The sequence below is a fragment of the Salminus brasiliensis genome, chromosome 1, assembly GCF_030463535.1.
Source record: "Salminus brasiliensis chromosome 1, fSalBra1.hap2, whole genome shotgun sequence".
Lineage (NCBI taxonomy): Eukaryota > Metazoa > Chordata > Actinopteri > Characiformes > Bryconidae > Salminus > Salminus brasiliensis.
Window position 1 is genome coordinate 89061054 of NC_132878.1, and position 256801 is coordinate 89317854.

The following is a 256801-nucleotide window of genomic DNA, read 5'->3' on the forward strand; positions in this document are numbered from 1 at the left end:
TCACACTTTCTGCACTGTGTGATAGAACATCTAAACAAGGAGGCATTCACAATTCAGGAACATGGTAATTATGGAAATTAATGAATTTTGTAGACTATGAATTACAACCAATGAGGCTAGTACTCAACTCATCAAGTGCATTAGGAATACTTAATGAAGCATGGCTTCATCCCAAAAGCTGAAGCCTGAAGCCCAAACAAAATGCACATCACAACTAAACATCTAAACATCAAATAATCTAACTTGAAAGACAAAGTACAATAAGCCTTCCTCCCTGTCAATCAACCAGGAGAAAAATAATATATAAAACAAAATAGAGCACTCAACCCTAACAGAGCTGCCTTCCAAAGCCTTGCATGCACCCCGGGTAGGCCGCACGTTTCAGCCTTTACATCATAGCAGGCTGTTCCAAAGTGAGGGACACTTCGTAGACAGCCTAGAAATGTGGCCTACTTTTGGAGCTATCACCCTCGGTTAGCTGCAGTCTTCTGCACACATACAACGCGGGAAAAGGAAAAAACAGCCTTACAAAAATGGCGAGAAAAAAAGCCTTTTGAGCAGAACTGGTTTAAAAGTCATGTTTTTTTTTATTTGAATTATGTTTAATAAAGAGGTTTCTCACCTTTCTTGTGACGGAACCAAGCAGCCTGGTTAGATTGTTCCATTTGTGTGACCAATAGACAACTAAGAAGGCGTTTTCATGAGACAGTCCTACCGAGGACCTGCCCAACCTCGACTGCAGCCTATAGGCTTCAAAACGCAGGTCAGGTCATAGAAGCGTTTGGTCTGGTTGGTGGGAACCACTGGAACAGCCCTCCCCCCTACAGTCATCTCTGCCCCTTAAACAGGTGGAGCGTCCCCTACTGCTCCCAATGACCATTCTCCTGACACTGGCGCAATGAAAAAAATGCATTAATTATTTTTCTATTTTTATTATATTGAGCTATTTTTATATTTCAATGCAATGTAATAATGACAACAAACAATCACCAAATTAGGCTAATCGTCAAACACACACACTCGTTTAGGGTTGCCACCAGTTCTGTATAATAAAAATAAAATCTGCTGTCTCTTACTGAATCAGTACGAGATACGATTTCTGAGCATAGAGCTGTTGGGTGTCTCTTACTCTGCACACCTGCACATCTAGTTGACAGAGCTTTGGTGCTTCTGACAACCACAGCCTCTCGCATGTAAGCAAGAAATGGCAAAGCCAATCCCGTAATAGTGAAAGAGAGCTGTTACTGTTTCTGTACCAAATAAATGGAGAGGTCCAGCGGAATAAGGTTCTGTCACTACGACCAGAGGATCGCTAGTTTGAATCCCAGTCATGCTGCTAGCTATCAGCAGCCGGGCCCTGAGAGATCACAATTGGCCGTGCTCATTCCAGAGTGGGTAGATAGTACGTTCTTCCCACATCACTCGAGTGCAATGCTAGCCGGCACTGGCACCAGTGGAAAATGCATCCGAGCCAGGTAACCACCGCTTTCCTCTGAGTGCGTTGGCTGCCCAGTGATGTTGCATTGGTGGCAGTTTGGGAAAAAGAGGTGCTGGATGGCTGCACACGTGTCGGAGGAGGTGTGTGTCAGTCTTAACCTTCCCAGTGTCGGAAACATTGCATGTGATAGGGAAGAACAAGTATGGGTTGGGTAATTGGCCATGCAAATTGGGGAGAAATTTGTTTAAAAACATCAGAAATAAAACTTTAAATAAAATAAAGGATATTAGTTGACTGTCAGACAGCGTCATGTCCCTACCCACGACCATCCCTACCCAATCCTACGGTCTTGCAGCACATATATATATGAGCATACCACATATAATGAATACTGATACCCCTGAAGGAGCCTAGCACCATCATGAACGATCTTAAGCACCTAGAGATAAACCAGTTATGCTCTTTAGGACTTTTTACACTGCTGTTTGATCACTTTCCACAACTCAGGCAATTCATGCTGCATTGACAATTTCAGTGCCAGCATGTTCATGAGAGGCCTTCTGATGAGAAAGCGGAAACTCCTTGATAGCAGCTTTAGCCCCAGACTAGTTCCCCGAGTTCTCCTCTAACAGTCTGAAACAGCTCTACAAAAAAGTGTGTTCAATCTGCCTGAAGTTGATGAGCATGGTTTAATTAGGCCGAGGCGGAACAGCTGCAGAAGGACGAGCTCAGGAAACATAACCCTGCGCCGGGTCTCGGCTCCGCTGTTTAAAAATATCTGACGCCCACGCCGCCTGACAGTCGAGTCAATAACTGCCATTCATCATTCCTATCTGCCTGCCTCTTTTTAATTACTGCAATGAATTACCGCACCGCTTGATGTATTTACTTTGTGCTTTTCCTAGGATCTTTGGTTCTCCTCGTTTCAAAAACCGGTTGCGGCTGTGCGCTCAACAAAGCGCCTGAGGCGTGTTCTCGGCCTGCTCTGATAGCAAAGGCAGATGTACTATATATAAATGTACAATATTGGTTTGAAACAACGTTTGTCTGTCTCGCTGAAGTCTTCTGAATGGTGTGTGTGTGTGTGTGTGTGTGTGTGTGATTGACAAGCTAAGATTACTCCTATCTGCTCCCATTCTGCAGAGCTCGGCTGCGCTATCAGAGAAGACGGAAGCGATGATTGCAGGCGAATGTCGGAGACGGCTGTGCTTGTGATCACATGCGATTGCACACTTGATTCCAGACACACTGAGGGCTCATTCTCCAGACCTGGTTCCTTGGGTTCTGTTATGTGTATCTATCTGGAAATAGCCAATCGGCTGTTAAAGCGGTGCATACAATTTGGTGAAGGCAGCACTTCGTGAGCCAACGCCGCTTTGCCATCAGTGGCCGGAGTTTGAGAGAGCACAACCGGCCATGCTCTCTCCGGGTGGGTAGAAGGTGCTCTCTCTCCTCTTATTACTCTTAAGCGATGTTGGCTGGCACAGGCGTCTGTTGGCTGGTGCAGTGGAGCTAGGGAAACGGTGCTTTCCTACAAGTGTCTGGGCTGCCCAGTGATGTTCGAAAAGAGGGGGTGGCTGGCTTTGCATGTATTGGAGGAGACGTTTTACGTCTTTACCCTCGTAGTGTTGGGAGCTGGCAGTGGCCTGAGAAAAACATGTGTTTTAGGGCCACTGTGGCTGACAGGGCCCCTAAAACACATGTTAATTGAGTATTTTGACATATTTGTTAGAGCTGTGGGGTCCAGTGTAATATCTTTTCATGGGGCATAAAATTCCCACACTGCTAGTGCTAGCAGGAGTTATTAACGGGCAGATTAATTGTCAGTATCAAATTATAAGAAAAGGAAAAATGTGACGAAAAAAAAGTGCAACTTCATCTAAAATTAAAAAATTAACTATAGTTAAGTCAGCTGTAAACATGCCTTCTGGCCTATTACAGTGCGGCCAAACTATTAGTGCTATTTAGTAGCCTCAATGGTAAAAGATCAATGGCTAGGCTTGTACTAAAGATTGACTCAACACTGCATAGATTCCCAGTGGGTGTGTTTGTACAATGCATGCTGGGTATTGCAGTGAGAGAATAATGAGGAATTAAATCAATATAATATAATATAGAATTCTGTCAAACCGATTAGGTTGAGGGAACGATGCTGCACTACAGAATATTACATAACATGACAAATAGCAACCCTGCGATGGACAGGTGCCCTTTCCAGGGTGTATCCTGCCTTGTGCCCAGTGCTTCCAGTGCCCACCCACCACAACCCTGACCAGAACAAGTGGATAAGAAGATGAATCAATAAGAGACAATTAACACATTAAATGTGAGTTGTTGACTGGAAACAGCCATTTATAAACAGACCAACACACCAATGACCAACGCTGCTGGGAGGTTTCTTTTTTGTATATTTATTTATTATCTTTACTCTATCAGTAGCTTTCACACAGTGGCTGATCTGTGTACATGCATAAATACATGTGTCTGTTGGTCTTTGTATGTATTTAGCTAAATATGCAAACTTTAGCATGTTACTTTCTCTCTTTCTTCCTCATACTCTCTCTCTCTCTCTCTCTCTCTCTTTCTCCATTTAACTCTACTTTCCTCATCCTTTCACACTGGTTTTCTCCTCTGGCATGTTGAGGATATTGAAGTGCAACTGGAGATCATTTAGTATAGATAAACAAATCAAAAGAGTCTTGGTCCCCAGTGCGGTGTGGGTGGTGGTGTGGGCTCTACTGACCTGGGCTCAAAGCTAAAATAGTAGAATGATAAACTGGTGACAGGGTCATGGGCATGGAGGTCCATGGAGGCCCCACCTCACAACTTACAGGACTTAAAGGATCTGCTGGTAACATCTTGCTGCGAGATACCGCAGGACACCTTCAGCAGTCTCGTGGAGTCCATGCCTTGAATGGTCACATCTCTTGTGGACCTACTCAGTGCTAGGCAGGTGGTGCTAATGTCAAAATGTGTAATTTGGACCTTTCACTGGGAGATCACGAGTTAGATTTCCACCGATGTCACAGCCATCCAAGGCCAGGAGTCAGAGGGCATAATTGACCTCACTGCCTCAGAGTAAATAGGATGGCCGTCCCTTTCCCCCCATCACTCAGTGCAAGGCTATCCAGCACAGGTGTCTGTTAGCTGACATGACAGAATGGACAAGAAGTACTGTTCTCCACCAAGCTCCTCCAGAGCTGCCCAGTGACATTAGTAGCAGTTGAAAAAGACGGGGTGGCGCTTCATATGTCTCAGAGGAAGCACATGCTAGCATTCACCCTCCCAGTGCTAGCAGCAACGTGCACAGATTCATATATTGGTGGTGTGGCTTTCTTCAGACGGATTTTCATCAGTGAAGTCATGCTGTAATTCTATTTTTATCATCTGGATCAAGCTGAGCAGTCAAAGCAAGCTCTATATAACTTCAAACTACACCTTTACCTGCAAAGAATGGCTCACAGGCATAATTCCCAACTGTCAAGCGTCTCTGAAAGGTCTTGAGGAACGCTTGAACAGATGATGCTGTTTGCATGGTGTAAATTCAATGTGGCTGGCACATAGCCTCCCTGACACACAGCAGTTCACCTTGGTACAAGCATGGCTGCATAAAATCTCTAATTTACATGAATTACTGGGCATGTAAGACACAGTTCCCCCTTAGGCAATGCCATTAGCATTGTATACATAATTAAAAAATGTTACTGGACCTTATACAAACGCTGGCGTGAGCCCCTATAGCATGATCTGGCATTTTGGGCCACGAGGAAGTTGGAGCATGCTTCGACCCCAACCTTTTACCTCATGTCTCTGCCACGATTTTAAGATAATCTGTGTATAAATGTACTGGAAGTCCTATTTCCATGTTTTTCACCTGTTTTCCAACGGATAGCATGTAGTATTGAAGCTGAAGCCACTGAAGCTGCAGCTGGGGGCAGCTAATGTTGACCCTAGAGGTCATCCGTGGTATTGCAGGGAAGTTTGACCCTGGTTTTGACTCCTGAGAAACACCTACTATAAATTCATAAATTTAAGACATTTAGTATGCATTAAATGGCGAAAATAGCAAAATATAATATTTATTGTGTTGTATGTTTTGAGAAATTATAACATTGGAAATGTATTGAAACATATATTATATTATATCTTATGTATATTATAAATTAGCTATCCCGAAAGACCTAAATGACAAATTGGGCTTCTTAAACTATGTAAGGGTGGCACTGCCCATCCAGGTTATTTCCTTAAACCGTGTGTAGGTTTGTGCTTTATTATCCTACATGCTACGTGCTACAATTATCTACAGATATGATGTAGCCTTACAGTAAATATACCTTGTTCTTAAAGGGGGGCATTTCTTTCTCATTCTCATTTCCCCCCCTACATGTATTTCCCCACATTGGGAATAGCATAGAAAGGAAGGTGAATTTCCCCTCTAAGGCTTGGGAAATACACCCCAGTCTCAAAGGACCCCTGAGTGGTAGACAGATCTTCCTCTACGAGGAAATTAAATGCAGCTTCTGGAGCTCCAGCCCATCAGCGGCCCCAGCGCCCGAGAGAGTGAATCCCACTGGAGCTCGGCCTAAATCTGCTCTGGAGAGTGGTGAGCACAGAAACATCTGGAGGAGAAAAGACTCTATATGGGAACACGGCAGTTAGTACTCAAGCTGAAAAATTTGGAGGGTCCTTAAAATGCAAAACACTAACCCTGGCCTACAAAGCCAGAAATGGACCAACCCTTTGTACCCAGAGTCCCTCGAGCTTCAAGTACGGCTCAGCCTGACCTGCCATCCCTCAAGATGTATGGAAGACAGGCATCTAGGCTCTTCTCTGTTCAGGCACCGAGGTGGTGGAATGAGGTTCCCCTGGGTGGCCAAACAGCTGAGTCACTCAGACAGACACTTAACTCAGAGCTGATTCTGCAGTTCTTACAGGCCTGTGAGTGCACTTATGTGTCTTACTTCGATTTCTCTGATGTTCATGGTATAGTGTTTATATCTGGCTCATGAGTATTGTGCATCTTTTATGTCTGGGTATCCATACTGACTTTTTTATTTGCCTGTATCTAAGCTTGAGGTTGATCTTTAAGCTCCAGCCTATTCACTCTAGCTAATGCTATTTTCTGAATGAACAGTGAGGTCCCCCCGGATAGGTGAGTGTCAGCTTCTCCTGAAACCGTCTATAGATCATAAAAAAAATAACAATACAGTGATGTTGTTACAGAGCCAAATACAAAGCTATGCTATGCTATATGCTAGATGGCGCTTGCTGCAGTAACCCACTGCCGTCAAAGAAAGGCTTGGTGAAACAAGCCCCCAGATTGTTATGAAAGTGTGTATACTATACATTATGGTAAAAGTGTGTGTGTTTGGGGGCAGTTGCTGACAGGACGTGAATGTGATTAGTTGGGAAATAAATTGATTACATTTACTAATAGTTCAAAGATACCTCTAAGCTTTAGACATTACTAAGAACAAGTCAATAAGGTGACCAAGTATTCTAGAAAGAGGTGGGTCTTCAGTCTGCGTTTGAAGACAGCGAGCGACTCGGCTGTTCGGACACCCAGGGGAAGCTCGTTCCATCACTTTGGTGCCAGGACAGAAAAAAGGCTGGACGCTTGTCTTCTGTGGATTTTGAGGGATGGCGAGTCGAGCCGAGCCGTACTTGAAGCTGGAAGGGCTCTTGGTGCGGATGGGCTTGTGTGCAGCAGTGGAGTGACATGGCTGTACTTAGGAACAAAATGGATGATTAAATAAAATTAATAAATTAATATTATAAAATAAATATTATTGAAAAACTATTTTCTTTCTGTATTTAGGAGAAAATTGAGGTTTTAAAAATAAAAGGTTCGATAATTACTGAATATTATGATTTTTAATTCAAAATTAAAGTCAATTAAATGTCATCTGAGCTGTTTTCCATTTGAATTTAGACTGTTATTAGTTATTAAAAGGAATCATCTTGATTCCGCAGACCAAATTACACGCCATAGCACAGTACAACATGACCATATTCACCATTTGTGTTGGACATAGATGGAATTTGGCCTCTGCCGTAAAACCATCCGTGCAGTGAACCCACACACATACATACATAATGCTGCATTCCTTTAAAAATGTAAGATCACACAAAAGTTTAACTTAAACTTAAATGTGTAAATCACCCATCATTTAGTAGAGCCTTATATGGTGACAGAAATGGAGTGTGTGGCAAACAAGTAAGACAACCAGCTTTTAGGGGAACTGGTGCTGATGAGATGGAATAAAAAAATCAAATCTGTCCTAGTTAACTGTCTGTCTGTCTGTGATGGGTTTGGGCCTATGGAATGACCCAGAGATTGGGACCGCAAGAGGAAGCCTTAGGTATATAGGATAGGAAAATACAGGCCGAAGGAAATCAGGCCCAGAGGGAGCAGTATATTTTAAATAAACAGCAAGTGATGCTTTAAAATGTGGCCCTCGATCACTTTCTCTGCACACTTAGCCTTTTCAAATCTGATTTTAATGTAAGTGCTGTTAAAAAGGTGGTGAGATTAGCCTCAGCTACACTAGCTAGTGCACATGTGAGAGAGAGAGAACAGAGAACGCGTTTTGGTCTTCGTCGGCCACCGTCCCGAGGAAGCCCCTTCTCCTCCCAGCCGCTCTCATTGAATCGGTCTACAGCTCAGTTCAGCGGCACGCAGAGGAAATGTGGCGAAGGAGAGCAGCCGGCCAGGAAGGCAGTGAAAGCCCTCAGTCTGACAGGAGAAAGGTTGTGAACTCAGTGTTTGGCGCTGCTCGGTGTAATTCTGCGGGAGTTACGGAGCTACAGTGCGAGCTTCCTGTCGAATCTCCTGGTCCACCTTAAAGTCTGTGCAGCAGTGCAGGGAGGGGGAGGGGCGGGGCTGTAGGACAGCCACTGTCACCGCAGCACGATTTAAGGTGGAACGGACAATTTAACAAGCAACCAAAATCAGTCTCATATTTTATTATCAGGTGCTAACAGCAGACATTTGCCCTCACAGGACCCTCAGGCTAGAGAGAGACTGATGTATATGTAATATTTCTGTCTTTGTTGAATGCTTTTTTAATGTTAATATCTATAATTCAATATATGCTATAATTGACTCAGTATCTACTCTAAATGATTCAGTATCTGTTAGAACTGATCTGGATCTGCTTCAGATGACTCCGTAACTCGTATAAGTGGTTCAGCAGTTACTATAAATGATTCTGTTTCTATTATAAATGATTCAGTCCCTTCTATAAACGCTGAATCGTCTACTATAAATGATTCAGTATCTACTATAAATGATTCAGTATCTACTATACATGATTGAGTATCTATTATAAATGATTCAGTATCTGTTATAACTTATCTGGATCTGCTTCAGATGATTCAGTAACTCGTATAAGTGCAGTTATTATAAATGATTCTGTTTCTAATATAAATGATTAATTCCCTTCTATAAGCGATGAATCGTCTACTACAAATGATTCAGTATCTACTATACATGATTCAGTATCTACTATAAATGATTCAGTATCTATTATAAATTATTCTGGATCTGCTTCAGATGACTCAGTATCTACTCTAAATGAATCAGTATCTGTTATAATGTATCTGGATCTGCTTTAGATGACTCAGTATCTACTCTAAATGATTCAGTATCTTTTATAATGTATCTGGATCTGCTTCAGATGATTCAGTAACTAGTATAAGTGGTTCAGCAGTTACTATAAATGATTATGTTTCTATTATAAATGATTCAGTCCCTTTTATAAACAATTCATCGTCTACTGTAAATGACTCAGTATCTGCTATACATGATTAAGTATCTATGGTAAATTTACATTTAAGGCATTTAGCAGATGCTCTTATCCAGAGCAACTTACAAATGGTTCAGTATCTATTATAACTTATTCTGAATCTGCTACAGATGACTCAGTATTTACTGTAAGTGGTTCAGAAGTTAATTATGATTAACTTAAATTAAGTTAAATGATTCTGTTTTTATTATAAATGATTCAGTCCCTTCTATAAACGATTCATTGTCTACTATAAATGACTCAGTATCTGCTATACATGATAAAGGTAAAGGTAAAGGTGCACGTATTTGATTCAGTATCTACTGTAAATGATTCTGTTTCTATTATGAATATACTATAAATACTTTAGTAGCTACTTTAAATGACTCAGTATGTACTACAAATGGTTCTGAATTTACTGTAAATAAATAATATAATTATACTTTTTAATGTTAAGACCTATAATTCAGTAACTGCTGTAAATGACTCCGCATCTACTATAAATGATTCAGTAACTTTTTAAGTGGTTGCTTGTATCTTTTAGTAAGTAGCCTGCAGTGAGTGACTGCCAAAAGAAGGTGTCTTTTCTTTTTTTTATAGTGAAATTAAACGAATCCCAGCATTGGATTTGGGAAAGATCACCGGTTTCTGAATGAATTACCCCCCCCCCCTTAAAAAAGAGAAGATCGGCATGAGCATGTAACTGTCTGAACTGAAGATCTAGGAAAATATGAGGTTTCTTTTTACTCTGATAGACAGCAGCAAGATTTCTGAGATGTAGGAGAGAGCAGTAGAGGAATTACACTGATCTGATGTGAATATTCGTGAGCTGAGACTGATGTAAGACCTAAAAGAGTTAAGCCACCTTTGAGAATTTGAGACTATTTTTCTACAAAGTGAGAAAACCCAAGGGTTGCTTCTCAGGAACTGAATTTCAGAAACAGGTTAAATCTCACTTGGATTTTAAACAGGACTTTACTGGCTAGGCCTGTAAATACTCCAGCAACACGACTGTGCCTGATACTCATGTACCAGCACCATGCAGACTATCATGTCAGTTGTAACCTGCGTACCTGTACCTGGGTAACATCTGGATAGCAGTGTATCTGTGGTCAGAAACTGAGAAATGATAAACGGGAAAGAGGGTGGATGAAAAATTGTCCATGACAAAAGATGGGCTCCAGTATAATTGAGCCTATAAGGTTGGTGAGCATCACAGTGTGTGCAGTGAGTGGTAGTGCAAAGTAGATGTTTAAAGGGGAATTTCACATATGTTTCAAAATTTCCGCATTTTCACTCATTGAGATTGTAGATAAACCTACAGGCATAGATTTCTTTTCACAGTGGTGGTGATTGGATTCAGGGGTCACAGCATCTACAACACAAGTATAGCCATTTTAGTGTGTCCTCTGAGTTTTGTATGTAATACTGACGGTTTCCCTTTTTCTTCCAGTTTGGTACAGCCAGTTAACCCACCCGTTCGTAGCTCCCCTTAGTACTAGCAATGCTCCCCACACTAGCAGGGTGAACTTAACGCGTCTCCTCCAGTACATACAATGCATCTTTTCGAGCTGCTGCCGATGTGACATTACTGGGCAACCGACACGCTCAGAGGGAAGCGCTGGTTCCCCAGCTAACAGATGCCTGTGCTGCCCAACGTTGCTTTAAAAGTGATGAGGGGAGAGAGCGCCATCTACCCACCTGGAGAGAGCATGGTCACTTGTGCTCTCTCTGACTCCGGCTGCTGATGGCGAAGCAGCATTGGCTCAGGATGGCTTCAGATTCTTAAGTTAAAATATTTAATGAATGATTTTCTTAATTGCAACAAGAATAATTATAACTGCATAAGTAAAAATCCATACAAAATGTATTTGCCAGCTCATAAAATTAACATTTTGTCTTATTAAGTGAAAGTTCCTTTTAATCTTCCTGTCTTCCTGTAGTGCGTGTCACTATATCTAGTACTTGTGCATCCATAACAGCAGCAAAAAGAGAACTTCACTTCATTTTCTCCTCACTACCGGCTGGTATGTTCTTTGTAGTGCCGATCGAAGGAGGATGTTGGAGAAGCTGAACTCTGAGCTAAATCTAACCCGATCTCTGTTGAATTTGTTATTTCTTACCTGCAGGCAGCAGAGGAGCCTACTACTGTGAAACAACAGCAGGCGAAGGGGAGCTGCTGGGACACGGTGGTGTTATTAGGGAAAATTCTGCTTCTTGTTATCTTTGTACCACCTTTCCTCAACTACGCCTCACTTCAAAAAGAAAGAGAAGAGCTTATACCGAAAGGTAAAGGTTCGCATTCACCTTTGCTGTGTGCAGTAACTTCACCTTGAATTGCCTGACAAAATGACTGTACTGCAGTGAAATGAGACTCTGTAGGTAAAGTTTTTAGAACTACTATATAGAAATGTTTTTTTAATTCATGACTTGCGTATGTTTTCTTTCTAGATGCACAATTGATAGATATTGGTCTAGGCCAGAGGATCAGCCTCGTCTGCAAAGGACAAGGACAACCAGTTGGTAAACACATATCTTTGTTTTGTTGGAAATGTCTTCATTCATGCACTTGAATATTTCAGAGAGTGACGAAGGTAGTTGAGAGTCAAGTCAGAGGTAGAGAGAGACAAGTCATCACATCAGTATACATCTTCCCAGCCAGTGGTTCAAAAACATATTCAGAAGTAGAAGCAAAAACAGGCTCCAAAAACAGTTTGTAATGTGTTATAAAGGTAGCAAATATAAACTAAAGCTGAAAACGCATGGCAATGCATGGGGTCCAAGCACGAATGAGGCCTAATGGTATAATGGGCCTTTATTAGAAACAGAAAAAAATCATAGGGATAACGATTGGGAAGATGAGTTTATCAGGTCTCCATATGCTAAGATTATTGATCCTGGACATTCAAATGAAATTGTATACAGATTACATTCTTGACATGTGTATTGTGACATACAGCTATAGAGTTTGAACAAATAAGCAAAAATGCTGGACAATCAGTGATGTTTCTGACAGGTTAATAATGGAAGTTGCATTTTTCTGCAGTAGCGTCAAGCTGTGAACCTTTACATTTAACAACTATCTTTATTGGCATTATCTAATTATTGCCATTATCCTCAATCAGGTGCTTTCTGTAGCTGCTGGTTGGTCATATATGTGCAGCTTTGACTGATCAGCAGATACAGCAGACCCATTATACCCATACTGTTTCAGTTCATGTATGCTTTGGGGATATCTTGGCTAAATGCTCAGAGCATGTTTAAGTATGTCAGAAGGTTTGAAGTCAGCATTACATAATTCCATATTCTATGTGTTTTGGGAATACATTGAAAATAATGCCATACGCCACACATTTTGGAAATAAATCAGGAATAGTGTCATGCACCACACATAAAAGAATGACAAAAACTTGAGAATAAAGTCAAACACTTGACACTTTGAGAACATCATATTATTAAAGCCACACACACGCCACATTTTGGGAATACCTCAGTAATAAAGTCACACATTGCACATTTTGGAAATACCTCGGTAATAAAGCCACACACTGCACATTTTGGGCATACCTCAGTAATAAAGCCACACTGCACATTTAAGAATCTTGACTAAATGCTGTGTTTTAGACCATTACAGTATTTACTGCAGACTCTTAATTACTTTGTTAAAAAATCACTTCGGGGAACAATCAGATTAACAATTATTTATTATCTCCCAGATGCAATCGATCAGTCAAGACATATTTGACTTCTTTAGTTTAGAATGGGAAACACTAAGCTAACATTGCTAACAAACACTTGACTTGTTCATCACCATTCATCAATTTTTTCCCCTATTAATTTATTTGCTTCAAAAATTGGATTAGATAGATAGATAGATAGACCTCATTTAAACATTTAAGCTAAAATTAGAACTGTGTTATCATCTGCATAACATCTGGATCACCCCACTACCAATAATCATATTCAGTTAGTGCAACACCTGGTCTCTTGTGGTTCAAAACAGTACTAAAACACAGCAGAGTTCAATAAATAGCTTATTTTATTGTTGATGATAACTACAGAAAGCAATTCTACTGCCAAGCACAGTAGCTTAACAGTTGGTTGAGGTTAGCAAGCAGCAAAGATCTCAAGAAATATAGCATGAACAGCGCAGTGTATATAATTACTTAATAACTTGCACTGATGCTGAATTATACAACCTTAAACATGGTTCATACCAACAGGAGCGCTTCCAGGGATTTTGTGCCCCATGAAAAGATATTATATTGGGCCATAAACAACAATTCTTCAACAACTTCTAACAATTCTGCCAAAATACACTCAATCAATACAGATTTATGTATTGTCAGTCACAGGCCTTTAGAATCACCCCCCCCCCCCCCCCCCCCCCCAACTTGGCCTCCCTGCATACAGTCAACCATCTGTTTGTTTTACAGTGCAGAATTTCTTCTGCCTCTCTGTTGTGAGTTTTCATGCAGGAATGATTGTCTGGCTTTGATTCTGAGAACTAAACCGCCTTTCTTCTCCACTTCTTCGCAGTAATCCTAGATGCTCCGACGGGGATGTCTTCAGACATTTGGTATCACGTGCAGGAAAGTGTTTCACAGGCTACAAAGGCAAGTTCAATCCATTTGTTGACATTGCACTGGCCACTTACCGATGCAAACAATTTACCTTTGTGCGGGAGGACTGTTGCAACACACAATGCGTCTCCTCACATTTTTTTTTCTTTTGTGGACGTGGTGTTTTTATGCGCTGCTGATGTGGGGAATGTTTTCAGATGTGTAGCTGAAGCTGTGTCCTCTAGAAGCGCTTATGTAACGAGATACAGCGTATGGCCCAGGGCAGGCTGTTCTGAAAATGAAGCTTTTTTTGTAGTTGTAAATTGTTTGTGGCATTGCGAGGTCTAGAAAAGCTGGACCTTTTGTGTGTGTATGTGTGTATGTGTGTGTGTATGTGTGTAATGGGACCACCTGGTGCTAGAGTAGGAGGAAGATGTAAAGATGAAGGCCACCTACAAGAAGGAGCAAACAAAGCAGCTTTACAATAATGATCCACGTTGTGAATCAGTGACTAACATTTTAGTCACCGATTTAGTCATTTTATCCAGGCAATAATGGAATCACGGAGTTATGTTTTTCCCAATAGTGGTTTATGCTGCTCTGTGATTCATGACCTGGCTACACTAAAACTCTTTAAGCTTTTCAAAGTTTAATATATTAGAAAAAAAGCTTTGTTTCGGTTGTTAGATTTTTCTTGGGAATAATGCCATAAATCACACATTTTTTTAAATAATACCATACCCCACTCATTTTGGGAATACTTTGGGAAAAATGCTGTACTCCACACAATTTGAGAATACTTGGAAGTATTGTGATACACCACACATTTTAGGAATGCTTTGGGAATAATGCCATACACCACCCATTTTTAAAATAATACCATATACCACACATGTTGGGAATACCTTGGGAATAATGTCAAAACAGCACATTTTGTGAATACCTTGGGAATAATGCCATAAATCACACATTTTTAACATAATACCATAGACCACACATTTTGGGAATACCTTGGGGAAAATGCTGTACTCCACTACTGGAAGTAGTATCATGCACAACACATTTTGGGATTACCTTATAAATAACATCATACCAAGTGCATATTGGGAATATCTTGGGAATAGTGCTATACCCCACATTCTAAGAGTTTATTGGGAATAACATCATACACCATACACCACACATTCTGAGAGTTTATTGGGAATAACATCATACACCATACATTTTGGGTCCATCTCAGGAGTCATGTCATTTATCAAACCTTTTGAGAATACCTTGGGAATTATGCCATGCGCCACACTTTTAGGAAGTGGCAGTGTACTGTTAACATTTTAAAATGTGTGACTGTGAAGAACTTTTGATGGTAAAGATGTGAAGCACTTTTTAAAGAGAACAGGTTAGGAATGTGTCATGAATCTGACCTCCACATAACCATCTGTTCATTAGCACAGTTAATAATGCATGTTAATAGAACAAAATCTGCAATTAGTTAATTACAGGAGATTGCAGTTTATGCTTTCGCTTTAGTGCAGGACTGTGTGCGTCACATGTAGCTCTTTTCAGGCATAAACAGCAGCGCTCGCGTCAGACGAGTGCGCAAATCCATTAGAAATCAGAAATGTGGTAGTGGTGCTGTGAGCATGGTGACTAATGCTCAGATATTGGAGTTAAAGGACTTATAAAGTCAAGCTAAAAGCAAGGGAAGGACACAAAACAGAATTTATTTTTATTATTATTATTAATTATGATCTTAATGTTGGTTTTTGTAGGAATACTTGCACTTCCAATGTTCATTATCCAAAAGGCTGCGATAAGTAAACACAGTCCACTCCTTGCTTAGAGCCACTTTTACTTATTGGTTCATATTATGAAGCACTAACAAGGCATTCTCAGGCTTTTGATTGGGTAAGGTGGGAATTGTCACTGTGAGACTGTGACATCTCCAACAGTCAGAGGTCCGATTTTCAATCTAATCAAATCGAATCAAAATGTGAGATATATGATTTTCATTGGACAGCATGGATTTTTGAGAGTGTGGAGGTAGTGTGGAGGTATCAGCAGTGGCCAGTCGCAGCTCAGTGCCGTACGACTGCCATGCCACCTCGCATCAGGACTGCACGCAGAGCTCCACAGATTGCGGCTGACAGCCTGCCAGCCTGCCCTCTTGCTGTTCACCCGAGCAGTGACGCTCGCCTTAATAAGGGCCAGGGCTCACAGCACGCATGTCCAGAACACCACGAGTGCATCCCATGATGCTTTCCCTTATAGGGCAGCCCCCCCTCCCCCAATCATTTCATCAGTTTGGTCAGTTGCACGAGAGCCTCCATGAATCACTCCATAGTCTGTTTTTTTTATCTTGCATGGTTTTATACATTATATTACAGTTATTTTCATCCACGCCAGCTGATTGGTTGAGAAGCGTGCTGTGCAGTAGCTGTGCAGTAGCTGTGCAGTAGCTGTGCAGTGAGTGGAGTTTGTGTCTATGATGCAGCAACAAGTCACTTATTAAGGAACTATAATTTGGTGGGAGGAAATGCTAATAGTTTGTTCACGGCTCACTTTATTAATTTCTTACTTTATTTATTTTCTGAACTGTGATATAAAAGCATTACAACACGAGGTTGTGTGTTATCGTGAAATAACAGCACAGCTGTGATAAAATACAATATTTACCTTCGGCTCGTGTCACACTCCCTCTCGTATTTTATTGCTTAAGCAGCTACTATTAATTAGCGACTATTCTGACACTTATACAGTAGACCTGAAGCAACTGATAATATTGTGAATTGGCATCTGAAGGTGGCATCTGTTGCATTTTGCAATCCCGTTGGACAATTTGGAAGTCAGAAAAGCCTTAAGTAAGATGCACAAAAGAAATGGTATTTGTATCATATTCTGTTTGTTTTCGATGTAGTGAGTGTCCATTTCGGGGGTCTGTCGAGTATGAATTCTCTTGGAAGGTCTTGCCACTGCAGCACTTTGACTTGGTCACTTCAAAACCTTGTTTATTTTTTGAGCCATTTAGAACCGACCTTACTGGGATCATTGTCTTGCTGCACACCCCCATTTCCCTTGAGCTTTAGATCAGGGACTGAAGGCCTATACTAAGGCATTTCCATAGTATCACACTACCACCACCATGTTTGACATTTGATATGGTGTCTTTGTAAAATGTGAAATAAGCCTGATCATCTACATTGCTTTAGATACATGATATGGACAAAAGTATTGGGACACCTACTCGTGCATTGTTCCTTCCAAAATCAAGGGTATTTATAAAAAAAAAAAGAAAGAAAGAAAGAAAAACAAAGTAGTTGGAGTAACTGTCTCTACTGTTTAGGAGCTTGCTGTGAGGATTTGATTGCATTCAGCTCTTTTTTATTTACTAATTGTATTTACTCCATAGCTCAATACCCTCTAGCCCAGGCCTGGGATTAGGCATGGTGCCAATAGGTTCATGCTTTTTGCAGTCATTAAAAGGGGTGTCCAAAAATATGTGGACATTTACTGTATTATCTGGGGTCTTTAAAGGCTCTCTAGTTCACTTCACATCGTGGTCTTGGAGCAGTTTTGGTAGGCCTATCCCCATGAGTATTCCCCATAAGGAGATAATAGGTCTTACTATGTTCGCTGGAGTTCCACAGACAGAAATGTTTTTTCCAGACTGATTTATTTTGAAGAACTATTTTTTCTCAGCTTTTCCAGAACTTTTGACTCTGTGAGTTGGTGACCTGCTAGCATCCTTCACACTGCTGGAGGAGTTCTATTTAAGGGATGTTTCGATGGCTGTAACATAGCTGCCAGTAATGATGTCTGGATTGTAAAAAAGTAACTGCCCCCTTAAAAACTCAGAGACTCAGAGTCATTTGGTGTTGGATATTGTCTTTTTGTCATTCAGTGAATAAAATGATCATTTAAAAGCTTTATTTGATCGGTTTTAAGGTCTGAAATGATTGTGTGATCAAATACAGCACTGCTTTTTTTACCCATAGGGAATGTGCCTGGCTGGCATTTCACTAAGCTGTGGCTTAAAGCTGTTGCTTGTTTGAAATAGTCACTAAAAATGATCAATAATGAGTTGGGAAACTAATAAAGACTAATAAAGGGATAATATTTCTTGTAGTTATGATCAGGAGATGGAGATGTTTGTGTTGATTAATTATTGCCTGAGATTGCTCCCAGTCTGTTTTCTGAGCTAAATATAACACACCATTTGTTTAGCTTGAGTCAGTCTAACCAGCCATCCAAGAAAGCATTCATCAGAGGCACTGAATCATGCACCAGGACCCCATCATCATCATCATCATCATCAGCATCAGATCTGCTCTCTTTACAGCGTCTTGTTTAAGCAACACAAGCCTTGTGTGGATCATTTTACTTACATCTTAGGAGCAAGATATGGACATAAAATGTGATACTTGATAAAGCTATTGGAGATTACAATGATGAAGCACTAAATTTAAATATTTAATTATTACAATAGAGCATTTTAGTTTATATTCTCTAATCTAAACTCTTAACATCTTCTTTAGCTGCAAATAAAATGAATAAAAATGAATAGAAATAAATAAAAAATGCTGCTAATAAAACAAAACTTAAAGAAGTGCCATGACCATTTTTTAAAATGCTAAAAGCTACCTATAGCCATTTTTTACATGCTGTACTGTTAAAAATGTTAAAAATGAATACAAATTAAAAAGGGTAAACATAAAGAAGAAGAAAGTAATGCTGCCTTCTGTTTGATGTGGGGTGTGGAAATATCCCAGTTCCAACTAGAAATTTCATCTGAAACGCCCCCACAGGTTGGATTTCTTACTCGGAAAGTGGAGAGAGCCTCACCAACCCCTAAATTCAGCACCACAGCAGTAAAAGCTGTACTATTACACAGTGTATTAGCACTGCTATCTCTGGGCCTTGTTAAATCAGTTGTACACACAGTACTATCCAACTTCTCTCAGTGACATGATTCCATGGTGTTTAGATGGACAAAATATTGTATAATGCGAGATCAACTGGTACCGCTGACAGAAAACGTGGGACATATGTTGGTTAGATTCGCTATAAAACACAGATAAAGCAGATAAAGCTTACTGTTTTTTTGGAATTAGAGTACAGTTATAGGAAGTTTTAACTTGGGTGTTATATCATTTCCAGGTCCGACATCCGACATCTGAGGCAAATGCAGCAAGACTAAAGAAAGTTAAATAAATGATCCAGAGTTTATATGTAATAACTTGCACTGCGCTAGCAGAGTAGTCGGTTAGCTATGGCTAGAACGATAAATACCACTGTTCTATAAGTTAAATGCACACAAATGACAGTAATGTGCACAAACAACCAGCAGCTGTTCTGTTAATGATAAAGAATTATGGACCATCCAGTACTGATTCTGTCTTCTCTGTCATGATTATTGAAGATCACCTTAACTCGGGAACCTTGGGATCATAATGATCTCAGAACTATTGAAGTATACACCTATAACCTTAATGTACAATTCTTGACTTCTATTATATATAGAATAATGTTTTTATGATTTTTTTCTGTTCACACAGACAGACAGACAGACACTTTACTGTTCCTAAAAGAAATTTGGCAACCAGTAGCAGTAGCAACAATACAAAACAGTAATACAATACAAAAATAAGGGTAGTACAGTATAAAAAAGAAGTAGTCCAGGCTCAGCAAAAGAAATGAGCTATGGATGAAACCATCAACTATAGATACATATACCTTCCTTATTACAATGAGGCATGAATTAATTATTAACTTTAACTTATAACATATTACATTTACATTTAATGCTCTTCTCCAGAGTGCCTTACAAAAGTGCCTTACTGTTTACTCAAGAAAAACCTCAGCTAGTTTGAATAGGCTAGAATTCAAAGATCCTCTAAGTTTAGACTCTACTAAACACAAGTCAAAAAGGTGACCACTCTGCTATTCGCTCAAGTATTCTAGAAAGAGGTGGGTCTTCAGTCTGCGTTTGAAGACAGCGAGCGACTCTACCGTTCGGACACCCAGGGGAAGCTCGTTCCACCACTTTGGTGCAGGACAGAAAAAAGCCTGGATGCTTGTCTTTCGTGGATTTTGAGGGATGGCGGGTCGAGCTGAGCTGTACTCGTATATTATATTGACTATAAATAAATAATACTGTAACCTATAGATACATATATCACACAGTACTTGAATCAAATCCAGATCATAATAAAACATCTGTGCCAGCTGTTGTCTGTAATAACAGAGCTGAGGGTTAATACAGTTGGGGCTGTTTTCTGGAGCCGCAGAAGGATGGAGCTCTGCAGTTCCGGGTTCGTTCTATTGGAATGTGATAACGATCTCTAAAGCCCAGGAGTGAAGAGGCCAACTTAAAGAAAGCACTTTCTCTGCCGCTGCTGACAAACCAATAGCAGTTTGCTGAGGAACTTGTTTGGGTTGGGATTGCAGCACAGATTAAATACCTGGCCTTAAGAAGTTTGCCTGGTTGATTATTGGAAGACTGAACTTTGCGAGAGTATAGACATTTGAAGTTCATCCTCTGGTGTGTGGCTAGTCTTGTGGGTTTCATGAGTAGATGTGTGCTTTGTGCTCCCACAGGTGTGCGCATATGACCGTGTGGGGCTGGGCTTCAGCAGGAGAGTGTTGGAGAATGAGACGACCGGCATGGAGAAAGTGTGGAGACCATCAACCACTGGAAGGTACCTGCATTTCTAGTGCTCTTGCCGTAATTCTGTTTGACCTGTCCTCTCATCATTTAAAAAGTACTGAAATTAGGCAGGTTTTGCTTTGCTACTTCAGGTCCAGGATGGCTTGCCATTGTTGAAGGACCTGTGGATTCTGGATTGTTAAAAAAGTGATTGCAAATTCTCCAAATGAATGTCTGTGATTTGAAGCTTAACTGTAAGGAGGTCATGCAGAATGGGCTACGACCCAAAATAAACAAGTTAGTCCACAAAGACATGCAAGGAAGGTTCAGCATTAAGGAATGGCCAGGTCAGACCGTTTGTGAAAGTACCTAAAGGGTGAAGTTATGGCATAACTAATTTAGTTATATCTTAGGAGAAGGACCATGCCCTGGACTCCTCATCCTCAACCCTATATAAACCTTCCCCTTCTTACTTTTTCACCTCAGTGACAAACAACTTTGCAGCCACTTCCACACCATCTCCTGCCTTCTTTTCCATGGCTCACCTCAGCTACAGGGGGTGGGGTTTGACTTCATCCTCCTACCATCATGCCGTCCCAACGTCCAGCCACAAAGTCCTCTGAGTTTGCCCCCCTGTTTCAGCCTTTCAGGGCCTGGTCCATACTAACAAAAGTCACGTTCATCCAGGGAAGAGATCACTGAGTAGAAGCAGGTTTGTAAGAAGTTCTGGACCAAATTTTGTAGGATTGATCATCAGGTTATTGCTGCTCAAGGGGTCATGTTTTTAAGTGTACTGTTTAATTGGGTGATCTTTTTTTTACTGGACTGGAAGGAATAGGACAGCCAAGAGGTTATCAGACCCAAGTGCTGGGTTTACTGCTGATAAACCTCAATAAGCTCAATAACTGGAAGAGTAAATGTAAGCAGAGCTTACAGCTAGAGTGAAGGAAGTTGAAGCAAAGAAAACAGCAAAAGTTATAGACTAAAGCTTTAAAGTTATAGAAATGTAATAGACTAAAGCTTTAAAGTTATAGAAACGTTATAGACTAAAGCTTTAAAGTTATAGAAACGTAATAGACTAAAGCTTTAAAGTTATAGAAAAGTTATAGACTAAAGCTTTAAAGTTATAGAAACGTTATAGACTAAAGCTTTAAAGTTATAGAAAAGTTATAGACTAAAGCTTTAAAGTTATAGAAACGTTATAGACTAAAGCTTTAAAGTTATAGAAACGTTATAGACTAAAGCTTTAAAGTTATAGAAACGTTATAGACTAAAGCTTTAAAGTTATAGAAAGGTTTTAGACTAAAGCTTTAAAGTTATAGAAAGGTTTTAGACTAAAGCTAGGATTAATAACTACTCAAAGATGAAATGTTAACAAGGAGAAAACTCTTGGTAGAATGATGAAGTCAGTTGTTCTCTATGGGGAGCACAGTTTAAATTTGGAGCTGGAAAGCTTTTGGGCTTCAGATGCTTCATTCCAGCTTGCTTGATCCATTCTGAAAAAGCAGCTCTTTACAATGTGTCTGTTGCGGAAACTCAAAACTTAATAAGAGTAAAAGAAGCATGCAGGCCTGCTCACTACAATACAGTATTAAGCCTGTACGAAATCTAATCCTCAGACCTCTGTAGTGTGAAAATGCTCCTCCTTCTAAATCAGTGCTGCATTCTTTATTGTCAGAGACCTCATAAGAAAGTCTGTTTAAGATTACTTAAAGCTCCAGGGAACTTTCATACACAGTATACATGAAGACGTTTAGTCCTGTGAATAACCTTCCAGAAACTAAACAAATGACCAATCAATTCACCATGTTTATCCCCTCTCTTCTGTTTTGTAGACATCTGTTATTTTCGTTTTCAGAGTGCTAGGAAGCTGCTAAGAGGAGCGAATAGCTGCTGAAAGTTAGGACAGGGTTTGTAGAGTGAATTTGCATCACCTGGCCATTATCAACAACGACTGTGAACACATCATAGCCCTAACAAGCTCATACTTGTCTGAGATCTTGGTAGGATCTTGGTCAAACTTCCTGTGGTTCCCTTCCTCTCTTTTTACTTTTAACATCATACAAATATGAAAAATATTTTGGAGATCAGTTCATTTTCCACTCGCTTACCTATTTACAGTAACAGAAATTTTGGACTTCGGTGCCCAAACCTTTGCATGTCGTGACATGTAAGAGACTCAGTGACAGATTTCCTCATTTTACTCCCCCTGGTGTTGCTAATCTTACAGTGGATTCAGATTGGGACCGATCCAGGCATGTGTTAGGGGATCGGTTATCGGATATTTGAATCCCATTCCAGTTCCGAGTCTGTGTTTTAACCACAGTGTTCAGAGCGCCATCTGGTGTCCAACAGACGTTATTGCCAAGAGGGCAGCACTGAGGAACTTTCTTAGAAGGTAAATAAATGAGTTGAGATTCTGCAGTGTGGAGTTCTACAGTTTTACAGTGGAACATGAAAACAGACCATAATATCTGAACCTAAAACGCACTGTTTTACCAGCGGGAGAACCGGCGTCTTTCTCTGTTTATAAACCAGCACTAAAGAGCCCATTCAGAACTAAGAGGAGGCTAACGCTAATGCTAATCACACAGATACGCTATAGAAACCCCAATCACACACAACACATTCACCCACTATAAACCAGTTATTACACACCAGTAGACCCACAGCCACAGATACAAGTCCAGAGTGTGTCCCACTACACACACACACAGGAAGGGATTAGCCTGCAGTGTTGTAAAGGAGCTGAGAGCTGATTGGTCAGGGAGGAGAGTCAGACTGGATTATAATAAACAGTTATTTTAAGAAAAGTCCAGACTAAACTGAATCGATCAGTCCAGAACGTCTCATTATAGAAACTGATACTGAAAATAAAAGGATTTTACTGATTGGATTAGTCAGCAGCTCATCTGCTCATCTAAACTGTGGGGCTGTGGTACTCAGAATTAAAAGACTCTGGGAAGATAACCTGATCAGGACATTTCTAATCATATTAATTAGTTGCATTATTTTATTATTTTAATTAGTTGCATCTGCCTCATGTCCCCAGTGCAAAACTAACGTCAGACTCTGTGTCTTGGCTGATGGATTACGTTTAGGGTAAAGGAACAATTGCAGGTATAGCGTATACTGATCTCCCCCAGCTCAGAGCAGAACATCACTGTTCAGCAATGTCCTCTTTTTATTAGCACAGTCTGACTTGCACAAATAACCTGGTCTGATCTCCCAGGCTGTGGAGCAGACATGAAGCTTCCGAGGAAGTTGTTATTTCTCTGATGCAGACAACCTTTTACCGCCCACACAAGGGCATCCGCTCGCTCCCTGTTCTGCGTGATGACCGGCCCTGGTTTACAATCAGCGCTGACCGTCCTGTTTGACCGTGTTGGAGGAGATAGATGTGCATGTGCATAAACATGTGTGTCCTTGTCCTTCTGCAGCACACCTTCCAGCTTCATTGGCCAGTGCGATCGTTCAGCGTGTGTGCTCGCTCTTATCTCGTAACCGTTGACACAGTAACACCCTGGTCGCGAGCGCTGAGGCACCGGCCCTTCCGTCCAGCCATCTGGGCATGGCGAGAGGCACGCACACAGATTTAGATTCGAGCAATCAATTTTCCTCCCAGAATTCAATAAGCGGCGAACAGCAGACGCTCTGATAAATGCCCTTTCAGCCCTCTGCGGCGAGACCTCTTCAGTTGGCCACCAGTTTGTTGGGAAAGGAAACAGCTAAGCAGATGAAGAGCTGTGAAACACAGCACATCAGCTGTGGATGAGGCAGTTTGTGTCTGATTGGTGCTGTGCTGCGTTTCACATCAATGTGAGCAATATTAGACTTGCAGAAACTCTGAGGTGGCAAAAGTATTCATATTCAGGTAGGAGTGTAGATACTAGGGTTCAAAAGGGTTTATTTCTATAGTTCCAACTTAAGCTTTTTACTCAGGTAAAAGTGTAAAAGTACTGGTTTCAAAACTACTTAAAGTATAAAAGTAGTAGAAGTAATATAAGGTAAACAAATAGTAGTAGTGAACTCCATAGTTCTGATTGGTTTGGCTGAGTAGTACTGAACTCCATAGTTCTGAATGGTTTGGCTGAGTAGTACTGAACTCCATAGTTCTGAATGGTTTGGCTGAGTAGTACTGAACTCCATAGTTCTGAATGGTTTGGCTGAGTAGTACTGAACACCATAGTTCTGAATGGTTTGCCTGAGTAGTACTGAACTCCATAGTTCTGAATGGTTTGGCTGAGTAGTACTGAACTCCATAGTTCTGAATGGTTTGGCTGAGTAGTACTGAACACCATAGTTCTGAATGGTTTGCCTGAGTAGTACTGAACTCCATAGTTCTGAATGGTTTGGCTGAGTAGTACTGAACACCATAGTTCTGAATGGTTTGCCTGAGTAGTACTGAACACCATAGTTCTGAATGGTTTGCCTGAGTAGTACTGAACACCATAGTTATGATTGGTTTGGCTGAGTAGTACTGAACTCCATAGTTCTGATTGGTTTGGCTGAGTAGTACTGAACTCCATAGTTCTGAATGGTTTGGCTGAGTAGTACTGAACTCCATAGTTCTGATTGGTTTGACTGAATAGTACTGACTGTTTGGCTGAATAGTACTGACTGTTTGGCTGAGTACTACTGAACTGAATAGTTCTGATCAGTTTGGCTGAATGGTGCTGAACTGGTTTGGTGATGTGTCATTGAAAACGCAGCAGATGGCACAAGACAGAATTGCCTGGTCTTACTTTTTCCGTATGCTAATTTTGTCTCGTTCATTTAGTGCACATCCATTTTGCACACAGTGTCATTCTGAATGGCTCTAATATTTATAGTGTAGTTAAATGTCCTCACTGTGTGTTTTTGGCCTTTTGGTTAACGACCATGTCTGAAATAACTCTTCCTTTGACTTGGTGTCTCCTGCTACGTATTGCTAATTAGATTTATGTGTGCGTTGTTGGTCTAGGGTCGGTCCGTCTCCCCTGTAATAGACAAGGACAGAGCTGACCAGTCTGCTAAGTCCTGCACCGCTGTCTGAAGGAGAGGAGGCGGGGTCGGAGGTCAACGGATACATGTGTCATAACACGCCCCCGTGATGAATGAGGCGTCAGCTACACTATGTCTAGCCTTCATTCATTTCTGCTATGTTCACCGGTGAGAAATTGACCTGAATGCCTCTTTTCTCCCATCTCACTCCTCTGTCTTTTTCTCTCTCTCTCTCTCTTCAGGATGGTGGACGACCTCCACAGATTGGTCAAGGTTGCGCAATTGGCCACGCCCTTCATTCTTGTTGGTTCAGAGCTGGGTGCACTCAACGGCAGGTTCTACAGCCATATCCACGACGCGTAAGTCTTCTCACCTCAGAGCAATCAGTCTGACGGCCTGGACAAACCTTGAAACAGCAGCTTGGCGCAGTGCCAGGGTGGTTCTTGACCGAGCCCACACTTGACACATAACTGAATCACTAAATGGGATGAAACCATGCAGGACACTAGCTTTAATGCACAGTTGTGAAGCGCATTTGGGTCCTATGACATTGGTCAGATTGAATTAGGATGGACGTCTCCAGCACTCAGGAGGCACTCCGGAAAACAAGCTTGGTCTCTAAGCTCGCAGAGAGAGACCCTTGGGTGGTCCCCTTCTCATAGTCATTTAACATTCAGGGCTTTAAAGGATGAGTTCAGTCAGTTACACTACTGTTGTTAACAGTAAATGAAAGCACATAGCCACCAGTAAGAATTATGCAAAATTCATCATGATAATTCATGACTTCTGGCTCCCTTTCATTTTTTTAACCATGTTAGCATTAGGGCTGTCGTAATTACTGGACTAAATGCATTTTTCTGAATTTAATCAGTTCAAATCAGTTCCTCATTGAATTTTCAGTGAGTAGTTGGCAGTTTGTATGATGATAATGCATATTTCACATTCTCCTACAGGTCTTTCCTATAGCATGAAACCTACACTCCAAATGTTTGTGGACACTCCTTTTGGATACTACTGAATACATTCAACTACTTTAGGATGCACCCATTGCTGACACAGATGCTGGGCGGCTTTATATCCCTCTAGCCCATGCCTGGCGATAGGCATGATGCCAGCAAAGTTCATATTTATCTGCTCCCGAGAGTCCTATTCTATTGCCAGTACTACTCTATAGGGACTAGACAAGCTGCGTGTGTATTTGCACATCTGTGTCAGCAGTGGGTGCAACTTAGAAGGGACCACAAACATTTAGACATAGTGTATAACTAGTGTTCAACCAGGACTTCTTTTTGTAGGCAAAATGCAGGGCAGCCAATCATAACATGGGTAATTTACATATTTCAGTCTTAAAGACAGTAATAAAAAGTTGGTTTTGTGGGGTTTTTTTTTGTATGTGTGTCATTTTTGGCTGGATTTGTTGTTGATATGTACATAAATGTCATACTGTCATGTCATAGGCCAGTGTGTGAATTAGGCATGCAGTGTGTGATGCTAATCGGTTGGGTATAAGCTTACATTATCTGCAGTGTAATGCTAAAGACACCAAATGTGACCAGGCATCCACTGTACCAGTGCAAGTCTCTGCTTCTTGCTGGAGCAGTTCTCTCTTCTACTGTGGGCTGATTATGGCCCCCTGCTCATCTACCCTCCCTCCCTTTGACTGATTTAATGTTTCATCAGCGCTGATGCGCAGCTGTTAACCCCGTAAATTAAGCCACCCTGTCACCGGGGCACCTGCAAAATGAAAATATTGCCCCCGCAAAGGCATCGACCCCATTCGTTTTAAAAGGTGGACTGGCTTGCTGACAGTATCTGTCTTAGCCGCATTAATCAGAAAGGTTATAGTGAGAGGTTGCGGTCAATCCTGCTTAGGGTTCAGAATTGGCAGGAGCTTCATGGTATGAATCATGATAAAATATCTCAGAGTAACGTGGTTAAATCAGGGTTCTATGGTAAACATTTTGTTAATGGTTTTAAATAGACATGAGCACATCGGAACCGGTGGTGGTTCTAGGACTGTATGGGTGAAAAAGGTCATTTTAGGGTGGACCAAAGTCTATGAACCGAACAAATGTGTGTAATTATCAGAAAATGGGTGTGTATATATATATATATATATATATATATATATATATATAAACAACACCAGATGAATAACTCAATTGAAGCCTATTGATACAGCCTAGACACTGGAGTCATTACTTAGACTATGGTTAGCCAGCTAGATCACCAGCATCTTATTCATCTTATTCCATTCCACCTTAAAAGGTGCAGCATTTATGTTCCAGCTGCTGTACAGAAAGAACATTGAGAACTAATGGCTGAAACATTTAACGTTAGAACTTGCCACGTTGTGTGACTCTTACATGGTTAAAGCACATAACCTTGTAATACAAATGTAATACAAGCGTCAGATGTATTCATTAGATAATAATTAACGCTAACTTGCCTAATTTTAGGATGTAAATACTGTCAGTGCAACTCAGTGAAGAGCCATTTGAAGGACTCTATGTGGTCCAGTGGACCAAGGTGCTGCCCCTATGATCTGTGGATCACTGGTTTGAATGCTAGGTCATGCTGCATGCCATCAGCAGCCGGAGTCAGAAAGAGCACAATTGGCATCAGTGACTGGCTTCAAGTGTGTCGGAGGAGACGTGTGTTAGTCTTTTTACCTTCCTAGTGTTGGGGGCATTGCTAGTGATGGGGGGGGTGGGGTTCACAGGGCAGAATGAGAAAATTAGTCCACTTGGCTCATCACGTCACAAGAAGCCTAACTAACAAACCTGTAAATGTAGCTAATGGGCTACCAAAACAGTCGCTTCACAGTCTACAGGAAAATCTACAGTGAACTCAGTGAACTCAGTTGGAATAACTGCAGAGCAGGAATGATAGATTTGACTCACTGGAAAGCTGCATGGGTACCCAACTGCTTTCCAGTATTTCCTGTAATTTACTGTAAAACAGCCCTGAGACCTTAATCTTACAGCATACCAACAAAGTCTAGAAAACATTGAATGCAATCGATGTAAATAAAAACTCTCAATTCAGTAGATTTTCCTGTAGACTGTGAAGCGACTGTTTTGGTAGCCCATTAGCTAATTTTCTCATTCTGCCCTGTCAAAATTCACTATATGTCTCCCTCTGGAGCAGATAAACATGAACCTATTGGCACCATGCCTAATGCCAAGCATTGCATAGAGGGGTATAAAACCCCCCAGCATTGAGCTGTGGAGCAGTGGAACTGTGTTCTCTGGAATAATGGTGCCCCATCCTATAATTTTGGGATAAGTGGGGAGTTGGGGATGAGGATGATGCTCCAAAATCAAATAGATAGCCTTATGTGGACAGAAGAGACTCTAGAGAGTTACTCTACCAAAAGCTGGATACAGTCTTTTTATAATACCCTTGATTTCAGAAGAAACAATGAATGAACAGGTGTCCCAATATTTTTGTCCATACAGTGGTATGAGTATCAGATATCGACCTTGTAAAATTTTAACAGCCTTGTCCTGCTACATGTTCTTTCTATGTTGAACCATGTCTGCTTCTTCCATAGTTATCCCCCCTTTTTTTTGTCCAGGCAAGTGTCGGACTTGGTGTTGATCAGTCCGATTCCAGAGGACGTCTTTGAAGAGGACAAGTGGCAGCAGTACTGGTGAGTCATCAAGAGTGAGTGAGAGGGAGCTAGAGGGAGGGGGAAGTGAGAGAGAGCTCAGCCTGCACACCAACACAGTTCTACTATCCATCCGTTTTAATACACAGCCCTATTAATCAGTGGCCAGTGAGCGTTAGCATCTGCTTCTTATCTCTCATCGTTGGCCAAATCAAGAGAGATCCCTCTCCTGTGTTAGCCTCATCTCACTCAGCACTATCTAAATAAGCAGGATCATTCATTCTGCCCTGTATTCAGTAGCCGGGCTGTACTTTGTGGAGAAAGCACTAAATACAGCACATTTTTTGCAGTACAGTTGGTCAATAGAGGTTAGGGTATAAACCTCATTTTACTATACTGTACAAATATATTTACAATATTAGTCATGTAAAAAGAAATAGGGCATCCTATGTGGGCTAGGTGGGTTCTAGGTGGGCTCCAGGTATGGTATTAACATTTATATTAGCACATTAGTTATTAGCATAGCCTGAATCTTTAGGCTTCTTGAACTTTTGGTAGGCAGAAACGTCTATGAATTATCAAAATTTAAGTCCCACAGGGTTCAGTTTTAAGGTCTATGAAACTGATGTTAATTCATTGAGAACTGCAGTTATGAGGGTGTAGAACTGAAGTGTGGGCCAATGCACATGGTTTAAGGAGTTCATGGTTCTTGTGGTGTGTCCTTCATGTTGATGAACATCCTCTTCTTCTTCAGGTTTTGGTCTTTGGTTTTGGTTTTGGTTCTTCTCATAATATGTCCACGTTATTTGGGCTTTGAGTGGCTTGAATTGGTCAGGAATCCGTTTGTTTTGCAGTCCAAGTTGCTCTCAAAAATTCTCTCCAGCACCAAAGTCATCAGTAGTTTTCCAGCCTTGCTTTCTAACTGTCCAGCTTTCACATCCTAAACGGACTACAGCCAGAAGTTCTCTGCCTTGTGTGTGAAGAGCAATTATTGCATTTGAAGTTCATATTTTTGAAGTTCATGTTTTTGTTTAGTACTCCATATTATATGGAGTCCCACAGGGTTACATATTAGGGTCTATAAAACGGATGTTATTTTGAAGAGAACTGAAGGGATGATGGTCAAGAACTGAAGTGTGGGCCTAAGTACAAGGTTTTAGGAGGTAATGGTTTGTTCATGTTGTTCTGAACATCCTCTTTCTCTTTTATCTTCAGAGTTTACAGTAGTTATTGTCTTTCTAGTGTTTGTTTCTTCTCACAGTATTATCCATATTATCTGGGCTTTGTTCTCTGTCTCTGATTTAGTCAAGAATCCATTTGTTTTCTCCAGCACCAGTCATCAGTTTTTTTCCCTGTCTTGCTTTCTCACTGTCCAGTTTTCACGTCCTAAAAGGACTACAGCCTGCAGTTCTGATCTTTGTGTGTAAACGCAGGTCAATGCATTAGAAGCTCACCGTGCTTTTGTCGCCTCTGGTGATAACTGTGGCTTTAACGGCTCGATCAAGACATGTACTGTTTTCATGTGAGCGGCAGAAGCGACTGCACTGCCTTCCCAGCGTGTCATGGAAAATAATGAAGATATATCTGAGATTTGCTCCGTCACACTGAGCGCGTATCCTTGTGTGGGATTCATAACTTACCGCCGCTGTTATTTATTCCACGGTTATGTAAGAAAATTGGGTTCCGTCAGATAAGAAATGAATACTTCAGAACGGTCTAATTCGTATGTGACCCAATGTGGAGCAGCACCATTTATCTGGGATGTGTGTCCAATTACCTTTTGATTAATAGCCGCTCAACCAGGCCGGCGCGAAACGGCCAACATGCAATCCAATTACTTGGGCATAGCGGAATAAATGTTGGGGATATTAACTTACGACTTAAGTTAATATAATGTACACGGAGCTGGCTAACAGATTTTGTTGCTTTTAGAGGCCGTAAGTAAAACTGGCTCCTCAGATTAAAGGAATAGTTTATATCATTTACACAATTTAGCCCAAACATGGTTGATCAGTTAAAATTGGTTTGGTGTCTAAGAGGCTAAGGTTGCTCCACCAATTAGCACTGCACAGTCTGTATTCCTAAATCTTCACAGGCTTCCATCCAACCTATTTATAATTTATCCTTCTAGCTGACCACTGCTACTGTTTTTTTTACTGTTAGCGTTTTTCAGTTGATGCTGTAGAAGAACCTCTTTTAGTTACCTAATGAACCATGTTTGTAAAAGAGTGTGATGTGTGATGTCTGAAGAACCTTTTAAATGACTGAAGAACCTTGATGGGGAAGGTTCTTTACCAATGTAAAGGTTCTTGATCCTTACACATCACTATTACAAACATGATTCTACTCTGGCATCGCTTTAGGCCCAGTACCTTTGGACATGATGTGGTTTTGAGGCACGTTTGTGTTTTGTTTGTCAAATTGTCCCTGTATTCTCCAGAATTTGGTACTGCCAATAAAGCCACCCATTTGTAGCTCCCCCTAGCACTAGCACTAGTGTGATTTTAACAGTTTGCATAGTGCTATATGATGGGGTATGAGATTTTGACCATTTTAGCTAATAAATAAACAAAAAACAAAAGTTGAGCACCAAACATGTCTTGGTTGGTTGACTACACTTGGGATAAGAGGCAAACTGCATAGAATAAATTGGATTTTTGGCCACACTATTGTACGGCAGTTGAGTGTCGGTATTTGATTACTGATAGCACTGTTTAATGCCCATTACTGTACGTCTGGTGCAAGGAGGTGACTGTTAACAAGTCTGCTAACAATACTGGGAAGATCTACACTCTGGACCAATTTATTGAATGTTTACTTTTTCTTGTGCTTTGGAATACACAATAATAAAGATAATAAAAAATACACAATAATAAACAAAAAAAAAGATGTGCAAATGCACACATACCACTTGTCTGGTTGCCAGGCGTGAGCTAGAGGGGTATAAGTCCCTCAGCATTGAGCTGTGGAGCAATAGAACTGTGTTCTCTGGAATGATGGTGCTCCATACTTTGTCTTTGGGTTGACACCCGCTATTGATTCAACACAATCACGTTCTCCCAGCAGTGCTTCAAAATTTAGTAGAATGTCTTCCCTGGACAGTAGAGAAAGGATTTTCTCTCTCTCTCTTTTTTTTTTAAACCCTTGATTTTGTTAGTAGCAATGAATGAGCAGGTGTCCCAATACTTTTGTCCATATAGTGCACCTTTAAGGGTATACACATTTGTTTCCCCCTGGTCTGTTTAGTGCACTCTAAGCCCAGTTTCTGAGTCTTACAATGGAAGCATGTGGAATTAACTGGCCCACTTTCTCTGGGTTTGGGTGTAATTGTGGACTCTCCCTGCTCGGCAGCCCTGTTAAGCATGAGATAAATGTCTGGTGTGCCATAGTGGACTGTACTAATATCTAGGGTGGGCAACAAAGGCGCTACAAGGCTTGTGCGGACGCTGCAGGATTTCCACTTCAAAGTGCTCTCATTAAGTGTGACTAGTGCTGAAAGGAGCTCAGTTACGTCCCATGGGACACCATGTTCACCGTCTCTGGAGATGCCCTACATGGACATGAAAGGGGAGGAGAAGAGAGGTATGCTTTTCCTATAGAATTTCTTAGCATCTTTTGTACTGGACTATATTGTCCATCAAAAATGTGCATACAGTGGCATGCAAACGTTTGGAAACCTTTGGTCAACATTTCTGTTACTGTGAATAGCTTAGCGAGAAAGAGAGGACTGATGAAGGCCATATTTGTGCAGTTGTCTCAAGAATTTTTTCTAGCAATGCTTTTCTTGGTCTTCCAGACCTGAGCTTGACCTCCGCTGATGCTGTAACTGCCCTTTCTTAATTACATTACAGACTGAGGACACTGATACCTGAAAACACTGTGCTATCGTCTTATAACCTTCTAATGCTTTCAAGTATTTGAATTTCCAGATTGTCGATCACCATCTCACCTCATCCCAGCTCCCCAATTCATCCCAAAATCAGTTTTCCCCCTTTGTATTTTCAGGAATACAGTTCTAATATGGTGCCAGTATGTACCTGCTCCAGTGAGTCTAGCTGAATGCATTCATACACACACACACACACACACACACACACACACACACACACACAGACATAAATATATTTCCTTGAATAACCCATAACCCACACTGAAACACATTTGCCCCAGTGGCTGAGCGCAAATGTTGACCTCATAACAAAGAAACACAATGTGTGGGAGATGGCATTATTATTTCTTGGGCTGTACCATCACACATATTGGCACATGCTGTATATTTACACATGGAGCCACCCTATACCATTTTATTTTCCTCCAGATCTGCCCTGTCATTTCAAACCAACAACACCAACATGCTGGTTTAGTAGCAGCATGTTGGAAAGGGTTACGGTCAGTCTTTTGACAGTGAGTGTAATTGTGGCTTCCCTTCGCTGGAGAACCTAATCAGGAGGAAAATGTGTGGCGGTGCGCTGTGATGGAGGGGGAAATGGTCAACATTGGTTGGGGATTATGGGAACTCTTGTTTCCTAACAACGAGTGGGGAAACTACTCTAGCGCTACTCGTTGTCAGGAGGGGTTTCAGTCCATTTCAGTAACGTGTGTGTACTAGAGCTGCACAATATATCGTTTCAGCATAGTCATCGCAGTGTGCACATGCGCGATAGTGACATCGCAGGACGTGCAATATCAATATAAGGCCAATTAAATCATATTCATTGTGCTACAACTTGATACAAAAGGAAATTTCACACTGTTCTAATTTTTCATTTCATATCAACCAGAGGCGGATTATACCTGCCCCATATCATTTATTTTACTCCAAGCATTGATTCACAGAATGCATTATTAATATCACAACATATCATGTTGGATTATAGACTTTTGGTGATAATTTGTGAATATTGCTGTATTTTTAACATCACAACAATGTCAGTGTTTTTTCAATATTGTGCAGCCCTAGTGTGTACTGTTACTCACTCACAAAATAATTACTCTGTAAGATTGATACTTCTTCCTATGACTGTGTTACCTAGAGCTGTGTCTGATTTGTTAGAAGGCAAGATGTCATTGCTGATCTAATCTTAGGAATACAGTTATAGAAAGATGGGGAACTACACTACGCTTGCTTTCTGTGCTTGGACAATGTGGAAGGCTCACATTCCCATGTGCATGTTTTCCAATGCAAGTTCCGCTATTGTACAAACTGGCATATGTATGAATATTTATATTTTTAAAAAAATCGACTGTTATGTTAATTAACTAATAATACTGGTCGACTGAGGTCTTGTGAAGTTGCTTTCTATGTCTGCAAAATATTTTCCACTAAAAAATGGTCTACGATCTCAAAACGTGCTGAGCTCAGTGGCAGTCGTTCACTTTCAGGTTCAGGTTTCAACAGAACTGAGTTTGGTTCTTTTAAAATGAACTTTAAGTAAAACACTGGGGCGATACTCAGAATGCTATGTTGCCTACTTCTTTTTAACACTATTAAACGGTAAATTCTAGAAGTCTGCCAGATGCTGTAAATGTAAACGAACGGCCAATCATGTGTGTTTCGGTCACTCTCGTCTGTTGGTCTGTTCCTCTGGCCTTGTAGTTTGGCTAATAAGAGCTAGAGGAAGGCCTTCAAAGCCATATTGATTGTGCACCTTCCTTCTGTTTGCCCAACATGCTCTGGGAGTGTACTTCAAACCCTTGTTATTGACTCGGCCGTTGAATCAGCCAAGCTCAATGTCTACTCCAGGTCTGTTTTGGCGGAACTTCACTTTATAACTGGCCGTACCTCGCTGGCCTTCGAGGATGCAAACCAAATAAGACAATACAACAAAAGAAAAACACAAACTGCAGCTTGTGAAGTTGACTGGAACTATCTGTATTTTGATTCAAATGGCTCCCTGACAAAAAGCCTGGGTTTAATGTGTGAATGATGATGTCTCAGAATACTGAAAAGTAATGGATCCAGCAGTTTAATGAAGAATCAACAAACAAACAAGACGCATAAATTAAGTCTCCTTCAAGATGGTGCATCAGACACATGGGAGAACTCCTTATAATGTTTAATCTGATGAATAACAAGTGTGTTTACAAGGGTCTTAGGACTAATTTGAGTATTTATAAAGTTCTTAGCTGTTGAGTCATTAGTAAAGTGGTGTCATAAGCAAGTGGTTTTGCTCAGTCTTACTGCCTGTGTCTATGGACTGTTAAATGTATGAGCTGCCTACTTGTTACGGTATAGTAACCATGCCGGTACCTCTACCCAGGTGGTCCATCCTAATATCATAGGTACTACAGCAGCACCTGGCCTGTTTCAGTGTAGTAATCATGGAGTTCCTCTACCCTGATGGTCTATGTTGATGTCATGGGTACTAAAGCTGGACCCGGCCTGTTTTGGTGTAGTAATCATGGCGGTTCCTCTACCATGATGGTCTATGTTGATGTCATGGGTACTAAAGCTGAACCCAGCCTGTTTCAGTGTAAGAATCATGGCGGTTCCTCTACCATGATGGTCTATGTTGATGTCATGGGTACTAAAGCTGAACCCAGCCTGTTTCAGTGTAGTAATCATGGCGGTTCCTCTACCATGGTGGTCTATGTTGATGTTATGGGTACTAAAGCTGAACCCAGCCTGTTTTGGTGTAGTAATCATGGCGGTTCCTCTACCATGATGGTCTATGTTGATGTCATGGGTACTAAAGCTGAACCCAGCCTGTTTCAGTGTAGTAATCATGGCGGTTCCTCTACCATGATGGTCTATGTTGATGTTATGGGTACTAAAGCTGAACCCAGCCTGTTTTGGTGTAGTAATCATGGCAGTTCCTCTACCCTGATGGTCTGTCCTGGCGTCTTAGGTACTAAAGCAGGACCCAGCTAGTTTCGGTATAGTAACCATGACTGTTCCCCTATCCTGATGGTCTGTCCTGAAATCATAGGTACTGGGGCAGGGTTTAGCTTGTTCTGGTGAATGACCGTGGCGGTTCCTATCATAGGGGACAGGATCTGGCTTGTTACAGTGTATTGACCATTTCTATCTCTCTACCTATATGGTCTACTGTGATGCCATCTGGCTCATTTCAGTGTAGTGACCTTTGTGGCCTCCCTACCCAGTTGTTTTTCCCTGACATTGTAGCTGCCAGGGCAGGGTGTGACCTTGGTGGTTTTCCTACCTAGATCATCTGTCCTAACATCATATCTGCTAGAGCTGGATCTAGCTTGTTCTGGTGTAGTGACTGTGGTGGTCCCGCTACACAGATGGTCTATCCTGACGTCATAGGTACTGAAGCAGGATCCGTCTTGTAGTTACCATGGCAATCCCCCAGCCAGATGTTCTGTCCTAATGTCATTTTGTACTGGAGTAGGATCTGGCTTGTTGGTGTCCCTGATGATCTCTCTACCTAGATGGTCTATCCCGATGTCATAGGTTCTGGAGCAGGATCTGGCTCATTTCAGTGTAGGTACCTTGGTGGCCTCCATACCAAGATGTTTTTCCCTGACATCATACGCAGGATGTAGCTTGACCTTGGTGGTTCTCCTACCCAAATGGCCCATCCTCATGTCATAGATGCTGGATCAGATGGCTTGTTTTTGTGTAGTGCCCATGGTGGTCCCTCTACCCAGATGGTCTACAGTGACCTCATAGTTATATATAGTCATAGTTCATGAAGTATTACTCCAAGACTAATTGTGGCAAAGTAGTTGCTGTGAGGTAGTTAGTCCATATTGTGGAGCCCTGGTGCAGGGTTTGTGAGGCTGTTCCTGGGTTTGTTTTTGACATATTCAGCAAAAAGATTGGTGATGGGGCTCAGCTTCATGTTATTTCTTCTTTCTTCTCTGTCTCTGTTCTTTATTAAGTAATAATTATGTAAAGCTGCTTTGTGACGACAACAGTTGTAAAAAGCGCTATACAAATAAATTTGACTTGACTTGACTTGACTTGAGCTTCTGACAGACACTCTCCCTCAGCTACTCCTACACATGGCAGTGTCACATGTACTGGTGCACTAGAGAAGTGATTGAACATGCCCATGGCTTGAGGACCCTTGGGGATCAGAGCTGAAAGGACCGATAGACAGGAATGTGACACAGCACTACTGCCAGACTAGCAATGTGAGAGTATCAGGACAATTGTGACACCTCTCCCAGCCTTGCTACCTTCTGTATTAGAGCATTCTTTGTAAGAGTGGATGATATGGAAACATGTAAAAATGCTGAATAGCTCATGGTCTTAAGGGATTGCCACTTCAATGAAACATTTCCTCAATTAAATATGAAAGCCAAATATATACTTGAGTGAAAATCTGAGAGTATTGGCATTTAAAGTTTCTCAAGTACACAAACAAGAACAGTGTGCTTGACGTGAAGGTATTCATATACTAATAGAGCGCCCTTGTGGACAAACCTGCTTAACATGAGTGAGTTAGTAACTCCGTCTCAAGCCAGGTCCATGAGGTGCTAGTATATCTAATATAGAGAGTAAATGTTAGAGTAGATCCACCCTCAGTATCAGCAGGTCTGCTGCCCTCTTGGGACCAAAAATGCATGTTTTAGCAAGGGTTTAGATAATGAGCGTGTGGAGGCTGGCCTAGTGAGTTGCGGGCAGGGTGGAAAGGTGCCGGCCAAATGGTTTTGTGATTCGGACGTCGTCATTGGGCCAGTGGGAGCATTAACATTCAGAAGGGTGTCGCTACGTAATGGTGGGAACAATCCTGACGGTTTTATTATCAATTAAAGGGGAGTTATGAATGGTCAACCTCTAGGGCGCAACAGCAAACAGCAAAAGTGTAATTTTCTGACCATAAAATGTATTTTATTGAACAAATCACTTGTTTTATCCAAATGTTAAAAGGCGTATGTGTGTGGGGGGGGGGATTAAAAAAATATATATATATATACTTGCACTTTAGTAGATGAAACTAAGTAACTAACTTATGTAATGGGAATTAAGTCTGTCACATCTGCCTCATCTTAATGCTTTACAAACTACAATAAACAAGTCAGCAGTACGAGATGATTTAGCATAGTCATGGTGTAATTTTGCAATGAAATGATTGAATAAAAGTGCAAGTATTTAATTAAAGGACAAAGTAAAGTGGAATTCTTCCTAAATAGTACTTAGGTACAGTAACAACATATAATTCCTGAAGTATTTTCTGCCCCAGTGTTTTAAAAGTGAGGACAGCTGTGGCCTGAAGGTTAGAGAAGTAGGCTCAGGAGCAGAAGACTGGCTGAACGTAGGGATGGAAGGAGTGAGAAACTGTGCTTCATCCTCCCTCAACATTCACAACTGAGGTTCCCTGCAAGGCACCTAACCCTGAACTGCTCCCCAGACGCTGAGGTAGCTGCCCACTACTCTAGGTGTGTGTTCTCACTGCCCCTAGTCACTACTGTGAGCATCATGATAGCAGTATCAGCAGTACACTAACACAGCAGTGTGACATATTTAACCTCAGCATTAACCCCTCAATGACAGTGTGATTCTAAAGTTCTGAATACATCATGATGCCAACTTAAACCTATTGTTCTCCCCTACTCTGTATATGTATTACGTGCAGAGTTCTGTCTGTCTGTCTGTCTGATGACATATGTATGACAGAGGTAAAGAGTAAGTGCTTTCCTAAATGAATTTTGGGAACTACTGCTGAATATTCTGACAGCAGTTTTCTCAACATCTGCCAGATACTGTCTGCTCTGGTGCTTTTTGTCCTTTGCTCTTTAAAAGTTAGCAGGCAACCTGACGTGGGTAGCATCAGTGGCACCTAAATCCAAGCCTTCATTAACAGAACATTAGGTGAATACCATGCACAAAGTATCCGCCCCCCTTGGGATTTCAAAGGGGAATCCAGGATGCCAATTAATAGTAATTAGCACCGCTAGCGCTGTAGCTACTGCTGCCAGTCTCCGCTAATGAAGCAAGGCTGTACAGGCCCTGGTGTATTTACCTCTGTCTAATCTATAGTATTGACTCTGAGTCACTCGGGGGAAGGCTGTGGCATACCTGATAGTGCTCTAATACCTCCGAGTGGGTTGTTACTGCCCTCTAGTGGTTGTGATCAACACGGCTTGAGCATGCTGTCATTCTTTCAAATGTTTGTTTTTTATGTGAAGAAATGCATTCCCTGATACAGATTTATAGACACATGAGAGGTATTTCACAAAGTAAGATTTCCCAGTAAAGCCAAAAAGTGGTGTAGGAATATCCCTGACATTGGGCTTAAAAACTGGGACTAACTGGGACTGAGGTTTTTGGTGCAAGGAGGCATGTATTTAGTGAGTTTCATTATGGGGACATTTTTTGACCCTCATTTTATAAATAAACCCTTGTTAATTTAAAGTCTTAGCATCCTGTTCATTATTCATTCTTCTTATTAATTAAAAAATAGTTTTTTGATTACAGGCCGCATGCTCATTCAGAATGTACAGTATCTACTATCAGACAGTTTGTCAAATAGCTCTTTTAAATGACCAGGGGTGAGTTAACAAAGAGTGTGATGGCACAAATAACTATAAAGTGATAGTATTACAATAATTTAAAAATGTATTTCTACCCCCCTGATTAGAGGTACTCAACAAAAACAAACTTGTCAATATACAAGCGACTTTAGTGGAAGTATATAGAAAAACTTTTCACAAATATTGAAAACATTTTGGAAAGGGGTTGTTTTGACTCATTTAAACTCCCACACCACACTGGGAGGCCCCACAGTATCACAATATCACAGTATTACAGTATCACAACAATACAGCATTACAGTATCACAGAATCACAGTATTACAGTATCACAGTATTACAGTATCACAACAATACAGCATTACAGTATCACAATATCATAGTATTACAGTATTACAGTATCACAGCATTACAGTATCACAGTATTACAGTATCACAGCAATACAGCATTACAATATCACAGTATTACATTATCGCAGTATCACAATATCACAGTATTACAGCATCACAGTATCAATATATCCTAGTGTCACAATATCCCAGTATCACAATGTCACAGTATTACACAATCACAGTATCACAATATCCCAGTATTACAGTATCACAGCATTACAGTATCACAGTATTACAATGCACAGCAGCAGCCTGTCTCTCAGGGGTATGTTGACCTGTTCGCTCTTGATTCACAAAAGCACTTCCACATTTCGAGTTCTACTTTCCAGTGGACATCAGACTTACAAACGTTACATGAAACATCCAGATGAAATAAAATTTGAGATGAGATTCAAACATGAGGGCATGCAGTCAATGTGCTTCTCTGCTTACTTCTGTTTACTTTATCAGCTGCACATCTGATCTGATGAAGTGCTTCAGAACCATCCACAGTCTGTCGTGGGTGAGTGAAGGTGTTCTGTGAGCGTTGGTGGATACTTCTTTAACTCATTTAGTGATGAAGAAGAGTTGATAAGAGATGTTAATACATTCTGCCTGGTTAAACCTGCTGTTGCTCCATTACCTTATAGTGAAACTCTGTGTAGCTCTGTATTCAGGTCTGGACATGTGTATGCACCCAAAGAGCTGTTATCATATAGATCATTTTCTGTGGCAGTGCTGTGTGTGGCAGCTGTCCTCAGTTTGTGTTATGGGATGTAAGTTATGATTTTTGAACATACTGCCCCTGAGGGAGGACTGGGTGGGTCGGAGTGACACTGACTGCTCAACCTCTTGTAGTTTAAAGATTTACCATTTTTGGCTCTTGATTACTTGGTTACTACACAGTCAAACTGGCTGTTTGGGGGCCAAAGTTATTGTGGACATGGCATTGCTCCTTTTTAGATGCAACAAGCCCAGCATTGCTCCATGTGTTAAATCGCAAACTCATTGGAGTAAGCCATTAATTCTAAGTATTAAGTATTAGTATTAGATTTGTGCCGTTATTAGTATTAACTTCTGTGCCGGGTCTGTGGGCAAAACTACAAGAAAGCAAAAGCAAGGGATATCTGCAAATTACTTGATGTAAACTGTTTAGGTGAGTAAATGAAAGGTACTGTTTAATTAATATAATTAAAATTATTCAGCCATCATTGCAAATTAGGTTTTAGCTAAATTGACAAACTTTCAGCTGTTTGTAAAAACCAATAAAAAAATGAACATATTGAAATGCATATATTAAAATATATTAATATTACTACTATATTTATAATTACTACATAATAATATATTAAAAGTAATATTAAAATATCTCAACACAACTAATTCAACACAAAACATGTCAAGCGTCTTTAGTACTCAGTAGAGCACCCTTTTGCTGTTATGACCTGCTGCAAAACATGATTCATAACCGGACACCAACTTCTTGCAGTGTACCTGATAAATCTTAGCCCATTTCTCATGGGTAATGGCCTCCAGTTCTCTAAAATTCTTGGATTTGCTGCTGCAACCACCTTCTTGTATGAGGTTCAAGTGACGAGCACTGCAGAATCTTCCAGGACTTCTTCTGAAACTTGGCCCAATGACGCCTAAGCTTCAGCTTGGCATGCTGTTTTCTCCTAAGATTTCATGATGCTTGATTGAATCCAGCATGGCCGTCACAGCCCCTGGATGTGTTTTATCTCGAGCACTGACACAGGTAATGAAGCCCTTGATTTGCCACCTGATTTGCAAGTGTGAACTGTTATGAGGGATTCTGTTCAGGGGTTGAATTTTGAGAAAGCACTGGTTATATTAGTTGTTTTGAGATATGTAAACTGCTCTTGTTTAATTGGTTTATTGTAAACAGCTGAAAGTGAACAGCTTGAGCTAATAAGCCTAATTAGCAGTGGCGGTTGTGTAATTTATCTAGTTCTAAGTCCTTTTCTGTTCCCTCTTTGAGTGAGGTGGTGGGGTTATGGTAACCTTCTGGCGGGCCAAAGCAAATATGATCACAGGCCACACTTTGGGCAACCGTGCTCTAGACAAACACTGACTCTGTCCAACGCTCTTGTGTGTGTTGTAGTCAACACTGAATGGATTTCCCACAGCAGAGCAGCTTGTTGTTTGTCTGCTTTGCTTTAATTTCAATTTGTTGCTGCTTTCGTTTGGTTTTGACATTGGAGCAGAATTCCTTTCTTGGAAGACGAGGACTCTTCTTTCAGAGGTTGAAATCGGACACTCGTCCAGATTGATTTTCACTTTTGCTTTCCTTTTTTGCACCCTTGTAAAATAATACACAGAGTGTCCTTTCACGACATTCTCTCCCATAGCTTGGACGGTGCTGGACTACTACTACTTTGAGAACACCAGATCCACTTATGTCCATTTATCTGTGACCTCTTTCTGGACACAGAAGCCAGAGATGGTAGGGGGCCAAGCACCTACAATAAGGCCATGCAAATTTTTAAAGGGTCCTTATCAGGACCTGCGGTTGATGGGACCATGCGTGTGTGTGTGTGTGTGTGTGCAATAGAGAGAGCGAGAGAGAGAGAGAGTGTGTGACATTCCGACAGTGGGTCATGCGTTTTTCTCCTTACAAAAGAAACAGACTCCATTCAGCCTGCACTAATCCAGATGGAAAAGTCAAAGAGCAGAAAGTCCACAGGCCCAACCTCATTTCATCACTTTCATCGCCACCAAAGGAGAGAGGGAGACAGGAGGGGTAGAGAAAAAAAAAGAGGGGGGCACCTCAGAAAATGACCAACATCGGCGCTTCCTGAGCTCAGCCGCCACGCCGTTATCTGTTTAATTCATCCCGCCAATCTAGGCTGTCTTTTCCTCCGCTAAATTGCCCTTTGACACGCATGCCTTCCTGCGCATAATCCACAACCTCCAGGGCAGAATTAAAAAACGAAGTGAATGGGAGCGAACCTCGAAATAAAATGTCAATGCCGGCGGACTGATTTGACTCCAAATCGAAGCGCTGTGCCGTGCTCTGACACAGGATGTAGTATTTTTTTGGGAGGAGGCGAGGAGGGGGGTGAAGGAAACGTGTCCAGATGAAGGAAAAAAAAAAAGATGTCAGGAGCTCTGAATTCTCTGAGGAGAGAGGGAGGTGGAGGTGGTGGTGATGGAGGAGGGGAGGGGAGATCTAAATTGAAAGCGGAAATGACTTTGGAAACGGATGGAGAGGCCGCGAGAAAAGACGAGTGTCAGGCCAGCCGTCTTTCATTTGTTGATATGAACGTTTTTGTATGTGAAAGGCACCGAGCTTCACGACCCGTTTGGATAGGAGACGAATTTCCCAACAGTGCTGGCTTATTCTGTCACAAGCTCAGAGAAACTTTTGCACGTTTGCCTGCTGAGGAGTTTGAACTTCTAGTATTGAAGCTTTTGAACATGACCTTTAAAGTCTGAAAGCCAAGCAGTAAAACGTTATTCCCTCCGTCCAGTGTTTCCTAATGGTCGTCCAGGAGGGAACCTAAAACGCTGTGACAACAGGTTCTCTGAGTGATGCCATGTTTGAGGAGAACCAGTGCTATAGCAGCTGTACTCTGACATTTGGAGCTTCTAACTGCTTGTAATTGACTTTCAGGAAATATATGATCGCTGTCAGGCATTTACATTTACATTAAGGCATTTAGCCGAGGCTCTTTTCCAGAGCGACTTACAGAAGTGCATCACTGTTTAATAAGGAAACACCCTTAGCTAGTTTGCATCGGCTAGGATCCAAAAGATACGACTAAGCTTAAATGCTACTAAATACAGAAGTCAGTATGGAGACCACCCAGGGGAGGTTCGTTCCACTGCTTCAGTGCCAGGACAGAAAAAAGATGCTCGTCTTCCACAAATCTTAAAGGATGGCAGGTCAAGATTGGCTCTTGACCAGCCAAAGATCCTGTCCATTTTTTGCATTTTGACATAATGTGAATCTGGCCGTTGTTCTTTAGAGGGCATCAATATTTTTATGATGAATGGACCAATAGAAATGCTCCACAATGACCTGAACATTGACTTCCATTAAATATTACATTTTTTATTCCATTTCCTGTTGCCATTTTTAGAGATACAGATTTTTTTTTGTGTGACAGTGTCCACATATAATTGCGTGTCTTTCTGTTTTACACAGCCTTTGAGTTATGATCTGAACCTGTCCTGTAATGAATGGGTGTTGTGCTCATGTTGGAACTGAAGAAAACCTGCAGTACAGCTGTGAAACCACTGCTGGGAAAACAGCATGGTCAGCTCAAGCTGTTCAGGCTAGTTAAGCTGGTTGAGCAGTTTAGGTGTAGACCAGCGTAGGGTGTGTTTTGTTTAAGTTTGATGGTTTAGCTGGCCTACAAGCATGATCAACCTGACCAAGCTGGAGAACCAGTATGATCCAGCAAGACCAGCGTGACCATAATTAATTGCAACATACACTAAACTGGTGAAGTTTACCAGTATAGGGCATGTATTTGCCTCCATGACCAGCTTTTCGACGGCGCTCTCAGATGATTTGTTGTAGTATGTGAGCTACAGTGCTGTTTTTTTTTAGCCTTCCTATCCTGTATTATAACCAGCTGTCATAGCCTGCTAGATATATGCACCAACCAGCCATAAAATTAATACCACCGGCTTCGTGCTGCAGAGAAACAGATCTGACCATTCGAAGGCGTCCTGTGGTATCTGGCACCAAAACAGCAGATCCCTTAAATCCTGTAAGACATGGGGAGGGGCCTTCATGGATCACATCAATGAGCCTTCTGTTGAAAGTTCACAGGTTGTCCTTTTTTGGTGCACTTTTGGTAGGAACTGACCACTGCATGTCAGGAACACCCCCACAAGACCGGCTTGATGTTTTGGAGAAGTTCTGGCCATCACAATTTGGTTGACTGTTCTTCAATTGCTGTCTAATGTAGCCATCCCATGGCAGATGCTACTGTAGATAAAGGACAGTGAAGGTGATCAGTGTTTTTCATCTGACAATGGATAGAAAAATGCAGTAAATGCAGAAATGATGGGGCAAAGTGACTCACTGGCACTCGGCTAAACTGATGAATCATGTTTGTTGGAGCAAGGAAAGCACTCCACTGTGCAGGACTAGGACTGAGAGGCAGTGGAGTGGTCACTTTACTGTAGGACTCATAGATATATAGTGTCCCTGATCTATTGCACACTATCTTGATGGCATCTTTAGACTGCGGTCCATTAGTATTGGCTCATGGAGACGTTTCAGGCTGCTAAGCACTTCTTTTAGTCAGTGTGGATAAGACCATCTGCCAAATAGTGTAAATGTGAACGCCAACTCGAAATCAGCTCAGTCAGGTTTATGATAAACTGTGATTGTCAGTTTCAGTTTCTTGTAAATGTGGGTCAGACCTGTGTGTGTGTGTGTGTGTGTGTGTGTAATTATTGATTGGGCTCTGTAGGCTGAGACTAGCCAATTCATGGCACCAGTGAACTGAAACCGATGGGGCCTCTTGAGTTACAACCCCCCCCCCAAACACTGCTCCACCCCTCCCCCCAGTCCTAATGCCCCTCTATTTCAGCCTCATTCCGATCTTAACCACAAAACCCTCTCTCAGACAGACAGCAATTAAAGTGAAAAACGCATATATATATATATATATATATATATATATATATATATTTCCTGTTAAAATGTAAAACTAAGGGTATGTAGTAATAAAATACAAAACATTATAAATTATGTACAAATATTTTTCCTCTTAATCAGATTTCCCATAAATTTGGTAAATGTTTGTTTTAGCTTTCAATTTGAAAGTACATTGTGGTGTTGCTGTGTTTATATTGGTGACTTTTATTTTGACAGGATTTGTTTCTTTGTATTAGTGACTTATATTGACATGGTCTGTCAAAATATCAGTCGTATGAGTCATATGAGTATTTTGACATGGTTTGACTGGAGCCACAATATTGTCAACCCTCCTCCACTTGGGGCCTAGCCAGCAAGCTGATTGGCTCTTTTGTGGAAGGGTGGGACTTCCATAGTCAGACGCCATGTTGAGTATTATGAGAACAAGTAGAAATACTCATGGACAAAAGTATTGGGACACTGGCTTATTCATTCTTCTGAAATTAAGGATATTAAAGAGAATTCATCCTGCTTAGTTGGAGTAACTGTCTCTACTGTTCAGGGAAGAAAGGATTTCTACTAGATTTTAACAACATTTCAACTTTCAGCTGGATCCTGCGGTGAGGATTTGATTGCATTCAGTAAATTGTAAGATTAGGATGTTGGATGATCACCATCCCAACTCATTCCAAAAGTATTGGATGGAGCACCATCCATCATTCCAGAGAACACAGTTCCACTGCTCCACAGCTCAGTGCTGGGGGGCTTCATACCCCTTAAGCCTACGCCTGGCATTTAGGCACGGTGCCAATAAGTTCATGATTGTCTGCTTCAGAGGGTCCTATTCTATTGGCAGTACTTCTCTACAGGGGCTAGACAAGTGATGTGTGTGTGTGTGCACTGGCAGATCTGTGTCAGCAAAGGGTGCAACTTAAAGTAGCTGAATACATTCATTTGAAGGGGTGTCCACAAACATTTGGACATATAGTGTATTTTGAAGGCGGTTTTGATGGAATCGTTATCGGTACCTTGTGATGGATCTGATCTTGTAGCTCTCGGCACCTTTAGCTTTCAGCTTTGCAGTGCTGCACAAATGAGCAGCCAGATGAACCTTTGCAAACCCCGCCTGGACGAACGCCTCTATTTCGACACCACTCCGACTCATTTCAGACTAGGATTAAGCGCTGTTTTCTCAGGCTTTTGTTCACGGCTCATAAATGAGCTGTCATTGTGCAACATTAGGCCTTACAGGGAGAAGTCATTTACCGCTTCATGCTCACATTTTAATCGTTGCGTTAATGCAGTCCATCATCAGCACAGCCTCATTCATACGGATGCGCAGCATCCAGCGCGTGCTGCTGTGTTGTGCTGAATGCAATCTAATCTCAGCATGCAATCTCTCCCAAATATACGACTGAGTGCTGTTTATTTTTACATGAGCAAACACTCTCGTCCTGCCTCTCAGCGCCGTTTGTGTTCCAGCGCGGCTTTATTTATTTGCTGAAGCTCGATTTAACCAAACCGATTAGGAACTCTTATGGCCCGTGTTCAGAAAACATCTCACTTCATCTGGCTGCTGGAACGCACATGTCTGAACTCCTCAATGTGTTTGTGTGTTTTTCAGGTACACACACCTGGTGCCCTCTTTACAGGTGATGCAGCTTTCCGCAGCGGCCGGAGTGAGCCGACTTCTCCTCATCCTTGGTCTTCTGCAGCCTGCTCTGAAGGGAGATGACGTCTCAGGAGATGTCATTCAACGACAGGTAAAGCCAGACTCTCTTGTTGGAATTGAAACTGATATAAAGGTTCCGCCCACAAATAAGCTCTTTAGTAGCTACTGGTGCCAACAGGGTTTTATTAACCCAACAGGGCTGAGCCTGATCTGTTTGTTATATTGGTATTTATTTCTTGATGTAGTGTTTGGAAGCCTTTTACATGTCATATGTCTTGTAAAACTGAGAGATCCTGGTGAACACAGCCACCACCCACCCGACTCGGCACCTAACTGTTAAGTACCGTCAAGCAACACACTGCAGCACTTTTACCTTAAACGAGCAGCTTCATGTTGATGCTCCATTGACTAACACGAGAATAGCATCACCACCATTCCAGCTCTGGGCTCAGTGATACGGTAACTGCACCACAGAACTTTTGGTGAAGTGGGCCGGATAATGCTCAAACTACTCAAACACACAGCTTACATCACCTCGCATAATGCGAGTGTGTGCTGTTTCCTTCAATATCTGGTATCTAGAACACTGTTAACCATCAGTACTGATAAACCAAATTAAAATACACTGCGTACACAAATACACATGCAGGATCTGTTTACACTGTAGTGGACCAGTGTTTCACAACCCAGTCCCCCAGGCCCACCAGACGGGTCCTATTTCTTCTCTAACATAGCTCCCAGTACGCCTGTACCAGGTATGGAGTGTTGTTAATGGCTTTGTTCAGGTGCGTTGGGAGCTGGGATCTAGTAAATATAGACTGTCTGGAGAACTGGACTGGAAAACATCGCTATAGAAAACAAATACAGCACTATATATATATATATATATACGTTTTTTTGATAGCCCTGTTTTCTTTATATACATTGTATACAGATGTTTATCGACACTCATTCTCATAAATGCATTCAGCTACTTTACACAGATATGCAAATGCACACACACCCTTGTCTCCAGTAGAATAGGACAGCCTAGAACAAATGAAAACGGACCTAGTGGAATCATGTCTTATGGCAGGCGTGGGTTAGAGAGGTATAAAGCCCCCCAGCATTGAGCTGTGGAGCAGTGGAACTGTGCTCTCTGCAATGAGGATGGTGCTCCATCCTGTACTTTTGGGATGAGGTGGTGATCATCCAACATCCTGACTGATGCTTTTGCTGAATGCAATCAAATCCTCACAGCAGTGCTCCAGGTTCTAGTAGAAACTATAGAACAGTCGGGGTTCTACAAGCCGGTGGAACAATAGATGGGTTTTACATTCTAGTAACGGCTCTATCAGAAAATGCGATGGACTGTTTAAACCGCCAGGGAACAAACTCTGTAACACTGCTCTCGTCTACCGGTAACAGTATGAGCTCAAGCATGAACACACACACACACCCACACACACACACACACACACACACACACACATACACACACACACACACACATCCACACACCCAAAAGAGAGTGAGAGAGCTAGATGGAGCAAGAGGGAGAGAGAGAGAGAGAAGTCAATATCCACAGTAATTATTACTCGTGTTTACATTGTTCCCCACAGATGTATTTCTGCTTTGTCGACATGATCCAATTGTAATCTGATCACTTTGGGGGCGTTTACATCCGGATTTTTATGCAGACATGTAAGAACCAAACCTGATCCGATAACCAGAACCACTGTTGATGGCAGGTGTGAACAGGCTCAGTGTGAAACCAGCCAAACTGAATGAAGAAGATTCTTTATCCGCTTTAACTCTGGTTCAGGCCTTCGCAAATGAACCTGGTGTGAATATGAGCTCAGACTGCCTCTCCTTCCTGGTCAGGGTTGCAGTTGGCCGCTCAGTCCAAGGTCTGAATCAGAATCATTGGGCACAAAGCAGGTATGCCCCTTTCACATGCCGCCAGTCCATTGCAGGGTATTGCTCTTACCCTGCGCCTATTTGTTTTTTTACTACAAGCTCCAACACTCTTATTTGCTCACTGGCGAGGCCTGACTGAAGATGTGCTTCCAGGTTTGTGCTTCAAGTAACTGCGGTAAGAGACTAGACTCTAAGCTAGTAATCATGTAAAACAGACACGAGGACTGGAGAGTGTGTTGCATCTGCCCTTGCTGTTCACCCAAGTGTCCACATGGTGGTGCTGTTGTGTAAATTATCGTGAAGAGTAAGCGGGGGCGGCTGGAGCCGCTCTTAAACGATGTCTGGGGCACTGCAAGAGAAACAGTTTAAAGAAGAGCAGCCGTCAAACTAAGCTTAACAACTTCCTTCTGATGCGGCCGCGGCTGGATCCTATTTGGGTCTTTTTTCCCCCCTCCTTTCCTCCAGACGTCTTCAGACAGGGTCTTGCAGGTCGAGATGCGAAACGCACTCGCCCGTGGTCAAGGTAGGCGGCTGTTCTCCGCTCTAGTTCCACCCAATTTCATGCAAGTTAACGTGTGGCCAGGAATATGCAAATCGCTTATTAGAATTTTTTTGTGCTCTCTCCTCTAGCTCTGAAAAGGCTGCTGGTTCCTATTTGCAACATGAATCGGAAGTTGACCCGCGTAATGGAGAGGAATGATTTTAGGAGGAATGTTTTGCCTTTTTTAGGAGGTTAGAAATAATTAATGCAGGAGGACCCGCACTACCAGTGTCTGTACACATTCACTCTATCTGTCTAAACACACTCACACCAATTTGAAGGCCTCTGTCTCTTTTGTTTAGGAACGATAACAAGCTCCTGGAAGAAGTCATGCTAATTAATGCTCTGACTCTGTAAACAGAAACAAACAAACAGAAAGTGCAGAAAAGTTTTGCCACACCGGTGAAATCAGACAGAAAGGAGGACTGAAGCACGGCCCGAAGTTAAACATCGTCTGTGATGCTTTTGGATATGGATATTGGGGGGGGGGGGGCCTCTGGAGAGTGTGGGGGGCTCTGGGGAGTGTGGGAGGCTCTCGGAGGTTGGAGGTCCTCCAGTGAATCAGTTTAATGTACAAAGGTCCACACTGGATATAGAACTAGTTGTGGGGAATAAGGGGTTCTGGGAAGTGTAAGGGTTTTGGGGAGTGTGGGGGTCTCTGGGAGTGTAGGAGGCTCTGAGGAGTGTGGGTGTTCTGGGGGTTGGAGGCCCTGCAGTGAATCTGAGATTTAACAAGGTCTGCAATGCCTTTGGATATAGAACTGTTAGGAGGAATAAGGGGTTCTGGGAAAGTGCTGGGGTCTCTGGAGAGTGTGGGGGGGCTGGTGTGTGGGCGGGCCACCAGTAAGTCAGGTTCAGGTACGATGTTTAATATCTTTGGATATAGAACTGGTTGGAGGGTGGGGGGCTCTGAGGAGTGTGGGGGGCTCTGGGGGGTTGGATTCCAGTGAATCAGCTTCACGTACATAATCAGTGCAGCCTGGATGCATGTCGTCTCTCCATGTTAGCCGTCAGGAATTGCGTCAGATCATTTCAGAGAATAAATAAAAGCACAGGAGCTGCCGCTGCCACGACGTTGCTTACTGCGCGTCCACGCTCGCCTTCTCTGCATGAGAAAGGAAAAGGCAATCGAAGAGCAGTTAATGGTTACATGGGCCTTTTGTGTACTGACGAGTGGCTGCTCGTGGCCCTTGAAATGCCTGTCGACTTTTTAATTTGACTGCTCTGTCTCCCTGGATTGGTGGAATTGTTCTTCACAAGTGGGACTGCGCCCTGCCTCGATTGGCTCCGGTGCTGACTCCTCTCTTTCAAAAGACTCTGTGTAAAAGGTTGAGGGGAGCAGCAGAACAGAATCAGTCTGAGATCATCTGTCAGGATGCTGAGTCACTGAACATCAGTGTCAAGGCTGCTGCTGTTCATTGGTTACTTCAAAATAAATATTAAATATTATAATTAAAACGTGTCGTCTTGATGAATTAGTGGTGGGTAGTCGGCAGGTTGCAGAATTATGGTTGTCATGCAAAAACCTTGCATGCAAACAAAATGTCAACTTTACAGGAGAAGGAAAAATCTTAACTTTGAATGGGCGTCGATGTAAAAAGAGTCATTATGGAGCATTTCTATTGGTCCATTCATTCTGACCGTGTAAAGAACAACTTCCAGATTCACATCGTGTCAAAAAGTCAAGAACAGAAAAACAGAGCTACAAGGTTTTTGCTCAACAGGGATGATGTATTCAATTCTCCTCCTCGTCTGTCTTACAGACGGGTTCTCTGTTTACAGACATTACTGGGTGCACACGGAGCCAGGGGGCTAAAGCTCTTTGGAAACCTAGCCAGTCAGTGGACTGTAACGATGCTCAGCCACTGTAATCAACCTGGATTCTGCAGTGTTCAGGAAGTCTTGTTGGCTGGATAATAAAATAGAAACTCTTAGTCTGATCTGTTAGTTTGTTTTTCATCTCCTGTGATTTTCGGTAAAGGGATTTGATCCTCTCTGAATATTAAACATTATCCGTTTATCTTCTCTGTGGTTGGGGCCGTTTACTGCACAGAAACTCCTTGTCGTTGTTGCTCTCTAGTGTGAAGAGTGCTGCTTTCTGGTCCTGGCTGCCCCCTGGCTGCGCTCGCATCTCTGTAATGACGTTGTCTATAATAAGAAACACTGAAAGCCTCTCTTTCTTTTAAAAAGCTTTTACTAAGCCTTTAAAAAAACCTTACACTTCCAAAATGCACTTATGTATAGTTTATTTTATTGTTTAAATGAAAATAAAATGTTTATCATTAAATAACTGATCAATTACTCCATCACTAATAACTGATTGATGACCCTGCTGAACATGTCAGTGAGAATGATGGTCACAGCAGAAAGTTTAGATGCTAAAATACCTGCATTTTATTGTACTGCATTTGCAACCCTTTACAAACGTATTGTTGGCGTCACGTGACATCATTGAATTGACATAATTGTTTGACATAATGCAAATCTGGCAGTTTTTACATTGTATCAAAATTTAGTGATATATGGACCAATAGAAATGCTCCCAAATGACCTGGAATTAAAAGTTAAAAACATTAAAAGTTACAGTTTTCTCCTGTAAAGTTGCCATTTTGGAGATACAAGGTTTTTACATGTGAAATTCAGTGCTAAGCCAGGTCGATTTAGTCCTAATTTCTACATTTTTCTAAAAAGTCAGTCAGGGTCACTACTGGCAGATAAGAATATAGAAAATATTGAACATCAGTTTTTGGGGCAACTGGAGCCTAAAGGTGAAGGAAATTGGTTTAGGACTGAAAGGACAACTGAGTCGATCCCACTGAGGTGCCCAACAACTTCCATTTGCTCCTCAGGTGTTGATGGTGGGCTGCCCACCTGTTTGGGTGTGTGCCCTCACAGTGCTGTTCTTTAGTGTGCGAGCGGGTGGGTTAAATGCAGAGGTTGAATTCCACTATACTGCTGAGCGATGGCGGTGAAGTGTGTTTGTTATAGGTGCATGCTTACATTTGATCACTGTGGGGGACGTGAATCATTTAATTGGTTCCTCTTTGCTCTTAAAGCAAGCTGGTCTGATCTGCTGCTGTGGTGTAGTAATGATCCTTTTCCATCTGTGCAGAAGTACCTGTTAAGTAACCCAGCTCACCAGAGCAGTGCAGTGGATGAGCACTTCTTCCTCAACGAGAGCGCGTCTCAAGTTAGGTAAAATACACATGGAACAGCTGATTCAGTGTTTCACCGTTCATTCAGTTCTTTCATTGCTTCCGTTTCATCCGGGATGCTTTCTCCTTTATTCAGAGAGATTTCCAGATTCAAGCCGCTGTCGAGCAGCACATCAGTGAGTGTTCTCCTTGGGGACTCTTTTGATGAACAGCTCCCAGCTCATCTCAACCAAGTGAGTGTCCTCTGCAGTTTACCCTCTCCCTCTTAAACACTGACTGTAGTTTTAACAAGGGTTAAATGTGGAAGGTGGATGACGTCTGTGTTCGCCGTCTTCTGTGTGTGTGTGTGTGTGTGTGTCAGGTTTTTGCTGAACTGCAAAGGAAAGCTCTGGAGCGGGTTTACCCTCAGGCCCGCCGCATTCACGTTGGGGGGGTGGACCGCCGCATGATCTATAAAAAGCCGTCATCGGTAAGCAAACATTTACTGGAGCTGGTGTCAAAGAGGCAGACCAAACAGCAGAGGCAATGAGGCGCTGCTCAAACACGCCTGCCTTCCCAACAACAACCGGACGCTTCCCATCGAGGACAGAGCCACGCATTCACAGCTGTGCTGTATCGTCCCATTGCTTTTTTTTATAACTGGAAAATCAGGTGTTTTACATTTTACTGGTTTGTTATGAATGTAAATGAATGTGTTTGTGAATAAAGATGTCACGTTTTGTGAACACTGTTGCCATTTTATTATTTTGAACAGTATTTAGTAGAAGAACAGAAGACAAAACATTGGATTTATCCTGAGGATTGAAGTTTAATTGACACCACATCAAAATAAAAATTTCCAACAGCTCTGGAATTTTATTCCATCCATATACATGCATAGCAACAACATTTTTAAGAAATATTTTTTTATTCCATAATAAGGACATTGGAATGATCATTTTTACAGTATCCCTCCCGAAATGCCGCCCGCCCCGTTTATTAACATCAATAAACTGACTTTCATACAATTGTTTTTAGTTGTTTTTTTTTTCTTTTTTCTGATGGGTTAGAAATATCCGCCAAGTTCCTGTTTCCTTAATACTGCTTTCAGTAATGTTCCCTTTTTTTCTCTTTTACAAAGTATTGCGTCGAGAGCAAATTTTAAAAAGGGAGGACCAAAATGTATCGCAAACTGAAATACGAGTACTATACAAGAACGCTGCCATCCTCATTAAAACATCCACTTCTGAATTGAAGAAAAGAGACGGAGACCGACCGCTACATACATATGCAAAGCCGTATGTGTATGCCTGAACGTGAGCTGCAGAGTTGGGCCTGGTTATCCCTCCGTACAGTGTTTTAAGGCTGAGAAGTCGTGAGTGTCGCTCTGCAAGTGACATTTAGGCAAACACACAGAGAACAAAAACTTACAGCAAATAAGAATACACAAGTGCTTCAGTAGCTATTTTTGTGTCTAAAATGCATTTGTTTTGTATTGTGTCTATTGTCTCGTTGAACCTACAATACAATGTAAACAATGTTTGCTACACAAGAATGACTATACAATAACATTACAAACAACTCTGATATAAATTTCCTTTGTGTTTAAATTAAGATCACTACTCCTATTAATACTGATTGTAAAATAAATAAATGTGAAAGTGGCACCAATATTACATTTGGAGTTTTTTTTTTTTCCTCATCGATGATTTTGCATTAAGTCTTGATGGAAAAATGACGAAAGATGAAGCTTCTCTTGATTGTCCACAAGCAGCATATAAAACTGCATGATGCACTATTCCAGACACGACAGTGTAGCCAAAAAGAGAGAGGGGAGGGGGAAGGAGGGGTGGAGAGGAAAGCGAGAGAGGGAGAGTGAAGGAGAGGGAGAGGGAGAGAGAGAGAGAGAGAGAGTGGGGGAGAGGGCATGTTTTCATTTCACGTGCTCGGCAGCATGTGACGAGCAATAAAACTTCTTGTGAGTGATAAAGTTTGACAAGTTATTGAACTGGATGTCACAGAGGCGGCAGTACTTGCCGCTTCCAGCTGGCTGAGCCGACCCATTCATGCCTTTGGCAGCAACAGGTGGCGTCTCCTCGGCCGGCGATTTAGATGTGGGCGATGCATTGTCATTGGCATCTGGGGGGTTCTCCGAGCCCCATGTGGGTGACGTTTGACCGCCGGGCGGTGAGGCATTGTTGGGCTGGTTCTCTTGCTGAGTGGGTCCTGCCTGGCTCTCATCCAGTTTGTGGCCACCATTGACGATTACCATCCCCCTGTTTTTGGGGAGCAGGGGCAGTGCTTCTTTGCCGGGGTTAGGGCAGCCGTTGGCCGCTGGCTGCTCTTTGCTTTCTTCGCTTGCTCCATTAGTACCCTGTTCTTGCTCGCCGGCTTCACCCTGCTTAACCATGCCCCCTGCAATGAAATCACTTGGCTTTATCCCGAAATACGGCGATATCGGCTCTGCGCCCTTCACCTTTTTTATTGCGCCAGGATAAAGGCAGTGAGGCAAGAACATGCTCTTGTTCTCGTCTTTGGAGGGCATGAGCTGAGGGTCACTGAAAGCCTTCAGCTCTGGCACAGGGCCGAGGTGGGGAGGGAACATACTGCCGTTCTGCACCATCAGCTTGGTGCCGCCGTTTTTCTCGCATTTCACAGGACTCTTGTCGTACATGTCATCGGGATTATTGCCTTCGCTCTTTATGCCTGGGAACACAGGCTGCTCCAGGCCGGCAATCTCACTGTGCTGAGCAGCTGTAACTGGGCAAAAGTTCTGTTTATGGGCTAAGTAGTTCTCCACCTTGTTGAAACTTATCTTGCACACGGTGCATTCGTGATAGTCTAGGAGTCTTTTGGGCGAGTTGCACGTCTTTTCGGAGACTGGCGAGCACTTTTTGCTGAGATCGATTGGTGCATCTAGCTCCTGTTGGTCAGTAATGGCATTGCTTTTGGGAGCTAGGATGGATTTTGAGACGGTGAGAGAAGCCTCAAGGTGTTTCGGAACCATCCCTGGAAAGACATCGCAGCGCGGATGGAAGCGGTCAGCCAGACTTTCCACGGTTTCTTGGGTTGTACATGGGTTTCCCAAAGTGGGAACACCCAGAAATCCAGGTTGTGGCCCCATTGGCTGTCTGTGCTCCTGGTCTGGCAGACACATTTCGTACATCTTTCTACGCTTGCGTGTCCTCATGGTCCTCTGCATGGCGGGCACCTTGTTGGCAGACATGCGCTTCATAGGGGGGTCGTGGCGTGTGGCACAGTAATACTGCTTGTGAACCATGAACGTTTCGTGACGACTGAAGGTGATGTTGCAGGCCTCACAGGTGGTTTTGTTTGGATCGTTGTCAGTTTCCACCAGGGGAGTGTTGGGACTTTTGACCTCTGCCTGCTTACCATTGAGCCTGTCTTCAACACCTGTTGGAGTGGTCACCTTTTTCACCTGTCCAGTGAGATCTTTGTCAGGCACTTTGCCACCAGTGTTCATAATGTCCATAACCGATGAATTCAAGCATGCTGATGGCATAAGATGATTATCAGTCTCTGATGAGTGGCATCCAGTGAGCATCCCTACTGAACTGTGACCACTGTTTGGGCTCACAGTGTCCGTCACCTTGTCTGAAACACTTGAGAAGTCTGGAGACTTTGTCATGTGCTGCCAGCGACTATTGCAGTAGTGCTTCTTATGGACTAAGTAGTTGTCTAGGTTATTGAAAGTTATGTTGCACTCAAAACAGGTTGCACCTTTTGGCATCAGAGGACTGTATATAACTGGTGGGTAACTGTTCCCTCCATGGCGTAGTCTGCGATGTACAAGTTCTGACATTTTGGCTAAAATTTCAGATGCTTGTGGTACTACGGAAATGTCTTGGGAGAACGCAAACTGCGATAGGAACGGGCCCATGGGAAAGGTGGGACCCATGCTGTGCTGAACTGGTGAGGAAGCCAGTCTGGGACTGGAAGGCTCTGACTTGATCCTGGTGTAGGAGAAGCTAGCCTTGCCGCCTGGGTGGCCTTCTCCTTTCTGCAATCCAAGCGTGAGCTTTTTCTCTGGTCTTTCCAGCTCTCCATCGGGGGTACCGTCCTTGTTGGGCATGCTTTTGGGACTCTGCAGGACAACATCCTTCCTGGCAGCCAGCTCCGCTCGAGCCTGCTGCAGGCTCTCCTCCGCCCCCCGTGGGGAATGCTCGCTGTCGCTCTCCCTGTGAAGCTTGCCGGAGTGGCCATGTAAGTCCTGATGCTGCAAGAGTTCCCTGTGGTTCTGGAAGCTGATATGGCAGTGATTGCATCTGAAGGCCGCCTGTGACAGGTGAGTGAGGATGTGGTGCTGGAATGTAATGAGAGAATCCGCTGTGTAGTTACAGATTGTGCATTTCAAGCTGGTGCCAGGGGGAAGAGTCTCCTCCATTTTGACACCTGTGAGGAAGATAAAAGGCATGTTTCAGGTCCTTTCACTTGCATTTCCCTTAATGTCAAGTTCAACAATGATCATACAGTCTTGCAACATGCCAAGGCTTTCCATCTTGATATAGGACTAAATACACAAAGAAGGCTTAACTGCCTTGAATAACTGAATTGTTTTGGGCCAGTGTTGGACTCTTGCTCCATAAGTGAGAATTACAAAACATTCTGTGAACTCCCAACATACGTCATGGAATGACACAAAGGCAAATGGAAGTCTATTGGAGAGCGAAGGCTTCACTAAAGTTTTTGACTCACCACTGTGTGTGTTGAGGTGCATCTCCAGGGCACGAGGGCTACTGAAGCTCTTGTTGCACTGTGGGAAAGGGCAGATGCTGGGAGTCTGGTGGGGGTTTGCCTCATTCTCTTCAGGTACACTTTCTGGCTCCCTCTGTCGCCCGCTGCAGTAGTACATCAGATGAGCCTGCAAATTCCTCTCGCTTCTGAACCAAATCCCACAGGCCTTACATGGGAAGATGTCCTCTGAAAGACAAACAGAAGCAGGCATGAAGAGGATCCAGTAAATTCTCATTATTTTTAAGTGACACAGAGGTCATGAAGAAGGTTTGATCAGCTAACCTTTGTTAAAAATGTGAATGAGCCACTCAGTCTTATGTAGTTTTTGCACTCTTCTACCTGACCTAGCTTTCATCGTAGCCCTTCTAGCATTTTTGGATTAGATTTTCAACATGGATTTCATCATGTACTTGTGCTGAAGTTGCACAGCAGCTTGAGATGATTCCAGTATGTTGGTGCCATTACCTCAAGGGCATACAAAAACAGAGCACCATCTGCTAGTAGTAGCCTTCCTGTCACGCTGAACCTCAGACAGCCCTTATTAAGTCAACAAACGAAGTATTTGTGCATGGCTTGAATTTTGCAATTAACATGATGGTCAGAATGTTTGCAGTAAACTGCGCTGAAGGTCGGCTATTCTTATCCACGCTACAGAGGTTAATCCATGAACGCCTGACACATGCAGCACGGTGTATTTTGTAGATGACTGTATGTAATGAGGGCTGAGCTGGCTAAAAACAATTGGACAGCATGGACAGTGGAACAGGTGAGTGTCCATATGCAGCACCTTTGCAGCCAAGTTTACTGCAGGAACCAGAGCTATGACTTGATTAGCGTAGTGTGTGATCGAGCGTGTGTTCATTTTCATTCAGCCGGGATGTACAGTGCAGCACATGCACAGTGTATAAACAGTGTATGTTGACCGTTATTTAGCATGATTAAAGTGTGTGCTAGCTGTTACTCACTGTTGACTATAGCAGTAGGGAGAATGGAGGCCATGGCAGCTTGCTGGGGTAGGAGCTGGATGGTGTCCAACAGGCGTGCTGGGTACATGCCCTCACTCAGGGACATATGATTGACTGAATGCAGCCGAGAGTCAAAGTCCACCACAAACGCCACCAGCTCTTCTCCTTCCATTATGTTCTTTGTGGTTGTGCACCATAGCTGACCACCTGAGAGAAACAAACACAATATTGGTTATTGTATATATATATATATAGTTTGATGACTGATGTACATGAAAGAATGAATGGGGCCATGTAATGTGAGATTTTGAGTGCAAACCTCCTTCCATCAGCAAGGGCATTGAAGATGAAACGTGGCTGAGTCTTTCAGCATGACAATGATCCCAAGCACACTGCCAGGGCAACAAAGGAGTGGCTTCGTAAGAAGCATTTCAAGCTCCTGGAGTGGCCTAGCCAGTCTCCAGATCTCAACCTCATAGAAAACCTTTGGAGGGAGTTGAAAGTCCGTGTTGCTCGCCGACAGCCCCAAAACATCACTGCTCTAGAGGAGATCTGCATGGAGGAATGGGCCAACATACCAGCAACGGTGTGTGCCAACCTTGTGAAGACTTACAGAAAACGTTTGACCTCTGTCATTGCCAACAAAGGATATATAACAAAGTATTGAGATGAACTTTTGTTATTGACCAAATACTTATTTTCCACCATTATTTGCAAATAAATTCTTTAAAAATCAGACAATGTGATTTTCTGAATTTCTTTTTTCTCATTTTGTCTCTCATAGTTGAGGTCTACCTATGATGTCAATTACAGGCCTCTCATCTTTTTAAGTGGGAGAACTTGCACAATTGGTGACTGACTAAATATTTTTTAATATTTAATATTTTTATCCCCTACTGTATACTAAATGCTAAATCAACATTGTAAAACTACAAAGAAATAGCAATGGGTTCCATAAGCTGAACATTGTGTTCCATGGCTACTGTTATTCTTATGTATGACTACATTCAGTACGAGTAGCACATTGAGAAGAAGGTCTGCACCACTTTCTAGCTGTTGGTTGTTCAGATAAAACATTCAACTGGAGTATTCTGAACATATTTATTAACTTAGAAGAATAGAGAGAGAGACAGCAGAGAGAAGGGGAGGGGGGTAAGAGGGAAGGTTTAAGCTCAGATAATATTTATCTCTGCACATGACAGGGCTTTCAGCCGCTCTTCATTTTCCATTCAAGAGATTAAAGTTTTTAATATGACTATTTACAAAAATCTGGCTGCCGAGATAACAACAAACTATGATATGCCGGTGCTAAATGGCAGAATTAGGACATTGTTTCAGAAGGAAAAGCCGGACAATTAATTAAAGCGCTCTGTTAGCTTTCAAAGATGTGCAAACACTCCGACAGAGCGTCAGAATGAGGAAGGACCTGTGATTCCAGTCCAGCTGTTGGCTCAGGAAGCGGCAGGGGACGCATTAGTGAGAGGTAAGAGCACAAACGCTACAAGAACGTTGGTGCTGAATGTAGCGCTAAATGAGCCCGCGACAAATGTTTAGAATAAAAGGAAACCTGAATTGAGGTCATTACATAAACACATTCTCACTCCTCCATGGTCGTAATCTGTTAGTCGAGTCCTTGTGCACTCAAAGGTCTTTGAGCGATGCCATAGAAGAACCACTTTTTGTAATAGAGATGTGTAAAGAGTGAAGAGCCCATTTTCTGCCCAATTCAGAAGACCTTATCACTAGCACTGCTCCGAAATCTAGGCGTGTGAAGACTAACACACGTCTCCTCCAACACATGTGAAGCAAGTCACTGCATCTTTTTAAACTTCCGCTGATGCAGGATCACTAGGTAGCCAGTGCACTCTGAGGAAAGCGTGGCTCCCCGGCTCTGATACAACAGCTATCACAGCTATCAGACGCCTGTGCTGACCAACATCACACTAGGAGTGATGTTGGGAGGAAGTGCCATCAACCCACCCCTTAAAAACTAGGCCATCTGTGCTCTCCCAGGCTGTCTGCTGATGGAAAGCAGCATGACCCGGGATTCGAACCAGCGACCCTTGGATAATAGTGGAAGAACCTTCTCTTTATGTAGAGGTTCTTCACACTGACACAGCTAAAAAAATGGTTCTTCTGCGGCATTTGTTTTCTTTTTCTTTTTAATAGTGTAGTATTTTTATTTTTGTTTTTCTTTTTTCATGGTTGACAGAGTCAGTCAAACTCAACCCACCCACCCTGGCCTTCAAAACAGATCATTATTTACTATATTTCTAATTGACTGCCACGTGTGCCAGCTCAGGAACTTGACCACATGTAGAATCGCAGCCATTTTAGGATGAAATTTACCATCCTGTTATGTTTTATTGTGTTTTATTATGGCTCCCTGATTTTAAAATAATTGATAATATTAATTTAATGAGAAGGGAAAAATATTTGGATTAAATGGTTTAATGTAAAGTGTTTTTTCCTAGTTATTTTTGCTCTTAATGAAAATATAAAAAACTGCATATGTATAAAAGGCACACGATCAGTTATCCAGGACAATTACACATTTAAAATAGAAGCCAACAGCAAGTGTTGAAGCAACTGCCTACTGGCTTCTATTGTGGGTGTGGTAATAATCCATATGCTACAGATGCTGCAAATACTGTAAGTCTATAAAAAGCTGAAGTACTACATTAAGCACTGTGTACACACCACTATTGAGTCTCATCATTCATACGGTGTAAGGCAAATGTCACAGCAGTGAAGTGTTATTAAAATAGGTCACTGGTGTGGGTGCTGCATACTAGTGTGTAAGTGTGTGTGTGTGTGTATAAGAGAGTTAAGAGAATGGAACAGTGCTGTCTTTAAAAGCAGCCCTATCAGCGGGTGGATCTACACACTCCCTCAGCCTCGTCCTCTTCATCAGCTGGATCCTGTCACCCACGCCACACACTGCCTGGAGAGGCTCTCTCAATCCTTATCTCCTAATTAAAATAACAAAACTCCCACCGCGATCGCCACCAGTTAGCATCAGTGCACATCCAAACTGTCACCTGCCACAGTCGGAGTGCCTTCACACCACACCGGCCTCTGAAAGTGCTGTGCCTTTCATTAGCGACTCGTCACTGATGAAGCCGCCGCATGGACCAAACGAGCTACAAAGGCAAAAATGTCACTGCAGTGTTTTGTTGTCGAGAAGTCGTGTTGTGGTTGGCTTGTTGTTTTCTCTTTTTTTGTTAATGTCAAAATAAAGGACGGGTGTACTAGTATATCAAAACTGTGCTCAAACTGGTGGTGACAGAAATGTGAATGGTAATATTAGTGATTATTCTCAAGCTGTACACGCCTATTTCTACAGAAAATAAACACAGGTAATAGTATTTAGTGCTGTGATGTTGCTGATATACTGTCAATGCACCAATGTGCTGGAATTAGCTACCCAGTGTTGACCAGAGGAGGACGGATTCTCCTTTTACATTTTAGTTTCTCTCAAGGTTTCCTCTTTTTGCTCATTTGGAGTTTTTTTTAATTGCCATTGGTTTGCTCATTTGGAGTTCTGGATACAAGGGGATCTCTGTAACGATGCTTTGTGTCGACGTCTGTTGTTAAAAAGGCCAAATACATAAACCTGAACTCCCAGTGGACAGCTGTGGACAGGTCAGAAGAGACTAAAGAAGGCCTTTAGTGTCCAACTACTCCCTAAATAGATCTGAAGTAACAGACAAAAGACAAAGTATCAGCAATATCTGGAAGAAGTTCAGACTATTTAGGAGCAAATGAAAAGCAAGATGACCAGAATTTACAGACCTTAGGGTTCGAGCAGGGATATATGACTGAAGATTGTTTGAGTACAACAGGGTAAGACTATGATTTGTATGTTTTATTTTGGATATGAAAAGAAATTGATAACTAGTGGAGCCTAAGCTCCAAAAATGTCTTTATTTAATTATTTAATTTATATTTAATAGGGTTGTTTATGGATAAGAACCTGGTGATACAATACAGAGATTGCGATTCAATATACTGTAAAATAGTGCAATACTGCAAGCAAGAAGATACACCTTTTTATTGTAGGAGAACTGTCATAGTATAGAAAGCACACCATCAAGTACATAAAATCTGAGTAAAAGTTGACTTTTTATCCAATCAGAACGGTGGGATCTGAAGACAACACTGCTATCTAGCGGTTGGGGTTTTAACAAAACACTAAATGAACCACTGTCTGCCAGCAATCTTTACATGTACACAATTTCTTAATAATCAATACTGTATTTTTGAGAATCGATACAGTATTGCAATACTTCAACATACTGATATTTTCTTAGAACCCTAATGTTTAATAGAGCATAAATGCTCTCCATAAGGCTGCAGGAGAGGTCTTAGTACAGGTACTGCTTGTACCTGTGAACACACAGCCATTAACATATTAGCCCACAGTACCAGGCTCATGAAAATGGCTTCACCTGGCTGCAATGCGAGGTAGCAAATTCATTATTTGGTCACACAGGTGTGTTTAAATGCAGTCTAATGTGCAGGTGGGTCAGCAGTGCGCCTGCAGGAAGGAAGTACGGAGGAGAGGGGATAGCAAGCTGAAAAAAAAAACACCAAAAAAAAACACAGTGCGGTTCTCGCCCGGACCCACAGTGTGTTTTCGCCCGCGAGCCGCCGAGAGCCTTTGTGCGCCGGCCAATGCGAGCTGCAATGAAGGCTATTGTCTACCTCCTCCTGCAGCGCACCTGATAAAAGAATAAAGAACTCTGACATATTCCAAAAACAATGGAGGAATTAAGGGCGAGACAATAAGCCAGCTGCTTCATTTAAACAATCAAAAACGCCGGCATCCTGTACATAGTCCAGATAATTAAAAAAGAAAAAAAAAAAACACGCTTCTCTCTACACTACATTCCCCGAGTATAGCCATGCAGTGGCTCTCTCGGCCCTAAATCAGGGGGCTTTGCTGCTTGTAAGTACAGTTAGCAGCCTAATAACGGTTTTACACACACAGTTAAAGAGGCGGGCATAAAGGAACTGAAGACGCAAATTATGGAATTATGGATTTAAGCGCCCCCTCCCTCCACACCTCTCAGACAATGATGAATCGAATGGGATCGCGAGAGCTGCAGAGATTTCAAAAGGCGGGCGTCACAGGGCACTTTAATTGCTTTGACTTTGCAGGAAAGGATCCTGTGTAAATGTGTACGATGTACGATGGCGAGGAACGAGTGTTCGTACTGGAGCTGCTGTGTGCAAGCCCTGAAATACGGTCACACCATTGGACCACCGCAGTCATATCTTAATGAAAACAGAAACAAATCTCCCTCTCTCTTTCTTTTTCTCTCTCTCTGTGAGACAACAAAGTGGCGAGGGAGCTGACAGAAGGGGGAGGATAATTAAACTGGCCTGAAGACAGGTATTCAAATGTTTGTGTGTATAAACAGTGCAACACTTTAATAGTTTGCTGTAAAACGCGTAGTTAAGCACATCAGCTTTTGTCTTACCCATCTGTCCAGACAAATGACTGCAGCAGGAGCTCCAACAGTGCCCTCGCAGCAGCCCACAGCGCACTAATATCAGCTCTACAAAAACACCCAGTCACCCAGTTCCAGCAATTATAATCCTACCAAAAGGTGCACAAGCTATTATTTATTTTCCTCACTGATTCATTTCCTCTGGATTCCCTGGATTCCTATTCTCCGGGTAAGTCACTGCACAACACGAGTGTGTGCACACACTCACACAAAATATGAATAAATAAACAGTTCAAGCAAAAGGGACTGCATGCAGAATTAAACAAGGGATGTTTTTTTCTTTCATTCAGAGCCTCCCACTAGTTTAGTGCAAGGTAAGGCTGTGTAAGATGTCCCTTTTGGTCTGCTCTTGCGATATTAAGAGCAAAAATATTACAATTTTTAGAAATATGGCACAAGAAAAGCCAAAGGAAATGTCTGAAAGGCCTGAAAAGTTTAATGACTGCATGTGGGATAATGTACATATGATGATATAGTAAGCAGTAAATTATTTGAACCATCTGTGAGCATTTCCAATAAACAAAACCCACAGTAATGATCCAAAATGACATGAAGCAAATCTCCTACATGAATAGAAATGATAAATGAATGTTACAAATTACAGTGTCCTTCTTCATAATGTTGAGAGCAGCAATTGCCCTAAACCTGAACACGCCTTTTCTATTCTGTAGTGTTTTTCATTTCCCTTTTCTAGTAAAGGTTAAAAAAACAGTACTGTGCCACACCGAAATTTTCAGTATCCAGTATCAGAAGTAGCTTAATAAGCAAGCAATACTTCAGGAGTTAGGACTTTTAAGATATCCAAAACGCCACAGGTTTCTCCAAAAGAAAAGCTGCTGTGAGAAAACACTACCTCATCCCAGAGATACAAAGTCTTCTTAAGTGGTGCCTTAGGATGAATTTTAGCAGAAGGACTAAGCTGCAGCTTCATCTTCAGCAGTCTGTTTACTGCTGCTATGTTAAAGATGGCTGGAAATTGCATGGAGAAGTATAGAGAAGACATTTTTAGGGCCTGAGGCTTCAAGTTATTCAGAAGCTTCTTAAAAGACTCTCATTCTAGTCTCCAGCCACAAGTCAGCCACTTCAAAAGCCATGTGCACCTATAACAACTTAACACTACTCAACTAACACTGTCCATAAAGGGCTTTATGATCTTATTCTTAGAAATCAAATTTGCAGCTGCTCCACATTCCTAGTTGGAAGTTCAGACATAGACTATATTGTGTCTGCTCTTTTACTTATAACCAGAAGGGGGCACTCTTCTCATGCTGTAGTACAGACTTCAGGCTTTCTGATCAGTTCGATTCTGGTGTTATTTCAGTAAATGCTTGGTAAGATGCCTGACAGATGAGAGAAAGAAATCCTTTTTTTCTCTTGCACTACAAAATGTTTTAAACACTATTTAGGTGTGGTGGATTTTAGCTTCAGGTTGGGAACTCTTATTTAGATTTATTTTTAGATCAGAAGTTTTTTAATAAGTATGCATTTATTCAATATTAAAGATAAAATCGACCGGACTGAGTGTGACTGAGGCTGAAAATATTTGGTTGATTAATTCTTTGAAATGACGAACAGTACCAGAGTTTAACCTATAGATCAAATATACAGTAACAATTCCTCAGTTGTAAGGCAGTGCGTTAACACACATAAACTACATTATCATTTTCTGTAAAGCAGCGTATAAGTATCCGAGTCTGCAGAGCATGAAATGTCCAACAGAGATGACCCAGGTGAACAAACACAGCAGCTTTCATCACACCCCAAACTGTAGAGGCTCTATCGCTTGTCACAAACACAAGAAAACTACATCTTTCAACAATTTCACTCTTTGAAAATAATTCTCTAATTCTTTACCAGCCTCTCGCTCACTCTTTCTCTCTCTCTCTCTCTCTCTCTCTCTCACACACACACACACACACACACAATTACTGCTTAGAAAATATTCTAGCTTCCAGTTCTGATCAGATAAAGCAAATGATTCATAATATTTAAAATGAGATATTCTTCCTTATAATTAAATGCTGTTTCTTTGATAAGTCCCTCGAGATGCAAGCAGCTCTTTTCATAGCTGACTGAAAATGATATTGGCTCGATTTGCTGCCATTTGTGTAATAAAGAGCGTTGTACTGCGAATGACTGTAAACCATTTTACACATCAATTAGCGCTAAAATTATAATTTTATTTATTCGTTACTCAAATACTGAAAGGGTTTTTTTTAAACACTGAAGATAAATAGCGTGCTCGCTGGAGGAAATAAATAAATAAAAATAAACAAATAAGCAGGCATATCTAGGACAACTTGGAAGCATGGCCAAGCTGGTAAAAAAAACGATGATAAAAGTAGAGGAGAGGCTTACATTAATTTTGGTATGACCGATATGTTTTATTCATTTGCAGTAAAATAGCTGCTTTAAACTGAAAACAATCTAAAAAATAAAGCAGGACTGAAATATTAGAAGCACTCAGCATTTTTTTAACTCCTCATTCAGGAGAGTTTTAAATGGTCAGAATTCACTATTCACCATTCAGCGGTAAATAAAGGCAAAGGAATGTCGTACAGAATGCAGAGATGGTTCAAATGTGATGAATTCCCAGCCTTTTCTATGCATATTTGCTGTTCTAGCCATCACAATAATAACGACGCATGCCAGCACTTGTTCCTCATGACATAACCTCAATTTCAGTGGGACTTGGAGGCCTTGCAGTTAAACACAATTTTCCTATAACAGTTTTTTATTCCCTCTATGAACTGGTTGCGGCTAGTGGACGTGTTTACAGAGGCCCCTGCTGGGAGGGACACACACACTCACACATACTCTCAAACACACCCCTAACGCCCATTCTGACCAGCCGCATTAATGAGACACTCATGTCGCCACGGTAGCAGTAAGAGCTGTAGTGACGGTAAGGGGGTGGCAGGGCTGGCAGGGAGTAGAGAGTTTGGGGGTAGTGTTGGATCCCCAGCTGTGGCCAGTGGCCCACGTCCCCCTACCCAGCATGCCCCGCTGCGGGGAGCAGGTGAGCTAGCTGCGCTCTGGCTGGGCGGCCCTCCTCCAACATGGCTCCTTCCCCCGGCCACATGGGCCCCATGGAACGCTGCCCTGCTGCAAATGTGCGGCCTGGAAGCAGAAAAAAACATGGCTCTGGCTCCTCGTTGGAAAAAAAAAAAGCTTCGTTTTCGGCCCTTCTGGCATGGGTGGCACTCGTGGGAGAGTGCGCCAGATTGATGCACCTGTCAGCCATTTTGGAAGATGACGGATGGCCGCGACACGGGCTAATCGGAGGAGGAGAACTGACAAAGATGTCGCCTCGGCCTGCGCCGCTGCGATCTGGCATTCTGGAACGGGACAGAGGGGGAGTAGGGTGGGGAGTTTTGGGGGGGCGGCAGCTCGTCATACCAAACACCCTCGTGTCCAGGCCAAGAGAGCTGGGCTTTGAAGTTCAATATTTATATTCCATATCAACTTTCACAGCATTAAACTTGATACCAATGTTAAAGTAATATTGAATAATAATTTGTTATTCAATACTTTGATAATTAAGCAACCCGTCTGTCATTCAATCCCAAATATCAATACTGTCATTTAAAACCAAATTATAATGCATAAATTGCCAATTTGTCATTCAATAATAATTTTCAGTGCTTTAAGTATCATTCAATCCCAAATATCAATACGCAAACCTCTCAATTTGTTATTTAATGCAGAACTTGAATACCTAGGTATTCTGTCAGTCAGTTACACCATTTTGATGAATAAGCAGTTGATCTGAACAGTCAGTCCTATCACCAGCAGCATGCACTAGCCAGGAGATTGACTCTATTACTCTATGACAATGTAGCTTCTAGAGTCAGGTGTATTTCGTTTAAAAATATAGAAAAATAGATCTAAAGTAGGTATCACTTTGCCAGAACTGTGCAACTAATGTGTTGCCCTGTATTTGGAAATGGACCAGCAAACCCCACCATTTGCAGTATTTGATAAAACTGGATTGGATAAAACTCAGTTCTCCAGTAGAGAGTTAAAATTGATTTATTTTTTTTTAAAGATACTGAACAAATTCAACTTGAGAATTGATTGTCAATGCACTCCCTCTTAAGGTAATATTTATTAAGTAACTGTGCACAACACCACCTAGTTCTGCGGCTGTTTAATTTGTAGGTTATTTAGTTAATGGTGTTTTTAATGGTGTTTTTTCAACTTCATTGACTTCTATTAGAATGGATGTTGACACCTGCACTAAGACACTCCTTAACCACAGCATGTTTGCCCAAAAAATCCTGAAACATCCTACCTAGAGACTGGCACAGCCTTTCCCGGCCCCACAGCTGCTCACACCTGATCCCCTCACCTGCCCCTTCCTCCCCCCTGAGTCGTCCCATCATGCCCTGCTCCTGAGCCCCTATGTAATTCCATGTATTGCTGGAAGCTGGCGCTAATTACGCCCTCTTCCACCCTGAGCGGGTATCCGGCGGCTAAAGGGCCTAATTGCGTTTGTGGGCCGGAGCGGAGGGAGGGTGTCCGCTGCCCTCGCCCCGCCAGCCGCCGTTCTGTCGTCCTGGCACGGCCCCCTCTGCTGCCCCCAGGTAGCTGCGGCGCAGCCATCTGGAGCCGACATCTGTCTCTCTATTGATCGCGAGGGCTTTAGCACTTGATCAAACGCGCGGCGACAGGAAATTGCTCCTGTAGCCCACAGGAAAAGGCGCGGGGCTTATGCGGGGGTAATAGAGCGGAACAGAGAGGCTTCGGCCTCGCCACTGCCACGGCCGCCAGCCATGGCATCATCCGCCACGGAAAGAGAGAGTGAGAGAGATGGAGAGAGGGAGAGGGAGGGACAGCGGTGGCAGAAGTAGCGCTGCACTATGTGGTGCCAGTGTGTGTTTGTGTGTGTGTTGGTGTGGAAGGGTCTATCTCAGGCCAATCCAAAAACGCTTCTGTCACAAAATCCATCATTCCATTATTCCCAAAAATGAGCAAACATAAAAGAAGACAGAGTGAAGACTGAAACATGTTCAAATGAGTTATTTATAGTTTAGTTTAAATACAGCAACTATGAATGAACCAGCAAAAGCGAAGGCTGTCCTACACTTAAACAAAAAGGGTGATGCCATAGAAGAACCAATTTCAGACCCATAAAGAACCATGTTTGTAACAGAGGTCTCTATTACAATCGTTGTTCATGTAGTGTAGACGTACTGAAGACATCATGTGGTTCTAAACAATAAAATGATCAATATTAAGGGAAGCGTTTTGTCCTGATTTAACAATTTGTCAATTGCTTATCTCCTCAGCCCTGAGCATTTCTGACTGTCTTGCTTCCTTTTTGTTCCCCTACCACTGTCTCTCACTCTCGCTCTTTCTCTCCCCCCTCACCAGCTGTCCTATGAGGGGAACAGGGAAAGGTTTTGAAATGAAAATCCTCCTGTGGAACATGTCTACACAGCAGCATAAATAGTGACAGAGGGGAAAAAACGTTGCCTCTTTGAATTCGGTGACGGGCTTCACTTTGTAGCTGCATGTGGTATGTGGACGTCCTGGAAAAGACGAGTTTCTGAAACTGAGAAAAGAGCTGGATAAACGATTCTGACTACTGAACGAAGCAGACACAGTATAACATTTATTGTGCCCTGTTCATGGCACGGCCATCTCCATTATTTGTAATTATTTCATTTATTTATCTGCTGCTATGAAAGAATGAAAAGACTTGTCATGGAAATTGAAACTGTTGAGCACCAAATATGTACAAGTCTTCTTTTCTTTAATTACATTACATAATTTTTTTTCAGATAAATAACTGATTAAAAAAGAATAATTTAAAATGAGGTTATTGTCTTACAGAAGAGGAGGGAGGTATGAGGTCATATTCAGACCTATAGAGCAGTCACTGTTGAATCCAGAGCAGGATTGCTGTCCTGTATTTTATACTAAATCTACATATGTTAATGCAGAAGGTCACACTCTGTCTCAACTTGAGCAGCAGTGAAATGCAACACATCCAGTTGCTCTAAAATGTTACTTTTAAGGTATAATAATAATTAAACCATAAAAATGTAACACATATCTTGCTAGTGATTCATGACCTCATTACCCCATTTCTTTATTTTTAAAAACAATTAACAAAATATTAAACTATCCAAACTATTTCCTTTTATTGTTTTCAATAAAGTTTGTAATGATTTATGTTTGATGTAAGTGATGTTTTGTTTTATTTTGCAGTATTATTTTAATGAAATTATATAATAATGTACTAAATTCCATATCAATTCAATATTATTTATATTCTGCACAGTCTTGACTCCTCTTTGTTTTGATGGGTGTAAAGAAATGATAAAAGCAAAGCAGCAATTATTTATTTTAAGTGTCAAGACTGAAGCAGATACACATGTAATTACACAAGCTGTACTACTGCAATCCATCTGTAACACTGGATTCATTGCCAGTAGCTACATTATTGTTGCCTGGAGTATTAGTGTTTACCTTCACAGTTATTACTGACACTTAATCTAAAAGTTAAAATCCACCTGCCACAGTCATGATATTCTATGGAAAAGATCTAACAGCAACATCAGCACTCATGGACCAATATCCTCCTCTGGATTCAATGATGAATGCCATGAATGCCTCGTAAACTAAACACATCCCAAATAAGAAATCATTGGTGAATGTCAGAATCTTGATGAAAACTGCATAAGTGTGTTTTAAGGAGAAATGACTTGGTGAATGAGCCCCAAACACACTGTCTCGTCTCTTCTCTCTGCTTTCTTAGGGTCAAAAGCAGTAAAAAGCTGCCCTTCCTCTCAATCTCAATCAATCGGGACGTAGAAGGTGCTTTATCACTTTCGGGGACCCCCCGAAAACTAGTCAGCTGTAGCCCCAGGAAGAACAAGTGCAAAGTGTGCAAGTGTGTGTGTGTGTGTGTGAATGTGTGTGTGTGTGTGTGTGCGGGGAGGAATATGACCAGGGGAGGTGATAAAAAATTATCAGCGAGTGTGTTTTCCTGTTTGGTTTTAATCTACATTTAATTAAATTCTTATCTGCTGTGTGCTTATGGCTGCATTTGAATGGCGCTCCTGCATTCATTATGAATGGTAAAATTGAACCGACTACATTGTGTGTGGCCCAATAAAGCGGTGCCACTCGTACCGCACTGCGTGAGCCGGGGCTTGGAAAGAGGCATGCGGAAAAAATAAGTCAATTAAGATGGGTCTCTAAATTACTGCTGTATCAAAACAAGGGGCGAGGAGGGGGGCGTTATTCCATAATAGAATCCTGACAGCCGGGACGCACCGAGTTGACTGTAGTTAATATACATCATATTTGGGATGGCCAATTGCATTGGGGAGGCTTGTTAGCACGTGCAGCGGACCCGGATTTACTGGAGCAGGTGATGAAGGGGTGTGTGTGTGTGTGGGGGGGGGGGAGGGGGGGTTGTGAAGTCGCAGGGGCAGGGTTCCAGGTTATTAAACAAAGAGAGGTCAAGTTAAATGCGTTCGTCAGAAGTGCTCAGTTAATTAACCATTGCGGAAGGTTAATGCGAGAACGCTGAAGAAACAGCAACAATCTGTGTGACGGGATTAAACAAACAAGGGCAGACATTACATCTGGTACTAGATCCAAGTCTGCAGGAGTTATTTCATGTTAAAACACATTTTTTTTTAGACGTTTTTTTATTCAGCTTACAGTCTGTGCAATGCTCCATTAAGCAGACAGTGCACAAAGCAAAGCAAAGCATGTTAAAATAAAGCGGGACTGGCTGAGACGTGTAAGTCGTCTCTCTCTCTCTCTCTCTCTCTCTCTCTCTGTCTCTGCTTATTCAGTTCTCTGCTGATGCAGCATGGACCATCCCTAAACCAATCCCAAAGAATCAGAACTTGCAGAAGTGCTTTGCATTTATATTTTTAGCTGTGATCAGGATCACATCACAGAAAGTGGCGTAAATCCAGGTTCTTATCAGAAATGTGACAGATCTGGTTTCTGTCAGCACTGTGTAAACATAAAATCCGATCTATGTGGCTCTAGATGAGATATGTGTGAAATAGATTTTGAGAGGGAGCGTGTAATCGTGAGTAACACTACAGGAAGTATGAGTTACCCTTGATGTTTTTATGCTTTTATTAAACAGTTGTGTAATATGTAGGTGTAGTTATTTGAAAGTGTCCCTCCAGTATGAATTTCCCATTAAAAACAGTCTTTTTCTAGTTCAGTTCAATGAGGGGATGTCTGTTTTTAATGCTTCTGTTAGTTTGTATCATCTGGAGATGCTAGGCTAACAGTGCTAACAAACCCTGACCTGAACTGTGACCAATCTCACACTGTAAATACGAGCCCAAAACGGCCCTTAACCTGCTTATGATGGCGTGTTTTCTCATTTAGCTTTAGATGTTTAAATAAAGTCTATAAATGAGCACATGCCACTATATTCATTTTGTTTACTAAATCAACTTGTTTACTTTTTAATAGAATACTTTTAAACTAATTTCGCTTTTTAATAGATTTCTGAAGCTGATGAATAAGAATCTTTGGCTTGTATTTATGCAGATGAGATGGTGACTCATCTAGTGCTTTGTTAGCAATATTGGCCTAGCATCTCCTGTTTACAATTAAAGACAGACACATCAGCAATCAATCATGTTATGATTAGATTTTTTTTTATTAGATTTTCAGTTTATTCATTTTTGAAGAAATGATCTGAAACATGATGTACTGAAATGTGTTATACAGGTATGTAGGTTTTCAATGTTCTACAATAGCAGCTGAGCTAAAGGCTAAAAAGTTATGACCTGTAAACGCTCACTGTAGTATCATGGAGACGTTGTATCATAGAAACATTGTGAGGACTTTGGAAGAGACATTCTTTATACCCTGCAAAGTAACGCTGTCTGTTCTGGAGAACATCCTAAGAACATCATTTAGATAACTGGACATTTAAAAGTGGAAGAACTGAGCTGGGTAATAAGGCCTGTACAGTAAATGTAGCCTATGTCTACATTTCTACAAGTGTGCATGTAAGTATGCACCTCTGTGTGTGTGTGTGTGTGTGTGTGTGTGTGTGTGTGTGTGTGTGTGTGTGTGTGTGTGTGGAATGGGCAGATGAATGACTGCTGTGTCGGAAAGGGAATCACGGCAGATAATCGTGCGGCGGCGCAGAGCTTCAGATCCGCTCTTCTAAAATAATATCGGGGGAGCCGAGCCGGTCCAGAAGCGCCAGGTTATCTCCCGCCGTCCTCTGTTTGCTGTTTAAATCTTAACGGGACACGAGTGGCTGCGACGAGCAAATATGTCTGGAGTGGGAAGGAACTGGAGTGGAAATGTTCTTGCGGTGGGGAGAGAAAGAGATTAGCCGTAGCGCTGAGGCCTAAGGAGATGAAACTATTGGAATGGCTTTTCATTCCTCCCGCACAGAAAGAGCAGCCGAGGGAAAGGGAGACGGCTCACCTTATGCAGCTCAATTGGAAAATGACGGACACCTCGGACTGCTCGGCTTCCATTAGTCCCGCATTAGTGCACACTGAGCAGAAACAGAGCAGGAGCGGCTAGCCTATTACGCTAAACTGTGAGTACATTAGAGCTGCTGCAATATTTATACAGGCGTTTTGAGCTTAAAGTAGGTCAAAGGCATAAATTCTCCAGTTCTCGGATAAACATGTGCCTTTTATTAGGTGGCACTGCAGCTGTGAACTGTACTGTGGTGCATCTTTCAACCTTCTAAACACCAGCCTTATCATTGAGATTATAACTTATCGAAGTTAGAAATTCATATTTGAACTGTTTAGTCCATTACCACAGACATTCTGTCCATTCTGTCCTTCTAAAGTATTCCTTTACAATGTATAAAAGTACTGTAAAGTACTGTAAATTACACGGTAACCACTATGGAATCAATGAAGTTGCTAAAATAGAAGTATGGAAGTGGCCAAGGGTCCTTTTAGGAGTTTAAGGGGTTAAACAGCCGCACGCATGGGCAACCACACACACTCGCACTCAACATGCCAGTCGATGGCCCGTCTCATTTGCCATGCTGTCTGAATGATTCATTCGATGCACTATTTCAATTGTCTTTGTAATTGACCACTGCCATGGCCGTCACGTGTCCGTTATCTGAGTGGCTCGGCTCTGGACTCCTCATGGCTGCGTACAGGGCCACTTCATTACCATCATAAAGCTCGGCCTCGGCGCCGTCACGACACCCACAACCTTTATTTGCACATGCTAAAACAAAGGAAGGGTGGGGGTGGCGGCAGATGAATACAATTACCTGTGTTTTTATTTGCCGGCTAATGTATGCGCTGCTCAAAGCCTACGGAATATTCATTTTTGCCTGCTCTGAACCTCAAGGTGACGGTGTATGATATTAGGGCCACTTAGTGCAAGCCTAATTAGAAGAAATGCAAATCGGACTCAAAAACACACTATTGTGGTTCTCACATACACACTAAATGGATGGGTAATAAACCATTTCATTGACTTCTATGTACTTAAGCAATGCTGGATGTACTGGAAGTTTCAGGGAGGTACAGTCCTTCACATTTGGCTCCTGATTCCTTTTGTTTGGTTGCAAGCTAATAAATAGGGGTAGTCATGGCCTAAAGGTTAGAACCTGAAGGTTGCTGGTTCGTTCCCCTTAAATGGCAGGAAATGGGGATGGGAGAAGTGAAGACTGGGGTGTCTTTGAGCAAAGCACCTAACTTTCCACTGCTCCCTGTGTTGCTCTGCAACTGATGCAAAGTGGTGCACCAGGCTTTTTTTAGGCATGGGTGATGAACAAGCGATGAACATAACACATTTCGTCAGGATACTGAAGTTATGTATTTTAAAGTTATAATTTTTATAAACAGGCTGAAACAAAATGAACCAGCAAACCAACAGTGGTGTATTTAATGAATGACAAACTGAACCCAATAATTGTATTTCAGTTTTTTTTATTAGCTAAAATAAACTAAGAGATCAAACCAATGAGTTTAGTATATTAATAACGTGAGGGTCTCTTCCTAACTATGCTTTCAGTTTGTCAGTGTTCTAGACGTACTGATGACACTCATAATGTGTATGTGTATAACTGTGATGTACAATAATTATACTCACTACAGAAAAGTAATTTGTGCATGCTGCAGACCTCAGTGTGTTAAATTAGAACAGGCCTAGTTTGAACAGGCCCAGTCAGAAGAAACGAGAGATGGTCCATGCTGCCTCAAAATCCGTCCGCAATTTGAATATGGAACATTTCCGGGCAGCTACTGGTCCGAGTAACAAAGTGCTGTCATTCAGTGCCACTCTACTGCCTGGCTAGGCTAAGCAGCTTTAGACTGACACTCTTCAATAGACTGGAGGCTCCTGGCAGAGTTTGTGCTGCAATCCAGCCTCCCTCAGAGAAAGCCTCTCAACTTCGCACACACACAGCTGGGCTGAACCGATGGTGCTGAGGGAGGGACTTCTGACCGACTGATGCATACACACTCACAAGCCCATACACACACCTTTGGCTCAAAGACACCCCGGGCTGGATGTGTAGACTTCATCAGGAGCACTGTGGGTGAACTGATGGCCCCACACCTCATTAAAGACCCTTTGACAGACTACGCCTTTAATGCTCCCTTAATCTGCTCCAAATCTCTCTAAATGTCAAGCCCCGGGCCGGGGACTTCCAGTCCGCTGCACCAACAGCTTAGCGGAGAACAAGCCCTCCGCTCATCAGACCCCCAAACCCATACGGGCATCCAAACTGAGTGTACTGCTGTGGACGTGCAAACTTCTGAGCTTCTGTTTCAGCCCTTAGTTCACAGCATTAAGCAGAACTTTGAAATGAATGCCTGACATGTTTGTTATATTATATGGAAGATTTCAGGCTGAGTGCTGCATGCACACACTACTATACAGGTGTCTGTGTGAAAGGGTATATTTAGGGGTCCAAGGTGTGGTTGTTTGAATGTGTCCCCCCAGTATAAATCTACCATTAAAGCTTTTAGTTTAGTTCAATCAAAAAAGGGTTGCAAACTTGCTTTTCCAATCTTCCAATCACTTGTATGTGCTCCTCAATAGGATACATAATCACAAAAACCTTGTATCTCCATTTTGCCGTTTTTCACTTTTTAACATATGTTATACTGACAAAAGTATTGGCAGACTGTTAGTGAGGTCAGGATGTGGGAAGATCACCACCCTACCTCACCCCCAACTCCCTAACTGATCCCAAAAGTAATAGGCATGATGCCTATAGGTCCATGTTTATCTGCTCCAAGGAGTCCTATTCTGCACATGCACATCTTTGTCAGCAGTAGGTGTGACTTAAAGTAGCTGAATGCACTCATTAGAAGGGGTGTCCACAAACATTTTGACATATACTGTAATCTGGCACTTGCTCCAAACCTGGAATAACTTGGAATTATGCAGAGGCTTGCAGGATATTTTATTCCTCCTGTCACTGCTGGAAATATGACGCTTCTGTTGCTTATCATGATGTCTGCTATCTAGGAATCATGTTAGTGATTTTGAAAACTGGCCACATATGAGTCCTATCAGGGGCAGAGGTCATTCACACTAATGCCATTAAAGATTCTCACTCGAACAACCAAGACACAAAGATCAGATCTGAGCAATCGAACTTGTGAATGCAGCTTCATATTTGCTGTTCTCTGCTTTTCCTTCCCTCAGGTTTTTCCTCTCTCCTAATGAGAAACAACATCCCTCACTCGTCTAGCTGAGAGAGAGAGAGTGAGGAGAGAGGGGGAGAGAGAGACTGGGGCTGTTTATTAATAATGAATTTGGAGGTTCGCGTGGAGGAATGTTATCGCCCGGCGCACAATCCGACCAATAGTTTGCCCTGATGGGCTAGCTGGGTTTCCTCATTAGCCCAACATATTTAATCCCGAAGTTTCTTATCAAATGTCACACCTGCATCTCCAAATGGCATTTCCACATTCAGTGGCATGTATTTGGGAGATGACGCTCCAAGGTGCTTCGCGGAGATTAAGCGCCCAGCAGAGAGAGCAAGCTTATTTTATCATTTCGCGGGTCTGGAAGGAATCCAAGCAGTTTTTGTCTTGTTGTTGTAATTAGAAAGCCTTTTAAGTGATAACGCCTGCATCGGAATATGAATATGGAGCGATCAGCCTTGCTCCATTCTTTCTTTCCCCTTCCTGTTTTTTCCCCCTCCTTCTTCTTACCCCCCTCCCCACCCCCCTCCCTTTTTAATTGTTGAATGTGATGTTTTTTTGTCGTACGGTGAAGCAAGGATTAACTCCAGCTTCAGAAGTTTAATGAAAGACTTGAAAGTAGGCAAGCACTCCACTGGGGAACTAGAGCGTTTTTTCCCCTCTCCTTTTTCCACTCTCGACTATGTGTTTTTTTTCCCCTCGTTCTTCCGTAAAATCAAAGGACAGCCATGACCACAGTGCTCTCTGCAGCCACTTTGTAAATACAATAAGTGTGAGTCTCAGCGCACCTGAAGCAGACGGTTAGGACAGGATGCTTTCTAATATTGCTCTTCACGCAAAACGTCAACTGCAAAAACAACAAAGCATCACCTCTTCACTGTCTGAGCCGGGACACAGGGGCTTCAGCTTTACCTGGGCTAAAACAATGAGGGAGTTTACAATCCAGACACAGGACACACTCTGACTGAGGAGCAACTCACTTCAGAAATGTCTTATTTTTGACTATTAACCAACAACAGAGTTGTGAAAAGTGTCTGAAGAAACAGAAAGAAAGCTAGAAGGAGAAACTGGTGAAGAAAAGGTTGATACACAGAAAGGTAACAGCAAGGCTTATCACACACTAAGGTGTATTACTCAGTAACTACGGGGACGTCTGTACAAACTGATGAAACTATTCTTTGGTAACAGAGGTTTGTAATAACACTGCATGCCGGCAGCCTCTCAGACAACACTGAGAGAAAGATCAAGAAAGAGAAAGGGAGAGAAAGTGAGAACTTGTGAAAGAAATGCAGAGATACACTCTTCAAAATAAAGGTGCTTCAATGGTTCTTTGAGTGATGCTGTAGAAGAACCACCTTTGGCTCCATAAATAACCATGTTTGTAATAGATGTGTGTAAGAGTGAAGAACCTTTAAACTGGCAAAGAATCATCCGTCAAGGTTCTCTAGATGTTCAAACCCCAAAGTGGATCTTCTATGGCACTAAATAAAGTAAAAAAGAAAGAGTTTAGGTATATCAATACTGTATGAGCTGGTATCCTGGGCAGGGATTAAACCTAGTTCTAGACTACACAACATTTTGAATGGAGATCCTAAACATAGTCATAACCACGTTTAATTCCTGTTCAGGAAACCGGTCCTACATCTTAAGGAAGGGGGTGGAATGGGTGGGTCACTAAAGTGGCCAAAACTGCTGGACACTGGACATGAGAACACCTACAGCACAAAGCTGTTAGAGGAATAAGATCTAGCTGGAGGAAGAACGAGACTAGAGAGAGAGAGAGAGAAGGTGTTCTCCCCCTCAGAGTGTGTGCGGGGTCCCTGGAGTGTATCCAGCGAAGCTGCTAAGCATGGTGCTGTAGATAACAGCAAGAGTGTACGAGTGAGAAGTATTGATCCAGAGTGTCACAGCCCCCGTACACCAGCACACCCCTAACACATCAGACCATCAGAGCCAGTATTAACCCCCTAATCAGACCAATCACTGCACTTACCACTTTACACACACACACACACACACACACACACACAGTAAGAGAGAGAGAGAGAGACAGGGGGAGGAATAGAGAAAGAGACAGACAGGGAGAGAAATATGAAGTATATAGAATGCTAGATCAGATCATGCCTTCAGCTTATGATGATTGTGAGAAGACTGTTAGGGGCGTGGGGGGGTTAAGCTGTAGTTCAGGTGGTTTCTGCTTTGGGGTAGAAAGTCAGTACCCCCTTAGATACACAGAGCCAGAAATGAGAGATGACAGGGTTAAAAGGGAGGTGACAAGGTGGTGGAGGGTTGCGCAGACTTGTCGTAGACACGTGAACAAGGTGAACATGGAGTTTATAGAACATTAGATTAGGGAAGAGGGGCTTCAGGCATGTTCCCAAAAATGTTATTTTATAACTCCCCTTATAATATGATTATCTGTGGTTTTATGGTTATTATAATATGACTGACGCTATTTACATTATTGTTTTTCTACTGTTGGGTGTATCGTCATTACACTGTAATCAGTCTGATAAAGCTTGAACTGAAGAGAGAGAGAAGGGGAGAGAGACACTGTGCACTTTCAGCTTTTAAGGTGTTGAAAACACAAGCCAGGGTTGAAGTCCTGGTGAAGGCAGTCTGGCAGTTTACCTGCATAAGACCTAATACAGTAGTGGGATAATTACCGGGAGGCTTGTGTGTTGTGTGGCGTTTAACAGCTGAGCTGGTGGTGTCAGTGAACCCACATCAGGAGTGTATTTCCTATATAACCGTGTAAAGAAGGAGCAATTATCTACACTGCTTGTGCGTTCTGTGAGGTTCTTGCTTTTACAGTGATTTTGTCAGAGCAAGCTGCTGTTAACTGTTGCAGATGTCACATTATATGAACATTATATATGAAGTATTGGGACACCTGCTCATTCATCAGTATGTATCATGTATCAGGTAGAGTTTATTCTGCTTTTGTTGGAGTAACTGTCTCTACTGTTCAGGGAAAGCTCTCTGCTAGATTTTGGAGCATTGATTTGAGGATTTGACTGCATTCAGGGACAAGCGTGTTAGTGAGGTCAGGATGCTGGATCAGAGTTGAGTTGAATCAGGTGTGCTTTGGAACAGAATTGCCCACCCTTGAGAAAGAGAGAGGGGGTGAGGACGAGAGAAAGAGGTGGGTGGGAATAAAGTCGCATCATCACTGGCCTATGAAACTGCCAGTGTGATTCCCCTTCATTAAGGCCGGGGAAATCAGCAGTATGCGCACGCTGTTCTGTTGTGATGTGTAAACTGTAATTATAGCCCACCTCTTCTGCGAAGGAAAACCAAGAACTTCCAGTGAAGAGCACTGAAGAGCAAGTTTCAGTAAAAGAAAAAAAAGTGATTTTGGTGAGAGAAACTGGAAAGGCAGGCTGGAAGGGAGACGGAGCGTCCACTGAAGGATCTTTCTTCTTTTATCAGTGAAAGAAGGAGCAAAGGCTGATGGGTTGTCCACTGAAGGATGGTACTGAACACTGCCATTATATGCAAATGTTGTTTATTAGTGGACGGCAGCAGTTCCAGCCTAAGCGGCCCTCCAGCCCACGGCAACGGCCTACTAATGAGATCTCGGGGGCCGCAGTTAGAGCAGCAGTGGGGAAGTGCTGCAGCAATACTGAGCATTCCATATGCTGCCCAGGAGGCTCTCGCTCACGCTCACACACACACACACACACACACACACACACACACACACACACACACACACACACACACACACACAAAGGTAAAGTGTACTTGCTGTGCCAGTGGGGTTCAGGTTTTATTTATGGTCCTTCTGCCGTTGATAGTTCTGACCATTTCTGATGTTGAAAGGAAACTTCAGACTTGTGTATATCGGTCACACACACACACACACACACACACACACACACACTAAATACTAGGGATTTAAAAAATGACACATTGTATCAAATTGTACTGCAGTGTCTTATCCTGTAGTATTGCAGTCAGCATGTTACCTTGTGACTAGCATTTTAGCTTGTCGCTAAAACATATCGGCTAACGTGTTGTCTGCCTCATTCAAGACTGTCTTCTGCTGCATCTCAGTACAATTATATAAAATATATACAATTAAAATATTGATGTGAGCAACTTATTTTTCAGACTTACACTCTATGACCACATTTTTGTGGACACCCCTCTATTGAATGCATCCGGCTACTTTAAGTGACTCCCATAGCTGACGCACAGTGGAACTGTGTTCCCAAGAATGGTGGGGCTTTATATCACTCTAGCTCATGCCTGGCATTAGGCAACATGGTGCCAACAGGTTCATGTTTATCTGCTCCAGAGGTTCCTATTCTATTAGCATTACTTATCTACAAGGACTAGACAATCTGTGTGTGCATTTGCACGTGTCAGCAATGGGTTCAACTTAAAGTAGCTGAATGCATTGATTGAAAAGAGTGTCCAGTGTAAGTAGTATCCAGTTTCATGGACTTAGTTCCATGTATTTGAAATATGTATAATTTCATCAAATCATTAAACATTTACTTACAATCAGTAAAAAAGGTGCCTCAGTGTGTTGTGATGGTTCTGCTCCTGCACGGCTCTGCTGTTGTTTTAGCATTTTAATCAAGAAAAGCAGAACAGCACATACAAAACTTCCGTTCCTATTCTGATAGATGCTGGGTGTACTAATACGTTTCAATGCAGTTCAGTAAGGAACCCAGTCTGTCTGGGATTTTTGGACTGGATAGTTCTGGTAGCTAATTTCTACTTTGCTTTTAGACTCATGTATTCATTTTTGGATGACTTTTACTGTATCATGTCTACTGATGGCTCTGCAAAGCGTTCAATCCAAGCCCTATTCAAACCTTTATTATACAACCCCCCCCCGCCCCCCACATGCCATCTCTTCTTTACAAGTGGCTTCTGTTTAGCACTCGCTATTCTCTCTTTCATGCTCTCATCTCAAAATCACAGAGTTCTCCTTTGTCCTGCTTAGCGTTTAAAAGCCTGGAATATATATAAATATATATAGAAACAGGCTAAAAGGTGACGGCGAGGCTCATTAGCTAAGGTTTTTTTCCGCACGCTTTGTCTCGTGGCATGAGTCTTTGCTTTCCGCGTTGTGTGAGAAGAATTGGCGGGAGATTAGGATCGCTCGGGAGGCTCGTGTGGAGTAGATAAGAGTCAGATGTAGAGATATAGCGGAGACTGCGAGGGAGAAAAGAAAAAAGAAGTGTGTAAATCGGGGCTTACACATCGTGAAGCTCTCTTATTAGCAATTAGCCTTGGGGTTTCCCTCCCATCTTGACACAAGAAAGTAGTATCTGGTAAAAAAAAAAGAAGAAAGGGGGCTATTGTGGCAGAGTTCTTTCAGAGCTAGAGCTAAGGGAACCGCTAACACAGAGCTAGTATGTCTCATACTTGTTTAAAACTGAAGACAAGATAAATCATTGATCTAAAACGGACGGCACATGAAAGGCTTGATTAGGCTGAAGGTCAGCGCTGATTCAAAAGACTACGCTACGCAACAACCTTAGCTATTGACCACCAATGACCTGCACACGGACTGAATGGCTTTGACTGATGCAAACAGCTTATAACCGTATGAAAGTGCACCAACAGCTCCTTTCAGAAGTCCCTGCAAACTTAATCAAGAGAAAATTGGAGGCTGTTGCTGCTAGACTTACCTTTAAGAGAAATGTCTAAGCTTTAAATATAAGAAAAGGGCTTTGTGAGCTGGACTGCTGTCGTGAAAGTGACTGAAGTCAAACCCAGCATCGAGCTGAATGTATGGAGCTTTTTTGATGAGTCCTGCTGTGATTAGGATAGCTCAGCTCTTGTAAAATGGAGAGCACAATGTGTATAGAGCATCCACAAGGGAACAAGTCTGGCATGGAAGAAGAGGGAGAGAGGGGGGAAAAGTGAGAGAGAGCGCGCGAGAGAGAGAGAGAGAGAGAGAGAGAGAGAGAGAGAAGAAATAGAAAGCTGGCAGGCGGGTTGAGGCCATGCCAGTTCTGCCTGCGCCATGCGGAGAGGCAGGGGTGGAGGGTGCCAGCAAGCGCGGCGCGAGGAGGAAAAGATCAAACAACAAGGGCTGCAGATCTGCACCAATCTGCTCTGTATTAGCAGCCCAGCCAAGGAGCAGCTGAACCAGCCACGGGCCGCAGCGAGGGAGCAGGCCGCGGACACAGCCCGAGCAGGAGACGCCGCTAGGACATCGTTAACACACACACACACACACACACACACACACACACATACAGTCGTCTCCTCCAAACGCACATGCACAGGCGCCCACACACAGAGCCTGTGCTTTTCTATACTCAAGAAATGAATGTGACGAATTAAGGCTGGGAGAAAATACAGTATCTACAATACATTTAATGGATGCAATCATGACACAGAGATCTCAATCAAGCCTTTATTTAATGCACTACTTGTTCTTGCCTAATGTAAATACACTTTCTGTGAAAAAGTTCTGGCAGATCTGGGCAGCAACTGCATTTTTCAGAGAAATACTTTTAAAAGGTAATAATAAATACCATGTCTTCGGACATCGCATACAGTGAAGTTTTTGACTTTTCACATATTTTGAACCTGCCAGTTGTTCTTTTTTGTGTCATCATTTAATGATGAATGGACCAATTTAAAAAATCCTCAGATCTCTCTAAATTTCTGTATTATTTGTAGTTTTATTTTTATGATTTGTAGTATTATTATTATATTAATCCCTGTATTATTTGTAGTCATCATCTAAAACCTGCTTTGTCAATTCAAGGCCTCAAAACCTAAAACGGCTGTTCTGTTAGCTAGCTCAAAATACATCAACTGCTTTGTCAAAAATGCATTAATGTTAGTCTGCATTTTTTCCAATGTTAAATAATATTTATAAAGACAAAAGCAATCACCAACAAAACAAAATCTTATTACCAAGATAAATAGGTTCACACCAGTCCTGTAGAGCTCAGACTTTAGTGCAGAGTGGGAAAAAGACATTACTAGTTGATTAGCTATTTAAATGACTTAGACGACTACCAGTTTACCAAAGTCAACGACCAAAACTCATGAAAAAACCAAAACGACCAAAACTGAAAAAAAAAAAAACCATGCATTCCTACCTATGGCTGAATCAGGGGGGTGTCATCTAGTGGCTAATGATGAATGCTTTATTTTAAAGGTGATTTGCATAGCAGAAGTGTTATGTTATGTTTCAGTGTACACTTCCACAACATGGTTAAGCAACTGAATTGGCTTCATCTCTTGTGAAGTATTACCAGGCTAACAATGCATGCTTAGCTTGGTGTTCAACCGAAGACAGTTTTTTGGACCTTCCTACAACTCCTACTACTGCTTTACCCCACTAATGGATCTACCAGCACCGACTAGTGGATCTATTAGCCATATGCAAACTCCAGCATACACACAAGTGCAGGGAGAGAGCAGAACTAACTATAGAGCTGGGTGCAGACATCTCATGAACTCTTTTCCTATTGCTCCAATATCCGCCTGTTTTCCACCAGGACAAAAGGAAATGACTGTAATCTGAACATAAGGTGAGGCCTCATCAAATACAGTCATTTCTGCAGAGACTGCTCCAGCCTTATTTGAGAAGAGTGCTAATGGCTGCCTCCCGGTGCAGCGATGGTAGATTTTGGTGGAAGTGTGAAGCGATGGTGCTATCTCTGGTGGGCAGCGCAGTCTCAGGTTCACTTTATGGGAAGGCGGTCCAGAAAGCCTCGGCGCACACCGGCAGCCCTAAAAGCGCGGCAGACGGAGAACGAGCTCAGCTCCTGCCATCTCCTCCTCGCGGACAGATGGTGGAACGAGACAATATGCTTTCCAAAAAAACCCCGGTGCCGCTTTCGGCCGCCCGGTCCGTCCAGCGCCAGATCCAATGGCGCGCTGCTACGGCACGGCTACAGAACGGGAGAGGAGCGGCGGGCCAAAGCTCGGCCTGGAGATTTATGTCGGGGTGTGGGGCTTTGGCTCTCTGGCCAGCAGGCACATCAGCAGTCATTTTTTGTTTGTTTTTTATTTTTATTTTTTGTTTTGGAGGAGGAGCTGGAAACCAAGCCTGAGATGATACCTCATACCAGCCTGTCTGCCGTGGTTTGAGAAAGTGAGAGAGAGGGGGAGAGATGGTATTCGTGGTGATGAAACTGGGCAGCTAAAGTGAAGGTGTACAACAAGACAAAAATACTGATATAAAGTACAGCCATTAGTCTTAATTATGAAGAGACTCAAAGGCTAACACCTCTTTATAATGATATACTTCATATGTCATACACCTGTGGCAATGGGACTGAATAAAATGTGTGTCCCAAGACTTTTGTCCATATAGTGTATGTTGCTCTGTGTTTAATTATGCAATCACAATAAAATTATTATGTGATGTCAATAAAACTCACAGCTTTCTAAGGGTTAAGTACTCTGACTGTATGCCCATGAAATGAAATGTAGTCTAAAAAAGGAGAAATGGAGGTTTTCTGTGTGGGTTAATGGCAGAGCCGTGTGCTGTAAAATAAAAATCTCCCAAGAATCCCCCGCGTCAAAGAGGACCCGGGCGACTGGAGCAGTCTTGGCCTCTGGGGGTCCTGCCGAAAAGGGGCACCGTCTCCATCTTTTGTGCCCCGGCTCAGTCAATTAAGCCCAGCTCGGTGTTTTTTGAGGAAAGTGTGGTTGGGGGGATATGGGGGAGGTGTCATGTGAGAAAAAGTCATTTTGTGGCATCCTGCTCCTCAGTTCCGGTCATGCTCCGTACCGGCGCAAATTAAAACCTCCCGCTAGCCCATATGTAAATATGCCCGGCACCCAGGCTCCGCTTTAATGAGCCATGATATGAAAGACCAATATAAGACCCACAGAGAAATCACCGGCCGCTTGACAGCTGACAGGTGCTGCAAACTTTTTAAGACGTGGTAGGTGGAGTTGGGGGGTTGGGGGATGTGTAGCATTCTGGAATATTCAGGCAAAGTTGTGGCCATTTAGGAACGTCAAGGCACTTCTGATGGAGAATTGTGGGTAATGGAGGAAGCTAGGGCAAGAGGGTTGTTCTGTTTTCCATGCTTTGAGGTGCCTTTGTCACAATTGTAAAAAATAAAAACCCAAACACATTTTGAGCACATGGCTCAATCCTTTAATAACCTTGCTGCTAAAAACCTGCTAAAAAACATGGATTACCTATCGCTAGATCAGCTTCGCATGTGCAGCAGGCTAAGCTGTATGGAAATCGAAGCTGCTACGTTCAAGATGGCGCCTCGCGAATGGAAGCCACATCTGCTTCGGCGATTAATCCTCTCTGAAAACCCCCGGCATCATTTACAGTATCACAGAGAACCGTAATCAAGATTCAGCTGCAGAGGCGTCGGAGGTGCGGCGAGTCACCGAGGAGCGGGAAAGCATGCAATTTAGCGACAGATGCACTCGTTGGCGCGAGCCGGAGGGTCACCCGCACGTTTCGGCAGGGAAGAATGCACCAATTTCAGCTTGAGAGGAGACCCACTGTCAATTACTGCATATACCGCAAGCTCTGACTCTGACATGCTGCTAACGACATAGTGCTGGGTTAGCGCAGCACCATGCTAACACAAAAACACTGTGTTATGTCTAGAGCTAATTGTGCTAATTAAGATCTGGGTGTTTGTTGTTGAGATTATAGGCTTATTTGGAAAAGCCAAACAGGCAAATACGGTCTAGGACTGCTACTATGATTGCTACTGGAATAATAATAATAAAAAAAATCTAGTCAAGTCTAGTCAAGCTATCCTGCGCTAGCGTCTCCAAAATGGAAATGAGGAGAACAGATAGGAAGATTTGGGGACTTTGCCGCCTGAACCAGGCAAAGCCATGTTAAATCCATTCTCTAAAGTATTGGGGGAACTACAAAGGTATTCCAGAGAAGCGGAATAGCTCCATTGTTGTGTCATCTGACAGCTTTACCCAAAGAAAGAGGAAGCGGGAGAGGGGAAGAGGAGTGGGGGTTGGGAAATGTCATGAATTTAGACTCAGAATTCAGCAATTCATGCTGGAATGTACTTAAACAGATACTAAAAGAGATACAAATATATATATATATATATATACACAATTAAAAAAAAAAAGTAGTAATACACAATACCCATCAAATAATAGGTAAAATAATGCAATTTCCTCGGCTGGAGAACCCCCCCTACATGTGTACTTCTGTTCAAATTTACCAGCAAAAGAGTGACACAGCTACAGACACACCGATAGCTTGTATATCTCTTCACTTCTCCCCGTAACCCAGGCTGTGGTGTGGATTGCGGGAACACTGCTTTACAAGAGCCTGTCTCATCCCAACAACTTTGTCTGACCTTGTGTGGGGTCTGAATAAGACTGTAAAATTGATTCAGCCCCGCGCAATAAAAAGCGCACGCATTATCTGCATTCGAATTCTAATTAATACAAGCAGAAAGGGCCGAGCCGTTATTTACGAGCGCGGCCGGACACTATTCAAACAGCACAGTAATCTGAACCCCGTATTTTTATTGATGTGTTGATGAATGACTTTATTCCGTGGAAAACAGGCCCGGAACGTTTCAGGGTGGCGATCGCACCAGCGCCGATTACTCAGAGGGGGTCTGTTATACACCCCCCTCCTTCTCCTCCTCCCTCTCTTTCTCTCTCTTCCACACTCTTTCATTAGAGCTTTATTTGTGGGCATCACCTCAAGTCTCACTGAACATTAGCTAGGATGGCTCGGGTGATCAAGTTCCAAAGCCCAGCTGGAGGTGAATTGCCCTTGAAACTCATGTGTACACAAACAGGCACTCAGCAGCCCACCCGTACACACAGCTCTTCACTCGTACTATCTCTATATACCTTTCATTCAAACATCTGTACGAACAAATACGTTAGTGTTTACACTTGAGACAGTTTGGCTGACACTCTTATGCAGATTGACTTATATGTGAATCACGTTACATAGGTGGGGGAATTAAGTGTTAGGGGTCTTGCCCTTAGAGTCTTACTGGTATAGAGTGGTGTGCTAACCCAACCCCCGAACCTCATCTCACCATTTGTCCAAAAAAACAAACAGCTGTGTAAAGTGCATTCTAATACTGGCCATCAAAGTAAGCTTAATTACAGAAAACATTAAAAAGACTTTATACTGTAAAGCCACAGTGTAAAGTTTCATACTAATAATGGCAAGCTTGTAAAGTTGCACACCACTGCTGGCAATCCAAGCTGACCACATGCATAAAGATGCATACTAACACACAATCAATTAATCACCAATAATCATACAAATAACACAACCAACAAATGTAAGGGGTGTAAAGCTAAAACAGGCTAAGTAAATAATAACTTTGTGTAAAGTAAACTGTAAATTTACTGAATACAGATAATCTAGGTGAGTCATAATTAACCAAATACCAGTAAAGGCTTTAGGTATAAGCAATGGCCAGTGCAAAGTTCTCAAATACAGACAATCTAGGTGAGTCATAATTATCCAAATGTACACTATGTACACTAAAGGCTGAGTTCCTGTGAAACTACAAAGACGAAGAGACGAAGGCAAAGCTTCAGATCTAGGTTATCTCTCATAATTAGCAGAGTGTGTAGCCAACGCCATGAGATAATTGTGGTCCATCCTTGCTAATTTTGCTGGGCAGGAGGGGGAAAAACACTGTCAAGGCTTTAGGTATAAGCAATGACCAGTGTAAAGTTCTCAAATACAGACAATCTAGGTGAGTCATAATTATTCAAATAGCAGTAAGTGTACTGAATACTAAGTAAGTAAGTGCAACTATTCTAATGACAGTAAACAGTGGAGGATAAAGTGTAAAGGTAAATTGTAAGGTTGCATTAAAATATTAGTAAACGTATCCAAATAATGCTTCTCTACATATACAGTTAAATATGTATGTAAATAGGTCAAGATGTCCATGTTAAATGTAATATTACCAATCTAAGTGACACTTTGTGTAAAGCAGTGTAAATTGTAAAGTTTACGCTTCAAAATAAGTAATATTTATTTAACAGTAAACAGTAAAAGGACTATGTAAAGCCATGTGTAAAGTGTACGAGTGCACACTACGGTGCTGGCTATCCAAGTAAGTCATACTTATCTAAATAGCACAGACTAAGAGCATGTACACTAAAGGCTTTGTATAGCTTCATACACCTCCATTGTCTGAGTGTCTGAGTTCCTGTGAAACTGCAAAGACGAAGAGACGAAGGCAAAGCTTCAGATCTAGGTTATCTCTCATAATTAGCAGAGTGTGTAGCCAACGCCATGAGATAATTGTGGTCCATCCTTGCTAATTTTGCTGGGCAGGGGGAAAAATCCTGTATTTGTCTCATATCTTCTTATTAATTCTCCTCACAAATCCTTGATTATTTTCCAGTCCTTCAGTGTGATAGGACGCTTCTCTGTATGTCTCTCTTTCTCTCTCTCTCTCTCTCTCTCTCGCCCCTCCACCGGCCGGCCTGCCTTGCCTTCTCAGTCGCCTGTTTTGTTTCTCCTTTTAATGAACAGTTGGATTCTTTTATTTCCCTACAAGTGCTGGATTTGCCTTATCAACCCCGCTCCCTTTGAGGGTTGCCAATTGGTTTTATCCACGGATGTATCACTTCTTCTTCGTCTCTCTCTCTCTTTCTCTCTCTCTCTCTTTCCTGTCCCCCCCTCTCCCCGGCACAAAAGAGAAAGAACCACTTCGTCAACAAACCTCTCTGGAGCGGGAGAGATTAAAAACCTCAACATCACCTAGCTTCCAGCGCTTACTCCCAACTGGTTCGTTGTAAAACTCAATTAAACGCGTCCCCGCTGAATTCCACATTACAGTACATTAAACAGAAATTCTTCAAGCGTGATGACAGCGCTTCAGACGTCCGCTTCACAGAGCCGCCTTTTTGCGCTCCTCTCTTCTGGGGCTTTGGCCTCTCCTCTGCCGCTCAAAGACAAAGGAGGCCATCTTTTGGAGAAGAGAAGAGAGGAGAAGAGAGGAGAAGAGAAGAGGGGGGTAAAAACAAACTTTGTGATTTATTTATCTGCGAAAGTGGAGGGAGGGGAGCGAGGCGGGTGCTAGTCATTGCCCTTGATTGCTGTGTGTAAATACAGCTTTTAATGGCTAATGTTAGCTAATTGGAGGAGTGTGGCCCCTCTGGCAATTAAAGGTAAATATAATCAAATGGTCTCCCGTGTTGGGAGATGGTCTCCCGTGTCGGCTTAAGCCTTAATCAGGTGAGACACGGCCATGATGTCTGTCTTAAGGGAGAGCCTGTGGTTATGAGTCGGGCTGAAAGGTTGCGCTACTCAGATGGCGATTAAACTTAGGGGTGTTCTGATCTGATATGAAACACCAGTATCAAGGTATATTTTACTGGATTCATACTGGATATTTGAACATAAATCCCTAAAGCACGAATTACACTTCCCGACTCTAGGGGGAGCCCAGGAGCCTGGTAAAGCAGGCAGGACAACGCTTGCCAAAACTGTGTAACAGTAATATCACTCAGCCACCTCAGTCCACATGCTTCTCTCATTTTTAGTGCCGTTTCTGTGTCTCTCAGCTTGTCCAGAAATGCACGTGTAAAGCATGTATTTTAGGCTCAAAAGCAAGAGTAACACTTCCTGACTGTAGGGGGAGCACAGGAGCAAGAAATACCAATTCTCACATAATGATGCTTTAAATGAAAGAGTAATCTGCACTTCACAAAGGCAATCTGGTAGCAGTAAGAAGCAGTATATAAGCAGTCATAAGTAAATATTCTTTTCTGCTGAACGTATTGTTGATTGTTGGTTTGATGATGGTCACATGACTGGCCATGAGAATTGCAATGACACTGCAGAAAGGCACATATGCTTTCTACCATGACTTAGATGATTTCCCATCCATTTATCCTGATTTAATGGATAATTCCACTTCAAGCATCGCCCCTTTAATGTAGACATAGCATAAAATCCAGATAAGACAGACAAAATATATGAAATCTGGGCCAAACTGATGACACTGAAAAATACCACAATTACCCTGGGTTTTATTAGAATGGATAAAGTGTTATCTCATTCAAGCCCAACTGCCTTCCCAACACACAGATAAGAGTGCTGGATTTTTTAAACCTACTCTAAATCTTTAAGATGAAGTCAGGAATATTATTTTTGGATGGAGAGAGGGGGGCCAGACACAGCAAATTCAGTGAAAGGGTCTTCAACCGCGCCATAGCAGAGGTCTTCCCACTTTAGCTTGTCATTCTTATCAAGAAGGGTGTATGTGTGCATATGTGTGTGTGTGTGTGTGTGGTGTGTGTGTGTGTGGGGGGGGGGGGGGGCTGTCGGTCCCTCCTCTCCTGCCCTGGAATGCGGGAGAAGCTTTGAACCTTCTATGCATAACCAGTAGGCGTTCCATGACACACTCTGTGATAACTGAAACACACACACACACACACACACACACAGGGTGTACTCCCAGGCTGGGCACAGGCCCAACAGCACTCCTTCGAATCTACAGAGTTTCCTCTCCTGCACGTCCTGGGATGGGTCAGCAGGCTCAGATCTACCCACACTGATACAGCCCGGGTGAAGGTCAGACTGAACACACACACACACACACACACACACACACACACACTCAAACACACAGATTATTTTTTTATACCATGTCAGGATGGGGGGTATTACTGTACAAATTAATTTAGGTAGCCGCAAAATGACCTCAACTGTATTATTGCACTACAATAGAAATCAGTCAGTGGTCAGTAGTCAGAATGTGCTCATGGTCAGTAAAGATACTGATATGCTGAACACAGTTAGAAAAACACATGTTTGGGTGCTAATTTCCTCTATGTCATATTGGAGCATTTCTATTGGTCCATTCATTATGACTTTTTGATACATACAAAAAATAACATTCACATTATGTCAGAAGGAAAAATGGAGAGGTTTCTGTGTAACAGTGACATATGGAAACTAGCCTGTCTTCAGTTCATTGGTTTCGTGAGGTCACCAAAACCAACACATATACATCCAGTACATCCACCTATTCAGTTCATAGCAGTTTAGCCCCTCCCATTTAGGTGTGTTTCTGCTTTAACTGTTTTTTAAACAAGGCACAATAGCAACGAAGCCTGCGAATCAGAACAGAGGTAATTTACATATATATACCCTGTGTAAAATGCCTGTTTTACTGCAGGTGTATTAATTGAGAGAATGTGTAAAATCTAATTATGTCCATTTTTACTAGTACAGGATAAAGTACTGGACAAATGTAAAACTGCACTTAGCAGATAAACTAGGTGTTGAGTGGCACTCGGCTTCCTGAAGGAGGGGTCTGGAAATGGGTGAGAAAACACACTCACACATCAATTTACAATGTATTGATTACTCGATCACTTGTTTTGATCATATTTATTTTAACAAATACACTGTCCAGATAAATAACAGTACAGTGCATATTTAGTTCTATATATTTCTGTAAATTTAGTTCTGTATATTTATTATATTTTTGTACATTAAGTTCTATATATTTCGTTCTATATATTTATTATATTTCTGTATATTTCGTTCTATATATTTATTATATTTCTGTATATTTAGTGTATTTCTGTATATTTAGTTCTATATTTCTATATATTTAGTTCTTTATATTTATTATATTTCTGTATATTAAGTTCTATACATTTCTGTATATTTAGTGTATTTCTATATATTTAGTTATATATATATTTAGTATATTCCTGTATATTTAGTTCTATATATTTAGTATATTTAGTTAAATATATTTATTATATTTCTGTATATTTAGTTATGTATATTTAGTATATTCCTGTATATTTAGTTCTATATATTTTTTATATTTCTGTATATTTAGTTAAATATATTTATTATATTTCTGTATATTTAGTTTTGTATATTTAGTTATATATTTCTATATATTTATTATATTTCTGTATATTAAGTTCTATATATTTCTGTATATTTCTATATATTTAGTTATATATTCAGTATATTCCTGTATATTTAGTTAAATATATTTAGTATATTCCTGTATATTTAGTTATATATATTTAGTATATTCCTGTATATTTAGTTATATATATTTAGTATATTCCTGTATATTTAGTTCTGTATATTTTGTATATTCCTGTATATTTAGTTCTGTATATTTAGTATATTCCTGTATATTTAGTTCTGTATATTTTGTATATTCCTGTATATTTAGTTCTGTATATTTAGTATATTGGTACTATCCTGTTATAGAGTAATTACCTGAGCTTCACCGCAAGTTTTTCAATGAATGAAAGTCCTGACATCCTGTGCAAACGACAAATAAAGCAAACAGACGGTTTCTGTATTCTGATGTGTGTTGAGTATCACCTGCAGTTAAATCACTGTCACTATGCCTATTCTATTACTCAAGCCTAACCTTAACCTCAGTAACCAAAAGAAAATCTTTTAGAAAGCAGGTAGTCTTACAAGTCCTAGAGTGTCAAAATATTCACATTTCTATCATCCCAGGACCATCTGGATCCACACAGAGAGCTAATTACATGCACGTATACACACTGCTGTTTGCACCAACAGTAACACAGTGTGTTTTGGGAAAGGTGCTACACACACAGCACCTAATTCTAAAGGATGTGAGGTTCAAAAGAAGCCGGCCTGTTGTACACTAAGGTTCCGTTGATGTGGAGGCACTCGCACCCTCCCGACGCTGCAGCCTTGGAGAGCAGAAAATCGCTGCTAATCTGTTTCCCCGGCGAGCAGAATCGGCCTCCTTCATGACCACTTTGTGAAGCCTGTCCTTCTTTGAATAATTCATAGGGAAAGAGCCACGGGCTAACATGCTGGACGCCTTTCGCAGGTGCTGCGGCCGACAAGCTGCGCGAAATCCGCCCGTCCAACCTCGCCATGCCATCAAACCCGACTCTTCAAGCCCCCTAATTCAATTACGTCCTAGAAGGCGCTTGTCGAGAAAAACGCGTGCTTAGCGGTTAGCGTAATTAGCGTTTCTCTCTCAGCTGCTCTTTTGTTTCCTGTTTTAAAGTCCTGATCTGTTCTCCATCTTTATCGAAGAGAGAGGCATTAGGATGCATTTTGAAACACATGAATGAAATAAATGTTTTCCACCCCCCCCCCATCCCTCTCCTCTGCTGTGAATAGGTTAGCGTTGCTGCGTGGCCTATTTGCGCCGAGCCTCGTGCTCAAAAAGCATGGCCTGCTCTCAATACACGCTCTCAAATTGGAATTGCGTCGCTTTTTGATGTGGTCCAGCAAGCATTATTATTGTGACATTGTTGTCATTTTCCCTTCTGCTGACAACTGCCTCTCGTGAGCTGAGCACAGGCTTGCTGAAGAAAGTACACACACACACACACACACACACACACACAAACATGGGCAAAATAATGTAAATTTAGGCAAAAGATTCCCTTCAGCAGAATTATCATGATAAATGTTGACATCATGATCAGCAGTGATTTCAGATATCTTTCCAATGGATGTTCAGAGCATGAGCATGTGTAATTAATGAGTTACTGCTCTGTAAATGCCCTGTTTGTAAAGACAAAAAATTAAGCTACAACCCATAGACTAGAATGACTCTACAAAGACAATTGTAAATATAAAGTTGAAGCAATAATACTAAATAAACATCATGTGACACATTAAAAAGAACAAAATAACAATAATCTGGATAATTTTAGCAATTATTTAAATGATTTCTATATTTGATATCAATTAAGACCCCAAGGCTGTGAACAATAGATCTAGCATCCAAAAGACAGTACTGCACAGTACTGTACATATAAATATGTGCGAGTTCCTTTATGAAATGTCTGTGAATGTGGATCAAATGACATGTACTGTTAAGCTTTTCCGTACATTTTAAAGCACAGATTCTTGAGGAGTACCATATAACTTATACTCACTGCTTTCCAAAGAAGGAGACCAGCATCTCAGGCGCCAAACCACCTAAATGTCCATATGTCTGCTCTTTTTGTGGAAGGGAAAAGCACACCAGAACATCTTTAACTAGAGAAATACTTAATATAAAGCTCTGATGAAGCAGACATGTAGGGTGCTTGTGAAGCGCTTAGGTTAACTTAGGCTACAAGCTCTTTGCCTCACAAGCACCCGACGGGTCCGCTTCACAGGAGCTTCATGACCGAGTTTCCCCTCCACAAAATAGTACGAGCTATATGGACGTTTGGGTGGATGTTATAAATTTAGTGCCTTCAACCACAGACGCAGATCCTCTTCTTCTTTGAACATGGTGCCCCACAACACATCAATCTTTTTTTATTGTGTGGGAAAGCTAGTTAGCTCTGCCTGTTGGAATGTTGGGTTAACATAACTAGCCACGCTATGGTCAGTGTCCACAGTAGTAGTAGTAGCCTTCTTCAGACTGCACTGACTTTGAATATGATACGACCATAAATCAGTTGATAGGAAGTGACCGCAAATTCAAACACAACAGCAGAAGATACAAACTTTTGAAAGTGGGCGTGGCGAAATATGGTGAATACACTCTTAAAAAGAGCTACACCATAGAAGAACCACATTTTAAAAGGTCTAAGGAAACTTTACTTGATGTTAAGGTTCTTCACACTATAATACACTATTATAAACATGGTTCATGGTGGAATCAAGAGTGGTTCTTCTATAGCATTGCTTGAGGAACCGTTTGAAGAACCTTTAATATTAAGCTGTATACACCAACACATTTTACCACCTCACTTTCCAGCTACCTTTCCAGTTACCACTGTTCGTCTCTGGTTTTCCTACAAAGTCAAGACAAACACACACACACACACACTTAATTACCCATTCATGCACAGAAGCTCCAATCTCTAAGACCACTTCTACACATAAAAGTGGTTTCATTTTGCTACTCCTGCAAAAAAAAAAAAAAACCCTAGGCAGAAAGGTGCGCTTGCCTAATTCAGGACATGAAATATTACCTGCGGCGAGCGCTTTGGATGGCAGGATAGATAGCATCCATCCTCTCGGGCGGAGAAACAAACAAACCAAAAGAAGGAGAAAGAAAAAAAGCTTGACCTTTCACCTGACACGGGGAGTACAACTGATAAGTCAGTACCAATTCCTTTTCTTTTCTTTCTTTTTTTGTTGCACGGCTTTCCTTTTTTTCCGCCCCTCTCCTTTTTGGCCCTACTTTCACCTTGCTGAGCCGTTGCCCTTCCATTAAAGGTAGTAATGGCTGCCAACTCCCTCGCAAGCTTTCTTTCTGATTTGTCAGTCATGAAAGGAGAGCGGGGCGGATGATAAATCTTATTTTGCCAGCTAAGGGCTTCTATCTCGCCGGGCGAAGAAAAATCCGGGGCCAAAAACACTTGCTGTGCGCGTTAGGGAGCCCCGGATTTAAGCCTTGTCCGCTCTGATCAAACCAGGATTTATAGAAGCATCATAACTCCCGACAACATCCAGCAGCTTATTAATTTTATATATTTCTGTCTGTTCCCTGATATTCCGGGCCTTGACAGTCACTCAAGATAAGCCAAAAGCCCTCTGACAGGATAGAGTGTATATATATTTTTCACTGCTCTGTCTCTCTCTCTCTCTCTCTTTCTTTCTCTCGCTCTCTCTCAGCTGAATAGGTTTTAGCTGAAACCTTGAGAGTGCCTCATGGTGGTTTGATTTGTTGACCATTTTTTTTTTGTCTTCTCCAGTTGAGTTCCATCTAACGGCCTTTAAATCAAGCTCAGACCTGAGAAGTGGACAAGCTCAGGAAGAGCTGGACTTCACACACACACAAACACACATACATATAGATATACAGACAGCCAGACACACACAAAGGCCCATACACACACAAAGTCTGGGCGATATGTAAAAACAATTATTGCAATAAAATCTAGATGATCAACACTGCCTCAAGACCCTCCTGTTCCTTGCCAGACCCAGTAGGGGGCGATGACCATTTCGGAAGTACAGATATTGTTTATGGCCTGGATTCATCAAAGCACATTAAAACTGTAGACACTTTTGACTATGAGGCTTCTGTTTGACACACACTGATGTTGTATCAGTCACGGATACTGCTGTAGATCACAGCAGCCAAAAGGAAATATCATCTTAACCACAAGCTTCAATCTAAACAGCTATAACTCCATCACACAGAGCGTCTTGCCTGCGATCCATCATCCAGGTCCTGTTTCCTTTAACTCAGTTAAGTTAATTAGAGAAATTCTGCACCTTTATTGTCAGTATACTTGTTCCTTTAAACACCACAACAAAACTATTCTCTATGTATATCCCAGATTTAGAAAACCCAGGTCAGAGAACAGAATCAGCCATGCTATAGCATCCTTGGAGCAGAGTGGGTTAAGGGCCTTGCTCAATGACTCAACAGTGGCAGCTTAGTGGAGCCAGGTATGGAACCCACAACCCTGTGCTCAATAATCCAGTGCTCTAAACAAAGAGCCACCACTGCCCTTTGCCACCACTGCCAATGCTGTAATATGTGTCACATGTGTGTAGAGTCACTGTATAAAAGATGCTGATAAGGTCTCTCTTGTTGTTGGATGCACCATATCATTGGCCGATTGGACAGAGGCATCCTCTCCTTGGGTAGGTTAGGCAGCCCTCTATGTCCCCCCATCACTCAGCTCAGTGCTGGCACATTTGTTCTCCTCCAAGCTTGTTTAGCAGTGACGTTGCATTAGCAGCAGTTCTGAAAGTAGTGTTGTGGTTTCACATGACTTAGAATAACCTTCACCATCCCAGCAGTGGTAGCAACATGTGATTGGGTGATTGAGCATACATTTAATTTCCAATTATTCTTTTTTGAGACCACATACTTTACCAATCAAATAAATGTATCTACAGCATTGAAAAATCATGTTTCTAGTGAAATGCATCAGATTAAATGACAGTAGATAACCTCTGTGCTAGTCCTAGTTTCCACTGACTGCTTACACTCAGTTCTTTCTATGAATTTTAAAAAAGCAAAGCTTGTGTTTGCAACACATTTCTAGTATGTAAATGAATACTGTATATACTGTAGCAGTAGCCCTTCATAGTATCAACTGGACGCCTTTAGTTTGATTTTAGAAATGAAACAAATTCAATGTTTCCAAAACAGTAAAATGACAAAACACGCTTAATTAAAAGAAATGCTAGTAATACACATTTTGGTAAACCTGTCTCCGATTTTGCTCCTCATCAATAGCTGCATAAGTTTAATATAAATTTTCACGGGACTTAGTAAACCCTGATGACCTCCGGCGTGTAATGTTTATGACCGCATTATAGTTGCTTTATGGCACCGCCCATGGAGAGCAGCCAGATGGTGATACCTGTCGTCTGCTGGAGACGTGACTCGTCTCTCTGTCCTGCTCTCATGATCTACTTCTCACAACAGGATCCTAGTGCATACAGGGGATACAGGGGAAGCTTGCAGGGTTTTTAAGAGGGGGGGGGGGGGGGGGGGGGGGGTCAATGGGATTAAAATGACCACATAACATGCAGCAACACTTCGACCTTTCACAGCATTAGCAGAGTTTGGCTAAATGCAGGCTTAGCAGGGCATGGCCGTGCTCACAGGGCTGCAGAGTGGCCGTGTTTATGAGTGACTGGTTGGTTTAAAGGGTGGGATCAAGTCCTCGAGGTGAAAAAGGCTTCTGTCACTTCCTCAGCGAGGCGGACTACAGTTAGCAGAGTAGTGAAATCTCCTGCTCAAGTAAGAGCACTGCTAAATGTACTGATTCAGTTTAAAAGGTCCGCTAAAGACATTTGTTACACCCCAAAACAACCAGGCCTTTTTTACTGAACCCTGAGGAACTACATAAACACCTGAATAAGCACATGATCTTTTGTTTGTGTGCATGTGATCACATGATCTGAGCAATCACATGATTTCTGTTTGTTTGTTCTGTGTGTTTTCAGGTTATAGCAACTGTATATATAGTCTTTATATTATAGTCTTTCCACTGGGCAGCTCTTGGTGCAATAAATCAAATAATAAAAATAAATAAATCAAAAATTACATTCATTTTTATTTCTATGTCTTTCTGACAGTAAATATCCAAGTCAAATAAAGGTAAATATAGGTATAGTTATAGGTATATAGGGAAATATCTTTCTGGTAATTTAGGTTTCAGCCCCAGGAAAATCAATAAAACATATTCTTTTTACAGTAATAAGCCCACTAATAACTCTGCATCATATCATACAAATAGTCTAACACACTCTAGGTTACTGTTTTTAACAAGATATCTGAGCTATTATCTGTTGCATCATTTGGAAAACACTTTGAACTGTCACATATACATACTTAGTCTTTTCTCTGCAAATAAAAATATGAAAATCTACTAAGTAATCAGGTAAACTTGGCCTGAGGTTCTGTACTGCAGGGTACTGCAGTGTGGGTACTTATAATTAATGACTAGAAGCTACTACACTGAAGATGATGCAGGAAAGATGTGAAATCAGGACAGGTGAGTGACGTTAGCACAGGCTGCTCAGCTCCTTACTGAGAGAATGATGAACAGCTGTCTCATGAGTGGCTGAGTTGAAAAATATAAAAGGAAGAATCAAGGGAGAAGGCACAGTACATCCCCCTCTGCACAAACATGAACAGGGATGGATAGTTCTGTCTATCTGGGCAGACACACTACTCTACTCTCCTGAACCCACAGCACACCTGAACTCTAAGGCAGCGGTCAATTCCTGCCAACAAGGGTCCACACACTTCACAGAGGGCCCTAGTGTCTGTCTCTCAGTCACTCTCTCTCTCTCTCTCTCTCTCTCTCTCTCTCTCTCTCTCTCTCTCTTCCTCTTTCCCAAAAGCATTGTAAAGCTGCAATCTCCATTAACTACACTCCTAAGACACTGCTTCCTTAGGTGTGTTTTGCCTGCAGTTCAACACCTAAAAGTCTAATTCTTGTTATTATTGTTGGTGGTTTTATTTTATTCAATATTTTCAATATTTGTACAAAATAAATTGTAAAATTATATTAATACAGACTGTATTTGATTTATGTGATCACAGGTGTTTAGATCATCCCTCAACCAATCAGATTTCAGAATCATTATAGTAATATGTTTTTCTAACACTTTTTATGCTCTTCATGACATACTGCATATCTGACTGAGCTGAACCGATGTTTAAAGTTCTTGGGCAGAACTGACCCGTTCTTTCCTCACAGCCTTCGATAGTTTGTCTCTTACTCGCTAAGACTGATGGTTTTTGGAAAACTCACCCCAGATCAGTGAAGACATGCCTTGAGCGCGTCCTTCACAAATTCAATCTTCTTAATGTTATAAGCTAATATAAAAATATTTAATATATTAAAATATTACAATATTTATAATCTGGGGTTGTTTTTGGCCTGATTTATTGTTGAAACCAGTTCCACTTAAATGCGTCAGGAGCTCTAAGCAATGCTCTTATCCCATCAGCAGCCAGCATGCAGACAGTCAATCCAATCAAGACTCCTTTCAACAAATCTCTTAAACGTAATTTTACTTCAGGTTGATCTACAGTTAATGTGTCTGGATCATGACAAACATCCTCTAAGGAGCATGACTGCTTTCGCAGCAAGGTAACGGGACAGCATCCAAGCACAGGTCCAAAAACAGACAAGTGATTATAGATTACAGAATAATAAAAATATAAATGTACGGAATATGGCCTCTCTGAACAGGAATAACACCAGACCGCCACACTTAATCAATTATTTATACTCTAAATACACTCAGATATCATTAAAACACCATGTAATCACATTAGCCTGCTGGCGATTAATTATTTATTAGAAATGATCCATTGTGGGAAGACTGGAGACCCCGAGTGAAAATCGACACATGGAAAAGACTCTAAATCCACTTATCCTGAAATCCAAAATACGCAGGGAGATATCATAATGTACTTTATAAATGTGCCAGAAACGACCAGAGAAGGAGAACTAGCGCAGACGTGGGCGGATTTCTCCCGATTTAGTATCTCTCTTTCCAGTCTTTAAATACACAGTATTGTGTGTGTGGAAGTGGAAGTGTGAGGCATTAGGATGGTAAGTAAGACATTGTGGTGGAGTGTACACAAAACAGAATTAAAATGTAAAGATTAGAGTGTTGGGAAATGGGGCTGCAGAGATTTTATATAATGGCCTGAGCAAGTATTAATGCAGTATTAAATCTCATGCTGAGTGAAAGCTAAAATCGCTCAGGGAGGGGCTAATGTATGGTTCTCAGAGTTTGCTGATCTATTAGAGGTTAAGAGTGGTTGTGGTGTGTGTAGGTCTGTGTGAGAACTTGTTTTCATACATCCTGGCTATGTATACAGTCATGTGGTTCATCTGTCCAAAGCTTTTGGTCTAGGTATTCTCTGATCTGTACCCTGATGTTTTTTTTTGTCAGCAAGGGCGTTCTTCTTGCTCACCTCCCATGAAAATCAAATGTGCTCTCTTTCTGATGGCAAGTGTCGTACTTCCACATCAGCTGTGGAAGAGCTTCCTGCAGATGTGATGTGATGACATGTGAGCATTGTTGTCTGAGGTTTAAATAAGATAGTCTCCTCCAGAATCCTCTCTAACCATGTTCTAATCATCTGCCCCTGATTCTACACTGTGTGCAGAATTATTAGGCAAATGAGTATTTTGATCACATCATCCTTTTAATACATGTTGTCCTACTCCAAGCTCTATAGGCTTGAAAGCCAACTACCAATCAAGTAAATCAGGTGATGTGCATCTCTGTAATGAGAAGGGGTGTGGTCTAATGACATCAACACCCTATATAAGGTGTGCTTAATTATTAGGCAACTTCCTTTCCTTTGGCAAAATGGGTCAGAAGAGAGATTTGACGGACTCTGAAAAGTCAAAAATTGTGAGATGTCTTGCAGAGGGATGCAGCAGTCTTGAAATTGCCAAACTTTTGAAGCGTGATCACCGAACAATCAAGCGTTTCATGGCAAATAGCCAACAGGGTCGCAAGAAACGTGTTAAAAAAAAAGGAGCAAAATAACTGCCCATGAATTGAGGAAAATCAAGCGTGAAGCTGCCAAGATGCCATTTGCCACCAGTTTTGCCATATTTCAGAGCTGCAACGTTACTGGAGTATCAAAAAGCACAAGGTGTGCAATACTCAGGGACATGGCCAAGGTAAGGAAGGCTGAAAAACGACCACCTTTGAACAAGAAACAGAAGATAAAACGTCAAGACTGGGCCAAGAAATATCTTAGACTGATTTTTCTAAGGTTTTATGGACTGATGAAATGCGAATGACTCTTGATGGGCCAGATGGATGGGTCCGAGGCTGGATCAGTAAAGGGCAGAGAGCTCCACTCTGACTTAGATGCTAGCAAGGTGGAGGTGGGGTACTGGTATGGGCTGGTATCATCAAAGATGAACTTGTGGGACCTTTTTGGGTTGAAAACCTACTGCCAGTTTCTGGAAGACACCTTCAAGCAGTGGTACATAAAGAAGTCGGTATCGTTCAAGAAGAACATGATTTTCATGCAGGACAATGCTCCATCACATGCATCCAAATACTCCACAGCGTGGCTGGCCAGTAAGGGCCAGTAAAATGATGACATGGCCCCCTTGTTCAATTGATCTGAACCCCATAGAGAACCTGTGGTCCCTCATGAAATGTGAGATCTACAGGGAGGGAAAACAGTACACCTCTCTGAACAGTGTCTGGGAGGCTGTGGTGTCTGCTGCACGCAATGTTGATCGTAAACAGATCAAGCAACTGACAGAATCTATGGATGGAAGGCTTTTGAGCGTCATCGTAAAGAAAGGTGGCTATATTGGTCACTGATTTGTTTTTGGTTTTGAATGTCAGAAATGTTTTTCTAAATGTTGTGTTATATTGGTTTACCTGGTGAAAATAAACAAGTGAGATGGGTATATATGTTTTTTATTAAGTTGCCTAATAATTCTGCACAGTATTAGTTACCTGCACAAACAGATATCCTCCTAAGATAGCCAAATAGCAAAATATTAAGCTTTGATATTTGAGTCTTTTGGGTTGATTGAGAACATAGTTGTTGTTCAATAATAAAAATAATCCTCTCAAATACAACTTGCCTAATAATTCTGCACACACTGTAATATCAGACATTTTAAACAGTAATAAATGTGGTGTTTTTCCTCATTTTACAAATGATTTCTAAAAGACGTTTCTTTAGTTGTATGTGCTTAGTGAGACCAACTGTCAATATTGTTCAAATGAAGGTCGAATGTCCAGATGTTCAAATATGATAAAATATTTAGATTTAAATATACAGACTGCATAGATCTGTACAATCCTGTGTCCTGACAGTGTAGAAAAACAAGCATGTGAGTGTTTATCTGTGTTATGTGTGTGTCCATGTTGTGATGAAAAGCGGAGAGCAAGGCAGAGCTTAAAAGCCTCGCTCTCGCATTGACATGGAGCTCAATCTGCCCTCTGTGAATCGATACGCCGGCATTTCTCACCATCGATTATATAATTATGCCGGGTTAAATCATCACGCCCGCACACACCATTAAATGAGGGGTGCTCCACACACACACACACACACACACATGGAGCTGTGGCACTCCAGGTTGCAGGTACTTCACAGAGCTGATTAGGATGCCGCTGGGGTGCAGTACATCACTCTTATTAGCCCCTCTGCTACACAATGGGATCATAATTAATGGTAGCAGCAGGACCCAGCGCTGGCCTGACACGAGCACAGGCAAAGCCTGCTTAAGCTTTACACACCACTCAAATACACACACACACACATACCTCTCTGCCTCTCTCTCTGTCTTTCTTACAAGCCTTGTTCGTAAAACTGCAAATACCTGACACTGGTTACGATTCTTTAAGACCAAATTCAGAAAATCACTAAATGACAAAATGACCACAGTTCAGTTCAGTTTAAGTCTACTGGACTGACTTTCCTAAAACACACAAATTACATTTACACTTAAGGCATTTAGCAGACATTTTTATCCAGAGTGACTTACAAGAGTGCTTCACTGTTTACTCAGAAAATACCCTTAGCTAGTTGGTATCGGCTAGGATCCCACAATACTCAACATACACTATCTGTTGCCCAAGTACTCTCGGAAGAGGAGGGTCTTCTGTCTGGGGTGAAGACAGCGAGCGTTGGACTCTGCCGTTCGGACACCCAGGGGAAGCTTGTTCCACCACTTCGTTGCAGGACAGAAAAGAGTCTGGACGCTTGTCTTTCGTGACTCTTAAGGGATGGCGGGTCGAGCCGAGCTGTTCTTGAAGCTCAGAGGGCTTTTGGTGCAGATCAGCTTTTGACCATTGCCATCAAGTATGGAGGGGCTGGTCTATTCTTGGCTTTTTAGGCCAGCGTCAGGGTTTTGAATCTGATGCAGGCAGCAGCTACAGGAAGCCAGGGAAGAGGACTCTATTAGGTTAGGTGGAGGGACTTTTACCGGGATTTTTTTGCAGACAAAAATGTAGCATATTGTCGCTGTCATGCAACCTTGTATCTCCATTTTTTACATTTTGGACTTGTTGACCTACTAAGAATCTGAAAGATATTCTTTACACTGTATCACAATTTCAAGATGAATGGACCAATAGAAATGCTCAAAAATGGGAAAGTTTAGAAGGCCTTTTCCTTCTCCTGTGAAGTTCCTATTTTGGTGTGACAGTGACCAACTTATGTGTTATCATAACCCTTTATGTGGTCAAGTGAACTTCGACAATGCTCTAATATCAAAACACACATTATTGCAAAGTGTAAGCACTGAAAACAAGTGTTTTCATTTTCCGACTCTTTAGTACAGATCACTCCTAACAGACTAAAACAACTAATTATGAATAGGATAGGTGGGTAGGAATGGTTTACATATGGCCAGAGACAACACTGACAATAACAGACAGAACAACAGCATGAGAGAGGCTGTGTATTGGCAAGAACCTGACCTGTAACACAAGACGGGGGGCGTACGAGTCAATATACTTAATATTATAATATGATATATAGTGATACTGTAAGCAAGGTGATATTCTGCTGTTTTTAAAATACATTTCAAGAAAACTTTCATAGTAGAAAACACACCATCACGTCAACACTTTCTGAGTAATGGAAATGTTTACTATTTATCCAATCAGAACAGTGGGATCTGAAGACAACACTGCTATCTAGTGGTCGGAGTTTAATTTCAACACTAAATGAACCACTGTCTGCTACTAATCTTTACATGCAAACTATTCATTAAATTCAATACTGTTTTGGAGAATCTATCCAGTACTGTCAACATAACATAACATCACAACACTTTGATATAGTGATATTTTCTTACCCCCTATTAAAGACTAAATGAATCAGAATAATGAATGTAGCACTACAGCAGTGTTTTGTATTTACCAATACCCCCACTGCAGCCATTCCTCCCACATTTCTGTTTGTGTGGTGCTTGTCTCTCTCATGTGCACAAAAGGATGAATATTTGCTTAGGCAAGGCATCTGTCGCCGATGGGAGGAGACTGAGTAATGTGGTGAGTGGGAGGGTGTAAATGACTGGGGTGGGTGTGTGTGCGTGCGCGTGAGTGTGTGAATGAGTGGGACGGACTATGTCAGCCAACATGACTGTATTTGTCAGCTGACACACACTCGAAAGGCCAGTACCTAGAGAGAAGCGAGCAAGCATGTTTGTGAGTGTGTAAGTGAGTAACACAGTGAAAGTACTGAGTGTCTGTGCTTCTCTGTGTGTGTGTGTGTGTGTAGGTGGTAGCTGGTCTGGTTGATGCACGTTCTCAATCATGTGTGTGTCCTTACACACATCTTCTGCTCTGATGTGCCTCGACACGAGTGCACACAGTATGCAAACGTCATCACACTGCGTCCGAACTGTGAGACAACATTGTGAGTGTGTGTGTGTGTATTTATTATTGGAATTACGATGCCACCAAAGCCTTCAAGTTTAATGTTAACACTGGTTTGTTAATCAGAAGGGGTCTGTGGGTTTGATATCCAGGTTTACTCAGCTGCTAGTATTGAACCCCTAACCCTCTGTACTCTAGTGGTCTGGTAGAATGACTGCCCCTTCTTATAAAGGCAATTTTTATTAATGTAAAATGTGCTACTCCCATACAGTGGTTCTTAAAGCAGTTCTCAGGGCTCCCCATAGGGCTGGGCGATATGGTAAAAATGTTATATCACAATATTTAAAGACATTTTCACAATACACAGTATTAATCACAATACTTTGCCATGCAGACAACATTCACCAGTAGCTGCAGATTAAAACACTGCTATCCAAACACTCTCCCACAGTAAGTACAGTGATTTACATATATATAATTATAAATATATATTTATATATATATATATAATTATATATATATTGTTTTTTCTATGTAATCCCATTAAACAGGACTAATTACACTCTCTGTAATGAAGCGGGCAGCTGGTCAGTGTTCTTCAAGTACTGATGATATCAACACTATATCGCACTATAACAAACTTCATCACCGTTCATATTGCCTACCTCTAGCTGCCCTGGTGGTTTACATTTTATCCTTCATCCCCACGTGTTGCCAGTTGAGTTGGAGAGGGCTTAAGGACCGATTTGAAAACCAGTGCACTAATAGTTTTAGTAAAATCTTTTGATGGAGGAACAGCATTTCTTTGAATAGAAATTTAAACCTGCAGATATTTTATTACAGTAGCCCAGAGTCGCCTAAACCTTCTGCTCTTCTGGAGTTCGAACAATACATCCTCATCAAACAGCAGTTTAAAATAATGGCCGTTTGCTAGTAAGGACCACATCCTGAGAGGCTGGACGGGGAGGCGAACTCAGATTACTTTTGGGCTGGAGTTCGGGGCGGCTTTGTGGTCGGTGCTTGAAGCCAAACCCCTGTAGCTAAGGTGAACTAATGGATAAGAAGGGAGGAGACAGAACTCCACATGTTGGACAGAAATGTGTGGTTCTGGAACTAGCTTGGGCTCAATGAAAACTGCATTCACCCTTAAAAGAACAGCTTACCTAAAATAATGACAATTCTTCTGTTATTGCACCAAGACATGTTTGGTGTCTAAACACATGACATGACATGTTTGGCTTCTTTGGTTTTGCACTGGAGCTTTGAGACTAGTGTAGCTATAACATATATAACATGTATAACATGGTGCAGCTATAACATGGGCAGTGGTGGCTCAGCGGTTAGAGCGCCGGGCTATCGGGGTTCGATTCCCGGTCTGGGTGACTATGCTGCACTACACCAATAAGAGTCCTTGGGCAAGACTCCTAATACTACGAGGTTCGATTCCCAGTCTGGGTGACTATGCTGCACTACACCAATAAGAGTCCTTGGGCAAGACTCCTAATACTACACTGCCCCACCTCTGTAATATGAGTAACCTTGGAAGTCGCTCTGGATAAGAGCGTCAACTTGGCAAGCTGCCACTGTTGGGCCCTTGAGCAAGGGTGTGTGTGTGTGTGTGTGTGTGTGTGTGTGTGTGTGTGTGTTTGTTCACTACCACAGATGGGTTAAATGCGGAGGACACATTTCACACTGTACAGTGACAAATACGTGCACCTTTACCTTACATGTAATGGGAGCTCATACAAACTGTAGCTAAATCATCTCACTCTTATCTGAAACCTGATAGAGTTTTAAATCAGGGCTTTGAGACTAGTGTAGACACTGTATATAGTGTCTATAAAATGTGGCTATAAAAATGACATGTTTGGTCATTTGCACAACCGTTAATAAACACTGCACCAAAAAATCACAACAAGCTGAAAGTCTAAAGTTTGTTCCAATTCCAGTCACCTTTTGACTTCAGTTTGCTCATGCCATCGCTCCGACTGTGTACATTCAGCCACAGCTTGTACAGTTTACGACTAACCCTTCCCAAATGAGCTCCAGAGACTGGATGAGTGTTGTGCTAAGAGCTTGTGAACTGTGGGAGGTGTTTCTGTAAAGAGTGTTTGGGGAGATTGCAATTAGAGTCAGTGCAAGTAGAAAGTGCTTTAGGGTTTCGCACATGCGGCCTCGCAAGACACACGGGTATCAGCCACTCAGGATTGTGTGTGTACGCTTAGTAGCATTGAGCAAGCCATAAACAGCGGTGCAGCTCTCACTTTTACCTACTCAGGACCTTCATGACAAAGCTCTAGTGTTAGCAGCCTTCCTTTGTTTTTGTAGGCACTAATAAAACCAGCCAAACTGACAAATAGTGTCTCTTGGCTTTCTCTTTGACAAACATGTAAACTCTCTCTAAGTCTTTGATTTTCTCCTTCTGTCTCTCTCTATCTGCCCCTACAACCCCCCCCCACACCGACCCTGACCGTGTGCACTTATCGCCTGGCTCAGCACAATCAATTATTGTTGCGGCGGAATCATTAATAATTTCCTAATGAAAACGATTCTGTTGATCTCCGTTGTATTTTAATTAAACATAATTACGGCAGCGCTCAGCGCTGCGGTAGGGGACCCCTTTAGGGTACGACTAAGTTTTAATACACTGATAATGAATTTTTTACATTGTGTTGGGTTGTTTAGTTATTATGCGCAGGCACTATTTCTCTATGTCGGCAGATAACAGATAATGAGCCCAGAACCTCCTCGTGCTCCGCCGCCATGATGCTCAAAGGGAAGGTTCACATAAAAACAATTAATGCTGCCTTAACTGTTTTAAAACGTAGCCTCTGCCAAGCCAAACAGCGGCAGCCTGGATGAGACTCAGACGGATTTCAAACATAAATAAATAAGAACTTTTTTACACATTTTGTACTTCACAAAAATGCCATCTTACTGCAAATGTAGCCAATGAGCGCATACAGGTTTGAGGCTTATTTATGTTGGCACTAGCCTACAAACATAAAGTAATAACAAGTAATAGAAGTTTTCTAGATTTCTAGAGTTTTTATTATTATTATTTGTTGAATTTTTCTGAATTGAATTTTTTCCCCCAAGTTGGGACTGCCAAATGCCCCACCCGTTCGTAGCTCCCCCTTGCATTAGCAATGCTTCAGACACTAGGAGGGTAAATTTAACATAGGTCTACTCTGATACATGCAAAGCCAGCCACCGCCTCTTTTCAAACTGCTGCCATTGCGTCACTGCTAGGCAGCTCCTCCACACCGGCTGACATTGCTTAAGAGTGATGAGGGGAGTTAGCGCCATCTGCCCACCTGGCCAATTATGCTCTCTCAGACTCTGTCCGCTAATGTCAAAGCAGCATGGTCTCGGGATTTGAACTTGCGATCTCTGGGCCATAGTGGTAACACATTAGACTGCTGAGCCACTCTGAGCCGCTAATTCTATGTGTTTTGAAGCTATAGCCCCCTCTTATCCATAAGCACTGAATGCCCGTTACTTGTCTAATATAATGCATATTAGTTGTTTACAACATATTATTTGCATTAGTTACATTTATTTACATTTAGCTGAAGCTCTTATCCAGAGCGACTTCCAAGGTTACTCATATTACAGAGGTGGGGCAATGCAGTGTTAGGAGTCTTGCCCAAGGACTCTTATTGGTGTAGTGCAGCGCAGTACCCCAGTCTCCCACATGATGTGGTAGCTCACTGGCAGGTAGTGGTGTTACGCCACACCAACCACCAACCAGATATAATGCATATACAGTGTTGGCAGCCCCCTAAGCATTGCTTGAATCATTGAGAGATCCATTTACGGTAATGCCACCACCACCCTAGGAACCAAAACTGGTAGTTAGTGTTCTCCTCCAGGCGTGTTGAGCTGTCCAGTGATGTTGCATGAACAGCAGCTACTAAATAAGCTGTTGCTTGGCTTCATATGTCTTCACCCACCTAAAGGTTGTAGCATCATGTGATAGGGGAGCCCAAGAAAGTTGGGTGGGAATTGGAAATAACTGAATTGGGGAGAAAACTGAAATGCTTTGGGAAAAGTGAAAAGCTCCACTGAGGAACTGAGATAAGGGTACAGTTTAAGGTACAGGTAAAGGTAAAGTGAAAAAAGCGTGGTACTTCAACATACAGGGAAGTCAGACAAGAAAAATAAAAAGGTTGAAAAAGAAAGAAAGAATTAAGTAAAAGAGAGAGAGAGAGAGAGAGAGAGAGAGAGAGAGAAAATGGGTAGAGAGAGGTCACTCTAACAAATCTACACTCTGGGCTATGCCATGGAGAAAACGTGAGAATCAGATGGAGAGGAGTGCGAGAGCACTGAGCACAAAGGCGCAGTGAATTAGTCCAATCCTGCAGTGTACGGGCTTATGTAAAACACCCTCGTTACATTGGTCAATTTGCACTCGCACAAAGGCAAACTTTCCCCCCAGACTCCTCTGACTCGCTGTATCTGACTGGCCTCGGCCTAAGAGGCTTACGTTCAAAATTTTAGGTGACCTCTGCATAATAATAATAATACCCTTGTAGGACATTTGCCGTCTATGTCCGAGCTCACGAGAGCCGTGATATCAGGTGATGACAGTTAAAAGGACTAATTGTGGAGATTTGCTCAATAAATGGAGCTGCTCCTTTTTTGGAGACTTCATTTTTTTGCGTTTAACGTTTGACAGCACTTAATGTGGTCATACCGCTCTGACATTGATGTAGAATACTACATGCATGTAGTCTGACATTTTATTTCCCAACGAACTGCATTATCAAAACGAATTGACCAGGTTCTGATCAAACCTAAAGCACATTTTAGTCCTTTTTCTTGATGTCAGAGAAAACTAAACTAGTTCTACATGCTTTTTATTACCAGACCCTACATCTGCCTCTGCCAGCCATGGAGTAGGTAATTCTATACTTATTTTTTTATGAAAAAAAAAAACTATTTTCAATTTGTAACAGATCAGTAACAAATTGTTTTACACATTAATACATTTGTTTGTTTGTTTTTTTTAAATGATGGATGCCCCAACAAGGCCGAGACTCACTCATAGAATGCAAGTGTGTTCAGACATGCTGTTTAGGGGCAGTGGTGGCTCAGGTGGTGGTTTAATACAAGGGACCAATGATGGCTAAGCTGCCACCGTAGGGCCCTTGAGCAAGGCAGCCCACTGCCCTGTGCACATGTGTTCACTGCCTGTGTGTGTGTATATGTGTGTTTGCTGCACCAATGGGTTAAAGGCAGAGGTCAGTTTTTCATCTGTGTCCAACACAAAATGGTGAACGCTGGTTGGCTTTGTCTGTCTTTATCTGGTACAGAGATGAAAGATCCTGACTGGATTTCTGCTCACCTAGACAGCCGTCATGATCTTGCAAGTTCAAGACGGGACTCTGTCCAAATCTTTCTTGTGTTTAAGTACGATTTTAGCTCACGGAAGGCATAGCCAAGTTCATTTTCTTCTACCAAATCTCACTTTTATATCGAGTTATTTCAGTGTTTAATACCAGTTAGTCTACAGCCTACACCCATCATCTCTTATGTTGTTCACTTTCAAGCTAGTGTCCATCCCTCACCTTCAGTGAGCCAAACCAACTTGTCTGTTAGTTATCTCTTACTACCTATTACTTCATTACCCAGCGTCTTTAAGGAAAGTGGGGAGGTTTGTATTTTCTACGTTATGATTACAATATGGGCCGTCCTAAAGAAGTGGGACTCACCTTTTGCTTTTATGATAGAAACGCTTGTTTTAGCAGTGACCACTAAGCCTTAAACTCCTCAAAATCCATAACAGAGTGCTAGAGATCTGCTGGGGTCTAAAGGGTTAAAAAAATAATCAAGCCAGTAGTGTTAGCATTGCCAGCAGTGCATTAGTTTTAATACAGTGCAACTAGTGGTGATCAGCTAGCATTGCACAAATATCCAAGTCAATCTTGTCTCTGTTGGTTGCTAGCTCTGTTAGCATGTTTTGGGTGCAGTATTATTTTGAGTGAAGGGCTTGTGTGTAATGAGAGAGCTGTGTGGGGGGAGGGTGGGGGTTAAGGGAGAAGCTGAAAGAAGCTGCTGGAGTGTGCAGGAGGGTATTGTGGCACTTGCAGGTGGATTGGGGGATAATGAGTTATGGCGATGAAGTGGAGAGGTTTAGTGCTGGCTGAATGAAGCCTCACTGTGAGGCTAATGTAAAACAAACAGCACATGGGGCTACAGCACACACACACAAACACACACACACACAAGAATGCAAAAACACCCACATGCCCACTTATGCACCCACAAATACTTTATATCTGTACCTGTCCTCCGATAACTGATTATCACATTTCTACACAATGAAAATAATGCTGTTTCAATGTTACAGTTATTACATTCTCCAAACACATCTTTTTCCTGTTAAATCTTCACTCTTTTTGCTCTTAGGTTGTTCACAGAAATTTTGCTACGTTTTTCCTCTATTTTGTTCTCCACTTCAACAGACTGAATAACTAAAAATTAAAAAATAAGTCTTGATTTGTTTATGCTAACTGTATTGTTTATGTTTACTGTATTTGAAATTATGTTTTAAATGGTCTACTTAAGAAAACAATAAAAAAAGTCTTTTAAGAAAGTCACTATTTGCAAACTGCCTTTAAGAACACCGCGCCTCATTTATCTTTCCTAAGAAGTTTCTTTATTTTGTTTTTGAGAAGAGTCCTGACAAAAGTCCTGCATCAGATTCATGGTTTGTTTTTTAATGATGGATAAATGATGGACCCCATTATTCATGTGAACTGAACAAATAAGAAAACACCAGTGAATGTCAGAATCTTTGTAAAAACTGTCCAAGTAAATCATAAGAACATTTAGTGAATCTGACCCTCCTTATCAACTCCTTCATATTTACTTACACATACTACACTTTAACCTTTGAGACTTTGTATGGGGGTGTGTGGGCCTGGATTGTGAGCTCAAACGCAGTCCGATTATCCTGCAGTGCGGTCCAGACGTTAGCAGCTGTAAGGTGTATGAGCAATTATGATAAGAACAAAACCAAAAAAACAATAAATCCACTATGGGACCTATTTTTCCCACCAGCACCGCGACACTAACTCTCAGCTATGTATGTATTTCTATATTTCTGCACTCCTGAGCACATATACAGACACAGACACGCATAAACACCACACTTAATATCTCTAGAGAGATAATAACAAGCCAAGGAATAACACGCTTGAATGTCCTAAAACATACAGTACCAGACAAAACCTAAACGTTCAGCCACTACAGCAGAAGCTTGTGTGTATAAGAGTCTGTAAAGAAGACGATCTATCATCTGCCAACGACATAGTCTTTTGACATAAGTTCCAATTGAGAGTAACAAACTACCTGCAAATGTAATGTGACCCAATAAGGGAGCGCACCCTGCTAGCTCGGGCTGCCTGGTTGCTGTAGTTATTAGCCAATGTTCTATATATAGGCAGAAGCCTGTCCTCCTTGCTTGGGGCAACCCAAAGGGGAATAACACTCACCCAGCAGGACTCTGTTTAATGAATTATGCCACACAGGATGCTGGGATACATTCATTACCGCTATATCTGCGCATTTTTCATATAATCCCCTACTTCACCGCACATGGCCTTGGATATGTATTACTAAACACTAGTTTGACACATGGTTATGCACACAGAGTGCACAAAAGCTGGAACTACAAGCTATATCCGGAACACCTGCTGTACCCAAACTGCCTGCAGGCAACATGCTCGCTAATTGTTTCCTTTTTAAAGTTAGCTCTGCAGAAAAAACATATTTTAAACAATTTTTCATTGATAAAACTGATAATAAAAAAAAGTTACATTACTTAAGTAAAAGAAAACAGACAAAATGATTAAGGAGCAGAAAACACACTGTTAGCATGGTAAAAGCTGCCGAATGTCCACCATGGTGAGTCAAAATATCATATCAATGCTACCTTTAGTCAACAGTCAAATCATTTGTCCAAACTTCACAGCTAAATAATGCAGTTTTGCACAATTTCCACAATTTAAAGCTACTGTTTTGCTGAAACTCGATGTTAATATTATTCATATTGATACTGATAACAGCACTTGTTTTTAGCAGATTAATCAATCAATCTAATAACAGAAGCTTATTCATCAAACTAGAGCTGCAACAACTCATCTGCATCAATAACATCAGCGTGGAAACACTACACTTTAGAATTACAATACAAAAGGATTGTAAGATATGTGTGATCAGCAGTGTGGCACTACGTTAACATCTGGAGAAACCTACAGAGACACGAGGAAACCTCAGCAGGGTGAAGAACTGCTAAAACCACAGTTATACTGTATACAGAGTTAAACCAGTCTGCATATTAGCTCTGTTTTAGTTTAGCAAATACAATAAACTAATGCTATTAACAAGTTATCAGGACTTTCTGACCTCCTGACCACATGAACACTATGTTTTAGGTCACAAACAATGATGCTTTTGAAAGATGCCTTTCAGGGTGGAAGTCTATTTCAGATCCCTCTTAAAGGCAAGCATTTGATTGCAGTTAGCATGATGGTAATTGTTAAGTATTAGCTTCCATTATCTGTTACTCTACATTAGCCTTGAGTGTAAAATTAAAGAGCAGAGTGGGATAAGAGGTAAAAATGTGTACATTTAGCATTTCCCCACACTATAACTTGAAACGGTCTGGCTGCTTGAGTTGATGGAGTGAGTGCTAAGTGGCTGTACATTCAACCACAGCCTACTGTCCTTGCAGTAATTGTGTTGCTCCGCATTCAGCAGACAGGGTTAACATAGCACAGACAGTGACCCTAGCCCGAACACATCCTTCCAGCTGAATGAATGTGAAGGCCGAGGAGAAATTATGGCGACTTAACAAAACAGCCCCCGAAATCCCGTTATTAGTCCTTTTTTTGTTTCATATATTCAGTCTCCTGGCAAAAAGATTAGGCGATTTTAAAGCGCCGCGTAATCTTCTTTAACAGCTTATCAAAACTTTAATGATTTGGTTGATAAAGAGCACAAAGTTAAGTAGCCGGTTAAGAGGATAACTCCCCCAGTGCAGTCTAGTGATTAGCAGATGAGAATTGGCAAAGGCTGAAAATCTGAGGTTGCAAATCCCACTTCTGCTTCTTGTTCACTTTGAGGGGAAGAGAAAACTCCATTTCGGGGTAATCGTTTCAGAAACTGATAAATGAGAGTTATCCTCGTGTCCTTTGGAATCCTCCTCCCCCTTCCCCTTCCCTTTCACTCAATCCACTCCATTTATTTATTTACTTACTTATGTATTCGCATGTCTCATAAAGGAGAACACCCATCAGCACCAAATTACCAGCTGGATTCTTAAAAAGCATGGCCTTGAAATGGTGATGTCAATGTGCCACGATCTGTAAGCATGAAGCACACATGAGCCGCCTACATGCAACATGAGCTAAATGTGTGTTGGCAGGGGGGTCATGGATATCATCCCTGATGCTTTGTTAAGTTTTGACAGCATGGTTGGGTCATACTGCCTCGCTGCTATAAAGACATTTGCACCGGATATCATGTAAAGCAAGCAGACTGGCTGTAAAATTAGAGGCACCCATAAGCATACTGTGTTCGGACGTTTTATCTTATTTACTGAAATCAGTTTGTGTTCTTCTGACCTCACAGTGTCGTGATTTTAATATGGATGAAAAGAATTGTTTCGCTAAAATGGTGCTGACTGGACAGCTTTTTGTTAACCCCGTAATACAGCAAGGTTTATCACACACTAAGGTGTATTAATCAGTAACTACAGGGACTTCTGTACAAACTGGTGGGGCTATTCTTTGGTAATAGACATTTGTAATAACACTATCGGCCCACTGATGGGCCCTGGGCCCTAGGCTGTTCAATAAAGCTGTTCCAAACCTGGAACCTTGTCCCCACTTGAGAATTCAGTTCTGCTGTGTCTGTAACTCCACCTCAGTAGTGTTGAGCAAGTAGTCCCATTATACAGTCTACATATTTTCAGTAGATGGCGCTAGATAGGGGTTAGACGGTATGATTGACCTTCCACCTGCGAACCAGTTCACTGCACGTCCAGAGAGCTCCTGTTAGTAGTGTGAGACACAACTGGAGAGCTTCCTGACGCTACACTGATGATACCCTTTGTCTGCAGTAACTGGTTACTTCCCCGTGACACACCAGTGAAATGAAAAATAGTGGAGAGAGTGTTTAATTTGATGCTTTCTCTACTGTTTTAATCCGATCTTTAATTTGTGTTAAAAGGGAAACCTGGCCCTGCAGTTGAACACAGAGCTCTGAACACTTTTAAAACTAAAAATATTATTGAACTGTATTAATGAGTTCATACTGAAGATTAGAGCTGAATACAGATCAAATAAAGGCCATTATTGTATTGCTATTATTATTATTATTTTTTTTTTTTTTTTTAAAGAACAGTACACTGAAACCCCTGTCTTATGCTGTGTACCTTTAGTAAGATAAGATAATCCTTTATTAGTCCCACAGTGGGGGAATTCTCAGTGTCACAGCAGAAAGGGATTGCAAGACACTCAGATGCAAAAACGTAGATAAATTACCACTATTTACACAAAATAAATAATAGAAGTAAAAAAGCAATAATATTATTTACAGGTAATTGTAAATGTATTATGATATACCTTGCTAAGCTTAGCCCAAGCTGATTGGTGTCTGAAATTAGAATAAAAATATATAAAATAACATGGTCTTATTTGTTTGGGGATGTTTGTTGCTTTTTTCCGATGTACCAAAACACAAGGTCCAAACCATGGTGGTAACCAAACTGACTTTTGTGTACTGTAATGAACTGATGCCAGAGAAGGCCCCTCGAAAGTAACTGTAATATAATACCATTCAGAGTTACCAAATATTAGGAGATGCACGGATGTCCTAATGCTAATGATGTGTGTATTTACTGACATGTGTGTATCATCCACATTTTTCTTCAAGCTGTTCACTTACAGAAATGCCACCACAAACTGCAAAATGTCCACAACAACAGCCAGTGAGATCTCTGAGACTTGAGGGACTCTAAAGGCAGCGTTGTCTTATGTCTTATTCGCCCAATGAGTGATGCAATTTGAAAGTGGATGATGGAAAAGAAAGAGAAAGGGAATGATTTGGCCTCAGAGAGGGTGTGCAGGGTGTCGTGGGGCGTTGCAGGGCATGCGTGTGTGTGGGGTGGGGTTGTGGTGCAGAAGAGATAAACCCAGGCGCTTACCTTTGCTGTACACCACACAGTTGTTTTTGTTGTCTTCTGCTCCCTGCCAAGTCACATCCAACAGCCACCTGGGGCCCGAGCTCAACACCACCGGGACTGGGGCCTTGGTCTTCTGCAGGAGGAGAGATAACACACACGCACACAAACAGAGAGCATTAACTTATTTTGAGGTGATTAGGGAGCACATTAATAACTTGGCGTAAAGCTATGAACATGAACTCTTTTTGTAACACATGAAGAGTCGGAGAAGGAGGATCTCTCACATGACTGTCACGAACGAGCCGCCAGAGCCTGGGCTGCATTACACAATTTTCACACCCCAAAAACTGAACCAAGAGGGATGTCGGACTAACTGAAAACATGGCGACATCGACTGCAATTACATTTACGGTAAAGTAAGAATGTCTTTTCAGAGATACAGACACCAAATGTGCTGTCAAACCGTCACTGTCATGCAAAAACCTTGTATCTCCATGTTTGCTGGTTTTTACTTTTTTACATGATGTGTCAAGTCAAGTCAAGTCAAGTGGGTTTTATTATCATTTCAACTACATACAGAGTACACAGTGAAACGAAACAACGTTCCTCCAGGACCATGGTGCAACATAGACACAGTGCACACAGAACACAAGTGCAACACAGTACAGACAGAGAATAATAAATAATTGGGGGTAGTGTGCAATGTGCATCTGGCAGGTGTGCATCTGGCAGTTGGTCTTTGTGTCAAAATTGTAAAACTTCAGGATAAACGGACCAAAAGAAAATTCTATAAAATATACATTGATTTCCGCTCAAAGTTAATAAGGTTTTTCCTTCTCCTTTAAAGCTGCCATTTTGCAGATATGGTTTTTGCGTGACAGAAATGATGTTTATTTATTACAATGTTACACAGAAGCATCAACAACTACATCTAATGTCAGATGTTGAAGTGTTGAAATTGGTATTTTCTATTTTCTTTGAATTACTGTTTTAAGCTCCAGGTTTTTTTGTACTTCCCCCTTTCTCATCAAATAAAAAGCTAACTATTGATCAATCGTTTCAAACTATCAATCAATCAAACTATCAATAGTTTGATTTTTGACTGGAGTCTGGGCGTAATCCAGTATGGATCCTGTCCCTAATCATCACCATTATCAAATGTATTTATATAGTTATTTTCATAACTGACGTTGTTGCAAAGCAGCTTTACAGTAATCGAGTAAAAAGACAAAAGAGCAACAAAACATAAAAGATAAAAGCCACGGTCAGCAAGACAAAGTGGAACCTTGAGAGGAACCAAGACTCTGAAGACCCACCCATCCTCCTCCAATAAAATTAGCATGACATAGAAGCAATTTGTAGCGGCTCAATCGACAACAAGAAAACGCTGTTGTAGTGTCTTTACATAGACATGGTAACAGGAGAACACACTTATTTTTCACCACGTTCATCTCTGTGCCTTGTGACATGCGCTTCATAAGTAAAAGTGTAGTACAGCTTGGATAGTAGACATTTACATTTACATTCATGGCATTTAGCTGACGCTCTTATCCAGAGCGACTTACAAGGTTACTCGTATTACAGATATGGGTCAGTGTAGTGTTAGGAGTCTTGCCCAAGGACTCTTATTGGTGTAGCGCAGCATAGTCACCCAGACTGGGAATCGAACCCCAGTCTCCCACATGGTGTGGTAGCTCACTGACAGCTAGTGGAGTTATCAGTTGTGCCACACCAACCACTGGTTGCTTTGCTATAAAATCTGCTTTGCTATAAAATCTGGTCAAAAAGAGATGCCCAGTTTTCGTCGTTGGTTGTGCACCGTATTCAGTACTTAACAGTGATAATATGAGGAGGACAGCAGGAGGAACAATAGAGTGGAACTCATAAAGGAAGCAGCATTTGATGGATGTGGCTTTTATATGGTATCTGGACAAGGTTCAGAGAAGTGTTCCTCAATGTGCTAAAGGTCCACAGCAGAGAATTACGGGAATTTTCTTCCTCAGTGATCCTGTATCAGATCTCCTCGATTAGCTGTCTGATCTCGGGTACCTGGGAAAATTAGAAAAAGAATGCAGATGGCTTTCAGCGAGGGGGAGAAGGGCGGCAGAGGAGCCGTGGGTTTCGCGGGTGAACTTTGGGCGCATTGTCCCGCGTTTATCGCCCCCCATCTCGCTATTTCCTGCGAAAACCGTCCGGGAAGGAATTTAAAGAATCTGTATCCATTTCAAAGGCCGATGGAGGTTACGTTTGGTAATGCACCGGCAAATTATTCTGAATGGGTAACGTCATTTTTCTTCTCGGGTGCAGGGTCAAACCTGGTGCTTTAAGTTATTTCTATAAATCAAAAGCCGGGAGATAGGGGGGGCAGGCCTCTCCGCATGCCCCAATATGGAGAGAGGGGCCACTGTGGCTGCCGAGCTGTTGTGTCTATTCTCCACGTGAGTTTTATTCAATTTGTATTTTTTTAAATGCCATTTTCCCTCCTTACAAAGGGCAATGAGAGCCTGAAGTATATCTCCACTCTGTTTTGGTGTGGGGGTGGTGGTGGGGGAGTAAGTCAGACTGCTGTTACAGTAGCCTATTACTGGCAGGGAAAATGTCAGTCTTTCTAGGCCATTACTTGTCACCCCCCCAGGCTCTCCTTCATTAGAGTGCCACAGAAATAGTTTAGCTAAGAGAAAATGGGTTGGAGAGCCATCTCCACATGCTCTCTCTTTTCATAGGAGACTTTCTCTCGAAAGACGCCATTACTCTAGCTCGCTTCAAGTCTCCTGAGCATTCCATATGCTGCTGTGATTTGTTTGTGGGCACTGTACACCCCCTCCGTGCCGCCCTGTGCGATGCCATGAAGCGTATCGATGTTGTGAGGTCCAAGCAGACGTCTGGAAGTTGGTTTGTGATAGCAGGAGAAACACGTATGAAAACGCTTGGTCCAGCACCAGGGTTGGGGATCGTAGATTTAATGGACAGTACTCCTCAATCCCTCAGTCTCATAAGTACAGTTTTATGGTGGATTTGAAATAAAGAATTATGATATGCTCTAACAAAAAGGATGGCAATGATTAAATGTAGAATCATGACACATCTAAGGAACAGTTGAACTTTAAGCATACACATTTTTGGAAGCAAACATTTGGAAAAAAATTGAATATAAAAAGATGTCTTCTACAATCTTAAGCATATCTCAAAATACACAATGGACTACCTCAAGATGTGCAAATTTTCTTTTATTTTGCTATGGCTCTTATGGTCCCCCCAACCTAAACATCTGGAAAACTGAGGATAGACCTCAGGAGGGCAGTGCAGCAAGAAAGTCCAAGATTCTCACAGAACAAGAAGTCTTTTGCAATGAATAAAATCAAGTAGCTGCTTCAAAAAAAGTGCTTACAAGCTGTTATACTCGACAAAAAACATTACCTAGTACTGATCATGCAGGGTTCCAAAACCTCTGCTTTATGCCATACAACACTAAAGGCAGCATGAAGATGACTCTTTTACATAGAACTACAACATGGACATGTCCCACCTACTCCTGATGGACTGGAATTAGTTCAATTTAACACAGGTTAAAAACATTTTACTGGTTCTTCTCCAAGATGCAGAACATGCTACAGTAGCTTTTAACCCTTATGTAGTCCTTCAATTCTCCTAAAAATCCATAAATTCAAAGGGTTAACACTGTCTATGTCCAAAAGATCATACACTTGACTGACCAGTTGCCAAACTCAGCCATCATTTTTACTCCACTGTCCCCATCACCTACCCCCACCTGTCCCAATGCTGGTAGGAAGACAGAAGACGCTGGTCATTTAAGTCGGCTTCTGTTACCCATCTCAAATTAGTCATACAATAAAGTCTTATATCCAGACGAACCTTCAAATCTCACAGTCCTGTCAAAGGGGCACAGAAGACGGTCTGATTGTTGCCACGACGACTATCTAAAATGAAAATCGGATTAACCCTTTCTTTGATCCTCTCAGTCCGGAGTCATTCTCTTGTCCCCAAGCTGGAACCCCCACTCTCCCTCTCTCCCTCTCTCTCTCTCTCATATTCAATTCAATGACTGTCAACTGTCATTTCAGTGCAGATGTGGCTGCTGAGTTGATCAGTTCTGGACGGCCAAATAACTGCTGCAATTCAAAGAGTAAATGGAACAGTTCATCTGCTACACTAATATCAATGGAAAGTTCTAACATGTTAAATACTGAATTTAAATATCAAATATTCATATATTCTATTATGCCACAGGGCATAATAGGGCATAATTATATCATATGGGCTTTTATAATGACAGAATAGACATGAGCACAGTCCGGTCCCACAGAAAGAAAGCAGTAAAATGTGACCTTACCATGCTTATTTAATGGCTGCACATTTTGCCATGTAGTTAGATGTATTACATCAGTGCTGTCAGGCAAAAAGCCTTTTTTGGCACAATGTGAACCGGGCAGTTGTTCTTCACATGTTCTTTACTGTGTCAAAATTACATGAAGGATGGACCAATAGGAATGATTTAAAATGACTTTTAACTCTGAAGGTTTTTGAGGTTTCTGCTTGACAACAACGATATATAGATAGATATGTTAGGACATTTACAACTATTATTATGTACTGATTATGAATTTACCAAATCAAACTAAGTGCAGCATGTGTGTACATGTCCTAGATGTTCCTAATTTATTGAGACTGAAGACCTAAATTAGGCACATAATGAAATACTTATAATTAAACTAATATCTGTTTTTTAATTAAAATAATAATATTAAATGCTTAACTTACACTATATAAAGTACATAATATGCCAATGAATGGGCTACGACATTGTCAAGCGCTGATGAAGAAATCAGTATAAAAAGTTTTGTAATGGTCATATATGTATGTAGTACAATAACTAGTTAATCAGTTTCATGCAAAAGGTTGAAAATGTCTTTTCAAATAACATGCTTTTCACATTGATTTTCTACATGAAAATAAATAAACAATCCTCTACAAGAAACAAATTCCATTTTTCTCCCATGTGTTTTAGCACTGTTTCTACATATTTACTGAAATTCACATATTGAACATATAACATGTAAAATGAGACATAACTTTTACATTTTTCTCACAATTTGTTAAATTCTCTGAATATCCAGTAATCCTGCATTACAACGTTCTCTGTAGATACTTCAAATTATATTTTATATTAAATTAAAGTGAAATATATAATTAAAGATAAAAAAAATAATATTAACAGCTTTAAAGTGAACAAAAAATAAAAATAAAAGAATTATGCTTATGTTATTTTCACCTAACAGATATACTTAGCCAGTCAGTGGACTATGGGAGTATGGAAATAGCTAAAAGTGATGATGAAATGATTACAAAAACTTTCACCTTTCAAAAGTTTGTAAAAGGTGTAAAACTGAGAGTGAGTAGCAGCAGTAGGTTTAATAGCTGGTTGGCCTGTGGACAGTCTGTGTGCTGGTGGCTGACCTGCAGGCCCTCTCTCTCTCTCTATGTCTCTCTCTCTCTGTCCCTCTCTCTCCTGCTCCCTCCTTCTCTGTGTTCTCCCAAGCCTCTCGTTTCGTTTTTCACCGCGACTTGCTCCCCTGCTTGCCGTGTAAGAGATACAGTGAGGGAAACAGTGTAGTCAGCGGCCCGGTGATTACAAACTGATGCTCCGAATTCGCTATAAAATGAAAATCAATATTTCCACGAGTCGCTGCAACATAAAAGATAACCTTCATTGATTTTTCCTGACTTAGGCTAGCGCGATAAAATCTAATATAAATTTTCAGTCGCTTGGATTTGGATCAGAACGGGGGTGGGGGAAGCCGGGGAGCTGCCGATAAGTTCCTCTCTCACATCCGTTAGAGCTGATTCTTTTTTTCCTCCCTCCTGTCCTTCCTTCCTTCCATCCATCCTTCCTTTCCCCCCTTTTTTTCTGCTCCTCTCTCTCTCTCTTTTCTGAGCTATTTATAATTGGCCCGGTGTGAGCAGAAAAAGCTTCTATCAGGAATCTGCTCTAATTTTTTTTAGTACTGGGGAAAGCTAAAGCCAGTTCCAGATAATTTGGAAATTTCAGGGGGAATTGTGATGGGAGCTGATGGCGGTGGCATTGGGGGGAGGGAAAAAAAGAAGCTAACCTGTAATAGCTTGTGTGCCCGACTCTGATTAAATGTTGCCATAGATGAAAGGGCCTGGCTTCGGCGCAATAAATTAACCAATCGCGCAAATCCCAAATCACTGCTAATCCGGCCTTGATACCATGATCCTCTGATCAGCTGAAGGAGGTGAGGGGAAAAAGAGTGGCTGGTGACACTTTCAGCCTCCATCACTTCCAGCTTGCTCTGTAAACAGCCGGCTAATGATAGCACAGGCTGACCGCTGCCCGTTGCCTGTGACACCCAGGAGCCTTTTTAGCTCGGCTTTTTGCTCTCTGGCCCAGCAGAAATCAATCCCCCCAAGAGGGTGGGAAAGTTTATTTCTGCCACAACACCCCCGTCCCCGTCCCCCCACCTCCCATCCACCCCTTCTCCAACTCTTTTCCAGCTGCTTTATCTCTCACTGTTAAGCAGTCTGTTAACCTTTTGAGTTGGATTCCTTTAGACTGGAGAAACTCACTTAGAATCAATAGAGAATAAAGCATAAACTGTGCTGTATGTTTCTTTGTGTGACTGAGTGGCTGAGGTGTTCCCCCAACATTAAAAAAGCCTAAAAATGCATCACATTCAGCAACATCAGGGCTGCTTTTGGGAAGACCGGGGTGTCCATAGTAACCAGCCCAAAGAAACATTTCAGAAATTTGGGTTAGACCATTCTGGTGGGTTTGGGAGGGGTGGGAAGTGTGGTAATGGTCCTTGCTTGTTGAAGCAGGCAGTCTGCATTTTATGAATAAAGGAATACTGTTCTTTGTGAGTTTAGTTTATTTTACAGATGACAAAAAAAACCCTCAAACATGCTGCATGTTAAAATGATTATTAATGCTAAAACTTACCCTTACCCTTAATTTAACGCTCATTATTCATCCAAAGGAATTTTTTGGCTGATGTTTTCTGGCTAAATATGTCAGATTATTTATGTGACATTTAATGAATGTAATGTAATGAACAGAACAGTGTCTGACTATAATTGTATTAAAATAAAGAAGTGGCAAAGGGTGTGTTTAAAATGGTTAAAGACAGAAAATGAATTAAACGAATAAATGAATACATTTAGTAAATAAAAGACTTTATCTATATACACTTCTATGGTTCTTCTATGGCATCTCACTCAAAGAATATTACAAAAGTGCTTCCTGTAGAGAAACATGACAAATGAATATGATCTTAGCCATTGTAAGAACTATTTTATGCTTAAAATATACCAGAGAGTTTATTAATTGTGGCATCTGCAAAACCGCACTGCAGAGCAGAGGCTACCCACACACTCTGTTTATAAATTAGCCTCTAAAATAAGGTGCCAAGATGCAAAGTTTTATTGTTTTAGATTTAATGATTAAAAAGTATAATTAAAACATTTGCAGATTCTTAATTGGATATCAGTCATCTAAGTACAGAGTAATCAGAAATTTCTATTGCACTAGCGTGCTTTACTAAAGCCTCCTACGCAATAAAGCTTAAGGATCCATCCAGGAAACACTTCTGAGAACTGACCAATAAAGACGCACACAGTGTTTCACTACATGCACACGCAAAACTGCATGACCTGTGCTGAAGCTCATTCTGTTCCAGACAGGAACATCCACTTCAGCTCCATAGCGAGTAAATGGTCAATGTCAAGCTGACATGTTTGGAGGGGAGGTGGACATGGCCGTGGTGGGGATGTGTGTGTGTGTGTGTGCGCGAATGTGTAGGACAGGACTGGACCTGTCCTAAGACTCTGTTTACAACCTAAAGCGCCTTCACACACCTCGATAACGCCCTCCGCAATTAGTTGTTCGCTATGATGAAACAAATTGCATGTGGTCAACTGGAAATTTCATTAAGGAAGATTTACCTCCAGCTGTCGTTATCGCCGCATATTAATATTTCCCCTGGCCTGCAGGATGGATGACTTACAGGAAACGTTGCCTTCCCACCCCCCCTCTTTCCTAGAAGAAGAAATGTCCCAGTCCTGTTATATACATGCAGAAGCAATCATGGGTTGAATGTAAAAAAAATTCTCTAAAGTAGCACTGATTTACCCTCCTCCTTATTTACTGTTTCATATGCTAAATAAAAAGGCCCATATTTCAAAATCACTATCTGCCCCAGAAATACTGCCACATCTTGAGTCTGTCATCCCTCTCAGCTTCTCTTTCTCATTTAAAATGGCAGTGGCTTCATCGTCTAAAATGAAAAGATACCTCCTTAGTGCCTTATTTTTATATATATATATATATATTTTCCTCCATGTTAGCATCTGCTATTGGGACGCTAAATAACAGAAATATGTAACAAAAAAAAAAAAAAAAGAAAGAAGAAGGAGAGGAAGGAGAAGAAATTGCACGCTAATTCCCTTTGGAGATAGATCTTGGCGGCTGCCCTGTCATAAATCAGAGAATTTTCGATATGAAATGAGGCAAGCTGCTCTAATCATTTCTGCATTTCAAATTGGATCACTGGCTCAATCGCTTGGCTTTTAAACTGCTTGCCTAAGAGCAAATGTGAGGTGGGAGATAATGGGGGGAGAAATCTCTGCCGCGCCGCGCTGTACTTAGTTTACTGCTTGAGTGAAAAAGAATGCTTTCTCTGCCTCTCCCCCTCCCACACCCCCGCCACGCTCCCCTCCTCTCCCTGGCTTTCTCTTTTCAACTTTGTTAAATTGACTTTTTCTTTTGAAATCGATAAAATTGAGAATCGCCGCACCACCGCCAATCTTTTAAGGAACACCCATTAAGGTTCACACAAGCCATTATTTTCTGGCACTGGCAGTTGCTATAGGGACGCTGTGCTGTATATTGATTCAAAATCACCTTTTGCAAAACACCATTTGATTGTATACTGATTCACACTGCACAAACGCTTTATACCGTGCTAAATAAGGTATTGTCCAATGCAATGTTGACATCAGATGTTGACTGTGTATAAAAAAGTACGCACATATACTTCAGTGTGTCACTAATGTACAGGAAGTAAAAGATTAATGTAAAGATACTGAAGTATGTCAATAATAAGTAGAAAAAGCATGAACAAGCGTATAGAGAGTAACTAATGTCACTAATGTAAGGGTACTACCATAGGTTGCTAATGTGTGTGTGTATATATATATGTATCTATATAAATTAAAGCATTAATATAAATACACTTTAGCATGTTGTTAATGTATAGAAAATAAGCATTAATGTATAGATACTTTAGCATGTTGCTAATGTATATAAATTAAGCATTAATGTAAAGACACTTATGTTGCATGTTGCTAATGTATAGAAATTAAAGCAATAATGTAAAGACACTTCAGCATGTTGCTAATGTATAGAAATTAAAGCAATAATGTAAAGACACTTCAGCATGTTGCTAATGTATAGAAATTAAAGCAATAATGTAAAGACACTTCAGCATGTTGCTAATGTATAGAAATTAAAGCAATAATGTAAAGACACTTCAGCATGTTGCTAATGTACAGAAATTAAGGCAATAATGTAAAAATACTTCAGCATGTTGCTAATGTACAGAAATTAAGGCAATAATGTAAAAATACTTCAGCATGTTGCTAATGTACAGAAATTAAAGCATTAATGTAAAGACACTTATGTTGCATGTTGCTAATGTATATAAATTAAGCATTAATGTAAAGACACTTATGTTGCATGTTGCTAATGTATAGAAATTAAAGCAATAATGTAAAGACACTTCAGCATGTTGCTAATGTACAGAAATTAAAGCATGGGCACTTTTCCCTGAAACAAAAGATGTAACCAATGAAGCAGCTCAGAGTGAAAATAGAACAGAGAGGTAAAACAGAAGGCAGGAACTATGTATATACGAGTGTGTTTGTGCGGTGAGGAGGTCGCTAGCCAATTCCAAGCATCTTACATTCTCCCAAAGCTTCGGGCATGGAAGTATGTTCCAACTCTAAAGCCATGCAGTTTAGTGCATCCTTAGCCTGCCTTCAGGACAACAGCTCCCTCTCTCTCTTTCTTTTTTCTCTCTCTCAGTCGATTGCTCACACACACAGACACACACACACACACACACATACACACACACAAACACACACACACACATACACAATACTACGCTAACAGTACAACCGCTAGGCTTTAAATATTTATTGAGAACTTCACATTTCCCAAAGTTGCACTTAGGTAGCTAGCTGGGAAAAGGTTCTGGTGTAGCCCTACTTACAGTACATTTCCCTGCACAAACAGAATCGATTGTCAAGAACAAGGAAACCACCTCCAGGAATTTAGACCTGCGAGCACAACCATGGTGAGCAAATGGCGGCACGATTCAACCAAAGTTGAATGTGCTTTGTAGGTGCACAACTTCACTTATTCAAAAAGGCATGAGTGCACAGAATTCATAATGCTTTGCTTTGCATTCTAATAATGACTGGAAGGGACAGAACATGCTCTTCCCTTGTGTTCCGATTCAGCTGGCGAAGTGACATGCCTGTTCTACAGTCCTCGCCATTAAAATTTGAATTTCCCCCTTTGAATCCAATCGCCGGTTCGTTTGATCTTCGCACGCGCCTCGCGGTCACCTCCCGCAGCAAGAGGCACCAATGGGGGACCCATAATAGGGCGCTCCCTCAAAGTCCTGTTAACCTGGACGAGTATATCCGTGCCTGGAGGGAGCGGAAAGGCAGGTGGCATCTGACCAGCCAGCAGATTTTAGAATTAAACCCTGTGCCAACACGAACCCACCACAAGAGGCAAATCTACACATACTACACATTCTGCAGAAGCACATTACTTGCAGCATTCCAAATCTGCACAACTTATTTGGATGCCTAATAAATAAATGTATAACTGTATATCATCAGTGTCAGACATAAACCATTGAAATGCTCCAAAATGACTTCCAATAAAGGTTAAGATCGGTTTATTTTAATGAAAAGTTGCTATTTTTTTTTTTTTGCCAGTTTAATTTTGACCCTGGCCTAAAGAAAACTAAGAATCACTGGTACACTCTTAAAATGCAATGCCATAAAAGCACCATAAAATAACTTGTAGAAGAGATGTGTCAGTGTGAAGAACCTTTTAAAGGTTTAAAGAACCAACCTGATGAAAAGCCTCTTCATACTCATACATCTCTTTTACAAACGTGGATCTTCTATAGAACTGCTTCAGAAACCCTTTGAAGCACCTACAGTTTTAAGAGTACAGTTGGTGATCTGGGTCCGCTGGCTCTCTGTAGTTTGATAGGTTGTTGGTTAACGTCTCCAAAAACAAGAGAGACAAGAGACAACCATGTTTACCATATGTGTTGGACACATGAAATTTCCTCTTTATCTGCCTTATCAATCCGTGCCGTGAACACACACACACACTAGTGAGCAAACACACACAGTGATAGTGAGCACATATTCCTGGAGCATTGGGCAGCCCGGAGAGCAGAGAAGGTTCAGGGCATTGCTTAAAGACCCAACAGTGGTAGCTTGATGAGCCTGGGTATCGAACCCTGGGTATTAAGCCCAGGCTCAGCAAGGTCCAGCCTTGCTCAAACACCCAACGGTGGCAGCCACCACTAAACAACTTAAACTGCCTGTGTCAACAATCCAAAAGCAGCCGATATAAAGCTCTAAACTGAAACGAGGTGAAGAAACACTGTGGTCCTTAGCTTCCAGAACAGAAGTATGCTACTCAATTTAGGCTTTTTCACCTGAGCCTCGTGTAGAGGTCATGTGACTATGTGGTTGGGTTTAGAACCACATTTAGTTGAATGCATGTTATAGGTCAATAAAGCATCTACAAACACCCCCTTCTTTTTGTTTTAAGGATCTCATCATCATGTTCTTGTATTTTAGACATTATACTCTAACCTAAACCATCACACCACATAAATTACACCACATCCAGTGAGCACAATTTCACATTTCCAAGTAATTTTCACGTTCAGTTATTCCTGGCATGTTTGATGTGTAAAGGCCTGACGACTTTGACTTTTCTTGAAGATCTTTTCTGAACGAGCATTGCGCAGACATTAGAACTCCTCAGAAGGGGTTATTAAAACGCTGCAAAATTGTGCTCAGGTGAAGTCCAGAGAAAGGGCGAGGAAATTACTTAACAATGCTCAAGATGAGGCTGGACGTGAACCCTTCCACCTTTATGGAAGAAGCGGCCATTTGCATAATCTCGCAAGAGGGCTGCGCTGGAGGTGCGCCGTTCGAGCAGGTCTTGATTTTTAAGGCTGCACTTTTGAGCGATGGGGTCTTCGCAAATCCACTCTAAAGAGCAGCAATATTTACTCGGAGGTAAGGCTGAAAGATAAAGAGGGCGAACTCGCCCCCTTTTGAATGCATTAGACGTGAACTCCCTTATCGGTGAGTCTCAGCACGCCGGCCGCTGAAGGAAGGACTTCCAGGGCTGGATATGCTCTTTGTTACTCAATTAGTTTACCGGCGACCCCCGTGGTCTAATATTCCTGTTTTGACAGCCTCGCAGACGTGCCCTTAATGTGCTAGACCACCGGGACAGGCGGCCAGACGCTGTGCAGACGTCCGCTTTCTCCGGCCCCTATCGAACGTTTTTATCTCACGAGAGAAACCGTCTGTGATAGCGCACCAGATGACCGCCGCGAGGAGCAAAAAACAAAAAAACAAAAAAAAACGTTACCAATGATTTTCGCACTGAATACTTTCATTTGGTGCTGTTTCTCCATCTGGAGTGGCGGGATGAGAGGCGCATTGGCATCCACGGAAAGGAGAGAGCGGATGGATGACCGGGAGTTTTGGGGGAGGCTGCGATGCGATGAGTTTTTGGGCTTCAGGGACGCTTGTCAGGGGCCAGAGCATAAGGGGTGTGGGGTGGAGGGGCCACCCTCTCGCTTGGAATGATACTGAGGTGAAAGTTTTGATGTCTCGGCCAACATGACACAGTGGGACACCGAGAGATTGAAGTGTCAGATCTGAGGCAGGGAAATGAGTCATGTTTTGAGGAATGCACTGCATTCAAAACAAGCTTAAATTCTAATATGGCTGAGGAGCACCGAGTTAACAGCACTGATGTCAAGCGCGTGTGCCCAAAATCGACAAAAACAAAGTCGCAAAGCCAAAAGACTGTGAAACGTTGAAGTTTTCATGTTAACTGTATCAAGCGTTCAAAACAGACTGCCAAGATTACAGCGCTGCAGACAGTCATCTTTACTTCAAAATGTGTGTCCGTGTGTGGAGTGGGTCAGCCAGCGATCTCGCATACTTCACACACTTCGCTACCAATTAACTCATTCGCACGGCGTAATTTGGAATTCCAATGGGGGAGGGGGTCACCATTCGCAAACAAGAACAATTGCGGATTATCTCGACCGCTTTTCAAGGAAGTTGCTTCAGTGTCCTGTACGGGAGCCTTGACAGTGACAGATGGCAAAGCAGCTGGTGCCGCTCATACCCCTCTCAATCACACTCCACTATGTTTGCCGTGGAGTTTATTGGTGTTTGGCCACACCTTTGCCAAGATCCTCTTATGCAAACTGAGAGAGATGATGATGCAGTGCATAGTTCCGCTGATGCTGTTGTGATTAAACCGTATTAGGCTAATATCAGGAAGATCACCAAACGTTCCATTTTCAGAAGCCCACCTAGGAAGCTGTTGCATGTATTCGTATCCCGGTCACTTCTACATTACTAAGGTTAAATTGAGGAGTTAATTAAAGACACTTCTGTCTTTTTTTCCCAAGCATAATGCCAGGAGACATGCTCTTTGGAGAATCCTGGAGAACCATGTGCTTGTGAATGTATCTCGGACCCCTCAGAGATTTCTCTCAATCTCGCGGGCCCTGTCCAGCACTGCAGGAGATCATTCTGTTCCAGAGACATCTTACCAGCTATTCCCTGATGGGAAACACCTCTAAACATTACTGTCCTGGTCTTAGCCCAGAACACTCTGGAGAACCATCTCAATGCCATTTCCCTGGGACCTGCCTGAACTCTCCATGTAAACAGGCCCTGTTCTGTTACTTTTACCAGTGTGTTCAATATCTGACTGGTTGTTTTCTTACTTGTGTTCAGCTTGACCTCACAAGCTCCTCGGCTGCTTTTCTGATGAATTGGATAATGTTCCTTTATGAATTTGGGTACCAGCTAACAGCCTTCTCCTGGGTACCAGCTTTCTCCTACTTGCATTCCTTTTCCCCTGACAGCTTTCGAGGAAGAGGAAAGGCCGACTACCAAACTACTGAGGGAACTTGCCAAATACTGGGTCCCTAAACAGAAAGAAAAACATAAACCAGGGACAGAGAGAAAGATCTTATCACATGCTACCTTGATTTTTGCCGCAAATGCTATTCCTAAACTTCGTTTGCCGCCACGATGGTGCCATTTCCCACGATTGTGCCAAGCTACGTAGCCGTCACTTGAGTCACAATGCGGTTCTGCTTATCGTCGCTGCCGCCGTATCTGTTTGCCTGTCTGACTTGCACAGAGATGAAGAGAGAGGGGGGCTGAATGTCAGGTTCACTTGTAGATGAAGTCGACCATGTATTATCTAAGCGCTACTCATCTGTAGCCCTGGGAAACGCTGTGTGCGCAAGCAGTGTGATGAACACACCCCTGTCGTCTGAATGGGAGTTGTGAAGGGTGGGCCTTCAGACGTGACTCTGGAGGAAAAAAAAGGAAAAGAACAATCTACCGCAAACACCCCTCCTTTGTGGGGTGGCGACCCTTACACTTCCATACCCCTCCGGCAGTGGATTGTCAAGCTTTCATTGGGGAATTAGAGGAGATGGGAGATGGGAAAGCTCATCCTGAAGGTCTTCTAAAGAGGTCTTGGTGCATGTGGTTTTCGGTGAGGCGAGGGTGGGCGGCTTTGGGTCTAAAATTGACACCGAGCTTGCGGTTCGGTGATGAGCTTCATTTAATTGCCCATGCTAGAGTTTAGGCTGACAATGAAGTGAATAGCAGAGGTTCCGACAAAAAGCCAGATCATTACCATTTGAGCCATTAGAGACGGCCCCAGCCTGGCGACTGGGTAAAAGCCCAACAAAGTAATTGGTGCATGCAATCACAAATTGGTTCCCCGCCTAAAATTTGGGCCTATTATTTCATTAGATAAAGCCACATTCGGGGTGCCAAAATCATTTGTGTGCCCAACACGGAATTAAAATCCTGTTACTGCCTGATACCAGACCACATTACCAGCTACTGACGGGGGAAGATGTCCAGCTTGATAAATAAAGTCAAGCTGATGGAATTATGTAAAAAATGTCACGAAATAAGGCAGATTTAGTGATGCTTGCGAAATCGAAAGATGCTGCTTCTTGTCTCTGCTCTGATATTCCCTCGGTTGGGAGTATAAAAATAATGCTTGCATATATAATTAGATGTAACTGTCAATAATTGGTTATGCATGTGTGCACATGAGAATGATGTTTCGAAAGAGTATGTGTGCGTATGTGTGTGTGCATGCATTTCAGAGTGTGTGTGTGTGTGTGTGCTCCATCCATACTCCACTCTCAAGTCCCACTGATTCTCCTTTCCAGCCATGTTGAATCCTCTTTCCTTATCAGGCCAGTCCAGGCCCTGCATCAGGCTCTCCTTGCTATGACAGAGGCTACAACAATAGGCGTGCGATACCGCTGCTTAGAGCTGCGTTTCGGAGGGGAAACCTGCCACGGGCACAGATTAACAACACACACACTCACAAACACACACTCTATATCACACACACACACACACACACACACATACACATCCCCACACACACATCCCCACACTCCTACAAAAACAGATTGCAGCCTCCAAAACAAAACATTTTTCAGAAGGCCCTCGCTCCTTGATTAATGAAGTAATGACAAGAAGAAAAATATAATTTTGGGTGCAGGAGGGAAAAAAACAGAAGAAGAAGAAATATAAAGCAGGCCACGCTGCCACTTGTTCAAGTTTTGGGCCACGAACAATGAGCCTGTTGGAGGGAGATGGGAGGAGAGAGGGAGGTGATAAACAGAGGACTGACAGCTTGAAGAATTCCTCCCTGTTCCTTCGCTACACTGGGCCCTCCGCACCTAACCTCCCGCTAAATTACAGAATAAAAACCTTCACTTTGCTCTCTCTCTCTCTCTCTCTCGCTCTCTCTTTCCTTCTGTGTGTCACACTCCCTTTCTCTGTAAATGAAGACAGCATCTTGTCATTTTTCCAGTCTTGAGCACCCCAAGCAGGTAATATGCTCCACAGCTACAGACTGACAGAGGTGGGTTTTACTGCCGTCTACAGTCTAGGAAGTGTCCTATTGCAGACGAGGAAAACAGCTGGGAGCATATACCGGTCAGACATACACAGTTAAAGGGATAGTTCAGTGAAAACAGACTTTGACACTTTCCCAAGTGTCCAAACATTTGAGATATTTGTGGTGGACCAAAACAGCATTGTGAGAAACTGCATAAGCAAGTCTGATTCAAGGCATGATTCTAATTACTGGATTATACAATTTCATGATTAATTAGCTGGATTCACCCTATATCTCTGGTACTAAATGAAATAACTAAGCGTTTCATCACTAATTAACTAGTTTTGGAGCAGGGGTAAATTTGAATAAATCTTTTTTATTTGTTTTGTTCACAACTGTTTATTAGTTGTTTTCAAATTGGTATTACGTTTTCCGAATAGTTTTTATACTTTCACTCCAACTGGATATTCCTGGATAAGTCCTGTAATTGATGTCCAATCAGCCCAGCACTGCGTCAAAATTCTAAAAAAGCCCTCACCATACGAATACGGGGATCAATTACAACACAGCTTCCAAATTACATTTACATTTACAGCGTTTAACAGACTCTCCTATCCAGAGCGACTTAAAAAAGAGCTTCACTGTTTACTCAAGAATAACCTCAGCTAGTTTGAATAGACTAAAAATTCAAAGATACTTTTAAGCTTAGACACTACTAAACAAAAGTCAATAAGGAGTCCATAATACTGTAAATGAATGATAAACATGTGGTTCCTGACACTTATTTTCTTCCTGATCAGCGATTCCCAGTTTGTCGTGGGTGCGATGTTGGCCAAAGATCAAAAAATAAACCATACCATACTTACTTAAATACTCACTGAAACGAACTAAAGTTAAAATATATATCATTAAAAAGAAAACAAGACTATCTATGGCTATGTAAGAAAAATAATTGTGTGTGTTGATTGGATAAAGGGGTGGGGATTGTGTGGCTTTCTAGTGAGCCAAATCAAACATTTTGTAAGTTTAGTTTTTAATAGGCCAACTTTGGCCCACACTTTGGGCAGCTCTGATCTGGATACTTTTATTTATAAAACAGCTAAAACATCAGCTAAAAACAAATCCAATTTCTGTCCATTTTATAGCTACAATTATAAACAGGATTAGTAATACATCCATTAAATACTGGATATATAGCTTATAGGGTGCTAAACTGAACAACTGAACATACACTATACAGACCAGTACGATACAGTTCTGATAATGGGACAGAATGAAACACCTGAATTCAATGATTAAGAGGTGTCCCAATACTTTTGTCCATGTAGTGACTGATGGACTTATTCAGGAAAGGGAAAATTTGTGCAAATTACATTTTTTTTTGCCAGATGAATGATATACATTTTTCTGAAAGCTGGATTAAAAACATAGCTTCCATGCTTTCACTCCAACTGGATACTTACTCCTGTAATTAACGCCCGTTCATTAGCCCAGCAATGAACAGAAAGCCATGCTAACAGCCATCTTGGAAGCGCCCGCCCCCCCCCTCACCCCACATACGCATGAATCTGGGGTCCATTATTAGACAGCTTCCAAATCAATTACGAACACTTAAAATGGACACTGGGCAACGGGCAAGAGCAGGAGAGCCGGAGCCATAGGCCGCCATAAGGGCTGAGTCCAGGCCCGGTAATTACCGTGATGGAGACACCTGCTACTCAATAACTTCGACCCAGCAGGCCGGCCACCGCATGGCAGACATTTATGTCCGAGTGTCATCATTAATTTGTGTTAATTTGGGAGGTGTGTGTGTGTGTGTGTGAGGGGGAGTGAGCTTGTCGCTCACCTGTACAAGACCTGCTGGGTAATTGGGCTCTAATGGCCTGATTGATCTGCAGGAAGTGAGAGAGAGAGAGGATGAGAAGAGAAGAGAGATGCAGCCGGTCCAGCCCACACACTCTCACACACCTACGCAGGGAGCGGAAGATGAAGTCTAGTGCTGAAGTGAAAATAAGGCCTGCCCAGGGGACTCTGAGGGGTGCTGAACAGGCAAAATATCACATTTTTGTAAGTCCTATATTCCAAATTCTCTGCCCTACAACTGTGTTTTTCCAATCAAAAGCTTTGCCGGCTGCACTAATGTAGATGGAACTGCAGAAAGCTTCAAAGTCACAGTTATTGCCAGTAATAACAAAACAGTGATGTAATTCTCCATGAACAACTTCTCACTCGTAGCTCACTGAAAAGTAAAGTAAAGGTCTGTCAAAAGTGGAGATTTTAAACCTTCAATCAATAAAATGTTCAGAGTTATAAGCAGAAGAAATGTGAATGGTTTCATACCTGAACTCTTGTTTTGTTTGGCAATAAAGGAAGTCATTTCTACCTATTGATACAGAATGTATATTTAACACTCAAAGTCGTGTTATTATATAACTATGTAGAGCAAACTCTAGAATTCTAAGTAGGGCTTAACAACAAATATCTATCAGTGATTTTTAAGTTCATTAGTAATCCAATATCCTTTGTTTAACTTACACTCAGTTGCCACAATAAAAATACAAAGGTCAAGAAATAGTATGATCATTTTAGAAGTTCTAAATTTAACATAATAAAAATACATTTAAAGATAAAAAAAATATATAGTTTTTGCGTGTGCAAGAATCCATGTAAAGTTACATTATATTACATAGCTTTTACAATAAATTAAATATTTTTTATGGATGAGTAAGTTTGCAATTAAAAAAATATAATTTTATATTTGCAAATTATTTACAACTACAGAAAATGTAATGTGTATAAAAAGCATAAAGATAAAGATGAAACATTGTATAGGGACAGGTATGATTAGTAAAAAGTAGCCCCATGATTAGTTAGGAAAGGAGCACTACGTTGGGCAAAAGTTAGGGCACCTCAAGAGATCTGAGCTTTCAGATAACTTTTACCAAGTACTCAGACCTTAATTAGCTTCTTAGGACTATGTCTTGATCTCTGTCGCTGTTAGCAGAGGCCAGGTGATGCACCTTTAGGAAAATCTAAAACATATTAGCACTCTGGAGTGGTGGTGCACTGTTCTACTGTGCAGCGACATCTACATTAAAATGGAACACAGTCATCATAAGAAACCCTTTCCTTGCATCCTGACCAGTATTCACAAGAACATCCCAACAGGCCTGGTGTATTTTGGAAACGAGTCCTGTGGCTTGACGTAGTTCAAATAAAACTTTATGTCAGATATGGGCAAATTATATATATTTAATTATTATTATTATAATTATATATATAAATTATATGTATATTAGGATTTCTGTCGTGGAGGTGTGGAGAAATCATGCTTTAGGTTTGTGTAGCAGCCAGTGGCTCGGGAAGCATTTCACTGGTAGAGAGGTGAATGGACTCAAGTGAATAGCAGCAAATCTGAAGGCAAACATCACAAAGTCTGCAGAAAAGCTGAAGATACTGATCATAAACACACCTCAAAATCCACAGAATCAATGGACTACCTCTAAAAGGTTTAATCTTAAAGTTTTGCCATGGCCCTTATAGCCCCACCCCCCTTTTTGCAAGAAAGTATGAGCCAAAATCCCCATATCCACACATTTTTATTGAATGTTATAACACTGATTCTTTATTGCCACAGACGTCCTTATTAAATGATACTGTTTGAGCTCTACTTCTAAGTATTAAACATGGCATGACAAGGAGTATAGAGGGTTGGGCTAGAAGCAGAAACACTGTTTTTCCCCCAGGCCTGCCACTGTATGAAGCACGGCGCTGCAGTCAAAATGATTCACTGTTCTAACAGCTTTGGAGCAACCACTTCACTGTATTAAATCAATAGCTAGGACTTTTGTGAGAGATGACTCACTGAGTCGTAAATCATTTGGATGAATCGTTTGAATGGAATGGTGGATGGCATCCAGACTAAGGCGTCTGTATTTTGTCGCGTGTAAACACACACACTCGAACACACACTCAGAAACACACACTCATGCGGTTCTCAGCAGAGCGTGGCACCATCTCAGGCTATTGCAAACTCCCAGTGGCCCCCCCTGGTCTTCAATGACTTCCCCGGTCAGTCCATCAGCTGTGAAATCTGCCCTTCGCACTGATAAAGGCTCATCATGTGACCCTATCTCTGGCCTGCAGATGCCCAGATCAACCTCCTTTTCTCTCTCTTCTTTCTCGCTCTCATTCTCTCTCGCTCTCTCTCACTCTGATTCCATCATGCCTGGGGGGGCTCTATCAATCCACTTTACTTGCTGCAGCTCCCCCTAACCCAGAGCCCACTTTCTCATCCATCACTCTGCCCACACTGTGAGTCCTACTGGTGGGCTACTTTAGCCCAAAACCCGCTAACCCTCAATAACACGGGGTGCAGTCCATTCAAACTGAACCTGTGACCTCTCATCTTCACATAGACGATACAGAGTAATCCCATTCAGATTATTAAAAGAACCTATTAGGCCAAAAAAGACAGTAAGGCCATGGTTTGTGAACCGCCGCTCTCATAATAATGAAACCATAGATCAGTAATACCCCAGGGCAAGCTGATATAAGCCTGCTACCTCAGCGGGTCAACTTTCCAAACTGGACGAGGTCAGATGGTCCACTGAACAGTTTGGAAATCTGACAGAGAAAAAGATCCAACAGCGTTGAAGAGTCACCATCACTGAAAAAAAAAAAGATGATTTCTGATGATGAGGTGGAAGAACATCTAGCTGTCTTTCGACGGGGGGTCAAATTGATACTCATCAGAATCTTTTTCTCTCTATATCTCTCTTCATCATTCAGCCATGAGCCACTAATACAACACTTATTCAGGGTACCAATGTCTGGAGCTTGACTTTGATCCAAGCACACATTCCTTCATTCTCACTCTACAGGTTTCTTACTTCACGGTCCAAAAACACATATATTTTTAATATGTTGGACTTACTATCTTTTCTTAACTATTATTCATTGAAATGTATAAATAAGCCAGCTGGAGCTCATCACGTTGTACAGATTAACACCTATAGTAGCTGTTTTATTACCCCCTTAAACAGTGTATGACCAGCTGGCAGGCCAGAAGTGTTATTACAAACTTTGTACAGAAGTCCCTGCAGTTACCAAATAATACACCTTAGTGTGTAAGAAGCCCTGGAGTGTTATGGGGTTGAATAGGCATCTGATGGGTCCAAATGACTCCATGTCAGCATCTCGTCAATGACATTCCGTATTAACTTGATGAGTTATGAGTTATAAATGTTAACACATGATCACAAACGCTGATGAGTCAGACATTAGGGTATAAAACCTGAGCTTTATACTTCTGTCACCATAACTTAACTTAGTCTAGCCTCAATTTAATGCCAAAATATGTCTATTCAGATGTCATTATTATGAGGTAATGTAATAATATAATATTGGAGTTGGGCTAAAATAGCACTCTTCCAACTGTACAGACAGATAGTGAGTCGGTTATTTGTCTGAAATACACCTCGTACAGACTGAGGCTGGCTGTTACTCACCCTGATTCATTATTCAGGACTACAGATTACCTGCCTCTTCATTGTTAAAGCAATCCAGCCTCATTCACAAGTCAGCTTACTCAGCGTGTTACTAAGAGGTTGTTTTTATTTGTTTGCTTACTTGTATTTTCTTTTCTTTTTGGAGGAATGAGTGGCTGATGTCTGTATACTATCTGTATAATCTGTAAAACATTAATGCAGGTGATGGGCACAAAAGTGTTCTTTGTAGAAGTGCCTTATGAAATCCATATGAAAAAATGTCCCAAAATGATCTGAATTATAGTATTTTTAAAGTCCTTTCCAGAGTCCTATTGAAAAAAGGGTTAGGGGAAATGATTTAATGAAGTAATCCCCGAGAACAGCGCCTTCGAGTCCAAACTCCGCACGGACTGTTCCTTATGTTTTTAACAGGATAAATATGAGATTCGTTACAATTTTTAATAAGTATTTCTTAATTAATCCATGTTCAAAATGGAATGTTAAACCCTAAAGGACTCCTCTTTCTTCCAGAGCAGCCAGGTCAACATGTTCTTTCTCTCTCTCTCAAGACAACTTATAAGTGACTGCCCTTTAAACATGTGGAGCTGGTTGATTGATGTGGAGCTGGCCTGAGAATACCATCAACTATAACAGATCGTAACTCCATTCAATCGTGGCCTGGACTCCACTCAAAATCCACCAATTAAAGCATTTAGTCATAAAATATGCAGATTAAATGGTTAAAATGGATGCACTTCAAAGGCTTCTGTTGGAGGCCAATTTGACTCTGGAACAGTCAAAGCGATGAGTTTGGTTTGTGTTTGAATGTCATGGGAGGTTTTTTCCCTTTCTTTCTCACTTCATTAAAATGGGCACAGACAGCTCAGATGTACTCGTATGGGGAACCTTCTGGAAAGCAGAAATGGAAATTAAGAGACTTCGAGGAAAGCTGACCTGGTCTTGACGATTAACATGACTGCCATTTGAAAGCCACAAGTACCACAATGAAATCTCACAATTGCATATTTGTAGGTATTTACACAAATACTAAAAGCTAAATTAATACTAAACTAATACTAAAGCTTATTAATTCGGGCTGGGGTGGATGTTGGTGAACGAGTATACAATATGAGAGTTTCTGACGGTGGATATCTGCAGAACTTAGAGAACACTAACTGAATGTTTCATTAAAAAGAGAGTTTAAATGAAGCCCCATGTGGCACAGCTGGCTAAGGTGAAAATATATATTTTTTTAATTTGAAAAAGGTAAAATACTGTCACGTTTAACTGAATGCAGCGATGTGCAGTATAGATGTAGCAATGAAAAAAGTTAAAAATGTCCATAATGTCCATAATGTTTCCTGTGCATTGTGCCTGTTCTAACTAATCATACAAACACTATATGTCCAAATGTTTGTGCACATCATCCTAATGGATGCATTCAGATACTTTAAGCTGCACAAAGGTAGAAATGCACACATGCAGCTTGTCTAGTCCCTGTGGAGAAGTATTGCCAATAGAATTGGACTCTATGGAGCAAGTAAACATGACCTTTTTGGCACCATGCCTAATGCCAGGTGTGGGCTAGAGGGGTATAAAGCCCCCCAGCATTGAGCTGTGGAGCAGTGGAACTGTGGTCTATGGAATGATGGTGCTCCATCCAGTACTTTTGGGAGAAGTTGGGGAGTTGGGGATGAGGTGTGGTGGTGATCATCCAACATCCTGACCTCAATGATGCTCTTGTTGCTAAATGCAATCAAATTCTCACAGTAATTTTACAAAGTCTTGTTGAAAGCCCTTCCTGGACAGCAGAGACAGGAGATCACTCCAACAAAAGCAGGATAAACTCTTTTCCGAATACCCATTTTAGAAGAAACAGTAAATAGTAAGATGTCCCAGATGTCCAAATGGTAAGATGTCCCAGATGTCTATATAGTGTACCATAAAGATGTCTAAAGAAGTGTTGTGATGGTCTAATTCTTTAGTTTGGCAGGACCTCTTTCTTGCAACCTCATTCATGCAACAGTACTATTAAATCGCTCATACATACAGCAATTCATATGAACTCTTCTGTAAAGTCAGAATGGAAGGAGAAGAACCTGAACATACCAGGCCAGTCGTGTCGGTGCTCATCTCGATCTTGCCGTCGAACGGCCCCCACGTGGTCCCTACAGGAAGCTGCTGGCGGCTGTGAATCCGTCGCTCGCCATCTTTGTTCAGCAGATCTAGTTCTCCTGTGAGACAGAGCAGGGGCTTGGGTTACTTTCAGACTAATACAACGATTCTGCATTAAGAAAACACTTGATAATTCCAAATATATGACAGTTAAGACAATTACAAGCTGTGCCTGGCCATGTGAGGGACAATGTGTTTGCATTGGGGAAGACTCCACACCACGGGCACCTGTTCTCACAGTCATTCTTCATCAGATGGACTGTGTCAAACTGGCGGGCCACTAACCTTTCCTGAAAGAGTGCCTTCCCATCGCCGATAAAATGTCTCGCTGAGACATTACAGGCTTTCTGGCCAGCCGTATGGGATCTATTTCTGTTTTTCCAGGAAGGGGCCGAGGCCTCTTGTTAGCGCTGCTCTGAGCTCGGCCTTAATTAGCTGTGTCGCAGTGTAGCACTGCTAGCGCTCTGCTAGCTCCCCAAACACCGCTATCTTATCAGTCAGATTTAGTGTACTTTTTTAGGACAGTGATTAATCAAACGGTTATGATAACAGACTGCCTGCTCCTGGGTCCTCTTTCTTGTGTCTATGTGTGTTTGTGTGTGAGTGTATGTGTGTGTGTGTTGGGGGAAAGGAAGGGGAGGGGGGTACACACACACACACACACACACACACACACATCTCAAGTGCATGCTTCCGGGCCAGAAGTCGTGGGGATTGGAAGTGGCAGAGGCAGAGCGGACCTATGACGATAGAGGATTTAGGCCCTTAGAACTCAAGTGCTATCTGCTCCATCTCCCTGTGAGCGTCCTGTCTGGCTGTGCTGGAGTGCAGCTAGCAGCATGTTGCTTGTAATCACGCGCCACCTCTTTACGAGCAGCTGCTCTCAGGTCTTGGACTCAAGCACTGAATATGGTAGGTACTGTTAAACCATGCAACAACAAAGACAGACTGCTGTCGAACAACTGTAGCCAACTCTGGACCTTAAAACCTAGTGCTTAATTCCAGATCACCTGCATGTGTCCAACTGCACATATCATTTTCTGCATTTTCTCTCACCTACACTCTTAAAATGAAAAATGCTCTTCTTTGGGCGATGTCATGGTTCAATAAAGAACCATGTCTGTAAAGAGATGATCAAGTATGAAGAACCTATGTGAAGGTCTAGAGAAACATCGCTTAATGTAAAAGTTCTTCACACTCGAACATCTCTATTACAAACATGGCTCTTCTATGGCGTCCCTCGTAGAACCATTGAGTGTTCCCCCTGAGGCAACATGATTCCAAATTGTGTTTGGATGAACTTTGTTTAATCATTTGTCTCATTTGGTTTGGTCTACAGGGCTGCCAAAATTATTTTATTATTATTATTATTTTTAATATTGCATTTTTGGAAAGGTTTTGCATGAAGAGTTATAAAATATATGAGTAATCTATCAGAAACTCAGTTTGAAACCTACCTATCTTCTTTATTTGTGGGTTTGTTTGTTTTTTTGTTTTGTATTTTTGTCTTTTTGGCCCCTGGCCCACAGCACTCATTGAATTTTGGCTTCCCGAGACAAAATGTTTGGGCACCTCTGGTCTCCAGCAACAGTAAAAATGTATCACTGCGAAATAAGGCACTACAAGGCAATGAAAGCCAGGCAGAAATGCTTGCTGTTAATATTTTCCTAACTCTGTGCACTGTTTGCCAGCTTGGTGTGCAGTGTTCTTGTGGTGTAGGAGGACGTATTGGCTCCAAATACTTCCCAATTTGTAAATTCGGGTAACAGGCCCAAGTTCGCCACTTGTAATCATGTCTTTGTCAGTTGTTTGTGTGCAACATCCGTGTGGGTAGCTCACACTGAATGCACTGCAAATGGAGGTTGATAATTAGCTGATGATAGAACTCTGGTGTTTTTAAGCAGGGAAAACACAAGACTGCAGGGAGGACCCCAGGACTTGAGAAACACTGTCTTAGAAAGTGCACCACGCTCTAAGATCAGAATAAGAATAAACACCACACCATCTGGCTCTGCGCTCAGCTCAGTCGCCCTCTGCTAGGTTGAAAGATCGACGCGAGGGCTGAACTTTCTAACGACCTATTCAAGCGCATTTTCCTTCGCTAAATATCAGGCATGTATCAGCGACATTCTGCCTTGCTGGTCTGTCGGTATGGAAATTCTCCAGCGTTCTCCTGCCCACGCGAAAACATCATCAGGTGACTTGTTTGCTAAATATCACGGCCACCTCTATAATGGCATGAATGCAACAGGTCAGATAAGAACTGCGGCTGTCTTTTTTTCATCACTGTATATCAACTAAACCTGCTCTCCGTGTGGTACCTGTGCAAATAAGACGATGAGCACATGTAACCCAGCAAAACAGGTCATGTTTTATATCCACACCAACAGAAAGCAAAAGTCTGGCTGGATTTTGCTTCTTGGATCTTTTGCAGGCACTAACAATAAATGCATTTGTAAAAAAACAAAAGGTTTAGGGTAATGATCTGCAAATGAAAAGGTGCTACAAAGGACTTATTTAACAATCCTTCAGTGGTTCCCTAAAGAACCATACTTTAAAGAGATGTAAGTGTGAAGAACCTTTTACAATGATTTTTATTTACACTTTTACAAGGTTCTTCACACTCACATCATGCATTTACATAATACATGGACAGCAATACCTGATCCTCAAGCACTTGTCAAAGCAGAGTACAGATACTGGGACCAACTCTAAGGAACGTCTCTATAAGTCCCTATAAGTCCTGAAATTTATATCGTTATATTTTTCGCTCACTTTATTTTGGTAAAGGCAGTGTTCTCTGCCACAAATAACATAGAAAATAATAAGCATAAATGAATGAGATTTACTGGTTAAATAACTTTACATATCAGAGCCATGAAAAAATAAAAAGCAGTTTAATATTTAAGTAAATGTCTGTGTATAAAAACATGAACTATGCTTCAATAAGTGAATTTGTTTAACACCATTCACTGTCCAACTTTGGCAAAAAAAAATTCCCATGCAAAATGTTTGTTCTGTCTGATCTGTATATGCTGTTGTAACTAAGTCACAGCCTTTTCAGGTCAGTCACCTCATGAAATACTGGCTTTACAGATTTTGCAGAGGGCATTTTTGCTACTGATGATCTCAAGCATAAAATAATGACACAGTGTTAACATATTGCTTACATCAAAAAGAGTTTTATATACTATATATGCATGTTTATTTTATAGTATAGTGTGTATATATATATATATATATATATATATATATATATATATATATATATGGTTAATTTATATGTATATATATACATTAAGGCTACACCTCAAGGTATCTTTGGTCTCCATTGCTGCTACTGACACTGTACAGAAGTGCTAATATTTGCCCTGATATGGATAATGTATAATATCAACAATACACACACTAAAACAACAGCATTTTGACATGATGGTTTGATGGATTGACTGATTGGTTGATGTGAACAGTCCTGAAATGACTGGTAAAGAATAACTGGTTTCTGCTATAAAACTGTTTCTAGTATAAAACAGGCTCTCGCAGTATTGGTTGTTTTTTTTTGTTTTTTTTGAGAAATTAATCTACATACAGAATATGATCAGACTCTGCCTTGGAATCACTGTTTCTTTGGAAATCTATGACATAAAACATGCTGAGGAATGTCAATGAATAATATTCATATACGTTTATACTCATATCATTTACATTCTTAACATACTGTATATTCTAAATGTGAGATATGTATAATCCTTATCTCTGAGTATAACTGCTCTGCTATTTCCTGACTGCGAGGCCTAGGCTACACATTAAGAAGCAGTGTGGTGGTCTGGGAGATTTAGGAGGGAAGGGCCTCCACGGTGAGCAGGTCTCTCTGAAGCCTGCCATGGCCCTGCTGGCCTGTCAGAAGGTGGGGAAGCTCATTAAAGGGACATAATTAAGCGGCAGAGCACAGCTGGCCCACATCACAGGCAGGCTGGGACTGCACTAGCCCTCAGCTGCTTGATGTGTCCTGTTCCCACTCCGATAAGGCCTTGTGGCCTTTTGCCACACACACTCCCACACACATACAAACATGCAAACACACATACACTACCATTCAAAAGTTTGGAATCACTTATTAGTCTTATAAGTTATTGTTGTTATTTTAGCCAGCAATTATTTCAGAATCTTTTATTTTCTGGAAACACTTAAAAAGCTTCCTACTAAATAACTTAAAGGATTATTATATTACAATCCTGTCACTCGTCACATGTACAGTCACGTAAACAAATTAGGACATCTTATAAAAAAGCTTTGTTTTTTTAACATATTTAAACATCTGGGCATTTGATCAATACTGAGAGGTGCGGATGATTAGAACATGGTTAGAGAGGATTTTGGAGGAGCCTGTCTTATTTAAACCTCAGATATTTTGTTTGGTTTGCTCTTGATTGTTGAAGTGAGCGGAGAAGATATCCATGACCAGATTTAAAGAGCTCTATAAAGCCTTCAGAGAGAAGGCTGTAGATGCAGAGGAGTCTACAAGACAAGCAGACCACAAAATGCATAAAGAAGTAATGTCAACTTGGGACCTACAGGTAGCTCTTGTCACAGTTGATGTCAAAGTACAGCAGCACCTACTATCAGAAAGAGACCGAAGACAATTTCCATAGGAGGTGCGCAAGGGGGACAACCTTGCTTAAAAAAAAAAACATCTGGGCCAGATTCAGGATTCATCTGCCCAAAGCACAGTTCCAGTAATCCTGTTTTTTGTCTAGCTGTCACTTTTGTCTTGCCCATTTTTGTTTAAATCTCTCCAGCTCCATGTCTCAACATTGGTAATAATAAAAACTGGTAAAATTGGTAAAATACAAATCATGTTTAAATATGTTAAAAAAGATTTTTATTGGATGTCCTAGTTTTTTTCACATGACTGTATCTGCAACAAATCTCTCTAAATTGTAAAAACAGAGACTCTAAACTTTTGAATGGTCCTGTTTAGCCTCCGCTTGACACTCACGCGTCCTTGCCGGGCGACTGTGATGGACTTGGACTGTGTCTGTGAGTGGGTGTGTGGAGCTGTGCATGTGGCAGGAGGGTATTTGAAGTTGCGAGCTGGATAGTGATCCACTGCCAGTCGTCTGTGTGCCGTTCCAAGGCTCGCGTCCCAGCTGCTTCCTCCCAGCTGTTGCGGATTCTGCACGAGCCCGAGGGACGGGGCATCATGGACAGCCCTCGGGGCACATAATCAACCCCCAAACCCCCCCCAACACACAACCCCTCCTTCCCCCATCCTGTTCGCCACCAGCGTTTAGACGTTGTCGCTCTGTGGATAATGAGATCAAGATATACAGCGGGAGAATATCCGCGCGGATCCATCGCGGAAGGTCGGGGAGATGCTGGCGGTTGCCACTGGTTTGCACAGACATCCATCTCTATTCCAGATATGCTCCGAGTCAAACACGCCGGGATAAACAGTGGTGTCATCCAACGGCGTCTTATCTTCCAGCATGTGCAGTTGGAGCTGTGTGTGTCTGCATGTTTGGAGTTGTAAGCTCATGAGCCCGTGAAGAAGGATGTGGCATAGGCCACTGGATTGCTAAGGTCAGAAATAGTCGCGACGAGATTGCTCACTCTGACCGGTAGAGCGTTTAAACCTACAATTTAAAAACGTTTTTTTGCCGGCCTTCATTTTTTTGCCTGTTGGAGTTGCCATACACTCTCAAAAATGAAGGTGTTGCACAGTGTTCTTTGAGCAATGCCACAGAAGAACATGTTTTGTTTTAACAGAGAGCTATTTTTGAAGAACCTTCAAATTCACTTCTTTAAACCTGTAAAAAGGTTCTTTACAATCTCTATTTACAAAAAACAGCTATAGCATCGCTCAACGAACCCTTAATAGTACCTTCATATTTAAGAGTGTAGGCATGATATACTAAACATGTTCTGGAGAAAGCGATTGTTCTGATGGTCATAAATCATTTAGGTGTTGACAGCTTGTCTTGTACATGTAATATTTCAAGTTAAATGGACCAGTAGAAACAGTCTAAATAAAACACTGTCCCATCAATACCTGCTTTTTCTGGAGTTGGTAACTAGGTAGGTTTTGTTACAGTAGCAACATTATTAGTATTGCCTATTAACAAAACCTTGTATTTTTTTAAGAAAAGAAAAGTAATTGATCATTTTAATTGGTTTGTTCGTCATGTAATTTTAGGGGTTATATATTTTCAAATTATGTCTGCATGGGTTGGGAGGCCCTGAGTGAGGATCCAAACCACTCCATCCACTCTTCTCGCCCGCTCTCATCATCCAGTACCGAAATGCCATGATCTTGGCAAGGAGCAGCTGACAATTTGACCAAAGAGCAAAGCTCTTCTCTACCCCTCCTTTTCCCTGTCCCTCCCCTCCACCCTTGATAAGATCATCATCTGTCGCTCCTCTCCGGGGCCTGTTCCTTCTCTCCACAGATACTTGGCAGAGGCATGAATGTCCCTTTTGTTTGGGGAGATCCTCCTCCCGATAGCACCCCAAAAAGATGCTCCACGCCGGCATCTGTTTGTTCCCCCAGTAATGGCGGTATGGTTGGAGAGCAGCACGGCAGGCTCTTCTGCTGGGTTTACAGAAGAGACTGTGGTAAGGTGCCACCACAGAGAGATGCTATAATGCCACAGGACAGGAGTAGAGAGGAGATAGCGATGAAAGGGATGTGTTTTAGGAGGGGAGAAAAAGTGAGGTGTGTGGCATGGAGGAGGCTGTATAAAATGTAGGAAACTAATCACATCAGAAGGTTGGTGATGGGGTCTCTTTTCCGAATTTTCAAGCAGTATCGAATCTGAATAAACAATTCTAATCTTTAGAGAAATATTTTAAATAAAATCAAGCTTATCACTTAGCCCAGCTGTAGTCGATCAACTAAGACATGTCTGGTATCTGTTAAGTAAGTTTGTTTTTTTTAGTTTAGAGCAGTAGATGCTAGACTAAAACACTGAGTTTAGACTGTCACTAATCTCAACTCCATAAATACACACCCAAAATGCTCAAAACACATCCAGATGCTATTTCTGCAGACCGATCATTGTGTGCCCTAATTGAGTCTATAAAAACAAATATATACTTCTTATCTACACTCTTTTACTAAATTAGATGAGATTGGTCCAGTCTTGATGAGTCCAGTCTTTCCTAGCCTCTGTCTCTTACTGTAAACTAAAGAAGCACACGTCAAAAATCAAACATACTTTGGATGCTTGATTGAATGTTGGGTAAATGATACATCTTTTTTATTCCTTTAAAGCCCAAAGTATGAATGCTACAAGAAAATGGCCAGTATTTTCGCTCTAAGGACAAATATCAGACAATATCATCCAGCACTCTCTAAAAGGAAGAGACACCCCATATCAACATTCAAAAGAATCTTAAGTGAAAGTAGAAACTCAGCTGGCGAGCTCACCGCTATTGACAGTCAAGCTTCTAGAGGTGCCAAATGGGACCCAAATTAATATACGAGCTGAAACATATGGGGTGAAATGGAATGTGCCGTATTGCTCCACAAAAGGGGTCTCGAGCTGGAGAAAGAGATATGCGATATGAAATTTTACAGCTGAAGGAGAAATGTCAGAGCGCTTTGATAAGAGAGCGATGAACTTTCCCCCCCTTCCCCCAAACCCCCATTATCGGGGCCGAGAGAAGCAAATGCATCATTTATATCCCACAGTCTCACCATTATCTCCTGTTCAGACACTTGTGTTAAAACACAGGAGGACCTTTTTACCTCTCTCTCTCTGTGTCTCTCTCTCTCCCTCTCTCACAGATACACACATTCTCTACTGATTTCTCTCTCTCATGCTTGCTTTCTGTCTCTCGTTCTGTCTCTCTTTATACACTAGCAGTCCCACTGCTGTCCCCTCCCCCTCTCCTCTGCTTGCTATCTCTGATAAAGCCTTCTGCCTAAGTAAAATTTCTTTCTTAGTAGACAAACAAACAAGTTTGCGTCTAATTATAAATAACCCAGGCGAGTGACAATTCAGAACTAATTCAGTCCAATCTACCTTTTGATTTCACTCATTGTGATTCTGTTTGATTTCACATTTCCTTTGCTTTTAGTTTCAACAGAACAAACAAATATAACAGGCAATTTTTTACATATCATCCCCATCACACAAAAAACTTTGAATCCTCATTTTTGCTGTTTTTTTTTTCCTTTTTGTGAATCTTTCAGTTGTTCTTTACATTGTGTGAAAATTTCATGATGAGTGAACAAATAGAAACGCTCCAAAATAAAAAGCTTTGTACATTGACTTCCGCTGAAAGGTTTTTCCTCTCTTGTAAAGCTGCCATTTTAAAGGTACAAGGTTTTCTGTGACAGCAATGATATAAACTAATATAAACTTGCGAGCATCAAGGCTGAGCTTTAAGCATTAGCTAGAAAACAGCAGCTGCATTAGCCTAGTTCTAGTTGCCTTAATGCTCAGTAGTGCTAAAGTTAACTGCAGAAAGACCAGTCATAATGCACATTAACAATGTAGACTAAAAGTATGCTCAATACCTGTAGTAACCTTCTTCAAAAGTTCTTTAGAAAATGTTGTTCCTTTAGATCATTACACCAGACTGTGTTAAAACTGTTGGTTGTCAAGAGTCAAAATGGTAGAAACATTTGTGTGGATGGTTCATATAGAACCTTCTAAACCCTTCCAGCTTCAAGAACGGCTCGGCTTGACCCGCCATCCCTCAAAATCCACGGAAGACAAGCGTCCAGGCTTTTTTCTGTCCTGCACCAAAGTGGTGGAACGGGTGCCCCTGGGTGTCCGAACGGCCAGGTCGCTCGCTGTCTTCAAACGCAGACTGAAGACCCACCTCTTCTGAGAGTACTTGGGTGAATAGTAGAGTGATCACCTTATTGACTTGTGTTTAGTAGAGTCTAAACTTAGAGTATCTTTGAATTTTAGTCTATTCAAACTAGCTGAGGTTATTCTTGGGTAAATAACAAAGCACTTTTGTAAGTCGCTCTGGATAAGAGCGTCTGCCAAATGCCTTAAATGTAAATGTAAATGTGAATGTAAACCTTGGTCTGTGTTCGCTCTGCTTCGCTCTTCTTCTTTGGTTGCCTTTCCAACACTGTATAAAGCTCAACACGTTATTTATGCGTTGGTTTCATGGAGTAGTAGGTATCTAAAACTGACTGTACGACGATATCTGCAACAGGCAGCGAATAAACGGCGTCAGACAATATGAAATCTGTCCGTTTTTCTCCAACTCATTTCGATCAAAGCCTCAGCAAAGGCTTCTCGACAACAATCTCCAAAGCATTCATCTCGCGAGGCTCGTCACAATGCCGACTGATTGTGCGCAAAGAAAAAAGATGAAAGCGTGAGGAAGACGAGCTATCGGAAGCATCATCTAGAGGACAGGCAGTCTTTCCCTACTGACAAATCTGACTACCTGAGAGGTGTTACAAATTCAAAGTGTTCACGAGGGATATAACTCCCCTCACCTGTCAGCGCAAACTGACTAATAGCGGGTAGATTTATTGGAAAGGAGCGCCCGTGTCTTTTGATTTGCAGCGATACGAAGTTGACCCCGGATACAGACGTATAAGTGGAAGCTCCAAATGAGCTCATATGAAAGCTCAAAGAAGTGTTGGAGAAGCTCATTGAGCAGGAGTACTTCCCGAATCCCTATATGCGAAAATCCCTATAAGATACAGAGCACTGCTATGGGGAACAGAATTCAACATGGTAGTGAATGATTTTGGACACTTTATTAAGCGAGTGAGTTCAGCGTATAAACAATCTGAGCATCTGTCTTCCTCAGAAAAGCTGTGCACGAATCTTTAGACCAAATGTTTAGACATGGGTATTCCATGTCCGATTGTTACAGTGAAGTGAAAATTGATTATACTGAAAAAGATTATAGTCCATGTAATTTTAGAACATTTCATTTGGTCCACTCATCATGCTGTCAGGTTAACATTAAAGTCAAAAACAGCAAAAAGAAGACACAAGATTTTACAGACATATAAGTTAGTACAACACTAAGCACATACGGAATTACTGCAGAAATGCTGGCCTTCTATCAAACATGGTTAGACTAATCCTAATCCTCACAATACAGCTGACTGGCTCAAATGCATTAAAAAGCACAGCTATTCAGCCAGTTAACTGTTAATGATGTACACAGCAATTTGACATAATTTGTAACTTTTAATGCATTGTTTTTTCACAGGTGGACAGCTGAGTGACTTTTTAAAAAGACTTATAGGCATGCTTGATATGGGACTTTTAGGCGAACGCCGAAATCTGATAGTTTGCATGTATCAATCTGTTGATACTGATACAAAAACAATTATGAAATGTAGAAATTTAGGCTTAATCCACACAGATCATTTTAAGTGTAGCAGATTCTGTTAAATAAATAAAATGTTTAGAATTTTAGAAAATATTAAAATGAAAATATTTTTATTTTAAAATTGGAATGTAGTTTTATGAATGTAAGAAAAACCTGCATTCAAGCAGGTGTGTTCAGATATTCGACAGGCACTGTACATCTGCACTGTTGGTATTTTTTTGGTCTATTTACTGGTGTTGTTTTTCTGTGGTGAACCCCAGTGAGTCATTAGCCTCTCTCCATCCTCCCCTTCCAGCCAATTACAGCTTCTCCAACTTCCCTCCAGTCCAATCCTACCGCTCTTGCCTTGCCTGACCCAGTTGTCTTTTGTGACGAGGTCTTAGCCCCAGCAGTTTGACAGTCAACAGATAAGATGGATTAAGGATTTTTTTTACCCTCCTCTCTCTCTCCCCTCACTCTCTCTTCCTCTCTCCTCCTCTCATCCAGTTGGGATAAGAACAGCGTAAAAGGCGGGTTAAATCGCCTGCTTTTTCGGAAGGAGTTTTTAAATGACTGGAGATGAGGCCGATAGAGGGGCTAAACCTATGGTGGGGTCTTGAAAGGTCAAGGTCACACTCCTAATCGTTAGCTGGCTTGTGAGGCGAGGCAGGGCTCAGGAGGAAGAGTGGAAACAATCTCACACTGAAGAGAAACATCTACTCGACCCCAGCAGAGCAAAGTGTAGGGTGTCTAATGTAAAGACTAGTAAGTTTCATAATTGTATGAAGTCAGTGGCACACGGCACTCTGGACTGAACTTTACACTGAAATAAATTGGAAGCAGCCATTTGAAAGTGGAGATCATATTATCTATATTAGAGCTACAATTAATCAATATTGGATCATATTTCTGTTACTGAAGTGACTGACAAACAAACCATCATGCTCTCAACAGATTTCGCACACTTTATCCTGCCACAGCATCATCATCATCATCATCATCATTCAGAGTTCCAAGGTTTCATCTGTGTTAACTCAGCATATTGTCTTTTCACAGCACAAAAAAACAATAATATAATATTTAGAAACATAAGAAACAACGTGTCTAAATCTACGCTTGTATTTCCCAGGTAAACACTGTGTGTTAGCCCTGATGCAGATGTCTGATGGCAGGAGAACTGGGCTAGAAAGCACCAGTATCAGCACAGTGGACAAATTTATGGTATTATAAAAGTTATTCATGATTCTTTCAGCTAGATTTTAGATGAGCTATTAATGATTAGTTTTTAGGTTTTTAGATGAACATTTGTATGTTATTTTGTATGTTTTCAACTCTGTGACTTTATTACATCTTAAGAATTATTGCCCAGTACTTAGTAATTAGACAGTAATTACTGTCTGTGGTATAGTTAAGTTACATGAGTGTGGAATATGATTTTAATATTTAAATATAGCCATTCAACTTTTTGTTTGTTTGTTTGTTTTTGTTCACAACTCAGCTTTACTTACTAATCTTGGCTAATTTGTCATTTTGTCATGGCAGCTCTTATTTTATTGCCAGCTGAACCCTTTCACATGTAGGTTATGCTACCTATAACGGTCCTTTTCTGTAACTATGTTGTGTGAAGACTGAATGATTGAATGAATCAGTAGAAATAAAGCTGATTACTGTGTGATTTTCAAAGCTGAATCTTTGGACCCCACACGTGGAACTGCACTGGTGAAAGGGTTAATTAATGTGAGCTAATGTTCAAGGTAAGCTGGTGCTTAGGTAGCTAAGATAATAAACCCAGTGGTAAGTTGGTGCTTTTGAGTATTGAGCATGAGGTAAATATTTCTCTTCCACGCTTTGGTTCTAAAACGTTCAGTATTGTATCCTGGGCTTCCTAAAATAAAAAAAAAAAAAAAAAAAAAAACAGAACTTACAAGGCTCAATGCTCACAGCTAGCATAAAGTTGTGGTGTATCTTGGTTGCATTGTGCAGTATTTCTGCATTTGAAGCCTAACTCAAAAGCAGGATGACCGCCGTTAAGACTGATTGGGCAAGACTCCTAACTCTACATTCCCCTACCTGTGTAATATGTCTGAGGTGTAAGACCCTGAGGTGTAAGAGGCATATTGGCAGGAGAAAAAAGCAAGTTTGAGAGGAGACAAAAACGTTTAAGGGCATGTTCGGAAGCGTGCGTGCCGTGTGTATGTGTGTTGTACATGTGTGTGTGTGTGTGTGTGTGTGTTTCTCTCCCCTACCTGTGTAATATGAGTGAGGTGTAAGACACTCAGGATAAGAGAGACAGCTACTTTCAGTTTCAGGCATCTATAAGATGTTTCTTATGAAAATTACAGAGCACTTATGTTCTTAAGTAAATGCCACATGGACTTTTTTCCACAAGTGACATCACTGACTAATCGATTGCTCCAGTCCTGTCATTTGCACATTATTGATCACAGCACTATACAGCAAACCACTCATGACAAATATATAACTGCACAGTACTGTTCATTATGAGAAGCAGAAAAGCAATGAATAAATAAATAAATGCTCCCCTCCATCATACATGGAGCACTCTGCACAGTACGGAAGTGCAGAACGTCACAGTGAGGTAAAGCCCAGTGTCCGTAAGGGTCAGGTTAAGAGTGTGTATATTTCCTTCCTCCTTCATCTCCTGCCAGCTGCTAACTCCTGCTTTTTTTGTTGTTGTTGAGCCCTAACTGTCTGTAACCTCTCTGCTGCTGCAGGATTCTATCACAGATCTCCTGCCAAAAATGTGGGGAAAAAGAAGTTTGAGAGGAGACAAAAAACGTTTAAGGGCATGTTCGGAAGCGTGAGTGCCGTGTGTGTTGTACATGTGTGTATGTGTGTGTGTGTGTGTGTGTGTGTGTGCGTGTGTGTGTTTCTCTCTCTGCTCCCCTCATGTCACTGACAGGGGAAAGTAATCCTATACACAGGCTGCTATTGTGAAATGAGAAACTAGCCTCCTCGGCTGCCAGGGAGCAGATGCACCTCTCTCTCTCTATCCTAATCTGGAAACGACTTAAAGCAGCCTTATCTCCAGGCTCTCCTGCTTCATTTCATGCTTGATTTACTTTAATTTGTCTGATAGGGCACAAGGATTTGGAAATGGCCCATCTTTCGCTGGAAAATGTTCTGATTTTTCTCCGGCATTGTTATGTGGAGGTTTTTTGAGACTCTCTCTCTCCTCCTCTCCCTCACTCTCTCTCTCCCTCTCTCTCTCTCCTTTGCTCTTTCTCTCCCCTTTTCTCGCTTCCTTGAGGAGTCCTCTCCCTCCTGTGCCGCATTCTGTTTGAGTGCGTTCACATTCGAGCTAACACAGCAGAAAAAGGAAGGTGGGGGAAGAGAGAGAGAGAGTTTGTACAAGCGGGCGTGATTGTGCGTGAGCGTCTGTGTATGTATATATATATATATATATGTTTGTGTGTGTGTGTGTGTGTGTGTGTGTGTGTGTGTGTGGGTTGAGTGCGCCGGTGTGGGAGCCTGTTTGCCTTTCAGATTGCTGCTGAAGACAGGGGGGAGCAGCCAGGTGCTTCAAACCACGAAGATGTTTTAGGTGTTTAAGGTGCGGCTGGAGAGGACTGGCCCGCCACTCTGCTGTAAGCGCGGAGGCTGATAAAGTCTGCTAGGAGTGGAGAGAGAGAGAGAGAGAGAGAGAGAGAGAGGGAGAGAGAGAGAGAGAGAGAGATGCCCACACACACCTCTTCTGCAGCTGTAACCAGCTCTATTGCTGCTGCTGCTGCTCAGAAGCTACTACTCACAGCTGACCTGACTTTAACGTTACAACATTACCCCCTCAGTAATGATTTCTTTAACCCCTCAAACCCTCTGTATATTTCAGCTCCTCAGCCTCATAGGAATGTAATAACACAGCATAGTGTAATGTGTCATTCAGTACCAACCTCTCAGTCAATACACACCACTGTTCGCTGAACAATATATTCAACAGACTGGAGTATATAAAGTACTCATTTTAATACGAAATATAGCCGTGAATAAATATCACTTCCTCCTCACCCCCTTTTTAAGACTGAGAGCGGGGAAGAACAGCACACAGCACTCAGACATCAGCTTAAATATTACTAATTTACATACTAGTGTAGTTAGTGTAGTTAACATTTAGCCAACATCAGCCAGAATACTTAACATCTAACTAATATCAGCTAGTGTATTTAACATCCAGCCAACATCAGCCAGAATACTTAACATCTAACTAATATCAGCTAGTGTAGTTAACATCCAGCCGACATCAGCCAGAATACTTAACATCTAACTAATATCAGCTAGTGTAGTTAACATCCAGCCGACATCAGCCAGAATACTTAACATCTAACTAATATCAGCTAGTGTAGTTAACATCCAGCCAACATCAGCCAGAATACTTAACATCTAACTAATATCAGCTAGTGTAGTTAACATCCAGCCGACATCAGCCAGAATACTTAACATCTAACTAATATCAGCTAGTGTAGTTAACATCCAGGCAACATCAGCTAGAATACTTAACATCTAACTAATATCAGCTAGTGTAGTTAACATCCAGGCAACATCAGCTAGAATACTTAACATCTAACTAATATCAGCTAGTGTAGTTAACATCCAGCTGACATCAGCCAGAATACTTAACATCTAACTAATATCAGCTAGTGTAGTTAACATCCAGCCAACATCAGCTAGAATACTTAACATCTAACTAATATCAGCTAGTGTAGTTAACATCCAGCCGACATCAGCTTTAGCAGATAACATCCAGCTAACATCTACCTAATATAAGTTAGAGGTGTTAACATCTACTAAATGTCAGCTCGAGTAGTTACAGCTGTGCTCTCTACATCACATCCTTAAAACTGACAGCCGCTTGTGTCATTCCCGGTATGGTCGTTTTCTCTAATAAACGCGGGAACACGCGGGGACACCAATCCAGGCCCTTTATTTTGAAATATTAAAATATTAACATACACCACACATTACTTTCATTTAAATGCGCCAACATCATTCCAGTACTGATTACCAAAGGATACATGTGTTAAACTGTGTTCTTTAAGCTTAAGTGCTCATAATCACCTCCACCAATGTAAACATAAATCCAGATACAGTCGTACAAAAAACTAGGCCACCCCATGATAAATCCAAACTAATAATAACACTAAATAAAATTTTGAAAACATTATAAAATTGTAAAATGTAAGTAATAGAAATGCAGTTTAAGGTTTGAACACCCCACCTTTATTACTAGATTAAATATGTAAAATTAGAATCAGGTGCAGCACATCAGCTTCGGATGAGGTCTTATTTAAACCTCAGACATTTAGTCTGTTTTGCGCTTGATAGTTAAAATGAGTAGCATCACCTTCGCCAGATCCCAAGAGCTGTCTGAGGCCTTTACAAAGAAGGTTGAGTATGAACATGAGTGTGGGAAGGGATTTCTGAACAACTGCCAACATGCCCAGATCAAGCTGTCCTAGCAAGTTCAGCCCAAGAGCAGACCACAAGATGCTTAAAGACGTCCCCAACAATCCTAAAATCCTGGGATCTACAGGTAGCTCTTCAACAGTACAGGTCAAAGTACAGCATCTACACCAGAAAGATAAGGGGCAAACATGCAGCCTCCTTCTAATGGTAGATGCTCTTGGGCTGAACTTGCTAGGATGGCCTGAGCTGGACATGTTGGCAGTGGTTCTTCACAAATGTGTCCAGATGTTTAAATATGTAAAAAAAAAAAAAAAAAAGAAAAGAAAGAAAGAGAGAGAGAAAGACAATTTTTTTCAGTGGGTGTCCTATTCTTTCACATGACTGTACATTCAGAGAGTTTTGAGATTTTCCAGAGCTGTGTATTTACATAAGCCTCAAATGTAGCTCTGTGTATATGCTGATAACAGATCAACAATAAGCCTCACATCTATTTTAGATTGTGTTTATTGCACACGACGGGCAGCGTGAGTCACATAGTCAGCTGACACTCTCAGGTTGGAGCGCTCTCTCCCTCTCTCTCTTTTTCTGTCTCCCACTTTGATGATAAGGGCGGAGGACGCCCCATCAGTCTTCTGCAACTAATTACAACGCAATTCATCTCTCTGCAAGGATGCAGGACTCCTCACAATAGAGGAGTTTCCAGGTTTGTCACGAGACTACAAGAAATCGCTCACTCACTCGCACTCATTCTCTCGCGCCCATTCGCGCTCTCTCTCCCTTTCACACACGGTACAGTACATACTTGCACATGCTCACAAAAATGTACTGCCCCACTCTGTCTTTCTCTCTATCACACAAACACACAAACACACACACACACGCAGATTACCAAACGTAGTGAGAAAAGGCGGGTGGGGGGGGCATTGAAATTCCTCTCACAGGCTGAATTTACTTAACTGCGGGTGTGTGAGCAGCGATAAACAGAGTGATGATCCGGCAACACGTCTTTATCCGCGCTTTGCTTTAATTAACGCCGGCATGTTTGGTGAAAAGATGATTAATATGCCAATGACAACTGCATAATTGAATACCACAATACACACACACACACACACACACACAGAGAGGAAGAAGGTATGATTTTTAAACTTCTACATTATTATCTTCTATTATTATTATTGTAATTATTGATACTAATTAGTTGATAATAACAGTGCTTGATAAACTGCTATATATATTTATGTAGTCATCCAGAAACCACAAGTGACCTAGCTGCAGCTAAATGGGAAGAGTGTGTGTGGGGGGGGTTGGTCTAAGGGAGCCAACAGACCCTCCTTTGAAACAGACACTCACCAGAGACAACCCCCCTCCACTCCCTGTTCACTTCCTTGTCCTAAAATTCCCTCCCTGCCTCACCATTGCTCTCTTTTATGTGTTCGAGCTAGACCCGAGAGGGAGGGTTTACAAGCAAAGCAAAACGACCCCCTGCCTACAGAACATATGCTAAGTGGAATGTATGCTAACAGGTCGTCCTAAGCTAAGCAATGCAGCATTTCAGCGTATGCATTTGGATCTGTCAGAAGTCACAGTCACAGTAATTAGGAAGGTAAAGAGGAAAATCATCAGGCCCCCTGTCAAGTAATGTATGCCTAATAATGTAATGCTTATACTGCCAGAAAATTAGGGTAAACAGAAGTGTAGAGGCTACTAGTAAACAGAAGGTTGCGGGTTCAAATCCCACAACTTTTTCAGCGCCCCTGGTTGTGCCCTTAGACAAGGCGCCATTCCCCTCTACTGGAACAGGTAGCACCACTCTGCTGGTGAAACTGTGCTGCTCCCAGACTGGACATAATATGAAATGATCAATTTCCTTGAATACGGATGAATAAATGCCTACAAAAATACACAAAAAATCCATAGTACAATGCCAAAAACAATATCCAAATTATTATTATTAATATAGCAGTTGTCCTTTTATGTTTCTATCTAGTCTATTTATTATAGACTGCATATATTTTACATTAGCTTGAATTAAAACCACTTTTTACATGAAAAACATATTGTTGTTTTGTTTACCCCACAGAACCACTTTTATTCTGTCATGTTGTCTTACACAAATGTACATCATCCAGCTTTCATTCAATTAACTTGCTCTAAAAACACTGGCTCTACTGTCTCCACACTATTCATGCTAAACACACACTATAAACACGCTCCCATCCCACAAAGCCAGGCTCCAATCTTCAAACGGCAAGAACAAGAGGAAAAGAAGAAGCTGCACGCCTTTGTGCGCTCTCTATAGCATTACTCAGTTAGTGCCACATGATGCTAATCACCCCGGAACACAATACAGTAGCCTCACGCAGAAATCCCCGAGGACACAAACTCTACCACCAACTGGGTTGAAAATCACTGCCATATTTAGTTGCGGAGCTTCAAATTCCTATTGAACTAATCACATGCTGTTTGTTGACGGAATTGAAAAACAAGATGGATGTGGGCTTGTTAAGTCTACTGTGCTGCAAAAAAAGGAAATAATAATAGGAAAAAAATATAGTTTGAGCAGTGCAGTCTCTTTATATAGCTTTAAACAGCTTAGCGGGTGCTGCGGAGTTCGACGCTCCAGCCTGTATCTTAAAGCATCACTTTGTGATGAAGCAGAATAGCGGTATCTTTGTTTCGATTATAATTGTGGGTGTATTTAGTGCCTTCAGATTGCATTAGCTCTATTTCAGATTGCTTCCATAACTAACAAGCATGAAGTTTTCTCTTAAAGCCTCTTAGCGTATCGGATCAGTGGCTAAATTTGCATCAGGGCACTTTAAGACTGCGAGCAGAGTGATTTGTCTAATCTCTTGTTGCATATTTCATCGGCACAATCAGACACTGTGCCTTATTGGAGTGTGTGTATATGTGTGTGTGTGTGTGTGTGTGTGTCTTGCTATGAGTGGGAGAGAAAATATTTTCAAGGAGGTTATTATTTACACTGGTGGTTTTTATTTACACAAGCCACTATACATTAACCTCTCCAAAATTCATATTTAAAGATTATCATATTAAAGCTGATGAATGCTATTTTAAATGCCAGTAACAATGAAGAGGTATTGAATATTAAGATGATGAAAAATGAAACTACCTCTATGTATGGATGGGGTCTAGTTCAGACCTTTAAATCTTCAGCTCTTACAGTACTGATACAGCAAATGTTGTAAACTGTAAATGAGCCTTTATTATGAGCCTTTTTAACTGTGTACCGGACCTGCGTCCTGACCAATCACAGATACAGTCTCATATTACAGTGGACAACTGAATAAATCAAGGCTCCAAAATCAGTTTGGCCAAATTAATGAAGAAGGAGCTTTAGAAGATGTCTCATTCAGAGTTGACTTAATTTCGATTTTTGCTGATTTTCACGTTTTGACATCATTTGAATCCAACACTTCTTTGCATTGTATCTACATTCCATGAGAAATTCATGACTTGGAATAAAATCTTTTAACATTTCCTTACATTAAAAGTGAATAACTTTCTTTCACTTTCCTCTACTGTACACTCTTAAAAGCAATTTTATGGGCCCCTCCTCCCAATCTAACATTCTATAAATAGCATCTCTAGCTTGTTCAAGTGTCTATGATAAAATCTTTACACCCTCCACCACCCTGTCTCCTTCCTTTATAGCAACACAACAGTATTTTACATTAAAATTGAATTGCTGCTGACTGCTAACTGCACAATGTAACTTTGGAAAAATGTACAAGACAATTCTTGTGAGAAATTTCTCAGCTTGTCCAGAAAAATGTTTCCTTTAAGGCTTGGGTCAATATTACACTTCCCAACTATGGGAGGAGCCCAGGAGCAAGAAATGACCATTTCCCATAGTACTGTTTTAGATTTGGCTCCACTTTTCAGAGGGGGACGGGTTTCCTACCACAAATCCGAAGCCACCTGAACTCCAGCCTAGACTCCTCTGAGTTCGCTCCCCTCTTTTCTCCCAGATCATATGCTGGTGATTTGGCAGGGTCTGATCTAGCAGGAGTTCTAGAAATGCTATAGAAGAACCATGTTTGTAAAGGAGACCTGTGACTTTTAAAGGTTTAGACAAGGTTCTTTGTCAATGTAATGGTTCTTCACATTGGCACGTTTTACCAAAAGTGGTTCTTCTACTGCATCACTCAAAAAACCTTTCGTAGGATCTTTATTTTTTAGAGTATACAGTTGCCATTCTGAAGATATGAGCCTCTTGCGTTACAGTGATGATAATCACAGTAGGTATTTGTCCATCTTGTGCAGCCCTAATTCAGAGAGCAATTCATAGCATTACAGCATTTACAGTGCAGTACGGTGCCTCCCAGTGAATACTCCATTCGCCACAATCTGATTTCACACAATAAACACAATAACCCCATCTATGCGGGAGTAGCTGAAGAGCGCTGTGTATAAAGATGACTGAAAGGCATGAAGGAGATGCTCTCACTGGGCGAATGAGTGGCAGTGAGCCATGTCACCGCTTCTTGATTACATGGGAAATAAACAACTTCAGAACGAAAGCCTGCCGCTTTTCCAACTTGCCGCTTTGCATACATTAAAATCCCGGCCCTGTCTATAAGTCGCCTTAAAACGCTTAGGTATCAGCGGAAGCGGCTCTGACAACCTTCGCTTAGGAGTTCCGGCTGCGGCTTTATCAGACACCTCAGCCAGACGGAGCCTCGCTAAAGGATACATCTTTTTATCCTGAAGCTTCCACTGCGATCCACTGGCGCGCCACCAGTCGCCCTGGCCTGATCGGCAGTTTACCAATCTTTGCTTTCCAAGACTTTCCTCGCTCCCACTCTCTGTCTCTTCTCCCTCCCCCCACCCTCCTCCATCTCCCTCTCTCTCCCTCTCTCTCTCTCTCTCCATGTGCTAAAGGCTTGAGGGGTTCAATCAATGCCGCTTTGATCTCGGCTGGAACTATAATTATTTAACATTGTTACAAGGATTTCTCTAATCCATCCTACCATTAAATCCCTTTTACACCCTCATCTCCAGGAGTCTCTAATCTGCATCTGGGCCGTGCGTTTCGCCGCTTGCCACCCCTCTGACGACACCCTGACTTAACGGACTTCTGCGAATAATTAGAGAGGGGGGGGTAGCCAAATAGAGAATATGAAAAAAAAAAAAAACTTTTTGGGCTTTTTATATCTTTGGTCATTGAGCGATGTTAGAAGGTATATGGATATGTAGTATATGGACTCTTAAGGTTGGTCTTAAGGTTTTGCCTGCTGTAGCAACAAAACCTTATATAACTTTATAGGAGAAGGAAAAACTGTTCTTCACTTTTTTAAAACATTTCTGATGCTTTTTGGAACCATTTCTTAGGAAGATATATATAAAGAATATAATATATAATATAAAGAATCTTATATTTTAAAATATAGAATATAAAGAATCGTATATAAGATGTTTTCCATCATATAGAAGAACCAGAAGAACCTTTTCACTGGGCTAAGGACTACTTAATTATACCAGGAACTCATGGATGGTTGACTTGTCAATAGCTTAGGTTGAAACAATACAGCTATCACAAAATATACAGTTTAGACTGGTTCTGGTGTTTCTTCCTTGCAATCATATAGATAAAAGTCCATTTATAAACTAAACTGGCAATCGGTGGAACATGATAAAGCAGTAAATTAAAGAGACTCAGTTTAAGGGCAATTTGAGAAAGACACTTAAGGTTTAAACTGGTGATGCTGTTTGCTCAATTCAAAGACTATTTCGTGGCCTTTTATAGTGCAAGACATGCTTACTATGGCAACAAAATCTTGAGTGATAACATTATAAAAGAAGGTAAAGGCTCTTCACTTATTTCTTCACTATTTAAACATCAACCTGATCTATTTTTAGACCATTTCTGCTTGTTCATTCGCCATGACATGTTCATACAATGTTTAAGGAGGTAGCTGACGTGTAATGGTGTAAAAATGAACAATAGGTTACTAACTACAGTCATGAGAGATGTAGTCTTGAATGCTATTCAGACCACTCGAAGATGATAGATACAGCTTGAGATGCAGAAGCTAGCTGTTCTGTTTTAGAAGGAACTCCTTGATGTTGATTTTCACGTTGTGTCAGTTGAGACTCATTACAGTGTTACATATGTGCAGTTAGAGGAAACCGACAGAGAAGCCTCAGGAATCTTAAGTGCTTTATAAACTTGAGAGTGTCTCTGAATATTGTAAGCAATATACAGCTATATATCCTCCTTCCATCTCCTTCCACCGTTTACTCGGAGCACTCGATTAATAATACTCAGTTGGAACCATTTCTATGTTATATAGAATCATTTTAAGAGGTTCTTTGAAGAACTGTATACAAACAACCACTGAGATTAAGGCGCATTTTAACTCCTGGATGGTTGACCTGTCATAGGCTTGGGTCAAGAATTCCAGGTATCCCAAAATATTGAGTATGTTGGTTCTGGGGTTACATCATTGGGATCATGTAGGTAAAACTTCATATAAGAACTTACCTAGCCACCAGTGGAACAAGCCAAGCCACATAAAAATGGAAGTGTAAACGCACCCAAGCTGCATTTAAAACAGATCAAACCAGTCGAGGTGGTCTGTTATAGCAGTGCAAACGCATCTGTCCCTCAAAGACATATTTTCCAACTAAAACACCAGTAATAATTGCTGTGAAACATACACATTTGCATATTCTGTCCCACACAGCGATCGGATTTCAGTCTGACTAACCGGTGATGCATTTGATGACCAAGTGTAAATGCATGCGGTTAAAATCTTATCAGACCCTCCTAAGGAGAGTGTGTTTCTTAGTTAGCAAGACCATTTGAATAAATATAAGGCAAATAAGCCTTGTCCATTCAGTGCATACCTTATTTGTACTTCCTTTGGACAACCATGACTTCTGGCTTAAATTATCTGGCTAACTACAACAAATCCTGCTTTGTAACCGCCCCCACCCCCCTCACCCCCTCATCTTGTCTTCTGAAAACCTAAACATGAATTTCAGGCTGGTGACATCGACCTCCTAAGTGCCATCTGTTTGCTTCTGGAGTGGGATGGAAGCAACCGGCACATGGATCATCCTGACGCATGTGGAAAAAGAAAGGTCCCACTGGCCCTCGGCAAATATTTGTGCCTGGCCGTTTCACTGCGATATAAATAGCAGCGCGGTGAATGCAAACATTTGTCGAGGCACCTGCCGTGCCATCACGCCCATCTGCTCATTGAATTCACTTAGTCTGACATATGTGTGTTAAAAGCTGAGGTGGCTATTGTTTCATGTATTAAATGAGGGGTCCGTCCAAGAATAATGGGGCTCACAGGTGGGCCGAATGGAGAAGAAGCTTGGGGGGGCAGGGGGCTCTTCGGAGCACTAAGCACTTCCTGATTGGACGGATGATTGGGGAGGCTGGATACGCAATGCCCCTTGTCTGAGACCGGGGCTACTTCCCAGTGGTCTGCTCCTGTACCTGGCCAAGGCCAGTGGCCAGCACCCAGTTGGCACAGAGTAATGGGTCAGGCTGGGCTCGACAGGCTCTATGAGGCGCAGAGATTTGCTAGCTCTGAGGTTTGTCAGGCTCAGAGATCTGGCCGCAGTGTGATAAGCTCTAGGTGTGGATTACTTAATGCTCACTCGGTGGTCCAGATAACTCGACCATTCAGCCTGATTATTTTGGGGAAAGAAAGCTACAAAAGGGCATTTTTCTTGAGCCACCTGTTCCCAGTTAGCACAGAAAGAAAGACTCTGTGGAATGGAAACCTGAGGGTGTTGGTTTGTTCTAATGCACAGCATCTAAGAGGTTGAGGGTTAGTCTGGTTTTGTTTGTTTGATTAGGATGTATCAGAACTAGCAAGTCTACTGCCTAGTCTACAGAAGTTCTCTAAGTCTCAGTTCTCCTTTTATAACAGTATTTTGCTAATTAGGTCAAATTAAACTAACTTGTCTGGCCAATAAGCCACATTTTATAGCCACTTCAGTGACCATAGTCTAACCAGTCTGGGAACACACCTTCAAGTTGCTGATGATAATGAAAGAACCGCACACTACTTTGTGCTGGATGGATGATGCCTTTTTAACACCCTCAGATTTCAGATAATGGCTCAGATAATGTGCTCAAGAAGCTGTGTGACTAATGACTAATTAAAAGGCTAACATGTTGAAAAAGGAAGGCAAGTTTGGGAAAGTAACTGAATAATGACTCAATTAATCCAGACAATTCCACGTCTTTATATGTGTAAGGTAGAAGAGGGTGAACATATTTGGCTTTATTGCAGCCTTTCCCCCACATGAAGTGGCTTGTTTAAGTATTTTTGGGACAAAGTTTATTCAATTATTCTACTATAAATTAAATTAAAATATAGATAAATTCTAACAAAGACATCTCAATGATATTATATACAAAATGTCCTTGTGACAATAAGAAATGGAGAATAGCATAATGACCTAAAATGTGCCAGTTGTAGTTCAGCAAGGCTAGCATCATCCATTGCCAGAAATGTGGTATAATCTGGAGGATATTTTACCCTTGGTAGAACTATCTAGAAGTTTGAGCAACTGGAGAAGGAACAGAATTCACACTGATTTGACTTTAGATGACAGTAAATACATTCTGACTTTACGATTCTACAACTCCCTGATCATCTACACATTGTTGTAGACATGGAGGTTCAGACCTGAACTTGGATTTAAGTGCCGATTAGTTACAGAGCCATTGGTGACTTAAAACTTACCTCTGACTCAAGACACTCAAGTCACTACACAGTAAATTTGCCCATGTTTAATCAACACTATTAGTGTTAAATCAATTCAATTCATTTTTAACACTAAAAGTGTTGATTTACCACTGGCAAATTTACTGTGTGGAACACTTTGTGCACCTTTCCTGTATGATCCTAACGAGAAGCACCCTTCTAAAAGAACAAGATATTATTCTTGACCTAAGAAGCACAATATATCTTCCTTTAACACTGAAAAAGTCGTACGGATATGATTTCTGCAGAGTACTTGACTTCCAAGGCCTTTCATTGGAGTCTGCTCTGCTAGGCCAGCCAGTGTGATTAGCATGATCAGCAGTTCATTACCCCTACCCCCCCTTCCCCCGTCCCTTCCCCACTTCCTTTCTGCCTTGAGGAGTGTGTCAAGATATGTATCAAAGAGGTCCATGATAATTAGCAAATTGCTGTACAAGCTATCACCACTAATATACACGAGACTGCAAACATCCATAACGAGGCAGAATGGAGCAGAAGATTGAGGAGGAGATAAAGCTAACATTACTAGCAAGAACTAAGTGGGTGTTCTGGTAGACTCTGGTAGGGATGTTCTCCAAGCGAGGGCCTTACCATTTGGAACCACCGCTTACACGCCTCAGCAACAAAAGCTATTTGTGAAAAAACAACGCAGGAGAACCCAGAAGAACCGGAGCACTTGAAATGGCAGCGCTCATAATGATAAAGCGATTATAGAAGAAGTTCAATTAGGGCGACGAGTTGGCTTTAGTCGTTTTCAGCGCCAAAGACAAATTGCAGAGTTGGTTTTAATGGATTCCTCACAGCAGGTGGACTTGGTCAAAGTCACTTCATTAAGAAATTCTCCTCTCTTTTAGATGTAATGGCCATTATACATCCCATTCAGATACCCTCACAGAGAGTGATTAAGAATTATCTGTTACTGATCATAATCACACCTGCTCTAACTTAAGCCCGGGAATAACAAAGGGCCTGGGAACGTTCCGGATCTGAACGTTCACAAAAAAAGGAGCGCGATAACAGGATAGACTGTCTCAAACTAAATAAATTTGCTTTTAATCGCTTTGAACAGGAAGTCATGTCATTTCAGATGTTCATATTTGATTGTCTGATTTTCCACTTTATTCAAATTATAACATGCTCATCTGGCTTCTCCAGCACAATAGGAAAAATGAAAAGGAGGGAAATGGCCTTTCAGAAGAGACACGATGTGAAAGTTAATGCGGTTATTACGTGCCGAGATTAATGCCCACGCACTGTACTCCTGCTTGAAAGACAATGTTGTGATTTTCGGAACGGTGTCTTTTCCTGTACTCTGTGAGGACTGCTTCCTATTGAGTGACAATAGGACATCTCTCATTTACATTCTGTTTTCCAGAAACTCACTGCCACGTAACATCTCCTGCTACTCTGTGACACTAATGTGTGTGCCTGCGAATGGGTGGTGGGGACAGGGTGTGGGGTATGCAGACGAGATCTTATCTAGGTAATGCAACGCGATTATCAGTAACATGGACAAGCATCGGCGCTATCGGCCGAATCATTATGTGTCGGAGAAATGGAATTCAAAATTGAGACAAATCTGACGAATTAGCTTAACTAACTCTCGGACCCCGTGGCTGTAATTCGTGTCTGTGTGTTTGTTTGCAGACACTGGGGCGGATTTCGGACAAATATTGCACTATAACAATCTTCTTAACTGTCAGACAGAGTGTCTTGATGGATAATCAAGCTCTGATCGTCTGTGTAATAGTATGTAATAGTGGCAAGTATGTAATGGTGTCTAAACTGATTCATAGATGCATAGTACAAGCTTCACCAGCTTAGCCACAGGCTAGCTATGATGGAATTTACACAGCTAAGCTGTACACATTCCAACATTAAAATAAGTTGTACCACAGCAAGGGTTACCTCCTTCCTCACCTTCTATGAAAATTTCTTTCTCTTTCTGATGATAGATGCTGTACTTTGACATCAAAGTGGCAAGAGCTATCTGTAGATTCCATGGGTAGATAGGGTTTTAGGATTTTTGGAGACACATCCTTGGGACTAGGACGCTCTGACCTGGCCATGTTCTGTACTGAAATGGCTGATTTCTAATTGTTCTGAGATCTTTTTAAATCCCTTCCCGGACTCATCTGCATCTACAACCTTCTTTCTGGAGGCCTCAGAAAGCTCTTTGGGTCTTATTGTGGTGATACCACTCACTTCAACAATCAAGAACAAACCACAGTAAATGTCTGAGGTTTTAATAAGACAGGCTCCTCCAGAAACCTCTCCAACCATGTTCTAATCACCTGCAGCTGATGTGCTGCACCTGATTCTAATTCAAGACATTACAGCAGTAATACAAGGGGGTGTCCAAACTTTTTTCTCAAATGAAAAGTACATTTTACAAAACACCTTTCTTCAGTTTCAGTATGTGTTTAGATATATTACCTCCATCTTTCAGTATTGTTCAAATATTCAGATGTCCAGATTTGTCCAGATTGTCCAAAGACTAGGGTTTTCATGAAGTGTCGTATTTTTCCCCATGACTGTATAGAAACTAGTCAAAGGCCCACATATAGCTGCTGCAATCACCCCCTGATCCTCAATAATTACACTTTCAGAGAATGTGTAAGCTAACAAACAGCATTTCAGAAGCACACAGTGTCTTTACACGGTTAAATGCATGTATGAATGTGTGTGAGAAGCTAGATCAACTCTTCAGTAAGTCTCACTCTTTTCCTCTCTGATGACTGGACAGGACGGATAATTACAGTCACCCTAAGCTACGATATCTACTACCCCCCACCCGCAGTCTTTCTTTTCTCCATTTTTTTAAAGCGCTAGTTTTAAGCTCAGCGTTTTTGCAGTCTTAGTCTGGATGTGATGCTTCCTTTTTTTTCTCGCTTCCCCTCCCTGGCCCCCGTAGTTGTGGGCCTGACCCCCTCAGCCCTGGCTGCCGCCTGATCAGAGTGATGGTTTATTACCGCCGTCGCCGCACTCTTATCGTTCGCTGCCAATGCTCATTTCCTTCCGCAGATTGAAATGCAAATGTGAAATTTAATGATAAATGCATTATCTGATAGGTGCTGATAACACTGATTCACTGTCAGTGTAAAATACACACCCCAGGGGGCTTCCCAGTGCCAACTTGCCCAAATCCACTTTTTTTTATAACTGTATGTACCTGCAATAAATTCTGGAGGTCATATGCATTAAAAGGGGAATCATATTTTGTGCATTCAGCAATGTGACGCCACTGGTGAGCAATAATTGCTGGTGTTGCTATCTTGTTCGATGTATTATCCATCACTTTGATGAAGTGACTTTTAAGAAGAGAGGGAGAGAGAGGGGGAAAAAAACAAGATAAAACTATTTTTTTTCTCTTCAAACCCTCTGAGAAAGCAAGGGGGAAAATCTGCATGGTAAAATGAGATTCCTCAAGAAGAAAAGATAAATATGTTTTGTGTGTGTGCATGTGTGTGTGTGTCTGTTATAAGCTTTTTCTGTTGGGGGTGCACAGTCCATGTGAAAGCACACATGCAATAAAGCTTTGGAGCAAAGCTATTTAATCCATTCCATTCAACACTGCTAACTTAACTTATAATTCATTGGCGATAATAAGTTAATTTAAGTCCATCATTCCAACGGTCTGCGTAACGGTCTCTCAAAATGCAATTTAGTCTAACTTAGGACGCTTGTCGGATCACTGAAGCATGGAGTTGCCGTATTTCTACACACGTCTCTCCATTTGCCCACCTGGGCAAGCAAAACAATGCCAGAAGGAGATAGCACTTCTTTTAATAAAAGATATGTCTATGTTCATGCCCTGAAAAAAAACAAGTACTGTGAGGACTGTAAGAAGATTGCATTTCTGAGAAACTCTCATCTAAGATAGCTTTTAAAAGGTTATTGGCCAGCTCTCTGTTATTTCAGCTCACCTTCTGACCCCAATTAATCATGGCTGCTCTTGAAATAGTAAACACCTGTCAATCGCTTGATATTTATTTTATTCTGTTGAATATTTGTTTATTTGCTAACGCACTAAAAGGACTGCTAGCACTATACCTTTATAAATGAACATGCCTGGGTCTTTTCAATTTCACATACAGCTTACAGAAGTGGCGCAAGACCAACGTGGACATTTTAATTCAAACAATGAACTGGCGGCCACTAATTTAAGTGCTCATTAAAAGCTTCTGCGAGAGCTCAGAGTTTTACCTCTGTATGGCGGCCTTGTCAAGGATATCTTTAGATGCCCTGCTATTGAACGGCTCAAATCCCCTGATCCCAGATGGATTCATTTAAACCGTGTCATAATGGGCCGCTTACAAGTGATTACTAGCCGCTAGCTAATGGGCTAAACGCTTGAAGAAAGGCCAGGGACGATCTGATGTCACCCAAAACCCTGCCAGATAGCGGGAGTGAAATGATCAGGAGACCTTCAAGCTGACACACTTCAGGTTTGTTCGCTTGTTCTCTTGTTTTATGTCAAATCAAGTTGTCAAGTCAAGAGATTGCTGAGATTAAAAGCAGGGGAATATGCTCACGCGTTACTGATGCTAACACACCCACTGCAGTGTTGTGGCAGCAGGCTATTAACTGCTCCCCTGTTATAATCAATGCATTTAACCACTGATCCATACACTCTAACAGCTGCTGATTTATTTGTTCTACCCAAACATGCAGAGTTGGGCCATTTTGTTTCACAGTGTTGAGCTGGTAACTGTGTCACAATAACAACTCAACCAAACGAGAACTGCACTATAGCTACAACTCTCAACAATTTTTTGGGGGTGCCATGTGTAACCCCCCAAAATTAGAGAGTATTAGCTGATGCTAGAGTTTGACTAAATGTTTGTTTGCGCTGCTTTACTGTAGAGACACTGGTAGCTTTAGCCCATTCTACGGGATTTAAGCAAATCTATAGCTGGATATTTATGACCCCAACTGGGTTATTTTAGCCCCGCATTTGAGTGTACTGTATGCAATATATGCTATAGTGAAATCACAGTGTTAGAAGCACAGTTTGACCAAAACAAATCTTACCATTACTTACAGTGAATGAAACCAGCAGGTGCATTATCATGAACTAATAATCCACTCCTACACGGCTAAATGAACACCTACATACTGCACTTTAAATAGATCCTTAGTTACGTATGAACGGGTCAATCAGTTTATGTCACTGTGCAGAAAGTGCATAATGTAGAAAACCAGCCAACAAAAGTCAGTCACACAGGAGGACACTTACTTGGCCCATCCCACTCTTCCGATTCCAGAGGGGGATGTCTAGTCTTCTCATTCTGCCCCTCCATGTCTGTGTCCCCCATCTCTCTGCTGCTGTTCTCTTCTGCTGAAATACAGTTGAAAACAGGCAGTTATAGTCTATAGTCTACAGTATATTTAACATGTATAGAGACACATTTTGCTACAATTAAGCTTTAAAAATGTTGATGTGGAGCCATTGGCAGAGTCAGGCTTGTTGTAAGAGGCTAGTGTGGATAATCTGTCACATGACACCAAATTCTTGGTAAATTAAGCAATGTAACTGTTCCAATGTAGATTTTTCAAATCGTTAGATATCGACAAACCATTTATCTGCTAAAGTTGAGCTGAAAAAATCAGTCAATAAGGGTTCAGGGTTATTCTGACGTAAACCAAAGCATTTGATGTTTAACGTCACATATTTCATAAAATAAAAGTCTTTGCTATTTCCAGTCACTCAGTGTTTTGTGGCAGTCTGACAATATGCACAGCCCATGGGTGAGCAGGAGAGAGGAAGCTCCACTGCTTGAGGAAGGGAAAGGAAGTGTGGAGAAAGAGCTGCCTGTTTATTACTGTTTGATCTTGTGTATATGTGTGTCTAAGAATGTGGAATGTGTGTGTGTATGTGTGTGTCCATGCAGGTGCTGAGCAGTACATGCAGAGCTAGGCTCCTCTTAAAGAGCTCTCGGCAGCTGGGCTCTGGGGGATTTGGGTAGATCCTCGTCTTAGCTACGAGAGCTTTTAAATTCACTGTTAAACCCATTTCTGGAGAGTTGTGGGTTTTAGCTTTGCGAGCTAGACTCTTCACTGTATTCCTAGACACAGCCATCTCCACACCAACAATGACACTCTATCCTAACATAGGCAAATATAATACTGCTATAATGCAGTATTTCTGCTACCAGTCCATGGATGTTCTTACACCTTATATGTACGCTAACGTAATGGAATGTCCCACATCTAACCTCTGCATGGTGGAAATCATTTTTCCTTCTTAGCGATTTCTTCTTTCTCCCTCCAAACAATGATAGGCAATGCATAGACCAGATAAAAAAGCGGATGTATGGCTGTTTTCTCTCCCTCTATCTCTCCAGCCTTTTGCTGGAGCCGAAAGCAGAACCACCCCCACACGCCGTTGCTGGCTATGGGCCTGTTCTAAGTGGGGCCACACTCAGTTTTCCCTCTATCCCTCCATATCTTTTAAATGCCTCTACAACAGCCAACCTGGTGCCACCAGGGGCTAAGGGTGGCTTGCTGCTACTTATAGTCTTACCAAAGCTGGGGAAAACTATTAAAGCTAACAGTAACGACAATACTGTTAAATATAGTCATACTGTTTGAAGCTGCTTGGTTAGACAGCAACTATTGAGAAACCCCAGCTCTAATGGCAGCAGTGGGGTCTGGGTGTGAATTTTTGTATGGAGCAGATGCTGCAGGGACCCATGGCTAGGCCTGGCACTATGGACTATACTAACTATACGAGTAAACCAGTCATCTATCAATTATTTTACTAATTAATCCATGTATAATAAATAATGGATTTCATGGTACAAGGCCAACAATGAGGAGCCTTGTACAATGTTATACCATGAGATCTTATAATCATGTAGGCTAAATTGCCAACTAAACAAGACAGTAAAGTTTTGTTGTGTGTTTTTTTGTACTCTGCGAATCTTGTCTGGTGTGGCGACGGTAGGTGGTTGGGAGGTGGGATGGTTGAGATGATCTGGAAGGGTTGGGATGGCTTACCTGTGGTAACTAATAGGAATAACTAAATAAAATCTTTGTAAGCCCTTTCTTTCCTTATTTGCCAATAAACAGAATAGTCAAGTATTTCTTCTTTCTAAGAATATCCAGGCTAATAGCCAATTTAGACAGAGGATGATCATCCAAACAACTCAACAATCTTACTTCTTTGTCACTGCTCTTCTTATAATAAAGGTACTTAAGAGGTTCAAGAGGTTCGAGATACAGTTTGTGAGTGTAAATAACCTTTAAAAGGTCTGAAGATCACTGACTTGATGTAAAGGTTCTTAAACAATTTACTGGTTCAATACACAAACATGGTTCTATATGGAAACAAAAGTGGTTCTTCTATGGCATCGCTCAAAGAACCATTTCTAGCACCTTAATTTTGAAGGTATTGTAGGTGAGAAAAGAAAAGGTCTTCTAAACAGACCCACAGAATAGCAACTGGTACAATTTCTAGTATGTAGATGTAATCCAGAGAGGTTCCTAACACTTAAAAGAAGATGCTTGTGTCCTCTAACAACTTTGTTTCATAATGACAATCTCTTTCACATTAGCACCTTGTGTTTCCTTTCTCCGGTTCTAGAGCGGTGGAATGGCACAGGATGTGGAAATGACCCCTCTAACACAGCAGAACGGCCTTTAGTGGCGCTCGGCGCAGCAACGTGGGCCCATCCGGATGGGTTAATCTACAGATCGAACTCCCTCGCCATGGTGGGTTTAAGCCAGTTAAGACATGGCTCACTTCAAAGGCAGCCAGTAAACACGGCCAAAAGGATAGCAGCTTCCTGGCTGGCTCTGGACTGCTAGGCGCAAGAAGTGCGCAGCGCTGTCCTACTTACTGAACATGAGGTCACTGCGACCTAGATTCCCTCATGCAAGTTCCTACTCAGGACACAGCTTTACACTTCTTTTTTTCGTTCTCTCTCTGTTTCCTCCCTCTCTTGCTTTCTTTCCCTCTTCAAGTCACAAAAAAAAACCTGCCTGACTATTTGTATTGTCAGGCCGGGAGAACCTTCTTAGCATACTCCTCATGTATAATGATGAGGATAACAAAGGCAAGTATCAACAGTTCCTCTACAGTGCAGCAAGAGAGAGAAGAGGAGAGAGAGAGAGAGAGAGAGAGAGAGAGAGAGAGAGAGAGCGAGAGAGAAAGCCAGGGAGATAACATTAAAGGCACTACCTTGATCTGGGGCGAACATGCTAAGCCCTGTAACGAAACGTATTGCGACTGTTTAATTACTGCTCAGGAAATGAAGCTACAAGATGATTCCTTAATTAAGCAGTGATTAAGGATTTTCTGCCTTCTATCTAACACTGTTTGCAATGCATTTTAAACACAATCACCGCAGCAACCTCTCCAGGAACAATGTCGCTGGGCTTGATGAAGTTTTTGGTTTTATTCATTTATTTTTATTATTATTATTATTATTATTCCAGGAATCAACATGGGAAAACATTGTGCGCATTATTACAGAGTTAAAAAAGCATACTATAAATGGAACGCTATGGGGGATCTACAACCTTGTTTGCAGAAAGTTTACTTTTTAAATATGATTTTTTTTGGCAGATCCAATTTTCAGTTCAGTTCAGGTTTATCTGACACTGTCACAAAACAACTTTCCAGTAATGTGGGTGCATCCACCTAATGAGCAAGCTGAGCGCGACAGTGGCAGGAAAAACTCCCTACGGAAGAAACACCAAGGCTTAAAAGAGGAACCCACCTGTCACCACACGACACTGCAGTTAGGATACAATTAGTTCAGGTTTACAAGAACAGAAGGCACTTGAATTTTATAGAGAAAAGATACAGACGATAAGACGATGACCAGTTCTGAAGATTACAATGACCAGTGTTATAGATCCAGGATAAGACGATGAACAGTGTGAAGGATCCAGAATAGGAGAATAGCCAGTGTTAAAGATACAGGATAAGACAATAACCAGTGTAAAAGATCCATAATATGACAATAACCAGTGTAAAAGATCCAGGATAAGACAATAACCAGTGTAAAAGATCCAGGATAAGACAATAACCAGTGTTAAAGATCCAGGATAAGACAATAACCAGTGTTAAAGATCCAGGATAAGACAATAACCAGTGTTATAGATCCAGGATAAGACAATAACCAGTTTTATAGATCCAGGATAAGACAATAACCAGTGTTAAAGATCCAGGATAGACAATAACCAGTGTTAAAGATCCAGGATAAGACAATAACCAGTGTTATAGATCCAGCATAAGACAATAACCAGTGTTAAAGATCCAGGATAAGACAATAACCAGTGTTAAAGATCCAGGATAAGACAATAACCAGTGTTAAAGATCCAGGATAAGACAATAACCAGTGTTAAAGATCCAGGATAAGACAATAACCAGTGTTAAAGATACAGGATAGACAATAACCAGTGTTAAAGATCCAGGATAAGACAATAACCAGTGTTATAGATCCAGGATAAGACAATAACCAGTGTTAAAGATCCAGGATAAGACAATAACCAGTGTTAAAGATCCAGGATAGACAATAACCAGTGTAAAAGATCCAGGATAAGACAATAACCAGTGTTAAAGATCCAGGATAAGACAATAACCAGTGTTAAAGATCCAGGATAAGACAATAACCAGTGTTAAAGATACAGGATAAGACAATAACCAGTGTTAAAGATCCAGGATAAGACAATAACCAGTGTTAAAGATCCAGGATAAGACAATAACCAGTGTTAAAGATCCAGGATAAGACAATAACCAGTGTTATAGATCCAGGATAAGACAATAACCAGTGTTAAAGATCCAGGATAAGACAATAACCAGTGTTAAAGATCCAGGATAAGACAATAACCAGTGTTAAAGATACAGGATAAGACAATAACCAGTGTTAAAGATCCAGGATAAGACAATAACCAGTGTTAAAGATACAGGATAGACAATAACCAGTGTTAAAGATACAGGATAAGACAATAACCAGTGTTATAGATCCAGGATAAGACAATAACCAGTGTTAAAGATCCAGGATAGACAATAACCAGTGTTAAAGATCCAGGATAAGACAATAACCAGTGTTAAAGATCCAGGATAAGACAATAACCAGTGTTAAAGATCCAGGATAAGACAATAACCAGTGTTAAAGATCCAGGATAGACAATAACCAGTGTTAAAGATCCAGGATAAGACAATAACCAGTGTTAAAGATCCAGGATAAGACAATAACCAGTGTTAAAGATCCAGGATAAGACAATAACCAGTGTTAAAGATCCAGGATAAGACAATAACCAGTGTTAAAGATCCAGGATAGACAATAACCAGTGTTAAAGATCCAGGATAAGACAATAACCAGTGTTAAAGATACAGGATAGACAATAACCAGTGTTAAAGATCCAGGATAAGACAATAACCAGTGTTAAAGATCCAGGATAAGACAATAACCAGTGTTAAAGATCCAGGATAGACAATAACCAGTGTAAAAGATCCAGGATAAGACAATAACCAGTGTTAAAGATCCAGGATAAGACAATAACCAGTGTTAAAGATCCAGGATAGACAATAACCAGTGTTAAAGATCCAGGATAAGACAATAACCAGTGTTAAAGATCCAGGATAAGACAATAACCAGTGTTAAAGATCCAGGATAGACAATAACCAGTGTTAAAGATCCAGGTCAGATCAAAGTCACCTAATGATGAAGGACTACTAACTGTGTTGAAAATAGATATGAAATCAATGCACAAAGGTATAAATATTCAAAATGGGCATGAGGTATTTAGGTTTACAGTTTCAGGTTAGAGGTTCATTTAGTGGGTGGCAGTTGTGAAGTTAATTAAAATCATGACGTTTAGTTTGAGAGGAATGTGATGGTTGACTACTCATTAAATCCTCTGGAGCAACCAGGTAAGGCTTTTCATCACAGCAGGAGGGTGAATGGCACATGGGAAATGACTCCAAAGCAGTCAAGCAGCTCGGCAAAAGCACAGTAGAAACTATACCAGGAGTAGAAACTATACCACATCTAAGACCCTGCACCTGCATCACATCAGGCAGGAGCAGCTCCACAAAAAGACACACTAGGGTGTACAGCGTGATTGTAGTGAAAGCAGAGACTCCAGCAGATATGCACAATTTTAAGTGCCTAGAAAAACAAGAAGGTAGCACAGACATTATGGTATCCTAAGACACCCCTTCCACTCCATTATGCTCACCCCTTCACTTCACTCTCAACAAACCCAACTGAATGCTGAAGAGTGATGGGAAAACCTCACAAACCTTTTCGGTTTAACATTCGTAGTTAGACCAAGGTTAAAAATGTGATGTCTCAAGTCAATTTCCAGTTACCAGATGAGTCACTCTCTGCTACCTACCCTGTACTCTGGATGATCAACAACAAACGGTGGGGCTTTGAAGAACCTTCAGGGAACCTTTTTCTTTACTATTTATCCAATTAGAAGAGCAGGATCTGAAGACAGAATACAATGTGGAACACTGCAATGTGGCGGCCAGGGTTCAAACACAAAATGAACCACTGTCTGCAAGCAAACACCAGCTAAAAATCAATCTTTTTGAGAATCGATACATAATACTGTTATGTACTCAGAATTTCTTTACACCCCTGGATGGATGTCTTCTTATTTCACCAATGAGACATTACTTGCTTTCCAGGTGGAGAAGTAACAGGCAAAGTATCTGCTGGTGGCAGCTATAGGCAGATCTATATAGCAGATCTCTGAATTGCCATGGGCCTCTCCGTCATCGCTCTGTATTCCTGAAAAGACTAGGTGTATTCATTTTTTATCTGATAAGTTTGTTCACTGTTGTTCTTTCATGTGGTTTGGTCATAAAGCCAATTAATGGCACTAATTCAAGGTTGGCCACACCCACTTGATGTACAATGAGATTTGAATATCTCCCCACAAACCCCTCCTTTAATGAACCAAATAAAACTAACTTGAAAGCTAACGTAAGCATGCTTAGCACATATGAATGAGTTATGACTTGATACGTAACATCTGTTCACTGCATGTAATTATCATAAGACACCGTATGTACCTACAGTTGATTAGATGTAGAGGTTTATTATTGTGTTTTAGCTGTATGTGTTTTAACACGCTGCCAGTTGGGCTTCCTATACAGTTCTGTTTAGCTACAGATTTAGCTACAAGGCTTTTCTTGCCCTTAATATGAGATGTATATACCAGCTGATTGTGTTCAGACATTCTATGTTGCACACTAAGTAAAACAAGACTATTTTCAAAAATTATTACCTGATTATTTTATTTGATTTTATTATTTTGGTCACCCTAGTGAATCCTAGAGCTGGGTGCCATGAAATCTTGGGTAGGAACTCCAACGGTCTAGAGCCAACTTTGCAGCCCCCAATATATAAAACAAATGGTGTTTTATGTGTATAGTCTGGATAAGCATTTAAATGAGAGACAGACAGGTAAGAAAAAGAATGAGATGATTAAGTGTGTGTGTGTGTGTGTGTGTGTGTGTGTGTGAATACTGCCAGTGAGCTGGCGAGCACCGCGCTATCAATAGCCTATCAGAGCCTAGCCCTTCTTTTCAGCCTAATGGTAGCCAGGCTCATGCAGGTCAATAAGCTTACAGGCGATTTACACAAACGCCTCCTCCAGCAAGGTAGAAACAAAGTCATATTGGCTTTTCCCCCTTTCCCTCTCAGCACTGCCTCCACCAGTGGAGCCCTTGAAAATGTCAATCCGGCGCGGGCGATTTTAAGTAGATCTGAGCTTCCTAATCCGAAACAAACTGAGACAGAGAGGGAGATTGAGAAAGAGAGAAAAAGAGCGAAGGAAAGATTCAGTTCCCATTGTTGACAACCTAGACACAGACAGCCTGCAGACTGTGTGGGGTAGCAGAAGAACAAACGGGAAAAGGACAATTAAACATTCACACTTGTTTTACAGGTTTCAGAAACTAGGTGGGTCAATGTGCATTCATACTTCTAAATGAAAAAAATGAATCAACCCCAAAAAGCAACAATATGATGATTAATAATCTCAGCACAACAGCAGGACAAAAACAAAACACAAAAACTTGGGACTCAAGCGATCATCAGCCTCGCTGAACCTCCAATTGACATTTCATCCGGCTCATTTTCGCCAGAGTCCGATAAGCAGCAAACCGCACAAATCTCTGCTATACCGATCCCAAACAAATTTCAAACGCTGTCGTTGCTGAGAAAAAGAGAGAGAGAGAGAGACCGAGTGAGAGAGATAGAAAGAGAGAGAGAAATAACCCCTGCAAAATCCCACAAAGCACCCTGGTGGAGAGAGGTGATTAGTGAAAGGCCTTGCCACTATCTCCTCCGAGGCCTATAAATTCCCCGTCATTACGGCATCTGGCAGTTTTTGCTGGGCTCTATGCTTGGCCTGCTTTATCTCTGCTCGAGATGCAGTCTGGGAGCATGAAGATCTGCCTTGCCTAGATTGTCATACTTAACAAACATTAATGATTCATTTCCTCTGCCGAGTCGAACGGAGGGGCGAAAGGGGGCGGCTCAATTCATCTTATCACCCTGCAAATTAGCATTTTCCCATATTTCCGGCCGCCACGCATTCAGATCTCCACTTTCTGCCAGCTCCTCGTTACTGCCTGCTATTGGAGGAAGATGCTGAAGGGATCTTTCTGGTGGGGGAGATCCCAATTAGCTTGGAAAGGCAGAAAAAAGCAGTGTAATTAATTCAGACACTTTCTGTTTCTGTTGGCTAGCATCCGTGATTGTGATTGAGTGGTATGAGAGGTCAGTGTCCTTTGCAATTGGCTAAGACAGCCTTCACTTATTAAAGACTATCCCTGACACGGTAGAATTAACAGGATGGGATCCTAACGTGGTCACTGAGAGATTTCACCCTTTTTTTGGACAGTAGTGATTTCTAAGATACTGGTGTGGCAACTTTGGATTTTCTTGTGTTGAGCTCTACAGGGAATCAGTCAACCAATTTCCAGTCAATACTTCAAGTTAACATTACTCTAAATGTATAGAATAGGTGGGCACTACAGTCATTTCTTAGGGGCTTTGCCTCTACTTGCGAAATTTTATTCAGAAGAATAAACACTGGGCTTCATTTACCAATGTCTTCCGAAAAATTTTCTGCAATTTCTAGCTTGAGAAGAGTTCTGACAAAAAGTCTACATCAGATTTGTGATGTGTTATTAAAGTGCAGAATTGTTCACAGCTCTGCTTTCATAATGATGGATCCCATTGTCCTGATTCACTGAACAAATCCCAAATAAGAAAATGAATGTCAGAATCTTTGTAAGAGGGTTTTAAAAATAAATATTTGATGAAAGGTGGGTCAGTAAGGACCAATGCTTTTAAATTCGCAAGCGAACAGGGATATTTTTCCCATTTGCACATATTTGCTTACATTTGAAGTGATTCAATGTGCAGCTGATGGGCCAAAGTGGATTTTTTTTTTTTGTCAGAAAGCTCTGTTTATTGTGGTCTCTAGCAGAAGCTGTTGAAATCTATAGAAGCAAGGTGAAATTTCACAATTTCTATAAAAAAATGACATCCAGGAAATAAAGCACCATAATTCTAACGATTATAGCCGAACGTTTGACAAAGGGGTGTAAATTCTGGTGTCAAACTTGGTGTCTTGGTGCGCCAGTCACGAGTGGGGGGCTCCATAAACGTGAAATCGACCGTGCACAGGACCTTGTTTGAAGAGAGCTTCTTTAATCGTCAAGGAGAAGGCAAGGTCGCCTTTCTGGAGTATTTGGGTGTCTTTCTTTTTCTTTTTTTTACCCTTCCTTCTGGTGTGTGTGTGGTGGGGGGGTAGGTGGGGGCTCTCACGATAGGGTCCCTGCTCTCTGTCTCATGTTTATTCACGTTCCTTCGCTCGACTCGGCCTATTCAACAGCGGAGACTTCATTTCACACCGAACTATGCTGTTTCAATACCATTACGAGTGAAGCCATTGACGGGAGCCCCTCGATCATTTCATGGTACATGACTATGCAATGGCTCCACTGAAGCCGAAACACTCTCCAAATAGTTTAAGGTGGCCACTCAGAAGAAAGCTCTCCACAGTCCCCTCAGCCTCAGCTTTGTACAAAGGGTTGCTCAGAAAACGGCGACGACTGATGTGCAAACACCTAGGTCTCTTTCCCGGAGAGCTTGTCGCATTTGCAGCTTTTTTGAGGGTTTACTGTTACAAGCAGGATTTGCAATCATTATCTATGACATTTTGGGGGCATTGTTACCAGTATCAAGGGACAACGTTTTGCTGTTGTTTGGCGTCGCCTCGTGAATGTACTCTGTGATGTTAAAGTGAAGCCACACTGGAGAGTCGTTCTCATTAGAGCATCAAGATGTCTAATTCATAAACCACAAGCCAAGGGGGGTACCAAAAAAAGGCACTGTTGACCAGGAATGACGATGTGGAGACCACCACCGACTGTGGTTCCAAGGCGTATGGATTAAAAATGAGGGGAAGGGTGTCTAATAAGTCAAAGCGAGGGCTTGAAGGTGCAACAGTTATCTCGAGGGCCTCCCCTTCCTCCTGGAAGGCTACGGCAAATGGGTCCCACTTGCAGCGCCATTCAACTTCTTGACCTTTGTGACTATAAGCAGCTTTGCGACTTCACCGCGCTCCGATCAAAGTTAATAAGTGCGCGGCTATGTTAATGAACACGGCAGCTTCGCTCTTTTGTGTTCCGACAGCTTTTTAATACCTATTATAGGCTGAAACTTTTAATGGAGGTTTTAGGTTCCCCCTGACAAGCCCATTCTGAGGCGAGCGGATACACGGATTCTCGGCCGTTGGCTAGGAGCTACTGTCTTCCAGAGATGGAACCTTGCTTGCCAGAGACCTTATTCTCTTCCGCAGTCGCCGCCACTGATAAAGGCCCAGGGAAGAGTGTCTCCTTTTAAAAGCGCTGTCGTTCGACTCGGCGGCGGGGCTAATTACAGCACGCCGTCACTTTTGAGAGGGTTTACTTAATCAAGAGGCCCCTTCTTCTGTCTTCCTATAACCGAGGAATAACACCCGTAAACCGTTTAATGCCACCGGGACTGCGTCCGCTTTTAATTTGAGCCGCTTCAGCGTAAGTGGGGTACATTTAAGCCACTATGACGCAAGGCTAAATGACTTTTTAAAGAAGATCTAATTGAGGAGAGGATCAAGTGGGGAAAAATGGCTACACCTGATGAGCGTGCAATTCTTGCTATAGTGGCGGGTTGAAAAAAAAATGCTTGGCCGGAGAATTACCACACTGTGGTGTGATAGGAAAATAGGGGACTTAGTGAAGAATTACAGCAGATAGGGAGAAAAAAATGGAAAATCTGACGTAAACTGCCTGTCTTTGACAAGCGAAAGATTACTTAAGTATCTGCGAAGCGAAACATTCGGAATTTTAGGCCGTGGTTGGTCTTAACTTTGTGTATAGCTATCAGAAACTTAGAGGGAGTTTTAAACCTCTTGCTGCAACCAAGACAAAGGAGAGCTATCAAAGGCTTGGGTGATACACTCTGAAGTCAGTTTAAAGAAGTGGTGCAATGTTGGCACTTTTCTGCTTATTGTAAATGGAAAACGAATGAACTTTCCATACCCATGGAAATATCTGAACACATTTCTTTGGCACCCCCTACTTCATTATGCCCAATTTCAACATTTGGTTCTGGAATTTATTTTTTAATCAAACACAGGCCCTCATTGAATTGCAAATACTGGCATACTTTAACTAGGGTGAACCATTTTTCTTTTTTGTCTTTCACTTTTGTCACATCTCCAAGAACAACCAACCTGAGGTACCTTTTCATTTCCATCAAATTTAATTCTAAATTTCTTAAGTTAGCATGCATCTCTCCTCTGTATTGTACACTGTCGGAGTTTGAATATTAGTGACAAAAACACAAACCTTATTTGACCTTGAAATTAAACTCGGTCGCTGCCATCAATATTAATATCCTCACACTTACCTGCTGTGTTTTTTTTTCTCTTCTTTTTCTCCAACAACAAAAGAAAACGATTATTACGGCGCATCGCTAATGTAAAACATAAAAAGACGCCTTTTTTTCAAAGACATTCCCTGTGTAAAAAAAATCCCACAAGGCACAATGGTTTTTAAATAGTGTGACAGAAATGTAATTCAAAAAAACATTGGTCTTTTTGAAGGAGAGGGGACATTCAAAGCACAAGCTGTTCATTAAAAAGTCAAATTCCTGGTGATGGGTGGCGAGTGAAGTTGGGTACTCCTGGGGTTGTGGAACCTGAAAGCAATGGGGAGGTGGATGTGTTTTTTTCTGCATGTGTACTTGTAGGGAGGGGTCGTTTGATTGACAGCTCTGTCATCTATTCCCCATAACCTGGAGCAGGCCGCAAAATTAGCTCCTGTGATGGCGAGGTGTGACCGAAAAAAAATGAAATAAACAGGCCGAAAAAGAACAGACGCCTAATTGAAACAGAGTTCAAAGAGGTGCGGTACAGTGAGCTTGGCCTGCTTAGAGATGGAGGCAGCTGGCGGGCTGGCCTTGTTTTTCATATGTGTGTATATACTACATTTGCTGGAAGTTCTTAAGTGATATTGGTGAAAGACTAAACACACACATACACACACATAAACACACATACATATGAACCGTCGCAGCCAGCCTGGCTGCCAGAACACAGAGGGTTAGCCATCTCCATGACTGGCATCTCCACCGATCAAACTGCTGTCCTCAGGTACATAGCAGGAATCAGATATCAAACAGCGCGGCTACAAACCTGGGCGCAGAGGTGCTGGAGGCTTTCCCGTGCCTTTACTGGGCCTGCCAGGAGCATACGTGCCCAGGCTTCGGACTACAAACTCCCACCAAACCGGGCGAAAAACACTGATCAGAGAGAGCCGAGGCGAGGGAGCTAAGGCGAGGGAGGAGGAAGCGGCCTCTATTGGGAACCAATTAGCGAGAAGTGGGCTTTTATTTATACATTAATTGCTTAGGCTGTCTGTGTTCAGTCACAATTCATCTCCTTGTGACAAGCGCTGAGTTCAAAGGACGCTACCGGCTTGTTTAGAAGCAGGTGTGTTTTGCAGGATGCACATGGAACTGTAAACTGACTGGAATGCAATGAAGTGCGTATCGAAACAGTCTTTTGTAATCCTCTTTTGATATCTAAAAAAGTGGTGCTTCAGTTGTTCAATCTCAATGATGAAACCAAACAATCAACCATTTCAAACAGCTGGCATGAATTCAGAGGGTAAAATGATTGATGCTGTCTCATGTGATCTTTCTTGAGTTAGAAAACAAATCAAAAACGTCCAACTTCTCTAGAGACCGTGGCTGCATCCCAATAGCGTACACTGGGGCAGTGGTGGCTCAGCGGTTAGAGCGCCGGGATATCGATAACAGGGTTGTGGGTTCGATTCCCGGGCTCGGCAAGCTGCCACTGTTGGGCCCTTGAGCAAGGCCCTTTACCCTCTCTGCTCCCCGGGCGCTGGAGTTGGCTGCCCACCGCTCTGGGTGTGTGTGTGTACTCACTGCCCCTAACACATGTGTGCGTGTGAGTGTGTGTTCACTACCAGATGGGTTAAATGCGGAGGACACATTTCGCTGTACAGTCCACACTGTACAGTGACAAATATGTGCACCTTTAACTAATGCTATAAGGTATCTACTTTATACTAATCCTAAAAGTGCTGGTTTGGCAGGTTAGTACGCAAAATATTAACGTACTAATCCATTTCGCACTAACAGGAAACGATGAAGCATTGCTATTCTAGCGTTTCTCCTGCCGCCATTGCCCCAGCACTTGCAACGCTGTCTGCCATTTTTTCAAATGTATCCAGACGTGAGTAGCTCCTCCCTTTCCGTTTCTCACTACACTGAAAAAACACATGGACACTCAGATTTTTGCGAATCAGATTTAAAACACACTTGGAGGTGGTTTAAAATGCAATTACAATCGCATTAGAACAGATGCGTTTCAGTCTGAACGCTCAAATCGGATTTCAAAGATTCTTTTGCGTATCTCGCAAGGCAAAAGACAACCACGAAAAATCCAGAGCAACCTAAATCTATAAATCTATCCATCTGATCACTTGAAAATGACAGAAATCAAATTTGAGATTTGAGAAACAAATCCGATTTGCCTGCAGTCTGAACATAGCTTAAATGTTGTGGATACTTTGATCTATACTACTTACTACATAGTAATTAATAAAATTGTTAGAATTACTAATTACTACACAATTGGGGCGCACCCTGAGATCCATATGTATCAAATAGGCCCAACTCAGCACAGTGCTGATCCAGGATCACTCTAATTAACCTTTTTATGCATAGAACCATAGAACAGTACAACTACAACATTGCGAGAAGTTAGGATTGCACCAGCGAGACCGGTTCAGCCTTTTCCCAAGTCATGAAAATGACCAAATAACCAAAATCCCCACTAGCTAACTAACAGAAATAACCCTATAAATCCTCTTTTTGAATTGGAGTATTTCAGTCTGGGAAGCTAACCTTTGTTGCAGAAGTACTCCATGTCCTCACAGGTGAGGTTCTCGGGCTCAAAGTCTGCTGTGAAGTTCTCCTCCATGGAGAATTCATCTTTAGCCACCAGCTCGTTTCCATCAGACACACATTCCTCCTCTTCTTCTTCCAGACCATCGTCAAGGGGACCTATGCACACAGCACACACACACACATGTAGTGGATGGATTTATGCTTAGAATAAACAAAACAACAACCGTTCAGCGTTCAGAGTTTTACCACATTTCCTAATTTGTCATAGTAATTAGCTTCTTCGTACTTTGTGCATCGACAGTGTGCATCCATACTTTCTTTGCCTTTGGGATGTTCATCTGTACCAGTGCCAGGGCATTGTCATTTTCTAATTTAAAATCACTGTTGGACTCTATCTCTGAAATATGGTCAGAATTAGTGCGAATCTGCAATTAGAGCATTCAGTAGTGCTTTTAGTGCTCGTTCAGCTTTAAATAACAATTCCCCTGTAAATTAGTCTTGTCGCCACTGAGAAACCAGGCAAAGTATTAGTCAAATACAGGGCTGAAGGTTAATGGTTTTAGACGTATACTGGCAAAACAGTGCCACCAATCGACTGATGCTTCATTATATTTCATCAACGTTGGAACAACACAGACACTTGAAAAGAGAAAAAAGAACCATCCTTAGCTTTTCATGTTAATTACTGTAATATTTAACTATACTTACGTAATATTTAACTCCTGGACTATGCTTTTATATTCTGGACACCTGCTCATCAATTGTTTCTACTGAAATCAAGGGGTATTAAAAAGACTTGTCCCTGCTATTCTTAGAGTAAATGTCCCGGGAAGGCTTTTTGCTAGATTTTAAAGCACTGCTATAAGGATTTGATTGCATTCAGCAACAAGAGCGTTAGTGAGGTCAGAATGTTCAATAATCACCACCCCACTTCATCCCCAACTCCCCAACACCAATACAAAAGCATCAGTTCAAGAACCATCATTCCAGAGAACACAGCTCCAGCTTAATACCCCTCCAGCCCACGCCTGTCGTTAGTCATGGCGCCAATAGGTTCATGTTAATCTACTCCAGTATTTTTCTCTACGGGGGCAAGACAAGCCGTGTGTGTGTGTGTGTGTGTGCATTTGCACATCTGTGTCAGCAGTGGGTGCAACTTAAAGTAGCAGAATTCATTCTTTAGAAGGGGGGTCCACAAATATTTAGACATACAGTGTATGATCCTTCCATATCTTTTTTAAACATTAATGAAGCTTCATGAGATATAACAGCACGTCATATCAGAACCCTAGCAGCAGTCTAACAGCAGAGCCACTGCAGTACAGTGTATCCCACACACTTCACCTCACTGTGCCCACAGTATGAGCTGATGAGTCAGAACCAGGTCCTGAAAAAACACACTGTCCAGCACTTCTGTCCTGAGTAATGAGCAGAAACGCATTCACGCGCACAAACTCACACACACACACACACACACACACACACACACACACACACATACACACACATACATATCCTCTTACTCATGCTAAAGGGTCTGCATGTGGTAATGCATGAGCGCAAACCGCTTGTAACCAAATACAAAATGCAATCAAACTGGTTTGCATGCAGAAAACAAATCTCTACTCATTTGAAAAGGAAAAAAAGAAAGTTTTCCATCCCACTCCGCTTTGACCAAAGCCCTTGGCGGAAGAACGGAGAACAACCAGAACCGAAGCCGCAATGTCAAAACTAGACAGCCTGCAAAAAAAACAATGCGGCAGGAGAAAAGTTGCTTGCTTGCCGCCTCCTGACTTTTCACACCGGCATTAGCATGGGAGCGGGAAAGAAAATACTTTTATTAATTTGTTCGCCTTATCACTGGGTACAATGTTGATTTTCCATTTACATACCATGCCTTTGGGTAATACAACGCTGCAATCTTAAAGGAGACATTTTTCCGTGTGATTAATTTTTCCCCCCTCTGTGCAATATTATTTCTTTAAATCTAAATGATTTCAGGACTTTTGCTTGTAGCCGTACATCTCTTTTTTTGGTATTTGCATATTACCGTTTTTGCAGCAATCAAGGGCACTGATGGAATTACAGCCACCTGAATTGTATTAGTGCAGGAGGAAAAAAATATAGCCCTATATATATTCACACCTCATTTGAATAAAACATGCTTCTGCAACCCGGAAAGGAGAAAACATCTCATCGCAAATAAGAAGAAATTAGCAGCATTCTTCATTTTCACATGTAGGGTCGTGCTCCTATGCGGCTATTATTCCTTCGCTTATTTCACTCTGAATAGTCACAACAAGCCATGTTGAGGCAGCATTAGTACAGTGGTTAAAGCGCTGAGTTACTGACCACAGGGTTGTGGGTTCAATACTCAGATAGACTGAGCTGCCACTGTTGGGGCCTTTAACATCTGTCCTACAGGGGTGCCATAGCACGGCTGAGTTTAGTTGTGTACAGTTTAAAACCCTGGCACACTCAACTAGGGGCAGGTGGGCTTTCATGGGTGTTGACTAAGAATGGAGACATTGGACTCTGGGATCCTTTCAGACTCTGATGGATGTTCAGACCTTTCCCGTTCAGGCAGGGTGAATATCAGAATTAAGCAGATTGAGTAAGTAAAGGCCAAAGGGAATTTTGGGAAGTGTTGAGTTACTGATCAGCAGGTTGTGGGTTCGATACTAAGGAAATTTAAGCTGCCACTGTTGAGCAAGGTCCTTCTCTCTCTTTGCTCCAGGGATGCTGTAGCATGGCTCACCCTGTGCTCTGTACTTCCTACGACGGGAGATGTGAAGAGAAGAATGTCAGAGTACTGTACAAGTGCGCAAGTACAGTGTACAAGTACAGTGACAATAAGAGCACATTATCAGTACATTATCATATTACTTGCTAAAGTGGTTATGGATGCTTGTTACATCTGAACCTTCTTTCTTGTAAACGAATCAACGAGTTCAAGTGTCGCTCGTAACACAAACGTCCCCAGAGAAGGTCGCTTCTTGTGTGATGTGATACCCCCGCTGCTGCACCATCGGTGTGCTGTTTGTTCTAGCGTAGCGGTGGGCCGGGCTCCGCTTAATAAAGCAATGATTCTGGTTCAAACTCCCATGGAGAGCGCATGCTCCTCCTGTCTGCCTTTCTTCAGGGCCACCCTGATCTCCGCAAAACGGCCCTGCTCTTTTCATTAAGGCTCGTAAATGACTCCTTTGTAGCGCCGCAGCGTCCGCGGGTAGCTAGGCTGACATGAAACGAATTAGCGTGGCGATCGCTAATAGACGCGGTGTGAAGTGCCGGAGAGTGGCACTTTAAATTAGGATACAGTTTTATGATCTTATCAGCCGCGGCCCGGGCCTCCTTGCACTGAATCGCAGGAGTAAAAAGAGAGAGAGAGAAAGAGAGAGAGAGACAGAGAAAGGGTGCGAGTGAGAGCGAGAGAGAGAGAGAGGCTCATGCACACTCAATATGTCTCAATATGCTAAAGGAGTGGAGTGCTGATAAGCATCGGGCGCCGTATCAAGGGAAGATTGCTGGAGCTCGACGTGTTTGGCAGGGCGGAGGAGAATTGTGAGGAAATGTTTCTAAACACACACGCGCACACACACACACACACACACACACACACACACACACACACACACCTTAAATGAAATAAATTCACAACACTGAGTGAGGCACACGAGTGGAAAGCCCATAAACTTCAGTGGGCTAAGTCAGCAGTACCCCCGCCGCATTACTTCAAGGCTGCTGCAGCTGCTGCTGCTCGAACTGAAGAAATAAAAAGAATTCAACAGATTTTACAAGATACGCTTGGACTGTTAAATGGAAAACCAACACCTGCTCCGGCTTTCAAAGGCTACTTCATGCGACCGCCATTGATTAGCCAAAGTTGGAGCACCTTTCCGCACATGTTTAGCTTATTATTATACAGTATTCATGGCATGGAGAGACCTGCAATAATTTCACACAGCAAACGATAAGAATAATGACTTTCTAAACGACATCCACTGCATTCCCAACTCATTTTCTGATAGGGTTGTCCTTCTGCTAGGCTATATTTAGTTGTGTACTGTTTAAAACCTTGTCACACTCCATCAGGTGCAGGTGAGCTTTCATGGGTGTTGACCGAGAAGGAAGACGCTGGACTCCGGAGTTTTTTTAAACGCTGATGGTTGTTCAGACCCTTCGGGAAGGTGAATCTCAGAATTGGGTGGAGTGGGTGGGTACAGGATAATGGAATAATTTAAGAGCTTTTTGTTAAGTTAGTTGAATGTTTCCATTCCATAACTCTTCATAAAACACTCATAACACATACTTAACCAACACGTGAGGCTTATGTAGTCTTAGGAATGCTTAAATCAACTGCTGAAGACATAACACTGTATGGTGTCTGAGCGTCTTCCTCATAAGGGATTATTGTTGGCTACAAGGTAGAAAAAATCCCTTAAAACAGGGTGCCAATCAATTGCAGCGTACCCAACATACACATATTCACTCACACCTAGGGGGCAATTAAGCAAGGCCAACTGGCCAACAGAGCACCCACATGGACACAGAGAGAACACAACAAAAACTACAAACCCCACATGTATCAGATAATACATATACATACACTTATGTGTGCTCTGTCATGTGTAATAGCAATAACAAATCAGCTATACAACCATCAAATAAAGCCTGGGATCAGAGTGTGCCAGTAGAATGGAAGCATGTCTAAGGTAAGGCAGCTGTAACTTATTAGACTAAAATGCAGGCATGGTATTTCACACTGAATATGTGCCCTTCTATAGTGATGTTGGTCAGCACAGGCGTCTGTTAGATGGGTTGTATCGGCGCTGGGAAGTCACGCTTTCCTCCGAGCGTGATGGCTGCACAGTGATGCTGCATCAGCGGAAGTTCGAAAGGAGTGGTGGGGATGTGCTAGTCTTCACCCTGCTAGTGTTGGGGGCATTGCTAATGAGGGAGGAGGAGTTCACCTGAACAAGGACTGAGTAAGTGGACTTCCAAATTGGGTAAAAAATGGGGCACAGAGTTAATGACACATACAGTTTCCTATTAGTCCAGCTGGACCACTGGGAGCTGAGTACTGTACAACCTTCACTATGGCTATTCTGTGTCCTGCATCCACTGGAGTAATAGGAAAAAATAGCAAAGCAGTAACAGCAAGGAATTTACACATACTTACTGTGTCCCATCTATTGATGCCCCTCTATCTCTCTCCTCCTCACTACTATAAACAGTAGAGTGGTTCATTGTCATGTACATGGCCTCTGTAAGATAGCACTCAGACAGACAGATCTATAGATATCAATAGATATCCATACGTCTGTTTGCTACCTGCCATCTAACAGCAGAACCTTTCATTACAACAATATCTTCCCAACAACATCTTCAAATCATAACAGTATATTTAACTATCACACAAATCTGCTATTGAGTTCACCATCCACAGAATTTCTTTGGACAGAATTTCTCCACTTGTTTGAATGAGCTACAGGTGATACATTTAAACCCCAACATTAGAAAAATAGGTGTGATGGGAGTTCATGCTCCTTCTCTGTATAATGACACTAATTGCATTTAAATGTTGTAGTGAAATGCAGTGTCACAGACATCTCCAACAAACACTGAACCTTCCATAGCAGACAACACAACAAACAGAATGATATCAAATTGAAATTGGATCAGAATGTGTGGGCTAACGTGACTGGCTGTTATGCTCCAAAGTGTGTGTCTGTGTGTGTGGGCGTGCATGTGCATGTGTGTGTGTGTGTGGTGGGCTGGAGGCGGGCCGGCGCTGGTCGGGAGGCCTCTGATGGCGATAGCGCGCTTTATCAGCGGGAGCCACAGTGTGGCGTCCATGCCACAAACCGGGCCTCTTCTACGGCTCCTAATTAGGGTGGAGGTAATTGAATCGAACAGAACAAAGCGGCAGATCTCTACAAGCATGGAAATCATTTTGCTCCCACCTACACCACGCTGCCCCCCCACCACCCTTTCTTTTTTTTTAATCTCGCCATGCCATTGAAAACAGGACCGAGCTTGGCTGGGGGATAAAAAACGCGCGCCCAGCACCTGAGACCCAACATGAATGCAAAATGCTCTTCAAATGCCTATAGGGACGTCCGGCCTGGCTTGAGCCCCGCCGGGTTTGGACCGCTACCCACCTTTTGTGCCAAGGCAGAAACTGGTGCGCTGTTGGAACATCCAGGTTAGAGCATATGCGCGCACACAAACACGCAGTGGAGACACGTTTCAGCAGAGCTCTGGAGAATCAACTCTGCTTCTTCAAACAACCATACTTGTAAATGACAGTGAGTTTGAACAACCTTGTGAAAGTTTCTTCACCAATGAGGAGTGTGACAATACATCAGAACACTGTGATATGATAAAGCAAAAACGTGACAATACACATAATGCAGCCTGGGCTTTCTATTAATTATGATATCTGATGCAGCTGCATCGTAATTAATGCATTGCCTAAACATCCAACTTTGTGAACAAGCTAAAACCAATCAACAGCCCACTCCAGCACAGCCATATTATACACTAAACTCTTCCAATCTCCTATCTGCAGTCTCATTAGTAAATTATACAACTGCACTGACCAATCAAATCAACCCAAATCACGCACTGTACACTGTGACACCCCCTTAACAAGTGAACCCTCTCAAAATCAGTATCTTGCTGGTGGCCCATCCTCAGAATTTGGAAACTGTCTCTACTGCCCAGGGAAGGCTTTCTACTATATTGTGGAGCATCCATGGTAGGGTTTGACAACCCTACTTCATCCCCAAATTCCCAAAAAACTCATCCCAAAAGCAATGGATGGATCACCATCATTCCAGAGAACACAGTTCCACTGCTCTACAGCTCAATGCTGGGGGGCTTTATACCCCTGTAGCCCATGCCTGGCATTAGGCATGGTGCCAATAGGTTCATTTTTATTTGCTCCAGACATTTCTATTCTTTTGCCAATACTTCTTTACAGGCACTAGAGAAGCTGTGTGTGTAGGTGTAGGTATGTGTGGGTGTCCATAAACATTTGGACATATTTATGTACATTCATGCTGGCCACACTGAAACAAATCAGCATGCAGAATCATGCAGTATATCTGCCTCTGTGTTTTATCTCACTAAATAAAAGAACCATGAGGCTCCTTTATTGTTGGATGCACTGTATTTTTTCCAAGCACGTAGCTTAGAAGCTCATTCAGATCATAACTTGGATTGGTATAAGCTTTTTTAAATTGGAGTATTGTTAAAATACCTCTGATACTGGAACTCATGAGCACAAACCGGCTCCGTTAAATACACAACAATTCAACAACTGCATCAAGAATATAGTGTTATAATAGTGAAGAGGAGAGAGATTAAACGGGAGAAATGGTCACTTTTTTGTGTTGGGTTTTTAAAGAGCCAAGAGGCATTTAGAAAGAGAGTTTAAATGCATGCAGCAATATAGCTTCAACACTCTGTAGCCTCTGTTCAGTGGTATGCCTTTGAAATGTTCCATCAGCGGTAACATAAATAAAAGGAGTCTGACCCTGTTTAGTTCACCTTATAAATCCAGGAAGAGCATAAACACATTTTAGGAAAATCTGACTAGACTTATCTTCTCTAATCACGTTTACAAGCCAAAATAAGCCCTCTGGAAGCTTAAGAGACTACCCACTATCTAGCTATCCACTCTGTCCATTACAGCAGATTCATATCATTGATCTCATATCACTGTCGGATCAAAACGTTGTATCTACAAAATAGAAAACTTTCAGTGGAAGTCAGTGTAAAGATATTTAAATGCAATTGATACAATGTAAAGAACAACTTTACATACAAACAACTGAGAGGTTTTCTCATGACAGCAGCGACACACTACTACAATCCATCATTACTGCAATAACTGAATACAGCACTCAGATCTTTCCTCTGGAGGCCCTCAGAACTGCCTCTGGTCTTTTCATTTGGAGGCTGTAATTGCGAGAGAGCATTTAATGACTAATGGACCAATAGAAATTTTAAGAAGCAAACCTTTTAAGTTTTAAGTTACATTAACAGATGTCAAGAACCTTTATCTGTGAGGTTAGCATTTCTGAGCTAAGTTTTATTACGACAGTGATGATTTGCATGAATATCAGACTGGATTTTTAAAAAGGGAGGCAGTCCGCCGAGTTCTGCACAGTGATCAAAGAAATGGGAAACTAATGTTGCGATGGCAGGCCAAAGCAAACGGCCATCTGCGGAGCTGACGGCTGATGAGGCCGAATCTATTGGGTTATGTGTGTGTGTGTGTGTGTGTGTGTGTGTGTGTGTGTGTGTGTGTGTGTTTGCATGTGTGGAGGGGGAGCAGAGTGGAACAGCATCAACACAGATTGGGGCGCTCTCGTAGCTGCAGTCTGTGAACAGGAATAAGCGGTGGTATTGTTTAACTTGATTTTCCGGTTGCTAAGCAATGTAATTCTGGTGATTAGAAATGGCTGCGTTCCCTAAATTCAGCCACTTACAATCAACAGTCAACAAACTGTTTCTGAAACCTGTGTGTAAAATCTCAGAGAAAAAAAGAGGGAGAGGGAGGCTGGAAAGATTCACAAAAGACACACACACACACACACACACACACACACACACACACACCGCTTCAAAAAGGATGAATTTCTGAGAATGACAAGGTCAAACCACTGTCATAATGAAATAAAAACGAAATAAACTAAAATAAATACATTCAAACAATATAGCGCCTCAGAGAACGCACTGGGGTACAGAGTTTTAAGTTTTAAGAGATTTAAGTAAGTTCATGTATGGTAGGCCTTAACTAAGGCATGTTAATGTTACAACATTTATAGTACCAGAAAGTTCAAGGCCTTACTACTGGTCTAGCTATCATAAGGGTTCATTGTAAAAGGTCCTGTTTAAAAAGGTTAGGTACATAATTACTTAAAAGGATTATCAACATAGCCAGATTAGTTCTGACTAATCTAATTCTGAACTAAATATAACTAAACACAAACATCTGAAGAAATGCTTGATTTGTAAAAAGTAATTCGTAGAAATGCAACATTAAAAAACAATATGCCCTAATATGTTTTTTTTTTCTTTTTGGCTGGAAAAAGCGAAAAAATGGGGATGGACCATGCAACATGACAATGACCCACATCATTCCAGCAAATCTACCAAGAAAGTTCTGGAGAGTTTTTGAATGTCATGTTTTGAAGTCAAAGCTCGGATCTTTATCCTATTAAAATGCTGTGGGGTGATTTTAAACAACCCCCCTCAAATATCACACAGCTGAAAGAATTCTGCATGGTGGAGTGGGAAGAACTTTCTCCCAGTTGATGTCAGAGACTGGTAGATCCTTATAGGAAACATATAACTGAGGTTATATCATCCAAAAGGGGATATCCCAGATATTAGGGCGTGGACCATTCTAACTCTATCCTCATATTTCTATTATTTACATTTTTTACAAATGATTTTTAATAGTAAGTTTTATGTATTTAGATATATGACCTGCATTATAATAATGGAGTATACTAATATCTGCAGGATGTGTCAAATAAAGGCAAAGACTGCAAATATATTGATCATCATGCAGGTCAGCACACCAATAACAGCTCATTCTATAAGAATTGCAGCGGTGAACTGCACATGAACACACAGCTATCGAATAAATAGTCAACTTTGATGTGGTTTAAATTTCCAGAGTCCCTCTTTCTTTGTTTGGCTCAAACCATTGCTTGTCCTGCTGCTCAGCTTCCATGTGCATATTAAAAACAGCGAAAGCTTCTCTACATTGTTTTCCGCGTCCAGCGCTTTTTCGAATTGGAGTGGCATGAAAACACGACTGGCATTTGACTAGGCCATTAAAAATCTGGAGGCTCCTCTGAGCGTGCCTTTGGGCCTCAGCAGATGCCAGGCTCTCTGCCTTGCTTTCGCTCACTCTCTTTCCTCTCACACACACACACACACACACACACACACACACACACACATACAACGGTTCCCCCCTAACTGGCACATGCAGGCGCCTATTAAAGGCTCAGGGTCGTCCTCCAAATGTTCAACACCAATCGTGCTCTGTGAAGCTCAGGTGTGAGCTCTTATTAGCTCCTGCTCTCATTCTGAGCCCAGCCTAATTTGGACCGCCGCACCTTTTACACACACTTGCTGATAGCTCTGCAGCAACCCAGTGATACACACATGAGAGACAATTCATAGAGGAATGCTGCTTTAGCTGTATGTTGGTGTCAGCATGGTTTGATATATTGTCTAGTTTTAAGGGTCTAAGAAGCCCCATGCTGTCCTTATTGTTGGATGCACAACTCAATTAAGACTAATTGTATTATTTAGTTTGAGTATATTCTCATGTGAAATGAGTATTTGTGACACAAAAAACTCAACATAATGTAAATCTGAAATGAATGGACCAATAGAAAAAGACTTGGAACAAAATCTTCCATTAAAATGTAAGATTTTGTTGTTCTGCTGTAAAGTTTTTTTGTAAAGCCATTTTAGCATAACAGCAACGACATACATAACTTCTGTTTCAGCAGTTAGATCACATCAAATGTTAAAGCTGGAAGTACTGAATGCTGAGTCTTGATTTGGCTCAGTTTGAATAGGTAAGGCCAGTATTCAGTGCCAAAAGTGTGTGAACTTTGTGAACTGGAACAGCTTCTAACATGGATCTTTGTGTGGCCTAAAGAGTTAACCTGCCATGGCTCATATTAGCATAGTTTTAAATCAGTCCAATTATATATTAATGAACCAAAAAAAAAGTAGTGTGTCAAATACTTCAGAAAACTATATATATTTATATATATATATATATATATTCTTCTAGCAAGGAACAATTTCCAAGATGGATCTATCTGACACGCCAATTTCATTTTAATGCTAAAAGACAGGCAATTTTTCTTTTGCAATAAATTCCTCATTAATTCAATTCTAATTTGCTTCTGGTTCTTATTTCTACTATTGATAGTTCCACTTCTTAATACCCCCATCCAAAAAGAGAGAGTGAGAAAATATATAAATATATATATATATATATAAATATATATCACTGCTCAAGTCAGAGGGAACGGAGTTGAGGATAAGATCAAAATATTACCCATGCCAAAGAGAAGTGCGAAGTCTGATGAACGTTTCAAAAGAACAATTCTTTATGGATCAGCTAAATCTTTTTTTTCCACTTTTTAATTAAAAGTAAAGAAAATAGAAGTTAATTATCCTGTAAAGATTAGCTGGTGGGCATCTTTCTGTAAATTAGTTCTAATTAAAAGGAAATTGTCAAATGACATTCAAAGTGCTGTCCTTTAAGAGTGTGACAGAGGCAAGGGTTTTTCTTTTTTTCTCTCTCCCCCTCTCTCTCTTTCTCTCTGGTTCTTAATTCTTGATCTGGCCTCATGAAGCTTCATGAAGAGATTAGGATTCTGTCAGCGACGGAGGCAGCAGCGGTATGGGCGGGATGCGGGCCGCTTAGCCCTCGTCGAGTCGAACGTGTCTGCTTGTGGGCGGCCTTGCCTGCTGGCTGCGGCTGTGTAATTATTTGATTGCGCTGATTGTCGGGTTCATCTGGGTGTTTCGGGTGAGGGTCAAGAGTCAGCACTAACCCTGGGGGTGGGTAGAGTGGAGTAATGCTAACAGTTTTGTTAGCGGAACGTGTGCGTGCGTGTGTGTGTAGTGTGTAATGCAGCAGAGCGTGTGCCTCAGAGATTGACATGAGCTGTTAGTCTGGAATGAAGTCGGAGGTTTCGTGTTGATTTCGTCAGCTATCGGAGGATTTGGAGAGAGTAGAGAGTGAAGAAAAACAAGCCGAGGCCCACGGAGACTCGAAATGTTGCCTATACAAGAACAATCCCCAACGGCCGCTCACTTTGTTCATTCATAGCGCTCCGACAGTGCCAACTCTAATGGAATTGACAGTCACCCGAGCTCAGTAACAAACCTGTTCCAGTCCAAACTGACTCCCCGCATTATGTTCATCTTTTCTACTTGTTTCGTTTTGCCAGAACAGACTTACACAACAGCAAACCAACAGTGAGGCGGAGAGAACAAACTCTTAGCCATTACAACTGCAAGGAATATTCCAGTCCCGGTGCACATCGCTCCATCTACTGCATCGTCCTCATATACAGCAACATCTGTAAAGTCTGTTTTATTGGAATTAATTAGCTTACCAGAATAACACAGGGAGAGATGGAGCTACCTTTCTAAGCTGTCTAAAAAATATAATGCTTCTGGAGTTCTGAATGTGTTTGAAACAACATTTCTTATAGATTTAAAGGGAACTTTTAAGACATGTAAGCCCTAATGCAATGTTGACATGTTCAACATGTCCAAAAAACCTAATATCTACTTTAGGAGAAGGAAAAGGAACAATTAATGACTTAATTTTCACTTGAAGTCATTTTGGAGCATTTCCCATTCATTATGAAAGAACAAGATTTAGATTCAAATGATCAAAAAGGGAAAAATGTCAAAATGGAGGTACAAGGTTACTACGACGACATATTTTGTAAACCACGCAAAACACTATTTATCACAAATACAGAAAATCTTTCTTCCAATAATCATTATAATTAACATTTACATTCAAGCATCAATTTTCACATTTCTAACTCAGATATATCACTTATTAAAATTCTTATTCAAATATTAAAAAGAAGGATTTTGTACCATTTATGTTTTCGACATTAAACTGCTCTCTCTTGTCTCTCAATGACTGAGAAACAGCGAGCCAGTCAACACAGATATACTGTTCAGCCTTTACAGCTTTAGCTGGAGTTTGACATTACAGTGGAGAGAAGCTTTAATGATTGTCTAATTCTCCATAGGTCCTGTGCAACCATATAACACCACAGTGACAACAGTTACTTACTAGTAGAAGGATTGTGCCTGTTGGTCCTGTTCTGTATTACAAAAATAGCATTTGCCTTATACATTACCATTTACACTATTTTAGGGTACACAAGTCTTAACAGTAAGAATTCCCCTTAAACAGGCTGCATTAAATAAAGACTTTCTTCAAGATCCTGAAAGACCCTTCTCGTTCAGTGGAGTGAGCGTCTGTGTGTGAGTGTGTGTGTGTGTGTGTGTGTGAGTGTGTGTGTGTGTGTGTGTGAGGGGAAAGCCTCCTCCACGGGGAAGGGAACGCTCTGGCAGTAACAGAGAAGACAGCACACTGACCTTTCAACAGAGCAGAGGAGAGAGGCCCTCTGTCAAAAGACTCCTCCAGAGATGACAATCCACCCTACTTCCACCTCAGCCTGACAGCACACACACACACACACACACACATACACACACATCCACACACACACACAGGCGCACACAGGGGCAATACTGCCACCTACTCAACACCTACCCACTGTGTGTATGGCAGCACTTCAGACACTGTAGATTACAGTCTAATCTGCTGCACTGTTATGCTCTTTATCCAGTGAAGGATCAAAACCAGTATGACCAGCAAAGTTGAGGTCATTAGAGTAGAATTTAGACCTTACATACACACATAAATACATAAAAGGATTACTACATTATTAAAAAACAGTCAACTCAGAACTTGATTTAGCAGGAATAGTAGTATGTCTGACACAGGCATGTAAACTGACTAACGGTGCTACAGGGCTTCTTTGAGCAGTGCCACAGAAAAAAGGGTGAAATGTAAAAGTTCTAAACCAGTTTGAAGATGCTTCACACTTTCTTCTCTCTTTTACAAAATGTTGCTTCTTTAAACCAAAAGGTTTTACCTTTTAAATCGACAGAGAACATTTGCCTCCACTTCATTCAACTTTTTAAATGTTCTAGACAGTCATCTCTTTCACTACAATGGTTCTTCATGGAACCAAATCATGTAAAATCAAATCAAATGAAATCAAATGTATTTCTAAAGCGCATGTGAAGAACCTTTAAACTGGTGTTGAACCTTTACATCCACTTCTTTACACGGCTCCTCACACTCTCCCTCTTTTACAACAATGGTTCTTAATGGAAGGTTCTTATATTGGGTAAAGGTAAGTGAATGTGATGAACATTTCAAATTGGAGGAGGATCTTTACATCCAAATCATTAAAAAGGTTCCTCACACATACATCTTCTAAGCAAAATTGGTTCTTCACTGAAAAAAATGGTTCTTCTATAGATGTGAGTGTGTTCAACTTTTAAACTGGTACAGAAGCTTTAAATCCACTTTAAACCTTTAAAAGGTTCTAGGCGCACTCTTAACGGAACCAAAAATGGTTATTCTTTTGTAAAATGAATTTATCAAATCAAATTAAATCAAACTTATTTGTATAGTGTCTTTTAAAACTGAGAGTGAAGAACCTTTTAAACTCATCACACTTCCTTTACAACAATGGTTCAGCATAGAACCAAACATGGTTCTTCTATGGTAAAAGAAATGTGAGTGTGAAGAACCTTTAAGAGTAGTTACAGAATATTTCCATCCACTTCTTTAAACTTTTAAAAGGTTCTTCACACACAGAAACGGTTGTCCACAGAATCCAAAGTGGTTCTTCAATGGAACTGTTCAAAGAAGCCTTTGTAGTACCTTTATTTTTAAGAGTGTATCATTATTCTAAATGCCAGTGTTGAACCATCAGCCCTGACAATAAGAAGTAGTATATTTGTTACAGCACACAGCTCTGGGACAAAGCAGCAATCCATTACAATCGTATCACTCAGGCCCACTGAGAATACTCCAACCTAAATATCACACCCTCCCTTTTACAAAATGCCTCCGTATTACAAGCAAATTACTAGTGCAGTGCAAGGAAGCCACGCAGGAACAAAGACGGGCGGCCATAATTATATCTCTCCGTGTGCGGCATGCGAATGGGCATCCTCCTCCGGCGGGGCATTCCCTCGAGGCCCCCAGGCAACAAAATGATGGCCAAATTATTTTGCGCTCGGCTCCCCATCCACCCCCTCTCACCCCCACCCCTTCCTAGATTACCATATTTACCTCAGGTGCATTATGACAACAGTGTTGTTTACACCTGTCTCGGCGAGGAAAGGCAAGGTTTGCCCTCTCTAATTTCGCAAACGTACAGTATGCATATGAGCTTGTTGGCAGAGATTTAAATTAGGTCAGGGCTGGAATACATCAGTGGCAACCCATATGCACACCATACCCACCCCTTCCCCCAAAAAACACAACACACACACACACACACATACACTCACGCATGCACACTCACACAACCCGCCACAACCCCGTCATTTCTCTGTGTGCTCATCTTCGTCTTCTTGCTCAGAAGCTTGGCGAGGAAGAAGCCTCGACAACTGCAGAAGTGTGATATGTGCAAATCACATTTGCAGATGAGCTTGAAACTCCTTTTAATATTCAGATATCAGACGCGCTGTGCAGCAAGCCCCCACTAAGTCTCCAGCCGGTACAGAACGAGAGAGAGAGAGAGAGAGAGAGAGAGAGAGCAAGAAAAAGTAAAAGAAAGAGAGAGAGAGAGAGACAAGATCCCCTCGTCATTACGGGGAGCGTTCGCTCGGTTTACACTTTTACATATTCCTCCTCACAAATGTACGGCCGAGTAGAGACATCGGCCTTATCGCCGATAACAATGCAAATTGTGAAAAGCCTTCGGAAGATTCTGACGAAAATCCAAAGTCGTTTTTAACAAGGCTTTCTCTCTCGCTCTCTCTTTCACTTGGGCTTCCGTTACTGCAGATTATTGGTGTGTTTGATTTTTTTGCTTTCCTCCTCCTTCTCGAGGAAGTCACATGTCGCCGGCTCCATCGTCGAAAGGTACGGTTGCCACGAGATACGAGGAACACGTGTCCCTTCCCCGCTGCCAGTCGCGCATCAAACACTGTCGCAGCAGGAGTCCGGCTTTGGGCAGCAGCATCCGCACGACACCACATGCAGCACCCTTTTAGCCTGTTAGCCACCCTGAACTGCGACAGGGCATTGCACCAAAGACCTGATTGACTCAGCTCCTCCGGTTCAGGGCTGCGACTGACGATTACTTCTATAATAGATCGGCCTGCAGACTTTACTTCAGTTCACTGATGCTGTTCTCAGACTACTCAAGCTTTCTCGGTTCATTTCCCTTTACTTTCTTTCTGTGTGGTGCAACCAAACAACAGACGTCAAACCAACAACCTTCTCGTAAGTGCATGGACAGAAAGATCATGTCTCTAACAGTCTTGCTGGAAATAGTCTAGAAACTTATGAAAAATACTGGACTAAGACCAAGGCAACTGGACTACTGGATAATAAGAAGTGGAAACCCCCTTCGTCCTTAAAAATACCTTGGGCTTGGACAAATGAGTCCAAGTTAAACCATTAAGACCTCCATGATTTTAAAGGACAATTATTAACAAACAAAAAACACACACAGACCTCGATACTGTAAAGTAATCCGTCCAAATTCTCATCTCTCTTAATGCCAAGCATTTCACCTTCCCTACGATGACCCTTCCTACTGGTCAGTGATCTGGTCCGTTTTGTTGTTTATTGTTAAAATGCAATGAAAATAAAGGAAAAAAGGGGGTTATTTGAGAGATGTCACAGAAGAACCACTTTAGGTTCCATAAAAAAACATGTTTCTAATATAGATGTGTATAAAATCTTCTTAAGGTCTAAAGAACCATTTAAGGTAAAGGTTCTTTACCAATTTAAGGAGTCATTATGTAAAGTGGTTCTAAAATAAAGCATTTGAAGCACCTTTATTTTTTATATTTTTAATTGTCAAAGTTTGCACTGGTCACTCAGGCCACTAAGCCACTGACACTGAAAAAACACTGAGGCATGAAATAAATACGTTTATCAGAATAAGTTCCTCATGAAAGCTTTAGGGGTTCTTTCATCTAAAATTGTAGAAGAACATCCCAAGGTGCTTTGACGAACCTTCAGGAAAAGAGTTTTAGAAGAAACAAGTTAAGGAACCTTGAAGGTTCCTCAAAGCACCTTAAGAGGTTCCTCCACAGTTTCAAACTAAAGAACACCTAAAAGTTTCTTAAGGAACTTACACTTTCCGCAGTGACAGGATTGTATGTACATCCAATAAGGTGTTACTTTAAATTAGGAGTTCTTACCTTTTTCATTCTACCAGTCAACATATTGACCCACCGATACCACTGACCTACCTCCACCTGTGGGTTTGTACACTGTGCTTTTGAACACTGTTTCTAAACTTGATCTTGAGAATGAACTTGCATCTGCTATCAATAAAACTAATGATAAACACACTTGACAGAACTCCACATCCCTCTCCAATTCACCTCAAATTATTCTTTCACTCCGCTCTGAACTTTCTAATGTGTGTTTTGCGCTAATTATCGGTACCCGATTCTGTTTTTTGAATTTGGTCTTTCCACTGACAGTAATGACTAAAAAAAAACACTGTCATGTATCGCTGTGGTAGCATCAGCATTGGCAAATTTTGATCAAATCTAAATCTGACCATCAGTTAGTTTGGTGTTCACTCAAACAGGCTCTGGGTCTCATGACAGAGCGTAAAGGGTAAGCTGTTGCTATTAGGATTAAAGATAATCTCTTATAGCTATTGCACAACAGTACAACAAAATGCAGTATATGACCAATCCATGACTATAAAAACAACAGTGACTAGGGGCAGTGAGCATACACCCCCCGGAGCGGTGGGCAGCCACTTCAGAACCCAAGAAACATTTGGGGGTTAGGTGCCTTGCTCAAGGGCACCTCAGTCACTAAAAACGTTGAGGAAGAAGAAAGTGCTGTGGAGAAAGTGCTTCACTCCACCTGCTCCTACTTCCTACCAGTCCAGAGGATTAAACTATTGACCCAAGCCCATTTCTCTAACCTTTAGGACACAGCTGTAGCTTGTTAACAGCAGAATTTTTCGAATGGTTTTGACTGAAAGCGATGTGAAGAGATGTGAAGTGTGTGGCATGCACATTTTTCTTGTCAGTAGTTTGGTAGTTTTTGCTGTAGCTAATGTTTATCATATTAGGCGAGCCTCTCGGGCTAGGTTATATGGTATTCCAGCTGATTATTATTAAGCTTTTAATAACACAATTAGGCTTTGGTGGGGAACTGTGTTGCTTATTTTTATTAACTTTGATGTAGCCATGAGGTCAGGATTATTTAGACCCTCCTTCATGTTTCATTTGATATTCTGTGCATTGAAGGCTGTTTAGTAAGCATGACGATAGAGAAGCTGCTACTGAAGGTTCCTAAGCCAGAAAATTAGATTAACAATAATTATATACTTGCAGCCTTAGTCCAGTTAGCTTTAAAATGATTCTTATTTTTCAAAACAAGGTACACTGTTTAACAGTCAAATGTTAGCATCCACAAGTGACTAAATAAATCTCCATGTGGCGTTCCCCAGGGGTGTCCACTGGGCCCATGGGTACATCCTGACACTCACCCTTACGAACCTTTTGCACCTTCAAATTTCATTCCTGTCTAATTGGGTGACAGCGGTGCTGCTGCACCTTCCATAAAGCAACCCCTCCTTCTCCTCCGCAAACCACCCACCCTCCCCTCCAACCGCCCCACATCATATTTGTCTCCTGCTTGTTAGCCCCTACGTCAAATTTGTCTCCGTGCCATTTTAATTACAGCCTCAGCAATCTCTCCTGTGGCATTCTGGGACAACACTGATCTGCAAAAAAGGTGATAAGTGGGAGACGCCACCCAGCTTTGGTATCAGTCATAAACAGACACTTAATTGAATCATTTGACCTCAGAGGCTGATCCCCTGCAATAGCATGCAGCAAGAGAGAGAAAATGATTTCGGAATATTAAGACAGTTTGGTCTGGAGCGTGCCGCCCGCAGTACATAAACCATAGTCGCTTTGGCGGCATGCCCACCCCACAGCAATGTGGGCCACGCTATAGGACAGATAAGTGAGTCTGTGGTTTGCATGCATGTGTGTGTGTGTTGTAAAGAGACAGAGAGAAAGAGAGAGAGAGAGAGAGAGAGAGAGAGAGAGAGAGAGGTTCCATGTTCTCCTTTTTCATAGCTGCTTTAGCATCTTCCTGTTTAGGGATAGCTGTCAGGAGATGATGGCACACGTTCAACACTGCAGCAGGTTTGTTCAAGGCTTCCGACACACACATGCACACACACACACACACACACACACACACACACACACACAGACACACGGAGGCCCACAGTTCAACTGCTAGCATTCTCTTTTTTTCACAGGCAGACCATTTCCAGATGCAGCCGAGTTATCAATCCGAACAGACACACAATCCGGGTCCAATGTCACTTCTCCTCATTATGTTAATGGTTAATACATGCAAATGAAAACATTCCGGCAATTTGATTTCTTTGAAGATAGTTTGCATATTGTCTTAGCCATAATGACGGCACACTTTGCGCCCCGACTTCGATTTATGCAAGGCTAGTTAGTTCATTTTTATCAGTGCCGAGTTCATTTCTAGGGCTACTGGAATGCAGTTTTTTTCCTTCCCTCTCCTCCACTTCTCCTCACTATTTAACTAATTAGGATTCAGGTAACATAAGCAGATTTTTCACGCTATTGGTGTTTTTCTTAATTAAGAAACAAATGAATTCTCCCCAGCAAAATAGATGGAACAACGGGATAGGGTGCCAGAGGCCAGATGCTGCTGCTCTTAATTAGAAGTCACTCTATTGTCTGAGCTTTTCAAATGAAGCTCCAATCTAAATGGATATCAAAAGAGCTGCTGGAGTAAAGGCAGGCGTGGGGGATGGGGAGGGGGCGAATCTGGCCATTTAAAATAATAAGAAAATAAAGATAATGGAAGACAAAAGATATGTCCTGGCAGCCGCAGCCTTCTACCTACAGGTGAAAAGGGAGAAGGGAGGGCAAGCCCCCCCTCACCTCAGGAAAAGCGGGATGAAAGAGGTCGCCTTCCCGTACTCTCTGTCTTTCCGGTCTTTCCCTCCAGCTAGCTCTGCCGTTCTGTCGGTAGACTCCGAGCCTTTCAACCTCCGAGCCACAGCCTGCTGTTTCATCCCTTTGCATCGGCACTTTTTCATCAGTTTGCTGTTTTTCCGTTTGAGAAGAAGAGGAAAAAAACATGCGACTTGGCTTCTCAGCAAAGCTTGTTTGTCTTTGCGTCAAAAAACCCTGTTTAGCGGTGAATGACATTCCGCTAAAAGCTGGTAAAGGCACCAAACTTTGTGAAAGCGAGTACAAAGTGTGACACCAGCGTTTCAGTTCGACATCTGAAGGTGGGCTTCTTTGTGTTCTTCTTATTTGCCCCTAAGGCTTAACAAAAAAAATCACATTAAAAACATAAATAAATAAATAAACGTGTGACGAGAACACACAAAGCGAAGTCTGCTTGTTCTGAAACTTCTGAGAGAGGGATCGTGTGTAAAGCTCGGTCATTTAGGTCAGTTGGGCCAAGTTCAGCCCGCCGGACTGTGGGCGTGTTTGTCTGTATATGCGTGTTGGGTGGCTGAGGGCGATAGCATCGGCGGCCCGTCCGCGTGCTAAGCGCTGCCAAGCCCGTAGGTTTCTCCTTCAGACAGCATGGCTTAGGAGCTCCCAGCGGATGGGCCAGTGCCCAGCGATACGGGCCCAGGACCGCAGCGTCCGGGCCAAGCCTCGGCAGTGCCCGAGGGGCTGCACCATCAATGCCCGCCCGCGCGTGCCAGCCTGGACACGGCCCAGCAGGCCATTTCAAAGTGTGTGGGGGGGTGGCGGGTAGCAGCTTTCGGAGGATCAGGTATGCGATGTGATTTCCTTTTCCCTTTGTAATGCACCCAGTCAAAGGCAGAGCCAGGCCGACTTTCAAGTCGCGGAGCGCCTCGCCTTTCATTTCGGCCGCGGGCTCGTAATTGATTTCCGAGTTTCCGAAAAAAAATTGGACCCAGAGGAAGGTTCGAGGAAATCATCTCTGCCATCAAGTTGGCATCATAGGGCAACACCATTTAAAAACCCAAACAGGGATATTTTTTTTTACTTTTGTTCAAAAAAAGTCTAATGGAGCACATTTCAACTGTGCAGGGTTTTTTATCCTGCGCTGGCAGAAAATTTGAATCAGCTGCCTTATCAAACACTGAGCCTGATCACTCAAAGAGAGTTTGAGCTTTGCTACTTTATGCGACAACTTCAATCACAAGACAAATTAACTGGAAAAGTCTTTCAGCGTGACACAAAACATGCAATTTTATCAATACTATTGGCTGGATATTGCAGCAAAATCTGCAGCAAAAAAGCACAAAAATAAATAACTGAACCCTCCAAACTAGATTTTAAATGTAACAATTTCATGCAAAGCCGTGTGCATATGGTTCCCTGGGCCGCAAGGAGCGTCTACCTTATTAAAACAGCCATGTTTTAAACACCTCTACTTATCCCCCTCCCCAAAATTACCATAATCCTCCCTCTGTTCACCCATGTGCTTTCGTTCATTTGCACTCCCGTTTGTTTATTTCTATCAGCCCGAGAGATTAGAGGGGGAGATTACCTAGCGCCGAAACACGAGACGCCATCAAAGACGGCGAGGATAATGTCACTCTTTTTCCCCTGCTTTTCTTTCCCCCCCTCTCCGCCGAGCGCTCGGCAGAGTGGTAGAACAATGGCAGCGGCAGCGCTCCGCAAAGCGTGACAACCAGACGAGCCGATCCTGAGGGACAGGCCACATGTAAACACTCGGGCTGAACACGGCGCGCTACTAGACCCCCGCGTCCTCGCCTGCTAAAGGAGCTTGGCTCCTTTGGTAATTCCGGCGGGGGAATTACTGGGCTTTTAGTGGGTGTAGGTGTCGAGCACCGCTGTGATGAAAAGGGGGGTATCCTGCGTTTTCTTACATTGGTTTCAGAGAAGACTTATTTCTATTTCTCTTGTAAATAAACAGTGAATAAACAGTGAGAATTCATTAAATAATACCACCCATGTGATCTAAAAAAAACTAACAATGTAAAATACTGACACTAAAAGCCACACTAACTAAACATTCAAAGAAAAGTACAAATGAATTAGCTAATACTATCCAACCCTGCAGTGGACTGGCGCCCTGTCCAGGGGTTATTCCTGCACCCAACGATTTCTAGTAGGATCCGGACCCTGACCAGGAAGAAGCGGAAAAGAAGACTGTCTAATACCATCCGTGTGATCTGGATCACAAATGATCCAAAAATGGATCCAAAGATGTTCATACTAAGAGGCATATTAAATGTTCAGGAAGAGTCCACCAGACAAACCTGGTCTTTCACCTTCTTTTAAATTAGCTAGAACCATCTGTATCATTAAAAGCTGTACTGTGCAAAATTACTGATACTAGCCACAATACCAACTAAACAGTCAGAGAGAAATCCTTGTTAAAACTGTAAAATGACATTCCTAAAATGTACAGGTGCGCACAGCCGTAAGAAACTTCTTCTGGCAGCTTTTGCTTATTACTGTTTGTGGTACAGGTTTCTTCTCAGATGGAACCATCCTTCTTACCAAAAAGTGAAGTTTTAACCTCTGACGCACAAAAAAAAATACGCAGTTTGGAAAAATCCTCCACAGATGAGAAAAGAATTGTTTCCAAATCAGTGACATTGTTGACTTGTGAGAAAAAAAGTCCTCTCTTCTTTTCCTTCAGGCAGTATTTCTGTGGGTCCTTCATGGCTCCCATTAGTCTCTCTCTCTTCTCTCTGCATGTTGTTGAGGGTGCTCGCAGAGAGAAAAATCAGAGCTCCACTTTCACACCAAACCATAAGATAATGGCATTAAAAAGAGCTCTCTGTGCATTAAATCCACCAGACCCATCACCTTTTTTGCCGAGAGCTGGGCCTCGCTTAGCAGCTCTTCATTCGCAAGAGGCTGCAACAGGCCTAGCCTATGGTAGGATTTGCTTGGTGTGGTAAACTAAAGGGAAAAAAAGAGAGAGAGGTGGGGAGGGGCGATGCAAGAGCAGAATGGAACAAGATGAATTAAAGTAATAGGGGTTACTGTTTTTTGCTGTGCGATAATTGCCGCCAAAGGTTCCCATGGTCACCCGCCGATGACCTTCACAGTGAGAAGTTAGGAGCTGGATCAGAATGAATATGGTCTTCCACAGGAATATCTGCTCAGACAAAGCTGGTGTCTATTCAGAGCAAAACTAACTTTCACTTTTACTTTTAAACGTTTGAGCTGTTTTGACAGGTCCTGACAACAACGACTTAAAACAGCTAGAAAAGAGGGTGTGGTTAGGCTTCCTTTGGACTTTTTGTAGACACAGAACGCAAGCCATTGAGTGTGTCGCTGACCAAATTATCTGCCAACTATTTTAATAATTGATTAGTTGGTGACAACTAAGAACAGTTTGGGATGCACGTGAACCACAGATTAGTAGCCAAAGCTTAATTGTAAGAGTATGGAATACAGTTTTACTGCCGCTGTTACATTTCACAGTATTATTTTCCTCAATCTGGACTCAAAAAAACATGACGGAGCATGTGGATGAAACCGTTACAGAGCCAGAAGGCAACACAGCCACACATCTGCAGCGCCACCACTCTGGAGTGTGAGAGGAGAGCAGAGTTCTCCTCACGTGGACACAGACTAAGGGCAAACAGGAGAAATACACCCAGGGACATTATTAATGAGGAACTTGGGCAATGGTTGAAATATGAACAGGAGTTATTGTAACGCTCAACAGTACTGATGTGGTTGGTGTGGCGCAATATATAACACCACTACCTGCCAGTGAGCTACCATACCATGTGGGAGACTGGGGTTCGATTCCCGGTCCAGGTGGCTATGCTGCGCTACACCAATGAGAGTCCTTGGGCAAGACTCCTAACACTACACTGGCCCTCCTCTGTAATACGAGTACCCTGTAAGTCGCTCTGGATAAGAGCATCTGCTAAATGTAAATAAATGTAAATGTACTGATGATATCCACCACCGTATGCTCTCAAAATCGTACTGTGATGCAATGTGGCACAATTCATCATGACAGCAATACATTTCATTATATTGCCCACTTCTGCTGTCACATTTTCATTCCTTATTCAACCTTTTGTTAATGTATTATCGTAAATATCATTGGATGACATGATTTACCTGGAAAACAGATCAATATTGGATTTTATCAAAATCGCTGGTCAGCATTCATTCGACTACCCGGTTTACACCATTGGTAAGGCTACTCTGACCTTAACATATCCACACTCAAAAAAGAGCCTCTGAATCCTGATCAAGATTGCACAAATGTGGGATGCCAGTCAACCAGCTGCACAGCATAAACATCTACCCTAAGCCCCTTCTTTAAGCAGTCACTGCATCCACTGTGCTATACCTCCTTTCATTGGATATTTCCAAGCACCTACAATGAAAGCTACAGCTGAGTCCAGAGATACTTCTACATTTGTTTAAAGGCATTCACTAAAACAGGAAACAGTTCCACAAGTAGAGGCTCAACAGCACGAACGCTTTCAAACAGCCTGAGAACAAGTACATATGAAGGGAGACAGGTTAAGGGCATGCAGTTTTAAAGAGCACTTGTTTGATTCGATCTGGGACGCCTGGGTCATATTGGAACACAAATGACAAACAAACACACAAACTCTGCAGCGTCTCGTTACACAAAGTGAAAAGCTGCCATTCAGCGTAGTGCACTTTGAATGATTTAGCAGGCTGAGGAATGACAAATATCTCGAAAGGCTTTGAAGTTGTGATTCGTGCAGAACAATGCTAAATACAGGGTTTGTTCAAATTCCTGTATTTCCTCTGACAGTGTGAAGATAGCTAATAATAAATCCAGCTTAACAACAAAGGGTAATCTAAACTCTTCTGATTGCTCCATAGCCCTATCATTAATACGCTACAGGCTGTATGTCAGTGTTAGTTTTAATGCAGTGAACTTGAGTGTGTATGCTAAGAGCTGCTACAGACGCAGGTCACAGGTCTATCTTGTGAAAACCCAGACCACAAACCAAACAGACTGTCAAGAGTAGCAAACGTTTGGAGAAATGTCTAAGAATTTCATTTACAGCTCTAAATGCTCTAAACTAACACTGAACTAAATGTCATTGGCAAGACTTTTTCCCCTTTCATTCATTAAAATATTGATTGCAAATTATCAGCTAAATCTATACAGACCGAAGGTGCATTTAATTTATTTATTAATAATCACTTCATTGTAAGCAAAAGTACATTCCTTAAACAACAGAACTGCATTCAAACAAAAAAATGTTCAATAAAAAAGACTACACAAATTAAGAACTACGGCATATGTATTTCTTCCCCTAAATAATGATCAAATAAAAAAAGATGTAAGATAAGAATTGAACGTCAGAATTGAAACTGATATTTTCCTTCAGGATGAGAATCTGAATTAAATCCTTATCAGGACACAGCACATTTGCATGTGTTAAATTTGATTAATGCAATGTTAACACAAGTGTTAAATCCTAAGATGGCGAGTGGTAAATCTTAACACTGTGAGCATTAAAACATGAGTGTTAAGTCGAGAGTTAAAACACAATATCTCAACATTGGGAGTGTTAAATCCTAACAATGTGAGTGGTAAATCAACACTGTGAGTGTTAAATCTCTGTTAATCTAAGGGTTAATTTAACACTAGAAAATTTGCTGTGGCAACATTTTATAAACATTATAGGCATTGGGTTTTGATTTGACAGACATTTACAACTTAAACGTCAGCTATATCAGCTGCATTTACAGTGATATATTTATTGTTCCCTAGAAGAGAAGAAAGTTTAGGTTTAGGTACTGTTACACACCTACAAATCAATGGCTGGAGAGAAAGGGGAAAAAAACAGGTTATCAGAGAAAAGAGGAATGCTTCTGAAAACTCGATCTAACATTTTCAGGCCTTCAGAGTCATGATAATATTCTTAGAGGGGTTTCTTAGAAAATATCCCTCCAGACGTTTGGTTGGGGTTAATCCTGTATACTGTACAAGGTTCATTTTGACTGATCAGAACTAAACAACCCTCTCTTTTCTCACAAACACACACACACACACACACACAAATAAACACACACGTACACACCGTACTTTAAAGGCCTTTAGACCTGTGCACTGTTATTGATAAGAAAAAGAAGCTGGTCAATATACATCATCTAGCCGAAAGGATTACATTCTTATCTAAAATGATATTCAGTAAAGTATGACCACAGAAATGCCACTGGAGTGTTCTTGGGATCTGGTCTTGTACTTTAAAAAAAAAGGGAGGGAAACACTTTATTGGAATTAAGATCAGTGTCAAGATTAGAGGGAGAAACAGAGTGTGATTCCTGTTTAAGCCTCTCTTCCGCTGCACTTTGTGGGCTTTTTTTATTCCAACTCGCTGCACAGAGCCAGACGTCGCAGGTAGCAGGACTGCACTCTGTCTGATGGAGGAAAAGCACTGTGCTGTGTGTGTGTGTGTGTGTGTGTGTGTGTGTGTGCATGGCACAGACACTGGCACTAGCACACACATACAACAGACAGTGTACAATGCATGAAAGACATTCAATGCATTATACAACAGAGATGAACCAATCAGAAATTTTTATATACATAACTGGGCACTCGTGTCTCTCTCATCTTGAGTGAACTCTTATTAGGAGCATAATGATGCACTAAGGCAAAGATTTGATTTGATGTGATTCCCAATACAATTTTTATCAAGTGATGGAAAATGATGACTGTATCTTTGCTGTTGCATAATCTACAACTGACACTACAGCTGGCAGGCAGGAGGAGTTAGGTGCATGACATGACCGTGCTGGTGTGGGACGTGTGGATTGTTAATTGCTGCTGGGTACTTGCAAACGTTGGTGTTCAACCAATGCAGCTTCATCAGATACCATAATTAACACCAGGCACTGTTAAATCTTCATGATACACAGGGTTAGCAGGGGTGCAACGGTACGAGTTTCACCCACGAAACTTGTGCTATAAGCAGTTGGCAAATAAAGTTAGGATTTGTGTGGTGCTGAAAGAACTGTAGTGGCTTGAGAAGTAGCACTACAGTAATGGTAGTTCATTCTCTCTGTTTCCAATATTCATACTTCAATCAAACCGCCCCAGAGTTTAGAAACGACCGCACCAAACAAGGTAGATATGCGCTCAAGAAGCCCATGTAGAGCCCTCAATACTCAGAAACGCCCTGCTTCTCAGTATAAATTCTACATGCTGCTCAGATACAAGAGTGGCCACTTTTCTAAAAATGCTCTCTTCTTCCCTACGGTAAGGAAAGCCATCAAACGACTTACTGTGGTAATGTTCAATCAAAGGCGTTCTGATATCACTCACTCATTTGCGATGCTTCATTAACTGACTCTCCTCCTCTCTGTCACGCCCACCAATTACAAAGAGCTCGTTTGCATACTCTAAACGAAGCTTTCACATTTATTTCCAACCTCAGCCTACTATTGGCCTGCTATTCATCAGAGCAGGGGCCTTCAGCCATTCAAAGAAGACAGAAGTTTGTTGTTTTTGTTTGTGGAGTTGGTGGAACTGATCCAGGACTTGGCTTAACGGTCATCGTTAACATTATTAACCCTTTAGGCTTAAGACTTAAAGCCTTAAAGTCGGAACACACGTTTAGCTTTATAACTTTGTGAGATTTTATACTATAATCAAGTGATCCATGTCTTCTGATTCATCACTAATGCAAGTTTTTCTTATAAAAAAAAATAAAACAATATCCAACACTGACAAAAAAACAAGGTTTGGTTAACTACGTCTCAAAGTCTTAAACGTAAAGGTTCCTAATTTGTTCTTGGTTAAAACATAGAGTACTAGGACAAATATTTATTGGGTATAGAACTGAAACCTCATGTACAAGTTCTTTAATATTTAAAGATCAAAGAAACTCAACATAAAATAAAGGTCCTTTACCCATTAAAGATTCCTAGAAGTGCACCGCCAAGATCTAAGAAGGGACCTTTATTTTTAAGAGTGTGATACATTAGGTCTGATGGAGTTAAACCAAGTCTATTGGTCTAACCAAGACCAATTTAGGAACTTACATTTTTAAGTGAGACATCAGGTCTGGCATGGTTTAAAACTCCAGGATCAGATAAAGGTTCTATACCAATTAAATAGCTTTCCTAGAACTGCATGTCCAAGCCAAGAAACTTTAAAGAACCTTTTTTAAAGACCTGATAGGATTAATGTGAACACCTCCAGATGACTGAATGTCCTAAGGCACACAAATACATGCTGCATTACTACTACTTAATGCTACTTGAGTCATGACTATTTTCAATATTAAACAATGCTAGTTCTCTTCTTCATGAGCCTCTTCAGTGGTAGAGCTGTACTGTAAGTGACTGCATAGAGCCTCTCTTGCTACTTTGGCTCCTGAACGAGGGCACAGTCACACACACTCGTAAGCCTCAGTCAGGGCACTTGGAATCAGCTCAGCACTAAGGAGAAAGGGGTGTGTGCTAAGACACACACACACACACACACACACACACACAAACACACACAGGCCGGCGTTCTAATTGGCTAATGTATGCAGGAGCTGGTCCATGTTGGAGGGGTATCAAAAAGCAATCAACGCTCCATCCCTGATGAGGCCGACGACGGCGTTGATTCAGTGAGGGGATGGGGAGATGATGCTTTGGCAAAGCAGAGGGTCCGTCTTTTCCAAGACCCAACCCCACCTCACCAACCCCCCCAGCCCCTTCGAAATGCCACACAATCACAAGACATTATGCTCACATCTCAACTCCAAAGCCACAGGAAAAAAGAGAGGGGGGCTGGGGGGAATCAAGGGGATACTGAGTTCATCACTCACAGGCTGATTGGGAGAGACCCATTTGTCCACTCGTGCATACGGCCGCTGGGAGCTAGGGGTTCTTAGCATTGACTTTCAAATTGTCAATTTGTGGGCAAAGAACAAAGTACAGGATGGGAGAGTATGGACTGTGCTCTGTGAAACGATGGTTATAGTAATGGAAGGCAACATTATTCTCCAAACTCAAGCCACTACATTCCCACCACATTACATTTCTGCAAGGAATACAAAGCAACTGCATTAAATTGTTTTGTGGAATTGTATAAGGTCAAGGAAACCTGCATGACAAAATAAAATTTGAAAAATAAAAATCAATAAATAAATAAACAAAACTTGCATTTCACCAGTATGACTTAAAACCCTTTGTTCCCCTAACCTCATTCTTCGTAAATTATTTCAAGCCATTACTTTTGTTAATGGCTTATTCTTTATAAACGCCTTATTCTATTGATAAAGCAGTGCCTGCTGCTACACAACAAGTCTCATTCATGAAAGACATGACAACACATGAATATACTCTGCCGCTCTTTGAGACTTAAATACGGGAGAAAACGCTGTGGGACTGTTATTCATAGTGTTCAACAATAATTTATTAACAATCTGTCAAAACCCTCTGAAGTGGTTTGAGTGATCAGATTTGTTTTTGTTTTTAATGCGTCTTGGGGGCATTTACACATGTGTTTTATATGGCCTTACCCAGATATAACCCTGATACTCGAGATTCATTAAGTGACCAGTTGTAAACGAGGTCTAATTGATTTAATTAACTGTCCTGTTTGCTAGCAATGATCCTTTTTGGCCATCATTCAAAAGCTATACACGGAAGGGCCCTGAAAATAACTTAACTGTGGATATGTATGGGTTGAAGAAACAATAAACATGACAGAGTGAATCAAACCTTCTTGATGAATGGCACAATCATCATTTACAAAACAACTTTCACAGACAGGCAACAAGATAAACAATTCATAGAACCTGTTTATACCTGGTCACTTCATGCATCTTGAGTATCAGGATTTTATCTGGATAAGGCCAAGACACATAAAGACACAACGCACCCAAGACGCATTTAAACCAGATAAAAAAAACAATCACTCAAACCACATCAGGAGGTGGTCTGAGATTTTTGTTTGAGTCACTTGTAGCAATGTAAACACATCAGTCTCTTCAACACACATTCACCAACCAAAATCCCTCCCAGTACAACCAAAATCCCTCCCAGTACAACCAAAACCTCTCCCAGTACAACCAAAATCCCTCCCAGTACAACCAAAACCTCTCCCAGTACAACCTAAACACCAGTAATAATTAGTGCACAATGTGCTAATTTAAATACTTCGTCACACAACAATAAGATTTCAGTCTAGGTACCCAGTGTAAATGCATGTGGCTAAAAACTGATCAGGATACAATCCAGATATTAGTCACATGAAGTGACCAGGCGTAAACGAGGTCAAAAGGTCAGAGGAAACAGAAGCTTAGTTGAGATGCAGCAACACTTGAATGCACACACTGAATTAATTTGCTAGTGCTAGACTTCCATTTGCAGGTTGTGGAGTGATGTGCAGACTCATCATCTTTTGTTTTACATTTGGACTATATTACTGGTATTGTAATTATATTTTTACATATCCAATATGTAACATGTTGTGGCTGTCACACAGAAACCTTTTGCAGTTTTCCTTTTTTTCTAATGTGAATCTGACAGTTTATTTACATTGTGTTAAAATTACATTTTGAATGGACCAGTAGAATAAAATCTTTTGAGACTGACGTCTATTGAAAGTTGAGAAGTTTTTCCTGCTCCTGTAAATTTGCCAATTTTTGCGTGACAGCGATCACATACTTCTTCATGCCGTTGTAAGTGAACAATGTGACATGCTATTGTCCAAAATAATTCACTTTGTTGAACTACATGAACACTTTGATTCACATAAAAATAGTCACCTTTCTCTGTGACTGGTCAAGATGCTCAAAAACGCAGTACAAAACAGTGTTTCAAGGGCTCATTTGCCTACTGCAGCCTATCCCTCTCTCTCTCTCTCTCTCTCTCTCTCTCTCCGTCCGTCCTCTGCAGCTCTTGGGAAAGAACGCTGGGATCTGAGCTCCACTTAGACACAGAGCAGGAGGATTTCACAGATGGCCACAGCGAAGCTTTAGCCTTTAGCCGACAGAAGAGCGAGGAGCGGGGGCCTGATTTCACACCGGTATGTGAGTGTGTGTGTCAGTATGTGCGTACACATATGTATGTGTGTATGTGTGTGTGTTTCTCATGAAAGCAGGCCACTTCTAATCCACTGACTGCGGAAAAGGCCCAGAGCTATCCCGCTGCCCAGACGGCGTCCTCGGCCCAGGCCTTCCCCACAAAGCCATGCATGGTGTGTTAGGGTCCAGGGCTGCAGGATCCACGGATGCTACGTCGCTGGGTGATGGACAAAAAGCTCAGCCAGCTCGGCATGGACTCTGTCAGTCCAGCACAGTAGAGACATGTCCACTCATCTGCAGCACCTGTTCATGCTTACAGTGGAGACATGAGCTCGTTCAGACCAGAGTCCTCTGACCCACAACAGCCTGAAACCACTGACACTTCATTACATTGCTATTATCTTTCATAGCCCATAATCTACTTGCTTTGTGAAGTTATTGCCAGACATGTTCACACATAATTGTTAAACAGAGCATTTGTGTGAGCCTACTTCCCTAATATTAGATTATGTTGGTTAAGGCTACTTAGACAAACTATATTAGATTAGCAACTGTATTCTAGCTGTGCTAAGGCTTCTGCTGTAAGGCTCCCAAACACAACTTATAAAACCACTTTACTTTGTCACAAAAAAATACATTATTTTTGAAGATTGTACATCATGTGATGAGCATCATTGTGAATTCCCAAATTCCAGAAATGAAACACAGTGTAGATCAATGATCTAGCACAACCGCCTCACCAAAATAGATAACAGACGTTCTCTTTGTCATGTCATATCTATTAAGTTACCAGAAGTCTTGAAGTGTCTTTGAACACTCAAATAAAAAAAAAAAGCAAAAAGGACGATGACAATGCAAACTAAAGGCTCCTGAAACATATAAACACTGAGTGGAAATTTGAAATAAATTGTTACAAAGAAAACAGGGAGTGAAGCAAGAAGAAATGGGTCCGATAAGACGGCGACGCCAGCTGCAGCCTGAGAATGAGCTGTGTGGAGATGAAACGGTTTTAAAGCATGGTAAGATGCACACAGTCTGGGCATGCTCAAACCGAGCTGCAATCACATGAGGGAACGTTTGAGAGATAATCCAGCGAGAGTCACTCATTTCCAGTCCATTCAGCGTAATTCTTTCATGAGACAACTCATCGTTGACATCCGGGACCCTGGCAAAGACCTCTGCGCGAGAAACACCTAAGGACGCTAGTGAAGACAAATGTTCTCTATCAAACGCTTCAAACGGTCCTCGTGAGACTACTCTTCCTTTGACTGAGTACATCTGTGAAGCAACCTTTTTTGCCTTTTAAACGGTTCTTTAATGATAAAGTCCGATTCATGTAGGCAAGAACAGTGGAGGATATTGTCATGCTTGGAGATAATGGGGCCTTCTGAATAGATTTTGATTCTAGGGTGGTAAATACAAGATGATGTGCCCATTTAATACGATGATGGTTCCACTTACAGAAAAAGGAGACTTTTAAGCTGATGGCTTATGCATGATTTGCCTTTTTCATAGGTATGAAACTGTCAATTCAAGGCTACTCAAGGCAAAGGGTGAGAACAGAGTTATACAACAGTCTCACGTCTGTTAAACATATTTTCCAGCATTTTTGAGGCATATATCTCTCATACATATGGTACATTCCTTGCATGTCATTAGTTCAAGGCAAAGAACCCAGTGAATAACACCTACATGGCACTGCTTACGCAACGTCCACTGTCACAACAAGTAATGAAATATATCCGGCATGTAGAGGAGAATGTGCTGTGACCTATTCTGCACTATACATTGCCACAGTCAGTTTCCTGAAAGCAGTCAAAGGTGGACCAGTGGAAAGAGAAGAGAAAAATACAGAAAGAGAAGAGAGAGAGATGAAGGGGGGGGGGGGAGAGACAGACGTCTGTGACCTTCTTGTCCTTCTTATTTGCCTAGCTGCCTCTCCACTTCAATCTGAGACGCAGAATCATCAGATCCCAAACGAACTGTCAAACGCATGTGACGGAGGTGGAACCAGGCATCAATCAATCAGCTCTTCCCTCTTTTTTATCACCAAGCTTTTTCAGCTGTTCCCCTTATCACTTGACCCAGTTGTTTTCCTGTTCCAGTGGGCTTAAGGAGTTGAAGAGTTGAAGATGGTCACAATGTGCACCTCAAACTTTAAATACACACAAAAAAAGAATTTGCTTTTCTCCCAGAACACTAACAAAAGCGTATTCTTTTAACATAAAAAAGACAACACACAGAACTATTGTAGACTGTAAACAACACAACCAAATGTGTATAGTAAATGCATTACCACTTAATAAACACACAGACTGCACAGTAACTAGCTGCTATGCCATTATCCTTTTGTAAATATATTAGTTTGGCAAATATTTTATTTTTAGTCCTTCCAATCCTTACAAAGAAAAAATACTGTACATATATTCACTACTCTGGGCTCTGCAAGCTGCAGCATGTTAGAGAAATAGGCATGACAACATTTGTGAGAACTGCATAGCGTGGAATAACGTATTTGTCATATTTGAGTAGAATCCAGTAATATTACTCTACTGTGTCAATCCACATGCTGTATTTACTTTCAGTGATGATTCTGTATCTTTCAGCTTGTCCAGAAATGCATGTGCAAAGTGTGTGCTTTAGGGGTGGTTTAAAGCTCGAATTACACTTCCCAAATGTAAGAAACAATCCCGAAGTAAGAAACAATATTATTATATACTATTTCTTTTTTTAAGTCCTTAAAAGTAAATTTTACAGATTTTTAAAAAAAATTCCAAAATGCACTGTTAAGATAAGTCATTCAGAGGGGTTTAATGTGAAATGTGTCATTCTGGAAAACTAACACCAATTCTGATTGGTGGTGTTAGGAAATAAGCGTCCAAAGTGTTTAATGCCTCTAAAAACTCCCTTACAGCGTTTGGATGCCTGATTGTTTTAGGCCTAAAACATAAATCAAATAATGGTAAAGAGGTGGAGAGCAGACAGTTATCATTAGCAGTTAGCATTATCAACCTAACATACAAATTTAACACATTGAATACATTTTCATTGGTCATTTTGGATAGTAAATAAAATGCCTAAATTTGTAATGCAGACATGACAATTCCTGGTTCTTTTGAAAGCCACTGTGAAAAACATCAAGTGGTTTGTCTCCTATAAACCATTTAACATCAAACCACTCTGAATTACTTGTTTACATTTTAACAATTGAATTTGGCTGTGGAACACCCTTTAATACCTAATAAGGACACTTATTTAGAAAAATGTTCTAAAAAATAAAGCTGGTCAAAATAACCATCAGTGTCATTTTCACTGTCCTTGTTACCTTTGGGTTCCTCTGGGTCTTTAACTGAGCAAGGAGTCAGAACTAAACAGTGTGTACATACTGCATACTGAGATAATTATAGTCCCTTAATAATCTGCCAAATCATTACATGTAAAACCCATGAGTAGCTTTACCATTCTGAGATCAAAACCCAACTGTCTTAAAGCCATGTTCTCAAGTTTGTACAGTATCCCTATCCCTTCTGACATAAATTGTTGATCTGTTTACTTGCCAGGGCTTTGTCATGTGTAATTTTCCAGCCGGCACTTAAGACGGTGTCTGCTTTGTATTCTTGGGTCGGGAAAATGCTGATGTACAAATCGAACTGAGAGGCTTGTCGTATAATCCCCCCAGTACCTCTTCCTTAATGGGTTGAGTCTGGGGGTGGTTCATCCTAATACCAGAAGAAATGTCCAACGTCCTGCTTTTTTCTACCTCAAACCTTTACGTTCATAAACGTGCAAGCATCGCTAATGCCTGCCGAGAGTGAAACTTCGAGCATCCTGGCAATCAGCTTACTCTCAATGGGGGTCGACATGTTTCAAAGTCAGAGAAATGTACGTCCACCTCACTGCATGCTGTTAAAGAGAAGAGAGTTTGCTGTGAAAAAGAGGGGGTCAAAAAGCAAAGAAAGTGACAGCGGTCAGAAGTGGAACTCTCTGGAACTACCGCCAGATTAAAACCAGTAGCTGCTGATTTTGACCAGATGTAGCACTCCATTTCAAAGGATCTGCTGCCTTCTATGACTGTCTTTGAGCATGAAACGAAGTGTAAGGGTGTGTGTGTGAGAGAGAGAGAGAGAGTGAGTGTGTTCATGTGTGTGGTGTGTGACCGTGTGTGTCTGTCTCGGTCTGTCGTGTCTCACACCTGGTCATAAGCCAAATCAGCTCAGGACCCAATATCCATATTCATTACATGCTAAGATCCCAGTCAAGTCAGAAAGAAAGGAGAAAAAGAAAAAATAATAACACTCCTGTAGTGACCGCAAGCCTCGCAGACTAACCAAACACACTTAATTGAGCCGTATCTCGGCAGTGGCGGCGCGCAAACCGGCCGAGGTGAAAGGGAATGCGAGAGTGAAATGATTGAATTTGTGATGTGTGTGCTGCCCCCCTTTCACTCTCTCTCCGCCTGCTGCCCCTTTCGGCTGGGGCCAAACTCAGAATGTTAAATGAGGCGATTGTGTCCCTGAGGCAGGAGGAGCAGGAGAAGGGAAAAAAAGAAAGAAAAAAAAAAAACGGGAATGCAAGCATCTCTGTGTTCCTCTCTCGCGGGACTGTTGTGTGGATGATGAGGAATATGACTGTTGGAACCTACCAGCAAACTGGGCTACATCTTGGGATCTTCAGGAAAGGGAGAGGGACAGAGAGAGAGAGAGAGAGAGCTGTGCACTGTTATGATCACATGATGGGTTTTCATATAAGAGCTATTTTCAGATATGGACTAAAAATATGTATGGATGAGTCAAAGTAACATCGCAAATGCTGGAAAATTGCAGATGTGAAATCTGTGTGAGTGTAGTAGGTGTTTGTGGTTGTTGTCAGTGCACAGAAATGTCCTCCGGGCTCTCTGATGCTTGTATAGACAGATGGGCGCTTTCATAAAAAAAACATGAAAAGTTAGCCTGACCAACTTTAGCCTCACCTCTTCAATTTGTCTGTACACATCCAACAGTCTGGCTAAATGCTAAGAACAACACACTAAAATTAAAAAACCTTCCATGAGGATACTGGTCAACAACATCAGAACTGCTCCAACCATATTTATAAAATTAAACAGCCGTACAGACAAAACTACCTGCAGCACATTTGCTTACTGTGTTGCTTTATATATTTATATATATATTTATATATATATATATATATATATATATATATATATATATTACATAACATTATATAACCTAAGAAACACAGCAAGTCTCAGCTTAGACATTGAACTTTCAAGTTCAAATGGGTGTAAGAAAGGATCTAATAAGTTTTAGATTTATTGATAACATTGCCTTTACTGTATCCTGTACATTACTCTGCACTTTTGTTTTAATGGCATTTATAAGTTCATAAGTTCTGTCTGAATAACCATACTCACAGTCACACCCACACACACAGATGCACACACACACACACACACACACACACACACACGCATACACACACAGGCCTTTGTTTGGGTTTTAAAAGGACGTACTTGAGCCGAAGCTCCACTCCAGGCCCCTCCGTAAATGGCCTTTGAGCATCAATATTTAAATCTCACATCTCTGTTGTGATTACAATGCAGCCTGCCCCCCTCACACACACCCCTAAAACAACAGGGGGAAGAACAAGACAAAAAAGACAAATCGATGATCTTAGAGTCTAAGCTAGATTCCTAAGCAGTTTGCCACTCTCCGCACACAAGATAAGATAAACTTCCTTTGACCTGAGAGATGAAGTTGCCATGGCGATCAGGGGAGTCCACTCTCCCTATTGATATTTTGCTGATGTTACAACAGACCGAACCAGATCCTGCGTCTGATAATGCTGATTAATTAATACCGATATTGATCCGTACAAGCACAAGACAAGGCTATTAACTGGGAGGCTGAAAGTCAATTGGTACCCGCGGCTCAGTACAAATCGCTGATATCAGGCACGTAAACGGGGCCAGAAGACGACAGGGATTTGTCAAACACAGTTTCGCCATTTGATCTTGTTAGGTCCTTCAAGATAGAGACGGAGAGGAGTTACATACTTGCGCTATTCAAGTTAGAATGATTGGCCCGGAATAAATCTACTGTGCTTTGAGGCAACAAACAAAAATGAGACCTCAAAGTTTGACTGTGATTTGATTATGAACTCTGGGTAAACAGCAACAGTTCTCCATTCCTCTGAATGGAGTAAGCTGGGTTATTGTGAGAGCGTTCTGACTCACAGGAATCTTTACAGCAGAATTCAGGAAAAAGGAAGATAAAGAGGAAACTATGGCCGGAAATGACCTCCACCTTTTGAAACCAGCATCGCTGCTTCATCACACGCTGTTTTCCAGAACATAGAGAAATAGAGAAAGAGAGGGACACTTCAGGGGTCTTGTCTATACCATTCTAACACAACACATACATAACATCTACATTTCCAGCACAGGAAACTGCCATCAGTTGACACGACACACTGTGCCATCTATTGCAATGCAATAGTTACGCCTTCATCCCAGAAACAAGCTGGTCAGGATCGTTCTGTTTTTCCATTGGGAACGTGCTCTTACTGCAGAGCAGGCAACTAGTGATAATAATAACAATAATAACAAATAATCTCAAATGAATAGCTGGCGAGATAAAAAATGACAAATTGTCTGTATATTGCGCCGGGCCCATATTTGCATATGCCAATTTGCATAGCGTAATATGGCGGCTTCAAACAGGCAGACTAGGATGCGAATGATGCTCCTTGAGCGCAGACGAGGCAAAACAGCTCAAGCTGTTATTGGCTGCCAACAGATGTCACTGTGAAAGTTGGCATGCAGCTACCATCCTTGGTCTGACATAAATCTAAGAGGAACACTGGCGAGGAACTCGTCAGCAGCTGCGAAAGTGGCACTTAAGAGTGAGAGACCCCAGCGTCCTGAGCTTTCCCGATGTGTGCCACACTCAAATGAGACTGAGATTCGCTTTCTGTGAGCTGATGTTTGAGTTTAGTTTTGAAAGGAATTCAGTCACAGTGAATGTATATGGCACTTAAAAGCTCAGGATTTGCTTGATATACTGAGCTTTAGAATGGACTACACTGACCACGAGCCTTGTCCACTGTTGCTCACTCTCTCATAGACTCGCTCTCTCTGTATCCTATACACACACAATACCCAAAATTGGCTACACTACGGCAGCGTAATACGGACAAATGTGATTATACTGCTGAATACTGAGCTTGTGATACCTCGTGAAATATAAGACTGGCCTGCACTATTTTTACTAGGGGGCAAAAAATTGGCCCCAAAAATAGCTGTCATTTTGACACTCTACAAAATCACAATGCGTAAAGCATGATATACAAAGTGGAGGTAGCGCTTCACTGCAGCAGCACCACAACGATGCCCAAATGAAACTAAGCAAAACCAAAGCACCAAAGCTATTTCTGCACCAGCTGATAGTGAGTAAGTGATTATAACTAACTAGCCTGTGGCTAATATCAGCCCACCAGCTAACTTTGGGCTACATGTTGGAAACTTCAACGAAGACAAATGGTGCAGAGAAGTACACTGTAGTAAAACCAATAGCCTTAGTAGGAGTTCAATAACAGCATGGTAAGGCTCCAGACGAACTGCATCTATTGGTCCTCAGTAGGAAAAATAGTGTGGAATGATGTTAGCTATTTTATTCCCAGGATGCTTTCAACATTTAGCCTTAGCACTTAAAATTTAAAACATGTAAAACAAATACAGCATATACCTATATCTATATCAGTGTTTAACGCAGAAACATCTAAACATCACATTTAAACAGTGATGTGTCATCTGCTGACCAGGCAGTCACAGCCTACTCAAAAAAACCATAAACAAAACTGTATTAAATCGTACTTTTCAGTCAGAAACACTCAACAAAAGCCATTTTGGGTGTGTTTCAGGTTTTTGTACCATTATTTTAATTATTTTTTCAGTAAAACAGAATCATAAGCAGTCAATTAATCCAGAATAATCAATAAGATTACAATATGTTAACGTAATGATTAGTACATTATTATTTAAATGCCATGAATCAATTAAACATTAATTAAAAGGTCAGTATCCTGAACACGGATTAAGCCTAGTCCGATGGAGACCCTCCATTCAGAGTTCTGTGTAGTCCAGGTCTGTATGTAATTCCAGTATTGGAAACCAAGTTTTGTACTGCAAGCCTTGACACTGTCAAACAATACAGTGAGCAGCCATAAAAAAACATGTACAGGCACAAATAACAGCAACAAATAAAAACCTGATGAGCTGGCATGATTCTTCTCACACTAACACAACTTCACACTCTGTATTTTTGAACAAACACATGCTTACACACACTGCCCCTTTCGTCTCACAAGTGTGTAGGAATCCGTCACTCTTTTTCTCGACAATACACATTCATGAACACACACGCACATAGACACACACTCCCACACTGACATGTTGGCAGCTAAGTCAGCAAACACTCTCCCAGTGCCATACCATTCTAAGTTGTCTGTGATAAATCCCATCCAGCGATCTGAGTGTCAGCTGATAGGCCTCGCTCGGCTCCGATGTGACATCATCAGCCGGCGCATTACAGTTCAGGGCTGCAGAGATGAGCATCGCAGAGAACGCTATGAAGTCAAAGTGACAGCCTATTACATATGCCATTATAACAGTGGAGCTCAAACTGAGCTCTCCAACGTACCAATCCAACTCCAGCGTGCCACAGTGCTATCTGTGGTAGCCTGAGCTACATCTCATATAAGACTCTTCCTGGATTTAAACAATCTGGAGACTTGACTCCAGGTGCGTTCTGCCATGACTGCGTTATTGTAGGTAAGCAGCTTCCATTGAGAGAACTTCTGACCCCTAATTATTCATTCAATGAAAATATTCAAAATATCAATAAAAAACAAATGAGATCAAGATAAAAATTTCATTATCAGACATGCAAATTGTTGCTGTCATGCAAACACCAAAAATGTCAACTTTACAGAAGAAGGGAAAAACCTTTATACCCTTCAATGGATGTCAGTTCAAAAAAGAGCATTTTATTTTTCATGAAATTTTGTCACCATGTACAGAACAACTGCCAGATTCATATTATGTCAAAAGGTGATTTGTTTGGGTGACAGCAATAAAATGTTCATTTCAGACAAAACCTATAGCCTGCAATTCTGTAAATCACATTAATAAGCCACTCCAACTAAGCTGTTACTAATATTTACTGAACTGAAACCATATGTCGCATTTTTAACCTTAAACTTAGTCTGAACCATACTGTTTATCTTAGTCTGAACTAACTGTAATGGCAATTCTATTCAACGTAATTAATTTATACTATTGGTCCACCCGTTATAAAACGCATACACAAAAGGAGTCTAGCATTCAAACTGGGTAAATAAATGAAAACAAAAAAATTACATCATGAGAGTTAGGAGGTTTTGGCATGACAGTGACACCATGCTAGAACACTGAACGCTTGCAATGCTCAATCGGTGCAACACTTTCCATCAGGCATCTGCACAAGGCAAGCATGAGGCTCCTTCGCCTCCCTCACCCTCCATAAACAGATGGAGAGAGGCCCTTCTTACATCATCCCACCTTCTCGGCAGCCCCCGCGTTGCAACTTTGGGGGCAATTTTACAGACAAATTACACCAAAGGCCACGGTTTCAATTTAACAACCTGTGTATCTGCCCTGCCTATTAGAGCAGCGGAATACATCCGTCAGTGTAAATGTAGCTGAAGCCTGAACACCAGCACACTAGGTTAGAGGGGGAAGGAGGGAGAGAGAACGAGAAGGCGAGAGGGAGAGAGAGAGAGAGGGCGAAAGAGAGAGAGATGAGTTCACACATCATGCCACAGCCACAGCTAATCGCAAATCCGTCCAGCATCAGCAATATTTTCGCCACTTTCTATCATAAATTTGACTGCCACTGCCTTGGAATGGCTAACAATCTGGGCAATTTATTGGCATATTGGCAGAGTGTGGGGGAGGTGGTGGGTGATAAGGGCTGAAACAACAGCAGCAAGCAGCTGGCCCTGAGATATAGAGCTGATAACACTGATACTGTATGTGCTCCCATACAAAACGCCTTCTCCCCTATCACTTTCCCCTATCAAACTCTTATTACAATAAAAAACAATAAAAAGGGGGGGGGGGGCATGTAAGAGGTTTTCTTGTTTTCTTGCGCTTTGTGGAAGAGTAGGGGGCAAAAATAAAGCCTAAATGTATATTTATGAAAGAAAAAAGAGAGAACAGGAATCAGATTGTAACGTTTCGCCGGCAAAAAACAAGGGAAGAAAAATACATAATTTATCACGGTATTATCGGGATATCCAGGCAACCTAATCAAGGAGCACTGAGTGACTATTTTTTGCCTTATCATCCAAAGTGGTGGAAACGGAGAGGGGAATTATCAGTCGGCTGCAGATTGCTGGGCTGGAATTTTAATGGTAATAATCGGGGCCTCTGATGGTATATCTGGCGGCCCTATCTTTCCCATTATCGGGCACTATCTCCCCAGTCATCGGAGCAAATTAATGGCGCTCTTTCACCATCTCCTTTTTATCATGGCTCCGAGAGCGCCCAAGGGGAAAGAATAAGCAAAATATTAAAATACTGCATAAATCACAATTTTAGATAACGGGCCCCAACGTATGCCGGTGGACGGGAGGGTGTAAGGGTTGGAGGCTGGATGGGTGGGTGGCTGGCTCCTGGAGGGTGGTGGGGGGGGGGGGTTGGGGTGGTAGGACGGGAGTTAGACCTTTTTTTTGTCCTTCAGAACGACTCTGCCGCGCTGACTTTTTCGCAGAGCGGCCTTTCTTCCCTGTGCCCCCCTCCCACACTGCTGGGGAGGACCACTGTAGGCTCAGCGTGACCTTTTCTCTTTCAAAGCGGAGCTCCATTTCAGCACAGGCGGATGCGGGACACAGTGGGGCCTGGCGTGGAAATGCTAATGAAGATGTGTGGGTTTTTTTTTTTTCAGTTTCGCTTCGTTTCTGGAGAACATGGGTTCGGGAAGACAGCTAGCGATGGGCTCCTTTTGCCGTTCACTTGAATGCAAATACTTGATCCTTAATGTTCCGCGCAAAATCGGCAGGTCTGTAAAGGAATGTAACACACAGCGTGTCCAGATTCATGCGAAATTCACAGCGTCCGCGTTGAGACAGTCAGGGCTTCGCTGCGTTCTATTAATTGTATGTAAACACAGAAATCGAGTTGAGTGAGCTGCCTTAATTCGCTTTGATAACCACTGCACGCTTTGAACCACGGACAATAAATACAGCTTGAGTCATTATAATAATACCATAGTGGACATCAGCCAACTTTAAACATCTGCATTAATCCAGTACTGTATTTCAGTTTACTATTTGAGGGACACAGCACTGAAATTTGGAATCCAAATAAATAAAATACCACATTATTAATAAATATCCAGCAAGCAAATTTCAATTACAATAAATAAAATGCACCATAAACACACACACACACACACACACACATACAATATTACTACCATACAGACACACACACACACACACACAGATATTGATTTGAGCAAAACAAAAATAGCTTCAAGACACACTGTGATCGAGGAGGACAGTACAGAGTCAAGTAGCCTTCTGGGACAATTTAACCTGTCTCTCAAAACAATTCATGAGAGAGCCACACACACATACACACACTGCCTATCTCTCTCTCTCACACACACACACACACACACACACACACATACAGCCAGCCTGCTACTTCAAGGCCCTGCCACACACTACCATAACACTTCACCTTCCTTTTACACATTTTACACAGTCCTCATTAATAAAACACACTGATTCATTTTACCGCTCAGCTGTAAAACCTTTGATTTTGGAAGCTGCTGACCAACCTGATGAGCTTCAGTTCAGTCAAATCCAGCAAATATCTTTAAATATGTTCATGCACCATTAAATGAAGCCTGGTTTTCTTCAACAAAATAAATACTAAATAAATACTGTATGGTATAAACAGTTATACGTGTTAAATATGAACTGATAATTGAATTTAAACATGATTAAAATATTTAGGCTCCAGTAATGAGGGGAATGATGACAGATAGCTAGCTAACAGCAAAATAGGCTCCTAGTTTCCCCACAGGTCATCGTTTAAACACAGTGAGTGTCTGAGTGACCACCTAGCTAGCTAATAACACAAACTATTATTATTATTAGTATTATTAATACAGCTAATAATAATATTATAATTAATAATAACGTCAGTACTAGTCTTGCTCTCCCTGTGATGTTAGTAACTAGTAGCCAGCTGCTCAAATGAGCCAGTGCTATAGCTAGCTAGGTTAGCTAGCTAACTAGCTATCTACTAGCTAATCACTCTCCCAAGTGTGTGTAGGTGTGTAATAGCAAGCTATCGCTGTTAAATCAGCGTGTGTGTGTGTGTGAGAGAGTGACAGTTGTCAGAAAATATCACTTATTCTGGCTTATTTCTTATTAATTCCCTCTAAACACACTCATTTGTTCCCCAACGCTGAAATTATTTCCACTCGCCTGTTTCTACCACACTGTACACCGAGTCGCAGCGGCGAGTTAGCTACTTCAGCCGCTTAGTTTGACCGCCTGAGCGCGGCGATATCCATCGAATAACAACCAAATAAGCCGAACACGGTCCTCCTCTCTTCCCTGGCTCAAAAAGCAGCGACTAAAAACCCACCAATCTGCTCCAAACACACCGTGAAAGCCCGCTTCCCGCCGCTCGGACAGCGGAGTCGCTAACCGAACAGCTGCGGCGGTTCAAATGAAAACAAACCGAGCGAACCCCGCACGTGCGGCCAGAGAGCCGTTACTCCGCGGCCGTTACCAGCAGCAACTTTTCCTCGCGCTCGAACGCGCTCGCACTACCGCTCAGACCCTCCCAAACACCGCGGACGCGACTCACGTTTGATTTGCCGGGGGTTGCTCTGCTTTCTTCGGGACATGCCTGCTCCGAGCTTGCTCTCAGCGGGTCCAGGTGGAGCTCGCCGGGTTCGGGTTCATCCAAGAGCCCCGAAGGGGTCGGTGGCGAGACCGTGAGGAGGGGGAAACAACGGTGGGGCTTATTATTATTATTATTATTATTTTTCTTTTTTCTTCTGCTGCTATTCACACAACGGCGTCTAAAGCTCCGGTTGCTCTTCCTCTTCTTTCCTCCTCTGTCTCTCTATCTATCTTTCTCTCTCTCTCTCTTTCTATTCAATGGCACGCTGTTGGTACGCTCGCGCACTCGTTCCTGTCTCTCTCTCTCCCTCTCTCGCCCTCTCCCTCTCTCTCTCTCTCTCTCCCTCTCTCGCCCTCTCTCTCTCTCTCTCTCTCTCTCTCTCTCCCTCTCTCTCTCTCTCTCTCTCTCTCTCTCTCTCTCTCTCTCTCGCTCGCTCACTCGATTCGTTCTCCGAGCTGAGGCGGGCGGCACGGTGAGGCGATCCGCTCGAACTGACGGCGGAGGTGAACCGCGTTTCGCGGTTTTGTTTTTGAAGATAAGGTTTGTGCCTCGCTGCGCGCCGTACTACTCCCGTGCCCGTGTCCGTTATGATTAATTAATTCACAATTAATTAATTAAATAAATAAATAAATAACCACTCGCCGTTTTATTTGTGATTTCGTTGATTTCTGTGTTAGTAAAGAATTAATTAATTAAATAAATAAATAAATAACCAAAAATAAATGTGTTGATTTCGTTGATTTCTGTGTTAGTAAAGAATTAATTAATTAATTAATTAAATAAATAAATAACCAAAAATAAATGTGTTAGTAAAGAGGTGAGGTTCGGTCCAGCGCCACACTACAGCGACCCGGACCGAGCCTGGGGAGCGGGATACCCCGGTTAGATGATACATCGTGAGACACAGGCAGCTTCTTTAAGGCTATAAGGCTGTATCACTATGACCCTGGTTATCCTGCAAAAACCTGCTGTCCTGCAAAAACCTCGAATCTGCTGTTCTCACTTTTTGACATATTATGAATCTGGTAGCTGTTTTTTATTTATTTTTATTTTTTTTACATTATATGGACGTTTTATTTTATGATGAATGGAGCAGTAGAAATGCTCCTAAATGTAACAACAACAAAAAAAAAGTAAAATCTGCTTTGACTTCCATTAAAAGTTGAGGAGATTTTATTGTCTCCTGTAAACTTGTTAAAGTGTTAAAGCAACAGTGTTTACAAACTGTACACAAGCATTAAAAAATGAATTTATTATTTTACATACAATAATTACTGCTCCTCCTGCTCCTCTATCATTGTTTCTATCTTTTCAGCTTAGTTTTATTCCATATTCCACAACCTCTGTTGAAAAACAGTGAAAACAGTGAGATATAATATAGGAGTTATGTGATTACATTCATTTCTGTCAAGTTCTGCATTGATATCGGATCACTTTTGATATAAGATAAGATGAGATCCTGAAGGAAATTGCAGTGTCACAGTGCTGTACATATTGCACACAGGAGCAGACACTATTCATTCAGTACATTATCAGAATAAATACAACAAAAGTTACAGAGGAGCTACAGAAGAGCTGTTAACAATAAGTAAACAATAAATGCAAGTAAACAGGGCCGATGTGGATGTATGAAGTGTGCACAAGAGCAGAATATGTGTCATTGCACTATAAAGATATGAAGTAGTAAGACTATAGATCAAATATTATTACTAGGACACAGTGACAGGAGAGTGGAACTACAGTAACAGCAGCAGGTCAGGTAGAAATGACAGTGCAATGACTGCTTTAAGTAATAATAATAATAATAATAATAATAATAATAATAATAATGAACATATTAATAAACTGACATATAGCACTGATTTCTGGATATTCATTTCTCTAAAACTTCCTTTTATCAAATTCCTCCATTTCCATAGGCTTAATGGAGACCACTGCTTTCATGTATATACTACAGGAAAATAATCTAATGAGTCCCCTGTTAAGTCTTTCATATTCACTATGATAATAACCCATCAGCAACACACCAAGTACCATTACTGACTATTAGACATAACTTCAAAATCAGCTGAAACCAACACAAACCATTAATGGTTTTGATGATTGTTTTTTCTTACATTTTATATCCATTTTTTTTTATTTACAGATTTCTACTATCCTGCTAGTGAGAACCTGTGCACTTGAGGATTTAACATGTAAGGATCATTTTACTCTATATATAAGTATCATCTCTGTCACACTAAAATCCTGTGTCCCTGTATTTGACATTTTGTGACATAATATATATATATATATATATATATATATATATATATATACATATAGTTAAATTTGGACCTACAGCCACATGAACTGAACTTCTGTTCAAGGATAGATTGTGGTCTTGGAAAGCTTCTGAGCACAAACATTTTCAGAAGACTCACTCAGTCCAATAGTAACTGCCTAATATATTTAAATAATGACTGTATGAAATGTTATATAAAGTAAAGAATTGTTAATGTGCCGTTTCTGACTGTGTCTTCCTCACTACAGTTTGTGCTATTTTGTAAGATTTGTGTGACAAACATGTATCACAATTTCTTCTCTTTTTTTCTTTCCAGACAAACTGAGTTGTTAAAAAAAGTCCCAAACACATGGAGGGGTAAATACCAGCACCACAAACCCTCTGAAACACCCCATTCAATTAGAACATCTCACAATCATCTGATGTATACAGCTGCAGTGGGTTGTCACTTTCGACCTTGTGTTATGAAGACCTGTGAGGACCCAGACAGTTAGAGGCCCCTGGGCACTGGCAATCCATCCCTCTTCTTCTAAGTAGCACAATCAGTTGTTTAGGGTCCTCTGTGCCAATATTGGCCCCATAGGTACACCTCTTCTTTAAGACTTTCTGTTTAAAAAGCATAGTGAATGGCATAACCTTACCTGCATTTATTATATATGTATTTCATTTTCTATACTGTAAATTGTTTTTCAAAAGTTTTTTATTTTTGCATCTAAAATTATATGATTGAAGTGGGTCAGAAATATCAGAGCCCTATATGTTTTTTGTCTTGAAGCTGAAAGATGTAGAGTCAATACATGAAAGCAAGGTCATTTGAGATGACATTTGATGACAAGAATTAGAGACATAAATATGCTAATTAATGCTTGTATTTATTGAACCAAGAAAGGTTGTTTTAATGTCATTTGTAAAAAAAAAAAAAAAGGGATGAAATTATGATGGTTCATCATGATTCAAGACAACTTAAAGAACAATTTAAATGCTTAAAGGTTTCTGTCCCTGCTAAAAATAGTTCTTTATATACAAGGTAAACCTCTTTTTGTAAAAAAAAGGGGCTCTACTATATTTATGTATGTATAAATATGTATAAATGTATAATATGCAGTTATAAATGTAATTTAAATAAAAAGTGAAATACATATGTCATTATTTAAAAAACTTTAAGAGGAGACAAATTTTAAAGCTAATTAGTTCTGCTTTTGTTAAACATCAACACTGTAACTTTTTTTTTTTGCATTATTCACAGAACAGTGATGAAATTACCTCTTGACAAATTGACCTTGAAAGGTCTAACCTTGATAACGAGGAGTGTGGTGGTCAGTTTAGGCTGAATACCATGCTCTATCACATTCCCTCCATCACAACATCTTGGTAATTCAGTGTTAATTTGCACAATTTGTTTTTGCAGTTGAAACTATGGAGTCCAGAAACTGTGATCCCTTGGCATAAAAGAAAAAAAAATGGAACCAGCTCAGTGAAATAAAGTAAAATGCCCATGGGTAATTATGTGAATAATAGAAAGTGTGCTGTAAAATGTGCAGAAAATGGCATATTTAAGTTTGTTTCTTGTAGAACATTTATTAGCTCATTTTCATGTCACATGTCCACTACACATGGGATTTAAACAGGGATGTTCTGATGCAAGTATCTTACAATAATGTAAAATTGCACATTTGACTTTATTTGACTACTTTATCTTTAGGAGGTTACAGTACAACAATATGGATGTGAAGTCTGGCAGTAATTCATCAATCAGTCAGTCAGAAATCACATTAAGACACAACGAACTGACGTTTTTGTATTTGCTGAACTGAATGCTAGTTCAACATTTGAACACATACCATTAAGCTGTAGTCTGACTTCTGAGTCATTCCACATGCTAAATGTCAAAGGCACACAGTTTTTCCTTTCTGTTCACATGTTTTTAAATTCTAGAGTTTTAATGAACAACAAGATATAAATAAAAGATTCAGTAAGCACTGGGGCAATTTACTCTGAGAACTACAACCCTGTAATGCTGAAGTTGTTAGGGTGTGGCATTTCAGGGTGAACTGACCACTGGGATCCTTGTCATCATGATTTGACCTTCTAATGTCAGTGAATTACAAGACTGTTACATGACATCACATAAATTTGGCTTGTTTGAAGGGTTAGATCAAGTCACTTTCTTTTTAATGTGGCAGTGCATTGCTGCTGTGCCGTAAATAAGTAAGAATTAGGTGTTATATATAGAGTACCCCACATTATTACTTATTTAAGGCATTAGAAGCAAACGTCATGCTCATTAGAGCTTTTTAGAGCTTATTTATTCATTTACAATTTCTATTTGTTCATTACTATTTTCTATTTACTGAATTTAACATTGGAAAAGAATAAAACATTATACACATTATAAAAAAACAAACAGTAATAAACAGCAATACACACACACACACACACACACACACACACATATATATATATATATATATATATATATATATATATATATATATATATATATATATGCAAGTCTAACATATCCCTAATCATAAATATATATAAGATATAAGATGCTTGGGTTTGGTTACATTATTATATGTTATATATTTATATTTTTATTAATACAGTTCAGTTTATGTTTTATGATAGATTTTTTTAAAGCAGTGCTTGTACTAAAGTGATTGCAATTCATATTGGCCTATTTTACTGTTGCTTTCTTTAAAAATTCCATCTGTTTTTTTTTTCTGAGATGCTTAAAACGTACGCTGATGATCAGCCTACACTATAATGTAGCCGTCACTTCATAACTGCAATATGTTTTCTCCAGAGTTTGGTTTTGTCATTCATTTATAATCGTCCAGTATCCTGCTGGAGTTTAGATTGGGTGCGCTTGTGCCGGTTCAAACACTAAGTGAAAACTAACTACAGTCGTATAATTGGCCAGTGGAACTCTCTTTTTTTCTTCTTTTTTTTTTTTGCTCTGAAGCTACAGAATGTCTAGTTGAATCAGGACTCTTTTTTTCAGTACTCTTTCCACCACTGGCTGCACACACGATCCAAAACAATTTGGGGGGCTCAATTTGGCATCTCCAAACTTTTGCGACAATTTGGCACGTTTGTGCGCAGGGGAAAAAAGAAAAAGTTATTTTCGTGCCTCTCTCGTTCACACGGCCAAAATAAGAGAGAGCTCCAGCGAACTTCCAGCCCCGAGCCCCCAGACTTTTTTCCCCCTATTTTTTCCTTCCCTTCATGTTTGGTCTTGCATAAAGTGAAATGTGCTCATATATATTCGAAAAATCCAGCAACTTCCACGTCACCGAAAATCCCTTTTATCATCATTACTCAGATTTTAAGTATCATTCCTTAAACAGTTGCAGGGACTGGAAATCGCCTTCTTCAATTAGCCAGTTGAACTGCCAAGTAAGACAAGCAAGTCGCCTGTGAAATTATCTTGTAACCCAATTCCGGGACTTTGGAACGGAGTCGGAAACTACGGCATAATTTCGAGGGGTTAACTAGTCAACGGTGCTGCACCTTGAGGAAGCTTTTATCTGCCTCGCTCCAGTCTGCCTCTGCCTCCCCTACCCATAACAAGCTGGCAAGAGGAGAAGTCTTTCTCTCTCACTCACTTTCTCTCTCTCTCCAGTCAGTGAAGGGGCTGTAATGGTGCCACACCAGAGGAAACAGAGCTCCAGTGCAGCGTCGGAGTTACTTTACATTTCTGCTGCACTGCTTTTGTTCCTTTTTTACTCTGAACTCTTCACACTGATCAACAATGAACAAGACAAGGGAAATGGTTCTACGTAGAAACATGACATATCAAAGAACCAAAGGGTCCTTTAGTTGTTTAGAGGGTTCTTCAGATTGGTGGCACATCTTTTGGAGATGGTTCTATGTAGAGCCTTTATAAAAAGGGATTTATGTACCACCAAAAAGGGCTCCACTGTCCACATCTTTGTCAATACTGTTTACAACCCTTTTTGGTTCGAGTTCAAGTGCTAAACTGCAAGAGAAACACTGATAAGCCATAACATTAAAACCACCTACCTAATATTATGTGTGTTCCTTGCGCTGAGAAAACCGATCCGACCGGTCGAGGCAAAGACTCCACAGGACCTCTGAGTATGTCCTGTGGTATCTTGCACTAAGACATTAGCAGCAGATAATTAAAAGCAACACAATGTAGCATTTTTACCGAAAAATAGCAGCTTCAGAATCATGTCGATGCTCCATTGAGGAGGGAAAATAGCATCTCGGTTGTTGCTCTGTCTGGAGAAGCGTGCAGGACAATGCTTGTGAAAAAGGTGTAACACTGTGTAACCTAAGTCATATTTGTTCAGAATCCAGTAATATTACTCTACCGTGTCAGTCCACATGCTTCTTTCACTTTCAGTGACTGTTCTGTATCTCTCAGCTTGTCCAGAAATGCATGTTATTTAGTGGTGGCTCAAAGAGTGAATTACACTTCTCAACTGTAGGGGGAGCCCAAGCCCATCCATGTTTTCTATATAAATTAGCAAAATTTTCATCCTTATCATTAGTGTTTTCACCTGTGTTTAGTTTGTTACCCCTATTTTTGTTCAAGGGGTCTATCCAATACTATTTGTTTCTAGTCTAGTTCTTGGTAAAAGCAGCTGTCATGTTTGTGTTTGCCCGACTTTGTTTCACTGTGTTTGCCGTTTGACTGGAATAGTGTTATGTGGCTCGACCTGAGACACTTTCTTGGTTTCCCATTAACAGAGCCAGGGCTGAGTATGAACTCCAGAGAGCTAGCGGACAAAAACTTTAATGAAACTGTAATGAATTGAAATCGTGTACAGCACCTTTAACTGGACTGGAAAATGCAGATGTGAAAACGCCCTAAAACCCTAAAAGATTTTTTACTTTGGATTGCAAATTATTTTTAACCCAATATATTGAATGCAATTTAAAACGTGCAATTTTGCAATGCAATTTCGTTTTGCAAATATAATTGATATATTCGCAACATCACGGTTCACAACTTCAGCATTATTTTAAATACTACATTTATTTTATTAAGCTCAATTTTCCCATTTGCCTCCTGACATTTTCTTTGTATCAGTCAGAAATGTGTACTTTCCTTTAGCCACTTAAACACTGTTATTAAAAGAGACCATGAGGCTGGTCTGTGTTTGCTCGTGTATCGCTCACACCTTTATGTCACCAAACAACAGGCCTCAGGCGATGGTTGTCATGTAGTGTGAGCTGTACAGCGATTCTGAGATTCAAAAGCCGTGTAGTGTCCACTTGCTATCAGTGTCAGACTGCCTTCATTTACTCTAGTTTTATGTGGTTTGCTCATAAAGCAGATGATAGCAGAGCAGGATAGGCGTGACCTTGCGTTTCCCATCGCGTCCTGTGTCCTGCGCGAGGCAGGTCATCAACATGCACAGCCATTTAAATAAACCAATGTCTCTAAATTAATTAACTTCCTCCAGGCGATATTCTTCACCCTGTGGCCTCTTTTTTCCATCACTCAAGGTTGGATTACATGTTAGAAGCCATATTTCTGTCCTTTAAAAGGAGCTATAGGCAAAAAAGCAAGGAAAGAAAAAATGTTTTAAGCAATCAGTAATTGAATCAAAGGGGTTGTGCTGGGTGAGATATAATTGCAGGGTGTGAGGGTGCAGTTGGATGCAAATGAAAGTGTATGAAACGGTAAGATCATCTCAGGGAGTAAAGCACAGCTGATGTTTCAGTTCACCTTGTATTTTGTTTCAGGGCGGATTAAAGGAAGCTGCTCTCAGCAGGGCAGCCTGTAAAAGACACGTTGTAAAAAATCACTGTCTTATAATTTATGACAGTGATATCGTCACTGCCAACACACACACAGATTTGTTTTAATAACTTGTAAGGACTTCAGGAGTCATACATACAGTATGTTAAATATATAAGAATATATTGTATATAATAAGATATCCTATACACACCAATCAGCCCTCACATTAAAACCACCTGCCTAATAAGCCCACCTCATATCCACAAAACAGCTCTGCCCCATCAAGGCAGATGGCTGAAGGTGTCAGCAGCAGATCCTTGAAGTCCTGTAAGTTGTGAGGTGGGGCCTCAATAGATCGCTTCGATAAGCCTTGGGTGCCCATGACCTTGCCGCTGGTTAACCGATAGTGCTTCCTTGGACACTTTTGGTAGGTACTGACCACTGTAAACCCCACAAGACCTTTATCAGTACCGTTTTTTTGGTCCTGTATTGTTGGTAACCACTGTTCTTTGAGAAGTGAGAACTTGTATAGATGAACAGAAATGGCTGCAGGTTTATTTAATCTGTAAGCCCGAAGGACACTGGACTCCAGTTGCGTAACTTCACACCCTGGTTAACTCCCCCTGGGCCTACATACGTGCTGGACCTCTATCCACACAGCCGTTTGACTGACAGGTACAAATCTGTTTGGGGTGGAGGGTGCCTGTAGCATGGGCTGGACCAGATGGTTGAAATAATTAACATGATACCGTTCCCATCGCTGGGGAAATCAGTGGCATGCAGTTCATTCCTCTGGTAATCTAAAGAACATACAGTGTGTGGCATCAGTGTGTGTGTGTGTCTGTGTGGTTGTGTGTGGCTGCATTTGGGGGGGCAAAGTGAAAACATGAGAGAATTTAGTGAGGTGATGAATTCATTAGTAGAGCCACGTCTTTCAAACACAGACAGTGCAGTGATGATATACACTGTTATGTATAGGAGTACGTTAGAGGGTGGGTGATATCATAATTATACTTCATTTTTTTATGATACATGATATGTATCATGATATTTTACTTTTATTATTATTGTATATTTATAATTATTACTTATTGGTATGGCAATACACACTGCACATTTGCATAATATTTATATTTAAATATTTTATACATAAATGGGAGGCTACTTTGCTCTTTACTTTGCTGTTGTCCTGTGCTGGTATAATACCTGACTTTGCCATATTTTTATTAGATTTATTGTATTTATTATATGTATTATTATTATTTTAATAATAACTACACATTACCTAATAACAGGTATCATAGTATCATCTTATGTGACTTATGATATCATAGTGGGCTGTTTGCATGCAGTTGCGAAAATGCACTAGAAAATATTGTGTATTTCTTCATTTCTGATTATAGATTTTCTTTATATGTTCCCTCTAGTATCAATAGCTACACACAACAACGTAACAAATAAACGTAATTCATAAATAATTAAATTAATATATTATATAATTTTATAAATATAAAATTTTTTATAAAAGCCTGATTGGATATCATCCGAACAGTAACTTGTTACTAGGCAGTAATACTCTTACTATCAGGGACCGTCCGTAGTCTTGTGGGCATCACATATAATAATGTATAAAACTAGATTGAACAATAGTTCCTGTTTGTGTTTGTCTGCTCCTTCAGCAATGCTGGAAATGTGTGTATTAGTTGTTTTTAAAATCAAGGACTAATTATTTACCCAATGTTTACACCTGCAGTGGATTTTCCCATCTTGGGCACTGAGGACCCCTGAGGTTCCTGGCAGTCAGAGGCCCCTGGACACTGGCCCAGTCAGAAAATACATCCTTGCTTCTGCTCCATGTTGCTTCTATTCCAGCCTGCCAGGACTATTTCTATATGACAGCAGTATTATCAGTTGTTCAGGCCCCCAGAGCTACAAGCATCAGCATTATCTGTGTCTGTTATGATTTTGAAGAAACAATATTTTAGACATCAAGATTGATTCTGCATAGTTTCTGAAGAATTGATGGTTCAACAATCTACAATGGCATCTGTCAAGGGTGGGATATACATACACTATATGTCCAAATGTTTGTGGACACCCCTCGTAATGAATGCATTCAGCTACTTTAAGTTGCACCCATTGCTGACACAGATGTGCAAATACACCTTGTCCCTATAGAGAAGTTCTGCCAATAGAATAGGACTCTCTGGAGATGACAGGCGTGGTCTAGAGGCCCATAAAACACCTCAACATGGAGCCGTGGAGCAGTGGAACTGTGTTCTCTAGAATGCTGATGCTCTATCCAGTACTTTTAGGATGATTTTGAGAGGTGGGGATTAGGTGGGGTGATGATCATCCAACATCCTGACACTCTTGTCACTGAATGCAATCAAATTCTGACAGCAATGATTTCAGGAAAACTCTTGATTTCAGACGAAACAATGAAGGAGCAGGTGTCCCAATACATCTCCAAAACATCAGGCAGGTCTTGTGGGGTGTATGCAGCAGTCAGTACCTTTTAAAAGTGCTCCAAGTGGTAACAACCGGTGAGCTGGTGACAGGGCCCAGGGCTCACTGATGCAATTTTTGGAGGCCACACGTCACAACTTATACTTATTTACCTCCAGTGGTGTATCTAGGACTTCTAGAAGGCCCAGATTTGTTGATACTCTGAAGTGTCCACTTACCGGAAATGAGAATGTGATTGGTTGATTTCTCTGTCAGTTTTCAGTTGTCACTAATTGTGTTGAAGTTACTCTGACACCTTCAGTTCTGCTTGTGAAGTCCTAACCAATAGGAGAGCTTGTTTAGCTATATCTAGCACTATTCTGATGAATAAAAATAAGCTACAATTACGCTTGTATTTTTAAATATATAGAAATCGTTAGTCCTTCTCTGAAGACCTAGATGGCCTTCATTGTTCCTCTCGGGAAAAGAGTGAAAAACACAGTGCTTCTTTTCCTTGATTTCTGTTTTAGAGCGGTGTGTTGTTATTGCTGAGGTGCAGAATGTGTGTGTGTGTGTGTGTGTGTGTGCATGTGCAAATGAGCTTCTGCTGTCCTGGCTTAAGAGCAGCATCAGCAGCGTGGCTCAGAGAGATGCCATTTGCGGTGGCGCTGTATGATGGGCACACCAAATGGCATTATGGGATTGGCAGCTGTCCAGGGGAGGTGAGGACAGACAGAGAGAGAGAGAGAGTGTGTGTATGTGTGTATCCTTGTGTGCATGAAGGGAGGGGTGCATGAGAAGATGGCTGTGTGTGTACAGCATGTGTATGTGTGTGGATGTGTAATCACACAGAGCACTGGAGGCGTGTGTCCCAAGGAAGAGTGTATGTGGTTACACAAAAGGTGGAAGTGTGTGTGTGCAGCTTTGTGTGCCACTGACTATGTTTCTGTGTGTGTGTGTGTGTGTGTGTGTGTGTGCATATAGGTGGCTATATATATGCATTTGTGTGAAGGTAGTCTGTTGAAGGTCTGTGTGTATGTGTGTGTGAGTGCACGCGCATGTGATCACACAGACAGCTGGAGCAGTGGGCAGTGTCAAGGCTGTCCACGCCTGCCCGTCTGCTCGGATGGAGACTGAAGGTCTAATGTTGCTGATGAAAAAACAAGTAGCAAAAGTCGCCACTAAACAGTACAGTCATGTGTACAGACCCCCAGCTCCCACCTCCTCCAAAAGACATTTCCAAACACTTCCCAAACATTTCCGAAGAGTGCAGTGTAAAAACTTTTAAGACTGGACCAGATTCCTCAATTTCCTCACCATATTATTATTCCTCACCCCACTAGCTACGACTGCCCCTCATCACACTAGGCTCTCAGCACTAAGAGGGTGCTGAAGGCAAGCAAGTGCTTCCTCCTGGAGGGTTGAAACATCAGTATGTCCTTTTAAACTGCCACTGAAGCAACATCATTGGACAGCTCAACACACTTGGAGAAGATCACTAATATTTCAATGATAGAGACACCAATTATAATTTCTCCTGCCATTACGTTGATCTGTTGACGATCTGGGCCAGTGCTCAGATACCACTCTCGAGCCTCTACTGAAGGGAAACCAGGGCTACAGATTACCATTATAATCTAGAGAATTGTAGTAATGCAAGAAAAAAAAACAAAGACAAGAGAGAGAAGGAAAAGGGTGAAGGTACGTCACCCAGTTCTTCAGAAAGAAAGGTGGGTGTAGACTGTGAGTGGTGGAAATGTACCTGTTAGCTTAGTCAACGTTGGTTATTTAATATCTTTATAAAATTTCAGAGTGTTTACATTTCACTCTTGTGTTACCAGAGAAGCCGATTCAGGCTCTGCAGGCCTGCCTTTCTATCCTCATATCACAGCCCTGCTCCCAACTGTAGAAGGAGGTGGGGAGCACTGTGTTCAACAACTTGTCAGTTGGCATAATCGCAGGAACTCAATGGGACTTTTTTATTTATTAATTATTATTGTTATTACTGGTGCTGGATTAGCTGGCCACCCCAGGATGCCAGTGCTGGTGACTATTTCATTTTTCACTATTCATTTTTTTTTCTAAAGATATTACACTGGACTGTAACCCTGTATGCACACCACCAGCAGTTACGTTGCCTAGTGTCACTCAGGCACTGTTTAATTGGCGTCTGGAGGTCGTTTTGAGGTAGACATGCTAGCTTAGGTTTGCACGTTTGAACGGGAACCAGTATAACTCAACTTCTAGCCTGTATAGGCTAATATTTTACAGTTCTGTTTTGAGGGGTTTATTCCATCCAACATTTAATCCACTCAGCCAGTGTCTGACTGCGTATAATGCTGTGCATCAAACTGGAACCACAGAATCAGCCAGTAACGTAAAAGATTAGAATGGCCCCCTCATTAATATTCGATATCTTACTGTGTCTAAATCAGTGGCGTAGCCAGAGGGGTAGCCACGGTGGCACTGGTGACCCTGAAATCTGATTGGCCACCATGGCCACCCCTCCGGCTATGCCACGGATGTAGACACAACAGGATTTTGCACAGTAATGAGGATAAGTTTGTTCATTTTCAAAACAAACCATTTTGGAGAGACCTCCAAAAGAGCTTATGCCTAGAGGTGTTGCAAGACCAACATGCATCCCTGGAAGCAATATACTTAAAGTCTATTGCAATCAACTTAAGTTACTAGTTTATGGAGTTAACTATCAAACTGAATTCCAATGTAAATGTGAAGTCACCTAAACCTCCTCCTCCTCCTTCTTCTGCTCATGAATACAAACAATTTTAGAACTTTTGACAGGGATAACAGCATGATTATATATAAAGTACATGTTTGTAGGTTAAACTGACTAAATATTTCTTACAGTGCTTTTTCATCGCCTATGTCAGCCCAGCCCTCCCTTTGCCAATGGCCACCGAGTGCAAACAGATGTCTGAGAGCGTGCCCGTTTCACTCCCCAGCCTGCCAACCCATGCCACTTTGGTGCCAACCCGCTGGCCGCTTGTCCTCCCCTCACCTCCTTCCCCCTGCACTGTACAAAAAAACCAGCTCAACCTAAAAACATGTACTTCACAACTCCACCAGATCCACAGCCTGAATAGTGTATAGTGACAGGTTATTAAAGACTGTTGTGTTGCCCACTGGAAGAATCTTTGACTGTTATGTTGCTTGGCAACCTTAACCAACTGTTAATGAACTACAGACAGTGACAAATTAGAAATGTCACCATAGGATAAAAGTCATCAGTCAGAGTACCTTTGTATTGACTTGCAGTGACCCTCCCCTCTCAGTGGACAAGTGGACCCAAACCATGTCACCAAAATGACATTAATTTGCTTAACACTGGGAAGGCTTTACACTAGATGTTGGAACAAGACTTGGGCATTGATGGTCGGTAAGAGCCTGGCTTGCAGTCGACGATCCAGTTCATCCTAAAGGTGTTGGATAGCGATGCTGCATGTTGGATTGAGGTCAGGGCTCTGTGCAGGCTGGTCAAGTCCTTTCACACCAACGCAGCTAACCATGTCTTTAGACCTTGCTTTGTGCACAATGCTGAAGCAAACTGTTGCCATGCAGTGGGAACCACACAAGTCTCTGGGTTGTAACTGTAATTTGTAGCATTAAGATGGTTCAGGGAGCTACCAGCATAGGACAGGTCACATAGAGAGTGACTGAGCAGCCATAACTCAGAGTGATGAGATTCGGGTCATTAGTGTACTCTTCCAAGCGTGGTTAGCTGTCTGATAATGTAACTTTAGTGTCAGTTTGAAATAACGCAGTGGTGCTTTGCATGTCTCAGAGGTACTATGTGTTAGCCTTGCGAGCACTGGTAGCACTGTGAGATGTGAAGACTACATTTACATTTATGGCATTTAGCTGACGCTTTTATCCAGAGTGACTTACAAGGTTACTTGTATCACAGAGGCGGGCCAATGTAGTGTTAGGAGTCTTGCCCAAGGACTCTTATTGGTGAAAAAAAAGTGTTCCACTGCTGAGCTGTTGTTGCTTCTAGTAACAGCACTGACAGTTGACCGGGGCAGCTCTAGCTGAACAGAAATTTGACAAACCCTGGTGGATAAAATTAATGTAAATTGCTTTATTGTCAGGATGTATGCCGCATCTATGCTTTTCAGCACCTTTGATTTCAGCATCCTCTGTTCATGCAGTAACTAACAGTTACTCAATTATTCATGTTATTCAAGACAAACCAATTCTTTGATTAAAATGAAGTGAAATAACAGTTGAGATGAACAAAAGTGCTATTTTTCATCAATCCAAATCTCACAAACACTTCAAAATCACCCTCTGCCCTGCTCCGTTCATTAGTGTGCCCCGCCGCCCCATGCTCATGAGTTCCTTCTGTCTTTCTCCTCCTCTCTCACATTTCCTGGACCAGACTTTTTAAAGCTGTTCTACGAGATTCTTGCTAGTTTGTTCGCTTGTTTGTTTGTCTGTTGGTTTGCTGAAACTAAAGAGATGGAAGGAGAAGATAATGGCGAGGCAGGACGAGATTAGGACCCACATATGCAAAGGGAGTTCGGTGACATATTGGGGGAAATCATACCCTGGAGGGAAAGTGCATTCAGCCGTAGGCAGGGCAGACCAAAAAGGAGATAAGCCTTATGTATAAGTCTGTGTGCGAGTGTATATACATCAGGGCATGAACTCTACAAGACCTCTACCACAAGGTGTCCTGTGGTATCTGGTGCCAGATCATTAGCAGCGGGTCCTTTAAGCCCTGTCCAGATGGGCTAGCCTTCACTTCAGTCCTTACACGCATCAATGAGCCTTGGGCGCCCATGACTCCGTCTGTGGTTCACTGGTTGTCCTTCCTACCAGTTTTGGTAGGTACTCACTACTGCATCCCAAGAACACCTCACAAGATCCGTCTGACTGACTGGTGTCATTGTACACTAAATGTCCAAATGTTTGTGGACACCCCTTCTAATAAATGCATTTAGCTATTTTATGTTGCACCCATTGCTGGCACACATATGCAAATGCACACACACAGCTTGTCTAGTCCCTGTAGAGACGTATTGGCAATGGAATAGGACTCTCTGAAGCAGATAAACATGGACCTATTGGTACCAGGCCTAACACCAGGCGTTGCCTAGAGAGGGTATAAATCCCCCCCAGCATTGAGCTGTGGAGCAGTGGAGCTGTGTTCTCTGGAATGATGGATGGTGCTCCATCTAATACTTTTTATTTTGGGACGAGTTAGAGATTTGGGGTGAGGTGGGGTGGTGATCATCCAACATCCTGACCTCACTAATGCTCTTGTCAATGAAAGCAATCAAATCTTCACAGCAGTTCTCCAGAATCTAGCAGACAGCTTTCTTTTTTTTCTCTGGACAGTAGAGATTTCAGAAAAAACAAAGAGCAGGTGTCCCAATATTTTTGTCTATATAGTGTAGATATACACTATTTACATATAATACATACAGGACACCATATACAGGGATATATATATATATATATATATATATATATATATATATATATATACATGTACTGGGAAAATCCAGATCACTCTATAGAGCACTATTGTCAGAAACAGAATGCCATAAGGTAGTGAAGGATGGTCAGTCTTCCTCAGTCTACCTTGTTGAAACAACACTGTGCAAAATGTGCCATTTCTTGCTCCTGCTGTCAGGAAGTGTAATTTGTGCTTTGAGCCTTTCCTAAAGGACACGCTTTACACATGTGCTAATCTTCAAACCAAACAATGCAATGGATTATGGGTATTCCATATTCCATGTCCGTTTAGTGTACATCGTTTGTACACTATATATTACAGCGCATTGTGAAATTGTTACAGTGCACTGAAAATTTGGCACTATGTTTTCGGACACCACTACAAAATAGTGGAACCCCAAAGTAGTGCAATATATAATGAATAGGGCCCAGTTTCGTAGAGACAGTTTCGGACACAGCTCATGTTTGCTTGTTCTTTGTTAAAGCAGCATTGTGCAAAATTTGTAATTTCATGCTCATTGGCTTCCCCTACAATCGGGAAGTGTAATTCATGCTTTGAGCCTTTCCTAAAAGACATGCTTTACACATGCATTTCTGGACAAGCTGAAAGAAACAGGGCCATCACTGAAAGTGTAAGAAGCATGTGGACTAAAGCAGTAGAGTAACGTTACAAGATTCACAGCTCAGGTTACGCAGCGATACGCAGAAGAGTTATATAGTGCAGTTGGCAGCGTTCCAAGCCCAAGGATCGTGCTGTTATTCACCCTGTTACAGCCAGTGGATCATCCACATTATTTTGAGGCTGTAATTCTATGGTACAAATGCTACATAATGCTGCTTTAATATGTTTTAAATAAGCCAGACAGACTGTCTGTGAAATTCCAATACTAAAATACTTTCTAATATGAAATAAAAGTTTTATGTTATGATTTCGGAGACTGGCAACAGAGTGGATGCCACTGATGTTTTGCCATTGAATCATTCTTTACCATCTGATGAATGGCATCTAGAGCTGTGTATCATATTGCAGCACTGACAGCTGAAAAAGAGTCAGATGGTTTGGAACATTAGGAGTTTATGGGTGTCAGGTAATGACTCATGTAAAATGTTCAACTGATCTATCACATGCTTTGTATGATTTATGATGATTATGATATGACCATGATCAGCTTTAGCTGTAGAGCTGTTTGTAGGATAATGTCCCCCATTTCCATCCCAATCCAATCGAGTTTTTACCATTGGGAGCATATGGTTAGAACCATTTAAAGGGTGCTTATTAGATGATTAGACATTACAGATGAGGCAGGAGGAAACAATGAACATCAGATGAAGTCAAACAGAATCTGCATGATGGCGACCAGTTCTTTGGAGTGAAAGAACCTTTCAATGAAATGAAATGAAATATGTGGTTATGAAGAACCTTTTGTCCTCTCTCCTCAGTCCAGCGAGTGACCATTTCTCTTTTCTGACATTTTCAATTAATAATGTGACACCTCACTGATGCTGTTGCATTTGCTTGATCAGGAATGAATGATCTCACAAAGATTTAGTGTGCCTCACTAATGGTCCTGTCGCTGGATGCAATCCAATCCTCACAGCAATGCTCCGAAATCTAGTAGAAAGCCTTCTTCCCTGGAAAGTACAGACAGTTACTCCATTCTATTGCCAATAGATTAGGACTTTCTGAAGCAGATAAACATGGACCTATTGACACCATACCTAATGTCAGGCGTGGGCTAGGGGGGTATAAAGCCTAGAGCTGTGGAGCAGTGGAACTGTATTCTCTGGAATGATGGTGCCCCATTCAATACTTTTGGGGTGAGTTAGGGAGATAGGGATGAGGTGGATGGTGACCATCCAACATCCTGACCTCACTAACGCTCTTGTCAATGAAAGCAATCAAATCCTCACAGCAATTTTCCAGAATCTAGTAGACAGCCTTCCCTGGACAGTAGAGACAGTTACTCCAACTAAAGCAGGGGAAACTCTTTATTAATACCCTTAATTTCCGAGAAATTAGCATGTGTCCCAACACATTTGTCTATATAGTGTAGGAATACACGTAGAATACATACAGGCCATTATATGTAGACGATTGTATCATTTACCTGCAGTATGTATGTACCTACACTCTGAACAAGCTCACACACTCACTTACAAAAAACATAGTTCATCCTGCAATAAAAAAGCAGCCTTGTGACTCACAGGGTTCACTGTATCATAACCCATGTGGTGTGAGTTTTAAACAAGTAAAAAACATTCAAGCAGTATTTTTCCACTTTGCCTGTGGCATGACCACTAGAAGGCCTGCAAAAAGAGGCTAGAGTTTAAAGAATGTCCACATAAGTCAATTTTTCCTCTTTAAAACCTGAGTTGAGTTACTTTTAACTGGGTCCAGGCCTTACATGTTATTGTTTACTGGGATGCATGCAGTCACACTTTCCATGAAAAGGGTTTTAGTGATAATGAAGCCCAAGGAGAACAATAGGAATGAGGCCTTCCTTTAACTGGAAAGATCTATTTTGGATTTCCTGGCTTCCTCACTAGTAAACCTTTTTTTGCTGAGCTGACGGTGAGTCACACTAGTTAGGAAAGTCACTTATGTTTTGGTAGTCATCTTTGTTATCTTCATGAGTGTCAGAGTCACTATTACTTGGTGTGTCCAAAGTGGTGCCACCATCAAGCCTGATCATGATCTTCAGTGTTGTAAGATATTGAGGGTGTCTGACAGTCAAAGATATCTATGCTAACTTTAGCGCTAGCACCATGTGCTGCATGGACCTCATTTTCAGTTCCCAGACAAAACTGATTCATTACCTTCTATCAGTGTTCAGAAGATCACCTCACAGAACCTCCTGTGTACACTGTATCTATTGATTTCCTCGCCCTTGCTATATCACATAAGAACAGCTTGTGCCTAGTGCAAAGACCTCCACGCGATATATTTCTAGCACAAAAACTTAATTTTCTGTTAAGGTTCAGTCAAAGCTGAGCCATTTGCATTCAGTTCAGTAGAGTGATTACTTAGCCTTCTCCCCCAAGTACATTAAGGCACTAAGTCTAAAGTAGATGGTATGCAGAGTGTAGTTAAATGTGATTAATTTCTATTATTATTGTTATTATTATTTTATTTTGCTTTTGAACTTTTTTGTTAAGTTTGTTTGTGAAAATGTCCCCTTTTTTTTCTCCCAATTTCCCAGCCAATTAACCTTCCCCTTCGTAGTAGCACTAGCAATGCTCCCAACACTAGGAAGGTATGGTCTCCACCACACCAGCTAACAGACACACCTGTGCCAACCGACATCACTTTAAGAATGATGAGGGGAGGGAGCGCCATCTACCCACCCGGAGAGAGCATGGCCAATGTGCTCTCTCTGACTCCGGCTGCTGATGGCAAAGCAGCATGCTTTGGGATTTGAACTCGCGACCCCTGGGTCATTTGTAACAAATAGACACATGCAGTTTTGGAACATCTGGTCAAATGACATTTTAATTTTCCAAGGGACCAAATCCTCAACAGGTGTCTTTTTTGCACATTTTAATGTACAATTATTATGTTTAATTTAACATATTGATGAAAAATATAAACATAATGTGGCATTTGGAAAAGTGTGGCACTTTTTATATTCTATATTTTTTCCGGTGGGTTCAGTTCAGCAAGTTAATCGAAACTGCACACTGCAAACAGTATGCTCTCATAAATCTACACCTCAATGATCTCCATCATCATTTGCCATGGACCTGCAGGAGTCTGAAACTATTCACATAAACAGCTTCACCAGATCAAGGCAGGGTTATCTATAGTGCATTTGCCCCTCCGGGTCGCCACTATTTCACTTCTCCTCATTGTCTCCAGTGTGTTTTCTTTTTCCAGCTGAGCACATACAGTATTCAAAAGATACCAGATAACACCTTTTATGTCTTATTATTCTACATTTCCACATTATTATGTCCTATCACTGGCTGTGGAATGTAATATACTCCCTTGGTAATTTATGTATGCATGGCAGCATCATTTGGAGGCTTCTTTCAATTTGGCTTTGTGAGAATAATATACGATCAGTATCAGACAGCAATGGCATATGGATGCTGAATGCATAGTGCTCAGACACGAGGTTTTGACAGATTAATTGTCTTGAAATACAGCTGCATCCAATTTACGCAGTATCTTCCCTCAGACTGCCGAGGGAGAAGCGGTGGTGGGTGGTGGATGGTTGTGGAGTGGGGGGTGTCGAGCAAATATCGAGTTGATTAATCTATAATTATTAGATCACAAGGGTCCAGGACTGGTCCGGAGCAGTCGTGGTTAATTACGCTCTCGCGGCGGTTAGCCCGGCTCACGGCAGATGCAACAATAACTGCGTAATGTCCTGTTCCGTCCTCCCTAGCTGCCAATTAATCACAGTCTCTTATTCGGACGCCCGCGTCCAGGAATGTAACAGCAAGATACTGTACACTGGGCCAAATCGTGGTGAAGCGAGCTGGTCTGGTGCTGCTGAAAACTGCCGTTTTGTCCAATCCCAATATTTCCCATCATGCACCAGAGCACATTTCTGTAAACATATCCATCACGTTGCACTTGTTTTTTCTCAGGTACGTTCCTTGCTTTGTGTTGGCTGCTATGTTTAAAGCCACTGCTTAAGTTATTGCATATGCAGAGGCAACAGTGCACACAGAGAAATGAAGGGGCAAAAAAAAAGCATCAGAATATTTGCGGGCAGGCCCGAGTGTAGACAGCTCAGAGAAATAAATCTACATCTGCCAGTCCCCCCATACCCCCCCACCCCCCCACCATGCAAAACAGCACTGCCTGCCTTAATGGCGGAAAAACCATCGATGAAAAACAGATAAAAATATTAAATATTCAGGCTCCCTTTTCAGCCAGTATCAAAAGCCGCCAGATGTGCGAGGCAGGAGTTGTTATCAGGCGGCCAAACGACAGGCATTGAAAGAAATTCCTCTGAATTTCCAAACCATATAAAAGTATTTTATGCGATGCAAATGAATGGTAATTTTTTTTTGACTATGGAGGAGAGAGAGAGTGCGCGCGAAAGGGAGAGACAGCAAGAGAGGGGGAAAAAAACATGCCAATAAACCCTATCATTTGGGACTAAAACTCCACAAACAGGAGACACTTTCAATTTGCCTTGCCTGTCTCCCCGCGTTAGATGCCGGCGATTGCCGCGAAATTAATCCATTTACCAATCTGTGGCTTAAATTTGAGGATTTCCAGTCCCCCCCCACCTCCTCCAAATGCACCCCTAACATCCCACCCCTTCCATGCCACCCCCCACCCCCCCTCCACCCAACCTCTTTTTTTTTGGAATATCAATAAGTTCCAATTGAAGAGAGGATTCTTTTGCAATTCAGGCATGTGAGGGCGATAACGGAGGAGTTGGCATGAGGAGAGGCAGAGATGGATTAATTATGCAGAGAACATGGAAATTCCGCTTATCATCGCTTAGCAAAGGAGCCCGGCTCACACAATCAGAAAAGCAGGATGAAAAAAAAGAGAGAGAGAAAGAGAGAGAGAGAGAGAGAGAGAGTGAGAGAAAGAGAGAGAGAGAGAGAGAGAGAGAGAGAGAGAGAGAGAGGGGAAAAAATAACAATGCAATGGCACCTTCCAGCCCCATCATCTTACAAGTTAGATTCTTCCCTGTAATTAAAAAGTAACATACAATTATATTGGTATCTCACAGGGAGACTATGAGTGGGTGTATATTAAATAATTGCATTGGGATATAAGGGTTGGGTGGGGGAGGGATGAAAGAGGCAGGGAGATGTGGTGAGAGACAGAAGAAGAGAGAGAAAGAGAGAGAGAGAGAGATAGAGAGAGAGAGAGAGAGAGAGAGACAGAGAGACAGAGGGGAGGGGAGAAAAAGTCAAGGAAAACCTTCTTACACTTGGGTGTAGGTCCCCTGGGTCGGATTGAACTACTTGGGAATGAAAAAAACTATCATTTGAAAACCAAACAACGACAAAGCAGCGAGGGGAGCGCGCGGCAGGCCGGCCTTATTTGCGGTCAGAAAAAGAAAAAGAAAAAAACCCACACAGTTATTGAAATGTACTCTGATGCATTTAGCCACTATTTACTGGCCCAACTTTGAAGTGAACGTCCATGGGCTGACTTGGTAAATCCCCTCAGAGCAAGCGTGATACGGAGAGATAGACTTTGTTCAGCGTTCAATTCTACTCGGCTGATAGGGCCGAGCTGTATGAAGAGGAGGGGGCTGGGGGTGGGGGATGCCGGGTAATTTCACATTTTCCGTGAGACAAATTGGGGAAAGTTTGCAGCGGCGGCGACGGCAGCGCAGAACAAAACCCTTTGTTCGTTTCCAGCTTTCACATTTTCCCCCAGAAATAAGAACAAAGGTGTTCTTCCCCAAAACAAATTCAGACTGAGCTTCATGTGGAATGCAACCTTCTTCCAGCCGAAACCGAAACTATGTGAACTGAGACGACTTAACATTTCAAACCGTGCAAGGACAGGTTATCAACTCAGTTCTCTATTACAGCATGGACAACAGTTTAGCTGGAGAAGAAAGCCGGGGTTCTGTTACACGTTAAGAGTGACAGGATGCATGCTTGTTTTTTATACAGCTGCTTTGCGAGCATTGAATAAGGTAGAATCACTATGCCTAGCATATCTAGCAAGCCAGGAGCTAAAGTAGAGCAAGAGTGCACTGTGTTTTAGGACCATGGTGTGGGCTAAAGGGGTATAAAGCCCCCCAGCATTGAGCTGTGGAGCAATGGAACCATGTACTCTGGAATGACGGTGCTCCATCCAATACTTCTGGGAGGAGTAGGGGATGGGCAGGGGTAGTGGTCACCTGACATTGCTGAAGGCAACCAAATCCTCACAACATACAATATAGTTCTATAAAAGAGCAGAAAGATGATCTGTCTATAATATAGTAGTATTTCATCCAGTTCAATTCACATTTATTTCTATAGCGCTTTTCACAACGAATGTTGTCACGACGCAGCTTTACAGAGATCCCAGGTCCGAGCCTCTTTTGAGCAAGCCCCTGAAAACTCCCTCAGATCGAGAGGAAGAAACCTTGAGAGGATCCAAGACTCAATAACGGAACCCATCCTCCTCTGAAAGCCTTCTCTGGACAGTACAGAAAGTACCTCCAACAAACTGAGTGAGCAATGAATGTGTCCCAATACTTTTGTCCATTTAGTATATGTATATTGAAAATGATTTGCTGATTTTTAGGATCTACATATGACGTAACTAAGGATTAAAAAAGGATCAGTTATGTCTGTTATTCCACAGTGTAGCACTTCCAGACAGGCCAGTATGCAGGTAATGCTAGCTTTCGGCTAGCACTTTGATTAATAACAAGCAGAACATTTTCCCTTACAAAGCTGAGACATTTAAATTGGGTACATATTTCCATCCTGTGTCCAGAACAGAATGAAAAGATTGAGTTTCTTTTTTATATATTTTATACAGCTATGCTAGCGATGTAAAAACCTAGCATACCCAGCATACTACTTTCCTTTTTTTGAATCTTTCAATTCTGAGTCATTCTGCTAACCAATCTCAGTGTAAGAACCTTCTCAGATTTACGTTTACATTTAAGACATTTAGCAAATGCTCTTCTCCAGAGTGACTTACAAAGGTGCTTCACTGTTTCCTCAGAAAATACCCTTAGCTAGTTTGTATGGACGAGGATCAGAAAGATACCTCTAAGCTTAAGTACTACCAAATACAAAAGTCAGTATGGAGTATAATGCTCAACACTACACTACACTCTACCTAAGTAAATACTCTTGGAATAGGGATCAAGTAAAAATATCATTTCCCTAGCCCCAGCTTTCTTGTCATGGGATTTTAGTCATGTCTTTAGTTGTATGAATGTCATATATATCAAAAATCATAGCTAATGTGGCATATGCTGTATTCACATGCTATCAAAACTGTAAATACTGTCTAGAAATGACTAGAAATTACAACTTGAGGGGATGTTCATGAGCAACTTCCAGGTCTCTCAAGTTGTAATTTCTAGTAGGAAATATGGGGACAATTCTGATAGCTGAAGTTAAGGTGACCTTTAACCTTTTAATATGGTGGAGAAAAAGACAGAATCAGTATTGGTGGTAAATAAACAGTTGAGCTGCTGTTAATGGTTATATATATATATATATATATATATATATATATATATATTAATCTGCAATCTGTATACATTTAACATGATGATATAACTGCTATTTACGGCCTGACTACTCTGCTAGTTATTATTGTTGCATTAGCTGCCATTTTTCATGTCACCCCAACAGCAAAGCACTTCAACATAACATGCTTATAATTCCAACTTCACTAGTAGGAAGTAGCATCTTCCGACTAGCACGTGAACACAGCATTAATGCTTGAATTGGCACTTACACTGATGTCTCCATTGATGTCTTTTTTCTGTTTACTTGACGGCTCTTTAACCTAACTTAAATTCTACCGAAATTTGGGATCACTTAAGTTGTTTAAGCCAAACCAACTTAACAATGCAGACTTGAGATCCACACTCAGTTAATTTGTGTAAGAGTTATGCTGACTGCAGTGAACTGAGTTGTTTCAAAATATGGAAAATACAGCTTAAAATATGGTGATTCTTAGGGCGTGTCTCATGTTTTGGGCTGATAAGTAAAACCTACTCTACCTTTCCTATTGGCTCCTGGCAGCATCTATTTGCATACTAAGCATAGGCGTAGTATGTGTGTGCTATATTGCCATAATTGTTCCAGCTGATTGGCCCTGATGAAATATTTTAGGGCTGGAATTATATTCAGAAGTTGGAAGGCTAAGACATTTACCCCAAAATCAATAGAACCCATAACGTATGATTTTGTTCATGCAAATGTCACATCATGTGATCATGCAGAGGAAATTGGCTGCTGCTAGTGTCACTTGGTGTTGTTGGTCATAATGTACAAGGTGTGTTGCTCGTAAGGCTCACATATGGGGAAAATACGGAAATACGGATTCAGACGGAGCCTTCTGTATGTACTCTGCGTTTTGCAGTTTGTCTGTAATTGTGCTTGTTTTCTAAAAGATTACGGATACAGATGGAACAGAGCAGTACCACTGGAAACCGTGAGGGCAGGATACCCAATAGTTCAAGCGAAACATGGCCGCTGCCGTATGGACACGACAACAAAGAAACTCTGGCAGAAAAGAAACTCATAGTGGAACTGTTTTACACTATCTACAGACGTTTACACTGCTGCCTCTTTTTTGTAGTAAGTACATTATCACCATGTTTATCATTGTTAGAAACTTCTGACTCTAAACTACCATCTAGTGGATGTACTGCATAACATCCATGCCAAGGTAAAAGATGCATAGAAGTATGTGGGTGTCTTATTTTCCATATGTAAAGGGAGTGAAAAGGAAGAGTTTTTTTTAACTCACCCAAAAACCAAGAGACCAGAAAAAATAGCTGGAATTCTCGAAAGATCCAATGATTGAAACTATCTTGGAAAAAAGACGTTTTGAAAGGCCATGAATAGTCAAGTTTAGAGCTGCTTTAGTTGGCATACACGCTTACCGTTTCTAGCCCCCTCATTCATGACAGATTCAGTAAAATTGCTTTCAATCATGACAAATTCTTCAGAAAGTTCCAACACTCTTCCAAAAGCCTTTTGTGAATCCAGAATTCAACTGCCACAAAGAGAAGGAAGAGTTACTGCAGCCCTCAGTAACTAGCAAGCTATTATTCTACACCTCTTGTTCCCTCAGAGCTTTAGAATCATCTCCTGGAGGTTTCACCCAAGCAGCAAACCTTGATCTCAAGTTGAAACATCTTAGGCCTTCTCCTCTTCCTTCAGTCTTGACAGACAGATGGATGAGTGGCAACTGCAGGAAGAATGAAACCTTCCTCAGTTCATTTGCAAGATCGCGGGTCCTCCAGAGGAAACCGGCGCACCTGTTGCCGAAGCCTTGATTCCATTTTTGATCAGGACGCTTCTGGACAAAAAAAAGCAAGAAGTGGAAGGGGAAAAGGCAAGAGGAAAAAAGGAGGGGAGAGAGAGAGAGAGTGGAGGAGATCTTTATCAAAAGAAAAAACTCTCCACCGGACAATGAGTTTTTCCGCCACCATTCAAATGTATCTGCAGAATGCTTGAGTGATTCATTACAGATGATCCTGCAGGGCCACAATGGGCTGGAGAAATGAGTGATGCTATCTCTCTCCTGATGTCATTTTCCTGATCCGCCTCATCCCTTGGCCCTGTGTACCTCCATTAATTAGAAAGTAGGGGATTTCCACTCATCAGCCTGTGCCTTCTCGCGCTCCGTTCCACCACAAAGCTTTGGATCCCACTATCTCCGTGCAGAGACCTCCTCCGTCTCCGGGAAAGGAAGATAAAAATAACAAATTCTTGTTTTGACCAACACCTTGCTGGAGCCGAACAGCTCTGGCTTTAGGCCGCACTGCGTGTACGTAAGGTTCTTATTAAAAAAGCAAAAATGATTAAAGTGCACAACAGTGGTTGGTTTAATGGAGGTGTCTGATAGTTCTGGTCCCTAAAGGTTAAATAGCAGTGGAACGGATGCTGATGCAGGCTTGTGCATAAAAAGTGACAATTCTATTCTTGCTGGAGTTCGTGAAGAAGTTCTTCTTCGTTATTGATAAACAAACGTTCTTGAGAAAGCACAGGTTTTGTAATCTTTACAGCCATGTTGCTATTCCAAAGTGGTCTGCCATTGTGCCCATCTGTACAGCACTAATGAACGCTAATAGATTCCCCCTTTAGCAGTAAAGATTCCCCTTTTACGAGCTAGGGTTAGAGTGCTAGTAAGCTCATCCTCAGCCGATCAGCCTACTGACCATCTGGTGCGATTCTCACCGCTTCCATGTTCTTGCCCTCGGATTTTGTTGGCACCTTCCACATCGGCTGGTCCAGTCGCTAAGTGACATCCAATTCTGTACTCACACTGATCCCTCTTTGTGTCAGTTGCTAGCAGTCTTGAATGGTGCAAAGGCACCAAAGGCAGTGGGGAATCCTCAGTGGTCAGAGAAGGCCTAATGATTTCAGGGAATTAGACTAACTTCCAACATAATTTGTAAACCAGGAATTCTTTTCATTTCAAATGGGTGGGACCAATTTTGTGAAAGGAAAAAAGGGATGTTTGGGATCTTGTATGTACTCCACTGACTGTGGATAGCCTAACCAGGTTTCAGTCCATTTTATGAAACAGCAGCAACTCTGTGCCAGAACTCTTTCCTCTTTCTTTTTGATGTCTATCACAAGCATCAAATATCCATCACTGTGAAAAAGGCAAGATCCTTGAGGAACTTTTGGAGCTGTGGAGGAATCTCTCAAAGTGCTTCATTTAACCCTCAAGAAAAGGTTCTTAGAAGAAACCCGTTCTGAAGGGCCAAAGCCTTTGCAAACATTTATTTCAGTGAGATAAATTCAAGATGTTCATCATACACTGTTGAAAGTATAAGATCAATTAGGAACTTTTGAAGGTTAGAAACTGTGGAGGAAGCTATTGAGGTGCTTTTTAGAACCATGAAGAAAAGCTTCTTAGAAAAAATCCCAACATAAAACAGACATTAGAAACCTTCTTCTTCTAAAATCCTTTTCTTGAAGGTTCCTTAAAGCCCCATAAGATGTTTCTTCACAGTTTTAAATTGAGAAACATGTTATTTATTAAATACAGATACAGATTAGCAAGAATCAATCAGTTCATTTTTATTTTTTATTTAAACTAGTAAAATCTTCTCACCTGACTGGCCTTGTTAACACACTGCCTCTCTTAAAGACATTCTGTATCTTAATCTACAGCTTGTGGAACTGACCCATATAAATCCATAAAAATATAAATATATAATAATCAACAATTTTGCATTTTGACATATTTGAATTGCTGAAGCAATTGAAAGCAAATGAATGCATGCTATAGCTAAAGCTTCTATGATGGGACAGAATCTTGAATAATGATAAAGCTACAAACATGGTCTGCTTGAGTGGAGCGAGACCACATATTGTGCTGAGGTAATGGTTCTCATTAAAAGAAAAAGCTCTGGATGAAGATCTGGATGCATTTTTATTTTCTGATGATGCGTTTGCAGTGTTAGCAGCCTCGCAGCCTCGCAGCCTCGCAGAAATATGAACAACTCTGGTTTCAACAAGGTTGAGATCCAAGCTTGAAGCAAAGCAGTGATTTTCCTTGTCGAGATGCAGTAACAGAAATCAGTTCAGAGTGTGTATCACTGTGTGGTGTACTACACACCAAGGCCGAAGTCACAATATGATATCTTCCTCTTTCTTCCTTCCTCTTGAGATACAGCAGCAAACCAGAGGAATGCAGAGCAGTGCAGCTTAAAGGACCCCCGGATTTGCTTGTTGTGTGCACGACTGCAAGGTTGCTGGAGGGTAGAGACCTGCAATTAGCAAATACGTGGGTGGCCATCACCGACTACATCAAGGTTCGTTACTATGATGACTGCACACGAAGGAGGCACGAGCCTCGGCGCGAGCCATGCCTGTCTTCTTCCTTAAATATGAAGACGTTAACGTTGATTAGTGTTTCTAATTAGAGCGCGCTCCCTTGACGACGAAGATACTTGGGCTCAAGGCTTCTGTG

At 41.5% G+C, this 256801-nt stretch overlaps 2 protein-coding genes across 5 annotated transcripts; one reads left to right on the top strand and one right to left on the bottom strand.

Annotated features, from left to right (window-relative positions):
- The first annotated feature begins 8058 nt into the window (after positions 1–8058).
- LOC140566526 (uncharacterized) lies at positions 8059–54376 on the top strand. The gene is made up of 11 exons (XM_072692295.1): positions 8059–8188; positions 11355–11514; positions 11677–11748; positions 13765–13841; positions 20382–20482; positions 25656–25772; positions 28994–29068; positions 47084–47222; positions 52684–52766; positions 52863–52959; positions 53088–54376. The coding sequence occupies exons 1-11, from the start codon at positions 8126–8128 to the stop codon at positions 53253–53255; spliced, it is 1152 nt and encodes a 383-aa protein (XP_072548396.1). The 5' UTR covers positions 8059–8125; the 3' UTR covers positions 53256–54376.
- Positions 53443–228743, bottom strand: zfpm2a (zinc finger protein, FOG family member 2a). Of its 4 annotated transcripts, none has more exons than XM_072692292.1 (8): positions 228224–228743; positions 184409–184567; positions 170185–170283; positions 140398–140522; positions 116536–116647; positions 58426–58632; positions 57422–57646; positions 53443–57118 (listed from the first exon to the last, which is right to left on the bottom strand). In XM_072692292.1, the coding sequence occupies exons 1-8, from the start codon at positions 228261–228263 to the stop codon at positions 54639–54641; spliced, it is 3447 nt and encodes a 1148-aa protein (XP_072548393.1). In that variant the 5' UTR covers positions 228264–228743; the 3' UTR covers positions 53443–54638. The 4 variants fall into 4 exon arrangements, with proteins under 4 accessions (XP_072548393.1, XP_072548392.1, XP_072548395.1 ...); XM_072692291.1 differs by having other exon boundaries at positions 170185–170286; XM_072692294.1 differs by lacking the exon at positions 184409–184567.
- Positions 228744–256801: the final 28058 nt, after the last annotated feature.

Bases quoted from the DNA above. Each gene is read 5' to 3' on its own strand.
- LOC140566526 (XM_072692295.1), top strand. From the start codon at position 8,126: ATGTGGCGAAGGAGAGCAGCCGGCCAGGAAGGCAGTGAAAGCCCTCAG. The intron at 25,773-28,993 runs GTAAGTCTTCTC...TTTTTTGTCCAG, and splicing joins TACAGCCATATCCACGACGC to GCAAGTGTCGGACTTGGTGT. The intron at 52,960-53,087 runs GTGAGTGTCCTC...TGTGTGTGTCAG, and splicing joins TCCCAGCTCATCTCAACCAA to GTTTTTGCTGAACTGCAAAG.
- zfpm2a (XM_072692291.1), bottom strand. From the start codon at position 228,263: ATGTCCCGAAGAAAGCAGAGCAACCCCCGGCAAATCAAAC. The intron at 140,523-170,184 runs GTAAGTGTCCTC...TCTGTCTCACAG, and splicing joins GGAAGAGTGGGATGGGCCAA to GAGAACTAGATCTGCTGAAC. The intron at 57,647-58,425 runs GTGAGTAACAGC...TTTGTCTTTCAG, and splicing joins CCCTACTGCTATAGTCAACA to AGGACATCTTCCCATGTAAG.